Source organism: Falco peregrinus, chromosome 1 (assembly GCF_023634155.1).
Source record: "Falco peregrinus isolate bFalPer1 chromosome 1, bFalPer1.pri, whole genome shotgun sequence".
Classification (NCBI taxonomy): Eukaryota; Metazoa; Chordata; class Aves; order Falconiformes; family Falconidae; genus Falco; species Falco peregrinus.
The window spans coordinates 100,591,852-100,880,209 of record NC_073721.1 but is presented as its reverse complement, the minus strand read 5'-3'; the positions used below and the strand labels follow the sequence as shown (position 1 = coordinate 100,880,209).

At 43.2% G+C, this 288,358-nt stretch overlaps 2 protein-coding genes across 4 annotated transcripts; one reads left to right on the top strand and one right to left on the bottom strand.

Moving 5' to 3' along the window:
• Positions 1-111,667: 111,667 nt before the first annotated feature.
• On the bottom strand, positions 111,668-287,476 carry BRF1 (BRF1 RNA polymerase III transcription initiation factor subunit). Of its 2 annotated transcripts, XM_055802849.1 has the most exons (18): positions 287,159-287,476; positions 273,218-273,298; positions 242,241-242,414; positions 217,347-217,378; positions 208,494-208,566; positions 200,265-200,414; positions 198,543-198,636; positions 188,626-188,752; positions 187,039-187,078; positions 186,857-186,949; positions 185,910-186,188; positions 160,132-160,190; positions 157,937-158,018; positions 157,784-157,839; positions 155,679-155,935; positions 120,692-120,743; positions 117,461-117,629; positions 111,668-115,233 (listed from the first exon to the last, which is right to left on the bottom strand). In XM_055802849.1, exons 1-18 carry the CDS (start codon positions 287,343-287,345, stop codon positions 115,196-115,198), a joined length of 2,043 nt encoding a protein of 680 aa, XP_055658824.1. In that variant the 5' UTR covers positions 287,346-287,476; the 3' UTR covers positions 111,668-115,195. The 2 variants fall into 2 exon arrangements, with proteins under 2 accessions (XP_055658824.1, XP_055658830.1); XM_055802855.1 differs by lacking the exons at positions 208,494-208,566; positions 217,347-217,378; positions 242,241-242,414; positions 273,218-273,298; positions 287,159-287,476 and adding an exon at positions 241,644-242,219.
• Positions 203,154-206,525, top strand: BTBD6 (BTB domain containing 6). 2 transcript variants are annotated; one of them, XM_055802863.1, is made up of 5 exons: positions 203,159-203,708; positions 203,956-204,250; positions 204,418-204,508; positions 204,785-204,903; positions 205,134-206,525. In XM_055802863.1, the coding sequence occupies exons 2-5, from the start codon at positions 204,045-204,047 to the stop codon at positions 206,164-206,166; spliced, it is 1,449 nt and encodes a 482-aa protein (XP_055658838.1). In that variant the 5' UTR covers positions 203,159-203,708; positions 203,956-204,044; the 3' UTR covers positions 206,167-206,525. The 2 variants fall into 2 exon arrangements, with proteins under 2 accessions (XP_055658834.1, XP_055658838.1); XM_055802859.1 differs by having other exon boundaries at positions 203,154-204,250.
• Positions 287,477-288,358: the final 882 nt, after the last annotated feature.

Below are 288,358 nucleotides of genomic sequence, written 5' to 3'. Positions count from 1 at the left end.
TATCACTGTGAATCACAACTTTCAAAGGTTTAACTTAAAAATGAAGCATTTTACCTTTAAAAGAGTTGTCTTCTGATTCCTTTTTATTCTGGAAGAGACCAAATCCAGTGCTGACTGACAAATACTTCTAGTTTCCTTGAAATTTCACTTTTCAGTAAATAAGTGGGATGTTTAACTGAAGAACATCCCGTTCTAGTTTGGGTGTCAGTGAAAAGCATACACATACCTTGTCCCAAAACATCATTCTTAAGCTGTGGACAAAACGTGGCAGATTTCTTACTGCCTCCTGGCCCTCTAAGGGCTACTTTGAAGAACAAAGTTCCTCTAGGGCACAGACAAATGCTCTTCAAAAGAAGGGTTGGTTTAACACAGAGAATGCTAAAAATCCCATTCCATCACCATTTCATTGCCTTTTTATATTCTTGACTGAACTAGGTACAGGACAGAGGCATGTGAAAGCTGTAGAATAAAAATACCTATTTTATTGGGATTGGCTGTGGCTTGGCTACAGGAAAGGTACAATAACTTCTCTTTGCACACACAGTTTACACGCTAGGAAGCCTCAGATTCTCCTGTTTCCTTGTTTCCTCTTCTATCTTCTTACCCTCAAGAGCCTAATACCCAGCCACTCTTTCTTGGCAAATAACAAGAATTATTCTCTCCTCATTCTCTCCACAGATACAAAGCTCTCCTTTTTGGTAAAAAAAGCAATATTGTCAACTTAATGGAATGTGAAGGATGGATTAAAATTGACTGTGGAAGGAAATAAAAGTGCACACTAAGTTTTGAAAAGCATACCCCTTTAGGAAAAGATTCATATTCCTTGGATGAAGATTACTTGTCATCTCACAACACTGGTGTTAAGACTCTCACTCCCTAATCTTTGGTCATCATCTCCTATAGAGTTATTAAGCCCAAGAATATGCCTTTTTATGTCAAGGATAACTTTTGTCCAGGGTGTTTCCTAAGTAGTTTATGGATGGATTAATTTACTAATTCTAGGAAAATGTCACTGAAATCTCATAGATGCACTGCCCACTTCAGTTGTTATTGTTTCATCGTTACTGTATATTTATGGATTTCCTCTGAAAGCTTCCAGTTGTCAGGACTTTTCCTTCTCCTGCCCTCCTCCCACAGACCTCCCAGATTTTTCCCCTGGTGTTGCATCCTGCCACTTCCCAGGCATGGTTTGCACAACACATTTTCAACTCTGCCATGTTTCTAAGCCACAAACTAAAGGAAAGCAAAGTTCAGTTTTAACGATACAACTGAATTCAGCTTTTCTGAAGGTGTTTAAGTTAAACTGAAGTGGGACACTTTGGCCTTCCAAATCAGCAGTCAACTGCAAATGACATCAAGAACTAACATTCAGCAGCTACCTCAGAAAAAAAAGAATATGGAATTATTGATAAATTTGTCAGTGACTGGGGAGAGAGGAGGCATCGATGATGGTCAGATCATTCTCAACTTGTTAAAAATTCCATCATAGGAGAGGAGGGAGAAAGTTCTGGGTAGCTGCTCTGAAGAGAGATACTGACCTACCAGAACAGCTCAAAAATCATACAAATTTTATAAAGTGACACTCTTCTAGTTCCTCTTACTTGTCTTTTGAGTAGCTGAATACTAATCACATTTCCAGGTTTTGAGAGAAATCAGACCCTCAGGTGGCCACGTGATTCCAGGAAGTTGGAATTCAAGAAAAAAAATTGTGACAAATATTGTGACAAATCATGAGGGTACTGACTCACTGAAAGTGCAGTCACCCACAACTCTGAAAGAGCTGCACTCTTAACAACAACGAAGCAAAGAAAATTGTTACATTCTCCATATTATCTAACCTAAAAAGGAGTGGAGGAAGCCCCAGAGCTTGACTTCTCCCCTTAAAAATGCCCAGATTATACTGACTACTTCTTTAAAGTCTCTTTTTCTCAGTCCTATATCTTCCCTCTTTTAACTCCTCCTTTCTTAATGTCTTTATTTCTTCCCCTTTCTCAGTGGTCTCTCTCCAAATTCAAACATGCTGCTTTCCCTGCATGCACCCTCTTTGCTCCTGCTGCCCTCTGTCCCAGCCTGGGGAGCCACCAGTGGCTCCCACCGTCATCATCAGACCTTTCCAACAACTGTGGCAGAGCACATGGCTGTACCCTTACGCTCCCTCTCCCTGTAATAAACCTTAAATCCCTCCTGTGTTTACTTTGACAGAGAAAGAAAGGATCATCATGATTAAGTAGATTATTTTTTTTTTAATATCAGCTTCATTTTTGCCACCCTATGGACACTTTTACCTTTGCATGACAGGCCTGTAATGACACAAGAAATATACAAACTCTGTTTTTAAGCTTATGTATTGAACATTTATGTAGGAGCTGGAGAGTGGCAATCCAATGAGTTGTATAAAAGCAGTAACAAGATTTTGTATTCATCTCAGATCCTCTCCCTGCCAAGTCAAATGTTTTAAAATTCTTAGTCATAATAATTTTTTTTAAAGTGTCCATTCAAACAATCTTTTCCCTTTCTTTAATCTTTGCTTCTGTGTTTCCTATTCAACATTTTTAATGGCCATTTTTCTAATACTGCATTCACCTCAAGTGACATTAAGCTGATGTAATACAACCATTTTAATCAGTAACAATCAATTTTATTACTATGAAAACCTTAGGGACAGAACATTAAATACATACCATGTAATTAGTTTTGATAAAACAAGCCTTCATCTTAGCAAATCAAATATAATGAAAAGGAAATTTAACAGCTATAAAAATCTATGGCATAAAGTAGGTGTGAATATGCATGCTGTACGTGCAACAGTATATAATCATGTTTCATTTCATCCACACACATAACCCATGCGAGGGCAAAGATGAGTTCTGGAAAGTCTTTGGAAATGCAAGAATTCCCAAAATGTTCTTTTACTGAGAATAATCTACTTTGTATGCTTACTTTATAAGCTACATTAGTAGCTGCATCTTAGAAGAGAATTCAGCTTGTGAGGAGTCTGCAAAATCACTTAATGAACGCACTTATAGACGCAATGAAACCAAGATGAAAAACAGTACTGAAGAAAGCAGAGTAAATATCCACTACCTAGCTAGTGATAAAAATAGAGTTTTTATCTCTATATTTATTCACAGTGTAATTAATATCTGACATGATTCTGCATCCTCTATGCCACCAAGGCTGGAAGTGTTTACAAACAACCATTAGTACTGTGCCAGAAGGGCAGGCTGGGCACATAATAGCCACCCCCATAGGCACAGACCAATATTTCTCCAGCAACCAGGAATTCCCACTGAGGTCACCAGCAGCATGCAGGCACTTCATTCTGTTTCTTGCAAAGACCATGTCCTCGAGCAGATCATGATATTCCTCGAGCAGGAACACTTAACAGGAGGAGATTTGATGTCAAACTTTTCTTTTTCATTTGCCAGAGGTTGTTTTGTTTGAAATTATTTTGAAAATATAAATAATGTTTCCACACTTAGTAATCATCCACTGGGGGCATATTTAAGTTGCAATTCATCAGCATGGAGGTTTGCCACAGAGGGCATAACAACAAGCTACAAAAACAGTCTCTGAGACACCATATTCCCAGCCAGGAATCAGCAGTCTCCTGCTCCAGCCTTCTATCCTTGAGTTCTTGGCCAGGTGACCTCCTGGTCCTGGGGGAATTCTCAGTTCATTTTTCAGATAACCGTTAAGATTACTTTGTACTATTCCACCCCAGGGGAACCAAGGAGCTGCACCGAAATCCAGAACAATTGACAATATTTTTCTCTCAACAGAAAATGGGATTTTCTACTAAGCTTAAAAATCTCTTCAAAGAAAATAGATTACTTCAGAAAGGCTTCTGATTTTAAATCAGCTTTCCCAGAGCAGATTTTGAGTCGACATTTTCGTGGGGCTCTCCTCAAAAACAACAAAGCTTCAAAAACAAAAAAGGTCCTCACAACTTCCCTTCTCACAAAGTTCTTCACTAAATAATGTTGATAAAAGTTGGAAATATTCATTACTTTCCTCTAATTTTGCAACAAGAGAACAAAACATTTTCTGACTAGTTCTACTCAAGCATTTTCAGGCCATCACAAGGTCCTGCTTTGTCTCACTCTTCCCCACATAAACCAGGGACCACATCACAGCCAAGAGGCTGCAGTTACATCTGATGGAGCCCTTCACATTTTGTCAAAAATACCTCTGAATCAACAACCCCTCACAGAAACAAAGGAACCTGATGCTGTGGAAACCCCATGGCCCCAGAACTGGGGAAATCCACCCGAACCTGGGGGGCTGCAGCCAACATGCAGTTCCAGGTTTGGGAATGACTCATGAGCTTTGTTGTGTCAGGGTTAAGGACATGGGGTTTCTTGAGGCCTCAGCTCTGGGGTGTAGCATCAAGCACATCATTCAAGGGCGGAAAAGCCTTGATCTCCAAGTGGTGGCCATGGGATGGTACTTGGGGCCTTTGGAGTCAGAGGTTTCAAATGGTCTCGCCGGCTGCTGGCCCAGCCCTGGGCTAGATCCCTGGTGCAAGTTGCCCCAAAGCTGGTGGTCCTGGGACACCAGAGCCAGCAGCTGAGGACCAGACCAGCAGCCCAGGTGGACTGGGTCTCTGACAGAGATCTGGGACTGTGAAAGCCAGAGCGGCACTGGCTGCAGCCCAGCCACAAATCCTGAGACACGAGCAGCTGCTACCAGCAGCAGAACTGACAAGATCGTCAATTTCTCTGAGAAGCTGCGGCATCTGGGGAGCATATTTCATTTCGGAAACATTGTGTATTGATGTGTCTGAAACAGACTTTTCTTAGATTTTCTGGTTCACATGAAATAAAGAGGAAGGCTTGTTTTGGACTAAGAGAAAATAGAAAGAAGGAAAAAACCAACAGTTTTCTGCCACCTGGAAACCCTGGGGGTTTCACTGTCTCTATTTGCAATAGTCTATGTCTGATGCAGGAAAAGGATTGAGCTGAGAATCCTGCAAGACCAGCCTGACCCATCCCTTCGCTGTACTGTTTGTCCTTTCAGCTGGGGCTGCTCAGAGCCCTGTGTAGGCTAGATCAGCTCCACCAAGCGGGATCTGTAGGCACATCCTCAGCCTTGTAGTTTTCTGAACTCATGGGGATACATGCACAGGGATAAAATTTTCCCAAGTCATTGCAAGTCTCACAAGCCAAAGATTTAAAAGAAACATTTAACACTCAAAACTGAATCCTCAATTCAAGGTGACCTTGCCGTTTTTATTAATGCTTTGATCACCTCCATGTCTATGAAATGACATGATTCGATTACCATGTGTTACATCCTCACATTTACTCATACCTCAGAGGGCCTAATTTGTGACTCTGATGTATTTCTGAAGTAATTTATATGGAAAGATATTTTTTAAATTCCTTTAAGTGTATAAATTCTATTATTAATTCAACATACTACTTTTGCTTCATTGTTCTTTTTTTTTTTTTTTTCCCTGCTGTTAGAATGTGTGAGAGGAAATTTAAGCTGATGAGCCATTAGGAGTGCATCACCTCCATATATCATTAAAAGAAACATTTTGTTTCTAATCTGGACTGTGTAAAGAAGGTGTTTGAATTCCTGCAATTTGATACTTCAGGATAAAAATCCTCGTTCTGTCAAAGTCAGTAGCAAAATTCTTACTGATTTAAATGGGGTAGAATCAAACCTAGAGAGCAACAACAAGGCATCTATCTCTGTTTGCACATTGGTCCCTCCTGTTATCTGTACAACACATGGAGTCTGTTGATATCTTAATATGAATAAAATATTCATTGACGTGTTTTATATGTGTCTGCATATGCACTGCAGCTGGATGAACAAGTCATCATTCCAAGATCTTAACCCTTTTGTCTGATCACAAATTACTACCCAAGGCAGTGATTTTCATCACTTTTATTCTAGTTTTTCTTAAACATGGAATGGATCAGTTTAGGAATGCAAGCTGTATTTTGTAACTCACTCACAAACAATCTATTCATGTCTGCCTTGATCCAAGAGAGAACTTAAACCTGTCACCCGAAGGGGCAATGCCAGATTTTAAATATTTCTTTGCATGGTGACCTGTGCATGCTGGCTGGACACCACAGCTCACCCATGCCAGTTTTATGAACCGACATCCCAGTTCCCTAATAGGGTCCAAATATGGAAAAGCTGTACAGGGAAGAGTGGTAACATATATCCCTCAGTGGCCTACAACAGATACATAGGGAAGAACTAAAAAACAGGACACTGCAACACTTCAGGAACACTCTCCTGATCACCAGCAGCCTGAGTCTCAGACCTTCAGAGGCAGATGTACTTCACTGGTGTAAAATAACTGTGTGGATTTATTTTCCGTAAACTTGTCCAGTCTTCCCATAAACTCATATGAACTTCAAGCAACTAGAACATCCTGCAGCAAGGAGCTCCTCAGCTTCACGTACATGAAAAGACACTGACTTTCATCACAGCCACCACCCAAAGGGGATGGGAACAGACAAGGCCTAAAAAAGTTTTAGGAAACATTTCGGACTCTTGAAAGGAAAACAGTAGTTTTTCTGCCAGAGCAGTAAAAATAATACACTGTCAAAGGTGAGGGACATGGCATGTTCCCAGCTTTGTCACTACCCATAGGTAGAGCAGTGCTCTCACTCTTCCCTCATGAACTATGTTACAAGTAAATTTCAGAAAGGACATAGCATCTTTTGTTGTACAAACACTCTCCTGGATAATTATTTACTGTATATTTGCTACAATTTCTGCTTTTTGTAGAAATTATGGGGAGATAAAACCTCACTTGCTCAGCTGTTCACAAATAAACCAATAAGCCAGGCTGCAATTGCATACACTAGAAAATCAATCACTGAAACTTCAGTTGGTTTAGCTCATTTGGAAGGACATACACAAATATATTTGTGCCATATTTACCTAATTCTAATACACATTCACGTGCCTGTGTACATTTCCATGTCAAGATACAGTAATTAGATCTATGAAATACAAACAGCTAGGGTTTTATGCTGTTCTCCCTCCCTTCCTCCCCAACACTCCTATATTAGTAACTGGAAATAAAATACTCAGCAGCATGAGGAAATGGGGGAAGGGAAGGCTTTAAAAATTATCTGGCGATTTCTGTATGGAGGGGCTGGTAGCTACCAAACCGTCTCAGGGAAAACCTACTAAGTGGCTCACTGTACCAAGGTGACCCAACAGTCTATTCTTTAATTACCAGGATGTGATGTGACATGTCACAGCACAACTGTGCTGGCACTGTAATACACATCTGGCTCCAGCCAGCACCACCCTGAAAGAGCAGTTCTCACAATAGATGTTACCTCCCTCTGGAAACAGGAGTCAAAGGAACAGTGTTTATGGCTTCATCCTGGGCAAAATAGTGAGTTGCAAAGGGAAAGGCTAATACCTACTCAGCAGCTTTGTTATGTGGGCTTTGGCTGAGGGTAAGAAATACGAGTCAAACACTTTTAATAACTGAAATGCTTAGGCTTTCAAATTAGCCATGTTTGTTTTTAAAAGAACTTCAAATAAAATTGGGATGAATTCCCTTCCCCTGACTAGAATCCAGTGTCATTCATTTTTCTCATAAAACAAGGACACACTGCAGGATTGGAGGGAACCGCTGTAAGCATGTCCAAAGCATTTAAGTGCACATGTGTGTGTGTCGGGTGTGTGTCTGTGTGTATATTTGTAGACAAAGGAATTATTACTGGAAAACAGCTCTTGCTTTTTAAACAAAATCTAGCTTGTGAACCCCTCTGCCAAGAATCAATTTGCAAATGCTGATACAGATGTTACCTAAGGTGCAAGCAAGATCAAAGCAGCGCTTGCAAACCTCAACTCCAGTTCTTGGCAAAGGTGCTGATGGTGGAGAGGGATTAAAAATAACTAGGGCATAATAGCTCCAGCATGAAACTCCACTCCTTACAGGTAATGCACCAACCCACACAGAAGATTGCTGAAATGCTGAAACCAGCTAGACTGGCAGGCCTGATAGGGAATTGGAGTCCATCGCACTCGAACTTCAAACAGGGTCAGATAGCACAATGATCTGCCTGCCAGGGGCAGGGAAGGTAACAGGATAGCAGAGGATCGGCTACCAGAGACTTTATACCTGGCCCGCTGCCAGCAGACAGGTCCGAGGCAGAAAAGGACACAGTGAAGGAGAAGAGGGAAGGCATTGTCCAACAGGAAAATATATTACTTTGGTTCTTTCAGTTCTCTGAAGGTTGTCATTCAAGCTACTTCAGTACCTGCAGAATGCAAAACAAAACAAAACAAAAGCCCTGCCAGTGTTTCAGTTGTCTGGTCTGTTTAGCTTCAGTTAAAGCTTCTTTGCTTGCTATTTAGTTATCCTTACTGTTCTGAATCACCAGTGCTTTTAACATTGTAGACCTGATAACTATACACAAACTGTCTCAAAGAAGCAATACACCATCTACTTTTATCAGAAGATTGCATCCCAACAGATTCCAGACTCTCAGTCAAAAGATGGACCCTGAAGACAATCCCCGTAGTAAAAGTATCCTTTATAGGTCTTCTCCTGGTACAGCCTCAGAGGTATAAGAATGAGGCAGGTTTGCAGGAAAAGATGTCTTGGGAAAATAAAATAAAATAAATAAATCTCACACATAGAAATGCAGCTGGATAAGGCCCCACAGCTCTTCTTCAGGTCTGAGAGAGAAGCAAAAACTTCAGGCTAAAGAGATTCTGAGAACAAATGTACTGAGATTCACTGAATTGTAGGAATCACCTTGTCACCCACTCTCTGACAAACGCATGCCAGTCAGTACTCAAAGCTGCCTGAACAAGCTAGATTAAACAGCCTAAGGTGAGAGAAATTTAGAGACTAATAAAGAAAAATAAGTCATATTAGGCAATTCTTCCTTCATGCTAGAAGACTCTTACACCAAAGTACTCCCAGCAGCTCTTACAGTGACTAAGAATTGGGCCCGTTGCCTTTTAAACAAGGTGTCAGAAAATAAACGTATATTGCACTTTTTACATTTCTTCTCTCGTCATTCATATAATAATGAGCAGACCCTGTCACACACAGGACCCAGACGATTACATTTCCCATCTGTTACAGACAGCACAGAGCAATGGTTTTACATTACCATGTAGGGTTCAGGAGCTGTGTTCAGAAAATTCTATTAGGAATGCACACTGACAAGCAATTCCAATTAGACAGCAGAGGAAAGTGGGGGGAAAAAAACAGCTGGAAAAGAGACTGCACTAAAAAGTTTGGCTCTGAGTCTTAATTTCCTGGAAAACTAGAATGCTTTGGGCTGGTTCTTCTCCAGGTGAAAATGCAGAGCACTTTGCACGGTAACAGCAGCATCATTGAGTATGTGGCCATGCGCTGCCTACTGTCCAACAGAAATGAAAATCAGTCTCTTGTGTGATTTTGCACAGAAAAGTCAGTGAAATTCATTGACTGGTTTAATTCACCTAAACAGGAAGGTCAGGGTACTTTGCTCAAAGACGCCTCAGTTCAGATCACACCTGGTAAACAGGAAGGGCAGGGACCAGAGTGACAAGCCCAAACTGGGTATGCTGGAAATTAGCGAGTAAAATAGCAACAGGATGGGTCTGTCACTGTTTTGTAGACTACCTTATCGGACACTAGTCCCATGAGGACAGGCGACCTGAAAAGCATGAACTTTATCACACAGCCTCTGGTATTCATCTCCTTTAGTCTCTGGTCTACCATGACACAGCTGACTCTTTGTCCTGATCTGGTTTGGGAAGGGCCCTTGACATCAGGTCTCAGCTTCAGCTTTAATCACAAACACTGGCTAAAGACCAACCCCTCCCCCCCTCCTGTTCCCTTTTTCATGCATCTTCTCCTTTTCTACTTTTAATGTATTTTCTACCTTTTATGTCCTGTTTAGCAACTAAAATAGAAAGTATCTAGCTTACATGGCCAATATTGGTCATTCTCCAAAGCTACTGTGAGTTTGTGAGATTATACATAAAGGCAACATCTCAAAAATTTAGTATAAAGATAACAATTGCTCTACTGCTGGCTGAAGCATCAGCCTAAGAAAAAGCCTGCACTTGGTTTCATAAGCTCTCAGCCTCAACAGCTCTCTGGTGTGATGCCCAGCTTGGATCTGATTAGCACTTGCCCAAAAGCAAAATGGACAGTAAGCAAGTACAGGCTTGATTACTGATGTCAGGCAGACGTACAAGTGAGGGTCAGTAGCAGTCAGTAAAACAAATGGAGGTAGCAGTCTCCTCACAGGTTGCTTTTTTCCCCCCTCTCATTTTGGCACATTAGTCTAGGAAGAAGCAGGATCAGGTTCCCAGAGCATCAGCCGTTCTAGTCCATCTCAGCTAACCTTCTCCTCCAAAACACTGCTGTTACCCTCTTTAATGCCTTCAAAAGGGCCAGCAAACAAGAAGCCAGGTCTTCTTAAATAATTCTCTGCAATCACAAGGAACAGGAACCACAGGTACTGTTAGAATATCAGATTTATATTTATATATATATATATTATATTGCTAATATATTTGGTTTTCTCTTTTCCTGTGTCTTCAAGAAAAACACTGAAGGTGGCTGTTTGAGCCAGAACCCAACAGAGTGAAGTCTTTGCACTCAAAGCCTGTACCTGATGTAGGTGTTTAATATTGCACAACTGGCAGAATTGACATTGGCACCTCTGAGAGTCTGAGTCTTTTCCATACTTTCAAATTAAGCACACCACACTCAGGTGCGCTCCTCAGTGAACTGTGGCTGAGACTGAAACCACTGTTTGCCCACTAAACAGCTGGTACTGCCAACACTTTCTGTCCAAGCACTAGCAGCTACAGCTCTAGGAGTTTCTCTCTGAAAGATCATTATTTTTCAGAGCCCCCAAAAGCCCCAGCACAATGCAAGCCTTGTCCCCAGGGCAATGCAGGACCGAACAACCCCAGATCCCAATACCCCTCTTCACTGCTTTGCAAACACAAGCCCTACAACTAACGCAACAAGGTCATGCAAGCACTGCGTGGTCAGCTGTGGCCCAGGGCATGCCAGCAGAGCAGTGTGTGAGTAGGACGTCCTGGAGCACAGCGATGGCAACGAGAGCACCACAGCTTCTCTGTATCAGTCGGGAGCACACACCAACCTCCCAGCCCATGTTACAGACTGAGGAGAGCTCAGGGAGCTTGGAGGTTTGCTTGCACCCCTTTGCAAACTGTGCCATGGACATCTTGCAGCTGGTGACAGGAGCAGTGCAATACTGTTAGCGTTTACCTTCCTACTGTTATGTGATGCAGAGCCTAAACATAGAAAAGAGAAGATGTAATAGCTTTTACAGTGTCCTTCCTAAAGCCTCACTTGGTGGACAAGCAACAGCAGTGCTTTTGAAGAAACTTATGTGGTCGGAGAAGCTACAGCAAAGCAACCAAGGGAGGCAGCTACTATTCGAGGCATGAAAGCTACAGATGAGCATGCTCAGTCCTTCTTCCTCCTGCGCCAGTCAGTGGATGGCTTTTGCAAGGGAGACTTTCAGGTCCCGTGGGTATAAAACTTTAAACCGCTACTCGATCATGCACCCCATCTGCATGCAAACTGGTTCCAGGCTTCAAAGAAGTGCTACACATGGCCTGACTACACAATCAAGCTCTGTACACAAAAGCAGAGTTAAAAATTAACCAGTTCAGAAAGAAGGAGAGAAAGGGGGGTCATCTGTCCAAGCTGTGAGCACAGGAGCAAAACGCTCCCAAGTAAACTTATTACAAATAATGTGATCACATACGTTCACTAACTGGAGCAGCCCCCTGCCCTCCCAGCAAAGAAAAACAGATGTCTCTGAAATCAAATCACCTAAATGCCCTCTATTTTTTGGGCATCACCTTTTTTCCCTTGCTGCCAGATTTGAAAGTCCAATTTGCCAGGATAATATCCCCTGCATGCATGGAGGCTTTCAAAGTTGAAGCATCCGTCTCTTAGCAACTAGAGAGGTTTGAGGGATCTTTTTTTTTTTTTCTTTCCCCTGTTACCCACCGAGACATGTCAATTACTTACATCTCCCCAAATAAAGATAAAGGACCAGACATCCCCTCCACTCCCCCCACCCCAATCACATAATGCAAAGAAGAAAACTCCACGCAGGAGGGAACAAAACACCACTACCTGGCCAAAAAACAATAGCCTGGGCAGGCTGCTGTGTCCTCCCGTCCAGTGGCATTGACTCCAGGGCAAGACATACATACAGGAGGGAAAGGAGAAACCACGTGCTGAGATCTGAGACTCTGACTCCCTCTAACTGTGGCGATGGTCTGGGAAGTTAGGTACAGAGGTCCTGCTTTATGATGGAGTTCCCTCAGGAGGCATAACTCAAGGCAGGGAGAGACACTACTTTGGTAAGGACACGGCACCAGGGAGCAACTTGTGAGAGACCATGGGAGCAGAGACCTCTGCATAGCCAGCATCAGGGAGCAGTGAGAGATGGCTGCTCCCTGAGGCAGGAACAGCCCAGGCAGGGCCCTCACCCACAGGGCACAGTCCCACAGAGCCTGAGCACGGTGGGCAGAGGCAGATGGTGGTAAAAGAGTACATCAGTGCTCCCAGACCAGGCAGCTAATGCACCAGATTCAGGGGCCAGCCAGAGTCTAATCAAGAACAAATGGAGACTGGGCCATATAGAGGGCTACATGGATCCAGAGTCCATCCAGGAGTCAAGGACAAATATCAGCCTGGAGACAATCTACAATTTACATTCAGAATGTCCAAAGGTGAGATGAGATATCTACAACACAGCACTAAGGGCCACCCAGGAGACAGGTTCACCTATGGCATAGCCCATACAGAGACTGAAGGCCCAGGCTTGAGCTTAAATGGAGTCCCTGGCAGGGGTGTGGGTCCCAGGTGAGGCTGGTCAGAGCCATTAAGGCCTATTAATTCCCTTAGGGCCATGACAATAGGTTTGGAAGCAGTGGAATGGGGTACCAGCAATATCTGAAATTTCTACCTTCCTGCATACCTGTGGCTCTGCTGGGTAATACCCTGCAGCAACATCCAAGCCATATTATCCCCTCTCCCATCCCCTCAAAGGCAGCTTGGGACACGGGGAGAGCACTCACCTCATCTAAACCACCAAGACTGGTGTGACAGAGCATCTTCTGCACAGATGTGCAGGACTAAAATCCCTACTAGAGCCCTAAAAGTGACCTCAGTTTGGCCAAACAGTGAGCATACTTAGGATGGCACCTTCACATGGCACAGGTAAGCAATGTGGAAAAGTCCTTCTCTACTGAAAGTATGGCACTAACGGAGCTCCTCATCCATCTTCCTATTCCTTTAAAGTTGAAAATCAGTGTGAACTCATAGACTAGCATAAGGTACGTCTGACGCTGCAAACGCAGTTAAATTTGTCAGCATAATTTCAAGAGCATTGCAGAGATCTTTAGTGTAAATAGCAGGGATCTTCAGTGTAAATAAGGGGAAGGTGGAACCTGAGGTGGTTGATCCAAGCCTGGGATGAGGCAGGATTCAACACTTAATAATAGAAAATGGAGACATTTCCTCTGCTACCTCACCCTCAATTGTGCTTTTAAAAATCTCAGAATGGAGGGATGAAGGGGGTCACATTTCTGGCTAGATTCCCAGCTCTGATTCAAGTGCAGCACTGTCCGCTACAGCTTTTTAATGGAGCAAAATACACTTGAAATAATTTGTACTGTAATTAGAAACCTTGCCTGCAATTTTAATTGAAAAAAAAAATTTCATCTCTAATAGACAGAATCTATTAAATCCTCACTGCTGTGCCAAGGTGTTTATTATGCTGTATTTACAAGTCTCAGTTCAACCTCTGGAAGCTTTAACAGGAATGAAAATATATGATACAAAAATAAATCTATATCTACCTGTGCCCTTCTGCTTACATACACAAGCACAGTAAAAATGCAACTAATCTCAGCAGCCAAACCTGACTTAATATCTTCTTGTAATAAAGAGATTGAAAAACCAAGAAACATTCACACATGCAGGAAGGATAACATATTTTTAAAGATTTCTGTCTGAAAGCAACAGGAGAGGCCAATCATTAGAATTTTCTATTTTAAGTTAGGAAATCGATAATTCAATGGCACTAGTGGAAACAAGAGTCTCCTTTGCAACGTGTACATCTCCTACTAACTCAACATACAGATGCGATCACACATACTTGCTGATGTAATGTAGCCTGAGAACCTGGGTATGAAAAGAGGCAAGGCCGGTACTTGTAAGTGCTTTAAAACCTTAATAATGTCAAGTGATCTGGTCATCCGTGCTCAGCCAGCAGACAGGACGCCAAGTCAGCACAATAGGATGGTAAAGGCTCCGGCCAGCGAGCAATGGCACTGCTGAATTCTGAACAAGCTGCAAATGGACAGGACAGTCCCAGCAAAAACCCTACAGAGAGTGACGGAATCAGCCTAATGCATCTTTCTGCTTTTAGCAGTACTGGTTATTCCTTCAAGGTCACCTCAGCCTCAAGGAGCAGTTAATGGAACAAGCTGTCTCACAAAGCTCTTCTCACATCTCCCGGTCCTTTTCTTATGGCTGCGAAGTGGCATGTGAGATGGTCACCGCACACTCAAAAAATAATTCTCCACTTACGGAGTAGTGCAGGGAGCGAGGAGTACCCCAGATGTCTCTGCAGGCTCTGCCCTCTGACTGAATGCAAGCTGGGGCTGAGGAATCTGAAGAAAAGTTCTTGTGCTGCTTTTGCACAAGAAGTTTTTATGCTTTATCCCTTGCTCCAAAGCCTCATCTTAGCTTTGCATTTGTACTGAAGGGAAAGACCGGTTCATGGACTGAAAGAAGGACAGGATGAAAACTTGCCTGTGACTAAGCAATTGCTATGAACTGAAATAGCTTACACTTCAGACTTGGAAAACAAAATATGAGATGCAGTGAGAGGACACAAAGTAGGTCTGTGCAAAACCAAGATACAATATAACCATCCTTCCAGTCTTTGTGTGTTCCCCATCGGAAATACAAAGGCAGAAGTCCCAGTCATCACCTACCCTTTTTAAAGTTACTTTGTTCCTGTTAAAATTATGCTACTGCAAGTTTATTGTTTACACCAGTTTGTGGTAAGTTACCAGTTTTGGACTTGTAATTATTTGCAAAACTCAGAGAACAACAGCAATGAAAAAGATGGCCTTGTTTTGAGGTTATTTTTATTATTTCCTCAAAGGAACATAGCCCACCAAGACTATTTAGTTTGCATAAACCTTGTGATCTTTTCTAACAAATAAGTACAGAAATATTTCCCAGCGTCTGCTGAACATGGTGATAGCAAATACATGCAGGCACAGCGTGTAATTCAGAGAATATTTTTGTTTTATTTATAACATGGAAGTGAACAGGACGGTCTGTTTGCAGTTGCCATGGAAATTGCTGGCATTAGCTCACTTCTTACCAAAGAGGAAGCAAAAAGCTTTTCACTTTCTGCTATTTAACCTCTTTTAATATTAAAATCCTATATACTGCAGTAGTACAAATCTCTCTTCTTCGGAAGGTCAAGGGCATTTTAGAGCTATCATTGCTAGAAAGAAATGAGCTATTTTGAGTACTGTGCATATGCTTTGCAAACATGGTGTTTCTTGAAACACATTGGGCTCATCTGCTTAGAAGCATTTCCTTTTTTTGCTTTTTTAATATTAGAAGTCTCCTTTGGATTGTGAAAGCAACAAAAACTGGCAAAAGATGGGCTAAGGAAGTCAATGCAAAGCACCTCCACATAATTTTTACTAACTTCTCCCTACCACACTGTTGCTCTCTGATGTAATCCCAAGCGATGGAGAGCATCACCAATGACAAATTTCCATGTTACACTGACTACCCTCTCCACTCTTTAAGTTCGAACAACAAAAGCAGCACAAAATCCCTCCTCCTTTGCAAAATTATGACCCTGAAGATGGAGAAGTGACTTCATGAAGCCCTGTGGTATTTCACTCTTGCCTTTGCAGCTAAGGGCAGGTAAAAAGTTCCCAGTTACTATAAAGTTAGGTAACAACATGAAACCCCTCTTGGATATGACAGCAAAACTCAGTTTCAGTGAAGACTCTTCCTATCTACATCTGTACAATCACAAAGTAGCAATACTGAATCAAACAGCCTCTAGCTCAGTGCTGTCAAGGCTGGGTGTCCTCTGGAGCCAGTGAGGCACAGGAGAGAAGCATCCACTGGTATTTTAGAGTTACAAAAGATTAAAAAGACTTATGCCTTTAAGTCTGACCACCATTTGGAAAAAAAAAATTATTTAAACTAGAACATGTCTTTTAAGAAAAGATTTGAAAGTTTCTGGTGATTGAAAATCCACCAGCCCCTTGGCAGACTGGAAGGGGGGAATTAACTCCTCCATTCTGGGGGGCTCATTTAGCCTATCTGGAGCAGGAAGGAGACAGGTCAGCCTCAGGGAGGTAGAGAGGATAATTTTTTGTGAAGGCATGCAGTTTCTCCTCTTCCTCAGCATGTCCCAAATATCAAGGATGTAAAAATTTATAGTTCTAAAGAAAAAAAGAATGAAGCAAGAACATCACCAGCTTCCTTACCAAAACATAGCCTCCTTTTTCCAGCCAATCACAGAAGCTGAAAATATTTTAAATACAGGAAAAAGGGAACACCTAAATGCTAAGAAGTAAATAAGTCCTTCACCCACCTGGTTTTTTATGGGATCGTGCCCAACATCACATTTCAACATTAACCTGACCTCTTCCTCCTGTAAAGGCCCCCTGCAACTTATTTTCAATTGGCACATTGTAGTTTCCTGCAGCCTCACAGTGTTTGTAGTAACACACCATGGTGTACAGCGTATGATGATTCCTGATCTACACACATCCGCTGAAGTGGGCTGTGTGCAAGCTTAGCTCTGTAATGCAGGGTATGGAACTGCTGCATTTAGCCACAGAGCACCTCCTGCTTCCACCACCAACAGCAGCAGTCTCCTGCATCCGATTTTGCAAAATACAGGAGCTATCAGTCAGCAGGGCAAGGCAGCTGGGACCTTACAGATGTAGCTGATACCAAATCAGGTTTTTACTGTTAATTGAGGAAATTAAAAAGATACAGGAAAAAAATAAGCTGGACTCCTGCCATCCTGTGTGGAGATGAGCTGCAGATAATCTATCAGTAATGCAGGTAATGTGAGGTTAGGTGCTGAGTGCCCTTCCTGTACCATCGTCGGATGGGACAATCAGCACCTACCTGTGCTTTCATCTTGTTTCTCAAAGCACACACATGCCTGAATGTGGATAAAAAGTTCAGTTCATCTCTAACAGGGAACTCTTCCAGTCGATATATTGCTTAACTGGCAAATAACACAGCGCTTTGGACAAAGGTGAAATGTGGAGCTCATCTCTCTATTACAAGAGCCTGGCAGCAGCATTCAGCACCAGCTGGAAATTGTACAGAGCCTTATCAGGCCAGGCTGTCAGGAGGGAGTCACAATAATCTAATCTTGATGTGAGAAATGCATGGGTAACCAATTCAAGGTCAGGACAGCTACAGACCATAGATATTTGTTAAAAGATAAGAAAGCCTTTGAAATAACTTTCAGGATCTTGATTTGCTGAGGTAGGCAAAATAAGAAAAAATTAAAATCTGCTTTCCAGTAAGGAAAAGGGCAGGTAGCGGTGATGGAGAAAGAGCATTTCACCTCAGACAGAGCTGCCTTTCAGCACTGTTTCAGTCAGTGATCCATCTGCATCATTTGTAAGGAACAGTAATAGGCTGCCAATATTTTAATAAGAAGCTGCCACAGAATTCCCTCTCAGCTGTGATAAATCTGCAGGCTCCAGGGAAGGCTTGTTTGTGGAAGGAACAGGCAAGAAATTAGAGAACTATCCATTTTTCTTCCCTTTCCTACTCAAATGTGTGCTTCAGCAAACCAGACCCAATGAAGGAGATGCTGATACCGTGAGATACAGCGCTCCACCCACTCCATATGCTGGAAAGCCATGAGCTTCCTCCAGAAGCTATTTAGACTCATTAGCACACACTGTGCCTGTGCTAATGAGTCCTCTCTCTCAGCAGGGCTCACCCCCTTATAGGGGTTTTGAACAGGAGGGAGCTGATGCCTGTCTGGCTCCGAGAGGGGCAGAGCTAACCTGCATCCCTGTGCCCAGCTGTGCTGCCAGCCCCCAAAAGACCAAAAGAGAAAATTATAGGGCCACGGGCTGGGGATGCCAAGGCCATATGGGCAGGTAGAAGGAAAGGTAAGTAGGACAGCAAAAACAAAAGACAGAGTTCACGTTTCAGGCCACTAATCATTTACCGGCACACCCTGTATTATCACTGTTTGACTGGTTTTGTTCCCATATAGGAATCCTACACCCCAGCCTACACAAACACACAACCAAAGAACAGCCCCTGCACTGAGTTCACAGTATAGCTGTGCATCTTACACTTAGGGCTGTGGTAGGGGGTCATCCCAGTAGCAGCATCCTAGATTAGAAGTGTGATTATTTCAGTTTATTTAGACCATGCCCATGTAAAAGACAATATCCTTGGTTTACCAGTTGCTTTTGAATAACCAGTTTGTACAGTAGGCAAGATTTCCTTGGGTAGAGTTCAAAGTCATGAAAACCTGTGCTAAGGAGGACATGGGCAGGGCAGAAAAAACCAAAGGACCTATCCAAACCCAGATATCTGGAATAGAACATAAAAGCAATTCTAGGCAGCTGGCTAGATTAAGACAGACAAGATGGCCCTCAAATAGACAGTTAGACAGACTTTGCTACTGCTGCTGACTACTCCCTCGTTGCCCCTTGTTGCAATGTATAACCATTATCTGCTATTATTATTGAACTTCTGCAATCAGAAGCATGCTAATATTTTATTTCTGAGGGACAATCAACTATTATCATGACAGTGCACAACACTACAAAATGCACTGCTGATCAAACCCACCATCTGACACACAGCAGTTAGCTAATGGCTTCTTTTTTTTCTTCTTTCTTTCCCCTTTTTTAAAGGAATAATTGTTGACATTTGAAGATTTTCTTTTCAAATATTCAGTAAAAATGCAGGTACATGGAACAAGTTAGTGGTTTGTTGAGGGTTTTTGTGAACATGATCCAAGATTTTTTTTTTTAACCAAATCATCCTATTTTGCCTGCCTTTCAGCTGTTAATCTAATACAAGGAGTAAAGTGATTCTACTTCTTTGAATTCTTATACTTTGGTCAAAAAATTTTCTATAGAAGATGTTTTTCTTTCTAGCCATAGTAATGAAACATGTTTGTTGGCTACACACCAGGGATTGCAAACAGGTATCTATCCTTGTTTAATTTCACAGTAAATAAGGTGTTCTATACATTCTTACAGCTGAAGTAGTCTAAAGTAGATTTATTTCAATCTTTAGTTCTGATGGCTTGGTAAATGCCAATGATAGAAAACCATGTTGAACTTTTACAGGGTAACCATATCTCTGGTGGAAAAGCAAGAAGGATCACTGAATAAATATTCCTAAGGAAAAATGAAATAAAAAAATATCTAGAGAGAACCCAAAAGGAATTAACTTCATACCCTCTTCCCAACCCCCTTTGACACCCCAGGGGGTCTGGAGTTGGTAGAGGCTACCTTTCTTCAGGAAACAGTAGAAAAATCAAATTAGATGTATTTGCATGCTGCTGCTACCAAGTGGGAAAAGGGAACTGGCAGAATATAGAAACAGCAGCACGCTCCCCTCAGTGTCACCTCCTTTTTCATGAAAACATAATAAAAAAGCTGATAGAAAAGGCCAGCACAATCCGACCCAAGGGCTACGGCTGGCATTGGGCAGATGTCATTTTTTCTGATTCATATTCTACTGCTGCAGCTCTCCACATACTTCCACCAAAGGTAATGATGCTTTATTAGGTTTTCAGAAAGTCCCTTTCCATTCTGTGGTCAGTTCTGTTCTATAACTTCAATTTTTCCATTATTTTCCCCCTTCAATTTAGTTTGTAATTTCCGTTTTCCCCCTCCAAAGCTCCTGCCGGTCAACCCTCGTATTGGTGATTTGGACTGAGCTAGTGCCGAGTAAGCTTTAATGACAGAGCAGGGCCCCTGCTGAACCAGGCAGCCACAGATGGGGAAAGAAAGAGGCCTTTGCTGGAGAGGGCTTGCAGCCCCAGCCCCTCCGGTCTATAATGCTTTGTCTTCTGATCCTTAAAACCTATTTAACAGCATCTAGCCAAGATATCGCTAAGGGCTGTACAGCCCTCCGCGCACACCTACTCCTCAGGAGACCTGCATTGCAGGAGCTACTTCCAAACCCATAACCTCGAGGTCACTTCATTCAGTAGCTTGCTTCATTCCTTCTCCGGTGGTGTACTCATCCTGCCGGGGCTCAGTGCCACAGGCCGGTGAACAACCCCTTCTCTGAAGTCTCTCAGCACTACCTTAGCTCTGCTGGGCCCTACTTTAAGAAAAGCCTCCTTGTTCCTCCTCAGCGCTGCGTCCCGCGCGGGGAGCCCGTGCCTCAGGCTCGCTTCCTGCCGGCACGCTGGCTACATCCACTGCTGCTAAACAAACCCTCAGCTCCAGTATTTCTGTGGATAGCACAGTTCGGGGCATAACCTCCAGCCAGGAGCTAGATACGTAGGACTTCTGTGCAATAAGCTGAGCTTACTCGTTAAGGTCCCACAAAGAAAACATGGCTGATGCAGCTGCATGCTGGAAGAGGAGAAAAACACCCCACATCAACAGGCTGTGAAGCACCGGTGATGAAGGCCGCCTGTGTTTCATCACATGCGTGGGCATAACAATTCAAACACAGAGATAAGAAATGATGGAAGGTCTCTTTCCAACAACATAATGATATGTTGTTGGATATCATCATATCAACAGGACGCTTAACAGTCCTGAGATAGGACAGAAGAGATGGCAACCAAAGGTGAGAGGGCCTAATGGCTTCTGAGCCCACAAAGACAACTCCAGGAGCTGTGTATCATTTTTCAGTCACTAATATTAAACCACAGTGACCACAAAGATAAGTACCCACACAGGATCCAGATTAAATAGGGTCAGGAAGGGCACTATGAATACAGAAAAGTAATCAATAACCTTTGCTATCAACAGAGCTGGGAAAAGAGTAGGTAGCTTTTTATGAAAATTATTACTTCAAGATGAAAAGGAGGTAGACTTTGGTTTCCCCCAGTTTTAAAGAGATTTCTGATAAGACACTTGAAGGACTAATTCTCCCTTTCATATCATTATCTCCTGAATAAGCTGGGTTTTTTTCCATTGTCCTTCCATCGGTCCTCATCATACCAAGGCAAGCAGATGATGAAAACTTTCAAACACAACAGTATTTTTGAAGGAAAATTTTCAGTGTTCTCGGTTTCACCACTCCCTATGCACAGAAGCAGTCGTGGTTCTTTTAGAGTACAATCCAAAGGAGGCTATTAATTTCTGAAAGGCTGTAATTACCACTAACAGCCAGCTATACCGACAGCACACTTTTGGGAAGGGACAGATCACCAAACATTATAAAGCTGAGGAAGAAAGCACAGAAAAATCCTTTTCAGAGGAAAAGATGGCTGAGCCTAATACTGGCATCTATATTTTGAGAATTTATATAAAATAGCCCTTATCATAAAATTAATACAGTGAGAATTATATTTTGCTGATGCTTGTATTGAAAGCTATATATTCAGAAGTGACGGAGATGCAAAAAACCAGTCAGGGTTGTTCCATGTTTTGAAAATAATGAATTTAGTACTAATTCTATAGCCAGTAAAATCAGGAGACACCTTCCAAAGACTTCAGCATGTCTCAAAGCAAAACTTTGGTAATTAACTAACAGTATCTGAATAACTTGACTTTCTTGGTAGAACTTCAGGTTGACCAAGATCAAGCACTCATTATCTGAGAATATTAAGCCCAGCAGGGCATCCTAACAGCTTACTAGAGCAAAAAAACATATTGACAGAAAACAGATCTTCCAACAAACACTGAATTAATGGATCCCTACAAACTTGCAAGCATCTAGGTAAAGCAGGGAAAATCACCTGGCCCAGCTCAGCTAGTTCTGACCTTAAAAATTCCAGATTATAATGAGAAATAACTAGGAAAACAAGGCCAAAGGGGAAAAGAAAAGCATAGTTACACTCAGAACTGGTCACAACTTAGTATTTCCCTACTACTGGGAATTCAAATATTTCACAGTTTTTATTCAGAGTATGAATGAAAACTTGAAATCTTAGTTTTGTGTAGGAAGAAAAATCTATATCTTTTTTTTTTTTTCTGAAACAGATTTTTTTTTCAGGTTTTTTCTCCAAATGAGCTGTACAAGTTTGTAGCCCTGACTCCGAGAAATCAGCCTCCGGGTCTCCAGCCACTAGCCCCAAGGCTTCTCCACACACTAGTACTGTTGCTGTTAACCTTAGTGCTCTGGAGAAACCTCCCCACTAGGCTAATGTGAAGCCCCTGCCCAAAACAACTTTGTATATGTTTCGATCAAATCCACTGAAATATGAAGTGGGCAATAGGCGTATTGGGACAAAATCCTACACTGCTCATAAAAATGAGAAGAACAGTCAAAGAATCATGAGAATTATGCTATTCCAGCACATCCTCCTGCCTAAAATCTTTGGAAACTTGATTACAGTACCTGGATGTTCCATCAAAACCTTATTTACCTTACCTACAAGCAGTTATCTTAACACAAGGGATTCAACACAAGGGTTCAAATGTACAAACTTCACTGCTGAGGAGCAAAGTGTGAATTGTCCTGGCCAAAGGTCTAGGCTTGAATCCAGCACACATGATGACAAACTAAAGCGCAGCCACAGCCTTCTATTACTGGCCAAGAAAGAAGCAACTACAGATGCTGCACTAAAGAAAGCTAGTGCTCCCCACAGCTGTTTACAGAAGAAAGCACTCCCAGAACAACCACAGCCCACATGAAAGAACTTAAATAAGAGCTTCAGCTGAAGAGCATGAAGGTCCAAAACTTAGTTCATCACAGCTCTAAACTGATGGGTCTTAACTTTCTATTACAGGATGCAGATGGTCCCCTAGGGATATCAGAGGAGAGAGAAGGGACCAGCTTGGATCCAGGACCCAGCTAGCCAGAACCTGCACCAGAACCAAACTACCTTCAGCTTATTTCTGAAGATGAACCATTATCAGGGCAGCCACTGCATTTTCAGGCAATCCTGGCCAGTTACAGTTAAAAAAAGAGGCCCTGAAGCAGATGAAGGAAAGCACGTAAGCCCTTTCCAGCACCACTCTTAATTACTGATTAACAGGCTGCCTTCTTTCAAAGACAGTAATAGCAAATTCCCTCCCACCTCTCTAACTAAAAATTAATGTTAGAAATGAGATGGTGTATTTTAAAAGAAATGTATTTCGATTTTTAGAATCCCACACTTATCTTTACACGCAGTGTCAGGATGCCTTAAAGTGTGAAATAATTCCCTGCCATCCTCATCCTTGCAGAAATGTCATTCCTCTGTTCTTCCCTCCTCCTCCTTTCACATTAATAATTATAATTGACATTATTGTGCTGGCCTAGAACTCAGACTGTCTCGTGCTAGGTCTTAGCTTTGCCACAGATTTTTTTGTATGACCTTGGAAAAGTAATTTCATATCCATGCATCGGTTTCCACATGGCCAGGTGTAAGAAATTTTATTTCATATAATCCTTCCCCTCTTTGGCACAGGGGATGCCTGGTGCTTAACAGAATGGGGCCCCATGCTAGGTTATCACCAGTAGCCATTCCTGCTAAATAAACCTTGCCATGCTATGGTGCATCTTTCCCACAAGCACTGCCAAAAAGACAACACGAAAACCAATGAGCTATAACTTGAGCCTTCTGGAGGGAGAAGCAAGGATGATTTTAGGACTCAGCTTCAAAGGGTAAATATTTCCATTAAAAAAAAAGCTCCACATTCAATATTAGAAAATGTAACTGTAAGATCCTCCAACGGATCACAGCTACAATCAGTCAAAAAAACAGCACCTCAAGTAGTAAAATAGCCAAATGTTACTGAACTTTATTGGGAACGCAATACCTAATTCTCTTCTTGCAGTTTTGAAAGGCTGGGTTGAAAGAACAGCTGATAACTTTTAGAGCTTCTATTATTCCTGCTCCCTATCGCGCCTCTTTCTGTGTACTGGGCCCTTGTCAGTGATATCCATTTAAGAGCACTCTCCTCAGCAGAGGCCAATGGCTGCACCTAAAATAAATTGTTCTACTAATGAGCACAAGCTGAAGTTAAAGGGCTGAGTGGCTCTGTGAATATCAAGAGTGGCATTCCATCTGTGGGATGCCATCTGTGGTTTAGGCTCAACCAGAGAGCCTATGTTTAATTAATGTGGCTGTAATTTGCTCAGACCTCAATAGATCATGGACCATTCCACTTAATCACAAGACAAAATTTGGCATATTTGAGCCATCCCACATGATATTCTGTGGGCTGAGCTGATAGAGAGTTTGAACTACCTCCTACCCTCCATAAAAGTGTGGGTCGTTGCAGAGGTCAGTCCTGTGTAAGGCAGCATGGGAAATCCCAGATTGCTGGTGCCTGTCTTGGATCTGACCTGTAAATAAACACAGGATTGATGTGTCTAGCTGTGCCAGTGCCTTCACACTGGAAAAAGCAGAGATCTCTCACATGAAACATGAGAGCAAATCCTGAAACTAAAGTGAGGAAGAGCTGCCAAAGGCCAGGAGCAGAGAGAAGTCAGGGGTAAAATCTTTCCTTTTGGACTCTGGAGTAGCAACTGCAAGGTAACAGTGGTGTTTGCAGCAGGCAAGAGGGGACCTCAGCTTGAGGGATGTGGATGTGGCTGAACAGAAGATGCCAAGATGCTCAAAAAAGACGTGAGAATGGATGGGATACAGCAGAGAGGAAGGAGAGGGTTATTCTTTCACAGTTCCCTTCCTTTTTCATCAAGCACCTTCCCTGTTGGGCTTGTGTATATATCATTATACATATACTAAAAAAATGAAAAAAATAGGCATTTACAGAGTGCCCCTCATGAGGTCAGAAATCATCATTGCTTATTAACCAAGACACATGATTAATGTATCTAAGGAACTGGAAGAAAAATATAGAACTGAGCTGTTAGCATTCCTCAACCTAATCTTTGTTAGTAAGGTCTCACTTTAAAAATAAAATGATTGGCTCACTTTACCCTCACTCCATATCCCCATTCCTTCCCCAGACCCAGAATCCCACCATTCATTTCCTCGCGTTCTCCCTTCAGCCACATGTTATTCATTGCCAAAGTTTAGTGACATGAATATGTGCAGACACTGGAACTTGAGTGTATTGGGCTTGCATGGCAAGGTTTTGGTAGCAAGGGGGGCTACAGGCGTGCCTTCTGTGAGAAGCTGCTAGAAGCTTCCCCTATGTCTGATGGAGCTAATGCCAGCCAGCTCCAAGACAGAGTCACCAAGGCTGAGCCCATCAGTGATGGTGGTTAAGCCTCTGGAATAATGTATTTAAGAAGGGGGGTGGGGCGGCACGGGGAAATGGCACAGATGACAACACCTAGAAGGACGGGGAGGAGATGCTCCAGGTGCCAGAGCAGAGATTCCCTTGCAGCCTGTGGTGAAGATCATGGTGAGGCAGGCTGTGCCACTCAGCCCAGGAAGGTTCATGGTGGAGCAGGTATCCCCCTGCAGCCTGTGGAGGACCCCATGCTGGAGCAGGTAGATACCCAAAGGAGGCTGTGACCCAAGGGAAGCCCACGCTGGAGCAGGCTTCTGGCAGGATCTGTAACTCCATGGAGAGAGGACCCCAGGCTGGAGCAGGTTCGCTGGTAGGACTTGTGACACCACAGGCAACCCAGGCTGGAGCAGCCTGATACTGAAGGACTGCACCCCATGGAAGGGACCCACAATGGAACAGTTCATGACGCACTGCAGCCCGTGGGCAGGACTCATGTTGAAGAAGTTAATGGAGAGCTGTCTCCTGTGGGAGGGACCCCATGCTGGAGCGGGGCAGAGTGTGAGGAGCCCTCCCCCTGAGGAGGAAGGAGAGGCAGAGACAGTGTGTAATGGACTAACTGCAGCCGCAGCCCCATCACCATCTCCCTGTGCCGCTGCAGGGTGAAGGTAGAGAAAATCAGGAGTGAAGTTGAGCCAGGGAAGAAGGGAGGGTTGAGGGAAGGTGTTTTAAGGTTTGGTTTTATTTCTCATTACCATACTCTGATTTGATTAATAATAAATACTAATTTCCCCAAGTCAAGTCTGTTTTGCCCGTGACTGTAATTGCTAAATGAGTTCCCTGTCCTTATCTCAACCCACAAGCCTTTAGTTATGCTTTTTCTCCCCAGTTCAGCTGAGAAGAAGGAGTGATAGAGCAGCTTTGGTGGGCACCTGGCATCCACTCAGGGTCAACCCACCACACTGAGGTCTGAGCACCCCAAAGCTAAGGATTAGCTGTTGTGATGGTCCATTGTTACTTAGTTGGTGTTCAGGGCTGAAAAAGAAGAGAGCCAAAAAGGCTACTCTGATTTGAAAAAAGATCCTCCCCTAAATCATATATGTACAAAGGCTTCCAAAGTAGAGGGGTTTCTCCATGTGCATCCACTAATTATTTATCAGCAACCACCTAAACTGTGCACAGCACATGTGCGCATATGCATAAGTGCACATATAAGGAGAGAAACAACAACATAAGGACAAGGAAAGTCAGAGCCCCGGTGTTTCCACATTAACACCTTGGGTGCCAGGGCTGCTAAGCAGAAGGTGGCAAGGAATTACAAGCACACTGAGCCTTTTCTTGCATTTCTGTTATAACACAAGCATGAATTGCAGCAAATCATTGCATTTCATCCTCTTCAACAATAATGAAAAGATGTCTGTTCAACTAAACACTGGATGTTTGGCTTCCTTAATGAAGCTTAATGAAAGCTGATGAAGCGCAGCAGAAAGGTATAGGGGATGCTCAGTTCAGAACATACTGTGGGGCCTTTATTTCATGGCATGAAAACTGTGATGTAAACATCAGAAATTACTGGTCAGCAATTAACCAATTTCTGACACAGAGAAGGATCTCTGACTCATGGAGCAGATTCCATTTCAGGGTAACCCAGTCCTTCCTTCTCCAGGAAAAGCCCCTAAGCACCCTGGCTGGCATACACCCTTCTCAAACACATGTCAAGAGCCTGCAGAAATGCATAACAACCTGCAAATCCACATGTATTACCTCTCCTTTGCTGACACATCAGAAGCCCAATACAGCTGATGCTGACTGTAAAGAGAAATAAAGAAGCTGCCGTTTCCTTCCAGAAGCTACATCCAAAGCAGAGATGGCAACTGAACTCAGCTTTCCAGAGAAGAACACTAAAACCTGAACTGCTGGGACATCTTTCCTCAGTTTCTCCTTTAAAACAAACTCAGGAAAAAGCCCACTTCATCTCAAATTTCCAGGACACCAATGCAGTGAGTATGCTCAACAGCAGCATGCAAGACCCAACTGAAGACCGCTTTCAAAGACCTTAACACCTTCATGTGTTATAAAGACCTCTCTTCATCCAGCTAAGATGATTACAACATGACCCAGTGGAGGTGAGCTGGGGATAGACAAAGTCTGTCAGAAAATAAGCACTGATTTCCTTTGCTGCTGCTGTTTGTTAGAAAAATAATTAACCTAGCAGCAACATCAGAGATCCGCCATCATTTGAAGCCCAAACTCTTTCCCAAAGAGCTATTTCTGAGGTGATTTCTCAAATCACAGAATGTGGAAGGGACCTCTGGAGATCACCCAGCCCAACCCCCTGCTAAAGCAGGGTCACCTACAGCAGGTTGCACAGAGTCACATCAAGGTGGGTTTTGAATCTCTCCAGAGAAGGAGACCCCACAGCCTCTCTGGGAAGCCTCTCCCACTGCTCGGTCACCCTCAAGGTAAAGTTCTTCCTTGTATTCAGATGGGCCTTCTTGCATTGCAGTTTGTGCCTGTCGCTCCTTGTCCTGTCGCTGGGCACCGCTGAAAAAAGCCCGGCCCTGTCCTCTTGGCACCAGCCCTTCAGGTATTTGCATACAGTGCTAAGGTCCCCTCTCAGTCTTCTCCAGGCCAAGCAGCCCCAGAGTCTCTCAGCCTTTCCTCAGAACGGAGATGCTCCGGTCCCCTCACCACCTTCCTAGTCTCTGCTGAACCCTCTCCAGTAGTTCCCTGTCCCTCTTGAACTGGGGAGCCCAGCACTGGACACTGTATTCTAGGTGCAGCCTCACCAGGGCAGAGCAGAGGGGGAGGACACCCTCCCTCAAACTGCTGGCCACCCTCCTCCTAATGCACGCCAGGATCTCATTGGCTTTCTTGGCCACCCCAGCACACTGCTGGCTCATGGGCAACTTGCTGCCCACCAGAACTCCCAGGTCCTTCTCCACAGAGCTGCTTTCCAGCAGGTCAGCCCCAGCCTGTGCTGGTGCCCGGGGTTATCCCTCCCCAGGTGCAGGACCTCACGCTTGCCTTTGCTGAATTTCATTACATTCCTCTCCACCCAACTCTCCAGTCTGTCCAAGTCCTCTGGTGTATCAGCCACGCCTCCCAGTTTTGTGAAAACCTGCTGAGGGTACACTCCATACCTTCATTCAGGTCATTGATGAATAAGTTGAACAAAAGTGGACCCAGCACTGCCCCTGGGTAACATCGCTAGACTCTGCACCACTGATAACAACTCTGAGCCCTGCCATTCAGCCAGTTCTCAATCCACCTCGCTGTCTGCTCATCTCACCCACACTGCCCGAGCTTACCTATGAGGATGTTATGGGAGACAGTGTCAAAAGCCTTGCTGAGGTCAAGGTAAACAACATCCATCACTCTCCCCTCCTCTACACAGGCAGTCATTCCATCATAGAAGGCTATGATGTTGGTCAGGCATGATTTCCTCTTGGTGAGTCCATGCTGACTACTCCTGATAACCTTCTTTTCCTCCACGTGCTTAAAGATGATCTCCAGAATAAGCTGTTTCATCACCTTCCCAGGGATGGAGGGAAGGCTGACCAGCCTGTAGTTTCCTGGGTCATCCTTGTCCTTCTTGAAGGTTGGAGTGACATTGGCTTTCCTCCAGACCTCAGGCACCTCTCCTGTCCTCCATGACCTTTCAGAGATGATGGAGAGTGGCTTAGCCATAACATCTGCCAGCTCCCTCAGCACTCAGGGGTGCACCCCTTCAGGGCCCATGGATTCATGAGTGTCAGGTTTGCTTAACTGATCTTTAACACGATCCTCCTTGACCAGGGGAAAAATCTTCCTTTCTGGACTTCATCTCTTGCCTCCAGGATCTGGGAAACCTGAGGGCCAGCCTTGGTAGTAAAGGCCGAAGGAAAGAAGGCATTCCATAACTCTGCCTTCTCTGTATCCTTTGTCACAAAGGTACCCACCTCATTCAGCAGCAGGCCCACGTTTTCCTTAGATACACTTTTCTTACTGATGTGCTTGAAGAAGCCCTTCTTGTTGTCCTTGACATCCCCCAGTAGATTTAATTCCAAACAGGCCTTAGCCTTCTTTATCACCTCCCTGCATGTTCTGACAGCATTCCTATATGCCTCACAAGTGGCCTATCCCATTTTCCACATTCTGTGAACTTCCTTCTTCTGATGGATTTTTGCCAGAAGCCCCTTGCTCATCCACGCAGGCCTCCTGCCCCCTTTCTTGATTTCTTACTCATAGGGATGCACCGATCTTGAGCTTGGAGAAAGTGGTGCTTGAATATTAACCAGTTCTCTTGGATCCCCCTACCTTCTACAGCCCCAACCCCTGGGATTCCTGCAAGCAGGTCCTTGAAGAGGCCAAAGTTAGGTCTCCTGAAATCCAGGGTTGCAATCCTACTTATTGCCCTGCTCCTTCCACACAGGATCCTGAACTCCACCATCTCATGGTCATTGCCCCAGCCTTCACGGCCCCAATCAGTCCTTCTTTGTTTATGAGTACAAGGTCCACCTCAGCTCGTTGGCTCTCTGCCGCCTGTGTCAAAAACTTATCATCAGTGCTCTGCAGGAACCTCCTGGACTGCATGTGCGTAGCTACATTGTCTTTCCAGCAGATATCAGTGGTAGTGTCTGTACAACTGGTGGGAAGTGATCCAGCACAGAAAAGGGACAGTATCACCAAAAGCTGTGCTATCTGCTGACTGTGGCATCCTCAGCGTCACAGGCCCATCAGCTCTGTGTAGCAAATGGCTGAGCGCAACGCAGGCTTGTAAATAGCTCTGGAGGGCAGAGAGACTCTCAGAAACACACCTCTAACACTGCCTTCCTCAGCCAACACTAAATCACTCTCTCTGGCATCTGTAGCATGTACCCATGGATCAGCCTGAAATATCAGCACAAGTGTTTCCCAGCAATAGTAAATCCATCAGTTCTGCCCATATCATGCCCGAGCCCCAGCAGTTGCAGCTTGCTATGGCTGTCGTATTTGACACTTTCCCAGTGGCCTTTTTCACCATTCTCCCTGTGATTTGGAGATGTTTCCCATTACTCTGAGTATGCATCTTTCTAAATGACAATGCCATCCAGCTATGGGGACAGCTTTCATAACACTGCTGCTGTTTGCAGCTATTGTTTCCAATTTTAGACACTCAAAGCATTGTTTTCAAAAGTGCTGGCCATGTGCATGGCTCTACGCTACGTGACGCTTTAACTCCTTTGCTTTATCTGGTACTTACACAGATGCAAGTTGCCACTGACTTTCAGTGTCTACTATTCCTGTTTTCAACAGGATACAACTCCTGCTGCACCAGTGGTGCTTCATCCAAACTACAACCAGGCCAGAGACTCATCCTGCAACTCTGCTTGGCAGATAATTTACAGGACTGACACTGGTTCCCTTCAGTCCACTGAATTACGGATAATTGGAATTAGTGGCAACATGCACTCACTGCACAGTGCTTAAATTTATGCAGCCAGACTCTGGATCACTGTCAGAGCTAATATGTCTACTGAAAATAGATGTGACAGGTCTCATCTCAAGCTTTGCTGATCTTGTCTAGTAGGACAGTAGGACAGTGCTATCAATCCACAACACATTGAGCTTAGTGTGTCGCCTTTTGTGGTACATCACTTTGAACATCCCTTTTCTTTCTAGGTCTCCTTTCCTATAGCATTCTGGATTTCTGTGTGCTTTATATCCTTCAGTTTAGGCTTGATAACTTCCTTTGCTTGTCAAATGCTAATTGTCACTGCTTAACTATTTTTGGGTCATATTTACCCCATGTCCCATTCATAAATACAGTGAGGATCTCAGAGACCTAATCCTTCCACTAGACAAGTTTAGTCCCAGATCAGTATCAGACCTGTCATAAACTCCAGATCTCCTCAAGTTTCTGTATACTGTTTCATCTTTGCCCTTCTGCATTACAGAAAAAAACCCTAGTGAAAACATCAACTGCTTGAGCAAAAAAGGTATTATCAAAATCAGGTCACCTTCTGCCATGTTCCTATTTGTTGGCACTTGTACCTTGCAGATACAGAGTAAAATGTTGGGGGCTTTTTTCCCCCTGAGTAACCTGCATAAAAATATTTACCTTTAGCAGAACTTTTAGTTGTTTCGGTTTTTCATTCAGCATGATTTCTTGTTTCCTGGGTGTTTTCCTGTTTTACCTCTGGACCCACCTGCTGTTCAGAACTCACTTAGAGCCAAGGTGTTTAAGAGCAATTTGATTTGAAAACTTTCTTCTCAAAGATGCAGTTCCCTGTGACTCTGATCCTTTGGGGCATCAGCATCATATGCTATAGAGAGGCAGCAGTTTAGACACAAATGGCTGGAAAAAACGGGCCAGAGCCAGAACAGTAAACATGTATGAACATCAGCGTTAGGAGCAGGAATGGAAAAATACCAGTGTTTAACAACAGAATTGTAATCTTCTAACAAAGTAATCAGTAGAACAAACAGCATCTCTCCCAGCACAGAGAGGAAACGGGAGGGAGAGCCTTGAGGTGCCAGAGATGAGAAAATCACATCTGTTGTACTCTCCTGATGGTGCTGGCCACCAGCCCTTTAACTGTCCCTAGCAAAGCTGCGTTCATGTCACTAAACCAGTGTCCACGCTTTACCAGCTGGAGCAATGGGCACCGAAGTTCAAACTGAGCCAATTTTCTCCTGAAAAATCATCGCTAAATTGTTCGTGTCCAGTCGTTAAAAGGTTTTCAGCCTAAACAGATGGGGTTTAAAGATTTAACAAATGGTCAATATAACACAAAAGGGTCACTAGCGTTTCTGTTCCTGCACACAAAGCCTTAGTGGTAGCTGTGCCCATGCATGAATCTGCCATAAAAGGAAGGGAGGTTTTGCCCCCTCCCTCAGACTCACCACTTGCTGTGAACCAAAGGCAGAGGGTGGGAAAGGAGTTGCACAGTACAAGTCAAAGGGGGCTCAGCTAGCGACAGATGTCTGCAGCAACCGTGTTACATGCTGCCTGAAAGGAGAGCACCCCAGGCAGAGAGAGCTCAGGGGCACAGGACAAGGTGGCAAAGCTGAAAAACCTGCCAGCATTGTGTTGTGCATGGGAATGAAAAGAAGATGGGAGCTTTGAGAAAAGCTCGAAAAAGCATCAGACCAAGGACTGAGTTGGAAGGGATGCAGAAGGGGAAAATAGAGCAGTAAAGGCAAACCAGGAACCAAGAAGATGTCTAATTTGTAGCAGCCAGACAGCACCACTCCCACCCCTTTAGCAGCTGGAGCATCGGTCAGCTGAACTCTAATGGAGTCAATTTGCTGCTGGAAATAATGACTAAATTACTCCCATTTGCCCAGTGAAGAGGCTGAAGTCTAAGTAGATGAACATTGGGAGGTAACAAACTGTTAGGAGCAGACTGATATGTTGTGAGGTTTTCCTTGCCTGCAAAAGAGAGCTGACAACCCCCAGCACCCTTCAGCATCGTCAGACTTCTCTTACTGCAGCGCCCTTCCACCAAGTTAAACAAGTTTCTAGCTCAGTTCCTGCCAAGCCCCAAGGAAAGACAGCTTGGCCAAAATGTCAGCTGATAAATGAAAGGATTTATTTGAGGACTAAACAAGGGACAAGCTTTTCAGCAGCAGCACTGTCAACCTTGCTCTGCCCACCCCCTGCAGGGTTGGGAGGAGCGGATCAGCCACTAAAGAGAAGTGGGAAAGGGCTGGTTATTTACCATTTCTGCACAGGCAATAACAGTGAAGCTCTTTGCTTTCATGCCGTGAGGGTAGCTGAAGCTGCCAGGGGTATGACAGCTCCTGGGAAGTTTCTAGACCAGGAGCACAACACCCCTGTAAGAATCTGTGTGTCTAAAGATGTCTCTAGGACAGCATTGCTGGAAGGTCTGAATAGCACGTAAGGAGCAACTTGTTTATAGGGAGACTCCTACAAAATTATGGTCCAGATGGATACAGTTCAGCCATTTCACCTGGCTGCCTCTGTCCACTGCAGGGTGAAGGCAGGATCCCCAAATGGAAACAAATGAAGAGCACAGACAAATTCCCAACTGCTCTAAAACGAGCAGGAGTTTTGTTGAGGCAGATCCAGAAAACTACCTTGGCACCAAAGCCCTCGGTAGTTCTCTCACACCTAGCTGTAGGAGCTGCAGGCTCTGCCAGCAGGTGGAAGACACCTCCCTGCTAAGCCCTTGGGCACAGCTGTGGGGCTGACCCTCCTCAGGCCCCACAGGCTGCTCACACTAAATGCTGAATTGCAGCACTGAGGCCAGGCTTCTCTCCTACTTAAGACACTTTGATACCTGGCTTTTAGGAGCTCATCTTCTTTGGATCTTTTCCTAAGAGCCACCAAGATGTTTATCTCCCCATCCTATTTAAGCAATTACTCAATTACTGTTCCCAGGATAAAACCAAGAGTAAGGTCTTGACTGTACAAGTCTCATGCGTGACAAGCCCTAGGGAGCCCTGTCAAAGGAGAAACGACTGCAGCAGTAGCCCCCCCTTCAGCACCAGTTAATGCTTCATATGCTGCCTGTCACTTAATGGGAAAGATACTGCAACACTCCATCAACATCACCCAGCCCTGATCCCCACAGACATCCCTGAGCCAGGTAAACTTCAGAGTTAAAAGCAGCAGCACTAGCAGGGGAGAAAGCCAAGATAATCCACAGTGAGACTACACCACCTGAGGACAGCTGGGAACATGCTTCTGTGTTCCTGTAGCAGTTCAATAGCAGGTCCCAGTGCATGAATCCACTCGCCTCCCTTGTTCCTGTCGCCTCTGCCACTCCATCTCCTGAGTGCAGCTGCCTGAGTAAAGAATCCCTACAAACACACACACACACACACACACACCAGCAGTGCTAACTTTGGTTGTCATTTCAGGAGCACGCATTCATTTTATTTCTTAAAGGAACTTCTCAGTCCTAGGCCTTCCTAGTGCTTTGGCAGGTTTGAAGTACTTGGAAAGGAGTCAAAGGAGGGTTCCAGCAATGTCCCACTCCTGAAGATGATGAGAGGCAAATCCTCACACCTTGCAACAGACAGGCATGAGCCAGTCTAGGCTCTACACAAGTAAATGGCACTTGCACAGACTGCATTTACCTGGTGCCTATCAGATGGTAGGAGTGGCTCCTTCAAATAAACCTTTGCCTTGAGAAGGGAGGGGATCTATGAGCCTATAACATGCTCTTAATATATAGTTGTGTTTTCAAAGCACACTTCAGCTGTCAGCTGAAAAGCTCTCTCCCCTCTCTGAGCCTCCTGGACAACCACCACAAGCCAGGACCAGAGTGGCGGCACGAGACAGTGATCTCATCTGCCTCGCCATTTCAGCAGGGATGCCCAGAGAGCACTTGGACTGCAACGTCATCACTGGCTCCAAGTTTCAGCCCCAGGACTGAGGGACATGGTTTGCTCAGCCCACTGGCAAGGCTGGGAGGGGGCTTGTCAGCCCCAGCATTCAGATCTCTTGCCTTCATCTTTCTGGCAGGGGCTTGTTCGAGTCATGCATTTAAATAGATTAGGGATACAGATAAGGTGCTCTGCACATTAGCCATGACAGACATGCAGGTAGTGGATGAACAGAGAGCTGTTTTGGTCATCTTCCTAACTGGAATGATCTTTTGTTCTTCATTACCCAGCCTACTGCATCACAGCATTAGCATGCATGTCCTGACGACGCCCGGGGTGAGTCACCAAATGTAACACATTACAGTGCAACCCAAGCTTTAATAAACATGGCTTTTGGTTTTTTTGACTTGATCTCCATTTCCATAATAAAAGCTTTCTGTTACTATCTGTGCATGTACTTATCAAATCAGAATATTAATAGAGATATTCTCAATTCACAGTCACTCAATAACTTATAAGAAATGCAGAGCAGGCAGGAAAGCCAGGACACCTAGGTCCTCTGTCTTGGAGCGCAGTGCAACTCCAAGTGAATGTACTGAGTATCTGCCCTGGGAAGATTTCCCAGCCTGCTTCGGACTTACCCCTGCTGAGGTTAAAACCTCAGAGGGCTGTACAGCACTGTGCCTGCACCACCCCGAGTCTGTGGTACTTGCCACCTATTTTGCTGGCAAAAGTAACTGGCATTCTCCAAGCTCATCCATCAGGTCACACCCACACACCAAGGAAGGAGCAGCACCATCTCCTTCTCAAAGAGAAATATCCACTTAAGCTCTGTGGGAAAGGGCTCTGGTACACACCTACCTGTATTTCCCAAGGGATGTGCCACCTTTCTCGCTGAGGACCAGTCCTGGAGCTCTCACCGCGCTGCTGATCTAGGTGCTACAGTCTTGCTTCTAGATGGAGTCAAGCCTATCAGCCCCTAAAGTAGTAACTTTCTGCAGTCTCCTCATGCCTCCAGCTGTTCATTCCATGTGGCCTGGCTCACCGTGACTTGGAAACAGACAAAAATTGATACTTGACCTATCTTTTTGTGGCATGCCTGACATAGCTCTCTTCAACATTTCTACCATATTTGTTTACCTCCAATGAACTAATGTTTTCAAGATTTTTCTAACCAACGGTAGACAGGACATTAAAAAGTGCTGAGCAAGATTGTTCAAAAATAATCTAAATGAATCAATGAAAACAGCTAGATTACCAACAAAGTTATCACTGTCGCTGTATCAGAAAGATAGTGGGGTATGCTGTGTCAGGCTGATGTTTTGAGAGTTTGCTCTGTGACTATGGACAAAAGTCCTTGGGGCTGGGCTTCAGTGACTCCTTCATAAACTCATAAAGATGAAGTCACGGGATAGATGCAGTAGACAGCAGAGTCACAGAAAAAAAGATTCACAGATAGAGCTGGTTTGAAAATTGGTTTCAGGAAATGCTGGAATAATGGGGAGGTGAAATGACTGGAGAGGCTGATCCATGGGATCCATGCTGGAAGCCCAGGGAGAAAGAAGTGGGAGAGAGGAGAAACAGGCACAGGAGGACATGGACAACCCAGGATGAAACCTAGACTGTCCAGGGAGGGCCAGAGCTGAGGGAAGGGGGGGCAGGTTCCAAGGGGCTTCTCCACCTGGTCTCTCAAATTAGGCAATTAGACTAATTGCCTCCTGACAACAGGAGGCATCTCACCTGGCCTGCATTTGTGCCCTAACCCAGCCTGGTCCTGCCCCTGTTTTAGCCATAGGAGAGGTGCAGGGTGCCCTTCAGGGGACAGCATGGCGGCACAGGGATTGTGGGGTCCTGGCACTGCCACCATGCTGGAAACCTCCAGAGCTCCTGCAGATGCCACAGCAGCACAAGGGCAGAGGGTTTCTGCACTGCCAGAGCCTGTGAGTATACATGTGTCCTTTCAAAGGGCGTAGGGTGCATTTATACCCCTTTGCTATCTCTGAGAGCCAACACCCTGAGGACAGAAGGAGCTGAAGACTCGCAAAAGCCTGCTCTAACCCATGAAGCTGAAAGGTGGAGATCCCCAGATAAGGCTGGAAGCATGCTCTGATGTTGCAGCACCAGGCATGCTGCAGCAAGTGGCACCACGCAGGGTCTGTGCTGCTGCCGGCTGCTGAGCAGGCTGTCATGCAAAATTTCAGTGCCAGTTCTCTCTATGCCTCCTTCTTCTAGCCTCTCCCCTCAGCACCAACCTTTCTGCCATAATTCCATGTATGAGCCTGACTTTGAAATTCTGCCTTTGAACTGTTGGTTGGGGTTTTTTTCCCTTCTGCAGTCAAAATTACAGCAGCTTAACCTCAGGAGGGTAAATCTCTCAAAGAAGTGCAGAGGCATTGCTCTGCTCTGTGCCTGCTAAAAAGCAGCGTGACTCACCCAGCAGCATCCCCTGACGCACAGCAGGAGGACACATCCCTTGGACATCTTGCTCTAGGGCGTCACAGCTATTTCCTTGTCTACTTCCAGCGAGCAGAGGGGCAAGATCTATCCCTGACTCAGTAAGGACTTTGTTAAATTATGTTTTCTACCCAAGGGGATTTTTTTTTTCTTTTTTTTGGTCTAGAGTTAAAAATGACCACAGCCACCCAGTCAGAGACAGGACCCTTGATGTTCTGACCCAAAGCTCCCTCCAGCTGCACTGGCTGTACTCTTCCCCCTTGGAAAAGGCCAGCAGCAAGCAAATCCCAGTCTATTCAGGTGGTGAAGGCCTACAGTACAGCACACAAGCCTTTGAGACTTCCTAAAACTTGGGAGCTAAGACTACATGAGGGTGTGAGTGTTTCAGGTTCAGGCTTCACTCTCCAGCAAATCCTGAAACAAGTTCTGCTAAACACAGACTTGGGGAAGGGATTGAGGAATGAACTGCCTGCCCCTTACAGGCACAGGCAGGGAGGGCTCGGGTAGATCAAGGCTTGAACTCAGACGAGATAATGGAACAGCCTATAGGGAAACTATAGGGACTGCCTGTAGGGGACAGCCCCTGGGGCAAGCCATTCCAAAAACAATACTTGGATTTAAATTCAAAGAGAAATAGACTGCCTCTGAGGACCGTTTTCAGACCAGAGTGACAGCTGTGGAGTGCTGGCAGTCAAGGGACCAGGATGTGGCAGGACACAATGGCACTAGTTTGTTGGACAGTGCAGGTAAAACCTCTGGGAGTAGGGGATAATTATGGAAAAGGCTGCTGTTTCTTAGGAAAGAGGGAGTGGAGGACTTGGCTTTTCCTTTGGCAAGCCATATATAAAAGGATGAAAAATAGCCCTTGACTGTATCCCCCCCTGCCTTGGCCAAGGTCCTGCCCTGACCAGGCTGACCTACAGGAAGTGGCAGACTCTGAATTCCCATCTGCTGGACCAACGGGAAGGTCTTTCACCTTTTTTCGATCCAGCTCTGGCATCTCTGCAAGACACTGTGACGCACTGACAAGACATTCCCAGAGAGTCTTTTTATGTGCCTACTAATTACCTATATTTTTAATTGCAGAAAGGGAGTTTTGAAAGCCACACAAAGAGGAAAATCTAAAAGCAGATTAGTTAGGTGAAATAAAAATGCCCTGAAAGTATACATTCAGGTAGCAATAAAAAGACTTTCTATCGTTGCTTAGAGGCATACAATAATAGTATATTTTCAGTGCTTGGCTGCCACAAATAACTGTACTACAATTAGATGTGTGTATTATAAAATTGTGTGGGCGGGGTAATTATCACCCTTTGCAGCAGAACGTATTTATACAGATCCTAAATTACAGCACAAAGAAACATCATTTGAGAAGGTTTAAAAAGATAGGTTGAGGGGGGGGCTAAACTTTCCATTTTATTTTTGGGAAGTACTCTATGAAAAAGTAGGATGCATTACATGTTGTGTTGGTCTTGGAATGTGTAACTATGCAATCAGACTGGCATAGGCAGACTGCATCCATCTCTATTCATCATAGGAGTGTGTAAATCTCTGTGCGTCTGTGTGCACATGCACACACACCAGGCAGGACCATTACAGAGCTGTCTTTAAAGCCATACATTGCCTCAAGTCCTCCCTGCAGCAAACTGTGCCTAATGCAGCAATCCAGACCTCACCCTGGATGTACAGACATACAGTGCAACTTATACATGCATAACTAAGATGAGAATCAGGCCTGCTTTGTGCATTGTTGTCTCAGCTTTTGGTAGGACTGCATCTGCAAATACTGCTGAAGCACATAGAAACATCATGGGTACAGCTGCAGAGAGTGGCTGGATCCAATACCCACAGGCTATTGTCTCCAAGGATCTTGCTTGCTTCCTAGTCTTTCCAGTTCTAACCTTGCATTTGGTTTCCAAATGCAAAAAGTCCTTGATCCTATAATCTACTCACTGTATAGCCTGAAATTAATTGGCCTCTTATGCCGTAGTTTGTACGGTAGCTTCCAGCTTTGCCTCTACTGTGATTTTGGGGAGATTCTCTTTATCCTAAGAAGTGCTTCTACTACATGTGGATCCATCATATTTATCTCTTATGTAAGACTGCTTAAGCACTTGCTTGCAACCTTTTAGCATCTGCCTAAAGCCACTACAGCTCATTGCAATGAGATGGAGCTTGACTGGGAGCTTTTTATTATTTTGAATCCAATATTCCCAGCTTGCATATTATATTCACAGAAGGCTTGTGAAGCTTTATAAGATTCTGTCACATACATTCAATTTTGATAGGGCTATTTTCATTGTATTTCCAGCTATATTATTTAAAAACTATCTAGCTTGGTCTTCCAAATGCCATTTTCAGTCAATTTCTTCTCCTAATTTGGTGAGCATCTACTATTTCTCTCTCACTTTTTATATAGCTCTGTTAAAATTTTCTAAGAGGTCAGCTCAGAGGGCAGAATATGTTCACTATAACTGGTGTCTTCTGGATATTCTTAGCTCTGTAAATGAAATTAATATATTAACTTTAGCAATGTTGTATTGACTCTCCATCTGTCGAAGGGTGTAGTCATATTTGGTCACAGTATTGTTTATATGAATACAGGGCCAGAGGTTAGCAAGGTCATGACTTTACTACAGTAGTACTGTCTTCGTGTGCCTCATTTTCTCCCTTGCACATCAGCGTTTTCAAAGGACTGGCAGAGCATGTCTGATGAAACATAGCTGTCTGCAAATTCAGCACGGAGCAAGATAGATCATTGACTGGTCTTTGTGCTGATACCACACAGCAGGATGATGCCATTGATGGAAGATTTTTTAGGGTATCCTTCAACTAATTCACAAAGTTACTGTTCTCTGCTGCTTCAAGCGCTTCCTCAAGGCACGCTTTTATATTATACCCACAGCAATGCACTGTATTAAAAAGATCAAGCTGTCATGACCAGCACATACCTATGACAGATCCACCATTAGCTGAAGCCAGTGCTGCCTCTTGGAGGCCAGGAGGGTGCTCACATAGCATGCAGGAGTGCTTGTGCTTCCAACCTTTCTCAGATTACTGTCCCTGTGTGACACTTAAGGCAGACCTGGCTGATGAGGTTTCAGGTCAGGTGTGTGGGCTACTGGTATCATCTAGAACATTAAATCAATGTTCCCATTAGCACTTCCAACAAGCAAACTGTCAAGGCAGCTTTTCCAGCTTGCATACGAAAGATTTTCCTACTTACCCTTGACAAAAGCCAGGTTTCTTACAGTGACGCTGATAGGGCTGGCAGGGGCCAGGTCAACACTGTCCTCATGGCTCTGGTCAGATTCAGCAAGACTATGGACTTTTTTTTGTGAGATATACCAATTGGAAGAATTGGTACTGCTGTGAAAAGAGGGTGAATGCTGAGGTCACAAGGAAAGAAAAGAGACCAAACAGTGTCATGGGCCCATTCAGTCTGCACAAGAACAATATAACAAAGTCTTGGACTACAAACTGATGCCACAGTGAGGCATCACTTCCAAATCTATTGGAAACGTTGCACCTGTTGATCAGACTTGAAGACTCTAGAATGAACAAACAGTTGAATATCCCAAAAAGAAAACACCAGCATCTTCTGACACCAGTGGAAAGGGCCAGCCTTAGAGTCAGGTTGCTGAGTTTGCTCACCAGCCACGGCATATTTTACACAGGAATGCAACAGAGAACCAGTAGGCTGGCCGAATCGAAATTTCAAGTGGAAACGGTTAGCAGCAGTTCCCACCCTACCATTCATTAACATTTTACTGTGAATGACTTCTTTCTTTCCCCTAAAAACTCTAAAGAAAAAGAATATTTTGACCAAAAATAGATGCTGTAGATCCTGATAGGAACTCTAGTTCCTTTTTCTGATTCACTTGTCTACAATGCCAGATCCTCAAATGCGTTATATTTCCCATAAAGCATCAAAGCTTTGATGGGAGAGGATAAGCAAGAAACTTGAAGTGCTCTTAAAAAGGAGGGGGCACGTCGTGAGGAACACAGAAGAATGGGGACACAAGCAGCACCTAAAACTCGAGCAAAGAACAACTACCCTAGTTGGGTTCTTTGACCAGTTTAACAAAACCCACTATTTTCCATGAAAGGGGTTTTTAAAATGTTTAATATAAGACTTTAAAATTGCTGTTACTGTTTCAAGAGCATTTTGTTTTCTGAGCCACTCACATAACCAACTTCCAAAGAAAGATAGATGCCCAGTGGCCTTAAGAGAAGTTGCCCATACTGATTCTGTTTCCGAGTACTCCACAGCATTTCACCGGCACGTGCTGGATAGAAACAAGAAGCACAACTATTGTATGAGTTCTTGTCACAGTACTTCCAAGGGAATAATCTAAATAACTTTTAGGGCTGCAGCCTCACAGTATGAGCCAAGCAGTGGCTACACAGATGCTGCCACGCTCCACCCTGGATCACCTTTCTCAGTTGTGCCCACATAAGTGGTCAAGGAATGATAATGCATACGAACAACCCTGCCAACAAAGAGGAGAGGAACAATTTTTAACTGGGACCAGTTCACTGATTCAGCATACCACCCAGCCATGGTGTGGGACTGGGTGCAGGGGACGGGAGCAAGCTGGTGCTCTTTAAGCAGGAGCTGTTTCTAAGAAGCTGCTTGGGGAACCCTGTGCAAACAGCACCTTGGTGTAAGATGCTACAGAAGCCAACAAGGTATGAAGAATCCTGAGGAGCTACACGTCATATTAAATTGAACGTAACAGTTCAACAACAGACTCCCCATTAGCTGAGTCCCGAGAGCCTAAACCAGTGCCCAGTGTGCCAGACCCCAGGTGTTGCTCATTGACCACATACGGGGATGCAGAAACCATTACTGGGGTCAGTTGTACAACCAGCAGACAGGTCAGACGCTCAGAGACAGTTGCTGTGCCCTCCCTGACCACAGGCCCCTCCCTTGGACAGAAAAATTTCTTCCTGACCCAAAGACTTTCTTTTCCTAGGCTCCCTGATTGCCAGGTCCCTGCCCTTCCACATGCCCACAGGCTACTTGCTCCCGTCTAGACACCTTCAGCCTTGCCCATTTTCAACCTTCTCCAAACAGTTCCAAATGCCTCATTATTGCTCTTTCAAGGATTTAGGGTCAGAAGCTCATCCAGTCTGCCCCCACTGACTACTGCAAACCAGAGCCACACCAGTATTGGCCGGGTTTAGCCTACAAGTATTTTTTGAGGTAGCTTCTTTCTGACAGAGCACAAGAATTAGAGCACCCATCCCAAGCACAGAAAGAGCCCCCAGGTGGAGCAGCACATAGCACACTGGTTACAGAATCATTTGGGAGTCATAGAACCATTTAGCCTGGAAAAGAACTTTAAGGTCATAGAGTCCTACCATTATGAACCTGGGTACATCCCTACAAAGTGAAGGAGGCTAATGCCACACTTGCACTGACCCAGAGCCCTCCTGAGGCATGAGTCCCCGGTTCCCTGCTCCACATGCAGTCAGTGCAGTTTGGTCCCCATCTCCAGGTTTCCTGAATATCTGCAGTTGTTATTTCAGGGCCAGTGAAGCTGTTTTCCTTTGTAATGTGACACAGATTTATAACAAGATATTATTGTGGAATATATTTACCCTTTTCACCCAGCCAAAAAAAAAAAAGGCTGAAGTATTAGTAATATGCTCTACAAATAACTGAAAAAAAAAATTATAACTTGAAAATATGTAGACATTTTATCTCAGAAGTTTTCCCTTTTCTGTTTGTACTTGAGGCTTTGATGAAAGGCAGATTTTTAAAAGAAGCATCTTCTTTCCTTGAAATTTTCCATTTTTAACTGCAAGAGAACAACCACTTCAGAAGAGAACAAGAGTATTCAGCCAAAACCCTTGACATTTTTCACCAACGATTTCAACAGACTTGTTTTGGGGGTCCATTGTTTCTATGTTGATGAAAAATCTGTGCAAAATGTTTTCCCCAGTCAGTTTTGAAAATGGAAATTAGAAGTTCCTGCTTCTTTTATTGCATTTTTCTCCTATGAGCCCTTCTCACCCAGGTTTACTATTTTTATATTGTGTCCCAGCTGCTAACTAAGCCTTGGCTTAGTGCTCTTACTGCAGTGATGAGGCATTTCCATTTCTGATTTCTAGCATATGTTGCACTTAATATAGCACTGCCCTTGTGCACCAGTTACCCCAGAAAAATGGCTGTGCTAGCAATCTAACAGTGGTATAGTCCCTTGAGAATGTCCAGGGCATGAAACCCTATGCCAATATGCAGATGTAACACGGCTAATAGAACAATAATAGATCCCTGAACTATAGGGGGGTGGGGGTGGTGTATGTACACAGAAAGATGTTCGATAATGCGATGAAAGCTTCTTTTTTTAGCTTTCTATTCAATGAATTTGGAAAAAAATATCTGCAAAAGAGCCAAGAGATAATGATGAAAACCTGAACAATTAATTCTGAGGATGAGGCATCCAGACTGAGCTGATTATTTTTTCTCTCTCTTAGGTCTGTAGCCTGGACTAGATGATTGCAAAGACCAGGCTCTTGTGCATGATTTATCAGACTATCCTTTTCAAAGAGGAGGAGACACTATACTGCAAGGGCTGTCTTTCGCAACATGTTTTGGGCAACCAGAGCAGAACATTTGAAAACAGAAAATAAGCAGTGCATTTGAAACCATTATTAAACATAATTAGCAACAATCATTTGCTGATCTCTGATACTTTGCATGATACCATTGAGCAATGTCACAGGAGATTTTTATAGTGGCTGCATCCTGCAAGATACTGAGCTTCCTTCACTTCTGGAGACAGCAGGAGAAAACCATTGCCAGCACTTTGCCATAGGCACAAGGCAGGCCTGATGACTCGGACCCATTTTTTGCTTTATTCCAGGAAAAATTTAGCTGAGCACACAGCTTCAGGGCCACAGGGTGAAGACAGTTTTCAGCTACGTATTAGAGCATCTTATCTCCTTGCCCTGGGACACAGCCCAGACAGAGTTTGTGAAGGTGCAAACTGGAACACTTCCAGGCTTCTGGGTGGTTCAGCTAAATCTGCACACTGGATCTAGCAAGCAAAATCCACCTTAAAACCCAGCTTTTGGCTGACATAGGAGTTTTTGAAAATGAGTGTTATCTCCCATCCATGCAGTGCAGCAGAAGTGTGACATGCAAACACAGGGGTGGGAGCACTTGCAGAAGGGCTTTCCCTGCTGCAGGAGTAATTGTACTTCCAGTTAAGTCAGAAGTCAAAAAGAAATTTTTCACAGGACATAAACAGTGCATCACATAAGACTTCGTATAAAGTAAATTGTCATCAGATTTATTGCAGTTAGAAAAAGGCTGTTCTATCTGTTGATGTAAAATACATACTTTGTTTTAAGAGGCTAGTGAGAAAGAAGGAAGCAATATATTTGGGGTTCCTTGTTCTGGGGCTTTCTGTGCAGGGACCTGTCAAGCTTTTGGAACAGAAATGTTTTAAAATACATTAGAAGAAAATAGCATGAAATGATATAAGATACAAATCTGAAGCAGGAGGGTTTGATCAATTTTGCTTGTATGTGTATTATTACAAGAAAACAAACAAGAAAAATCAGATCTAATATCAGTAAATTCTGATCGTTTGTTGTTTGGTTTTCCCTCCAAGCTGGAGAAAAAGGTAAAATATTGAAGTTCTTTCCAGAATTTAAGTCCAAAGTTTATTTAAACTATGAAAGCTCTTGTTTTAACATGTTGTTAGAAATGGCTTGCTTCAAGGCTATTTGGCAGTATCTTGGCGACTATTGCAAGTGGGTGTCTGCGCGTGCATTGCTCTTATTCTTTTTTTGTGAGTTGGACTTCGTACCCAGAATATATCTCCTGTGATACCTCTATAGGAACCATGATGCACCACAAAGCCCAATCAAAGCAGATACAATGGTCAAGGAGTCAGGTCTGCGCAGTGGGCAGTGCTTTTAAGACATGGACAGACCCAATTTAACAATGACCTGATTCAAAACAAGATGCTTCAGTTTGTTGAATCAAACTAATTGGTTTAGATTTTTATTTTTTTTTACCTCGTGGACTTTTTAAAAATAAATACAAGGTTTCTTTAAACTAGATTTTGTAGAAACTGTGTATCCCACCAAAACCAATCAAAGTGCACAATTCCTTACCGGGTCTTATGGACAAGAATATTGCATTTAATCGAAAGATCATTAAAAAAAAAAAATCACTCTGAAAACTGGTCATCACAATTCTTTGTCCTTTAAGCTGATACTTTCCCATAAGTCACACAAAAATCTCAACAGGAAAGACAATGACTCTTGATTGGAAAGACAAGGAGGCCAGTCAGTAAACTCAGATCACAATTAGCACCAGCTGTAACCCAAGTGAACTCCCCAATTTAATGGTTCGTAGGAGAACACATACATACAGTAAAAGCTACCAAACCAGATCAATTCACTCTCCTACCCCCAGACTCCCCTCCTCCCCTAGGTCCTTCAGACAAAAGTCTATTTCCCTCCTTAACTGTTAAAAATATTTTTAGAGCTCTTGAAATATGGAAAGCAGAAAAGGAAGAAAAAAAACAATAGAATTTGACACAAAAGCACCCTTCTCATTAGGGCTTTTTAAATAGCATTAGAGCTCATTGAATTTCATGCACTAATAACATTCCTACTCAATCCAAGGCAAACCAGTCAAATCTAAATCTATCAAATTTTACAAGCAAAGGAATATTGCCAAGTTCTAATATTTCTCCTGCATTCATTGTCAGAATGGGGTAGGGAGTCTCTTCCAAACTCCAGATTTCCTTTTTTTCAAATCCCTTTTAAAGCTACTACTCCATAGTGATTAAAAAAAAAAAAAATTAAAAAGGAAGTTAAATCTCAAGAGCAACATTTGTATAAGATTCTCAGATACACAGCATTTGGGGAGCAAAGCAGTTGTGAAGCTAGCTTTAGCAGAGCGATCAGCCAGGATTTGAGATTAAAAAGTAGCTAAGATCCTACCAGACAAAGCCCTTGGGCAGATGAAGCTGATTGTGACAATAATAAAGTCCCCAAAGATGCAGAGGCTTGTCTGAATACTTGGCCAGTCCACACCAAGCTGCATCTTCAACTTTGAAAAAGCAGCCAGCGAGCCTGGTGCCGCTGAAATCAATGAGACCAGTCACAGACTTGAAGGCGAGCATGGGGTGTTGGTTCCTCTTGTGCTGCAGGGCCCAGAACACTGCTGGATTGTGCCCCTCCTGCATAAGCAGTTAGGGTCACCCCGTAATTGCAGAGACCCCCAGTCCCAGTCATCTCCAAATAGCCTTGCTAGACATGCCAGCCACTTGCAAAACCTTGGTAGGAGCTGTACGAGGTGCTGTGGCTGCATGAACGGCTGCCCGGTGTGTGTGTGTGATACATTTTCAGTGAATGGCTAGTGAATATAACTGATAAGGAGGAACAGAGCATGTAGTTAGAGCTCATTTTGTATGGTATGGTATGTCTTGGGGGTTTTATGGGTTTAATATATTCACTGCTCATACTGGATCTCAGCACAGACCTGCAGATGAGAATACCTACTTGTGATGCAGGTTGCACTACAACTCATTTATAATGAATATAACAACTTGTGAAGTGGATTTAGAAGTCATTGAGTTATAGATTATTTGGGTAAGCGGGGCACAAGCACTGCAGCAACAAAGCCATTTAAATATTAAGGAGAGCTATAAACCGAGAAGAGAACGGACGTCAGGGTAATATCATGTCAGAACATGCCCTCCAGAGAGGGACCGCTACTGTGTATTGATCAGAAAGAGCTCCAGAAACCATTCTGAAAACCCATAAAGTTCAGTCATAAATGCAGCCAGAAAGGTGAGCTTGCAAAGACTGGCAAATAGATGGAATGCAGAAGTTGGACCATATCCTGCCAGCCTTATCTCGTGAGCAATCCCACAGCAGGTTTCTCTTCCCTGGTCTGTAAGCGTCCCCACCAACAGGTTTAATCCAGTGAGTAGGGGTGGGAAAGTCATGCCCTTGGACTGAAAAGCCATTTCTGGGAGGATTTTCACTCTCTGTGTATCAATTCTGTTAATGTCCACCAGCACCTTCCTTGTGTCTAAAGGAGCCCATTTCTGGAGAGGTAAGATGCCTTGTAGGCATCTGTTATTTTACATCACACCCAAGGGTTCAACTGGCATGGAATACAGATCACAGGATTAACCCTTGCTGGAAATACCATGTCCAAGACAAATCCTAGGCTATAAACTGCCAGCTGGACCTAGCACAGGGTTTTATTCCTGCTACAGCCACTGGGGTGCTATTCCTGAAGATAAGTCATTCAGTCCTTACTGATTTCAATCTAACACTGGTGGCAGAAAAGAAGTAATGAGATTGCCCAACACTGCATGATGCTGAGAGCTTTTGGAGAGATACTGAACACCCCCTGAGCCCGCAGAAAACGTACAGCTTGTGACTGCTCCAAAGCCACCCAGCAGAGTCTGATCCACATGCCCAGAAAATCACAAAGGGCTTCACACACAGTGATTCAGATGAGTAACCTGAATGGAACTATTGCCAGTGGTCACCATCACTTGCTGCAGAGCACCCACCAAATCAGATATGCCCATCCAAGGAAGGGCTGCAAAAGCGGGATCTGGCAGATGACTGAAGAGCAGCAGAAATACTTGGGAGTCTGTACAGAATAACCAGGAAAGAAAAAATTAACGATCACCCAGGCCAAAAATACTGCCGGTTCTTCCAAAATGTGCTCATAACGTAAGCAGCAAACAAAACAGGCTTTTCAAACTTGCCTGGCACACAAAACCTGCTTAGTTCAGAGGCATTTCATTAACGTTTCAGAGCCTCTCTTGAACCGAGCACTGTCCCTCCCTGCCACACTGAGCGCACAGGCACAGCGACATGAGGTTGCAAGATTCAGCAGGAAGCCGCTTGAAGAGCTCAGCGAGAGAGGTAAGCATCAGCCAACTCAAGGGCAAGCAGTGCCTGAAAAACAAGAGGTTCTTGTTTGGCATGCAAGGGCGCTTTGCAACAGTCACTTATTTCGAGTTTATCCTCTTCCCTCCCCCCACCTTCGCTTAGGGAAGGCTCTCCCATTTTTTGCAGCATCAGGGAAAATGCTCTACATCTGGCTGATGGGCCAGAAGCACCTGGCACCACCTACATGTAGCTAGCAGTTGCTTTTATCATGAAAATTGAAGCTGCTTTGGCTGATGAAACACTCTACCCAGCTTAAAAATGCTGAGGAGCAAAATTCAGGGTGAAGTGCAGGAAACTGTGAAGGTGTGAACTGTTGTTCAGTGAGCACAAAGAGAAACATGCTCCCAGTGAGATGGAGGCTGGGGAGAATGGATAGCTCTGTCTCAGGGCTACCCCTAGTCTTGATACAATTTATAGCATGACATTATAACCGGTAATAATAATCTAATGGGAAGGCACAGCTGGCACTTCTGAAACTCTTGGATGTGAAGGTCACTCATTTTATCATCAAGACAATCTTTTAAAAGCACTGTTGGTGTGAAGCATTAATGGGAGGTGATCAAGGCTTTTCATCTAAAGCCTTTTATCGACAGTAGGCTGTGGTGGCACATCATGCACCTGAAGACTGGGATGCCCCACTGAGCAAGCACGGCAGGGTACCAGGCCCTGAATCAAACAGCCCAGACATCCAGGAAGGAGGCTTCACGCTAGGTTACTCCTTGCAGGCTGCCATCTGCACCAGTGGCCAGTGAAGCGGTGCAAAGGCAAATTCCTGCACACATAGCTCCGTCCAGAGCGTCTGCCACTCTGTCACCCAGGTCGTGGCATGGTGGAGGCACCTCGCCAGAGGGGGTGGCTTTTAGTAGGGTCAGACCTCACCTAGAGCAATTAGTGGCGAAGACTAATAACAGGATTAATTAGGGTACTGCCAGAAGAGACTAATTGTCTACTGCAAGACTCTCTAACACATTTCTTGGCCGAAAGCTTCTCAGTGATTTGTGTAAGAGCTCAGCAAGCCAAATGCAGGCATAGACCTAGAAGAAAGGTGAGAAGGAAAAGCATAGTAAGGGGCTGTGAAAAGAGAGGGAAAAGCCCTCCTTTCATAGGGTTTCTTTATAAAATAGACGGACAAGGTCCCACTGAGCCTTGCCGATTAAAGCCACACTAACACCAATGGATGACAAGGTCCCTTCTCTGCTAATGTTTGATGAGTTCCAGAGTTCACATTTGTCTAATGGATAGGTGAGTAATTTATATTTTAATCTTCAATGAAGAACAGCAAAACAGCACAGTTTTTCCCTTGCCTATGACACTCATTCCTTTCAGGCCAGAATTAGAAATGTGCTAAATACAATTAATCTAATGCCTTACATTCTGTATTTTACCTTTTACAGACACTTTGAATAAGGAGACACATTACTGCCTTATTAAAAAAAAAAAAAAACAACAACAAAACCAAAATGCCAGCAAAACATTACTTTCTACAGGGTTCTTTGTATGCATAGCAGAGGAGATGTAAATTCAGTTACACAAATTGAATATACATCACTCACTTTATAAAAAAATCTAAGGATCAGGAATCACATTGTACTTAAAAGAGTTTGAACTACTGGATATTCTTTTTCTCCAAGATTATAAGAAAGAACTCCTCAGAGTTAAGTCCTGAAAATCTGGCCCTTAGCATCTTGCTGTTGCCCTGGGGTTATGAATCAGAGGTGCTGTAAGACAGCAAGACAATTCCACAGTACATCCATCTCAGTACTGCCTGGGGCTGCCTGGGGAAAACAGTCCAGTCCCATACAGAAGTGTGAAGTTTTTCAGAAACATTCCTCATCCCAGACTGTGGCAAGAGGCCAGTACTTCAAACATTTTTGGTTACACTGAAATCCCCCAGGACCACATTTTGGAAACATCAAAGCACAACATGCTCCCCAGCATTCTCCAGCTGCTAGTCTGGCACAGTAATGAACTGCTTTGGATTAAAACTGGCATGGTTGCTCTCTCACCTATTCCTTGAAATAAGTTAAAATTCTATTGTTGCTGCTCCTTCAAAGGCCTGCGCCTCAGAAAAGCACATCACAACCCACAAGTGTGAATCAAAGTTTTCTGAACTCTGGTGAAACCGGCCAGTCCCTCCTTGGGAGTATGGGGTGCTTAAACACCCATCTGGGATTCATGGCTTAGCAGGCTGATAAGAAGCCAGAGAGGTGAGCTGACGAGAAACCATCAGGAATCCCTTGGAGAAGTCTAGGATTGAGAAAGACCTCCAAGAAAAGTCCAGGCCCTTGAGGAAGTACAATTCCTCAGCAACAGCTCACCCTCATGCTCATTTCTCCCACGCCAAGCGGCTGCGGTAAATGGTAAATCCACTGAGGGGAATTCCACACTACCTGGTTTCCTGGTATTGCGCCACTGAAGAGCTCAGGTCACACTAATTGCTGCTTAATTCACTGCCCACAGCTTTCAGCAGCAGGGTTTATCTTACCAGGTGCATCCAGCTTCCCTCGAGAAAGAACCTGCGCCAGTACCAGTCAGGTACATGAAGAAAGATCTAATCCAGGACAAGGTGGAGAAGGTAAGGAAGACAAGGAAAAAACAAGTGGAGAGTAGTGGGAACTGGTAAGAGCTAGAGAGGGAAAAATCTGGAATAGCCATGAGACAATTCTTCCAACTGGCTGGGATTTGCAATTCGCTCCTGAGGGACGTATGATAAACTAACCCTGAGTAAGGGCAAAACTCTGGCTTCCACCATGCAGGATCAGCTGTTAGAAAAAGCTTTCTTTCAGGATTAGGAGGTAACTTGCCAGCCTCCCTGTCCAAGTCTGACACCAGGACCCAATTCCCTGGCTCACAGCAAGGCTGTTGCATAAATACAGAATACTTGCTCCGTCACCTGAGCAATGAGGCTTCCCAGCAGGCTGAACAATCGCTCTCCATCCTGACACACTGAGCCGATCACTAGCCATCCCTCACCACAAGTATTGTTTACACTGCACATTTGGGATGTTGGATAATCACGTTCTCCCTTTTATTCCCTCTTTCACTTATCCATGTCAGTATTTTATTGACTTAAAGTTGTTACTCAGCTCTGCCTTTGCCTTTTCCTTCCTACCACCAGTATGATTTAACTAAAATGAATTATTTGTTTATTCCAGTAAAGTTTTTCCCCACTCTGGAGCCAGGCAAGAAGGAGAAATAAGCTTAATTTAGAAATATTTGAAATTCCTGAAATAGATGACAGCTGAGAGAAGACTGGCATGTTAAATCATTTCACTTCATAAACACCCTGCTCTCATTTAGGCTTGACAGATGTAAATGCCAGCCAGGTACTACCTACCAGTAATGCTGCCTTTCCTTTAATTATGCAAATACATAATACAAAATCCTTTCTATGTACATTAGCCATCTGCAGAAGAGTGGATCTATAGTGCTTTTTCTGCAGTTTTTCATTTACATCATGTGCAGTGGTGGGAGGACAGGCTTGACACCTTCTTCAGGTTAAATAACTAAGAGATCATCAAATGCTTTGCCTTAACCTTACAAATCATGTCACAAGTTCTGCCAGTGTCCTGTCCTGGATAACATACTCTTTTTTTTTTTTTTTTTTATACAGTCACCAAGAAAAAATACCTACTAGGCCTGCAGTAACTGTGGTGATGAGATAGCAGGATAAGGCCAATCTATAAGAAAGCCTGGTTTTGCAGATGTATGCTGTATAAAAATGCCTACCAGACAAAATAAGAAACTGAAACACATTATCCATTTAGAAACCAGGCAAAAGCCACATTCAGCAGCAGATTGAAATTCAAACTGAACAGGAGGTTTCAAGCCAATTGCCAGGTCCACCAAGAAGCAACACCACCTGCTCTGCATAACAGACTCCTGGTTATATTGGCAGGTGCAGGGAGATCTGTTTTGGGCACGGCGCTAAGGTCACAACACAAGTTTACTGAAGGTCACTCTGAACACAATATACTCCAGAGACCTTGGTTATCTCAGCTGAAGACTGCAGGCGGTGGAAGGATGAGATGGTGATATGTTTCAAATAAAGAGATCCCCATATTTTATGTTTTACACTAAAGCAAGGAGATTTTCCATCAGAATTCCCAGCTGCAGTCTCAGGCCCAGTGGCTGCCCCTTGCTCACGAAGCAGTTCACTCAAACAAGCAGCTTCCAAATGATGGCATTTTCTTGCTAGGTGTGAGTGCCAAGCAAACACTCAGCCAAAACTGATTGTTTCAGAGGTGGTAAGTGAAGTTATTGCAGCGTTCACCTCTTTGCAAGTGATGCCTTGCTGTGGGAGGGGGGAACAGGAGCCTTTTCTCACTTTTATACTGTCCAAGCAGATGAACAGTCAAAAATACAGGGGCAAGGGATTTGACAGCAAAAAAACAGGTAGAACTTTCTGTCCGATACAAGTGGCTCCTGCCGCTATGACAGTCCACGCACCAAAGGACATCTCCGACACCCTCTCTGGGACCCCAGGGGCTTCAGTCAGGATCAGAGCCCTTCTGTGCTGAGCACTGGGCAGCTGCATATATACATAACATACATAAAACCAGCCCATGCCCCAAGCAATTTATACAGTGTTTAAGATGCTATAATTAAGTGAAGCAAGATGGGAAAAGGGGGGAAAGGCAAAGATAGGCCAGTATCTTCAGGTTTCCTGCCTGGAGTGAGACCACACCATCCAGTCACCCCGTCGCCAAAACCTTTATCTTCCACCTCTCTCCCTTTTTCAGTCCCATGTGCGGGGTGGAACCAGTTAGCCTGTCTAAAGCTGACACAGAGACCCTTTCCCATCATATCACATCACTCAAGGTGCTTGGGAAAGTGAAAACAGATCCTTGGGGACACAGAGACCCTTTCCCATCATATCACATCACTCAAGGTGCTTGGGAAAGTGAAAACAGATCCCTGGGTCTGTATCCAAATTCCGTTTTGATTCTCTCTGCACAACCTCCTCTGGAAAACACTTGAGACTTGGCATAGGTAAATGCTTCCTGGAAGGGAAAAAAAAAAAAAAAAAAAAAAAAGGTCCTCAGGATGACAGAAGCCTGTGTCACCTACAGATGGTAGATCCAGTTCTCTGCCTAAAACTCTATCTGCAGTTGTGTGGCTTTAATAGAATTGTTCATAGCTCCTTCTTCTCAAGGCATGCACTGATAACGACAACTGAGCTAACCTCGTTAATTCTATCATTCAGTGAAGGAATGTTCCAGTGTTTCAGACATCTCCCCAAAAAATTTAGGAAGAAAACAGCACACTTGCTCTCTCCACTTCCTTGTTAATTCCAATCAGTTGCATGCTCTTCCGAGGACATTCAGCTCTGCTGCTGCATGAGTAAGAGAAGATCTTACAAAGGGACAAAAAGATGCTTGGTGTATCCTGAGAACCGTAAGCAGTTTTCACATTGCCAAGCACAGCTGAAAACCTTGGGGGCAACAATTAGGAGGACCGCAGGTTTTCATGCCTGCAGCAAGCTGTGGCAGTTCCACCCCAGGAGCCTCAGAGATGCCAAGACTGAGCCAATATAAAATCTGCCCAAGAAAAACATATCTCAGAGCAGCAGTTCCAGTGCTATGAGCTCCACAGGGGCAAGTAGGCCAGCACCAAGTCCAAAAACCCCACCAAATGGTCTGCTGGGACTGCCAGGCCGTGTTGTGGCCAGGCCCTGAGGATGTGTAATCTCGGGTGAGTCACTGAAAATGTTTTAACTTTTTTGCCCCTTGTGAGACCTCATGGTATCCTTCTCTGCCCAGGAGGTGCTTGTGTACTGGTCAGGTCAGGACTTGGGCTAGCAGGAGCAGGGGCATACAGGATCTAGCAAAATTCTGACTGCAGCAAGTAAGAGCAAACATTCGTGTGCTATACATTGTACATATACATATTTAATACAGAGTTCTGAATGTATAGGTTATAAAATTTTATATAGGACATTAAATATATAGAATACTAATTTCAGCACTAGGTTGCCCCCTAAATTGCTGAATTGTGTCAGCTCCACTGCGTTTCTGGCATACTCAGATGCAAGCTCAGGCAGGATGTTTCTCTTCTACTCGGCCATGTAGCCTGTCCTCGGGGAAGAGTTCAGAAAGAGGTACTCCTTACTGTGGCAAAAACAGCAGCACATTTTAAACCTACCTCTAAATAACCCTGACAGTCTCTCCAAAAAAAGGATTTGGTTTCCTTTGGCAGCAGCTTCTGCTTCACACCCAGATGGTTTCTGTGCCCACCCCAGCGGGCTCAGCCCAGCCCAAAATCTGTCAGGGCCTCTGACAGAAACAAACCCCAAAGAACAGCCCTTCACTTCTCAAGATGCACAGAAAAATCTCCTCCGTGATGCAAATTCCAGATCTTTCCCCACCTTTTGCATGGCCTCCTCTCCACCACCATCCCTGAGCTTGGCTGCCACCAAATTTGACTGATAAAAGGTGACAGCTCTATTATATTAATTCACCCCAGAAAATGGAAAAAACTCTCAAATGCCTTTCATATCAAACACATAACACATTACAGAGTTTCTCTGCGTGCTCTGGCTTTGCTTCCGAAGGAAAGGCGGCTGTTGAGCAGAGTGCTCCCCAGACTGGAGGAGGCTCTTGTCAAGCAAATGGCAGATTGTCACTTATTCCTATTTTCACATTATGCACGCATGCAAGATTTAAGTATGCTTGTGCTCTCTTTGGGTGATCCGGTGTGATAGATGCCTGCAGCCACCCCAGTCTAAGCGACCCAAGCCCTGTCTGTAGGGCCTGAAAGGTGCATTTGTAGAAGACAGCCCTTAGGCTAAAGTGCTCCAGTACATGAACTTACACCAAGAGACCCTGTCTTATCAGAAAATTAATAAAAGCAAAAGCCCCAAATCTTCCCAAAGTAGGAAACTTTACTCTCCAAACTGTCACGCTATATAAACTCAAAATGCCTCCTGTAACCACATCTTTTAATGACAACCTGCTTTCATCCTTGCAATCCTCTGCCCATTGCACCATTATGGATGCTTAACAGCTTAAACACCCATTTTAATATCAGCTAATTGCACCAGTCTGTGCAGTGTTTCTCCACATGACAATAATTCCCAATACTGTCATTTGATCCCATGTGTCTCAAGTCTTTTTCTTTAGTTCCCTTTTACAAAGCCTGTGCTATGCTTCATCCCTTTACTGCACCCTGCGTGTTGGCAAAACTCCCTCTTCAACCAAGATTAACCACAAGAAAAGGATCTGGACCAAAGAACCCATCTTGCCTGATAAAGAGCTTGTTTATTGACAATCTTCACAACTTGTTCAAGCCAGAGTGCACTGAGGGAGACAGTTGTCTCCAGTGTCTTTAGGAGTTAGTGGTTTTCCCACGTTGCATTTGCTTTCTGAGCAAGGCAGCTCACGCACCTCCTGCCCTGAGCTGGGTCTTTCTTGGAGGGCATCCTTAAGCCCACAACCACCTTTTCCACATCTTCCCCAAGTTTCTGACCAGGCTCTCTGTCTCCAAAACAAGCTCAGCCCCAGTGGAAACAAAGCAAATGTCCCCTGGACACCCAACCCATGTCAGGAAAATGACCCATGCAGCCAACTTTGTAATAAGCACAAATTGGTCAGAAATGCTGAAAACACTTGACCGTTGTCTTTTCTGCCTGTGTACAAAGGAAGGAGCAAAGCTCCCAGACTCCAGTCACAGCCCAAGGACTCGGGAGCACAGCGGGTCCCTCTGAGCCCCGGCGAACAGAAGGCAGCAGGATACGGAAACTTCCCTTGGCAGCCAGACATGCCTTTTACAAAAGCAGGGGAACCAAATGCATTTTGCCACTCCTCGGTTTTGGGCCAGTTCCCAAAGCCTCTTTGTGCTACGCCGGGCAGAGGAAGCCGACCACCCGGAGGAACAAAGGGCTGGGGGACAGCCCCGGTTTCGGGCTGCTGCTACTCGCCTTGGCGTCAGACTCGTCCCTGAAAATCCCTCCCAAGCCTTTTCCTTTAAGACTTTGTCCAAAAGCCTCCACAGTTTGGGGACCGCACACCATTCAATGGCCTTGGGGCCAGACCCTTCCTTTACATCACCCTACTGACCACAGGGGTAGGGAACGGTTTTACAGCAGTTCCTGGGAAACAGAGGAAAAGCAACAGGCGGTCAGACATGCATCGTCCTTAACAGAGTTTTCCGGTACAGAGTCCAGCCAGTTAGATGTCTGAGTCGGACTCTGACGGAAGAGAATTATTTTAAAATCTAACAATGAAAGATTGTTCATTTCATTACAAAGTGGAAAAAAAAGAGTGTAAGAGAAGGAAAGTCTCTTCTGCAGTAGTTTCTCAGGCACAAGAGAGAATATGAATAGGTTTTGTGGGAGCAAAAGGGGAATTGGTGACACCCTTTTACTCTCTTACGACACTTTGCTACGAAGGAGAGGAAATGCACATTTAAAGAGTGCTTAAAGTGGATGCACTTGCAGACTCACATGTTCATTCAGCATTGCTCCTTAGGGTGCTGCAGCCAAAAGTCCCACAGAGGGGTATCTCCTCCTCTCAGCGTAGCCCCCACACCCAGATGGGCTGGTTTGGGAAGCTTCATGGACCCCCAAGCACATGGGAAAGTAGGGCTTGACAAAATGAGCAGTCTCTGCCTCCATGTCAGACCACATCTCCTGCTTCCCCTCCCCAGCCCACTAAAGTAGTTTTCTGAGTGTGTATGAGACCAAAAACCTAGCAAAGGACAAAGGGAACTCATTAAGTTGTTTTAACAGCAAGAAGAGACCCTCTCAAGTAACTGTATGTGGCCACAATGGCCAGCAAAAGGATAGCCTTCAACTGCCATCCATGTCTGCTGACCTCAGAGGAATACGAAAAATCTCAAAGCTTTTGGATGAGAAACTGGAACATAACTGGAACATCTGCATCATTAATGTCAGGTGCAGGAGGCAGCGTGGGCGAGCAAAGGACACGGAGGCACTTGGGGACAATGCTTTCTGCCATGGCTCCAGTACTAATGTACCACACAACTTGTGGTAAGTCACTCCTATTCCCAGCCTCCTCCAACCCATCTCACCATAGCAGGGCTGTGTGTGTACACACAGGTCTTGCTGGAAACCGGGTCTGACCTCAGCTGGGGCCTTTAGGCCTCACTGGAACAAAAAACAGTTGTGCCACCTATAAGGATAGGCACTTACATGAATTTAGTTGTTCAGGAAATTCATCTGCCGGTAGGTTTAGTGAGGAGGAAGGTACCACACAATCACATCACCCAACCCCATCATGCAGCCCACCTCTGTCAGGCCACTGCAGCCCCACCTGTCCTCCCAAAACCAAATCTGAAAACCATGAAAATAAGTTTCTTGACTGCCAGAAAAGTCAGAGGCTAGGAAACTCACACAGTATGGCCTGTGCACCTAGCATTTAGGAGGTTATTTCCCTGTCGCTGGGGAGATGCAGTTCTGCTGGGGATGGGGATTTTGCTCCCTGTCGCCCTCCTGTCAGAGGCCACACCAGTCAGTGCTAATGGAGGGGTGAGACTTTGCAGCCCTCTCTTTTTATCCTCCCTGGGAAACCTGGATCTGATATATTCTGTGTATCCTCTCTGTTTTCTGTATTAGCTGCATGGCATTAGTCTGCATTAGGAGCAGCAGTTCAGCTGCTGACTTGGACAAAGAAGTGGAGAAGACTAGGACAGCAGTTTCTCCCACAGCTGAGAGATCCCACGTGCTTGAGGAATTTCCTTCTTTTGCTCTACTAGTAGCCGTAAAAGTGAGTGATGGGGCAAACCTGTTATCATATTGCAGTCTGACGTGCCTGTGCTCACACTCCCTACCTTCCCACTGGATGAAAAGCATAAACACCTCTCCCTCACAGCCCGGCACACAGAGACCGGCAGCTCCACCGTGGAGGTGGCCAAGGAGAGGAGGTGCAGCATGGTTTGGGTTTCTTGCCAAGGGAACTCAGGGACAATCCAGCATGGTGAAAAATCATCAGAAAGGCTGCACTCTGAACTCCCCCTGCTCTGTCTCTATCAACTCATTCCTCATCCAGTTACTACAAAAAAACTCTTGGAGTGCTCAGAGGTTATGTACTACAGTTTGGCTGTTTGCCAATCCAGTGGAATTTATGTGGGCTTTTTTTTTTTTTTTTTTTTTAAGATTAAGGCCTTAAAACTCCTGTTAAAACTGGGTCCTGCAACACAAACCTCCTTTGCTATGGCTTAGCTGCCAAACATTGCATCAGCCATCACAATAGCCTGGCACCAACTAAAGAAATACTGCATCTTCTCCTTGTGCTCGGCTCAGATCACAGATGTCAAAGTCATCGATGGCTGGAGCTGCTTGGAGATTCCAGGATGAGACCAAAGTTTTGTCAAAACATTCAAGTCCCCTGGAACAGGAATTGCTTTATTCAAAGCCTCTCAAGTCTGATAAACGTTAGTTTGGTGCAAGACATAGGTTTCCAGTGGGTCAGCAATGAGAACCAGGACCAGTTTGAAGGCAGGTGATGAATGCAGGCAAGACTGCAGGGCCCCAAACAGCTGTATAATGTCACTGCAAAATTGGCCACCATCCTGATAACAAAGCTGTTTTCACCAAGCAGCTGCATGGTCTAGGGACATCCACTTTGCCAGAAAACTGGAAATATTTTACTTATGTTCATAGTTGAGATCAAAAGCAGACATACAGAAACCAAAATTTCTGGCCAAACAGATTGCCTGGTTTCCAGACAACTGTCTTCACAATCTCAGATCCAGCTTTCTACCTCCACCCTCCTTGCACTCTCCACATCCTCACTCAGGTTTATCACCTTCCTGAGGTTTTATTTCCCTTTGGGCTCAATGACACTCCTCTGTCCTGTTTCTACTCATAGCTCCCTAACAATCTCTCCAAAGACCCTCCTCACCTCCTGTCCCCTGATGAGAGGGCCCAGTTGGGTTCTGATCTCAGTGCTGCCTTCTCCCACTGCCTCCAAGATCAGTCCAATCCCAGATAAAAGTTCAGCCATCCCTTCCATGTGGGTGGCTCCCACTTCAACCCTGATGCCAGACCTGCTCAAACAAAGCCTTCCAGTGTCCCTCAACTGTAAGCCTAAACCAAGTCCCTGAGACAGACTTTAGCCTCCCTCTTCTTTCCACACCACAGCCCAGCAAGATCACCCCTCCAGGGGACATTTCCAGCTATAGTCTTGCCTGGGATCTGCAACTCCAAGCTAAACCTTCCAGGTTCAGACCAAAACTCAACACTCAGATCTATGGACTTTTCTGTCATTCTGCACAGCCAAAAGCCTGGGCAAATTCTCAGCTTCTCAGTTACTGCAACATCACCTCTTCTGCCACTCACAAATACAGTTCTCATCCCTTCACAGCCACTCTCTGAATGCTGCTGCAGAGACCCACCGCTCACAGTTTGCACCTATATGCCCCCCAAAACTCTACCAGAGCACTGACTCCAACACAGGCCACTTCCTTTTCTTTTACACCCATTGTCCCCACTACTCATTATCTCTGGGCCAAGAGACCACCCCCAAGAGCTCAGCCTGCAATGTGATTTCCCACAGCCACACTTCCAGACAGGCACCCTGGTGCTTTCTACATCTTGTTCTGTGATCTGAGCTGATCCTTCAGATTACTCTTTGCCACAACACCTCCAAAAGCCTGGATCCTTCATAAGCTTCTGCTAAGGTGCCACTATGGCCCACCCTGCTAGCTGGCATCAGGGCACTGCTTCCTTGTGCTGCCTCATCTGTCTGTACCCACCTGCTGCTGCTAATCCTATACTTAGACTGCAAACTCTGTAGGGCAGGGCCTAGGTTTTGCTCTTGGCTAGTATAGCACCTGGCACCGCCAAGTCCTGACTGGGTTAAGAAAAACAACTGATAATAGTAATAACACGATACATCTATCCAGACCAGTGGACTTAATTCAGCTTCTGAAAAAGCTTTAGGCACCTTGGATTTTATGAGCTCCATTCACTCCTTAAAACCCTTCAGCCTGAACATACCGCTGCTGCCCATTGCTCTTGTCCCTTTGCAGCTTCCCCAAGCCCACCAGCATCAGCACTGGTACCACAGTAGAAGCTGTGGTCATACCCACCTGCACTGTTCTCAAAGCACTGACAGGCAAAGATCCTGTATCCTGTTAGCGCTCCCCAAGCATCCAAGACAGATTCTACATGGGAATCCAGCCAGCTGCCTTGTCCTGCTTCAGAAAGGTATTATTGTCCTACAGCTAAGTAACATTTTATGGGCTTTGATGGCGTGCCATGCATGGGGTTTTATGAGCCACTTCACCACGCTTGCAGCATTGCCATTCCCGAGCAGGAAGTCATTTGGCAGCTGCTTTAGGCTACGTCAAAAACAGTGCTACTAATATTTATGATGCGCAGTGCATTAGTACCATAGCATCAGGCATGTTTCAATGCACACAGAATTGAGCAGAGACCAAGCTCTAAAGTGATCTTGCTTAATGCTGACACTAGATCCAATTTCAATTTTGCCAAGCTGGTCAAAGCTGTGGCTGGCCAGTGGCTGCCTCTCATTTTGGACCCAGGAAGACCAGAGGCAGCGCTGCTTCTTCTTTTTTATGTGGTCAGCCCAGCTGTTTCCCACCCCATATATTCATCATCAGACACTGCCAGTTTGGTCTCTAGGACCCACAGTGTTAGGAGCTGGTCTGGCGGATCAGTGGGAGTGGATGCTAGGTCTACGCCATGAGGTAAACACAGCTCCATGCCAAGATTCCTGCTCTGCATGCAAGCAAACTAGCAGGCACAGCAGTGCAGAGCTGCACCAGGCAGATTTCCCTGCTGACCAGGTCCTGTCCCTTGGGGTGACCCAGCTATCCCGCTTCCAGGACCAGGTCAGTGTCACTGTGCAACCCTGTGCTGAACAGCCATGCCAACCTGCTCAGAGGCAGCTGGTGAGCTCTGTTCATCTGATGCAGACATGCCCTTGGCCAGCTACAGCCATGATCCTGCCTGGAAAGGCCTTAAATGGCATCAGCCACACAAGTAGATCTGAATTTGGGTTACCTCTGCCTACTTTTATTTCTCCCCACCCTAAATGCCCTTCTTCACTCCCTCTCTCAGTCCCAAAGACTGTCCCACTCCCTCTGCCTCCGATGTGTAGTTCACCATGTAGCACACCCCTACCCACTCCTGAACTGTCCTCTGTGTCCCAGCCCGATGTCTCCAAGGTGTCTGACTGTACTGTAGACCACTTATTCTCTTGCTAGTCTTTTCCTTCATATCCTTGCCAAGGACAGAGACTGTTTCAGCTCCACACCTGTTTGCATGCTGCCAGAACATCACCTTAGGCTACACCATCTCTACATTAGTCAATACTGAACTAATCCACGTTTACAGACCTAGATCTTTTCACGCCGTCGTTCTCCACAAAGCATATGAAACATGAGGGCCACAATCAGCCTGGAGAGATATTAAGTAGAAAAATCATAGTTATGTTTGAGCAGAACAGGGAATGCTAGAGCTGCCAGACTGGCTACATACCTTAGCCACATCCTGACCTTGTGTTGGAATTAAATTTATTTATCCAACTTCCTACAACACCCGTGTTTCCACCAGAAAAACATCCAGGCATGGAAAACTGATTTACAAGTCAAAAAAACAAATTTGTGTTTCCAGTGCAGGGTAGTTTGCCTTAGCCCAACAGAAGATGAAGGAGAAAGAGCTAAGAATGCAGCAAGCCAATCAGTCAGCTATAATAAATGCCAGAGATCAGAGACTCCTGTGCTTGGATGGGCATGTCTGCATCTGGTCATCAAATGCTCTGTGAAGAAATGTCAAAAGGTAGCAGCCCAGTTTGTGGAGGGAACCGCACATCACATGGATTAGGTACAGCTCAGGACAGAATGGAGATGGGGCTGTCAATAAGTGCACAGCAACAGGCAAAGCCCACAAGGACATCAACACAAACAGGGCTTGAACCAAGAAGAACTCTCAGCTGCTCCTGTCTATATAGGAAGACCCTTGAGAGACAACATCTCACCCAACAGAGGCACTCAGGCACCGGGAGCAGATCTCCTGCCAATAACAATTACACAAAGATGACACAACCTTAGTCCAAAGCCCAGCACACCTGAAGGATAAGGCTGCCTGCTAGACCACAACAGAATGGCAATAAAAGCTGTGCCCTTAGGGTGGCTGGTGTACTGCAGCCACTGGCTCCAGCAAATCAACAAACACACGCACCAAAAATAAATAGATCAACGAGCATTACCAGAAGACATGGAAGCCTGCCTGTAACGGGAGAGAGGTATCCATGTTGAAGAGGGAAAAAAACTTATGAGAAGCATCAGAAGTAAACCAGGGCAGTGAGAATGCCATCTCCAGGTACATTTAGGAAATAATTCTGCTAATAAGGAACTCATGTCATTGTACAAGAAGAGAGTCTTTGTTGTATTATTGCCCAGCACCTGATGTACAAAACAGAAAAGGGCCTCCTATATAAGCACCAACTCTGCCCAGATAATTTTTAGCTCATGAAGTTGTTGCTGCTTCCTAAGCCTGTACTTCAAAGCAGCCAGAACAAAAAAAGTTCACTCAGATGTATGTGAAGAGAAAGTAAACCGCCTAGCAAGCCAAAAAGTAAAGGCTAGGGGAAGGAAAATAATTTATGAGTTTTCTTGTAAAAAAAACCTTGCATGGATGGAGGAAAACCTGGCAGAACCAGAGAAATTAAAGACTCCCATAACGATGTCACCCAAAGAGAAACCGGACTGTAGAAAACAGATAAATCACTTCAGAGAAACAACCTGGGGTGCAAATGAACAGATGGTGTCACTGAAAGGAAATCAACATTTGAGTGTGAAAGAAAAGGGTGCTGCACTCCTTGGATTTACAGCCAAGAGGAGAGTGTGCAGCCAGCTCACAAGTTGGGGATGTGACCATGGCCAGACTCTGGACCTGCATACATGCAGCACACACACATATTTCCATATCTGAGGAAAACACACTGCTGTTATTTGAGGGAACCCAAAGTCTCATAATGACAACTTGGTGGGTGTACAAAGAGAGGACCCAGAGCATCACTTGGGTTTTACAGGAAAGGCACAGCGGGAACATTGCACAAAAGCCTCCAGAGCCTCCAGCTACTGGTTGGAAACCACCTACAGCTGGCAACACAGCTTCTACACCAGAAAGGACTGAGATGACCCTTTTTTAAATATGATTGACATACATCAGAAGTTGTTCAGCTGCTGCACGGCCTTCTGCAAACATGTTAAGGCTGGGCAAAGCATGCAAGGTAGAGCTCTAACCTCCCACCTGCACACCAAACTCCATCCAAACCTCTTCCCTTCTGACGCATCCCAGTAACATCTCCCCAGGTTTGGTCTCCGTTTCTCCTTTTTGCTGGAAGGGGGAGGAACTCCAGCCTGTCCCCACTACTCTGAAGCTGACTTTCAGAAATACAATAGCTTGGTCTTGAATCTCCTCAATGTATTATATCAATTCATCTGCCCTGCTGTAAACCATGTGAATAGACCTAGGTGTGTGGGGAGATAGACAAATACAGAATGAACAATTCTCAGGCTATGAAAGGAGAAGGGTTGGAAAGCTCCCAAAAAAGGTCTCTGGCAGGTCAATACGGGAGGCTCGGCTACGTGCCGCTGTGGGAGGAAGCAGCGTCATGTTACTGGTAGGCGAGGTGTGCGAAAGTACAATAAAACGCTTCAGCTGTGGGACACTTTAGGTTACACTTGGCCGTTTCATGTCACACCTAAATTAGCACGTCAGAAGTGACATTTGTGATGGCAGTAATGCCACTGAGCTGCTGCAACAAAAGCACAGGGTTTATTATACAGGATTTTATGACACTCTCGCTTACAGAGAGGCCCCTTTACGCCTGCCTGGCAGTGGAGAATGGCCTTACAGTGGGCACAAACAACATCACATTCATCTTCATGCCCTTCACACTGGCAGAGGGCTGCAAAGGGGCCCTGTAGCATAAACAAGAACTCAGTCCAACCTATTGTCTTAAGGGACTACATAGCCTACATCACCACAGTAAATATTTTCTTTGACAAGAAACTAGGTTCAGAGGACAGTTTCACAAGAAAGACAGTTTTAGTATGTACAAGCTAGAAGATGCTGTCAGTTTTCTCATAGGACCATCACAAAAAGTTCCATCCCATTATGCAGCTTTGCTTTATTAGTATTTTTTTAACATTGCTGATGAATCCATACAGCACCTTCCAGATGCAGCTGGATTTTCAGCTTAGGTGTATCGGCATAGCTAGCCCCTTCTTTTCCAGCTGAATTTGTTTTTCTCCAAAGCCAGAACATACAAACAAACAAACAAACAAACAAAAAAAAAAACCCACAACCAACCACCAAACAGAAAAAAAAACCCAAACAAAACAATGCACCCATCTTCCCTGAGCCTAGGGCATCTCAAATCTAGGTTACTGCTGAAAAATTAGTCACACTCATTTGCAGCCAATTTCTGCTTTCCCAGAAACTTCAGTGGGGGGCCAATCTTCCACCACCAACAACCCCAAAATGCCCTTCCTTCCAGGCAGCACAGTCTGTTTATGGGTAATGAATATTGCCGCAGGCAGAGAAAATGTTTTAAAGTGAAGCCCCACCTCCCTGCACACACTCATGCACCCCGGCAGTCCTGTGCCAGATACGTGAGGATACCAGGAACAGGACGGGGCGCCGGGCGTCTGACTCGCAGGCAGTGCCCTAAATGCTGCAGGTTTGCACGAACGCTTGACAGTGTGTGGTCGGGAATTAGGTTAGCATTGACTTGGGCGAGCTGGCAGGAGCATCCTTTGCTTTACCCGTAGACAGGCCGGTCACATGAGGAACAGCTGGAGTGCACACAGAGCCTTCTTTAATTAAAGTGCTACTTGCCATTTTTCTGGCAGGGCTCCCAGAAAAGCAATAAAATGGCAGCAGAGAAAACAAATACTACATAACACACTTCCACTCTCCTTTATGTTCCCAAGTCCCCCTTCTTCCTCAAGCATAATCTTCTTACTTTCTTTTTCTTTTTTTTTTTTTAATTTTATTTCTGTTAATAATCATTCTTCATTTGTGACAGGCTAGAAAAGAGAAAGGTCAAGAGGGAAGAAAAAAGGGTCAGGAGAATTGAAGCAGCCATTCATTGCCGTTCATTATTAAACATGTGGAACAATGTACCTGCTTATTAGGACATCTCCCGCTCCAAGAAAACATCTGCAAAGCATGCACACCTTGATAGGAGATGCGTGTGCCATGAACACATGAATGCTGGCACCTCACAGGAACGTTAACAGCATTCACATGTCAGTTGTTATGGAAACATTTTCTTTTCCCTCTCTTTCTCCCTCAGATCTACCACTTAAACAAGTTTGGGATTGTCAACGCACCAATAGCTGCTGCCATTTTCCAAATTAGCCAAAGTTCATTGGGTTTTGCTTTGTCTTCCTCCAGCCTCCACCTCCCATCGGAGGAGCCCAAGGAGGCAGAAGCGCCCTGTCCACAGCACACGGCCCATTTCAGACACCGATTGGTTCACAGTAAGAAACCTGTCTGATGCTAATAATAACCATGATGCTATTTTTGTTGTTGCCATTGTATTATTAGGCTCTTTTCAGCACAAGGCATGGAAGGAAAGACACGGGGACATGCAGAACAAAAATGTGAAACCAAAGAGGGAGAGAGGTACAGGTTGTTCCCGTTATAGAAGAAATGCGTAATCATCTTCTCAATGGGAGCAAGGTTATCAGGGACATCTGGGCTGAAACACAAAGGGCTTTTCACTCTGGGAAGACACCTTGGAGCTGAGAGAAATCGGGAGCTAATTCAGTACAGGCAGTATAACTGGAGCTCGGCGGGACACGGGGTTCAGGAGCCAACCCTCTCCCAATGCCAGGAAGGAAGCTGGACCTAAATGAGAAACCGGTCCCAGATCTTCAAACCCGAAGCCCATGGTGGAGCTGATCTGAAATAGAGAACGTCAGAAATCTGGATTTGAATTTTTCAGCTTGAGCCCATCTCTCTGTCTGAGATTTACAGTTTGACATGTTTATATTGAAACAAGATGGCTATAAATACAGTATATTTCTCTCACAGTAGAGTCTAAGGAGAGGAATGTTTAAAAGCACTCAGCAGGGGACTAGCACAGCTCCCAGTGAATTTAATTATAAACTCTCCTTGCTTTTACTCCAAGTAGTTTAGGCTGGGAGTAGTTAGACCGCTTTTGAAAAATCCCGCTTTATTTGTGTATCGCTACAAATCATCTATATTTGTATAGCTGCATATGCATCATAAGAACATACTCAAGAATGTGTTTTTATTAGCACAGATCAGGAATTTTCCATGCAGGACTTTTTTAATTTAGGGTATGAGGAAGAGAATACAATATGAATTAAGTACATAGGCAAAAAATATAGTAATTTTGACCAAACCAATGGATATCATGAATATTCAAACAATCATCTCACTTTAGCTCCATCAAGCCTGAACCATCACCTCTCCAAGCTGCTGGCATGCCCACGGGTGCTGTGGGTGGAGGGACAGACCTACTCCCCTCCATGGGCTGGGGCCTCTGGCCAAACCACACACCCCATTGTGCATAAGTCTCATTACTGCTTTAAAAGCACTATCATTCTGAATAAAAGCAACACTGCGATTAAGTTATTGGACAACACTGGCCTACTCTAGGAGTTTTATCAGATCTGCCTGATGATCCATGGCAGGGACAAGAACCTGTTGCAAAATTTTATCTGCAGCCATGTAATCCTATGTAATTATTTTTCCCCACTGTCTGAACAGAATTATTTTGTCTCATAAGCATTTCTGGCCTTTTGCTCTGCACAGAATGAACCGATTTTAAAATGAAAAAAGGTTGAAGGCACAAAAGCTACTGTAGCTATACAGCGCCCTTAATTATAACACTTTACCTTTGGAGAAAACTATTTTTCATTAACTGAACGGGTAATAGTATATGATGGTGATTGAGTTTAATAGAGCTGAGATCAAGGTGGGGAAGATAAAGTTACAACTGAGAGTTCACTTTAAGTGTAAAACCAGCTTCTGTTTGGAGAGGCGTTTGATGGAAAACGGCACTGCTTCTAACTAAATGAGGCTTAAATAGGTGTAATTTTGTATGTATTAAAATTAAGATTCCTGTAGATATAAACCATACAAGTTTCCATGCAATTACTGCTCTTGAGAAGCAGCAGAGAGCATACACCATAAAGAAAATGGCACTTTTTAATTTTATAAATGGACCAAACACATGCTTTTCTGATGGGATAGGCAAATAGAGCCATCAATGAATGAACTAGGTTTTACCAAAATAACTGAATAAACTTCAAACCTTTCACTCCAGTGAATTTTGTCTGTTCCAGCCTAAGAGAAACATTTCTCTTCCTCGCCCTGGTTTTCCTGACTTGAGCTGTATCACATGCCCTTGCTGGGTCCATCTCTCCAGCCTCTTTGTCTGCCTCCTGTGGACCCTTCAGCCCTGGCTGTAGCCACAGGACTGTGCATCAGCACAGTCTTTTTTTGCATCTTTTACCGGTCTCTGCTCCCTGGGTGTGGCCCAGAGGTTTTATGCCAAGGAGCAGATCTTGCAAGTGGGAATTTCTCCACTGCATGCTAATTTGGAGTCAGCCCCCATGAGCTATACAATGACCTGCCCTCATCTCTCAAGCACCATGAAACACAGAAAAGGCTATAAATTCTTCGTTAATCGTTGTTAGCAGACAGAGCAGAATAATAGAGTAAAAAGATGGGAAGATACTAAACAGACACTGTCTTATAAGGATGTCTTGATGAGACAAATATCAGACGCCAAACAAAATGCATCCCCTCATAAGTGGCATTTCTATATTTAACACCATCTAAAATGTGATAATTTACATTGTCACAACATGTCTCTTAGAAACAGTCCCATTTTATTTGCAGTCAGCTAAAGTCTGGAACTCAAATTCCGACCTCCTTTCTAGTAGGAAAAAAAAAGTAAAGAAAAAAGAAGAAAGAAAAAAAAAGGAAAGCTAACATCTGGCAGAGCTGGGTATTTATTAGACTTTATAAAACTCCATGCTTCTGTTATACATAAGACAGGCACAAAAGGGGCCCCCAAAGTGTTATTTCCCCACCAGTGTGAAACAAGTGGCTTATTCAGTAAGTTTTCAAAGAACAGAGGCAAATGGATTATCTCAAGGAGAAGTTAAACACAGAGAAATGCACTGTAGCTTACTGTTGGATTTAGCTGCCTGGTGGATGTGGAGGGAGGGGGGAAATCTATAAAATCTATCATCATGGTGTCCAGCTGAGACTTTACACTTCTCAGGGAAATCTTAGCTGTGAACCACCAACAGCTGCTTTTCTCCCAACTTGTGAAATCACCCACGGAAGGAAAGTGTTTTCTTAAGAAATTCACAAAATGCAGCAAGGAAGTGCCTGTTAAATCCTCTGGCTCCTGACGCCAGGTCAAGATGACAAGCTTTTTCCAGCCTAGCTGTGACTGTCGGGTGCAACTAGGTGCAATCCATGACCAACATAGCTGGGCTGGCGAAAGCCCCAGCCTAGCGAGAATTACACGGGCTTTTGCTTGTTTTCCTTCAACATCACCAAACTGCAGGTCACCCACCCTAAGCCAGCTCCTCCCTAGAGGTGCCTGACCAGCTCCCTGCTCTCAGCTTTCTGAACACAGACCTAGACTTAGCCCTGACACAAAGGCAGGTCCAAGGTAGTATCGAGCATCCCCTTTACATTCCACCCTGGCATGGTGCTCCTGGGACCTGCTTCAATCACTGTGCCCAACACCTTGATCACACACAAAAATAGTGTTTTCTTAGGTGCATGGAGTAAAAAAAAAAAAAGCACCAGTGTTAGGTAGCCAAGTTCAGCCAGTGAGAGCCAGGGACTGAATGACCGGTTAACAACAGGGATAATTTTCCTACCCAAGTTAAAAGCAGCAAAAGATCTCTGAAGTTGGATTTTAAGTTGTTGCCATTGGGCTTGTTGACAAGACACCCTTTTCTGCTCATGCTGCCATCAGTAAGGCCCTCCATGGAGATGAAGGCAGAGAGGTTTGCACTCCTGTACCTGGATGCAGCCCTTCATCTCATCATCTCATGCTCTGCTGCCATTGCAACAGAGCACAGGCAACAACAGTTCACGTGCGTGACCATAAACTGCAGGGTTCAAACACACTCAAATAGTAGGTGCTTTTAAGAAATTAAGTTTTGAGTCTGAGATGTTCCTGGTCTCCTTGGGGTGAAGGATACAAGGATGAAGGGTAAAAGTGAAGAATACAAGGGGGCTGGCGAGCATCCTCATGGGATGATCAACATAGTCTTAGAGCTGTTTGTAGGGCACAGAAGTAAAGGACCAGTACCAGAGTGAGGCAGAACTGCTGGACAGTGGGGGACAACGTCCAGGTTGACCCGTGGCTCTGACCATGACACAAATTCCCCATACACTCAGCACAGCACAGGGAGCCAAAGCTGAGCCCTTTCCTGTCAGGATCCAGCACCTCTATGCACCAGCTGAGCTAATTAATTTTCCTTCTCCACACTGAAGAAATTATGGCTGCCATTTGCCAAAAAAAGCAGGTCCATAACACAGAGATACAATCAACCAGTAACACCGGTTTGCAGATGGGCTGCATTTCTGCTTGGCACAGCGGTGCAACAAGCTGGAGGAGGCAGACCTGATATGAGGAAGAGCAATTTTTTTAAAGCATACAGTGAAGCTGCTAAAAGATCCTGTTTCAGCCAACCTGAAACAGTTTGGCTTGCACTCACCGAGTACTCTTTAATGTATAAATAGTTTCAGGGCATTTGGCACCTTCCATGAATTGAGAGACACAGCTGGTGTCTCTTCTGTTGCAGCATCTCAGGCATTAATTTCAGTTCAAATCTCATCCCTGTTGAATTCAAGGTCTTTCTCCTCCAAAAATAGCCTAACCATCCAGCTATAGGTCATATCTAGCGGTGGGCACAATGGGGTGTCCCCATATACTGTGATCTGTGTTTCCTTCCAGAGCTTGGCCTCACCAGACTGAAGGCAGAGCCCATCTGCCTCTTAGAGTGAAACACAAATGGCAGGAGATCAGCTCACGTCCAAGGCACCCTCCTGGACAGCCAAGGACTGAGACCCAAGTCCTCATCCCAAGTTATGGTCTCATAACAAGGAGAGAGGGTCATGGCAGGTATAGGTACCGGTTCTGTGGGTCCACCCTTTCACTCTTATAGGACTCTGTTTTTGTCAAATAAAACATTCATTTAAACCTGAAACAGCTTTTCTTTCACTTTGCAGATCCAAAGCCAGTCAATTTGGGGCCAATCTAATTGCAACAATTGCTTTAAGGTTGAGTTATTTATGAACCTAAAGCAATTTTATTCATTCAGCCTATCCCTTTCACCCCAGAGTTTAAGTTTTATGCCACCTGGCAGGGGTGACACCCAGCCCAGGGTGTCCCTACAGTGTCCCTACCACCCCTGAGGATGGTGTCCTGTCGTGTCTCCCCCCACTCACAGGCACAGAGCAGCCACATGCTATGCCAGGTACTTTCAAAGCATCCAAAGAAAAAGATCAAAACAGCATCTCAATCCTCACCTTATTCTGTCTGCAGCAGAGATGTGCCAGTTACCTAATAACATCAAATTAACAAATGAACAGGTCTGGTAGACCAATTAGCAGAGAGTGCAAGCAATTTTCAAACAGGCTGCAATTGGCAGCTAATGACCTTGGAAAAAGCTTTTTTTTTTCGGCCTCCCTCGGAAAAGTCCATATTAAAACAGTTGATAGCAGCTGAGTGTCACTTACTGGGCTTTCATGCCATAAAAGTGTGATGGGTAAAAGAAAAAAAAAAGGGTAAAATTAGGAGGCTGAGTCAGTGTAATTGAAGCAGCACCTCATTGCTTTACCAGTCATTTAAGAGCTCTGCAGCTTTGCTCAGCAGACACATTGGTCTCCCTCCGGGACCATTTGCTTCTCAACACCGAGTAATACACACACATAGACTGTAGTGACCATGGGATGAGCTGTAAGCTCCTCCACATTTCCTTGCGAGCCCAGGTCACCTCGGCTGCACCGTGCTCTTTCCAGACTTAATAAGGGCTTTCATTAGTGAAAGACAGCTGCCTTCTTATGCTGCTCAAGGAACAGCCCAGGACTGAGAGTCTGATCAAAAGACACTCCCAGCTTCTCCTCCTATTTCTAAACCAAAACAAAACCACTCTGTGACCCACAAGCAATCATCCACCCCTGTCCAAGGGTGAACAAACCGCCCGTGCCAAGGGTTAGCTATGCTTCAGTGTCTCGCAGGAAAGCATGATGCTGAACACAAGGTGGGACATGAGGGACATTTGTACACCAGAGCATCTCATTTGGGACCCTGGCTCCACGTAGTTGGAGGGTGTGTGTCATGTTATCTCATTTCTCCAGCTGGCCCCTTCCCAGGAGCTGCAATCAGTCCTGGACCAGTGAGAGAATTAACAGCCAGTATCACATGAGCCCTCTGGGCTTAAGATGGAACGTTTCCTCACCCAGAGAAAGCTGGTTGGCTTTGTTGAAGCCAGCGGAAGTGCCAGTGATTTCCATCATGGAAAAGACATGACATCACTGGGAAGGAGAATCCCAAGTGCCCAGAGCATGCAGGTTTTGATCCTCGACCACATCCCTCCAAGGTGGCACAGCAAAGTCTCAATAAGATGGCGAGCAACCTAGAGCAGGTTTCTGGTTTGTTTGGCATTCCCCACCCCCTTCCTCAGACAACTGAGCTTCATGATTCCTTGAGAGGTACCACAGGAGAGTTTAGAGAGGGAACAAAACAGTCCAAGAGAGCAGAACTACTGCTGGTTAGTTTCTTCTTGTGTGCCCTGGATTTTGGTATATCCCTTTATAACGCATTCCACTTCCACACCTGTGGTACTTCAGGTGCTCCCCTGTCTACTGCCCAGCTCTGGGAAAGTCACGCTGCAGTCTCTGCTGCTGGTCTCCCCAGGGCTTCTTCTTGCTGCCAGTTTCACAAAACTCCCAAGAACAGAGTATCTTTGAGATCTCTATCCCTCTGTCAGCTATAGTTGGAATCAACTGAAGGGCTCACCCCTACTAAAGGTAGAGGCAGATAGAGAGACAGTGGGTGGATAGCCCCTGCAATTGTGTATGCCTTGTTCCTTCAGGAAAGCAGGTTAAAGATGGGGTGGCAGGGATTAAATTCTCTGAAAATGCTGCAGAACAGCTTTTCTAAGAAAAATACTGCATATCTGCAGCTCCTCACAGGAAAGAACAAGATGAAAATACTTCAATGGTAATTTGCCTAGGAGGAACAAATTATGAATTACTTCTGGCTTGGAACCTCCTGAGTAAGGGATAAGACCAAAATGAGCCTGACAAAGCCTTTGTAATACCTCCTTACTATGAGGTAGTAATAGCATCATCTGTCCTACAGCATCAGGGTCACAGATTGTGTAAATCAATAAAGTAGGCAAGCATCTTTCATCTGAATCAGCTCTTCTGTGTGCTGTTTATTTGGTACCACAGTGACTCAGACACCTTAATTCTTATTTTGTTATTGGACTTGGTCTGAGACATCAGCAAGCTCCCGTGCCTCAGTTTCCCCACTACAAAATGGGGATATTAGCATCAATCCCACTTCAGAAAGGGCTTCAAAACAGAAACTGATATTAAAAGGTTACAGTGAACTACATGAAGTCTCCTGCTGTCACATAGCCTTCAGTGTTAGCACTTTCTTGACTTGCTATTGCAATTAAAAAAAACCAAAAAAAAACAAAACAAAACAAAACACTTCAGTATATCTCCACATACAGGTATGGAAAAGCTGTCCTTTAGGCACCCTGGGCACTACCAGAAGCAAGGACAGATCAAAATAAAGAGCAAAAGGAGACTGCTGTCCACCCTTTACCCTTTGATACTGCTGTCTTGCAGTTGCAGGCACAGACCTGATGCCCTGGGCTTGGGGTTGCCCCACCACCCCCCTGCTCCCTCACCGGAGGTGGTGGGATGGATCCAGGCTAGCTCTTCTCCAGGCCTCTTACTGAGCAGTTCTCAGGGTAGTACTGCAATTTCCACAGGTATGACACAGGTGTTACCAGTCCTTGCTCATAGCCAGGGAATCTACAACATAACTTCACAAAGACCCTCCCAGACTTGCTTTCTGTGATCTGGTCTATGCCAAGCATTTTTGTACAAGCTCTATCCCCACATTGCATCTGGGAAGCTAAAGGGCAGAATCATTCATCTAAATAAGAAGCATGAGCCAAGAAGATGCAGTAAAAGAGAAGACATTTTCTGCTGAGATAGGAAGTGAGATGATGAGCTGATAAGTAGAAGAGATTTTATGTGACTATGAATACGTTGTGTTTATACAGCCTTATACCACAAGTATGAGTTAATAAACAAGATGTACTTATATGGCTATCTATCACATCCAGCCGGTGATAAGTACATTGCAATGACATAACTATACATCCCATATATCCAGATATAAACGCGTGGCTTCTTTTGGCAATATACTATACAGTTTCTGGACATACGTGTATTTACTTGGTACTTAATCGTCATACACTATGCATATGTGAGACAATGATTACATTTCATCCACTTTTCTCTGTCCGTATGCATGTATTTGTAACCCTATTACAGACTTACTCAAACCTCTTAGGATTCAACATCCCCTGCTCCTGCTGCCTAAAAGCTCACCTGCACGTTTCTCCAAATATGTTGTGTGCAGAGCGTGGCCAGACTGGATTGGTGCACAGCGTGAGAGTTCACCGCACCATAAATACGAATACCCTGATTTCAGGCCATCACATTGAAATCACAGTTAACACAAGCCAGGTTAAACAAAAGCTTAACCAAAACAAACAAACAAAAAGAATTCCAAAGTGGACCATAACATTTCAAATGTATATAAAGACATCGATCACAGAAAGGAAAGAAAAGGGCATTTCATATAGTTGTTGCAAGGCCAAAACCAGCAGGAAACTTCCTCCAGCACGGTGAGCCAAGGGTCTGGAGACACTTACCTCACCAGGGGCTTGGTCATAGGATGCCCATTCTGCAGTCTCAGTTTGCATTCACAAAGGAGAAGAAAAAAAAAAAATCAGGGTTGGTGCAGCCTGTTGCTTTTCCTCCTTAAATGCAAAGCTCCCTTTAGTCACTGCATCAAGTGACTATTGATCCCCCTCCAACAGGAGGGAATTTCATCAATTTTCCCTCTGGGCTAGGGTAAGCTCCTCTCTATGGAAATGCAAATATGCATTCGGGTGGCCAGGTGCAGTCATCTCCTGTGATTGAAAGCCATTAGCAAATCATGCAACTACTAAAGGATAAGCTGCTCTGTTCTACCTGGGCAGGTGCCATGCAGCTCTCAGTGGGAAGCCTTTCTGCCTCCGTGGTCACATCAACATGCAAACTACCTACTCAGCCCTGTCTCCGAGCATGCACATATGTTAATGCTCACAAATGCCTCTTGTTTGAGACAGGACCCAACTGAAATCAGCCACTTTAGCATGCAAATGGCCTTTGGGGAGATTGATCCCCCGTTCCAGTCTGGGAGAAATACTGTGACATTCTCCTGATCTGCTGGAGGTGAATCACTTGAACACCACTGAGAAATGTGCTGCAGGTATGAACACCTGCAGAAGGGTGTCCCCCTGTATTTGCTTTGGGTATGTATCATAAACAGCATTTGTCATTCATTTACAGTGAAAAAATTGTTTTAAACTTTTTAGAAGTTAAAATCCACTTGGAGTGTTCTGAAATATGCAAATTAGAATGTTTCCATTCCTTCTGTCAAATGAAGGGGGTCAATTTGCAAAAACGTGCTTGTTTTCAGCTTTACTTCCTCAAAATCTCAAAACTTCTGGTGCATCCTCATTAGCTCCAATTCTGAAATAAAGCATTTTGATCTATATTTCAATAATATAACAGTAAGTTTTGTTTTAAGAGTATTAGCCATGGGTTAAAAGGACAAAAAGATGCCTTAAGCAACAGCCTTTAAATTTCTTTCTTGCAAAGAAGCATACCTAAATCACCCCATTTCTAATGATGGAATGTTATAAATGATGGAGGGAAACTGCACAAACTTGGGTACATACATGAAAGCAGTGAGTTGCCCTAAGGACACCACTGCAACAGCCCTTCTTATTATACTGCCTTTGGCAGGAGGAGAAAATGTTTAAACACATTAACCAATTGGCAAAAAGAAGGGAAGTGATTTCCTTTAGAATCCATAATGCACTGTAAATCAAAGAAACTTTCTGGAAAATATAGTAGACATAATAACAAGACGAACCAAAAGAAACTCAACTAATTGCTACAGAAGACCAAAAAAAAATTGTTCAAACTCTGGTGTGTCAGATTCCTGTTTCCTGGGCACAGAATTTTTCTTCAAAAAGAGAAAAGAAAGAGGCATGTCGATCTGGTTTCTGTCTGCCTCAGTTCATCCAATGTGTGCCCAAAAGATAACCAAGAGAGTTTGGTCTGTGCTGTCACCCGTCTTTAAAATCTCAACTAGACAAAGTGATACTGAAGATGTTAGGGAAAAGAGCAGCCCTGTTAGCCCACCTTTGATCTTTCATAGGCAAGCTATACGAATAAAGCACTGCACATGGCTTTGTCTTTGAATTTACTATGATAAAGAGGCAATGTTGAAGCACAGAGATGACTGAAAAGGAGAGTGGGTGCTGGGTTAGATTGAGAGCTCGACTGGTGACGTTTGAAAGCCATTTTATGAATCAGACCCCAGCTGAGGTTCACAGGCCATTTTCACGGCAGTGGTGGAGGTACACATACCCATTGGTGCTGTCCACCCAGCCACAGTTAGCAGGACTTCTGCATGGTAGTGTAGTGCTCATTTGCCAGTTTACAGTCCATGATATTCTTTAAAAATGGTAGTTATCTTTGTGAAAGCTTTTAAGTATTAAAGCAATCCCTTACAAGTATGGTTGCTCAGGGATTAGCACCCTGTTTAGCCAGCCCTGCTCCAGGAGGGGTCACACCAGGCAGAGGAGTGGTGTGGATCCTGTGAGCAGAACCTGGTTTGTCTCCCTCAGCCCAGCCTGCCAGGTAGCATGTGTCACAATTTAGTTTAGCCTGTATTCACCTGCTTTTAACTATGATGTGGGACAAGGATCTGTGATTTAAATGTCTGAGACCATCACTTCAAATCACACATATCCCTGCTGAGAGACTGAGACAGATGCCAAGAATGCCATTTGATAGTCAGCAACATCAAGGCTGACTCAGATTATGAGAGAAACCTGTCCTCTGCTGAAATCAATTAGATTCCTTCAACGTGCCCTGCTGTTTGGTTTATGAAGCATGAGACTCTGGGAAGTCATTTGGCATAGATGTATTTTGTTGGCAAGTTTCATTACATAGCCACTTGGTATTTCTTCCACAACAGCGCTCCTCACCATCATGAACATGCTTGAGGTGTGAGTCAATGCCAGGCAGCAAAGGAGAGCATCTACTGCCTTCTCTGTCCGCAAGGTTAGAAAGGCGCATAAAGGTTGGGAAGAGAAAAACATTTGTTTTAGCTGGGAGTCACAGGGCGATCCCCCCACTTCCCTTTCCCACCACTTACAATGTGTTCAGCGTGGCTCAGTCCCTGGGGGTCTGCTGGTGGTGAGGGCTGAACCCTCCTGGGTGCCACAGGGCTCTGACAAACCAGGTACACTGCAGGCAGGTACTCGGCCTCCTTGCAAGACTTTGCTCTTAATATCTCTTCAGCCCTTCATTCACTCACCTGGCAGGAACGGGCACAAGAAAAACCCAAGAGAGCTTAAAGTGAACACAGTAGCTCACGCCTGGGGCTGTGCGTCGAACAATAAGGAGCAAAGTGTCTCCAATAGCTGCTCAGTAAGTGAGCACCATCCCTTCGCTGCATTAACTGAGACAGGCTTTAGTGGAAAAAATAGACTGTGACAGGGTAAGTGAAGATGAGATCATGGTGAATTAGGGTTGCTTGAGCAACCCGGAGCTTCCCTACCACTGAGACCTGAACCACGCTCTGTGAGCAGCAGTGGGATTTCTGGGGAAGCAGCATGTAGCAGCCCACACTGAACAGGACAGTAATCACAGTGATGTGGATAAGGCAACTAAAAATACACCAGGTTTTCAGAGGTTTTTTGAAACCTCTTTATTTTCCTCAAAAACAGACAGAAAGGATATAGGGCCTTCATAACACCATGTTTCCACAGATGCTACACAATTCCTCCCCACAAATATTGCATTACAACAGGTGACATGGTCCAACAACATGGAAGATAACAGCTAAGCCATGGGGCAAGCTGTACTTTTCTGCTTCTTGGAACAAAAAATTATGCATTCACTATGATCTCATGGCTTCCTCATCTGCTTGATTTTTCCTATTCTTATCTCTGACCATGGTCTTCCGAAAAAGTAAAGGTTTCTAGTTAGAGGTGAAGGTTAGTTGGAAGCATCATGTCCTGGTTTTCATGACCATGGGGACAGAATAAAGAGAATAGATGAAGACTGTAACATGATTTAAGCCTGACAGCATGAAACACTTACTAAATAATACTCAGGACAACAAAGCACTATCAGGAGCCCTTGGAGAGATGGTCCTAATTTCTCAGGATAGACAGATACATCTGCCAGGAACAAGGCAAGCAGAGGTGACCCTGCCAAGAGCCAAAAGAGCAGACAGATGAGCTCCTGATGTTCTTTCTAGCTTTTGCTCCTGTGATTTGTGGCCACGATTAAGGCCTTGGGGTCAAAGAGGAATCACAGAAATGGGGACATGGGTAGATTTAACCTATCTGAAAATATAACAATAAGGTTATGAAAACAATAAGATTATAAGAATAATGTGATGAGCAGGCTGAGGGAGGTGATTCTTCTCCTCTACTCTGCTCTGGTGATACCCCACCTGGAGCACTGCATTCAGTTCTGGGGCCCCAGTATAAGAAGGACATGGACCTGTTGGAGTGAATCTAAAGAAGGGCCACAAAGATGATCAGAGGACTGGAACACCTCTCCTATGAACACAGGCTGAGACAGTTGGGGTCCTTTAGCCTGGAGAAGAGAATGATCCCAAGAGATCCCACAGCAGCCTTCCAGTACCCAAAGGGTGCCTGCAAGAAAGCCAGAGAGGGACTTTTTACAGGGGCCTGTAGCAATAGGACAAGGGGGAATGACCTTAAACTGGAAGATGGTAGATTTAGGTTAGATCTAAGGACATTCTTCACAATCAGGGTGGTGAGGCACTGGCACAGGTTGCCCAGAGAAGCTGTGGATGCCCCATCCCTGGAAGTGCTCAGGGCCAGGCTGGATGGGGCTTGGAGCAACCTGGGCTAGTGGAAGGTGTCCCTGCCCAAGGCAGGGGGGGTGGAACGAGATAATCTTTAAAGTCCCTTCCAACCCAAACGATTCTGTGATTCTATGAATAGTCTTATTTGGTTATACCGTGAGTCTGTCTCACCTGATGTCCTCAGTCAGCCAACAACGGACACCTACAGAAGAGTAGGATAGGGCAAGTATATAATAATACCTCCATAGAAGGTCTCCTAGCTCCCAGAATTTGCAATTCTAAAAATTTCTGAGCTAAAACTAGTGTCTTCAATGTTAATAAACTCCAGTGGACTCTCTTCCAGGTGTTTCTCCATCCCTTTTGGAAACACCTAGTCATGAGTTCCAGTGAAGTTATAAGCCACCTGACAAACTATCTTCTGTGGTTTACTTCAAACCTGCACCTGTCTAGTGAAGTCCCATAGTATTTTCTACAGAATTAGAGAGAAAAAAGTGGCTGATTGACAAATTATTCCTTATTTGTCTGCTCCTGATGTTGTAAGCACTCTGTCCCATCATTGGAGGACAGCTGATGGCCTCTGTCTTCCAGACCCTCATGCAAGCTGAAGACCCCTCTCTAGCAGGGGGACATCACAAGGAAGCCACTCTGAGATGATCCCCTCATCTCTGCAGTGTTTCTAGATCTGTGTATCTTTTTTGAGGTGGGTTCAATCATAGCTACACACATTGACACCATTGCAGAATGATGCTGTCAGTTTTCATTCTCTTCCCTATCAGCAATGACCTGGCAGATTTAGCCCATGAAACAGTGCAGGTCCACCAAAATATGCAGCCAGACTGTCAGCTTGATTTAAACCTTCTGCCACTGCATCTTTACAGTTTATGTAAAGTTTAGGTAAGACCTCCATTGTATTAGAAGCTGCAAACCTTCTCAGAGAGCACTTCTGAGATCTTTCTATGACCACCCAGTCCACAGCCCTTTCCAAGCACACGCAGCTCCTTCAGCCAGTGGGATTAAGACACACAGATGCCTGTTGCCAACAAGACCTTTTGACCCAAAGTTTTAGCCCTGAACAGTTTCCCAGGAATAGCAGAGTCCTCACCTTTAGCTTGCCTCGAGAACAGGGTTTCAAATCAACTCAGGTTTACTCTCTCTGGAGACACCAGAGGGTCATCTTCTATGCAATGCACCTGAAAAAAGAAATCAATGAAATGTCTGAGACAAACCTAAATACAGTGTTCTTCTTCATAAGTTTAATTTTTTTAGTAGCAGTCAAAAAGCCTAGTTCTGCAAGTCAAAGTTGTCTGACCACTTCTGCCTGCACACCAGGCTGTAAAAACAATGCCTGTGCTAAGTTGAGTTTTACTTTGTTAACATTATCGCTTTCTTTTTTTCTAGACCATTGCTTCTCTTCTTCTTGGGGACATTTGCCATCTGTTTCATAATTTCACCATTATCTGATGGTAGGACTCAATGACCTTTCTAGACTTTAATTAAAGTTTCTTTCTTTTTAAATCATCTTCATCAAATTCATGTTTCCAAGCCACCTCTCTTGTGAATATTTTATCACTCTGACTGCAAGGAGATATATGACAGAAATGTATTAATTACTTTTTATTTTATCAAACTGATGAATTAATCTGTGATTGGCTATGAAAAGGGTAGAAAATGTCTTCTGAAGTCTATATAGATGTCATGTTAGTCATTTTATGAGTCACTTTACAATTTTTACACTATTTGAGTTTTCAACTGCAAATGCAGGTTTTAGCAGTTCAAACTCAACACATAACCACTCAGTTAAGCCTAGTTAAACATTTACAGCACCTGGACTTCACTACATCGTGCACAGAGCAGTGGGATCGCTTTCTTCCGCAGCATGAGCTTAAGATAGCAGAAAGGAGGTAACGAGGTCACTGGAGGGACCAGGATGGGATCAATGGGGACATGAACTCCACGCAAGCCTCTGCGCATGGCTGTGGAGCAGGCTTGGGCCAGGGGAATGTCCCTGCCTCCAGAGCATGGGGCTGCCCAGGCAGGGAGATGCTCCCCTAGACCCAGCCAGTGCCTCCCTGGTGCCCTACGTCCCTGTTGGCCGACGACACTGAGCTCCTCTGCATGGAGGAGAAATATATGGTGACAGGCTCCTTTCTCCCCTGTGGATTTCTTTGATGGCTGTGGGCAAGACAGTCAGGCTGAGCTTTAGCGTCTCTGATCCACTCCTCATCCATAAAACAGAAGGAGAAGAGGGGAACATGCTCCTCTGTGTCCCAGGGAGCTGAAGATAAACACATCAAGCTCTGCCATGCTATCAGACGCTGTGTCTGTGCAGGGACACGCAAAATTGCAAGCTTAGAAAGTCAACCTCTGCTTTGAGTAATCAGCAGGACAGGGGTGGTTACGCCTCTCCCTTTGCTAGCTTCAGAAACAGACCCTTTCCTCCAGCCTGGGGAGGAAGGGAGGAACCACTGTGGCTCCGTTTTCTCCACCGAAGGCCACAGAGCCCCAGCAATGAACTGCAAGTGCAGACCGGGCTGCATCTGTTCACCTGCAATTGCTGTCAGGACTGCTGTGATGGTGTATCCCAGAGCACAGCCCTCTAAGTGCAAATCTCTACAAGGGCTGAAAGATGTTATTCAAATTAGAAACCACGTTTGTTTCTCATTTAACCATCTGTGGTACAATGACCTCTACCTTGTTCTTCCAGAACAGTAGTACATGTAAATACCACAAAAAAACTGTGCATTTAATATCTTTGTAATATGATGTATGAGCTTTTACAAGAGTACATCCAGAATGAAATTAGAGAGACAAGTAGCCTAACGTTCAGACTGATATTTAAAGCATAAAAAAAGAAATATTACTCAACAAACCTCCAGGGAAAGCAAGGAGCAGATCAGGTGAGTCCATCCCTCTCTGGTCCCAGAGTATCATATGGTCTCATGCACCCCATATCTGCAAGCAATGAGGGAAGGACTCTGAAGGAGAGCACAGGCAGGTCTGGAGCATTTTAATTTCAGATGGCATTGCATTTGTTCCAAACCTTCCTTTCCCCTAGGCAAACCCCTTAGGGCAAGGAAACTCCAGCTTGAGTTAACAGAGGGTGGTTTCAGATTCACCTAAGGGAAAGAGAAACAGAAATTGGGAGGTTAAGCCCTGGGTATTAAAAATGGGGTACTGGAGCATCACAGCCAGCATCCAGCTCACTAACACACAACCCATAGGCCATTCAAAGAGTACTCAATGTGCTAACAGAGTAAATGCGCAACATGGCATGAAAATTGTCATAACAGGGTTCAGGAAAGGAAGAAGTGAAGTGCCTTTTCTTGCCCAGCCTGATCGGGAAAACTGTCTGGCATGGAGTACAGCAGGGAGGAGCATACCTGAACCCCAAGAAGTTTGTGAACGCCACTAGTAATTTCTGATGACCAGGAGAGAACACACTACTGCTATACCCATAGAAGACCGACGCTTAGGCTGTCCTAAGCCCCACCACTGCACTTCTCTGTCTCAGTATGAGCTATACTGGGGGAAGTCTGCCTCCTGTTCAGATGCCCAGTACAATTGTGCAGAGGACACCCCAGTCATGCATGAAATACATATAAATTGAGACTCAAGTTAGGCATTTTATCACGGAAGGAGGACCCTGGCTTTATGAGGGGTCAAGAAGGGAAAGGGCAGAGAGCACAGGCTGCCTCTCCTCGAAGGCAGCGAGCCCATCAGGGTGAGTGAGAGCACCTGCAGTGAACACCTGGGTTAGGGATGGTGAGAGGATAGGTGGAGGCTTTCTGTGTCACCTGGAAGCCAGACTGACACTAACCTCCAGTCCAACAACCCTCAGAGACACAGCATGTCCTGAAAAAAACAGAAATGAAACCTACTTTTAAATTGAGGGAGCAAAGAGACAGCTTTTCCTTAAAGCAAGACAGGGGACAAGGATACCTCTGCTCGGTCCTTTGATTTACTGTAAACTACCAGTGCTAATTGCTGAAGTGGTTTGTGTCTCAGTTTCCACATCTTTGTGATGGGGAGGATGGTGCCCCCCCTCCCGCCCCCGAGAGGCATTCTAGAAGTACACAGACCCTCTTTAGGGACGCGGTTCTTAACACTTCTGGCCCTCTGACTGGACAGTGCTGTCCATTCACCCCTCCACCTGCAGGAAGCACTGCGCACAGCCTGCTCGGGGGGCTTGTCCCTGTCCCCCTGCTCTTGCAGGCTGTAACTCTCCATAAACCCTGCAGCGCAGCTGTGCCTCTGTTTCCCTGTACTGCAGAGCACAGTGATGCACGTGGCCTCAGGACCCTTTGGGACTATTAGCTGCTCTGAAAACAAACCTTTCCCCTCCCACGCTGGAGCCTGCTTCGCATACCAGCACCTCAGGGAAATAACTCAGCTCCATTGCCTGGTGTTCACCTCCCCGACCAACATTCCCACTGATGGTTTCCTCCCACCAAGCAACTCTCCGCTGATTTTATGATGCAGTCCAAACAAGCGTGTTGCACTTGCGTTTCCCGCCCCCCCCCCCTCCGGTTGGAGGAGGAGGAGTAATTGCATTTGTCACCTCTGTTCGTACACCCACAACCCACTGAAAGTGAGCCATTATTCTCATTTACAAACAGGTAGGTAATCTCTTCTCACATGCCCTTAAAAATCATTGTGCGATCAGAGCAGACTGTGCAGATTGGCTGATACTGGGAGATTGTCTTCAGCAAAGCAGTAAAAGCCTTAAGTGCACTAGATTGGTTTTTGATTGACTTTTGGAGGAATAGTATATCAGAAGAATCCCAATAAGCTCTCCCTGTGGTATTTTAAGTGGATATAATGGTCAGAACTGACAGACAGTAATGAGCCTTGTAGACAGGGGCAACTGTATGTTATTTAATTTCCACTAAAGAAGATATCTCAGCAAGGAAGCTCAGGTTTAAGACAACACACAAATACTCAATGGCCAGATTTTGTTTCTATCAATGCTGAAGCACAGGGTGGTCCAGTTCCTTCTACAGCTTAAAATTTGGGGGTAAACATCTTAAATGTCGCCGGTCAAGGAATGCAAATAAAAAATTACTTCCTTTTTGGGAAGACTGAGTGAGAACATCTCTCGTACACCCCACTTCCTAGCATCTAATGGCTTTCACACAAATCATTTCAAGCTCAAATGTGAAATTGCTGATTAGTACCTGGGGAATTTCAGCTTGGATGTGGGAGAATGAATCCCCTTTGCATCAAGCGTCAGACAGCACGACGTGGACACCCTGCAGGCAGAGGTACTGGTTTGTTGGGGTTTTTTCTTTGAAGTTTTGAGACTTGAAGGAGAGTTTCTTAGAGAATGTGGACTAATTGCCCTGTCAGGCACTCCATACTGGGTCTCAGGAGGGTCTCCTTGGCTTTGCACTTTCCCTTGATTCAGAAGGACGAGAAGAAAAATTAAAAATAACTCTTGAGTGAAAATTCCTGATGATCCATGAGATGTTTGCTAAAATAAACAGGACCAGTTGGATGCTTTCATCCATGATACCAAAGACATAAACAGGCTTTTTTCTGACTCATGATGTTGCTGTTTTCTCATGGTTTCTTCCGGATGGACAACCAGAGACCAGATTTTGGCTCTTCTCATATGGGTCAAACAGGGCTGCCAGGCCAGCAGGGAGGAGCCACCACCCTGCCCATACCCTGCCGAGACCTCTCCCAGGACAGAAGCCAGCACCCGCCTGTGCTGCCCTCACTGCCCCACTGCCTGGCCTATCCCAGGCAGCCGGCTATGCTGCTGCTCCCACCGGCACTGGAGTGATCAGCAGCAATGTTTTAATTGGGAGCCAGCCCAGCAAACCCACCTCTGCTGAGATCCCTGCCAGCACCTCATCCCGCTGTTTGGCAGAAGCCATTAACCATTCGGCCCCTTTCCTCTTGACGGGGGGCTGTGGTGGTGGGTAAAAATATTATAGTGCCTTTTTGTCCCTATTTTCATACAGTTGCAAGTAGTTTTGATGGATTTACAACCCTCCCTGCAGGGGTGTAATGTCTTTCAGTTTCTACAGCGCTTTCAGAGAAACCTGTGGCTCCAAAAATTGGAGCTAGTTTTAGTATTGTTTCCTATTTTTCCTATTTCCATCTTGGTTGTCTCAGCAGTCACCCCACTGGTCTCTTGCTGCTGCTATCCACTTACTTGCCCATCCTCTCTTGTGGCTTCTTAATTCCGTGCTGCCAAAGATGTTAAATCCCTGAAAGGTCTGGATAAAATGGGTCTACACCCTGAAGGTATGCCTTCACAGTGAGAAAATGGTTGCTACGCCTCAGCCCCTCACTTATTGTTAAAGGCAGTGGTCAGTGACATGCGGTACACGTGCACCAGCCTGGCAAGCAGCAGACATCACGCCCAGTAAATGTGCTTTAAGTCTGCCACGATTTGCCACCCAGATGGGGAGTGGAGCAGGTGGGAGGTGCAGCAGATAAGAGGCTAAGGCAAAATCTATGGGAAAATAGAAAGCACAAATTCTGCTTGTTTTAGTGAATGATTTGGGCACTACAGCTCAGCCTTCTTTCAAGAAAAAAAGAATTAGTCACTGCTCAATCCATCTACTGCCAAAACTGAAACACCAGTATTGGGAGATGCTGCTTGTGTGCTGCAGGTTGGGTATCCAAAGGCTCCTAGCTAAAATTTACGGAGCCCCATGCAAACAACAGCGTGCGAGTACCCTGACAGCCCACGCCTGGAGCTGCACACATGTACATGGGCTCCCACAGCCATCCTCAGCCCACGTGGCAGGAGCGGACAGATGCTTTTATGTGTCCTCAAGGGAAAGGAAAATGTCATGTCAAGGAACTCCAGTGGATTTCAGAGCATGCCCCAACACAGCTCCATAAAATTTCCTTTTTAGTGTGTTGTGTTTTCAGCACATAGGCAAGAAGAAACCAGGCTGTGGCAGGGGCAGCGTACAGCTGCTTCTGCGAGGGCTGATAATTGTGAGGAGTTACAGCTGTTCAGAGGGGCTGATGGCAGCATCCCTGAATTTCACCTGAAATCTGATGGGCAGGAAAGGACCACAAGGCACCCTCTCATGCCATGGTTCTCAAAGCCCTGCTTTCAGTTCACATCCAAGTATGATATCTGAGGGCACTGACAGTGAATTAAAGGGTTAAAAGCTGCCTTAAAAAGTGTGTTTCTAATCCCACAAAACTATCACAGTCTATTCTTTTTCTTCCTTGAAGTGTTCTGCTTCATTTATTTGAATTTTGTCAGCTTTTGCAGTATTCTGTGCTCTCCAGAGATGGTCTGAGACATGCTGCCTGTGCGCACGGGGCCTGGGCTGGACACCCATGACACCCATCCAATGCACCCCTGTCCTCCAACCCACACAAAAACCCAAATCACATTTGCTGAACTCAGTCCCAGATGTGCTAAAGAGGATTTTTTGCTTCCCTTTTTGTAGCAGACGGCTGTGACAGCTGGGAGACCCAACTCAGTCTCCATGATTTAAATGGGTTTCACTGGGGTTAGATGTACAAAAGCTGGACAGCCAACACCGACTGTTCGGGAGCTTGCTTTGATGGTATGTAGAATATTTAAACAACAAAAGACACTTACATAAAGCCCCTGGTTGTCCTGCCTCCCAATTACAATCCCAACATACTAATACCTGCCACAGCATTCAGAAACAAAAATTCACACAAGAGCAGTAATTCAGCACACTGGGCTAGCTACAAAAGCCTCCTTTCTAAGCCCATCTCCTGGTGCCTCCCTTTCCCCTCCCAGCATGATGAGAGCTGCTCCTTCCCAGGGGCATTGCAGAAAAACTCATGGTTTATAACTTCATTTTAACCAAGATCTCCATCCCTCGACACTGGCTCAATGGGCCTTGTCCTCAGAGGAGAGTTCAGGAAAATTAACCCAGACAAGAAACAACTGAACAGGCTTTGACTTGCTTCTCACATTGGGAGAGAAATGGCAGGGGAGATGAGGTAATGGTCTACAAACTCAGGAGTTCTATGGAGAGGGTGAGCAGGGAATGATGTCTCACTGCCTTCCACAGCCCAAGAATGAGGTGGCATCAAACTAGTGGATGGCAGGTTAAAAACAAATGAAAAAGAAGGGTTTCTCAAAAAAATATAGCTGGAAGCTCCTCGCAGAATTGCCCCAGGGATGCTAAGGGTTTACCTGGCTTTGAGGGAGGAATGAACACATCCACAGAAGATAGATCTGTCAAGCATACAGACACCACATCAGGCTTAGGAAGTTCCTGAGCCGAACGCTGGTGTAGGCTGGGAGCTGTTGAGGGGAACCATTATCTTACATTTGCTCTGCTCTTACCCTCTTCCCTGTGCGTGCAGCCAGGGTCTGGGGGCACCAGCAGCCTGCGGGGTCCCTGGGCCCTTCCTGTTCCCAGCCAAACCCAGTGATCCCATGGACTTAACAGGGAGAAGACGCTCCACCGGCAAACTCATCTGGGGACACCTGCAACAGAGCCAGAGGCTCAAGGCATGGACTGACCTCATGAAAAGCATTCACACCTCAGCAGCCTAAGCAAGCTATTTCACAAATTCAGTCAGATAAACTGCTCAAAGCACGCCCACGTGGGCAACCTGCTGCTGCCAGGCTGTGCTGAGGCTGCTCCCCCGCTCAGCCTAGACCGTGAGCAGGGCAGACATGTCCCACCACCCTGGCTCTGGCTGGCTTCATTTTCAGCTGTGGATTCAAAGGAAAAATAGTATCGAGCGCTTAGACAGTGGTTTTCATTCTCCACCACTTTCTAACCAGCAACTAATTAATTCTCAGTGCCCCTGTGAGGTAAATATATCTGTTTCATGCATTAATACATATATATATTATGTTTGATCTTTCCTTAACAAGTCCCTATAGCCCTGGAAATCCACGCTGAAAATAAAGAAAGGCGGGTAGGGGGGTAGGGGGGGGTGCGGCGTGGGAAACAGCACCAGCTTTGAAATCCAAAAGATCTTCATTTGTATGTCAGACTGAAAGTAAAAAGAAAATAGTTATTTGGCAGGTCTGTTCCCACTGAGGGATTGGTTTGCCTCGATTTGTATTTAATAAGTGTACCACCAAAAAGTATTTAATGCATAATGTATAATATAACTAGCACTACACTAAATAATAACCTGTGCCTTTAAACATTAATGACTGTTTGTGACTATTTCTTTTGAATTTCAAACTACACAGAAAATATTTGTCAGCAGTAAAAATAAGCTTGCGATAAATAAATAAATATTGTTGCAATAAACCCAAGTCATGGTGTGCCTATTTAAATGCATATATCACTCTATCTAATAGAGAACAGTGAACACTGTTTTTGTATATCCTACTAATGTGAACACTACGATGTAGTAATATTCAACATCTTTTCCCTTTAGCTGCAGAAGAATTGCCAATTGAGTATAACACAGCTGAAGGATATGTCTATACCTTCTTACTTTTTTAACTGCTTGGGTTTTATGCAAAGATGAAAGAAATCCGTTCACCCGCATACAGATAGGAGATTTCACACCAAAGAATATTTAGATGAGATAAATCCAATTATTGCCATTTTATTTAATTATAGTTTTTACACTTCTGGAAACTGCACTAGGCTCACTCTCTTTACCCACGGAGGCAACAGCTTCCATAGGGACCTTCTGGATGGCAATGAACTGAGCTCCAGAAAGCACGTAAACATTTTCAAGGGCATGCTTAGATCCAGTTTAAGTAAGTTTAAGTACATACTTAAGGCTAGGAACACATCTAAGTGCTGTCCTAGCTAGGGCTGAGTTGAATAAACTTCATAACTGTTTTCTGAGGCAGGGCTTAAACGCTTTTGTTTTTATTTTCTATTTTAAATTAGATCTGATCTCACACTCGCCTAGCAAAATAAGATGCCCTGCTATAGCTTGGATGCCATGCAACACGCAGACTTTTCACTACGACGGTTATGGCTTCCAGACTTTTGTCCCTCCCAACATTTTTTAGTCCTCCTGCTGCTCAGAAAACTTCCAGTCCCTGGGAAGCTGCCCTGAGTTCTCACTAGAGACCATCCTGAAGGACCTGCTGCTCTTCAAGCCAGTCACAGTTGGCAACACAAATGTCGGTTCACCCAGAGCTTTCACATGGGGCATGGTGCCAGAGGCAAGACTTGGGGGCATCAGATTGGGCCCTCCATGTAGGAAAACCAGCCAGAAACATTAAGGTGAAACAAGAATTTACTAAAAAATGAAGTTTTCAAGATGGTCAGATTTTATTAGCTTGGACTGAGCTTCTTGGGTATGTTCCAAATAATAATAATAAAAAAAAATATTAGGGGAGTGGAATTCTTGGAAAGTCAGGCATGAAATACATGGCTTTGTTTCAAACTTCATAATGAAAAAATAACAAAGTTAAGTATCTGAGCAGTTAAACTTTATGTTCTCAGTAAACCAAAACATTTTGCTTAATATTTCACCTTGCAAAAATACTTCTAAAAAAATCTAGTTTGAACTGATCTAACCTGAGCTTCCTTTTCAGTTTGGTCAATGAATAAAAAAAGAAATCCAGAGTTTGTGCAGTTCCCTTGTGTTCAAGTGGATGTCCTATTCTGTTATGACCCAACAAAGTTCTTTCACTCCTGATACCTGGCGAAAGGGAGCACCAGTACCTCCCCTGCCCTGCCCAGCTCCTCTCGGGATATGGAAGCTGGGCAGAGGCAAGTATCTGAAATGTCTCTAAATGCCTTAGAAATTCTGCTTCCAAAGAAAAGCTGCAAAGTGTGGAACAAATGCAGCTGATGCAGATATATTTCCTTGACTTTGCTGAGAATGGAACAAAGGTCTCTGTGTTGCCTTGCTCGGCTGATCGAGAGATGGCTCGCAGGGCAGCCGTGCTGCTTTACAGGTCTTCAAGGCAACACAGGATAAAATAACTAAATTTATAATCTAGCAATCTACCTAAATAGCAGTAGGTCAGTGACATACTCGTTTTAGTACACAGAGGCCTTTGCAAGCCACTCAAATTACAAACGCCACAAAAGTGCTGAGTTAACTTCTATGTTGGTAAATGCAATTTTAATCCACGGCGCAGGCATTCCTGCAGCACGCAGTTGTCAGGGTGGAGTCATACTCGGGAAAAGATGGTTTCGGAGGCATTCGAATCTGCGCCACTGCTTTATTACTCAAGAACCACTGATAGCTCTGAAGTATGGGCCACATGCTGCATTCTGTTATACTGGATTAAATCTGTAACCCATCAGATGCTAAATCTGGATTTACAGTTGCTTTGAAAATGCAGAGTCTAGCCTTTGCCCCTGCAAAGCATCAGAATGCACAGGCACTTGAGACAGCCATTGCAGCATCTCCGGACCTCACTGAATGCAGCATCCTCATTAACGAGCACCCCGTCAGTTTTCCAACCAGTCTATGAGAAAAAAAAAATTATGATAGAAGAGCAGAATTATTCCCAAAACATAAACTACACAGTGGTTTAGTATGCTGCTCTATTGATTTTAATGAGGTCAGTTCAAAGAAGTACCGCGGACACTTGGTGCTTTTACAAAAAGCCATGCAACCTCCATCACCTGAACTTCAATTATGCAATTTCCCTGGTACCTGCAAAGGCAATGCATGTTAATTACATCGAAAGTTATTTTAGTAACTCAATCATCCAAATTTTGCCAAGCTTCTCATAAATTCAGAGAAGCCAAGGTTATGCTATAGACATGGGTGTGTTCACGTGTCAGCTTTATGTATCTAAAAAATTAAAGACTCAACAGCAATTCAGAAAATGAGTTGCTGGGTTTTTTTAAATGCCAAGCAGATCAAAGGTGTGATGCAATTTGGCGCTATGTTGTAATTGTTAACTGTTTTAGAAGGGATCTCCCAGCCAGGCATTCAGTCTGAGCAATTGTTTGCAAATGTGTAGGGTCACTGTATCTTCCAGCTTCAGAACTAGCACAGAAATATGCATGTGATTTACTGCGGCAAGGGAAAAAAACCCTCCTCATTTGGAGTTGGGCTAATCTCAGAGCAAGACAGCTGAGGCAGGAAAAGCCATTTAAGTAATGTAGTGCTTAAAAGGCCTGGACTGACCTTCATTTCTGTCTATCTGCTTTCTTGCAGTGCTGCCTCTGAAGTGCTGTACAACATAAATAGCATCTGCCCTGGGATTTTTAGCCTGAGCTTAGCAGAAATGGCTCTGGTGGCTGTGATGCACCCTTTCGCATTGATTAGTCACTGAAGTTTTTCAGTTCTTCTGCCATTTGGGGCATATGTTACACTTTTATTTATCCAGACATGACTGGGGAGGCAGCTGATTAGGAGTGACTGAGGGCACTCTGGCCTAGCAAACCTGTGCACCAGAGAAAAATAGAAAACACAAAGCACATAAAATTTGGAGGATGAGAACTGGCCCAGCAGAGAAGGCAGCTGTAGGACACAAAGTTTTCCTTCAGCATCCAAGTATGTTGGAGTCAAACCTGTCACCAGGGTCATCAAGTGATCAGACTGGCAGGGACTGCAAGGGCTTTCTTGCTCCCTCTGGAGCATGGGAGCACAGGCAGCTTCCCAGGGCAGGTTATGCAAGAAATCATTATTGCAGAGACTCAGGCATTGCTGATCTCAGCCTCCCTCTGCACCTCTCCTGCTGCTTTTGGTGGTCTTTTTTTTTTTTAAAAAAAAAAGCTCTTGGTGCTACAGGATGCCAAGAACCATCTGTAACCTATGGAAGGACATTCTGTAACTCCTCTTCAACATGACACCTCTTGCTCATGACCGCAGGAGCTTACCTCCAGAGCCATGGTGGTCTCCAGCATCCCACGTGCCTTGGCATGGTTTAGTGGTGCCCAAGAGCCAGCCTCAGCCCTGCACAGTCTAATCCTTCAAGCACGAAGGGCGCACAGCTGGCTCGCACGCCCTGCTCCAAGGCTGGCAGCCATCCTCGGTGCACAAGCAGCTGCTGCTCTGTGCATCCCCGCGCAGCCCGACGCAGGGGGCTCTCCCCTGCCCCACAGCACTGGCTTACCTCCCACAGAAGCACCAGAGGCTCTCAAGGTCTGCAGATTTTGGCTCTGGCAGGCAGCCTGGGGAGAGATGGGAATGCACAAGCATGACAAGCACAATCCCAGGCAGACACAGTGCGGACCGCATGCTGCTCTTCCTCCCCAGAAGAAAGGAAGAGGCACGGTGGAGCTGTGTCTCAGTAGGTCCTTGAACCACCACACAAGAGGACCAGCCTTCTAGGTGGAAGAAATACCAGCGTGGTTTCACACCACTCCCAGCACAGCCACAATGTTGAAAAGGTCCTTCTGATTTCCCTGCTGGGCACCAAGGAGGGGACAGCAGCAATGACAAGGACTGTGTATCATCTGCTGTGCGTTTGTACATAAACCACAAAGCTGTTGCCAGTTTAGGAGGAGGTTAGAAGCAGGACTGCAGTAAACTTTTATGCACAGCCCAGCCTGCAGCTGCTGCAGTTTTAATAACGCTTCTCTTCAGTTCATCGTCTCCCACCTGATTGCGTTTGCAGCATCACCCATTCTCTGGCCCTTGAATTATGTGGCCACTGACTGGAGGTGGAGAACAACAGGGGTAATGCTGACTCTTCCCTCATGCTGCACAAAGCACTCCTGCAGCAAGGCAGGAGGGAGACCACGCCGATGCTGGAGTGAGGGGGTGATGCAGGGAGAGATGCACAACTGGCCGGTGGGACAGCCACGTGGGGGACGGGTGCTTGGAGCAGACACAGGAGCAGGGATGAGTTTGCAGAAGCACAAAGGGATTCTAATAAAACTTCAGACCCTAATGGAAAGCAGAGCATAAACCAAACCAAATGCTAGGCACACGAGTATCCTTATTGGCTTCAACAATATTATTCACTCCTCTGAAAACCAGCACACACTTAAGCATTTTGCAGCTGAGGACCTCAGATGGGCTGGCGCGTGGGTGCAGTGCTGTCTTGCACAGGACAGCAAAGCCAGAAGAGCAGCTCTTATTCCAGTGAATTTTTGGGGACAAATATTTTGGGACATCTTCAAGGTCTGCCTGACCTTTTGCAGACCTTAAAAAATTTCTCAGAACTCTGGCAAGGGCAAACTATATATTAAAGGCCTTTTAAAAGTCCAGCAATTCTTAACACATCCAGCAAGCTGCCAGCATCTTATGGAGCAGAAACAACAGTCCTGACTGGACAGTGAAATCATTCAGAAACATTTAGCCTTAGGCACTCACTTGTAACAGCAATCTGGGCACAAAACAATTTGAGCATTTCTTCCACATCTCAGATGTTATACAGGAAAAAATAAAAAAAAAGAAAGAAAAAACAAACAAAAAAACCCCCCACAAAACACCAACCACAAGACATCTTCCTAATGGAAATCTAACCTGTCGAGCTCCTAATCCAAAGCTCTGGAGAGCAAGAGACATCATTTCTTCATAGGGTTACCTGACACACCAGGAGGTGGGATCCTCCCACAGCTCCCCTCCTGGAAAGCCTGGGATCTCTGTTAGCTACCTGCAAGTTTGCGCTTCAGGTTTCTCTTATAGTTCCTGCCAGGACATCACACAGTGTTCCTAGGTGCTCCACGCAAGTCCATAGACAGCTGTGTGATACCTCACACCAGAAATTCTCCCTAATCCCCTGGGTTTATCATCTCAGTTGCATGGACAGGTGAAGGATGGGCAAGGAGAACAGCAGCATCCTCAGGTTGCAGACCAAAGCATAGCCCCCCAGGGACCCTGGTTAGACCATCACTCCCACAGTGGCACCAGGTAAACAGGAAGGTTTGCAGAGGTAGTAGAGACACCAAGGAGTCAAGCAAACAGCTTGTATTTCCCTAGAAGTGTGACTCTGGTGGGAACAGAGACCTGGCTGCTTCCTTCTGCCAAAATGGAAGTTCACATCCCTCTCTAAAAAGACCTAGAGCAACACATACCTCATCCAAAGTCAAATGTCATAAATGGGAGCCTGGTATTGACTTCCAAGTCCAAAAGTTTCAGTCCATATGAAATTAATGCAGACAGAAAGCGCTTACCATTTCCAGTACATTTCCAAGGAGTGGAGTTTGGTCCCCAAGACTGAGGAGGAATCCCAAGAAGACAGCAGAAAGAAGTTAATACACTTTTTCCATGTGATTTTTATCTGGTGTCAAGTGTCAGCCAGTTTGCCCATCTGGGATATTAATAATGCAAATAGTGCTAAAGGTTGCTTTGCTCAGAATAAAGCACAGAAACTTACAGAGTTCATTAGTCTCACATATTTCCTCTCCTCCCATTGAAATAAAGAGAGGGGACGCCGTGCCGTTTCCTTTCACACAAAACTGTTGGGCTTTGGCAAGGTTTTTACATTATTTAATTAGCCCACTCAAATTTCACTGAATCGGGAATATTCTAGTGACAATAATGTCCCTCTCCCGCTGAGTATCAGAAGGTGGAAAATAAAGAGCTCTGTCATGCAAATGCAGCCTCAGCAAAACGCCTAAGGTGGTTGGAAAATATCATTTAGTCGAATTATTCTTCCTGCATTTCCCTGTGAATTTGAGGGAATGAAAACAAACCAGAGTTTTTCCCCTCTCGAAAACCTGCAGCTGCCTCACCCCATGAAAAAAAAATCACTCCACAGTTTAGTCTTACCCACTGTCAGTGTAGTGTCCCATAGATCCCTGCAAATATATCTTGCAATCACCAAAAAGAAAACCAACCAACACAACGCAAAATAGGATAAGCAGCCAAAAGCCCGAATCAGAGCCAAACGTAAAATATCCTTCTACCGTTCATTGAAGTTAGCAAGCAGACATTACTCACTGATTGATATATTATCCTCTCCTGCCAACGCATATGGGCACATCGCAGAGTGGAAAACAGTACATTAATCTCTGTCAGAGGGAAATCAATGGGAATCAGGCACCTAATTCCCTTAGCTGCTCTGGGAAGTCCCGCCCTTTCTCCAGTTAACATAAATCAAATTTCTAAAAAAATCTTTGTCTATGAACACACTTTATCTGCCCAGCTGTGATCTCTCCCCTCCAAAATCCATCCCTCTGCAGCCGGTTCTGGGGTCCGAGGACCGTGTGCCACCATGGTGCTTCCCGAGGTCCACGGATGCTGCTGCAAGAGGCTGTTACAGGTTTGTGCACCGAGACAGCTTCTCTGTACCCAGACATCCCTGAGCAGGTGAGTACAGGGGAAAGTAAATGAAGGTGATGGCTCAAAATAAATATGGAATCTAACATTAATTTTGCAGTTGGGTACCTGCTGGTTGTGTTATTCTGCTCCTCAAAGCATTGTAGCTTTTGCCTGTGGTAGGAACATTTGTCAAAATCACATTTGTTATTTGGTTGGTACCAGTTCAGCAATTCAGATACATATCTATAAGCAACCACTTTTTTATTGCTGGCTTGCAACGTTCTGGGTAGGTTTTTCATAGGAAAAGCTAATTAGTTACAGGAATCTGAGGGTAACGTCAGAAGGGCTGAGCAAGATGGACACCTGGTGGATTTGCCCACTGCACATTATGGCGTTGGGTCCACAGTGTTGCAAAACTTTTTCCCTGCCAACAAGCTTCCAAGGTTCACTCCCAAGTCCATGCCTAGCGGGGAGCTGAGCAGGTGCACACCTCCGTACATTTTTCTGAGGTGCAGCAGAGGGAAGAGTTACACATGGGACAAGGTTTCCTGGGGTGTCTGAAGAACACCTGGTGTTGCCTTCAGACAGAGGAAGCAGATGACCGTCAGCCCCCATTTTCCACACTTCTGTGGCAGTTAGTGCTCTAGAACACATGCTGAGCCTGACAACACAAGTACGGGGCAGCCACTCTGGGTCCAAGCGGACCTTACACCTGCCTTGGCCATGTCTACAGAAGCCCCGTTAGCCTTGTTCCTGCTGAGATCCCTCCACCAGCAAAGATGTGAATTGCTTCCAGCCCTGCTGTCTTTGCTGCCTGGGCGAAGAAGACATCAGTCTCCAGTGTCGACTACTGAGCAGCACAACCACCACAGTGCTAAAAGCAAATGTATTTTCTTTTTTGTTCCTCAGGTGTTGTGTTTTGGTTTTGGTTTTTTTTTTAAATCTTCAAGAGACATTGATTCATGTTAAATTGTATAGAAATAATTTTCCTTTCACAGCACCACCAAAGTCCCTTTCTGTCACGAAGTCCCACCTCTATAAAGCTGTTGGCTTCATGCCTATTAATTTTCTCCTTCAGAAAACAGCAGGAGGACAGGCAGAAACTACCCCTGCAGAGACGAGAGCACAACCGGGAGTGGGGAGCACTGTAAGGCCCCAGCCACACCCCTGCAAACACCAAGTGCATCAATACAGAGCAGCTCTTTCTTATTTTACACTCTGAAATTGCCACTGGACCGAAGGAGTGATGCAAACACTTCCCAGCAGAGAACAAAAGGCCGGAGAGGAGCAGGGGCAGGTGAATGTGTGGGGGACAGAGGAAGCAGAGCAGCTTTCTCCAATGCAGAGATGAAACCTCTTTGTTCAGAGCTTATGCAATTGAAAATGCAGATTCACATGGACCCAAAGAGTTCACAGGTTGGTGTCAGGCTGGTTAAAGCAAAAGGGAGCCCAAAGGGAGCTGACGGGGGGGAAGTTTGATTACAATATTAATATATTTTTTTAATTTAACTTTTGTTTTTGAAGCAATGTTTCAGGAGTTTACATACAGCCCCTTACTATAAATGTTAGAGCAAATGTATATTAAATGTAACTTGTGATTAAGTGTGTATGGGGAATAAATATTACAAAATACACAGTGTACCTGAAGTGAAATAAGATATCTGGATTTAGATCAAGATGAATGTTTAGAACTGCACTTTTTTTTCATTCAGTATTTTAGCTCAGCTGGCAAATCTAAACATCCATCATCACCCTGCTTATTCTTCCATCCTGTCTGAGCTCACAGATAATGCATCTCCACACGGGGATCAGAGGCGGTGGCTTCCCATAAAGCCCACCTCCCAAACAGCACAAGTAAATCACCCTCAACAAACCCTACAAGAGCTGCCAAGGAGCAGAAAACACACACACATGAAAATGAACTAGCTCAAATCAGGGGCTGTGCATTCATTTGACAGGTTCTGTCCTCTGTAGTTAAAATAAACCCATTGTACCAGAGATGTTTTCATTGTAGTGCGCAAACATCAAGTGCTAAGAGCATTTCAGTTTATTGCAGAGTCTGTTTCCCAGCAGCTGCTCTGAATCAAAGCTCGTTTTTCTCTGATCTTGCTGGTTTTGCATCTATCAGAGATGTTAGTCTCCTGCTACTTCTACAGCATCTTAAAACCCAACCCTGACAGGCTTTGGGAAGCAGGGCAGCCCCAAGAAACCCCTGGCAGAGCAGGCCCTCCTCTCACGAGCTTCTTCCCAGCAAAGCAGTTGTTTGTTCTGTCGCTGAGATAACGAGTGTTTGCAGACACATAAAAATAGTACCTCGTGTCCCTGAAAGCAGGAACCACCAGGGTTTGTACACATACCTCCTCTAGCGTGGTTCAGCAAGGTCCAGGCAGGCAAGGCAGAGACTGAGGCTTCCAACTTTGCCTGTCCTGCTCATCCCCGCAGCACCGGGTCAGCACCCCTCCGCACACACTGTATGCTCAAAAACTGATGTGGCATAAGCAGCACCCCTGCTATACTGCGGTTGAGGGTTTGGGTAATGAGGAACGGGGTGTTCTCGTCTGCTTCTGTTGAAAACTGCACCAAAACTACCCCAGCTCCTTGAGCTTTGTGGGGTCACAGGGTGGGAACCTGGACCTACAGCCGCAGGGAGTCCTCCAGCCCTGTCGCATTTCACTCCTCCTCCAAGGCGGTGTTTATTTTGCATCATGTACCTGGCAGCATTGTCCGGCAGCCCTGCCATCACCCCACCTCGCTTTGCTCTCAGGTGTGCTGCAAACCACCCCACAGCGGAGCAGCGTCCTGCAGGGCAGCCCAGCTCACGCCCAGCCCTGGAGCCAGGGCTCAGTCCCATGGGGGAGCAGATCGCCCTCCTGTCCTCACACCCTGCCCCCTGTCTGCAGTTAAACACAGGGGGGAAACATGGAAACTGCCACTGTTTTGCTTCCATTAGCTTCCTTCCTACCTGAAGCCGCACAGCATCATCGCAAAATAAGGATAAAATGCCTACCCTGGACATCTGAGCCTCTGCTGGCTGCATTCCTGGGGGGTGAAGGGATGAGCTCCATCAGGATAACAGTGCTGCCTGCATAATCCTGCAGCAACAGTTAACATTCATGCTGAGCTGTTTCGCAAGCACAAACTCAGCCAGCACAGGAGGAAGATGCTACCTCAATGCGTCAGGACTGGGGACGAGAGGGCTCATCCCCAGGAACCTGCAGACGTGAGCTCCTGCGAAAGGCAGATAACCCCAGTTCAGATGGAGGCCCTTAATGCGAGTTGGGAAACTCCTGTTTCATTCATTGTCGCAAACCTCCTTTGCCCTCATCACTCGCAGAGCCTGCGGCAATGCAGGGAGAGCAGCGCTGGCCAGGATGTAGCCGTCGGCAGGGTTTGAGTTGAAGCTGGGAACATGTCTGCGGAGTGGGAAGGTGGCTGGGCAAACAGAATTAACTACATGTTATCACCTTCCCCGGCTTCAGAGTGGCTTTCACAGCACATTAGCGCTTCTGACTTTTATCGTTGGTGATATTATCCAAGGTAAGCACCTTACCTTGCTTTTGTTTGCCAGCTCTGCTGCTGTGGCTTTCAGGCACACACCATGCTGAAAATGCCGTTGTAGCTGGGGAAAGAACAGTTTTTACTTAAAAAAGAAATTAACACAAAATTGGTCAACTTCTTTTTAAGGAGACTTTTGTGCAGTCCCCATCAGTGGGCCCATTCACCAAGTGATTAGTATGACGCTGGAGTATGATGTGTGCTAGGAAGTGGTAGGTGGGAAAAGAGCTGGCAGGGGAAAAGCCAGGAGCTATAAAGGTGCAGGGAAAAAAACCTGAGGTGAGATTTCAGCTGTTAACACATAGCTTCATCTGTGCAAGCAGCACTTGACACCCACTGTGTGAGGGGAGGAGACGTGCTTATTGCATTCACAGGTCACCTCACCAGCACTCACCCCTCCATCAGGCAGGCAAGCAAGGTAAAGCTCAGGTGTAACCTGTGGGAGGGCTGCTGCAAGGGGTCCATGTGCCAGCAACCTTCACCTCCCAGAGGCTGGAGCCACTCAAGTCCCACTCACCTGGAGTGCCAGGTCCCGTGGCATCCAGATGCTGTTGCATGCAAGGGCTGAGAAACCTGCACCCACCACAGATTTAAAACAATATTTTATTATATTAAATGCCAAGAGTGATCATGCAAATCAGTACAATGCTCTCCCTCTTTCCATGACATTTTTTGTTCAGTTTAATTGACTTTTCTATTAGCCTAACATCTCTTGGTTTCTTACCAGGAGAGTTTTGCATCACCAGTACTTGAACCTATTCAAGGCACTGCCAGGATCCAGCCCCGGGGGTGGGATGGGAAGGAGGGTGCTGCCCCTCAGGGATGCAGGACAGGGCTTGGGATCGTTCATCAGCACGTTCATTCTATGTTGCTACAGAAGCAATCAGCAGCAGGATGGTCAGTGATGCTGCCATGAACCTGGCTGGTCATTATATTTCAGATTCATTCTCTGGGGTGCCTCAATCTCCCTCTCCCAGATAACATAAACTCAAGAGAGACTCCCCAGAATACCAACAAACCTTCCAGTTTTCAGCCTGGATTACTTCACGGTTAATTTATTCTTATTTATTCTTATGCAACCTTGTTTTCTTTGCTTTTTCCTTTCCCTGGTGCTTGCCCCTTTGAAGTATTTATAGTTTGAACTCAGATCCCCTCCTTGCCTTTGCTGGCTGAAACAAGGCACACTCTTCTGAGTCTCTCCCAAGATAAATGTTCTATTTTCCTACCAATCTGCTTGTATTTCCATCCACATTATAGGAGTGACCAGGGCATGAGATCTAGTAGCCACACACACCAGGCTGGGGACAGCCTCACACAAGCAACCTCTTCCCCTTCAGGGCCATCCCTCACGGTGACCTCTCTCTTGCTCAACATCCCATGGGCCAGACACCCCTTTTGTCAACGAGCCCTAAGCACCAGCCTCAACAGTGGGGACAAGGGCAGGATTGCCATTGTGCGAGGTGGCACTGTCCCCACAGCCCAGCTCTTGACTGGAAGCCCCTAAACGGGCATCAAAGCCAAGGAAGGGAAGATGCACAAGGTCCAGCGACGTGAATGGGAGCACCCAGCCCTCCTTCCGGCCCGCTGCAACGCCTCTACCCATTGTGTGGGAATCGGCGGTGGATGTCACCCAATGTCCCTTTGCTGCTGCACAGGATGCGGTCCCTCCCGGCAGAAAGCCCCGGGGGGTTGCACAAAGCCCCCAGAGTGGTTGCTTTCCAGCAGCTGCTCTGCTCACACCCCACCAGCACGCAGCTCTGCGGGTCTGCCCCCGCACGTCTCATCTTCTCCTCTCTGCCAGTAGCACTTATGGGAATTTCATGGCGATGAAGCTACGCGGTGATCAGTAGAGTTTGCCTGGGAAACTGCAAGCATCAGATGGTCTAAATACTTTCAGGCCTCTGGCAGTTCACAGAGCAATACCCCAGGCAAAGAAAAAGATATCTTGATTAGAATAATTATAATTGTCTTTTCCTTCGTTCTTTCTACAAAAATTCCAGGCTAAATTATCATCTAATTTCAGAGAGCTCCATGACCAAGATTATCTATGAGTCATTTGTAATTATGTGCCAGATTGTATTAAAGCATGAAAATACAAAGGTTTCTCATCAAATACTAAGGGGGGGAGAGAGAATCGGATTACACTGGAGCGAGATAACTCCTCCAGCCACTCTCTGATTCATGGCATCCAGCAAACGCAAAAGGGGGGGGGGGGGGGGGGGGGAAGAAAAATTATCATTTTAATAATTGTAGAATTGTGAAAACTGGAAAACTGACAAATTACAGGAAATTCCAGTTTAAGGCTGACATGTCACCAGTGCTGCTTTGGAAAACAGTGAAAGGAACTTTTAAGACACCCCCCCCCATTCTGGTTCTGCAATAATTCCCACGGGAATTTCTACCACAGCTTTGCCCTGGGCCTGGGTTTAGCATTAAAAAGTGGATAAAAACTGCCCGTTTAGAAATGCAGCCCATATCTATCCAAACAAGTTTAGCTGGGAGCAGTGAACATACTGGGTGCCTTTCTGCACACCCTCATGCCCAGCAGCAGGCAATGTCCCCAGACTCCTGCATCCCTCTGCAGCCACTTCCCCAGCCTGGCTCTCTCCTGGGGCAAGAGCTCCATCGGCAAACTGGGGGTTCTCCCACGGCGGCACATCCACAGCCCCGGCTCTGCAGCACCAGTGATGAGCCCCAGAGTCAACCCTGGCATGATGCACATTGTGTTTTATATAGCCAGAGGGAAGCAAAGGCAAAAAAGTTCCCCACATGGAGGTGTGGGGAGGAGAGGGGGCAGGACAGGGGATGCTGGAAACAGGGTCACTGGTTGCAGGTGCAAAGTATGGGGATGCATGTCAAGGGAGACCCAGATGACAGTCTTGATAAGGTCTAACGTGTTCGCTTCACTTCATAAACAAATGCACACATGAATTTTAAATGAAATAGTAACACCCTGTACAACTTGGATGGTGTCATTTGTCTTTCCTGAGAGAACAGTCCTGTTTTCCCCAGACAAAAATGAGCATTATTGAGCCGTCATAAACAACAGGGAAATGTCTCAAACCCCAACAGCCATGTAAAAACAAAGCACAAGATGATGATAGCTCCCACATGATTCAAAGATCTGGGATGTGTCCTCCATGCAGATTTCCATGCCTCTGGTTAACTTGGATGCTGCCCATCCAGCCGTGGCCAGGACTTCTCCAGGTGCACCTGCTGTCACATCCCAGGGCAGCTCACACCCACCTCTGCTCTCCACAGCCATGTGGCAGCTCAAACTCACCATCACATGCACAGCTCTTCCAGAGAGCTGCCTTGGGAGGAACTGAACTCTTTTTGTTTGGGTCCCTTGGCTTTGTTGATGACCTCTGCCAAGCAGTGAGAGCTCTGCCCAACCCACAGGGTGTCACCATTACTGCTGGCCCCAGCATTGGGCACTGGGAAGGTGTTGCGCTGAGAGTCACGTCCCAGTGCCCTGCTCACAGGCTTGCCCAGCTCCTAGGAGAGAGCAGCAGGGTTACACAGGTGCCTTAAATCATGCTTGGCTCACACAAGCCAGGTGAACGTAAAATGTCAATAGCAGCTTGCTCACTTCCTTACAGAGTACTTACTCAAACCCTCTGAAACAAGCACCACCATCACAAGTGTTTGTAAAAGCCAAGGAGAAATCAAATAAAGAAATATTAGCATTTAACATCCCTAGGGTGGCATGAGAACCATTTCCCTTGCTCCTGGCCACACAGCTACCCTGTCCCTCAAGGCACCCCTGCCAGCTGACCCCACGGCACACCTCACTGGTGAGAAAAAGCACCCTCCACATGCACCAACAGCCACCTTTGAAGCCTTCCAAGAGACATGACAAATTTTATCATTTCCCCAGAAATTCAGCCCATTCCTCCTGCCCAGGAGATGGCCTGCCCTTGTGCTTAACTAAAACAAGGAGAGCTTGCCCTCCATGGGATGCAAGTGTCTCCTAGAGGCTCATGCATCTGCCCAGCCCCTTAATGACTCACTGCCCCAGGGAAGGACACAAATTCCCCTTTCCCTTCCCCATCTCACTGGTGTGTTTGAAAACAATGAGATTCTCTAGGTGAAACTTCATTTTCACATGACCTTGTCCATGCAGCATGTCTCCAACACACATGGATGGCACAAACACCTACATGGATGCACTGACGTAGCTACAGAGACCAGGTACGAGGGCAGCCAGTGCTGGGCCCTAATGAGCTCCTGCCTTCCCATCCCCACCGTTCCAGCTTCCACCCCCAGTGAACCACCAGGCACCTCCACTGCTGGGGATGCCCCATGATGGACATCAGCGCTGCAGAGCACAGGCAGCTTTCAGGGACAGTAGCAGGCAGCAGTTTCATTTCCAGCTCCATAGGACACCGTAATCCCATGTGCTCTCTTGGGAAGCGGCTCAAACCAAAACATACTTTAGTTTTAGAGGGTGGAGAAAGTTCACTGCCACTGTGACTCTAGGTCAGAAGAGCTCCAGAGGTAGGTAGACCAGTTGCTTCTGGAGGGATCAGAGCACACTGGGATTGCTCCTGGGGGGAGTTCCGGTGAGTCCAAACCACAGCACATGGACACAGGCACCACAGCAGTGGGCCAGGGACAGGAGGAGATCCGTTGTGTTCAGGATGCGGCTTAGCTCACATGAACTTCAGATTTCATTGATGGAGCCCAAATTAAACGTGCACAGGCACCAGGACACGACACAACTTCAGTAATAAAACTGCAGTGTGGGAAACGCCAGCGAAAGAAGCTAGCGGCAGCAATTGATGTGCAGGGCAAACAGGCCAGCTGCAATTTATTCTGCATGCGCTTCAGACATTTTAAATTGTCTTAATTCCTCACAAAGTTTTTGTGATGCTTGTCGCATGAGCATGTTTTAAATGCCAAATTTAGCTGCAATGAGCACTGCTTAGCAGCCTCACAGACACTCCCCCTGCCTATTGTGAAGTGGCAAATAAACAAGTTATTAATCTAAGATATTTATGGCACAACATTTTACAATGCCTAGTCAACCTAGCTATATATTAAAAGCTCTTTTGTTTTCTTCCAGGGCACATGATGGCTGGTTAATAGCAGAAGGGAGGCACTCAAGCCTCTCGTGCTGAGAACAGTTAGGGCTTTAAATGGAGGCTGAGAGGTACGAATGGGATTTCCTCGCCTCACCTCACCTCACCTCACCTCACTCCTGGTGCCTACAAGGCAGATGCTGTCCCAACAGCTCACCAGCAGCTCCTTTATATTCAGCGGAGAGAAACAGGCAGCTCAGGGAGTCACTAGGTGAGGATGACGGCTTTAAATGAAGCAAAATGTTCCTAGGGAGCCTAGAGCTCTGCGGAGATGTCCGTACGTATTTATGTGGGCATGGCTGGCACTGCTACACCTCAGAGCATGGAGGGGTGAATTTGGAAGACGTGGGACGAACAGACCACAGCAAAGGTGCAGTCAAAATGGAGCAAGAAGGTAAGTGAATCCCTGTCCATTTTTACATGATCATGGACAGGTGGGTCTGTTTGTTCCCAGAACGACCTGGCATGGAAACCTGCCCAACTGCAATGGCCTTTCTTCATCTACCTGAAACGGCAGAGGCCTGTCTTTCCCCTCAGTCCCCTTGGCCACCACACAATTCAATGTTGTCATTTGAGAAGAGTTCAGCACTGCAACATGTGCTGGCAGAGCCGACAGGGTGGGCTGGCTTTTATTCTGCAAGTCACAACACCGTGGATGGCAATTTGCTACTCATCAGCCCCATGACCACAAGAAGGGCATGTGCCAGGGGTGAAGAGATGTTCTCATCATGTGGTGCATCTGCTGCTGGGGGCACAGATGCTTCTCGTCTGTCCCTGGCAAAGAGAGACATTGTTTTTCTCTTGCCAAGCAGCCTTCCTTTCAGGACAGGCCTCCACAGAAATACCTGCTGTTGGATGGAGAAAACAGAAGAACGTGGCAAGGGTCTACTGAAGAGTAGCCCTGGAGCTAATGAAGATGACTGTATGGATGGTGACCAAATGACAACAGATGCCCCCTATTTGCTACTTAATATTAGTATTGCAAAGCAGAGGAGAAGGTGAAGGGCTGGTACTCGCCTTGACACAGAGGCACCTTTGCTACAGGGATCCCAAAGGGCAGTTCACCCTGACCGCCTTCCTGAGCATCTCCTGAGCAGTGGGGCAGGGAAACACGCTGCCCTTAGAAGAAGGAAACCTCTTTGCATCAAATTTTTGGAGCTCTCAGGGCTTTTCAGAGCACCTGTTAGGGTCCTCAGGACTCACAAGCAGAGAAATTCTCCTCTGTTGAGTGTTAATATCCCAGCAAACTTCCTTGTTTTCCCTTCTATACATTGGTGAGGCTATTTCTAACAAGTCCATCTCTATAGCTCCTAGGTACATTACAGCATGTTATTTCTTGCTGGTGTGCAGGTGATCCTGCACGCTCAATCTGGAGAGAAAGGGCAAGGCTTTCCTTAATGGCCTGTGTAGCACATACAGCTGCGAGGCTTTTCCAAATCTGAAAAATGGCTTTTGAGAGTAGATCAGCTAGATCTAGAGCCACTAGAAGGACAAAGGTCTCCAACAGTGCAAAAAGCTGACGCTGAAGCTTGGCCAGGTGTAAGAGGGTCAGCAGTCCAAGGGAAGAACAAAGGGTTGGAGAGACTAAGAAGGTAGCCAGGCAATTACTCATTTAGTAGGGACTTTTTATTGCTTTTGTGAAGCATGATTCATCTCTTAATATGTGCAGGGACAGCCAATCCTCTGTCTGTGCAAATGAATCACCACAGGCTCCCCATTCCCTGCTCCTGTGAGGCCAAGACCCTGCACAGCCAAAATAAACCCTTGGATGAAGCAGATCTGAAAGTCAGCAACCACTCACATTAAAAAAAAACACAAACAAGAACTCGCACATTTAAAGGAATATAAGCCCTCTTTCTCATGGATTCGGAGTTCCAGATCTGAGCATCTTTGTTACAAGGCAGCTTGCACCTCCAAAGGACGTGGCATTGCTTGCTCAAGAGAGGAATACAGGCCTGGAAGAACCATCAAGGCCTTGAAAGGTTTTTTTGACAGCCGTGTTCCTACCTGCTTTCGGCACAAGCTTCTTATACCTCAGGAAATCTAGCAAGTGTGGAAGAAGACAGCCCAGATTGACAAGGCTCTCCCATCTCCTTTTTCTTATCCCCCCATGCCGCTGATGCTGATATCCAGAAAGAGATACCCAGAAGGAGCTGGCACACTGCTGCCCTGCCTGCGAGGGTCTGCCTATAAGCTTCCCAAAAACATCTCTTGACTGTGGCAACAGAATGAGGCAAGTATATGAGAAATGTAATATTTCTCCTGAACTGCATCAAGTTAATGACATTTCCCTCTCCCTTTGCACCCCTGTAAATCATGGCGTGACTGTGGAACTCAGCGATGTTACACTGATGTAAAACCACTCTCCGGAGGGAACCAGTCAGCGTAAATCATCCACTTCTATTTCCTAGTACATAATCTGGTGCCAAGCTCCACCAAAAACAAGGACAAAACATTCCCAACATTTTTCCAAAGGCAACACTCTGTCTAAGCACAACTTTAAACGTCTGCCGTTAAAGTTTTCTTCATCTCATTAAAATGCCTTGCAAAACCATCTGCTAGCTAATAAAGATTTTTTTAAAGCTTTATTATTGTATTTTATAATGAAATATACCAAGGGGAAAACAGGACATGTATTTAGAAAGACAGAAGAGCAACAATCTGCTGTTCTTCCACAGAAAGCCAAAGATGTTCACTCCCATGACTAATTAAAGAGACCGAAGACTGCAGCCCTTTGAACATTTCTTGTACAAATACTGTAATTCCTAAATGCATCCACATTTTTATTCAGGCTGCTCCCAGACACTGCAGCATTGCTGATATCACAGTGTTTTCAAGTTACAAAAAGCAGATTTCACTTTCATGTCTGATTCCATTCCATTTTGTAGCCTCTTGCACCTCAAATATTTATTACAGATTGCAGGGATTCCAGTAGGTAATTTTGCTTCCTCTAGAGACATTTTCCCTTTTTGCCAGCAGACAGGCTGACCACCAGGCAGGACTTCCACCCAGCCTCAGGGTGACTCTGCCACTGGGCTGAGTCTTGCCGAGCACCAACGGCTGCACCAGCTGAGGATGCAGCTCCAAGTTTTGACGAGCTGCCATCCAGAAGGCAAAACGCACTCCTGCCCCTAAAGCTCACCTCTGGTGTTGGTTGGGAAGTAGCTGTCACTCCTGCTTTCCAGTTAAACTGGACTCTGTGCCATGCTTTCTCACACGTTGCACCCTCAGACACATGGACTCTTTTATGGGTTACTTTCTGGCACTCCTGGCTGTTGCTGCTGCGGCAGCTGGTACATTGCTGCTTTCTGCACAGATCTCACAATGTTTGCAAGTGCCTGACACACAACAGCTGAGAGCAGCACTTCCAGAACTATTTCACAACATCCTTCTCTTCCAAAAACACCTGTGACTGCTATGTTACAGAGAAGGGCAGACAGCATAGGCGCTAAGGGTCTATGTGTAAAGAGGACTTAGCAGCCCCATACCGATTTGTCAAAAGCCCTCGGTCGTTCTAGATTCCCTGAGCTCCCATGTTCATTCCCTCAAGCTACCACAAGAAATTGTACAAGAAACAAGAAATTATCTAGGTGAGATCATCAGAGACAGCAAAGCAGCCAGACCGAGAGCAAAAGCATGGGTGAAACCCCAAGCAACACCACTGCTCTTTCCAGGGCAAGGGGGTGTTGCTGTGATGCCCCAGTCCCTTCACCTGCCGAGTGGCAGAGCTGGGGCAGAGCTGGGCATCACACCCATGTGAGCAGTAAATGGTGAAGAATAAGGGATGTCACAGGGAGCTACCTGAGATGGTTTCACACCCCTCCTTTGCAGTATTAGGAAACATGGAGCCTCCTCTCTCAGAGGTGAAATGAGGAGGAATTTCAGGTCACAGCTTACCAGACCAGGTCTCCTCCACTGTGTTCACTGCTTGCTCCTCCATCTCCAATGTGGGATATCCCTGGCTCTGACACCTGGAGCAAATGATGTTTTCGCGCTTCAAGTTTCACCACACTTCTCCATCTGTGCTGCTTTTCCCCCCTTTTTGTCTCATTTAACATCTCTGCTCTTCAGTACTGATTGTTTACTCCTGCTGACCAGTGAGGACTCTGCTTAGAGGGAAAGCTGCAATCCCCAGCAAGGTCCATGCAATATACGGCAATAGAGGGAGTAACTTAAAACCACATACAACAACACCCCCACCCCCCAAAACCCCCCAAACCCCCAAAAGCACTTTTTCGGATGGCAAGGTACTCTATGCCCCAATTAACCTAAGATCTACCCAAGAATTTAATGACTGCTAAGCTTGGTTGGGAAAGCAGGCTTGCAATGACACTGGGAGAGCCACAGCCTTCCTTCCAAGCCTCAGCTAAGTCCTACAATAGCTGTGACTTCATTCTGTCTACTTTTGATCTTCACTTCAGGTGTCACAGATGACCTCAATTGCTTATCTCCCTCTGAGCATCATACGTGCTGTAGTAATCAAGGTGGATCAACGGATGGGACTCATCCACGGCCTGAGCACAGCCCTTGGGACTCCCAAACTACCTCTTTGCACAGAGGTATTAGTACAACTGTTTGTCCCCACTCACACGTGCAGCAGACTGGGACGAATATAATCTCTTTATTGATGTACTGTCATCTCCCAGCTGAGACGCAGCCCCTCTCACACCAGTATTATACTCACAAGCACTCACAATACCTGAGGTCTGTGCTGGGCACCTGTACAAGGGCTGGCACTACCCCTGTTGATAGAGACCTTTTGCTTACCAAGTGGCCAGGGGAGATCGGAAAGTCTAAACTTGCATGTGTGCCGAGAGCACTGGCCAAAAGTGTTTTAGATGGCATTTTATTAATGCAGTACAGCCAGCTCCTCCGAGCCAGCATCAACTATACCGGGAAGATGAACAAGATGAAAGATCCTTCATCTGAACGCAGGCAGCAAAAATCCACTCAGACCCTTCCTCGCGGTGCCTGATGGCCCAGAAAGAAAACACAATGATTCACATAGCACTGACTTGCTGTTGCAAACCTCAGAGCTTACAGTAGGTCCTACTGATTTAAGGCAGCATGCAGCAGTATCAAACAATTTCCCAGTGGCCTTGTGTAAGAGTTTGCTTGAACACGCTGACTAGAGTTTGGAAACCATTTGCTTTAGCTATATTTTACCCTGTGTCAACCCATGAATCTTACTTGAATTGTGTTGGTATGTGTGTGGACTCTCCTTTGGTGAGCTCCCAGAGTATAGGCAGGAATCAAACCATCTACAAGGATTTAGCCCATTTCCCAGACATGATGCTGCTCTGGAAAACAGTTATTCAATTACAACAGATCCACATCAGAGTAGTTCTGACCACCCTACAGGAAGTTTTGACAGCCACAGCCGTCTCCCTGCAGAGCTGAAGAGGGATGCACTGCGTGCTGCTCACTACAGCTATAACACCACTGAAGTCCCTTTTCTCATTTATTTTAACATCAGCGGAATAGATAACACCACTTTGCTGGTCAATTAGGCAAGGCAGTAAGTTGTGCTTGACAAACAGAGTAAGATGTGGCTTTGGGTGACATACCACGATATCACAAACTGTTTTCACCCCAGAGCACTCTTCTCCCTTCCTTCATTACTGCTACCACTTCTAGAGACTGTTGCGAATGGCACAGATCCTGCACTGATGTAAACCAGCAAAGCCCTTACTGCCCGATGCGAAGTCACAGGAACTGCACCAGTTTACAACTGTGTGTATCTATCATGGGCATCTTCACATCACCTTCCGACTAGTTGTTTGCACTTCTGGGAACTTGAGATCCCTGACTGCTAACAGGCTCTTGGCACAGATCACACTCTTTGCATGGGATTTCTACTGAGAAATTTGCTCCAAAACCATTATGCACCCAAGGGTATTTAACGAAGACCGGGATTAGCACCTCTACAAGAACAGCAGACTTAGGGGACCCTCAGCAAGAAGGACAGGGGTCAGAACACCCGCCAAGCTGCTGGCAGATGGGTGGCTGCACCAGCCACGAACGCTGCCCTCCAACACACGCTACGGCTCTGCAGCGAGGTGGTACCTCAGGCCAGCCCGGGCTGCGCAGGCAGCAGTGTAGCCTATTTTTTTGTTATGGTTATCAAAAGCTAGAGTTGAGAAATGAGCACGTGGCTTTTTTTCCCCCAAAAAACCTCACAGATTCTTCTTTGCGAATGAGCAGCTATGGGCAGGAAACACCTGCAACAAGCATGAAACCTGTCCACCAGCCCACGGGCAGGGAATGCTGCTGTCCATTAGCCAGGACTGGGGCAGCTGGCATCCCAGGGCCCTTAGAAATCACACCTCAACCTGACAGAAGCAGAGGCATATCAGCAACAGTGGCATTGTAAGACTTCAATTTTTAATGCAGCTGTGAGACCAGCTGCGTTTCCAGAGATGCAAGTATTATCCTTGGTCCATTCCTACGCTCACTGCCTGTGCACAGCCCAAGGCACATCACTGTAAAGAAATACTCCCTAATCATTCATCATTCCTGTTTTCTTAATGCAGCTTGTTTTTCTCCTTAACATCAACCTACAGTCCTTAAAACCACTCTAATGAATCTCCTTTGGTTTTGCTCAAGTGAAATGAAGACACCTCACCATCTCCTCTTCCTTACCTGCTTAGGTGTCCTACCTCTTTCCGTATCCTCCAGTGGTCTGCCCAGTCTGCAAATGATGAAGATGGTGCATGACATACCATGAAAGAGGAGCCTGGAATTCTTGTGAGGAAAATGGAAAATGCTGCCTCACCTCTGCTGCTGCTAAGATGCAACTTTTGCCCCTTGTAGTCTCTGCATATAAAAACCTTTTACCTTCCCCAGAGAACAACGCTGAAGAAAAACTACCTGGTAAGCACAGTGTTGGTGCCGTTTCTTTTTATTGCTTTGTTCAAATTCCCTTAATTTGCTGTGGTTTTCTGCTTTTGAAGAGCTGAGAAACTTTACTAAGAGCACCAAGAGCAGTAAGAAAGTATTCTTGGTGCAACTTTGCAATGGAAACAGTAATACTGTGACTGTCATCCCGGTGTCCAGTACACTGCCACTTACTGCTGACCCGTACAATAACAAACGTAAGATTCAGACTAGGAGTCATTAACTCTGTGCTCCTAGAGCCGTGTGGCAAGATGGGAATTTCATTTTGCATTTTTATGGAATGTATGCGCCTCCCTCATTTCCACAAAAATGCACAATAGTCCCATAAGAAAAAAAACAATTATGATGAAGGAACTCACCAAGTAAAGTTGTTATGCCCCAAGCCATGAATTTTCACCCAGTCTCCTTTTTTGTGTGCTTAACCCCTTTCACCAAACAACCACCACCTACTAAGACCACTGCCAGGTACTGGGGTTGGCATAAGAAACACCAAATAATACGCTGTAACTCTTCTTCCACACAAATAGAAAATTACAACACAGGAGTAGAAAATTACAACAGCCTTTTCTGCATGACAAAACGTGAACCTAAGAACAAGTGTGCTATGATCTACTGCTGACAAATGAAGTTAATATAAAGCTTTGCAAGATTTCAGGTTTATTAACATTATTTAACTTCTCATACCCTTAAAGGAGGTGGTGTATTTGATGAACACAGCTGGGGCAACAGAATGGTTTTGGTTATGAAAGCCTGGTGTGGTAGAGGAGAGAAAAATTACAGGACAAAGCCAGTAACTGTGCAGTTTGGGAAGAGCAGCAGAAAGTCCAAGGCCAAGGTGGCCAGTGCTTTTTAAGAGCTTAGACGTTATAAGTGAGAGCACATCAGTGATGAACATCACTGGAGAAGTTCCCAACTTCCAGTGGAAAGGGTTGGAACAGCTGAAAAGAAACGAAGATAAAAACATCCCGCTGTCAGTGAGAGCAAGCATGCACCTAGAGATTATGGGAGCCCGGTGAAATGCTGCAATGACACATACCTACTGCCATATCAAAACTACTGTTAAATGTCCTACTATATGCTGGAACTCTGCTGTAGACACTCCTGAGGATCCAGTTGTAGCTCCCCTTCCTAGAAAAAAATAAAAGGAGCAAACACCCATATGCACAATGGGTAGATGTGCATTTTGGCCTCCAAACTGTGGCGACCAGATGTTGATAAAATAACATGTTTTTTAACTCAGCACACACCTTATTTATCAAGCGACAACTTTCAGAAACAAGTACTGGAACAGGTCCACTAAACACACACACACTATATATTGTTCCCACAGACAGTTAATTATATAGCTTAGTGGAAAAACCTCGTTAATGTTACGCAGTTTACAGAAAGTATCTACATTTATCAGTAGAACACTATCTTGTAAAACACACTTGCCTGATTAGACATGTCTTCCCTTTTAGAGACAAAAGCAAGCTCTGAATTACAGATCTTCGCCACTATCAACCAATCATGCCACAATCAAAACCAAACGTTCATAAGAATGAGGACAGAAAAATCAGAAATTAGCAGGAGAGCATCATAAAAAATGGGTTATGCAAGGGTTTTACTTCTTATTTACAGCAAATATATTACAGTAAAAAAGCTTAACATGGCTCATATTGTGGTTGTGTAAGGATGATACATATGCTTACATCAAGCAGGTTTAATTTCCTTGGCACTAACTGAAACAAATACAAGGATTCAACACAAATATAAGAAACAGAACATTTATTAGGCAAAACTACACATTAACCATACACATCTGTGACTGGAGTTTCAATGCAATCCAAAGAATACAAACAAACCATCAGGATGGCAAGAACTTTTTCGACAATCGTGTTTAACCCTCAAGACAAGGCTGTCTGGCACCATCTAAAAGTTGCTGTACTGAACACAGAGATTTTAAAGAAATGTCACAGATGATTAAGACACTGAAAAAGCACTCACCACAGTGAAGAATCTCATTATTTTCCTTATTTCTTTCATTTTTTACTCCACAGTACAAGAGTGTTAAAAGGCTGCATGGCAGACAAGCTGGATACAACAGCTGGAGGGTTTTGCCTGTCAAGCAAAGTGACTTGCAGCAAGAGACATACTTTATGCAACAAAACCGATGATATATAGCTTGTGTGGGTTCAAATAAGATCTAAGAACAACAAATGTTGAAGCCTTATAAGCTCTCTTCATTATAATCAGAATCCTGAGAAAAGCAGGGTCCAAATTACTCCAAGTGAATTTAGGCTTACTTATATACAACAAAATTGTCCAGATACATCAACAGTAGTAAACAGAGTTAATGCAGTGTTAATCTTTTTACATTTTAATGACTGGCTATAAAAACAGAAACTAGCATGTTCTAATCTGTTTATATTTCCTGAGCTCAGTTAAATCAAGAAGGAATGAACATTATAAAAATCCCAGTAAGTCACCAATAAATTAAAAATGTACATAATCACTATACCTTAAGAAGCCTTACAATGCTCAGAGTGAAGTCTGCCTATCCAATACCATCGCTTTTCCTTTAGGATTCCTGTATGGAAACCATGCCATTAACTTCACCAGAAATACTGAGATGCTATGGAATTGTAGATCTTTTTTTTTCTTCTGCTCTCCAAATGCCCTTCTCGCAGACTACGAGATAGCCTTTCCTAATCAAATCATACAAAAGCATTCAAAAACTGCAGTCCTGCTTCCAGTGCAGGAAATGATGTTCTCAGAAATGCAATGTGCTATTGAAATCCAAATTTACTAGCAGCAGTTATCTGGGCAGACTCAGCTCCCGCACATAACATCACTACTACATTGGCAGCAAGGTTTAGTAAGCTTTGGGGGAACAAACCAAGACGGGAGGAAAGACCCTTGATAATAAAGAATTCATTTTAGCGGTTTCTTTAAGAGCCAACATCTTGCATTTGAGAAAAGCACTCGACCTACATGCGTCATATGCGTGTTTATTTATGCATGTTTTTCTCCTGCATAGAGAATAATGTGTACCTTGGAATAAAACCCGAGTTTTGAGAATACACTGTGAGTATGGGTATTTGTAGTAGCGCTATTGGCTAATTTGAACCCAAATGATCAAACTCAACTGTCTCAAAGACTTGCAGAGCATGAACTCTGATAAAACAAACTACTTTTTAAAAAGCTGTCTACTTATAGTATGATTTTTAATTATGGTGTAGATAAAAGAGAGGTAGAAAGGTTTATCTCCTCAATATCATTTTTCTGTGCAGTATTTATGAAGTATCAGAAAAAAATCTACAGTTTTTTGGTGAAAATGCCAGCTTTTTCCCTAAGAATTATATGGAATCTCTTCTCTCCACTGAAGTGCTGCAAACTAAGTAACTGGAAACTGGTTCAGAAGAGGTCTTCTTCCCATTAGCCTCACTACACCATTTTTGTTACCAAGTTCTGCTTTTAAGAAGTCATTGCAGAAATATGCCTACACAGGGCTCAAAAATACCCAACAGACTACATTTATCAGCCAAATAATATCAAGGCTGCTCTAAAAAAAAGCACTCCCTCTTGCTCTACATACATGATCCCTCTTATGCATGCTACTGAGAGGGACAGAAGTATGGAAGGCCACATGGCCCTTCCCCTCTTTGGTGACAACCACAGGTATTGGCATCATTGTCACCCTGGCTGGCAGGAGCTAGGGAGCTTCCTAAAGCTTCTGCCACGCTCCACCCTCCGCAGCAGGAGTATGGATGGTGCGTTAGCGATGAGCGCTCCTCAAAGAGGGTGGGAAGGACGAGCTGACCAGGAGAGACAGCTTAACAGAAACCACGCTGGTAAGGCAGGGATCCATCCTGCCCTGGTGTAAGACAAGCCTGCAGCGCTACAGTTTTCATGACTATCACTAGACGAGGGAGAGAGATGAAAACAGCTTGGGTCCCGCAGCTGCACTCATCAAGAGTGTGACCCAGCGGGCAGTGCATTTCCCAGAGCCGAGAGCCCTGGCCCCAGCAGTGCCAGGGAGAGGCAGGTCAGAGGCAACAGGGCGGGATCGGGCAATAGGGGCTCCTTCCCTGACCCCCACTCTCCTTGCAAGAGCCGATGTATCTGGAAGAGAAGGACCCACCTGTTGACATTTTGCGGCACCCAGGGCTGGAGCTTCAGCATCATCCACATTGCAGCAACTGTTCACGGGTGGGATTTGAGCCGTGAAAGCCAGACTGCTGCATGGTGACCTTTAATTTACCCATAGAAAGTTAAATAAATTACATTAAATTAAATTCAGCCAAAGCAGATGCTAGTTTATTTATTAAAAAGCTCAGCTTTCTCTTTCTTTCAACTGGTTTGAGAGACAGGCAGCTCTTGGGAGCAGACCTTCACCCTAGCTCGGCTGGACAAGAGCAGCGCCATAAAGACAGCCAGAGTGACTCCTGCAGCAACAGCAGGCGCAGCAGGACCTGGCTGTCCCTAGGGATGCCCAGCACAGGCGCGTGCGCACAGCACTGTCACCTGCCAGCTCTCCGCGCTCCTTGCCTCACCCAGGCCTTCCCCCTCCTTCCACATAAACCACACCAGACTCACAGTGGAAGATGATGCTTCGCTGCCAACACTGCCTTCTATTGTCACATCTTTTAAGAAATCTAGGAATCGATTAATATAAAGGAGTATTTACTTCATTTCAGAGAAACCAATACTGCCCTGCAAATATACAACCTGTCATTACTTTTTGATAGGCTTAGGTAATGAGCTCGTATACAACAGCAGAGTCATGTTTACAATACAGGTTAGAAATGTTTCCTTTCTTTTGCTTGTAGCATTATGAGACAATAAATGCTACTGTACTCAAATAACCAACAGGCACACTTCTCATTTTTTACCTGTCCTCCTATCTGTCCTTCAGTCTGCTCCCTTTCAACAGCAGGCCTAAGAGCAGAGTCACATAAATAAGAGATGTGCTGCTTTCAGCCACACATGCTTTATACACAATCTATTTTGTCTCTTTTCTTTTGTTCTCTGGAGACATTACTCTCGTTAATTTCATCCTCAAACTATGATCCACCGAAAAAAAAATATATTCAAGTACAAACCCAAACTTTATTGCTGGGTTATGGGTCAATGTAAACTGACCAGAGTAAAAGCCAAACTAAAATTAGGTTTGCAAAAGTAAAGATTGCTTGATTACACTTGCTGACCATAGACAGCTTCTTTCACTATTCATACAGTTTGAAGACCAAAGATTGCTGGGAACAAGACACAGTCCCTGTCCTTTGGAAGTAAATGGAACTAATAGCCATCATCATCATCCATATCGCAGCCATAATCTGAAACACACAAAGACAAAAGCATATAAAAATGCAAATATTCCAGGTAGGCGGAAGATACGACAAAAGTATTGCTACTTTCAGGTTGTTTTCCTGCTGTGCAACTAGATGGTAAGTTTTGCCTTAAGAAAGCACCTTAAAAAAACTTAAGAAAGCAACTTAAAAAAAAAATTTCCTAGGGCTGAATAAAAAGTTCTTGCATGTAGTTTCCTCAATGAATAAAATTATTTGTAAGCATGTATCCAAAAATACCTCTTCTCACTGGACCCTCATTTAGGAATACCTGGCACATGGATATGTGAAATACTTGGTTTAATTTAGAGGTTAAGGTGTTCAAGCCTGATTGTCACAAGTAATTTGAAACATGGTGGCTGATAAGCAGCAGCATACATTTACAAGTAGGCATGATTCTCACTAGACACAGCCACCAAGAAAAAAGCTGCCTTGTTTATATTATTCATGCATTTATAGGCTGAAACTACCAGAGTTCAGAGATAGCTCAGAGTTCCCATCAACCTCAAAGGAGTCATGCAACAAATCCTGACCAATGCATCTGACTCACATCTCCTGTATCTACTTACTCGTAAAAGAGCTTAAAATCTTGCCCAGATTTTTTTTCCTATTTTGTTTTCTTAAAACAATGCTGAGTGCAAAGACTGCGTGGTGTGTGTGTCAGAAGGCAAGTCTGCGTGTTTCTAATGCACCAGTTTCTCTTCTGTGTGCTTCTGAATGCAGTGAAACCTATTTTCTGTTACGTAGTCAAACCTACAGATAATTATTACGTAGGAGCATTCAGTAAAGTTAACCTTTATATTTCAAATCGAACACAGTGCAACATTTCATCCAAAGAGTCAAGCAAATGCTCGGAAGCAGAATTAAGTGTAATTTACAATAATTTGTGTAGAATTGGTGAAGTTCACCATCTGTAATTCCTGTAGTTATTCCAGGCAGACAGGTCTAAGATCCATGAAGAAAGCAGTTAGAAAGGAGTTATTTGTTCTGCTGAGCAGCTCTGCACACCTGCATTTGAATTTTGGCAACGCTCCTTTCGTTTTTTTTTTAAACTCTGATTTTTCAGCTGCTGTCCAGACCAGACAGGGAGTAGTGGAATGTTCTCAGAATGGTTTAAAAATAGTAACACTTACAAAGAAAAAAAGCTCAGTGACCTTTATTCTATTTTTTTTTTTGGGGGGGGTATTAATAAACATAGACCTACCCACCCCCACATGGGTGCCTTGTCTTGGGAACATTATTCTAATAATAAATGCAGGCAACAAACTCTTTTTCCTATGGTTCGGCAATTATTTTCCAGTGGAGAAATAAATCTAAAAGCAACAGACACTTCTGTGAAATGTATGCATATTGTCCATGAAAGCTAAATTAATAGTACTGGAAAGATTTTTGCAGTAAATAACGTTTCAGTAGGAAACTTATTCCCATCTTGATTTGTCACAACCCATAATTAGCAGCTCTCATTTTAAAAATATTTCTGTATATTTTCAAAACTTAACATCTAAGGGGAAGTTTTTAATTAGGGATAAATGTGGATGTGTCCAGCTAGGAAAAATGGCAGCAGAGAGGATACTGCCTTTTCCTGCCAGCGAAGAAACCTAATTAAATGAGTGGCTTTGCTGGGTAACCCAAAGAAATGAGCACACATCTGTGTAACATACAGCACGCTGCACACTGTCAATGCAATTTCTGTACCTGGTGAAGAACTATTTCCTCCCAACACTTTCCCCAGAAACAGAGTGTGACGATGCATTCTGTTTTGAGCTGGACAGCCACATCCCCAGGGCTCACGGACAGTCTGGACGTTGCTGCAGACCCAGCTGAGGAGGAAGGCAGGAGCGGGGTGGCTCGGCTCACGAGGCAACGAGCCCCAGGCACCGCTAATGGAGGGGTTACTGACCCCGTAATTCCTCAGATCTACATTAATAAACCTGATTCTGCAAAAGGCCTGACGTCGGTTTGTTCTTGAGAAGCCCTCTTAGCCTAAAACTCCAGATGCAAAGTTTTCTCAGGAGGAGTCACTAAGAAGGTCAGTTTTCAGACGAGGGTGACTCCGGGCTTTCCCACAGCAATGGGCAATGCCAGCAAAGCGGCAGGAGCTCCACAAGGAATGAGCTCCTGGACGACAGGGACAAGCAGGGCAACCCTGTCTGTCCTCAGCCCTGCAACAACAAACCCCACAGCAGCAGTGGATTTAGAGCACATCCCAGCTTACCGTTCCCTCCCATTAACTGCAAGGCACTCATGCAGTGATCATCATCTTCTTCTATTTCTTCCTCTTCTACCTCTTCCTCAGGGTTGTAAGCTACTGGGCCACTTTCCACTAGCACAGCTGCTGGTTTTTCTAAGTCAGGGGCTTCTGCTTGTGCACTGGGAAAGGTCATCTGCAAAAAAGAAGAGGGGTCAGTAGAGCAGCCCTTCCTTTTGTTCAATATTTGTACAAAACTTAAGCAGCTTGAAAATGGTAAGGACCAGAGAGCTGGAAGGCCATGTCAGTGCTAGAGGTTTAGCTGTTCTAGGGCACATGCGAGTTGCTCAAAGAAACGTTGCTCAAATGAAAGTCAGGCACAAACGTCCAGTTTTCACATAATTCATAGCCATGTAACTGAAATACCCAGAGACAGTAACTGCAGAACAAGGATCCTCTTGCAAGCACAACTTAAGGAGAAATTTGGGAGTGAAGGCTCCTCAGCAGAGCTCTGCAGGAAAACTTACAACATTTTCCTCATTGCACTTGACTCACATCAGGCCTATTACACAATAACAACGTTATTGACAATTTAATGATAGCAAAAACGTACCCTTCAAATCAGAAAAAACGCAACCTGTATTAGTTTTGACAGCTCTGGCTGGATTTATTTGGAGGCACAATGAGCTGTGGAACAAATAGCACTCTTTAGACAGCACTTAATGTGATGGCAGAGCACTAGGTTGGTAACACACGCCAGCACCTGTAACATTACCTATGCAATTCATCAGAATAATGATCTCCAAACACTAACTTGGGAATTGATCACTGACGGGACCCGTTCCATATGTGTACGTCCCCAGTTGCTCCAAGGTTAGGCAAGACACAGCAGGGAGGGAGAGAAAGGACAACTGCAAGGAGTCAGAGGTGAATTTGGAGAAGGTAATACTGTCTTTGGTTCACTAATAGCAGATCTGGGAATGGGGCTGGAACCAGCAACGTGGTCTGCCCCAGCACAGTCCAGGCTCTGGTCTCTCTGGAGCTCTCCCTCCCATGGTGTGCTCAGTCCGGGGCCTTACCTCCCTGTCTCACCCAGGGAAGAAACATCACAGGAGCTTCACCTCCACCAGCTTTGTAACCCGGCACTTTTCACCTTTGTTCCGTACTTGGACGATTTGAGGTTTGTACGCTAGAGCCTGTGGCTCAGAAGTACATCCCATTAATGGCAAGTTGACGAACATTAAAGGTTAATGCTGCTGGGCCATGCCAGCAATTTTAAGAAGGTGCTTAACAGTACCTGTCACTAGTCAGCAGTTACCAGCACTGAGAGTAATCTCCCCTGCTAGGAAAGATGAAAGAGACTGGGACCACTTCCTTGGGAAGGACAGCGGTGAGGTGCTCTGAACAATGAATGGTCCAAAGGAGACCAGAAAACCCCAGCTCCTTGGATCCCCACCACAAGAAAAGTCCTACAGCGCTTTAGGTTTTGAATAACAGTACCCAACTAGGTACTGCTGCATCTTCTCCAGTTCCACTGGCAGCAAGTTCTGATACAGTCTTGTAATTTATTTTCACTTATTTATTTATAAATGTATTTACTTGGGATGCAGTAACTCCCAGAATCCCTGTGACTGCAGGCACTTTAGAGATACACCGAAAGAGAAAATCCCTGTACCAAAAAGTTGACAGTCTAATTATTCAAACATCAAAGCTGTTCCTGGACTTGGCACATACCATGACAGTCAACCTAAAGAATCTGCCTGAGTTTTTCAAAGTCACCTAAGGGTTTGCTCCAATAATTCATTAATAGGGCAAAAGACACCCATTAATTTTAATAGAAAATCAAGTATTTAGATATTCGGATCATTCAAACACAGGTTTTCATGATTTTTTAATGCTCAAATTAATCATATTATTTAGAGGAACTTCCATCCATTTTATTTTCCTACCACTGCTTTGGCCTCTAGAGTGATCAAACTGAGTCCATCTAGGTTTCCAGTATAAGCAGAAATAGACACAACAGTTTGAGATGAATCAGCATCATAATATATATCAATTTAGATGCTTAAAACTATCCATCTGTTCTGAAAAAGTGGGTGAATATAAAGAAGCTACAACTGAGTCATTATTTTTTAAAATTGCACTGTGCTAATTAAAATGTGACCTTCTTCTAATTATCATGTCCACTTCCAGACTGCTGTACTTCTACAAATGTGCAGAGTTTTCTAATGAGCATAGCGTAAGTGAAAATGTATTTCCCCAGGCAGGATATCAAACTGTTTCTGAAAATCAGTGGGTTTTAGTCATTTTAAAAATAAGGCAGTCAAATGTCTTCAAATAGAACTTCTTGAATTCACTTCCAGACAACCTGGACTTGAGTTTGGCACACACTGTTATGTATGGATGGGCAGCTGTCAAAGCATGTCACACCACCTAGGGTAACTGGTTCACTTCCAAAAGGGGGTCAGTGTCACATGTTCGTGGGAAAAAGAAGGACAAATACCTTTGGTGTATTAGAAACAGAATTTTTAGATATGTAGTAGACAATTATTTTGTTATGCACAGAATGCATATGTCTACTCTGTAGAGTGTGAAAGTAATAGTGAAAGAAAGCAATTATTGCTGTGACTCTGATAATAATCACGATCCCTTCAGCAGAAAATGCAGGGGCACAAAGCCACCCACGGAGGGTTTCTGGCAGTGGCCAGTTACTAGCACTAACTTTTCTGTGGCACCGTTACATTTTGAAACTAAGCAAACAAACCAACCAAAGAGTAAGCCGTGCTATACAGGGTAAGCTGTCACTTCGTGTTTCCTTATCAGTCTCCTGCAGAAGCCCAGCCCTTCCCTTGGGTCAGCACTGGCTGCACAGAAGCTGTGTTTTGCATCACCTCCCTTCTCCGCAGGGATGGTCCAAGCGCTGAGAAACAGGCACAAGCTCTGTCTGCTCCTACTCTTCCTGCCCACTTGTTTGATATGTACCTTTTCAGATGCTTGCAGGGGGTTTTCTCTTTTTTGCTGTGTAACCAGGCATTATGAGGCTGTGCTAATGTTACTGATGGATACGTAAGGACAACAGGCAATCTCAGCTTTGCAGTGTTTGCAGTAACCAGCTTCTGGTCTGATCAGAGAGACAAGACTCTTGCCCTCAGTCTCTCTTGCCCGTATCTACCACATAGCCAGAGCCAAGCTGAAAAAGGCTGTGGGAATTTCCAAATTCAAACTGTCACACTGGGAGAAGTGCTGGACTTCACATACCTCTTCAGTGTGAGCCTTCTTAGCAAGCTGTGTTGAAATCAAGGGTCTTAACCTGCAAAGAAGGAAAGAAGGTGAACATCAGAAAACTTACACCAGGCACAAGAGTTTGGCACAGACTATTCACCCTCCACTGAAAGCACTATGCAACTTTGTTATGTTGGGCAATTACTTTTTTAAAGACATGAGATATAGAGCAGAGAGCCGCAGACTCCACAGTAAATAAAACACTCTCCCTTGCAAGCGCCTGCCCCAGTTCAGGATAGGAAGAAAGGATGCTCGTTAACAAGCACAGTAACAAAACCTCACCTCAAACTGCAGCCCCAGCCCATTCCAAAGGCCTCTGGAATAGATGGTTTTGTCACATATTACAAAAGTCAAAAGGCAACTGATTTTTTAGAAAAACGCAGACATGGCAAATCCGAGCCACACTCTGAATTACCCAGCACCACTCTGCAACCCATTCCCTGTATTTGATGATATATACAGGATACTAGTAAGATCATACACACAGGGTATCGTAATCATCACTGGCAAAATTCAAAGTTCCAGCTACAGAAATCATCATCAAAAACAAGGGGACCCTGCTGCTCATACCTTGAATAAGAAACAGAAATTGGACATACACTTTTTTTTTTTTTTTAAATTCTGCAACAGATATGAAAGAGACCTGCATATTTTGGGAGAAAAGATGGATCAGTATTACTTCACCGCTGAGTGTTAAATACTGTTGTTTCTGAAAAACATTTCATAGCCTGTTTTCTCCTTACTGCAGGAAGGCTGTTCTCAATCCATCACTTAGTGTTGCCTTCTGGTCTCCCCTCCTCATCTAGAAGTATCTAGTCATGAACAAGAAGACTTGCTTTCTAATGGAACACTGCTCAGACATCTTTTAACTAAGTACATCTTTTAACTAAGTCTAGGCAAACAACTTAATGAATACCAATTTATGTCTCCAGAGATACAGTCTTTGATGATAAGCTGTATCTTTCCCTCAATTTTCTATTAGTCATTCCTCCCTGTTAACACACAGAAACCAGTTGTTTTCCTACTTGTTTATTTCAAATAATTAGCAGGAAGAAACAGAATCCCAGAGAATGAGCAGGGGAGACTCAGATCATTATCCCTGATGGAGAAGACGATATAAAAATACAAAATATCGTCTAAGCTCCAAAAAGGTTCAGAAACTGGTCATCTCAGAAATGCTTCACAAGGCTCAAAAGGCACTTTGGCAACCAAAGTAGTCCAAGGTGCCTCCTTAAAGTAGATCTAAACAAAAAGAAGCCACAGGAATGCTTCAGGAGCTGTACCACCGAAGGACCAGAACACATTATTCTGCTACAGATATTTCTTGTCATATTTCAGAATTATCAAAAAGATCAAGAAAGAGATACTCTTGACCCACATAAACGATCTGTTACATAAAAGTCCTGGTGGACTTCTGGGCTTAGAGAGAATGTATTTGAATGCATGGACGCACTCCCCCTTATGTGCCTGGCCTTTTCTTTCCTTTATCTAATCCAAATTGTAGAGTTTTTACAGAACCACAGAATGGTTTGTGTTGGAAGTGACCTTTAAAGGCCATCTAGTCCAGCCCCCCTGCAATGAGCAGGGACACCTTCCACTAGACCAGGTTGCCCAGAGCCCCGGTCCAGCCTGACCTTGAACATTTCCAGGGATGGGGCATCTACCATCCCTTCAGGCAACCTGCTCCAGTGTTTCACCACCCTCACCGTAAAAAATTTCTTCCCTATTGCCTAAAATTTTAAGACTACTGTCTTACTGTCAAGTACTGTTTTCCGAAAGTCACCCTGTTTAGATGCTTACAAACATACAGATGCAGCAATGTCAAAAGGTTATGTAGCTGAAGGATGCTAATTACCAAACAGGTTGTATTTCATTGACATGACTGAAAAAAAATAACAGGGGTAAGAAATGAAGGACTTTTATTTTAAACCAGTAGTAGTGATTATTGCAATTAACATTGTACCAAAGATAGCACCTATTTCCTCCTGCTACCAAAAGACATCAGACCTCCCTGGAGCACCCTGAAATCTTTCCTCCCCCCAATTAAAATCAAGCTGTTGAGTAAGACTCACAAGGTAATCAGAAACTGCTGACATTTCTTTTAGAACAAATTATACATGTGCTCACACAGTGAGGAAAACAATCACAGCTATAGGAAGCAAAGAGTAAACATTCCAGTTTCATTTTAATTAAAATGGTCCCCTAATGAAAATAAAAAGATTCACGCTTATGAAAAGCCTATTTGCAAACTTTAGTGCTAAATCCAAGAGCCCTTCTATACCATTTTTCAGCGGTGAGTGACTCTCACACCCAGCTGAAATTAAAGCTGTATTTCTGCTCCAAGATAACTGCTCACAAAACATGCATCTTTATTGCTAGAAGAATAGCGCTGCCATTCGATCCGGGTGATACGGTTTCTCTCTCAGTGTAATATCTAATGCATCCAAAAGCAGCGGGTTGGATGCTGCTCCTGCTCTGGCTGGTGGGCACCTGCTGCAGCACAGATCTGGAAGGGTCACTCGCCCTGTGGGCGGCACAGCTCAGCTCGCTGTGCCGCCACACGATGTGCTACCTGCAAACACCAGCGATGAAAACGGAAAAAAGGTTAAACCACTGCAAGGGGAGACAAAAAACTTATTCCCCCCCATGAAATAATGTGTTTGATTAAAATTATATAAAAGTTATTAATACATAAATAGGTAAGCTAATTTTTCTCCCTTGACTCTCCTTATGCCTATGGAGAACCCTACTATTACTGTACAAAACCATTTAGGAAGGTTTTATAGCGAGGTTTTTTGTTTTTAAATGCCCCGGTGCCCTGACCTCCTTAAACCAGAGCAGCTGCTGCCACACCAGCCATATGGAGCAATAAATTACTGGCTGCCATGGCTACAGATACGGGCTCCTTCTGCTGTCTGGCTGCACCACAGAGGGCAGAAAAAAAGTGTCTTCACGGAAGAGGACGACTGATTTTGAGGCTGGGATAAGTTTGAATAGTTATGATGAAAAAAGCGCCTTGAAAAAACTAGTAGCTGATGTATCTTATCCAACTTTTATTGTGCATGAGTCAACCTCATCTCTAAAAGGCTACTAAGTACACAGATGCACACACACACTGCACGTGAAAAATCCTGTCCATCACGGTCCAGCTCCAATTCAGGGTTGCCAAGTTCCATAAATAACAATATCCTGCACTGAGATATGATCCCGTATCTACTGAAGCACCAACAGTCTCTATTGAAAATGTCATGTTGCAACTGGTCTTCAGTAGTTGTTCACTGTCTATGCTGACGACTTGTTTGAGGCACTTCCATTATGACCTTTGCAAACTAATACAGTACCTTGTGGCAGGGAGTAACAAAACAAGCAACTTTCTGAACAGCGACGTGATTCGTAAAAGGGGAAAAAAGAGATTTCACAGCACCAAGTGTTATATCCGCATTTCAAACTACTTCAAAAATTACACAGCTCTACAAATGCTCGTGTCAGCCAACACACATAACACTGGGAGCAGATAATCTTGACACGTTCTCGACAAAAACTAATGGCATGGTACATGGCATCAGAGGCTGCTCCCTGCCGAATCCACTCCGCTCTCAGCTGAGATCTGCATGATAACATCTAGGTTTGTCCTCCAGCTTAACAATTTAAAAGAAGATTCAGAATAATAGCTCCTGACAGGGCTGGAGATCACACAGACTGAACTTTCAAAGTGAGCAAATTTCTCTGAAAAACAAGCTGGCTGTGAGAAACAACTGTTTCTATTTTGCTTATTATTTAATAACAAAAGATTACACAGCACAGTACATAAAATACAAAGAGCACTGCGAGGTAATAAAACCACCTCACTTGCATCAGGCTGTTCGCCCACCAAAAAGGTTTACGATACCGCAACAACCTCCTCAGTGCAATCCTGCAAGTAATTTGGAAAGTCACCCAAAGCTCTTGTTTCTTACTGGATTTAATTTAATCCATCCAAGTAGGGAACATCTTACTGCTGCTTACCACCCATGCTAATTTTATATGCGGATGATCCCAGAATACGCGATGGAAAGCAGATACAACGGAGCCCGCAGCCACAAGCCTGCAGTGTAATTATGCAGGTCATCTAAGAGAACTGCCCATAAAATGTATGCATCCATACCACAGGCCTTTCATACATCTGCCATTTCAGTGACAGAAAAAGCTATTGAGAAATGATTCGGCAAGAGACTGGTCAGGTTCTCCACGCTGGCCGAGATCCTCCTCCCACCTGAGGCCAGATGGTTTTGCCTCAGAAGGTCAGTTTACCAGACATCTGCGTGAGAAGGAAATTAATATAAATGTTTACCCCAGCTAAGAGCGCCCTTTAATTAGGTACCATCAATGTTATCCTTACCGGAAAGCTGGGAATTACCTCTCTGCAAGGATTTAATTCTCTTCTGGGAAACACAGCTGCGTCAGGAGACACAGACGTGCTGCTGTGCCATTAGGTCAGGACTGAGGGGTGACCCTCCTGGACTCAGACCACCGCTGTTTTCCAGAGGGCAAAACAGAGACTGCAACCACGACTGCGACCAGAGCACTTTGGGGTTTGCACATCCAGCTATGGATCCCACCATCTCCTACATCTGCTCCTGGCTGACAGCCGGGTGCTCACAAAGGTCATTCTCTCCCCTAGAGAGGCAACCAAGGTGCATGGCCAAGGCCATGGCTGGTTGTGACACCAAGGAACGGCTGCAGGAAGCCTTGAGGACGGGCTGGAGTGGAAGGGTGCACTCTAGCACACTGGGAAAAGTCTACACACAACCACAGACAACATCATGATCTGCAGAAAGGCAGAGCATCCTCACACCTTGAAACCACCTGTGCCTGAATATAAGGCAGGCAAGTATTTTGGGCTTTCTGAAGGCCAGGCTGACCAGCCCTTCACCCAACCAGCTCACCATCAGTGTGAAAGCCCCGAGGAGTTTCCCTGAATCACCCTCCCCAGTGACAGGGCTGCAGAGACCCCAACCACCGACAAAACAACACCAACTGACAGGCATGTCCACATTGCAACGAGCTCACCTCACGCACAGCGTGGTCCAGGTCCCTCAGAGCTAACCCCAGAGCTGCCAGCTGTGCAGACGTGACTGATGGAGCAGCAGGCAGGGTCTGAGCCTCCTAGATAGTGCCAGACACCTTGGCAACATGGTCAGGATGTGTTAAGAGCCAGCTTCTTCTAACTCTGCTCCAACACGCCTGTGCATACACAGCCAGCATTTGCCTCCTGTATCCAAGCAAGCAACACTACAGAAAGAGCCGTTTCAAGCAGAAAAAAAAGCAAAGCTGAAGTGACAACAAAAACTAGAGTGAAATGAGAAATTGTTCCCACTTCTGATTCCCACTCAGCCTTCTTTCATGCTGGATCAGAGGACCTTCGCTTTCATCAGCGCAGCATCAGACAACGCGATGCTGAGAAACATCTTCAGTGCTAATGAGATTGGCCTCTTCTAGCAAATACCCAGGCTTAAGTATCTGGGGATCGAAACCCACAGGAGTAAACTGCCAAAAAATAAGCATCGCTATCATTCACTACAGGATATGTTTATCAGCACGGTACTAAGCACCTACGTCAGTCACCGAAATGCTTCTGAAAAGCAGGATTTTTGCTAACGTATCCTGAACACCTATTTCAGGCTTTTCAGCGAGGGGCAGAGGCCACAATAACTGTCTTCAATAACCCAGCTCGGAGCAGGCAGTATTTTTCTGCATAGCTGCAGCGCTCGTTCTTCAATTAGATGCTGTAAAATAGCAACTTGCTGTTCTTTCCACTGACTAAACCAAAAGATTTTCGACAACAAAAAATGAAAAGAATGAAATCTAAGGCCACCTTATTGCGACCAAATGAAATGATGTTACTGCAGCAGATCCGAAACAATCTCTGCACATATCTGCTTATAAAGGAAATTGCTGCAGACCATGGGAAATTACAATTGCTCCAGGACAAGAAAGGCTGACTGATCTAATATTTCTGGTCGACACACCTTCTTCCTGGGTTTGTCAATAAAGATACTGATGAGCTCATCTCTCCACAGGTCAGGAAATTATTAGTTGAAAATATGCTGTTTCTTTCACCATGGAAATTTTTCCAGATGAAATGATGGCAGCAAGGCAAATGTGCACCTTGCTGGGAAAAGCTACTTAAAATAAGGAAGCTATGAAGCATTTTAATGAAGGTAAATGAGTAACCATGATGGTCTCAGTTAAGCAAGTCTAATGGCAGTGTCACTTTTAAAACATGGGCGTGAGACAACTCATGTGGTGACAATCCGAATATGTCTAACTATCTTTTAGTGCCGTCTTTCAAGTGGTAACAGTGCAGAACACATCTGTTATGGCAGAAAGCACCATTATTAGTGGAGAAAGCAAACAGAAATAATTTTTAAATCACGCTTGGAACTACAGTAACAGATATTAAATTTAAAAAGTTGAACGAACACACTATCATCTCAACAGAAGGATTATGCTATTGAAAAGTTCTCAGCAGTAGCACTGCCGTCTGTATCTGGTGCGAGTATATTTTTCTAGACTCAAGAAACGAGGATCACAGATATTTGCTTTTGGACAGGTGTTTTGATCAATCTCAACCTCATAAAAACAGCTAATGAGGCAAAAGATGAAAAGAAACACATCTTAGTAACCTGCAGTCTCTGAGAACAATCCACTGAGATTGTTATACCCAAAGGTGATGCCAGATATATCGTTAGATCTTCCCTGTTGACATTACAAGGACAAAAATCATGCTAGGCAAAATACTAAATCACCTCTTCTACCACCTCTGATAGCATATACCACCACGCACATTAAGTTTCTCTCATCCAATTATGCAGGCAAAACTAGTATTTCAAAATTCAGGTAACTATAGATTCATACAAGTAATCCATCAAGGAATAAAGATGGATGACAGATTTTTTTTCCCCCTTGTCTATTATACATTAAAGAGCAAATTCACTGCCAGCCATCTGGAAATCAATGTATTCCAAGCTTTATTTTATGATTACCAACATTCCCCTTCGTAACTCATTTCTAATTATAAGCAATAAATCATTCCTTCTTGCTTGTAATTTGTAACAGCCAATTAAGGCGAACCTCTTATTTAAATAGCAAATCTAGCTTTAAAACATCACATATTTTGAGGTATGCACAGAACATCTAATCACGCAGCTGAATGGTGGGACGATGATTTAACGTGGTTTCACAGCCACCAAGGAGCCACGTGCAGAAGAACCCGCTGTCCCCTGTGCCCCACGTACACCAGGACTTTTCAAAACTGAAAGCACAGGTCTCACCTGTCTGATTTAATGCAGAAGAGACTGAAACATGTATCATCATGATACACGAGCCAGGACACAACTCAGGGAAGTCTGGGTCAAGGCTTCCCGCTCCTGTATCAGGAAATGAATGAAGAGGCTGGAACGGAAGAAGGAGCTGTAGGTTGCTCTAGGAAGAAGTTCTGGACGTTTTCTGATTTCATTTTAGAAACTAACAGTGAAAGAACGCAACTCTAAATTTAATACTTAAAAAAACAACTTGAGCAGCTTCTCTCATGCCGGGAATGACGTTCGAGAAACAGACTGGCCTCCTCCTCCTCCTCCCCAGCCAAAGGACAGCCCCGTGCACCGCCTGGGCACTTGCCATCTAGGCTACTCCATGTTGCACCAGGCTTTGCCAGTGTTAGCCATAGCATGGTGCTTGGCATGATCCCTCTTGGATCACTCCTCTCCATCCCTCACGGCCAGGAGAGGATCAAGCAGAACAAAGGAGTGAAACAGTCTGCAAAGAAAAGGTGTCACTATATAAATCCAGATCATTCCTTTGGGGAGAAGGGTTTAATGGTGGCTTCCTATGGCAACTCTTTCCAACAGAACAATATCAAAGAAATGTAGTGGAGGATGTCAGACCAGACCAAACAGGGTGGATCCAAAAGCACTGGCAAGGACATGGAGAAGTTTTTACTTGTATTTGTTCTTCAGTGTAGGTCTGAGCAACAGGCATGTGAGTGCAAACACAAGAGAGAGGCTTCTTATAAATAGCTCTGCTGGGATTTGTCCGTTAGAAAAAAACCCCTCACTCTTGTCAGAAAAGTATGTGATACAATTTTGGATACAGAATTTATTACATGAGAAACTGATCTCAGGAACGTGGAAGTGGTTCCCACTGAGATTTTATTCGGTCATCACACAGCTCAAGTCTGTTCCAGCTTCACATTGTGTCATCTGGTAAGCGTTTACAGTAGGAATCAAGGGAACTGGATTTGGAAAAAATCCATCACAATTGACCTAAATCTGATCTGACCTGAATAATCAAACTAAATACCAAATTCAAAAATGGCTAGACAAAAGCAAGGAGCAGGAGTTCTTCAGCTGCAGGAGTTATCTCTGTGTTTCCCCATGAGAGTTAGGCACCCCACTTTTTTATTTCTCCCCGATAAGCAGTGGTGATGGAGGCTATGTGAGCATCCCCTGGTACCAAAGGTGCCAAAAGCCAAGTGCGTGAGCGCTGCAAGCTCCGCTGCGTTCCCTTCCCTTTTCAGACACTATTTGCTCCTGAGAGAGCAGCACTTGCAAGCAGGAAATGGAAGACAGCAAGTAAATAAGACAATCTGAAGAGAACACCTTTGTAGGGCAGTGGTGACCATGTCGGTACCATCTGGCCTTGCCTCTGCCACACAGTCACCCCGAGTCACCCCAGAGAGTGGCCTGGGCCAGCACGGTGATGGCAACAACCGCCTGGGTGTGGGTAATGCCACCATTAGACCCACAGCCACGGCAGCCCCCCTTGCAACTGCGTGTCACACTCACCACCTGCCCCGTCACCCAGGCTTGCTGCCCTGCGGCGTCAGGCTCAGAGCGGGTTATGCCACCAGCATCGCTTTATTCCTGAGCGACCCAGCTGAAGACGTACAAGTGTGGCACCACCTAAGCAAACACGCAGCAAGTCTCCATAGATGGTTCATTATTTAGGTAGACCTTGTAGCAATGTGTTCAATAAAAAGTTTCACCGCTTTCAAGACTCCTTATCTTCTTTTTATGAGAGATCTCAAAACAAAGCTCACAGACATTTTAACATCTGGTTTATTCTCAGCAGTGAGAACAAGACACTCAGAAGAAAACTCAAAAATAGCTGGCTTGATGTTGGTGAAACTTGGGCAATATTACTGGCAAAAACTTTGGATGAGGATGCAACAAAAAAGCCTGCACAAACTGTAAAGGGAGGGAGAAGCAGACACCAAAGCCTACAAATGTAATTTTGAAAATAAGGCATCATTCTTATTATGCCTGTGGATGTCTATCTTCCCCATATAAAGTTTTAAAAGCTCTATATAAACTATACTTCTAAGCAAGCTTGTAATTAGTTAGGGGCAGGCTTAGCTCTAATTATAACTTGTAGAGACACACATTATGGAAATAGTTAGCTAATAACCATAGCAATGCTCATTTGCTGGCTGAAGTCAGGCTGGCATGTGATTGCCCCGTAACCACCCCAGTACTTTCTGCCTTGTGTAAACTGGGCTCCCTCATGAAGCCTGTAGGACCGGTCTGTCGGGTCCTCCTCCCAGCTCTGCCATACAGGGTAAGCCAGGAGTCGCTGCCACCGATGCTGTGATGCCCTTTGTGCCTGCATCTGGCCTCCCCTGCTCCTTACCAGTACGCTGTGGGGTACCCCTTCTCACCTCGCCAGGAGAAGCTGTGCCAAAGGGACCAGGGAACCTGACAGAGAGCCGAAACTGCACCATTTCGACAACAGGCAAGATCAGGCTACATCCAGCCCATGAACCGGTCAGATGTCAGCATACATTGTGAACATGTCTACATTAATCTGTACAGCCTTTTTCAAAGTTAAAATGAAGTCAGTCCCACATCCCATCCCAAAAACCCAACAGGATGCTCCACTGGAATAATATCCCTCTACGCCAAATATCCTATAAAAGAGCAAGTTCACACAGCTCTCTCATACCTTTGGTTCCAAGCTCTACTGACATAAGAAAGGTCCAGAAAGTAAACTGTACCCTTTTATTCCAACCTTGGAAGCTGCTTGCATAGCAATCTCTGCTTGGGTATAACTATGCATGGATAATACAGTGCAAAACCAGTACAAATCACTGGGGAAAATGGCTATTTACCATTGAATATGACACAAGTTTGAAAGAATTGGTACACACTACGGGAGCTTGCTCACACATACTGCTATGTACCAATGATCCACTGAACCGGGTTGCAGAAGCCCTTCATGTTATAAAAAGCCTATCTCCTTTGCAATGCATTTGGTACAGATAAATTGGTGAGTGTAAAAATGCAGCCACATTTTCTTATGGAAAGAAAATTCCAAATGGAAGTGTTAGGAAGGAAAAAAAAACACCTGCTGTTTCAAAATCTGTGTACAATACGTGTAATTTCTGTTTAAGAGACACTACTTTTGATGTGGGGAGCACACAGCACCACCTTTTCTGATGTCTTGTGTAAGCTTCATATTGCACATCTGTGATTAAGTTAGATATTGTAGGGGATGCTACATGCAAAGCAGATTTATTTAATAGTGGTTTTCTTTAATTCAGCTTAATACTAGTGTTAACAGATACAAATTAAACAATGGAAACCTCATTCAAACTGCAGAGGAGATGCCTCTCGCAGCCTCTCGCACTGGTTTAACCGGATCAATTAGAAAACCTCTCCAGGTGAAGCCCATGCTGCCCACAGTTGGCTGCACAGGTTGGTGAAGGGGGTACCTCTGCTTGGGTCACCAGTCCCTAATTTGGCTCAGTCAAAACAAGCCAGGTCATCCTAAAAGAGACCTCTGCTAACTATTACCCTTTGAAATTGCTGGAGTTTTCGAAATCTGTTAAAGCGCACTTGCAAAAGCAGGTCAGCCAGCAGATCTGAGGGACGGCAAGAAGCAGCTAAGTTCAGCTGGGAAGATGTGTCCCTGACCTTGGCTTACAGCTCACCCAGGTGGCTCCTGACACCTCCTCTTCACCCAGCCCTCACCTGGATGGGCAGAAGGTTGACCCCAATATTAAACATCCAGATGGCCAAAACTTCTGTAACTGGGAATGAGTCACTCTTCATCAAAGCCAAACACAGCAAAACCTGCATGACAAGATCTGTTTAAAAATCCTTACTCCACCTCATTTTTTTTTATCCATCCCTTCAAAGAACTTGTGGCCCCCAGTGCTTAGTTCTTCAGCCATCAAAAATCCAGTTTCTGAGGAAGGTCAGCGTAAAAGTCAGGCAAGCAATCCCTATTGCTGAACAACATCCTTTTCTCCACTTCACCACCGCTACAGAAGATGCATTAAAAAGAAAACTACTGCAGCTACAAGGCTCCATCCAAAAACTGCTCATGCACATCCTCGACTTTGTGTACACAGAAATAATGAAAGGCTTTAATGGCAGTGGCTGCCTTTCAGCACCGTGCTGCTCCCTTGGACGGGTACGGCCAGGGATGAAACCCTTAAGAGTCACAGATACACCATGCAAGCTACAGTCCCACGCAGTTACTGAGATACGGACTGTGAATGGTAAAAGGAGTTCAACTGACCGTGAAACGTGCAAATACTACAACAAATAGATACTTTTACGCTGTCTTATTTATACAAAATTCCTCCTTCCTATCCTAGCATTCATATTTTGTCACCATATTCTGTCAAGTTTTTCAGACGCTTATTGATAACCGATTTTAATACAACTCCAGTGAGAATGAGTAAGACATGAAAGAAACACTATCCATCAAGTAAATCCCTGTTTCTTTCTTTGTACCTCAGAAAGCTTGCACTCGAACCCTGTAGTGAAACAACAATAGTATTGAGCAGAGAAGACAGTAAATTCCCACTGCAGTTTAAATCCTTCTAAATACTAACCTATGTTTGAAGATCAATAAAAAAAAGTACTTTCAGGTTAATCTTCTGCTTTTTTTTTTTATTGTTTTATTTTGAACTCCAACTCCTTGCATTAAAAATTTACAGAAAGCAATCCAATATTCCTGCAAGACCTGAACTACTTAAAGTTAAGTGCTAAGAAGTATTGTAAGACTTGCAGTGTACGGACCCTTTCTAGGCTTTATGCTGCACGCATCCCTCTCCAAAGCGAAGGGGCTCCCCGCCGTACACAAAGAGAAGGCTGTTTGGGCTGAAGTCACAACTTCAAAGACCACTAGCACAAAATTTGCCAACTCTCTTGGCCATTCAAGCAAATGTCAACTGAAACAAAAGCGCACTGAGGAAAGTTGTTACCGAATGCCACACGGGGAAAATAATGCAAATCTCTATCGATGATCAGCTTAGCTTTAACAACATCTAACAAGCAAGTTTGCTTATGTTCTTTTTCAGCACCACACTCGTTCTGCTCTCTAAAGGCATTTCTGAAGCATCAGTCAACAAAAAACCCTCTAATTTCAAAAAAGTGACACCCTTCTCCCCTTTTTTAAGAAACACTAGTCTTGAATGCATTACGTTTAGATATCCTACATTCTGTACTAGGTCAAAAATATGCAGTAAATGCCTAAGAAGTGCTTGGCTCTAGTGAGACAGCAGTCTGCACAGACTCACTTGTAGTATGTCTGCCTTTCAGCTGTTTAATCTCCATACACTGCATTTCCTTTATCAGCACTACAGCATCATTCCAGTTTGCCTTCGTTTTTTGTGTCTACAAGCATCGTGAGAACATCAATACTTGGCAGCCTAACACTTGGGTTTTTAGCACGACACCACAGATCTTTGAGTTACTTTGCTCAGTTGGTTAGGAAAATGTTACAGCAAATAAATAAATGTATAAAGTATTTTTTTTTTAATGCTATGCAAGTGCCACATCGTAGCATAAACACTTTTCACTGTGCATATTTTTATGGAAAGAGCTTTTCAGAGTAAACTGTTTTAAAGGAACCTAATCAAACTTAAACACATGCACGACAGACTTACATTTGGAAATTAATTTTGTAGCAATTTATGATCCTTTGATGTGAACTTTCACAGTCGTTCTTAGAGCAAGAAAGTATTAGTTCAGAAGTGTTATGTTTTGCCTGGCCTCAACGGAGAAACTACAGCTGAAGCTCCTCTAGGTTCTTGTTACCTCTAAGCTTCTGACCATTAATACCTTAACTCAAAATCTTAAGAGAAACAAGAAAGCAGCATAAATCTCGTAAACAAAATACATACTTCTACCACGAACCTGCTTTACACAAAGGTGCTAAAACCAGCTGCCAACACTGGCAAAAGCTGATCCATTCCAATACTGAACTTATTTACTGCCTCTGCATCTTCCCACTGAATTACGTCCCTGCAAGCGGTCCAACATTCAAATTCCCCATCCATCTCACAGGACAGAAGTGAAACCATACACTTCAGAAACAGCATACGAGTGATGTGGTATTTTTACCAAATGGCAGCACCATGCAGAGCGCCCTGGAGCAGATTTCTCTCATCTCTCAACAAAAGAAATACGAGGATGTCATTGAGCGAGCGCTGTCCCTGTGGTCACGTCCCGGGCTCCTGGCCCATCAGTCCTGCTGGCGGCACAAGTGTGTTTGGCAAAACCATGCTGGAATAGCCCTCCCTCATCTGCCATGCACCAGTTCCTGTGATGCCTCCATGGCCCCCATTAACAGCTGACAGTATTTAATGCACATTTGTTCAGACACAAAATCATGCCTACAGGGTGTTACAGCTCCCAGGAGGCTCAGGGCACAGGCGCAGGAGTTTGGGATCACCAAACCCTTTCCTGTAAACATCACCTAAACCGTTTCTCCATGATGATGCAGGAGATGCCATGCTGATGATGATGCCTGACTCACCAAATCCAGCTCTGTCCTCCTCTCATTTTCCAATATTTGGAAGAGGACTCCATCGGACTCTCCTCAGCTCTAGCAACAGCAGGACAGACCCGACCAAAGCCAACTGCTCCCAAATGCTGGTATCCACCTTGGCCAGTAAGCAAGTCCAGGTGTGTACCCTCTTGCACGACCGGCATTTTTGCAGACCGGCTTTCGCTTCATGTGCACATTTCAGTGCCACAGTTCAGATAAGATGATGCACAAGCCCCTCACCTTTTTCAAAGGATAACAATATCGTAAGTTGAGTAGGTGTCTTTAGGAGCAAAAGCTAAAAAGTTAGATTCTACATGTCAAACTGCAACATGAAGTTGGCTTTACTTCTGACACAAATAGCGTGCAAGCTTCACGTTTATTAAAAACAGATGAAACAAGTCCCAATTCTTTTTGAATAGCAGAACTACTGAAGAGACCTGGTGGAGTTTAGCACAGCAGGAGTTTTAGTTCTCTAGCACCACACGTTTAAACACTTGAGGACTTTGCAATAAATACTGAATTGAATTCACCATCAAAAGACAAAATCCATGTTCTATCTGCCAAAACCTTTAGCAGCCTAAACAGAAAATGTCACAATTGATTTTCAGCAATGGTATAGAAATAAAAACCAACATTTTAAAGTCTTTAGGGTGTAGACAGAGAGACAGATAAACAGCATGACAGACAGATGGATTTATTGCTATAGGTAATTTTTTACTCCTCCTAAGCAGAGATCAGGCTTCAAATGGATTGATACAGTTAAACAGATTAAGTAAAAAAAACTTAACTAATGAGTAATTTTATTTTTAAATTCTCTGGTCTGTCAGAACCATTGGCCCTAGAGGTATAAAGTGAACAGATTTCTTTTCTAAAGCACTACTGTTTTATTTGCATTAAGGTTAAGGAGCTTCCTCTCTCCTTGACTGGTGTCAGATATAATAAAACAAAAACATTTGAAAGGAGGGAAAAACCTCACCCTGAGCTATTAAAAGTGCTGGTTTTGGAGGCTCTTTTACTCCCTCCCCATTTCTCTGACAAAGTCATAGATTACCTTTGGGCTCACTTTGCACCCACAGAGCCACTGGGAGGGGTGTGCCTGCAGAGCCCTCCAGAACCCCCAGCCCCCTCGCACCCCCGCTGCCTCCAGCTCTCGCTGGCCAGGAGGTGCGTTTTTGGTGGGAGGAGGCAGGGCTGGTGTATTTGCAGATTCCCTCCTCTCTCTAAATTTAGCAGGGTTTTTAATGCTCCTGATTTAAACAATGCAGTGAAATACAGAGAGAAAGAAACGCAAGCCAAGGTCCGTAAACTCTCAAGGTTGACTGCAAGCATTTACCAAACATACGATACTGGCAAACAGCAGCAGCTGCTGAGCTGATAAGCTGTCTGCTGTGCTCACAGACAGGCTCCCACATTTAAAGGGGCTGAGAAATGAGCAACTTTGTAATACTGCTATAAGGGAATTAACGCTAATATTAGAAAAAGGAGTTTGAATAATCAGGCTCTGCAAAATGCAGTCCTACTAAGCAGCAAGCTGGGCCACTTTCAAAATTACCAAGTAACCTGTTTTCATATAACCTTCTTGACACGAATAACTGACCTGCATCCAGGATCACTGTAAATCAGATTTTAGTTTCCCCTTCTGCATGCTACACTAAACAAAAAAATGCTCAAAGTAACGGCTCCTACTCAAAATGTTAAAATGTCTATGAAGGCCACCAGAGTAGGGAAATAATTAGCTGAAGATTTATTTCTTTAGGACTAAACCCACTAACAGGGTCAACAGCAGCAATGGTGGAACAAGGTCAGGACAACTCTGCTTCATGCCAGCATCTCCCCTTGATACAGGCAGGAACTTTCAGCCACCCCCACCCCAAGAAGCGTACCACAGTCACACTCCTGCAGGAGAAACAAACTGACCTTTTTACAAACTTCTAAGTTTTCAAACCCTTTCACACTTTTATTGGCGTTATTAGCTGGGCAAAAGAAAAAAAATATCTGAGGGTGCTGACTCCCACACAGGGATATGAAACTGGACCTTCCTGGCATCCTCCTCTCTCACCCGTTAGTGACCGGGACATGCAGCACCCTCTGCTTAGACATAGTTCAAAGTTCACCTCCAGCCACAGAGGACCCATGGGAGTGAAAAAATGGTTCTCCATCACCATTTATCTCTTTCTTCAAGTCTATGAGTGCCTTAAGGAACAAATTAGGAACATTCAGACCATCTAATCAAGACACAGCTCCAAAAAGAGACAAGGCACTTCTTACGTCAATCCAGTGTTTGGCTGTCAACCTGTATTTCGATGAAGCTGTCTTCAAACACGGCACTCAGCCATACCGCCACTGAGACTTTCCTTCTGCCATCCCACTGAAATGAGCCTTTTCCTCAGCTGCAGCTTAGCTCTGCCGTGCCGTATGCTGCTGTTTCCCTCATCTACGCTCTAAATGCTTCCACGCTCATGTACGCGTAGGCTCCAATCATCGCACTATGGATAGTGTTTCAGCGCTTTCTCCAGATCATCACTAGTTTCTTGCTGAAATCACCCTAATGACTCCAATTCTCTTGTCCACAGAAGCAAACAGTTCTCCGAGACAGGCCTAATGCCTCCCTGATCTGTCACGTGCTGCTTCTCCAACACGTGGCCCAAATTGGTCCTTTTGTAGAGCCTCATATCTAATTTGCAGTCCACTATCTCTCTATCTCTTTCAGCCTTATGGCTTTTACAGCTTCTGCTCCCTTGTACGTCTGCATTTCAGATTATATTTCTTCGGATGCATTAGCCTGGATTTTTTCCAAGACGCTCTTTTCTACTTCCTGCTCTCAGTTGGTTGGTTTTTTTTTTTTTCTTAGTGGCACTGCTTTGCACGGTCATTTTCAGTTGTCTTTGCTGTATGACTCACTTCATTGTTTCCTGCAGATTTCATTAGCGCAGTTCTCCATCTCATTGTGAAATAGGACTGAATTTCACACATTGTTCCAGCTTTCCACAAAACATCTTCTTGCAAGTTCACACCCTTCCCACTGTTTGCTGGGGCAGACAAGGTACTCCCCAAAAGGAAAGACCCTGGGGTAAGAGAACCTGCCTAAATAACCCAAGTTTCCCGAAGGGCTATGAGGCAAATGCTGATGGCATTAGAGGAGCAGGGTACATGAACACCATTAGCTCCTGGAAGACTTTGGTTTTTCCCATGACCTGTTTTGTTAGGTATTTGAAGGTAACTCCTGCCAGGAACAGATGGTGTTCAAGCAGACAACTGGCAAGGAACCTAGCAGAGCGCACTGAGATGGTGGTGTGCCTAAGTCTGGCCAGTTATCCAAAACCTGGACTGAATACAAGAGGAGCTGCCAAAAGGCATTGTTTCTGAAAGAAAATGTAGTAAGTAGGACAAAAAAACCTGCAGGTGGGGAAATTTAAGAAACTTTCTGCTACAAGGATGGTGCCTTGTCTGTTAGCTCCATTTCTGAAGCATTTGTATCAAATAGTCTACGGATGGTTGGAAGCTAGTAACACTTTGACACGTGACCGTATAAAAGAATATGATAATGATCCTTCACAGATGTGATGGCACAATTAAAACAGCGGTCGAGAGAAGCACTTTTTGAGAAACACTTAAAAACAAACAAATCTTAATCCTCCACAAAATGCCTTCAAGTGGCTGAATAAATTTTCTCCCAATTTTTACTCCAATATTATCTTACTTCAGACCAAAAAAAGGATAACATAGGAGACCTTCAAATGAATTACACTATACATTATGTATGTGTTTCAGATAATCCCTGCTAACTGTCCAAAAACATTTCATTTTCAGAAATTGCACAGTCCCCCAGCATAAACATTACTAATGATGTAAAATAAAACCAGAAGGGATTCATCTCCTTTCTAATGCTAAATACTGCACAAGTAACTACCATCTATGTAACCTTAACGTCGCCTCCACACAATTTCCAAAATCGAATATGAAATTGAGAATAAATTGTTAGGAGATTACTCTTCAAGAGAACCATTGCCAGTAATCTCCTAATAAGACCTGTCACTTTGACCTTCATGTGAATTTTTTTAATGCCTTCACTTGCTGCAACGTTTGTGTGAGTCTAAGTGCAACGAGGAACACATTTAGGAAGAAGTCCCTTGTGCATTATGCCTCAACAAGCCACAGACTTGAAATATCCATGGAATCGTTTAAAATATTTACAGCCACCAAGGTCATGTTCTGGAGATCCTGGACAGAAATCTATCACACTTTGAGAAATGGAAATATTTATTTCAGAACTCCCCGTCCCCGCCATGGCAAAAAAGTATGCTAATAAAGACTCGAAAGCGTTGTTTCAAGCAAATCCTGCAGATACAGGGAAACTCATAGAGAGTATATTTTCTCTGTCCATAACTCACGTCTCTGCAGTACACAGGTAACACTAATCTCTACAATGCCCCCCTACAAAATCTAGATGAAAGGGGTCCTAACCACAAGATTTCATGCCTTTATTTTGAATTACTGTATTTCTGGGGAGCAGGGGATGCTGCAGGTGGGAAGCCAGAGACAGCATTACAATTCCAAGTGCCAAACACTGCAGCAGAAAAGCCCCATAAAGCTGTTTACCAAAGATAGCCCTGATGCACTATTACTCATCAGGGGATGGTAGGGCCAGAGCAGCTGCTGGGCTTCAGATCGTGATGTAATTCATGGTACTGTTGCAGAAGCTCTACTAAATGTCCTGAGGTTTCATCGCCCATTGTATGCCAGCTCCATATTTCTCTCATCTCAGGTCATGTATCTACCATTTAATGGACATATAGGCAATTCCACACTTTGGAACATTGCAATTCATTTACAATTCATTTTTTGCCACTTAAGCATCCCTCCTTGGTACATGATCTTTAAATGATTTTGATTAGAGCATCTTAGGCACAGTCAAATGATTTTGATTACGATACGACTTCTTCATAATCGAGTAATTCAGGGGAAGTTCTAGTTTCCTGTAGGTATCGTTTTGAAAAAAGTTGTTTGCTCTGTTCCTCCCACTTAAACAGCACCGTGTTCCTTCTCACTCTGAACAACAACTGAACACTATGGAAGAGCTACAAAGCCCACAAAATGATACTTGCATAACCATTAACTAAATGTTTGCTGTGAACAAGGCAATAATTACAAACCACTAAAAACAAGTCACAGGCTGACCCAGCATAAGTCTCAAGCCTTTCAGGCAATGAGAACTGTCACTGGAAGTGACAACTTTCTGGCTCATCAGGACACTGGCAAAAAAAAGGCCCCAAGAAATCTTGTGATTTTTTTTTTTTTTAACAAGACCCTAGTCTATCTCACAAGTGAGGTTTTCCACTGCCAGATGGTCGATAGGAATGCTAATGGAAAGAGTTGAAGCTGAAATAAATCTGCCACTTTTAATCAATCACAGACAACTGTGTCATCAATAAGCAACTCATGTTATGACAAACTCCCTTTGGTTCGCTACAAGCAAAGCTAATAAAACACATCATACCGAAGTATTCATTGCCCATACTGGGCAACTTTAACATAGGCATTTCTGAGGGTTAAAAATTATTCTTTCTCTATTTCATGCGATTTTGGATTCACCCTGAAAATTGCTCAAAAGAGCAACAGTTACTAAATGCTAGAAGATATTCAGATAGTAGCTTAGCTGCGGAAAAAAAACACGAACGAAACCCCAAACCTCACCAACAAAAGCTCCAAAAGTCCTATTAAATCAGCTCCTATGCAACAGAAATTCACTCCTTTTTTCAGGTCTTTGCTTACACACACAAGGTGCACTCTCCACTATAAGAAAAAGGTAATTATAGAAGGATAACTATGCAATATGCTGACAGTCCATCCATCTTCCTCTCCACTCCAACCCCTCCAAATGTCTGGGGACCACAAAATCCTACAGAGGTCAAAGTCACAAAAATAACCAAGTTCCTCTGCCCCTTGGCAAAAATCAGAAGTAGGAAGAGGACATCCAAAAGATTTCCCCCTCCAAAGGGGAAAGAGCTGCCCACATCCCACGCAGGTATGGGCTGGCCACCAGCTCCGTGCCTTGCACCAGAAAACCCATCTCTGCTAACAGGGAAGGCCCACTGAGGGGAGCTGGGGCTCTTGCTCCAGGGGAGGAAGGGAATGACCAAAGGGAAAAAGACGGCAACCACTAGAAAATGAAACTTCACTGCTTCCACTGCTCATGGCACCGGTTGCTTTACAACCATATTTTTAACAGAGGCTTCCAAATTCAGCCTCAGCAAGCCTTGTGTCTTTTTGCTTTCACTGACTATTGTCCACCAGTGTTTTGAAATATAAACGCAAAACCAGGACTCTATGATTAGGCTAAGGAAATCTAATATTTTCCCAATTTAGAGCCAATATGGCATTCTGTTCCTTGAAAGAAAAAAAGAATAAATTATAAAAGTTACTACAGCACAAGAGCAAATGAGTAATTTCAAAACTACTTAAGGCGACACAGGAAATGGTAATTAGCTCAAACTTCATAACCTGTCTATCAGTACAGCAGTAAATACGTCACTAAAGACGCTTCTCCCTCCTCGTGAAATTACAAACTCCCAGTATCTTAACTTACAAAGACCACAAGCCAACACAAAAAAACTTCAAAGACAGTTTTGCAACTGTCACTGGGCAAAATCCTGCCGACACAGACACCCCTTTGCCTTGTGCTCATCGCCCAGCTGAGAGAGAAGTTGCCTTTGTAACACTGAGCATCAGGCATGAATCAGTCTCATTTTCCTTGGGTTTTTGCTTGCTTTTTTTTTTTTTTTTTTTTTTTTTTTTTGCTTGTGTTTTGGCATCCCTCCAAGTGTAACTGCTGCACAGGATCACTGGAACAGCATGATCACCCTTCAGTATCATTTTGAAAGAATATTGAACTGTGCGTGCACACAGAGAACACTGTTGATCCATTTTATGAAATAATGAATGCCAGGACAAGTATACCAATATCTTCAAAATTTAAAACCAGCAATTTTTATTCCAGTAATAATACTCTGAAAGATAACACGTTAGTCTTATTATATAGACTGCTACAGCATCATAGATTAGTCTCATGGTATTGATCTTCAGGAGACCAAATGGCAGATACATGAATGTTCCCTACAGTTTAATCAGTGCACACCTTTCAATGTTTCTGAATTATTTTTTCTCCGTTTTCCTATTTAATCTTTTTTTGGGTGCTTTTGAAGTTCTAAGGAAACGAGAACCACAGCTATTTCTTCCTTTTCATTCAAAACTTAAGGTTCTTTTTCTAGATTTTGAGAAACACTGCAGTAAAAACATACATAAGAGCCTAAGTTAGACAGAAAGACAATAAATAACGTTGAGATACAGTTGATAAGAGCTAAAGAAAAGCAAGATTATTACACAAGGGTGATGCCCATCCTAAAAAATGTCTCACAAAAGGAGAGAAAACAAAATATTTGCAACAACAGCAACACACAGCATGTTTAGCAATTGATCAGGGAAAGCTGTAGCACAAATTGGCAAAAATTCAGATGTGAAGGAGACTGTTTTACCATTTCTTTCCAAAAGCGTGCCCAAAGCCTGAGAACATCCATTCAGTCTATGACCTGCCTCATTAGGGACCAAGGCTCACATTTCTTTGCAGTGCCTCTATACATACCAAAATACACTGTTCCACGGCTGGACAGTGCACAAGAAGTCCACCGAGGTCAGTGGGACAAAATCCAACCCTAGGTATGTTACAGTACAGAAAATCTTAAGGTGATCCATTAACAGAAGATTTGGGTGCTTGAAATCACTTACCTAAAGTATTCCCTATCTCATCTTAATGACATTTTTAAAGCAGCTAGGTTTAAATTCCTCTTTAAAAACTCTCCTGAATATTAGCTTTTCTACAGCTCCTGGCTTTGACCCTTTGGTTATGGTGGTAAATGGAGAGTGTTTAAATCATTTCAGATTTACTCTATTAAGTGAATTTAAACTGGAAGCTGGCCAGATACCTCTGGAGCTGTGATACAGAGCACAGGCGAGAGGAGCTCCGCTGTTGAGAGTGCTTTAGTACAAGATAAGTCTTCCAATAAAAGCCTGAAAATCTTGATCAATCTTTAAAATTACTTTAAAATAGAGCCTAATACAGGTACCCCTAGCTCCACTATGTCTCCCGCAGTGTACACCCAGCACAGGCAACAGCACCACAAACATCAGCTCTTAAAACTGTGGCCTGTAGAGAGGTAGGGTATTAATGGTCTTGATTACTGTGCTAGAAAAAGTCTTAGCTATTTCATTTGCTTTAAAATGGGTTTTAAAATGAAATCAGCAGATATTGAAATTGAAAAGAGAGGGAAAGTAATTTGGACAAAAATGCATCTGTTACTGCGGCTGGCCCCTCACAAGTACTCTGCAAAAACCATCTTAAATCTGGACTTCTCCGAGTTGCAAATCCTATCAGCAAATGCTGAACCATAAACCTGAGTTTTCTAGTGTCTGGTCTTCACCAAAAAGTTAATGTAACGCTGTGCTTAATACCTCTGAGCTACTGAACTAGCAACAAAATAACAAATATATACTATACTGCAAGGCCACTCAATGCCTGGGGTCTCAGGATTTCCTACTGCTTCATAATTTAAGACCTCCTCCTGTTTTAAGGAGTAATTTTAAATTGTGACCCAAAGCTAATTGAAAAACTACAGCCTAGTAATCATGAGATCTTAGAAATGTTCTATGTCAATTCTGACGATGAGATAGAAATAAATGCATAAAACCTGCATTTTCCTCCAACAGCTATTTAAAGAACTTTTCCTGTGAAGCTTGTGGGTTTATATATATATATTATACACATGCACACACATATATATATATATAACATCCAGAACCAACAACCATGTGCTGAAGGAACAAACTTTCAATGTGATTTAATTGCATTTGTGTTTGCTGTAGCTGAACAAAATAGGCGTTATTTATCCGCTCCTGGATAAAATACAGGAAGCACCTGAAAAATGTTGATTCAGTAAAATCAAGAAGTTTGGGCAGCAAATGAATCCTGGAGTGGGGTTTCCCGCCCCTCACGTTGGGAGCCCAGCACTGTTTTTCCCAGGCAGGGTTTGAGGTTGCCAGCCTGACCCGTAGCCACGGCCGCATTGTTGGTGCCAGCGGGTGAAGGCTCCAGAGCAGGAGCAGGCTGCTGCTTCCCTATAAATCACCCAGAAACACAATGGGGCTCTGGGAGACAATAGTGTCTACAGTTCCTTTTGATGTTAAGAGGTTTTCTAATCTCTTCAGGTTAGATTAAGAAAGAGGCAGCCAGGGTCAGGAAAGGTCAACGAGATGAGATTTATTTTTACAGAAACCTTTCCCTTCCAACCAAGGCCTCTCTAGCTAGTCGGTCACTCGCTAGTAAGTTATTTTGCTTTATACAGAATTTATGATTTCTTATGGCTTACACACACCACACTTCACATTGGACTCAGTTCACTGGCTGCAAAAAAACTCCAAGCCCCAGTGGCTTTAAATCCTTAATTAGTCCTTTCTTTGTCTTTCTTCCCTTCATGGCTTCCCCTCTCTCTGTACTTTTTTTTTTTTAAATAGAACAGAATTGAGTATTGTCATTTCATGCTTTTAGAGTTGATGAATCAGTATTTATGTTTATTTTCATGAAATGTAGGACAGTCTATCTGAGCCATACAAGATCAATGTATGTAATCCAGTTAAACCAAATTATTTCATTATCCCGATGCTTTGCTGGTGAAAAGGAATGAGAGTATTTTAAGAAGTAACAGGAAAATAAAAAAATGGATGCATGGATAAAAAGTAGTTATATTCCTATAGGGATTTAAGAAAATTTAAGGTATATGTACTCTGAACTTTTCCCATGATGAGACTGAAGCTCTTCCAGCAAGCTTCTCTCTTACACACTTGGAGCATATATGTTCTGACTTCAAACATAAGGCCCAGTAATTTTTTATATTCCAGACTGCCCAAAGGTCAAAATCACATTTGGACTGGACCAGGTTGTAGGCAAAGAAAGTTCTTATTTCACCAATGCATTCAGAAGATTTAAAGAGGTGTGGCAGAGGTGGTATAATGAACAAATACATCAGCAAAAAGTAGGTTTTTTGCACCACCACATCACTGAGTGCCATTAATGATCCTAATCTTCTGGACACTGTCCAGAGGAGGAGGAGGAGAAACCCCAGAAGGTACAGCCTGATGTAGGAATACATGTAGAGAAATACATGTAGAGGAAGCCCACAACAGGCATCCATCAGCAATATCAGCAATCCAAGCTGCTCTCCTACCTACCTTGTTCTACAAACAACCTACACAAAGGAGTTTCTTCTATTCTGTTCCCATGATTTTTTCCCTGCGGTATTTCAAAGGGTATGAATAAAGTGCAAACATGTTTAAGATGTGTCATATTTGCATATCAATTTTTCAAGCCAATATTGCTTGCACACAGTTCATTTGGCAGGAAAGAAAACAAGTGTCTAAACGACCCTCAATTAGGCACAGAATTAACCCTTAAATTGACTTACGAAAACCCAAACTAGAAGGGGCCAGCTCTGCCCCCCGTAGCCAAGCAGCAGGCGATGCTGCCTTGGAATAACCAGTCATATGTTTTAGACCATTCCAATTTCTGTCTTGCTCCTCTTCACCTAATGATTTGATTCACTGTTGACTTTAAGCTCCATCATTAATTCATCAGATGACTGATTGATTCAACTACAGCTTTAATCTGATGATTGTCTCACTCGACCTCAACAATAGTTTTAGTTAAATTCCAAATTATTTTGTTTCTCTATTGCTGCATGATAAAATCCACGCAAAAGTGTGCAAAACCTCTTTCCTATTAAAACTACCACGTCACCACTCTAGACAGGCAAAGATAACCTTACAAAATAAATATGCCAGCCACTTCATTTCACTTCCAAATGTGCATGTCTTTCATACTTCAGATCTCAAAACACCCCGATTAAATATGTTGATAACTTCTTCCAAGAAAGCGGTGCTGTAAAGTTGCATATATTTCTTTCATATATATACCACATCTAGAACCGATTCCAAATAAAGAGACAACAGACTATCAAAACATGTCCAACACTTCTATGCTGTATGGGGCCTGAGAGTGCTCTCAATGTCCAAGCATCTTCCAGTGCTCCGATTCAGCAAGGTTACACTCAACTCTGAGTATCAATACAGGTTTCAAATCCATCACACCATGTCACTCTGTAGGCTCTAACAGCCTCGGTGTATCCTTTCCCTGCCAGCTATCACCGTCCTGCTTGAATGGAAAGATTTCAAATCATCTACTGTTTTTGACAGCTGCTGAGCCAAGCGCTGCCTTGAAACAGCACTCGGAGCAAGAGGTTCTCCACTTACATGTGCACTTGGGATACGGACTGCAGGTCCTGAGGTCCATGCACGCTATGCTCTGTACCTTCCCCCCCAACATCTCTAGCAGCACAGGTTTCTTTTGGAGTGTAAAGCGTGGGGGGAGAGGAAAATGTATATAAAAGTCAGTGGTTTTCTCCCTTACTTCTTTCTGGGTCACAAAGAAGGGGTCTGTACGAGAGAAGAGAAGGAGGTGTGCTGCTCTAGAGTCAGGGGGAAGTTTCCTTGGCTCCTGCGTAACCTACACACAGCAATGAGTTTGCTCAAGCTATCGTCGTGCTGCACTGGAGGCAGGGGAAATGACTCACAATAAATTGGAAATTGAACAACAGAAGAAAAAGTCAAATTTCCTGCATATATCTTCCAAGACCACATTTAGAAGTTATCTCAGCGTGTTTCATCCTATATTTAGTAACAACTGCAGCAAGGTAAAACTGAAATCAGTCAGCACACCAGAAGCATCACTGGGTAATGGAACAGCACTTACATAAATGACTAAGTTGCAGCAGACTGGCCAATTTAAAACTAATTATGTAGATGCTGTTAAATATTATGTGAACAAACAGTACTTGAAGTTTTGCAACAAACTGCTATAACTTTCCAATACTTTATCCAGCCGTGGTGAAAGAACTGCAGTCATAACCACATAATGACTGCCAGCTATCCAGCCCGGCAATGCGTGCAAACATCAAGAAACAAGAAGCTTCATGTGACTGCTCTCCTAGTCTGGGTATTAGCCTTGGTAAAATAACGTATACCATATTGTAGTGAGGAAAAGTTAACTTTTGGGTTGTTTTGCTTCATCATTTAACAAATATTTGCAGAAGATTAAACTACATTTGCAAATCCAAAAGACATCATGCACGCACTTCGGTTTATACTAAAAAAATGAGCAGATATCTGAAGATGGACAATCAGATACTGCTGGACTAGGATCAAAGGAAAATCAATTCTGAAACCAACCATTTTCTACTCATGAAAAAACCCAAAGAAATAAAAAGAAACATTTACAGTCTGAGAATGAGCATTTCACAGAGCTGAAGCATCCTCAGCCGTGACAGCAGGACATGCACCTCTAGGGTTTGATAACAAGAGCCATAACACTTCCGATTTCTTTGTTTCTTCCCAATCCTCTCATCCCCCACATCACATACAACTGTTTTTGCTAACACATTATTAAAGTTAAAGAGACTGCGCACACATATTTATATTCAGTCTCCCATTAGACCCACTGAGTGTAATTTGGAAGAAAAAGGCTCGCAGAGTATTTTCTTATAACCAACCTGAAAATGAGAACATAGATAAACAAGGCGCTCACAATCCAGCTGTCACACAAAATTATCTTCTGGGCTAAAATTGCTCCTATTTGGTCTTAAAACACAAGACAAAATTATTTCAGACAGTCACAAAAATCCCCTCCGCATTTTTGCACTGCCCAGCCGACCTCCCTTGGAATTTGACAAGGAGATGATTTTCTTGAGTGGGAGGCAGAAAAGCAATATCCAATTTATATTAAACAAACAAGAAGGCTGCTGTAAAAATAAGGAGACTTGACCTGGGTCTGGGCCACGAGGTCGAGCCAGATCAATGCCTTTTTAGTTTTGAATTGAAGGCATTCTAATCATTTGGGGCAAATGAAACTGAGCACTGGACTCAGCAGACAATTGTTATTTCTGAAACACTCACACAAGCCTGGATGTGTCCTCCCCCAGTCCTGAAAGGTTTATTTACATCTATTTCTCAAAGGTTCTCTTAAGTCCAAATAAATGACAGCTCAGGAACACCCCTCTGCAGTCGCAGCAGATTTTGTTCCCTTATCCTTATGCTAAAGCAAATGTTGACAACATTAAATGTCTGTCCTATAAAATTTGAATGCTCTTAATGAATGATGTACAACTAGAGATGATTTGCAGCATCACTGAACTTACATAAATTGGTACAGTTCACATTGAGAAGGCTTCTTTACATTACTTCTCCTATCATTAAGCTATTCCAGGGGCATTTTTCTCCAATTATATTTTACAGAGTGAAAATACAGGTGAATTAGTTGCCATACTGAAATTTTAGCGTTTTATTCCAGTACTCGAAAACTAATGAATCCAAACCCAGGATTCTCAGGAAAAATACTCCATTTTAATAATTTAACAAGCTAGAAAACCTCTAACTTTGTTTAACTTAACTCACTGGCAGAACAAGCATGAAAGGGGGAAATGATTCTGTAACTCACCTCCTGCAGAAGGAAAAGATTGAGGGATGAAGCTTTTGGTAACCTCACAAGCTTTCTGGTAACCTCGCCCTAACGAACAGATGCTGCACACCAAAGAAGTGCAGAGCCGCTGGAGTAACTGCTGAAATGACCTGGGAGTCGATGGCAGAAGCAGCAGCACAGATGCATCCAGACCCTGCAGGCTGGGGATGCGAGCTGTGCCGGGTGATGGGTGGAAAGGAGCTCCTTTCCAAACACGGTGGAGCACAGCCATGCAGACCTGTAATCCATACGTGGTCCAGAGTTTAACGCAGCTGTATTTTCAGGGCTATCAAGCCCATCAGATGAGAAAGAAAAATGCTATCGTTGGTATCAGGGGGAACTGATCTTCAAAATGGCCTGAGTAATCAGAATAAACGTCAGATCCTGACAAACACCTGCGAGCTTCTAGAAGGATGGGTTTAGGGAACTGGGTTTGGGGTTTTTTTTTATCCTTTTCTGGGGAAAAAAAAATAATTCCCCATCCTTCTGTCCTATCTCAGTTCCAAGAGAAATGAATTTGAGGGTGAAGGGATAACCTGCCGCACTGTTCCCCAGACAGGGTGCCTCCCTGGTCTCTCGGTGGCATTTGCTTACCTCCACATTTGCTCAGCAGCGTGGTGTTAGGCGCAGAAGGAAGGCATTTTCCCTCCTGTGTCCTCACTTAATGAAGGAGGAGAGGCTGTTGGTCATCACATTTTAGCGTTCAGAAGTTAAAAACACACCCTCATTTTAAAGCACGTTAGGTCAGATACGTTTCTCTCCTGTTCTTGGCTCTGATTTATCTTGTTATTATAAAAGGCTTCTTAGCCCTATGAACAGCAGTAACCTGCAGCGTTAGCCAGGTTACAACACTACTACAGGCTTTGCTAGATCAACTCCTCAAATCAACTGTGAACAAGCAAATGCATGTGTCAGCTCCTTTCAAGGTCATTCGTAAAGCTCTCCCCCATACAGCTAACTTTAATAAGGAGATGCATGACTTGAAAAGCAGAATCTTGGAAGTCTTGAATTCATTTTTTCTTGGCTTTGCTTTTTGTAAATAAAATACTAAACATAATTTGTATAAGCTTGTCCCTCTAAAAGTTACAAGACTGGAAAATACTGGTAAGATTTATTTTAAGTGGAGGTACTTATCAAATGTCACCGTTTTCCTGTTCAAAATGACTAATCATTCTGATTAACCTTTGATTTAAATGATTATATACCACAGCAAAGCACAAACATACATAAAATTACACTCCAAAGAAATTCTCAAAGTGCAGATCACATAAGAAAACAGTTATGTCAAAGTGGTTAGAGAATTTATTTACCACGTACGTAATATTCAAACCAAAAGCTGACTCCACATGTTTAACGGGAAGGCTCCCACCACATGCACATTCTTACCCAGGAATCAGTCTAGTTAATCCCGTAGCCAACATGAGACTGGCTCCAGAGGAAACACAAAAAATATCAACCAAATAATAATTAAACTATAGAAGAAACTCCTAACTACCTTCTCAACAAGTACTCCCAGAATCTTCTGTAAGGAATTTTATTCCATGTGGAAAATCGGTGCTAGCATGTTAGTCACATATAAAAAGGCGGCCTGAAGCAGCACAAGAGAAGAAATAAAATTTAATATCTCACTTTGAGTAAATACACGTGAATTCCAAACCATGTAACAGACTTCAAAGCAGAAGGAGAAAAACAGGATATCAAAGGTAAATTAGACAAAGAGCTGAAGGCAATTCTGAAAAATAAAAATATATGGTGGAAAATTAAAGCATATAGAAACACTCTTAAGACCCCATCTCAACGGGCCAATTTGTACAGAGAATGCACACCAGCAAAGTGAGCACGGAAAAGACTCTCAAAAGCTTCCTATCTGCCAGACACAGAGGCCTGTCCCTCTCCAGCAGCTCTGCTTTGATGAACTGCTAACCAGCATAACCAGCTGGATGCCCACCAGCCCACCAGTCCCCACTGCATCCGTTGCAGTCAATGAACTTCTAGCATACCCATTCCCAAATTTTTCAACCACTACTGCAATGTCATTTTTCCTAATAAAAAAAGGTTCTGAAAGCACAACTCTCTTCCTGACAGTGAATCCAGAGTGCTTTCACCTTTATAATCACCTGGGTCTAACCAATATAAAGGTTTATCAGACACCCAGGAATCCCTTGGATTATTCAAGCTGAGCTTTGCTTCATGCTGGTTTAGATTGATCTAATAATCTGGAAAACACGAGCTTACACTCCTCCCCTCCACAAATACCAGTCTCATAATGTAAAAAAACTAAAAATACTGTACATCAAACAACTCATTTGCTTTAGGTTTACGAAAATAAATTAAAAGCCATGGCCAAGGTAGACGAAGCGTTCAGGACATTCAGCCATGCAGCTAAGTTAGGACCCTAGCCAGGACATGGTACCACGCTCAGCACAACGCTTCCACCTGCCTAAACTGTAAAACTACAAATAAAGGGCATATGATCAGTGATCCTGGATGTGAGGGTAACAGGTGGTCGGGGCTTCTTCCCTCCTTATTCCCCAGAATAAAGAAATACAGATTCTGCTGGACATCTGCAGTATCGACAAGCAAAGAGGAAGTTTTCAGGCTGGGTGCGATAAACAGTACCCCATGCCCCTTTCTTCCCACAACATTACCAAAAATAATCTGGCAAAGCCAATGACATCGAAACAAACTTCCACCTTACAAAGCAGTATTCCCATCCTGGATGTCAGGAAGGGCCAGTGGCATGTGAGGGTGGGAGCTGGGGGGAGCTAGGGGCAGCGCTCCCACTGTCCCGCGGCAGGTGGCCAGCTCCGTCTCCTCGGGCTCCCTCGGCAGCGTGGGATCATCAGGCTCTCCAAAGCATCTAAATTAGGCTTCTGCCCATACATGACCCCCCCAGGGGAATGTGATTCCAATTAGAGCCAAGAAAGTACCAAGTAATTTATCAGGTTAAATGAGATGCTGAATGCTAGGCTGTAGAAGAGTATTACATACATTCTCCCTAATAATAAAAAGGGATTTTTCTGGGGTCGTGACACCCATTGAAAAGCCAACAAAAATGTAGCTGGAGCAGACTCTAATTGAAAGTGTGCATCCTAGGGCTGGACCCTGAGCAGCAGAACAAGTCCCCGGTACTGCACATGCATGGTTCACAACATCCAGATCCCATCGCTCCCAAGTACAGATGGAGCCACGTGCCAACAGGCACCAGCAAAACCGATAGTTGATAAATACAAGTGAGACCACCGAGAGAATTTGGAGGCAAGTTTCCAGATCTGAGATCTCTACCAAGGGCTTTCATCACACTCATAGTAGGCATGATTTGGTTTTCTGTTATATATTCATATGCTTCCATTCAGAACAACCTTGTTTCATTACAACGGATTCAGCCGTGCTTTGCAGTCCTGCTTCATTTCTTCCAAGGCAAATTCTTCAGGAGATTAACCTGACACATTTACTCCCCTGACAATATATTCTGTCTTTTCTGATATCATTACCAATTTCAAGCACATAGCAATAAATGGGCTTAAAGTTTTTAAAAAGTAGTGACTTGAAACCTTTCTTGTTCCCACATTTTCTTGGTACAACGCATTTCACTTACAAGTAATGTTCTAAGATACGGCTCAAGTAAATATAAAATAAATTATTAAGCTTCTAACCAAAAGCTTCCAGCCCTAAACCCCCTCTTTATTAGCCCTGAAGAACTCCAGTGCATGGCACAGCTCTAACTGGAGTAGAGGTTTTAAGTAGCTCAAAGTAGTAATTGTTCTTTTCTAGGAGTTCAACATATTATTCTTATGCTTCATAGGCACAGACGACATTAGTGAAGATAAACTGTGCAACTGGTAATTGAAATTAAAGTTGCAACATCTATTATGGTAATATCCACTGTGCAACATCTCGAACACACAGAGAATGAGATGCTTTTGCATATGAAGCACCAATCAGGATACCCACTGGAACAAAAATACATGAAGAAATGTAATGAAATAGATTTACACAATATAAAGTTTCCTCAAATTACTTACATTGTCATTACTAGTATTCTACCATCTTGACAGATACAATAAGTAAAACCCCAGTATAATTCTGGGAGAGGTGTTTTTTTAAAAAAACTGAAAAAAATTACACAGCATTCACTTAAAGAAACCTGTTCAAAAGTCCAGTTTCCTTCTAGAAGTATTGATGTCTACGAGGTCTGCTCATCTAAAGAGAAATCTGCCTGGTCTTTGGAAGAATTCTTTGAAAGTACCTTCTAAACAAGATCTCAGAAAATAGAAAAATTTCAAAATTAGGATTTTTTATGAAATGATACGCGCATAAACTACATAGTCTTTGGAATCCAAGTAACCATTAAATGATTATAGCAGCAACAAAACTATATTAAAAGGGCCACCAACTGAAAGAATATCCAGTTTTAGCATGCTCCTGGGACCATGCTCTTCAGAAATTTCTTGCAAATGAACAACTTCTTACAAGACTGTAAAATTTGCTTATCATTACCACATCGGCAAAAAAAAGCTTTTCCAATATTTTAACTGATTAACACTGTAACTGCTACTTTATGTCATATTAAAAAAAACCAAAACACCACCCAGAGATTGCACCACATCTGGCTGGGGAAACCGTTCCTCTTACGAGATAATCTGAAGTCCTCTATGTCGAAGTAACAGCGCAGAGTATTTTATAGCAAGGGGCAATTAGAAAGATGGAGATGGAGATCAACTTCCTACTTCCAAGGTGCTACATACTGTATATGAAGACAATTTCTAAGACACATGACATACCTCATTGTATCATCTGTCCAAACCTGGTGAGGTATGTAAAATCTTGGCTTGCAAAAGGAAAGCAATAAAGATACTTCTCTATTTAAAAAATAATAATCTACTTTCCTAATTTTATACCTTTAGAGGACTGCTGCTTTAATCACGAAGATCAAGTATTCCTTTCCTAGCTTGTAAAGCTCCCTGTAACTTGGTACTGGTACCTTCTAATTGGGAACAGGACTAAATCAGTAGCTCTTTAAAATCTGACTGTAACTCAGATGAACTAAAGGGACAGATCAAAGCATGGTTATGCAAGGTGCTACTGCAGTCAGATGCAGCTTACTAAATATTGAAGACATACAAAGATAAACACGCAGGACTGTAAATCACTACAAACCAAAATGGTTAGCAAGATCTCTGCAAACGCCTCCTGGATAAAGACACATTATATGCTTCATTCATTTTCTAATGAGAAATGTTCAGGGGTTTTATTATTATTAATTGCATATAAATTACCATGATTTTTGTATCACTGGGAAACTATTTAGCCATTCACCTCTCAGAGGAACAATGCTGAACAAAGGCAATGAATGCATGGCATATAAGAACAATGCAGAACACAGAAATTTATGCATGCCATTTAAAAGGCATGGCATTTAGAATATTAGCAAAAAAATCAAAAGTATGTCATAAATCTTTAATTGTACGAAAAAAATGTCCAACTAATGGTTTGCCAAGTCCTTCATACTATTTAAGCACGAACACTGCCTACTTCAGGAGCTCAAAATCTTCTCAACTCACGTATCTGCATATATCCCCAACCTCCTCTGAAGTGTTCTGCTGCAAAATTCATTGTATCCGAGATCTGCTAATCATCATTAGGAAACTCTGTTATGCATCTTAAGGACGTACTTTAGGCTCTCGAGAGGAAAAATAAACATGTTTTATTAGCTGCTTTTGGAAAATACTGATTTGTATTTATTTAGAAACCTTTTCAAGTTGCACCACTGTTAAATTAAATATTTATGGCATGATTTTGCAAAGAGTTTAACACCTGTTAAGCGTTTAACACGCTGACTTCAACAGGAGTTCTGAGCGCCCAACATATCTTCAAACCTCAGAAGTGACAAGGTTTGGACGTGGCAAAGCAGCTTGAGCATGCGTGTTACTGCTGAGCTCTGAAATGCAGCCATGGTCCTGGCTAGTCCTACTTCCCATCGCAACAACGCATTTCAGACAACTTAATTGGCCGTATTTTACTAGAAATACCGAATATGACTCATTAATACCTGTTAAATCCAAATAAAGCATAGGCTAAATGCTGTTAGTTAATCCTCAATGCATCCTCACGTTCCTTCACTAGTGGAAAACTTAGGTGCTCAGGTCATTAGACATCACCTTAAGTAGCAACTTAGCGAGGAAATTAAAATCCACAGTGAGTCAAGAACTAGAAAGCAAAGCTGTTGATATTAACAGTGAGAAGCTGAACGAAGATGAAGTCATCCTGGTAAAACACAGAATAAAGAAGGTACAGAAAAGAAAGGGAAGACGTTTGGTACAGTGCAAAAACCTGCATCCCAGTGACAGTGGGGCCAGCGAATGCTTTGGCTCTGGTATTTGGCTTTTCAGCCCAATTGAAGACCATGCCTCTGCCCTCCTTGTCCAACGAAGTCAAAATAAGGGTTACCCATAAAATAATAAGGGTTAGTCATCCTTATTTTGCTTAGCTTCTGAGAGTTGTATGCTCACTACCACTCCAGACGAACGCTTACTCCCCCTCCCAGCTTCACGTTTTCAGGTACCCTACATCTCCCGTTCTTGCACGAATAGCACCCAAACCTGTGGCTGCCTGCCCTCCGGACCTCCCTGGCCCTTTACCCGGTTGCAACACAGGCCTAAATCTGAACTATGATGCTGAGACATCATCTTATGTTTCAGAATTAAATACCTAAATTCCCGTGGGGCACCTGGCCTATACTTCTGGAAGTAAAAAAAAAAAGTGTCTTCTAGGCAGTAAATAAATAAATAAATAAATAAAATCCAAGTAAGAAATTACTATACATAGACACATTTCAAATGATCATCTGACATGATTTCATAAACTGAAGACAAATAGAATAGTTTAATATTGCAGACAGGACACATCAATCTCCTTATGCACTTCACAGCACACTACAAATCTGCCCAGCAAGTCGAATATTCTACTCCTTAAAATAATAGCTTTCATCACACTATAAAACATTTGCAAATGCAGACCAGAAAACCGACAAGCGTATTTACTATAAAGCTTTATATTTGTGTCATCAATTAACAACAAAAGTTTGGAATAAAACTAAAATAAAAGCTAATCAAAACAGCTAGCTGTCAAAACAGATGGGAACTATATTTTTCAAATCAAGCAAAAAGCCAAAGCTTTCGAACATTTAGTGTCATGTCAGCTGATACAGACAACTTAGAAAGGAAGGACAGCAAATGTCAGGATTATATGAAGAAAAGGTGTCCCTGGCTGAAAGATTCACATTTATGAATTTCCATTGATTTTTTTTCTTTTTTTTTGATTCAGGATGATTACCTCGCACTAAAGCAGACCTCTGATATGTGAATTATAAATAAGGTGCTGCCACGACACTGCAGGCAAATAAATAAAAACAGAGCCCCGGCATTATTTTAGCCTCAAATAAATGTTTCAGTCCCTACACTGTCTGGCTCAGAAAGATACATAGACAGTCTCACAGACAGAGATATAAATGAACAATTGCAGTACCTTTTTCCCACACTGTTTACAGGGTTGGCTATATTCCTACTGGCAATAGATTTTCTTCTTGACAGCTTCTTGGTGTTGGTGCTGTCATCAGTGCTGTCATCCTCTTTCTTTGGTGTGTTACTTCCTTTGCTGTTCAGGTCCCTTAGCACATTATAATTAATTTTACTTGAGATTTTCTTCTGTTCTAACATCTTTTCAATTGCCTCTCCTGCTGTGCTGGCTTGAATTGGCTCCCGCTTCTTTGCAGATTTCTTTGGCTTAATTAAAATATAAAATTAGTGATGTAGATACAAACAAAGTTTCCTTGAAGCAGAAGGGCGAGCTGCAGTTCAGCAGTCCTGGCTCAGGTGCTGCTGATGCGGGGGGATGCAGGCGACGCGCCCAGGCTAAGCCAGCGCTCCCTCTCCTGCCACTCACCAGGACCTAGAGGTCTCTTTTCTCAGAGAGATGAGTGTTCACTTTTTGCCAAATGCCCGAACAGTTTACTACAAATTCTTTACTCAGTATTAGTAATGCTGCCAGAGAAAAAACATGGGCCATTTCTCATGCGTGGAAAAAAAAGGAGTGAACTCCTGTTACAAGAACAGGGACCCTGACAGCATCACTCAGCAGAGAAATAAAGAAGTTTCCCTGCTAAAATTGCCTTTAAAGTTAGAGTCAAGCTGGGTCATGACTCCCCTAAGCACTGACAACTCCATATTGAAACTGCAACGGTATTTTGTATCTACTCCGAATGCAGCGTGGGAGAGCATCCACCCAACCCATCCTCCACACTGGAAAAGGCCACGAATATCAGCAGCAGCTTTCTAAGCATGGACCGGCATTTACGCTGGCGGATGGGAAGCGGGAGGCTGCAGACGCAGGAGCACAGGAGCAATGTCACCTGCAACTGCTTTTCCCTGGCAAATGCTGCAAGCCCAAGCCCAGCGCTGCGCTGCGGAGGTTGATGCTGCACAGAGCCAGACAAAGAGAAATGACATCGGGGAACATTTCTAGCCATGCCCCATGCCTGGGTAGGTACGAAAAAGCCCAGAACCTCTGTTTCTCATTTGGTGTTTTCCTTTTCACAGGAAGGTTTTAACATCAAGCTCTGCAGGAGATTTATTTTTTAATGGATAATAGCCCCTCTGTTTACCTACATGGGTCAAGTGCTACCTTGAAATTGGAAAGCACTATATTAATCAAGTTCTACTCGAGCTGTCAGAAACAATACAGAGTTAGAGAAAAACTCCTGTGTTGTCCGAACAAAAAAGTGGGTGTTTCGGCTACTTGGCGGTGCCAACGAGTTATACAATTTTGAAAACTGCTGGTAGACTGCCACGTCTGCATAAACGTAGGATGAATGAGAAAGTCTGAAGCATAAAACAGTGTTTCATTGTCTGGTTTTGTTTTTATTGTTAAAATACCTAGGGGAAGTAGGAAACTCTGTCTTTCACATTAGCCAGAAAAAAAGATAGAGGATACAAACACTAAAGCTAACATGGATTTTAGTTGCATGTGGAAGATTTGACTTGTCACTTGCTCAATTACACAAAACACTAATGCCGTAAATTGTGAATATACGGCCAATTAGGCTGCTTTAAATTGCTAAACATGGAGACAGGACATGCCATTTGTTAACATAACTGTCGCATTCTTTATGAAAGGTAGAACAAAATATTCCTTCAAGTGGATCTGTTCAGTTCTTCATAAAGAAATCATTATGGTAAGAGGCAAGAAAACTACTGAAGTTATGGCAAGTACAAACAAATTCCCCATGCACACGTTAAAAGAAAAATAAAAATTTGGCATGTCTTAAGACCTCTATTTAAATAAGCAAGCAATTAGGACAGCAATCATAAATGCAAAGAGCTAGCTCTGACTTTGCCATGCACAGACTTTTCTCGTAATAGTAATTTAAAATAAAATCTTGGGCAAGAAAGTTTTACTCACCACCTGAAAAATTATAGCCTTGTAATTCAATAACAGGTAGAGATACAATAGCTTTTACTCATTTAGTGGTGACCTGTACCATTACGCCCATACATCCTACATGGAGCTGATCAGCAAATGTAATGAATTCCAGGACATTTTCAAACAGACACAATTCGCACACAGTTTAATACCTTGTGTTCCTTATAAATCCCAAGTTCTTTCTCTTTTGCTATTCTTGCTTCCTTTTCTGAAAGATGACAAAAGGGTAACCAGCATGAAAATTACACAGACTGCATACTTCAGCAACACTGGCCAAAAGGAGAATTTCAGTCCTATATACTTACCTTTCTGTTCCTTCAAATAATCTGCATTTTCTTTCATCCACAGCTCTGCTTTTATCTGAGCTTCTGTTTCGTTAAGTATATACTAAAAGACAAAACAAGTTTATCTACTTTCAGAAATCAACTTGAAAACCATGTAACAAAAGTGAATTGAAAAACCACTGGCAAGGTCAATTCACATTCTGTTCTTAAAAATACATTAATAAAAGAAAACTTGACTGAGATGTGACAAACAGAGCATTTCTAGTCACTTCTAAAGCCAGCAAAATAAGCAACATGTTTTCAAAAAACAAGTGCTCAGTTTCCAGACTATGATGGGGCGATCAAAAATCAGCCAGGACTCATTGTACACGGTCTGTAATTAACCTAAAGTGATCCTGGTTTATGATCTCTTTCATATTATATGAGAGGGTATCGTGACAACATGGTCATCTGCAAGTAATTCTGTGTGTTGACGGTGGTCCGTAATTCAAAACAGTAGGGGAACCATTGCCCTGTGCTACCAAAACAGAAACATGTGTCTTCTGGGCAGGTTTCTGCAAAGGTTTAGGCACAGTTACTGAGACTAATAGTTCAATGGCCCCATCTGTGTGAATGAAACCAGCTTAGACTGCTGGAGTTTTAGTCCCCTAGAGAGTTGGGTTCAGTAATAACATTGAGGCATTTTTCAGTTCACTCCACTTAGTCTCAGTTACATCGTTAGAAGGTATGGAGCTGTGAAACACATCTAGAACCTGTTCAGATGAATTACAGAAATAAACAGGTAGCAGGCAGGCTCACAGGTTGGTAGATAGATCTCTTCTTCAGTTACAAAAATGTAAAAATAAACCCAGAATTTAGCACAATTGTCCATGAAACAATGGAGAAGACAAATCGGGCCATCCTTCATGAACAAGACACGTCATATTTAGGCAGCAGACCCAAGACTTGTAAAATGATGTTTAAGTGCAAGAAAAACAATTTGAGATGTCTCCATCTTATGGGTTTGAGCATTCAAAATTTTGTCCTAAGTAAAATGTACATACAGGATTTAATGATAAAAATAACTCCAGTCAAATGAAACTAATGCAAGGAGAAGTCCTTCCTCCAAGGGCAACTGAGGAGAGTAAACAGCTGTGCAAGCCCTGGTTTATCAGAACAAATTTTCACTCTTTCATCTGCTTCAATTAAAAGTGGGCCATAATAGTAAAATACACTTCCTCCTAACTCAGTCATTCATTCTTCTTATGCTTTTAGAGAGTTCATAATCTTGGGCTTACAATACTACAGTCTATTGCCATGGAAATTAATATAAGGTCATAAAAGTAGAGTTATGACCTCTTCACAGAGCCTAGGAGGAGGAACGACCGTGCCGATGGACCTGCTATGCTGAAAACCTTCAGCCTTCCCACTCCTCCACACCACATTCACCTCACCCAATTCACAAGACCCTTCCGAATGCCCAGCCTAGCAAAACCCACTTCAAGGCTGAAGTCAAGCGGAGCATCTCTCTGCTCCACCATCCATCAGCAACATTTTGCAGATCAGTGACCCCTACGCAATTTCACTGCTCTCAATGACTTTGTACCCCAAAAGGAGTATTTAGCATTGGCATTATCTGTTCAAATTACACTTGCAAAGCAGTGTGGCAGCTGGAGAGGGCAACAGGCTCAGAGGCAGGAGAGCCAGACCTGCTGTGTGGCCTTCAACAAGCCGTTTTCCACAGCTGGCTGGCTGTCGTATTCAGGTTCTACGGTAAAGTGTATCTTTTACTGCCACACAAATAATAATAAATCCAGAAAATGTTACAGAAATCACTGAAAGAACACAGAAGCTGTACATGCTGGTTTTACAGTTTGGTTTCCATGGCAGCCTTCTATGTAGAGTATATCTTAATTAAATAATGAATTTAGAGCTCCACCAAACTTTTAGAAGTCCCTCTTCAGAAGACATTCTAAAACATAATTATTCCAGCATGGCAAGAGCAAGCAGCAGCAGCCTCACAGATATATATAACTTGGGCAAGGAACGCCAAATTCACAGGCTTGCGGGAACGTTAATTTTGAGATCTCAGATCACTGAAATCACTCGAACCTCTCTACAGATCAGAACGAAGAGGCAGTGAGGGGAGAGCATAACCCAGATAAGAACCGCTTTGTCCTTCTTGGATATCCAAATGCAGAAGACACCCTGGATAAGAAGATAAGAGGGAGACTTACCCGATCTATCTCACTGTCGTCAATCCCACTCAGATCTAATTCACCATCCCCTGTGTTCTCTACAGAGAAAAACACATTTTAATCAGGCAGACGTTTGTCCAAAATCTATTGCAATTCAGGTTCTATGATAAAGTAACACTTAACGATTGCCCTTCAGAGATTTGCATCCTTCCTGCATTCATCCAGGAGGTTTAATGTGTTGCTGAGTATTTTCAATATGGGGATACACATGTGTACATATTCACCACACTGAATTAATTTAACGTTATCAGCACTGTCTTCTTCAGCACTAAAAATCTATTAGACACTTTCAGTTGCCCTTTTTTCCCCCCATTTTAATTTACAGCCACAAACACTAAGCGGGAAGCTGGGGAAACCACTTCAAAAAGATGACCATTTTTTCTATCATCATAATATGAATTTATCTGTCAGAGCCTATAGGTCAACAGTTTATCCGTAAATTATGACTTAGAAAATATTTTCTGTTTTCAGGGAAGCAACATGGACCAATGAATAAAGACATCATGCTGACAGTCAATACCATGGCTTTCTTTTTCATTCTGATCTGTCATCATTTGAACCACTTACCTCATACCAGCTCTGTAAAAAGATGTGTATTAGTAAAATGGGAATTATTAAAACATTTCCAAATTTTAAAATAACTTTTAAAAGCTATGGAAGGTCTAGATAAATGTTAAACAATAATGCCTTTCCGTAATCACAATTTTACTGTCATCTTCCTAGCTTTGTATTTATGCAGACTTCTTCTGAAAACATTTTTTTTTAATATTCTATCCATTAAAAAACATTAACAGCACAGAACCAAGGCCTAATGTGGGACTGGCACAGTGTACAGCAGCAAAACCTGATTTTCCACATCACATGAATGTACAGTAGTAACACACTATTAATGTAGTTCAGGTAGAGAAGAAAATAAATTGTTCAACAAAGACTGATGCTGGGGAATGAAGCAATGTTATTGGTCACCTCTACTACCTGTAATCAAGACTAGACAAGAGATGATCTAACCAGTTTACCTGCAGAAAAAATCAACAAAACTTCAATAATCTGTAATAACAAATTAAAACTGAAATGGTGTAGAACAGCTTGGCAACTGTACAGTTCCTGCTCTCCAGTCCAGGAGATGTGCCTCTACACAAACCAAGACCTTTGAACAGTTTGATTCCCCAGCCTGGTGCTTTCTCGTGGAGCAGAGCTCCTGAGCAGCGCAGAGCTGGACCGGCAGAGGGGGAAGGCAGCTGCAGCCCTTTGATCCAACAGCAGGTTACGGCAACCAAATGGTGAAGACAAGCAAAGGTAGGCATTACGAGCACTCCCAGAAGATACAAATGATGCTCCACTTGGCAAAACTCAGGCATTTAAACCAGTTGCCTGAAGTATGTGAAATCACAGGGTTGCGAATCCAACCAAAACATCTGGTTAGGAATAAAGGCTGCACTTCCTAAGGTGGTGCAAAGGTTCTGGCTGCTCAACTCAGCAGACATTTACTGGTATCGGACACTGAGCGCTTACGAACATCTTTCCAAAAAACACTTTAAACAATCAACAGGAAGTTTTAAACTTTCCACACCAAGTTATATGCGAAACAGGTTTCACCCCAAAGAAAATGTCCTGTCACAAGGGACTTCATAACACTGTGCTTTGATTTTTTTCTGAGATTGTCTCATAAATGTACCGTGAACTTTACCAATTCAGACAAACTGATGCTAATATGACTGGAAAGGCCTTAAGGAACATTTCTCATTGCCATTATGTTTAGAAATTAACTGTACTTTAGTCCCAGGCACCAGATTTACTTTACAACCTTTTCCCCAAAATATACTTTAAAAGTGTGAAACATTTTACAGTAACTATATAACTGTTCAATATATAGGCTTTCCTTCTTCTCTGATCTCTACGGAGCCCCCAGCTCCTTGTGCAGGCACCCCACTACTCAACAGGCAAGGATGTGACCCAAGGACATGGCAGAGTGCACCCTGGCTGGAGGCTGGAGAGGAAGAAGAAAGTGACAAATTACATCCTGGTGTTTTGCTGCCTCTTTAATGTAACTCACTGGAATTTTTTAGCAAACCCTAACCATGCAAAGTGCAGAGAAGAATCACTGTATGCTGCATCACTCACTGGAGCACAGAGTATTCTGCAAAACAGCACTACATGTCCCTCCTTCTGGAACCGAGATACAAATTTCCAGTGAGCAAAATGCTTAAATGTTCACAAAGGAAAGGAGTAAATATTGTAGTCCAGTGTCTGAGACCCTTTCTCAGTCGACTGTCCACCTGGGTCAAGAAATGTTGCATTACACAAAATAAAATAGCTCAACAGCAGAGTGCAAGAGTGTGCCCAGGCCAGAACAACCTGTCTGCTAGGTCATAAGAAGTTTGGGCAGAAATGGGACGTGAACTGGGTCTCCCATATTCTGGGTAAGCGCTTTAACCACCAAGCTGTAGGACAGAAGGGGGGATGGCCTCCCCCTTCTTTGTGTTATCTACCTTTTTTTTCTCTCAGTGTTATTTTGGGGGAAAAAACCCCAACTTTCAATTTGGTTTACTTGAGTGAATAAAGGATTAGGGGTTTTTTCCCATATTCATCGCATCAGATAGACTAAAATATAAACTATCTTGGGCTTGGAATTAGGGACAAAGAAAAAGGAAGCCAAACTCAAAAATTACTGGTACATTCTGAAAATCGCAGGCTAGAAAATCAACATTTGGAAGTGGCGACAGAACTACACAAGTCACTGCTCAGCTTCACATAAAACTGCATCCCAAAATTGTTTGTTGTAAAAACTGCCACAGCTTCTTATGAACAATAAAAATATCCCACTGAAACTAAGCTGCCACTGCTTTCATTCATCATTAAGCACCTTGCTCCTCCCATGCCCTGCTACATTTTTGGCTCAGAGGTTTAAAATTTAGTATGTCACAGTACAGTAGGTGTCTGTTGCCTTATACAGCCCTAATATGCCAGATTGAAAATGATGTAATTTCAGACACCATGAGCAATTTCACATGTCATTTTAAATATAACTTGTTACTGAATTAGGTGCTAGTTTTTCTCTTTGGATCAATTAGCAATGGGGACGGAAAACTCATTCTTCAACTGGTAAATTGCAGAGAAAAATCCAGAAGCAAGTTCTAAATAATAAGCATTTCTGAGACCCCATAATGGCAGTAGAGGGAGTAATTGCAGGATATCCTTCTGCCTGCAAGTCGCCTTTTTTCCTGCCAAGGCGATAAGCATTCATTAAATGTGAGGGGTTTTCAGAAGAGAAGGTGCCTTCAAATCCCTGGTTTAACACTTCCACTAGGGAGGAAAAAAAAAAAAAAAAAGGTGTTCTGTTACAGAATGCCAATTCAAAACAGAATACACCCGTTTTGATCTGAAATTTTCCACGGCAATCCTTCCCAACATGAGTAGACCCTATCAGCCATAACTATCCGTCTGCTCGATGTTATACGTCTTGCTCCAGGACACAGAAAGTAAATCACTTGGGTTTTTTATATACCAGAAAGATCTTCCCAGCTGCTAAACTTTTAAAAATAATTCCTAAATGATCATTTTTTCTTTTAATAAAAGGGTCGAAATGAAATGTTCAATGAAATAAAAACACAGATGTGGCCAACATCTGGTCCAACCGCTTAAAAGCTTATTTAAAAGCAGTAGCATCACGTGGCACGGCTCTTAGACATTGTGGATTTCTTCTGCTAAGAAAAACAACCACTTCACTGCAGGGCACAGGCAAAAATAAGTTGGGCATTAAAAACAACACCCCCACCCCCAAATCCACTTCTTAAATGAAAGTACTATCAGGAAGAGCGTTGAGCAAGGCAGCCAGGAGCACACTACTCCATCCTCACTTAACGTCTCCGTGGCACTTCTAGAGCTTTCCATCAAGGTCCCAAATGAACTACATTCATGCCACTTAAAATCATCAGTCACCCAGCCAGCTCCCCCAATATTTAAAATAAAAAACACAAACACCAAAAGCCCTTTCTTTACAGCCTTTTAATGACTTTCCAACTGATTCTAGTAGATGCAAGGGCTACAATCAGACACTGGGGATTAGGTTTGTAAACCTGCAGGATTATTTACTGTTCTTGTCATTACTAAATGCACGCTAAACCCTCTTTAACACACCGTCTCCCCTTCTCCCTACCTCTGCGCAGCTAGTTAAACGTATACATACATGCTATTATGGGGATTTATTACAGAAGAATCATTCCAGCTGATATATTTTAAACCCCACATTTTTAAAAACAGCCATGTGAAGAATGTGTTTTTCTGCTTCTATTACAGGAGGCAGCACTATTTATTGCTCTGCCTAGATAAGAGGATTTCCTTACAGACAGAAATGGAGGCTGAACACTTCCCAGGAAATCCTCTGGAGCAGATATAATAGAAGGCACTTGGTGCTGTGGGCCCATGCAGCAAATACACCCTGCATCGCACCGTTTCGTAGCAGTCAAAGAGCCGAAAGAGTTTAAACAAAGAACCCTTCCACCTATTCAGCTAAGCACCCCCAGCATTTAAGAAACAGTTTGGGGCTAGAGCACCACAAAATCTTAAAACAGTTGGGAGAGCCTTTTTCACTAATAAAAAGCCGTAAGCAACAAACCAAACGACCTGAGCCCGGGGCACCAGAAATAGTGGGACTGATCGCTGCTCTCCAGGGAGGGATTAAAACCAACGGGAGCCACAGAAGGCTCCCACAGACTGTCGGAGGAACCTGACGGGGCAGAAACGCTTTTGCAGCTAAATCTGATGAGCGGTGTCGGTGCCACTTTGGGATTTGTAAGGAGCACAAAGGGAAGGTGGTAGCTTAGCATCAAAAAAGGCACTGCACAACCACACCAGAATATAATTGATTAGCTGATCAGAGGGGACAAGAACCCATCTGGAGGGGAAGATAACTGATTTACCAAGGGGCATGAAGAGAACAGTCATTAAGTGGGTAACCGGGAGGGTAGCAGCAGCGGCGCAGGGCAGACAAAGTGCCACAGTGATCAGATAGGGAAGAGAAATGGATGTGAAAACGCTGCAGCGGCAGCAGCAGCGCGGCATGAAGTGCGGCATACGAAGATCAATGGGTGTGCAAATGAATCTGCCGCACGCCAAGGGGCACGCAGAGTCCATGGGGCTGTATGAGAGCGGTACATGGTGAGTTTTATTAATATGGGGCTAGAAGCCTCTGCAACAGGCTGAGAGGTTATCTTGGCAGTTTTAAACTGGTGCCAATCTCAGTGCTCCAGATAACGCACCTCTTTGTGCAACCCCAGCCTTCCCCGCCATGCCCCGATCCCAGAGCGTGCAACCGCGCAGCTGCCAGTGCCTCTGCTCCCTCCGGTCACCTTCAGCAATGTCATCGTGTGCCATCAGAAGCATGCCACAGAAACAAAACGTAAGGAGTGAGCAAAATGAATTGCACTCACTGATGAAATTAAGGTCACAAAATGCAGGACGTTTACACTTGTATTTAAGTGAAAGCATTTTTTATTTTATTGTACCTGAAGCCACCTTGAAAATTACAGCCTACTCCTTCATAGTGCCAATTCGACACCAGGATTTAGGTCTGACAGCGTACGGAGCACACCAGGCTATGCATACAGCATAAAGATAAATGAAGTCTGTCACTTATATTATTTCCTCCTGCCAAGGCAAGGTTAAGGGGTCCTCTCCAGCTGAAGCCAAGTTTCCAGCCTGCCAGCTCCTTCAGAGAAAGCAAACACACTGCGCCACGCAGAGTGAGGCCCCTTCTTCTCAGAAATGTTCCTTCCTGCCGATGAGGGATGGCAGGAGGCATTGCTGGCTGGCGCCAGCCTGCCCGGCAGCACCAGGACACGCAGCCCTGGCACTGCAAAGCACCCACCGGCCGGCTCCTCGTGCTTGGACTGGAAGTATAGAGGCAAAGCCCAAAAGGGTGCAAATGAAGGGCAAAGAGGGAAAAGATGTGACCTGATAAAACCAAAGAAATTCCACATATATGCTACGTACCCTACAATTGCAAGCACGAGAGAGTGGCTCTGCAAGGCAAGCCTGCACAAAAGCAGGGATGAACAAGCTCATTAGCTCCTTCCTCACTCCTGTCTGCTGAAAATAGAACCTTCTCACAAAACGAAGAGGAACAAGAGCTGGGACCGATCCCAGCTGGTTTGCAATCACTGCACAATGCTCATCCATGTCGCTGTAAGCAGGAGGCTTTCCTACAAGATTCAGCAGAACTACAAACCCTTTAGTAAGTGCCTGCATCTCTATTTCCTGACACTGATTCAAGCTCCAGGTGCTACGTCTGCCCTACGGCAGCCAACGGACACCCGACAGCCTTCCCGCATTCGCTGCCTTTGTACAGCGGCCACAGAACAACTACCCCATCGCAGGAGCCGAATTTCGAACTTGTGTGTTTAATGGTATATGGGAAAGAATTATGAGAAAAGCTTTTCCTACCATCAGTCATCTCTCACAGAACTTTTATTAGACACTGAACACATTTTTTATAAATTAAATTTCTGTTTCGAAAAAAACCCTCAACAAATACACCAAACCACCAACCCTGCTGCTTTTCTGGCAGCAAACCCACACTGAACCAAATACTATTGTTTCACCTCACAGTCCACAAAGGATCTAACCAAACCACATCCACACATTTTATATTCAGTTAAAGATTATACTGCTAGTCTAACAGACATGGAAGTTTGTTAAACACTATTTCATCACAAAAACAGTTAATCACTCCATTCTCTCCAGAAATCCTCCCTGCAATATATGTTTTTTGTTCAAAACCAGTCCAGCAATAAACAAAGCCTTTCTGATTCTGAAGAATTTTCTTTGAAAAGGTAAGCTCATGCTTACTGAACTACATAGCAATATAAAAAGCCCTTACGAAAAAATCCTTTCAACCTCCCCAAATAAATACAGCTGAAAGTTAATCTTTTGAACATCTTGACACTGTCCTCAAAACCAGCAGCAGATGTTCCTCTTCTGGAATAACGTTCATGTCCCCCAAACACCTTTTGAAAACAGTGAAAAAGAGCATCCTTTATGCAACCTACTTGATGCAACCCATCATTCTCTTTTAAACTCACAACCCTGCTGCCACAACCAAGTGCTCAGAGGATGGCTGCTCTGAACAACATGAAAAAAGCTATTTGTTGCTGATGAAACCAATAACCATCAGCGATCAACTGGACAAATACTCACCTGGAAACATACTAATTAGCTACCACAAATGACATTTTCCCGCTCCAGAGCCCAGAAGTGGTACGAGCTCCCATGCACAGGCACAAGTCTTCTCCAACTCAAAATTTCTGCGTCTAGCAACACCCAGACTGGTCCTGCACTCCTGCCAAAGGTGTGACACACATCTCAGCGCTCGTCCATAGGTTCACCTTCTCCTGCCTGAGTAGTTACGGACTTAAAAGTTGTTAAAATGGAGAAAATATAGGACAGATTTCCCTTACTTATTGCTCTTTTCCATCCGAACACCAATTCCCTGCTGTATTTTCCTCCTTTGCCTTTTATGCTGTTCTTGGCATCTTTTTTCTCCTTTCCCTTCCCCCACCCTTCCTTCTTTTTGGTGCCTTCTGGCCTCTATTTTCTGATTTTTTTTTAATCTCTGCAGGGTAACAGTTTATATAAAGGGAGAGGCTAGGGAGAAGAACTGACCAGCATCTTAATCAGTTCCCCTTTCCAAACCCTGCAAGTGCAAAGCGCCGCCGTATCTCTTGCAGAGGGCGAGGGCTGTACAACGCCCTGGAGAGCCGATAGCAAAGTCAACTGGGCTCAGATCCGTCTCCAGCCCACTCTCCTCGTGCTGCCAGACCACTATGTAAAACAGCAAGAGCACTTTACACCCGAGCCAGCCATAAAGGGAACAGCTGGTTTAATGTTTAAGTGCTGAAGCATCATTTCTGCAACTGCAGCTTGCCGGTTAAGAAGCCAGGTCTTGCTGTGGGCGCTAAATGCTCTGCTGTGCATCCCTGCAAGCCCAGGATCCTTGCCTGGCCGGCACTCAGCCACCCCAGCAGAAGGACATATGCTTTATTGAGAAAAATACTCCTGTAACCTCAAATAAAACTAGGCGGTGAGCTCTGCACTACAGAGAACTTAAAAAGCAAATCCTAGAATTTTGCTTGGATTATTTTTATTTCTATTTTTTTTTAATAATGAACCGATTTCTGTCCCACCAGGAAAAAAATTTAAATGTATACAGCCATATATACACACACAGTTTTTAAGCTACAAAGATACAGGGAAAATTTGAGGAGACTTGCAATACAACAGTTTTAGGTTAATTTGACTGATCAGAACTCAAAAGCAAAGCTAACGTATTTTCCTAGGACATTCACTGCTGGCTCTAATGATAGCCCAAAAATCAGAGCAATTTGCCTTTAGCAGAAGCACAAACGGTTGAACTGTCATGAGCAAGTGCAAACAGGAGCCCAGGCGAGCTCTGACACACCTCTTGCCTCAACGTCAGGGTTACCGCACTCACCCTTGAGCTCCCACCCCACAGCCCCCCACCCCCAGGACAGGCACTCAGCTTCCAAAGGCCACAGACTTACTGCCACATGAGCCTGGCCTATGCCAACTGTCCTGCTAAAGACACAGTCTTCTTCTTGCTCCCAGGACTGTGGTCTGGACCAAAGAGCTGCTGCCAGTTAAGAACAGCCTAGCAAAATAACTCACCCAGAGAAGCGAGAAAGAGGAAGGAGCTGAATTTCCATTTACAGTTTTCTTCTAATCACTCTCACTGTCTCTCAGCAAAGGTGGGCTGACTTCTGCACCCTCCTTTGAGGTTCAGAGCTGGTCTATGGTAGATCTGGCAACGAGCTCAGCACCAGCCACCAGAAGTCACCTGGACTACAGAAATACTTCAGCAATTAGCATTAAGACAACACCACAATATAGTATACGCAATTATAAACCTGAGTCTTTATTTAGAGGGGGAAAAAAACAATTTGCATCCTGGACATTTACTGCACTGTCCAGGCAGGCTGGATGGTGAGAAGCTGTTAACTGCAAGAAAATTACCATGTAAGAAATTTCTTATTTTGTTACCCAGCTTCCTCCTACCTTTATTGCTAACAAGAAATAGCAAGCAGAGAATTATAGAGATGGGGAGAGGGAAGAGAAGGTAAAAGTTTATTATTCTTATTATTTAATATTACTATAGTAGAATAACTAGCAAGAGCAGAAACTCCCCTGAAAAAAACATAACCTTTGTAAATGAAGCAGTTAGGTGGGAACCTGGCCCAAAGGAGAGCGCCTCAGTGGCAGATGGGGCTGGATTCAGAGCAGCTACCAGGCAGTGTTTGATGCCACTAGGGCTATCAGAGGCATGGAGCAGAAAGAGATCACACAAGTAAGATCCTGACTCTGATGCAGTGATCAGGACCACCAGCTGGGGTTTATAAACCTGCAACAGGAGACATGGGTTTGAATTCTTAAAAGCTGGTAGCTACAGAAATGCAGATCTGTGTTAAGAGCACCAGTCCATTATGCAATAAGTGGCCGCAGCCAGCACAGACCACGCTTTTACATAAAAATCACGGCAGCTGAACTGGTTCTTGTTAGATTAAGTGCTATCTTTCTGCCTCTGATCATGCCTAATGGCTGAGCAATGGGTAGGTGGTAAAGTACTTCTCTGTCTTGCTCTAGACCCAGAGATCTCACAGGAGCATTGCCCCAGGGACCAATGCAGTGTTGCATCCATTCAGACAGCTAACTATATGAAGATAAAAGGATGGCTCCAGGTGACGCTGCAGTAGTGCAAGCTCCCTTGGTCATCCGGCCAAACTGCAGCAGAGTCCTGCGGAAGACAGCACATGTACTGCAGCAAACTCCTCACGAGGACATGCGCACATTCCCTCCTCCTCTCCCCAGGTGTTTTAGGGACTGCAGCGGGCCTTTTCCCAGATGCACAGTAGACAGTGGCAAAGATTTTAACATTTTGCCTGCAGCAACTCCGAGGCCCCAATGCCTTGGCATTTGGATAGACTGAACCGTAAGCACAGCATAATTAGCATGTGTACTCCATATGCCTGAGATCCATCACTATAGCGTTGGAATGCCCTCCGACACCACAGCTTTCCAAGGGAAGAAAGTTGTGGCGAAGTTCCTGGAGAAGAATTTGTCTTATTCTCCAGGAACTGTGGAAAAAGGCTCTTTCGTGCATAGGAGGTTTCAGCGGAGCTGGAGAAATAACCTTTTCCCGACAAAGCCCAGCAGCATGATTCACCTATAAATAATGGAGCTGATTTCAAAGCCGGCCTTTCAAGCTAATGGCTATCAGAAAGGCCAGCCATATGCTTGTACAACCTGTCATTCTGATTAATCTCAACATCTGACTTGTATATAAAGTTTATATAGTAACAGGACTATATTTAATATGTCATTTTAGCTACATTACATATTGCTGATTTTACAGTTTCTCATGAACCTGCCAGTCTTCTCCAGGTTACAGGCACACAAAGGACCCTGCTTAAATGTTGATTAGATGCAGAGCGAAGCAAAGACTTTCAAAAGATTTTTAGTAAACCTCAAAAAACAGGTAGACTGGTAAAACATTCAAAGAGAGCACTGGAAAAGATAAGGTCCCATATCTACATGTCGTTATTTTTTTATTTGAATATATTCAATCTCTATTCAACACAGCACTGCAGAGGCAAGAAGGAAGCCACACATTATGTCTCAGTCTCACATACACTAAAAGGATTCATGGCTCTTTCTGCCACGCACCCATTTTATTTTACAGCACATGGCATAATATCAAAGTTGCTCTTCTTTAATTAACTGAGTAATGATGCTTTCCCATGAAGCTTAATCTAAGTTCACCATAACACATTGTATTTTGGCACCACTTCTCAGAAACATGACTACATGGTCCGCAGCTCATTTGGAGAGAGGGATGTGCATTTTGTGTACCAATTCACTTAAACACCTTCAGCATTACATGCAATACAGATCCCTCTGATTTGATGCCAGTGCCAGCAAGTGATGCCCAGAGCCTGGAGAGGGATGGCAGGTCAGCAGGAGAGCACCTCAAGAGCAGCACAAAGGAATTCCAGCCGCTCCGGCCACTCAGCCAGCCTCACCGGGGGCACAGCTTCAATGCCTCGATGCAAACGCGCGCAGCATGGGGAACGAACCAGAGGAGTTAGAGACATGTGCATGCCCGAAGGACTATGATCTTATTGGCACCACAGAGATGTGGTGGGATGGCTCCCATGGCTGGAGAGTTGGCATGGGAGGATACAGGCTCGTTAGGAAGGACAGGCAGGGGAGGCGAGCAGGGCGTGTTCCCCTCTGTGCCAGTGACCAGCCGGAGCGCACGGAGCTCCGCCTGGGGATGGAAGAGGATCCGACCAGAGTTTATAGGTCAGGATCAAAGGGAGGGCAGGGGCAGGTGACATTATTGTAGGGGTCTGCTACAGGCCACCCGACCAGGAAGACCGAGTGGATGAGGCCCACTAAACACTGACGGGAGCAGCCTCATGTTCACAAGCCTGGTCCTCATAGGGGACTTCAGCCACAGCAGTATCTGTTGGAAGGACGACAGCAGGGCATCAGCAATCCAGGAGGTTCCTGGAATGCGTTGGTGATAACTTCCTCCTCCAAGTGACAGAGGAGCCAACAAGGAGAGGTGCTACGCTGGGCCTTGTTCTCACCGACAATGAGAGGCTGGTGGGGAATGTGAAGCTCAAGGGCAGCCTTGGCTGCAGTGACTGTGTAATGGTGGAGTTCAAGATCCTTAGGGCAGTGAGGAGGGCGCACAGCAAGCTCGCTGCCCTGGACTTCAGGAGAGCAGACTTTGGCCTCTTCAGGGATCTGCTTGGTAGAGTAGCATGGGACAAAGCCCTGGAGGGAAGAGGGGCCCAAGAAAGCTGGTTAATATTCAAGGATCACCTCCTCCAAGCTCAGGAGCGATGTGTCCCAACAAAGAGGGAGTCAGGCAAAAGGGCCAGGAGGCTGCATAGATGAACAAGGAGCTCCTGGACAGACTCAGACACTAAAAGGAAGCCTACAAGGGTGGAAGCAAGGACAGGCAGCCTGGGAGGAATACAGAGACATTGTCCGAGCAGCCAGGGATCAGGCTGGGAAAACTAAAGCTTTGACAGAATTAAATCTGGCCAGGGACATCAAGGGCAGCAAGAAAAGCTTCTATAGGTACATCAGTGATCAAAGGAAGGCTAGGTACATCAGGTACATATAGGTACATCAAAATGTGAGCCCTCTCCAGAAAGAAACAGGAGAACTGGTTACCCGGGATATGGAGAAGGCTGAGGTACTGAATAACTTTTTTGCCTCAGATTTCACTGCCAAGTTCTCCAGCCACACCACGCAAGTCACAGAAGGTAAAGGCAGGGAGGGACAGGGAGAATGAAGAACCATCCACTGTAGGAGAGGACCAGGTTCAAGACCATCTAAGGAACCTGAAGATACACAAGTCCATGGAACCTGATGAGAAGCATTTGTGGATTTTGAGGGAACTGGTGGACAGAGTGGCTAACCTACTATCCATCATAACTTGCAAAGTCACAGTAGTCCAGTGAAGTTCTCAACAACTGGAAAAAAGGAAACATAACACCCATTTTTAAAAAGGGAAAAAAAGGAAGACCCGGGGAACTACAGGCCGGTCAGTCTCACCTCCGTGCCTGGCACGATCATGGAGCAGATCCTTCTGGAAACTATGCTAAGGCACATGGAAAATAAGGAGGTGACTGGTGACAGCCGACGTGGCTTCACTAAGGGCAAATCATGCCTGACATATTCAGTGACCTTCTATGACAGCGCTGATGGATAAGGAAAGAGCAACTGATATCATCTACCTGGACTTGTGCACAGCATTTGATACTGTCCCACATAAAATCCCTGTGTCTAAACTGTTGAGACACAGATTTGACAGATGGAGCCCTAGGTGGGTAAGGAATTACTTGGATGGTCACAATCAAAGAGCAGTTCAATGTCCAAGTGGAGACCAGTGACGAGTGGCATTCCTCAGGGGTCACTACTAGGACCGGCACTGTTCAATGTCTTTGTCAGCAACAGGGACAGTGGGACCGAGTGCACCACCAGACCATCATTTCAAATTCAGGCCTACTGTCCTTTCCTATGGAACAGACGTTTATTTATATTTTATTTTTTTATTTCTTTTACTTCTTTAGATAAGACTGGGATGTATTGTACTTTATGTTAGTTTTAACTAGTCAAACTCTTTCCAGAGCAGACTTAAGCATCATTAACTGTGCAGTAAAATAAGCCCAGGATAATGGGCTGACAGAAGAGACTGATGAGAGAAGAGCTAGCAAGGTGCACAGACAAAAGCCCTGTCTGCTGGAAGAATAAGATTTTGAATCTTACTAGCAAGATAAAGCAGAGAATACTTAAGTCCAGACAAAGCACTCCCATGTTAATTCCCTTCATCCCGTCAAAAACAACATAAAAACCTTTAAATGCTAAAATGAAGCCAAGCAAAGGAACATTACCGCCAATGAGTGCCAACTGAAATGAATGATCTGGGTTGAAAGCGTTTGCTGATGTAGCCAGAAGTTGCCACGAAGACTTGAGGGCTGTGGCAGCAAACTGGTCTGAGGAACAGATCCTCACCTCCTGCTGAGCCAAACCAGGCACGTTGACCTCAGCTCTGCCACCGCCCCCAGGGACCAAGGGGATGAGGCTGGAGCTATGCCACTCGAGGGTCTTTTGGGAGCAGGACCGACTGCACTCCTCACTCTGAACTGGGTGTAACACACCCAGGATGAGGCCAAGTTGCTATTACTGGCAGCAACAGCAGAGAACCCGTGACTCTTGGCCTTTGCCCAGAAGAGGTTTACAAGTCAAGGAAAGCACCTTATAGCTAGGACACGACTGACAGTGCCCAGGCATCCATACCCACCAGCATCACCCCGGGGAAATCCAGTGAAGGGGTACCAGGAAGCCGTGCCGGAGGCTGCAGAGGCAGGAATCCCAACATCTGCATTCACAAAAGTTTAATTCTCAAGGTGTTTCTCAGCTGCTACCAAGAGACGATTTCATCACTGCAAGCAATCAGCTTAACTGACCAAAAGGACTACACATCTACCGGCCATAAAAACTTACAGACTACATTATTCCACATTTGACCCAAAAGAAAAGGACAGATTTGAACAATCCAAACCCATGTAAATCACAGCCTTAATTGTACTGGCACTTAGAAAAAAAAAGGAAGGAAACAACAACAATCTCAGACTTCCGTGTTCTTTATAGACACTACATTTTCCTCCATATTGCAGTAAAATTAAAAGTAGAAATCTTTGGATGCAGCAAGGAGAATGAGGAAGCTTGCCAAATATGGGGATTCAGCAATTAATATAATAGCAATTAATTCAGAAGAGTAACTACATGACACTGTAGGGTTCCCTGTGTGTTCTGTCCCAGTGACTGCTTAAAAAATCTGTTAAGCAGAGAAATAAAACAAAAAATATTCTTTGCTTATTTTTTTTTCTAAATTAGCAGCATTGCAAACTCATGCTGGTATTTGAAAGTCAGTCTGGGCTCTCCCTAGTTATACATCCTTATTATCATAAACATTCCACAATTGGAAATTACTTTTCATGATGCTTATACCACAAAGAAAATAGCTATATTGCATCTGCAGAACCAAAAGCAGTAAACTGTAATAAACATTAATCTTTGTCAGCGGCTCTGCAAACCAATCTGTTCGGCATGTAGGTGCCATTTTTACACAGTTGCTTTATTACTATATAATTATTGATGGATCAGCCAAGTGCTCTCTCAAGGAAGACTGTTCTTTAAAACGAGCTTATTAAAAGTTGAAGCGTAAACCTTAGGATAAAAGAACAGCAGTTAGATTTTATCTGATATAAACTTTTAAAGAGAGAAAAAATATGTTGGAGGGACAATTTCAAAAAAGGTTTGAGCCAGGCACGAAACTGAAGCAGACAAGAAACTTTAATGTGATAGAAAGAAAGAATTGGGGACATCTGTACTGAGAATAAGTTGTAAGTAGCAGGAGGAATTATCAATCTAGCGATGTGCCAGCTCTCTGCATTTCAACCGCCATACCATAAAAATTGTTTGCAATGAAAGCAGTACGAAGAATCCCTAGATTTTATTGCTCCCAGTGATATTCTACCCAGTTTGTGTGTGTACACCGATTGTAGCCTTTCAAGTACAACACCGTTTCATATTAGTACCTGTTTAAATTACTTGCCTACAAACATCGTTCCATGTTCAAAATACCTCACTATTAAATTTTCTGTTTCAGTCAAAGTACTTCAAGAGTTTCTATCAAGCTTTCAAAGGCAAGAAAGTTTCATGCATGCTTCCTGAATGTCAAGATAAAGCAATAAACTTTAAATATAAAAGAAGGCTTTTTCAGGTGAGAATTCAGCATGCCTTTTTGAATTCCCTCCCCACCTTATTATATCAGACTTCTTCATTGCTCCCAGAGTTCTGAGTGCTGCATTTCTGGAGCTGAACTTCAAGCATCAACCTTACTCTCTCTACAAAAACCCTGCATATAAAATTATCTTGGGCAACAACATATCCAAAATTGCCCATTCCAGTTCACTGATGGAATGTAAAACCTTTCCAGCACTGATACCTCAGTGCAAGCACGAATGTCACTCTCAGCCCCCCAAATACATGTTCTTTGCTGCCGCAAAGACATGGTCCAAAGTGTTCCTCCAACCCTAGCGGAACTGGTGGTTTCTGCCCCCAGTGTCAGCCCTGTGCCTTTCCCTCCGCAGCGGGTGCTGCCTCCCTCCCTCCCGTACCCACCAAGGCAGCATTCCCTAACACATGTCTGTCAAAATGACCCTGTTATTAAAAACGGCTGCACAAGCCTGTGACATTTTTGATTGACCGAGGTAAGGGAGTTACATGTGCACTAAACCCAGCAGATAAGAGGGGGACGAGCCAGTAAGGCAAGGCACTTCTTAACCCCAACCAACAGCACCCACAACATCACATCCTGACACACCTGCTCTGCATTAAAACTGGAGGCCAAATTCAAGCAGTGTGGTATAAACCTGGAATTTTATCTTTGCTCTCAGGGAAGAACTTAGCACAGGAGCTTCACATTAGTTCTGCAGCAGCTACAGAGCTGTGAGACACAGCAGTAGCATGGAAAGCAGTACTCCTACTAAGTGCAAAAAACTGGCTTGAAGTGCAAGGAGAGACTTTATGGAATAGCAACTTCTCACTGGAGTATGTTTTATTTAAGGAAAAACACTGCCAGAATACACCACCACCACCACCAGTGACACAGTATTTCAATACATGACCTCTGTGGTAATGTGGATTTGCATTTTTTTACCTTTAGGAGGAAATTAGTAAGGACCATTAAGTGTAACTTCCAAAATCAGTTGTTTGCCTTGTTCTTCTATGTGTTAACGATTTGGTCAGAGTACTGTTTTACTTTCTTCCCATCTGTGAGCACACGGTGGCTTCTCCACCATAAGTAAATCAAACATGGCATTTAAGTAGTGAATTTGCTGGAAAATGGTATCCTTCCACCCGTTGTACCACTGTTTACTTCTGGCTTCTACATTTATACCTATCTCAAGAGCCTTGTTTCTTGCTCTGAATTTCTTCCCAGGTACTCCTTAACAGCATTATTTACCCTCTCTCATTTCATGTTCCTTTCCTTATTTCTGGAACACAGTTGTAAACGTCCAGGTCTTTCGTCAGAGAGAACAACTTCTACAACCTTACGTGCACATATACATTTTGATATGAAAGTGAGCCTTAACTTAAACTGCTGACACAAAAAAACCCTCAAAACCAAAAACCAAAAAGTAAGTTTCTTCTGTTTCCTTTTAGCAAAACTTGGTTGCAAAAAAATCCCTAGGGTCAACTCTTTGCTATTTCCCCCTAGTTTGCACCTTCCCCTCTCCACGCAGCCTGCCAGCAACTCCTCCTCCAACCACTTCGGACACTGACACAACACAGTCCACACAATCTTAGATAAAAGATCACGATTTTTGTAATTAACAACCAACCCAAAATTGTTAATATCTGCCAGTTTCTACAGCTTTGCACCACTGTAATTAATGTTAACACTTAAAAACCTAAAAGCCATTTTTACAGCCCTGCTGAATGCAGTCTGGTGAGTGCATATGAAAAAAAAAAATTAATTGAAAAGCTGAAGACTACAGTAGCCTCATGTTGACAGGTCACTCTGATTCCAGGCCAAAGCAGACTCTATATTTGGCTGCTTTGATTATAATTGCTTACAGGATAAAAAATACATAGCAATTATCTCATTGTCACACAAGAAAAAAGACCTAATAAATGAACCAACCCTAAAGTAACATCGAAAAACAAATTATTTCAAAAGCAATCAGGAGTAGTAATTCAGTTTCCAAAATTGTTTTTAATTGCCAACAATGTCAACATTAATACTATTCGTCTACTGGATAATACATCCATTTTAGTTATGAAAGCATTTAGCAAACCAAAAATGTCAAACTGCAATTATACAAGGCTAAACTCATGACTGTTTTCATTAACAGTCTGTAGTGCCGTATCTGAAATCCCTAATTACAAGGGTCGTCTATGCAAGTCACAGCCCAGCCCATGCATCTTGACTACTACAACAGTCCCATGGATTTCAGACCAACAAACAAAACAGATGAAGTGTGTAGGGGTGTGATGAAGTTAATCCTTAAGAGGATATAGGAATTAATTTTCCAAACTGAAGTCAAAGCTACCAAACAAAAGAAAAACAACAAACTGCTACAAAAAAAAATATTAAAACCTTGCCAAAACAGCACTCCATTTAAAGCATTAATTCGGTGGATTTTCAGTTTGCAGGTATTGCCTTTACCAGCTGAACCTGCACCACAAGAAAATAAAGTACTAAATGGAGGATTATTTTAGCTTTTTCAGAAGATGCAAGACAAACGCGAAGTGGTCAGGATCCACCAAAGCACTGCACACGGATTTATTACCCATCATATTAAACCCAAAGTAGCTAAGCCTTGCAAATCTCTCTGCACTGTATTTCCTTCTTCCAAGGGCACATTTTGCGGCTCCTTGACCTAGGTTAATAACTCTTTATTCTCAATAACAACTGAGACCATGAAGACTCCCTGAACTGAACCCAGGCCTCCACTCCTGACATTTCAGATACCGTGATGAATTGCTCAAATAACATCCTCCTGAGCGGTTGGCTTTCCATGCAAATTTCACATCCTCTCCATAGCTTTCACACATTTCACTTTCTGCAACTCTCTGATGAACAATTTTAGTTTTCAGTAGAGTTATTTTGTGAAAGCCTTTTTATTTCTTTTTGGCAGAAGGGCAGGGCAGGAATGGCCATTTCTTCTGCAAACTGGCCACCTAACCAAATAACCGTGAGCATTAATGAGCTCAAATTCTGGCAGGTGCAGAAAAGGAAGTATCATATAACTCTCATACTAGTAGGGGGTTATTCAGCTTTTTTAGCCAGGTTTCCTGTGTGCCTGTAGGTGTCTGCATTGAAACCCCCCATCACCACCTTCCCAAGCCTCGTTTTAATCCGCAGCCTATTTCAAACAAGATTTAGGAGCAGCAGGGCAGTGATCTCTCAGATGGTTGCATTTCCACAGGTTCCTTAAGAATCAGCCCCCAGAAAGGCAGGAGCAATTATAAATGCTCCTGAAAGCATCTCCCACACAGAGAACCAGCATCTTTTTGGATGCTAAGGAGTGCAGAGAGGAGAAAACCTTGAAAAGGAGCCCTAAGAGAAGGAAAACCTTAGACTGGCACCTACAAATGCTGAGGCATCCAAGTCAACCACAGAACACAACCCTCCCTTAGTATTTGGGGAGCAACTGTTCATAATTCTGCTGCTTAGGTATGGGAAAAGGACCATTGCTAAAGGCCCAGCTGAGCTTTCTCCTCTTATCCCTGCTTGCCCAACTCTGTGCTCCAGGACATTTCTACCTCCTTAAGCCTAAACCTAGGAAGAGCAGATGACAGCAGACCTGGACTTCCCCAGGACATTTCTACCTCCTTAAGCCTAAACCTAGGAAGAGCAGATGACAGCAGACCTGGACTTCCCCTCACTGCAAGGGAAATCAACGTATAAAAACCTGCTGGGGTTGATTGCTTCTCCTTGCTCCATTAAAAAGCAGTATCGATGTAGCAGCACACACGTCAAATATCAGCACACAGAATGATGCACCAGAGCCCCTGTCCAGCATGTTCAACCTCTTCTCCCAGCCACACATCTCTGAACTGGAGACACAGCCTTGCTGCCACCTCCTTCTCCAAAGAGCCTGCAGCCAGCTGAAGTAGCAAGAGAGGAGAAAGCGGCTTTCTGCCTTTTTTTTCTTCAGGCAAGGGAAGGATAAGGCTTTAAGCGGCTGGTTAGCCTCATCAAAGAGCAATGTAAGGCTTTTACGCTACTCAAATTGAAAATAAAGCTGATTTTCTGTCATGCTTTTATTAGAGGAATTCAAGACAGAAAAGACACATTGCCCACTGCCCACTTAGCAGTCAGGATGAGGCAGGAGTCAGGAAAAAAAAAAAGAAAAAAAAAAAAAAAAAAAAAAAAAGCAAGCCTGGAAAAGCTTTCAAGATTTTAAAACATTGCCCATTCCAGACCAGAATTTTATGAAATAAAAAATAAAAAATAAAAAAAAAAAAAGAAAAATAAGGAGGAGGAGGAGGATAAGGGCATAAAGACTTCCTGCCCTGAAACAGTCAGGGTAACAGGACAGCCAGCCTGGTCAGCCAGGGGCTAAGGGAATTCATTCACAGGGGACATGGCCAAGTGAGGTTTAAGAGACAGGTCTGCTCCGTTCAACTCAGGAACCTGAACCCCATCCTCCAGTACCTTCTTCTGACCACAGCACCCATTACTCTCGGGCAGTTCTTCTTGACCAAGACTTCTGAAAAAATGACACACATTTTCCTGTAAGGAGTGTCTGTATTGATAAATCAATCCTTTGGAAAATTCCTGTAACATCCACAAATGTGCTAAAACTGTATTCACATGATTCACCTTATGCTTTCACTCAAATTTATCTCCCTGATGGCTCTAACAAACTGCAGGTTTCTCTCCAAAACTCCTCTCTAGATATGTTCGGAAATCTTTCAGCCAAACTGTATGATTAGTTTTCATCCCTTAACCTTCCTAGTTACTCACAGCATGAATATGGAACAAATTTATAGCATTCCTATCCTCTAATGAAATGCAAAGATCCTGCAAAAAAACGTATACACAGATTTTGGAGTAACACATGCACATGCAATACTTGTGTGTGAGTGACACGCATAGTCAAGGAAGAAAATCACGTCATCTGTAATTCATACCCAAGATTTCAGGTATCAAAAAAATGCATTCAAAGCAGCTGGTGGTCTCCTATTACCATGCTGGCTGCAGCAAGCTCTTCACATCTCATTAACAGCATAATGAAGGCTCAATCAGGGATACAGTCTATCAAGACTGCCAAACACAGGCATATAGAGGCTAGATGAGAAAGACCAGCTTGCACCACGGTTTTTATTGCTTAGATCTCAACATTGGGAAAGAGTCCGTCCTGCCACAGCAAATACTTTCCAATGAGCAAAATGGCACACAAAGATCAAACCTTCAAAGTGCTTTGAAGGCATCACACAAGGACGATGGCACCAAGCAGGTCACGCACACCGCCCATTTCCACAGGTGGGGCTTAAAACCACTGCAGTGTTGAATCCAGAGCCAGAAGAGCAACCAGGATGGGGCCATGCATGCTTGCACTGATGACCAAGAGTACTTTGCATATGTAACACAAATAGCGCTAAACTCAGCAGCTCTGTTGCTCATGTATGCAGTAATTATGATTTAATAGGGCTTCATAATGTTCTCTCTAATTACTGATTATATCTTTTTGTATACTTTTATATGCACGTATACAATTATAGATATTCATACTGATGTACTCAGACAAAATCTGAGGAAGCAAGGAGGATGCTAGAAGAAGCAGCCAGTACACAAAGGTTGATGTACCCACCTGTTGATGGGGCAGCAGCGGTGGCAGCAGTGAGCCTTCCCCCACCACCCCACAATTTCAGCTGGGATCCCAGGCAAGGCAAACAACTCTCCCTGGCCCATACAGCCACCAACAGTCAGTCTCCAACTGCTTTCAGCCTGCCAGCCCTTAAGGATCCTTCCACAGCAGCTCAGACCCTGTTAGAAATGTCATTTTTCTGCAAACCTCCCCGCACACAGTGCTGCTGGCACTGGTCGCCTGCCGCTGCCAGAAACAAAGAGGGATCATACGCACTTGCATCTGTCCTCGTTGGGTGAGGGAGCTGAGTTTGCTCACAGAGGGTGCAGGGAAGCCCCAAGGCCAGTATGAAATGGAAGGTGGCAGCTGCCTGCAGGGGATGAAAGCTGGAGGAGAAGGGTAGGCCCATGAGAGATGAGCCCATCCCTATCTCATATAACTTCATCTTTAGCCACTTTTCACAGCCTCCTTAAGTAAGAAGTTGAAAAGTATTTGTACACAGGGACAACTATTCAATCAATGAACATTGTCTGCACAGGGTCTTTAACACCCACAGAAATCAATGGCAACATCTTTCAACCTCAGCCCATGCCAGATTATGCTGGCAGCAGTAACGGAGGCATAAATACGAGGGGGAATAAATACAAGGAGGAATAAATGAGCAAACTACAAATTCTGAACAAGCACAAAACCTTTCTCATTTATTCTTTGTGAAATTAGCAGCGAATGCAGTTAGCTGGGTACCTAACCAAGCACAAGATGCTACAGGCACAGTGATTTCTCACTTCAAAAGCCGCTCACTTTCATGAGGACATGCAGGAGCGTGTTACCACCCACCTCATACATTATTTGAAACCACTGCTCTTAATGACTGTATGTGAATTTTGATTCAAAACAGAAACTAAACCAGGTCTCAAACACTACCTAGATTGTGAAGGGGAAGTTATATAAAGTTAGTTGGTAACTTACACCCTGTATTTTACCTTTATCTCTGTTATTATCAGACCTTGCTCACTTTTAGCCCTGGCCAAAACTAAATTTATGACTTTTGCTTTCTGTGGCAAGAACAGATGACCTGGCACTGTACAGCCTAGCAGCATGACACGGGAAGGACAGGATGACAGCCAGCAAACACCAGGACATAAACACCAAGAAAGATGATAAATTATCTGAAGCAGTACAAAAGGGACATAAAAATAAATTGCAAAGGGAAATTTTACAGCAAAGAATGTTATTTCTTGAGAACAAAGACCATGGTATTTGACCATGGCAGTCTCCTAAAGGAAACAGTGCCCTGTTTTGAGGAACTGCAGAATCAGGAAAAGCATGTAGAGCATCGAGAGGGTGCTGGGATGCTGCATGGCCAGGAAAATGGACAGACTGATGTACCCAATGTCCAACTCTGAAATGGAGATCTCATTATAAAACACTTCTATCATGAGAATAAGAAAGAAGCAGTTTGCAAAGACTCAAACTTAAATGTCTCTGCAAATTAATACACTTTGTAGGAAAAAACCAGTCAAATGTAGTGTTTATTCTAAGCACTTTACTGCCTCAGACTCATTAACCCGATACCTCACATGCTGTCTTTGTAATGCAAATTTGCTAAAATACTATGTTTTCCATAAAACATTCATATAGACAAGCTCACACTGCTCAAATATCAAATGTAAGTGGAGAAAAAATACACTAAATTTTTCTTAATACCTGGGCTCTGCACCTAAGCCTTACCTGCATAAGCAGTTTGCAAGAAACCTTCTGCTGTTGCTGCAGCCGCTGTGGCACAAAGGTGGAAGATTTCCCAAAGCAGCTGATGTAGGCAATTATAAACTGAATTACCACATGCAAAAGCCAAATGAAAAGACTTTGTAGAAGGTACCTACAGCAGAGTGTTTTTTGAGGAAGAGAGATCATTACAGCAAGGAGAGGAGATACCCTGCATTTAGGGAGGCCAAACACTGCGCATACTGCACCTGCTTGCTGAGCTCCTATTTAATAGCCACCTGCCCAACCACGCAGTGTTATCACTGTGAGGGTCTGCAGGGAATCCTCACCACACTGCACCGGGCACGCTGTTTCCAGCCACTGCAGTGACTGGACGTAATATACCCATCCAACAACACGTGGAGCCCGGCAGGAGATAAAAATCATTCTGACCAAGGTCTCCAGCCTAACCTGAGCCAGATGGTCCGCACAGCAGAAGATGAGTCAGGGTTGCAGAGGGCTGAGGGAAGGGAAAGGTTCCTGGTTCATGCCTTACACAGCTGTGGAGAAGGACCAAAGCGTCACCTTAAGGGTGTGATGTTACAATGACTCTCTTCCTTCTCCAATGGACGTAGGTGTTGGAACATGAAATACCACAACAAGTCTACAGCCAGCTGAGAGTCACAGTATAAATTGCACTAAACCGAATTCAAATACACAGGATAAATGCAGGAAATTTTATGATCTTTTCCTCCTCCCTCCACAGGTACCAACTACTTTTGTTTCAAGATGATTATGCCATTCAAATTAAACTCGGAGCAACTGCTCTCATCCTGTATTTAGTTTTGAAAACTGCTGTTCCTTTTCAGACTTGATGAAGGGCCCAGAAACCTGGAAATTGTCTAATTTTTAGAACTATACCAGTTGGCTTGATAGAAGAAGATACTACTTCCAGGTACAAGCCTTTCCTAGATTTCCCAGAGCTATGAGGCAGAACTCAAGATGTCATTGCCTGAGGTGACAGAAACATCTACACCAGTTTCATTGAGGTTCAGAGCTAAGATGTGCAGGTGACCAACGGGAGGCATCTTAACAAGAGGTTTTCTCTAATCTGCATAACGACATTCCAGCTGTAAGCCAGGTGTACTTCCCAGCTTGTCTGCTAGACCTGGCTCTCAATCATCCAAAACACATCAAGGCTCTGTTACTGCTCCTGAACCCCGATGACCTCCCAAAGGAAACAAGGTTCTCAAGGAGATGATGCACACGCACACCCTGATGCAGCCACACCACACAGGCACCATGTGGCAAGGGCTTGGAGACTGGAAACTGCACCCCAGCAAAACCATCCTGCAGCACAGACACAACCAAAACGAATCTGACTTAACATGAAACTTTAAAATTATTAAAATAAATTAGCAGAGTCGCTGGAAAAAAAAAAGTTTCAGGCAGGATCTATAATAAAAATAAAAACAAAACAGTAATTCTGCATATAAGCTTCAGAACATGTTATGAAAAGTACTTGTTCAAACACCCACAATGATTTCTCAGATGCATTAAAAGAGAATGAACATACTGAAACCCATTTGGTTTTGAAATTCAGCTCATTTGGCACATCTTCCACTTTTGAAAGAAAACAAACAGCAAATGCAGACAAGCCATAGCATGAGCAGCCATGCACTGTCCTGCCCACCTGCTTGAAGCCTGACTCAGAGGAACATACCTGGCTATACCAGCTAAGCTTCATCCTTCACCTCAGTCCTCAGCCTGTCCATTAAAATGGTCAATAGCAATGCCAGCTGAGAAACGTCCATCACTGGAAACTCATTTTTGCAGGTCACTGGCTAGCCAGACAACAACAGCTTCTAGCCATTACCGACAACTCTTCAACATGAACTGCTGATTTCCAGCAGAAAGACAAGCCACGAGCCATCCATTTTCTTAATTGTAATTAAAACAAAACGAAATCCACTCAACTGTTTCTATATGATTTCGTTTGTATAGAATATAAACATGCAATCATCCTGCCACATTTCTGGAAGGTGAACACTAACATAATAAGCATCTGAATGCATTCAGTTCATCTATTGAGGCAGGGAGTATCTTATTGTAAGTAGTTGATGCTGAACAGAAATTAGCATCAGAACAGTTTGGATAACAAAATGTTCTGCTGTGTCGACCCCCAGGTAAGCTGACAAAACAGATTTGGACAGGTATGTCTTATGATGGAAAAATTAACTGTGATAAAGAAAAGAATAAAATGGCCTTTAGATATGTTCTGTTCTCGTAGTCATTAAGATGCAAAAGGAATTTTTAAAAATGCCATCTCCATAAACCTCAAGCACACATAAGAAAAAGCAAACAAACCTGCCTGGGTGCCTGGCTGTTTGCAGTACTGTCTGCTTTAATGGTTATGGCAAAACTGGCTTCCTTAGTTGATCAGTCCCGCTCCCACTGTACTATACAGAGCTTTATAATGCAGATCGATCTGGGGGTTTTAAGAAAAATGGAGCAAAACCACCACGATACACATCAAAGTTCATATCAAAGAAAAAAGCATACAACCGGTTATCTCCTCTTACAAACATTTTAAGTATTTGCCATTTGCAAAGATTCTCAATCAGAGAGACAGACTGCATCATGTTTGACTCCAGTAAAATGTCTCCTGAGAAACTCTGCCTTGATCTAAAATTCTCATACTTGGGTTTTAATTTCCAGTCATATTTACAGGAATCTGCTTCCTCCAACTTCCAAATTGAGACTCCATGGCTTGAAATATGCCCATTAGCTATCATACGACTGCAAATCTATTTGACTAAGAGATACACATTCTCAGGCTGCAGAAAATAATTAGGCACTCCAGATTTTCCTGCTGCTTCCTGAGGAGCAGATGCCAATGACCAACATCAACAACCAAGACCACTGGTCCCACCCAATCTCACAGCTCCTGTACATCGATGTTACAGTGATTGATGGAATTGCTAACCGCCAGGATACATGCAAATTACACAACAAACCCACAACTGTCTGCATGTGTCCAGTTTCCACCCTGAGCTGAACCGATCTCCTACTCACCAGGCTCTCGGTCCTTAGTGGATATGCACTCTTTTATGGACTCTGTTATGCCAAGACTAGCTGCAGTGGGGAGTGGGCCAAGCAAGGATTCCAATGCGGGTGGTCTTACAAGAGCTTCCTTTCCATTTTTGTATTCCTCATCTTCATTTTTTTTCCCTCTATCCTTCTCATGAAGTTCATTATAAAAGTCCTTGTTTAAGTGATTAGCAGCTGCTTCCAGTTCCTCATCTTCTGCCTCCTCCTCTCCAAATATGCTAGAGGTATTATCTTCTATAGAATCTGTAAAGGGGAAAAAACCCAATCAGCCACTGCATACCATCCGTTACGGAAACTTAATAAATAGAGAGATGCTGACTTAAAAGAATAAAAACTTTTAGAGAAAATCTGTAGAAGAAATATACATTATTTTATTACAATATATGAATACATGGAGTTTTTAGATGCTCTTCCAATTCATTACCTCGGCTAATAAAACATATTCTTGTGAATACAGTCATAATTTAAAATAGAAGTATTGTGTTATCGAATTATGGCAAGTAAAATGGCTCTGTAAGAGAAGCCAGCTACTTACTGGTAGAACTACAAATCAAAAATAGCCATTTCAACACAGGCAAGGCCCTTTCACATCACCAAGTCAGCTGTGGGATTTGGTGACAGAAGGGTCTAGATACTGGTCCACTGCACTTTCAGAGATGAAAAGGAACATTCTTATGTGCCAGTGCCAAGCTTATAAGGCACCAGGAAAGAAGAACAACTGAAATCATTAATGAACAATGCAGCTGTTTTGAAGACTGATATATGAACCAACTAATTGGCAGAGAGAACTCCAACCCAATAGAGACCATATACATGATCATGTTTATCACAATAAAGTTTATACACTTAAGACTGCCTGCAGGATCTGAACCTGTTACTATTTAAGTGGTCACAAGACTTTATAGACTTACCATCTTTAGTGAAATTTGCAAAGACGCCTTTTGCTTTTGGTCTACTGTTTTCTAATTCAATCTCTATTTCATCTTGATAGCTCGATATTTCACCTGTGGTGTTGAAATAAAAATACAACTCAGCAATCATTGATGTAATTTTGAACAAATGAGTGATATGTTACACTAAACACAACTTATACCTTCAAAATCCTCCAGCTTTTTTGATAATGCCTTCTCAAGCTGAAACAAAAATAAAATATATGTGAAATTACTAAAAAAACCCCACAACTTTCTACTGTTTGTGAACTGTATATAGAGACAGAGAATGATAGGGTATTTTAAAAGCAAAAAGCAAGTTTAAAACCCAACCCAAATTACTTTGCAGTGTCAGACAGGTCAGACAGACAAGTTTCAAAATACTGACCAATTTCAAATGTCCCACCTATTTCTGTATTTCAAAAGGAACCTTCACTCTGGCAAGCTGCAAATAAAAGGCCCCTTTCCTCAGCAGTCAAACTCTCTGACTGTCCCTGTAGACGCAAAGAAGTGCAAGGACAGTGCTGGAATTGCAGTGCCCAGCCCAGACATAGCACACAGGCGATGGCAGAGTGAAGCCCACTGACTTACAGCACCTGGCAGGCTCTTGAGAACATCATAAACACGCCTACAGACCTTTAAATGAAACTCCCTGAAAAACTAATGATGTAAGAATTGGCTGTGACAGTAGTAAAACGTTCTCTGCTGGTACCAGCTTCAGTTCATGCTTTGTAAAGAAATGAAGCCACATGAGAACTAATCTCTGCGGAAGCAGGTGTTGTACCACACAACAAAACCTGCAGTCTCATTGAAGTAATTGGCTTATTGTTTTCATATGTGTTTAAACAAAAGTTATATGTAATGGCACTTCTCCTGACCATGGGTATCACCTTAAAAACAGCGCACCGTTTCTGATCCAGTAACAAAGCTTACACCTTTGCAACCCTGGTTCTTGCTAACCAGGGTGGAAGACTGCACGCAGCACACAAAAGGGAAGTGCAGACATAAGGACAGCTACTCAAGACCTCCATGCCACAAGCTCAGCTTAAGCTGTCACATGAGAGCCTCCAGTTTTCTAAGGACAAAAAGATTTGACACTTCAGTAAAAGGGAAAGCACAAAAAAGGGAAACACACATGCAGCAAGAAAGCAAGCAAGAAGGAGGTAACTGTGCCCAGTGCAACTGCGTCAGCTTGCAAATGGGGGAGCATCTGGGCAGAGTGTGCTGAACCCTGACCCACAATACAGCAGTCGTGGCTACGCACCAAACCCTGGTAGCCTGAAAAACACGGAAGCTCAGGTGGTGCTTGTTTACTCGACCACCCAGACATCCTGATCTGCACTAACAAAAGCAGTGGCTCTGTTCTTTCTGCAGTGGCTGGCTACAACAGTAGACGTACTTCGATCCCTCATCAGGGAACGTTTAAAGCTACATTTGAAGCTACATATCTGGAAGAGCACATCTCTCTGGAGGAGTGAGCAAAAATGATACAGGAAAAAAACTTATATATATATAATTATTTTTTTAAATGGGAAGCTATCCCTTTGCCAGTAAAACAAAAAATATCCTTTAGTTAATGCACTGTATATCATTATATATGCATTAATGCTCACCCTTCTCTTAAGAACCTCAAATTAAATGTAACTAAACCTTATCAAAGGCTGGTCAGTCAGGATTTAGTATTAACTGATTCAAAAAGGAATATACAGAGGGAGGAGAGAAATACAGAGAGCATCCAATTCAGAATTCACCTGCTGTATCTTCAATTTTTTTTGACCAGCTGTAAACGAAGGAGGATCACATTCTTCTTCCAAGTCAATCTTCATGAACTCATCTATGGTTAGCTGACTTGTTGGTGTATCTTCGAACTCTGTCAACCTACCAAAGCATATAGCACATCACCATAACATCTTTAAGAACGCCTTTAAGAGTAACAAAATTTGTCAGTCTGCTAAGTTACAGAATAAACATGTCATCGTTAGAAACTCTGGCTCAAATGCAGATTACATTAAAACTGAAGTGATACTAATTGTTTCACCTGCTGCAAAGAAAGTAGCTTTTCAATCACAAGTTAGCTTTTGATTTATTACAGAATGTAACACACACTTTTTTTGATGAACAAGGACTGAACAGAAATACCACGGCCCCTATGGTCAAGTAAGTATAGACTGACAAAACTAAGACAGGAAACACAGCTCATCCCTCCCATCTCATTGTTTTGTTATCAACAGCAACAACAAAACAGATTCCCAAACTAAAATGTCTGCCGTCATAGTTTAGGAGTATGCTCTAAAATATTCCTGATATGTTAGCATGATTAATTTATGCAAAGCAAGTGTTAAAGTAACGTCTCTTCAGCAGACTGGAAGAAGGACAAGAAGCAATCTTCCCAGGACACACAAAAGCAGTAGAAAAATAAAAAGATCATCTACACGTTGCACAGATGGAATAGGCAAATGCATATAATTTTACAGTAACATACTTTGTATTTGTTTAATGTTTGTGTTTTAAAAGTTCCTTCCTATGTGAGAGAGAGGACTAGCTCCATGGGGAATCTGCCATGAAAGCAGCTGAACCTTTCAAAGGAGCTGAATCTTAAATGAGACGCCGCCGTAATTTCATCATTTTATACAGGTGGTGGAGAACAAGCACATCCATTTTACAGATGGAGAAAGTGAGACAAAAGGTTAACTACAAAGCCAGGTCAGGAAATGTCTGGCAGAACGCTTTTCTGACAGAAAGTGCCCTTTTAATAATATCAACATTTTCCATGGGAAAACGGCAATGACGGGTCTGCAGCTGCTTTACTGGAATATTCCCATCTTCCAGAGGAAGCAAAGCTGACAACAGCTTCCATCTGCAAAGCTAGGAAACTAAAAAGGGTGATTCAGTACTCCCAGCACTGAACCTTTCGACATTTCTCCCCGCCTAAACGCAGTCGTGGCTTTCCCCTCTACTTCTGACCGCAACAGAACTCCCTCCGAAGAAGTAATTTTCTCTAGCACGGAAATTCAGTTTCCAACCAATTCCAGGGTCAAACCCAAGAGCACAGGGCCACACTCTCGGCCTTTATCCTCATCAGTACCTGCATTTCTTTTTTTATAAACTGAGGAGCAAGGCAAGAGGGATGCAGGCATGCCGTAGCTTCAGGCCACCTTGCCCAGAGGCACCCTGCTCCTGGAGCACAGGCCACGTGTGGCACCTCCTGCAGTGACATGGCAGGGAGAGCCAGGCACCTCTATGCCAAACCAACAGCAAGCAGCACACCGAGCCCACGCACGGCTATGCCAGCCAAAATTAGTGCTGCTGAGGAGAAGAAAGCCTCTGAAACCTAGTCTTACTTTTGGAGTTCAGGCATCTCCACCAAGCCCCAAATTAGCCATGTATTTGAGAGTGACTGACAGCTCAAAACCTTCCCTCAGAGTACCAGGGACCAGCTCCCTCCTCCTCCCTTTCAGATCAAATTGGAAAGGAGAGGAGGATGCTGTTGGCAGCAGCATCACCCAGCTTTTAATTAACAGACTAGAAGCGTTTCTCAGTGCTAACGGGCTTCCAGCGCGCATTACCCACCTTCCAGAAGGGAGCCTCATCTATCAGGCTAGAGGGAAAACCTGGCTAGGGCACTGCTGTTATTATTATTTTAATTCAGGATTCACTTCATGCCAAACCCATGCCTTATTTTAGGAGCATGGATTTTGCCAGTCACCACCATTAAACTACAGTCCTCCATCTCGCCACATATGAATCATGCATTCACAGGTAGTTCCACTTCAGGAAGACTTTTCCTCCCAACCACACTCACCTCATTAAAGTATTATTCTCCTCCCACTGCAAAAAGCCAATATACACTTTGGCAAAGACACCTGGTTTGTTTATTCCACTGGCTCCGAGTCCAAGACGTGCAGCCAGACCCAGCGCCCAGCCAAACGACACCACCTCGGGGCGTGCGGAGCGACGTAGCAAACACCAGTAGCAAAACCAGTTGCTTGTGAAGCAAGGCTGGGGGTAAGATGACCATGCTTCAGTTCCAGCACCTAACCCCATGCACGTCTCCTTGCGGACATCGGAGGCTCTGCCTGCCCCTCTCCTTGTCCACCGTGTCGTGTGACTCACATGGCGCTCCCCGCACCCACAGGTGTTAGCCCACGGGTGAGCCACCGGCCACCACCCGGCTAAAATGGCAGCATGGGTCTCTCCCAAGACCTTCAGTGCATCTGCGCCAGGACAGGACAGAGCTATGCCATGTTTGCTGGCAGTGCTAGAAGGAGCTCAAACCCACAGCACAGCACGGTGCGACCATTTGAGCCGGCCACCAGCACCCAGTCCCATGCCCTTCCTCAGCCCTGACACAAGCCAAACGGGGCGCAGGCTGACCACCCGCCGGCCACAGCATAGGCACAGGCCTGCAGCAAGCCCCAATTTAGAGTAGTACATAATTTCTTCATTTCTCACTAGTCTTAACCACAGGGCTCTAGCCTTCCTCCTGAAATGAAGAACCATCCCTGATGGCCAAGGATCACAGTTTGAGCATCATCTCTGTGGGAGAGTGAGCTGCTCACTCAACATTTCCTCCTTCCACTCGATATAAATAAATACCTGCCTTTGCCAACCATTTGCCTGCCTCAACATTTTACATTGGCTGATATCCTGTCTACATATTTTTAAACATTTCTTTAATTTTGGACACATGCCACCAAAGCAACAAACTGATGCACACAGCAGTCTACCCCGCATGAAACAAGGTAACATTAATTTGGCAGATAAGAAAAACTGATGCAACCCTAATTATAAGCACAGTAATTTCAGGGGCAAGGGAGTGCCCTCATGAAAAAAAAAAAAAATAGCTACAGGTTATTTTTAAGGTCCACATTAAAATGATACCCAAGTTCATTTTGCACTTTTGTTAATCTAAAAAAATCTAATAAAAGTTGCCATTTCAAGTTATACACAGAAGGAGGAAAATAAACAGATATACAAATTAAGATACTATTTCCTTGGCACAAATTCAAAAGGGCTCTAAAAACTGAAATTTGGCAGACAAGTATTTTCTATTTATAGTCGAAGCAGAGACAACCACTACAGCCCAGGCTAGGATTCAACTTCCAGTATAAACCCTCCTCATACAGTTTCTCACAGCAAACTCTTTCAAGCAAATTCCTTCGGGAGAAAAGTTTTTCCAGAGCTTAGTGTCATCTGCTCCTAACCCCAACCCTTTTTTTCAAAGAAAAATTTCCACAGCTTTTGTTTCATTCCTTTACAGACAAAACCACACCTTGTCTTCTGATAAAGCACTTCTGTGCACAAAACAGTAAACAGATTCTATTCACACTTAATTTTAGCTCCCAACAAGAGAAAACGGGTCAGTCATTTTTAAGCGAGGTTTTTTACTTTGTTTTGCTTCAGGGGGACTGTCCAGTGGAGAGTTATGAATCCAACCTACAGCCAAGGAAAAAAAAAGACTCCCGTGCACAGCTAGCTGCTCGGGTTTAATGTTTAATTGAAATTCTGCAGCAGTGGGGTGCGAGAAAGCACATAAAAGAACAAGGTCTTCTGGATCCCAACTCAGAAATGCTTCAGGAGTCCAAGTTCAAAGTCCAAGAGGGGCTTCTAAGCAGAGACCAGCTAGGAAAAGCCATGGTGTCATCCTACATGTACACAATTAGCATCTAGCTCTAGAAAGCAGGCAGCATAAAGCAGAGGTATCTTGTGCTCGACCCCTATACAGAAGGGCAAATTGTAACTTCAGAGACTTTTTTTTTTAAAGAGTGAACATGAAATTTAATCCTGAGCAATCAGCTTTTAAGTTACCTGTTGAGAAAGGTCTTTTTAAGGTACTTAAATTATTTTATTAATGGATTAAAAAAAAAGTACTGAGCTGAATATTGGCATATTGTTAGCAGAAATACATGAAAAGAACTTTATTGTGAGATAAGCTGCTGGTGGTAATTAAACTCCCTTGATTTTTCCAAAATTAACAATATAATTAAAAACATAAGTAATAACTTACATGATCTCTACATAATCTTAACTGTCGTATCAGTTACAAAAGTTCTAGTAATAGATCAGCTGATTTGACAACTCCAACATTCGCAGACTCTGGGAAAGGGATTTACTTTTTTATCTTGGTGAAGTACCAAAACCCTGCAGTAGATCACCACTGTTCTAACTGAACGTTCATCAGTGTTGCCTACCACTCTAAACCCGTGCACTCACTCACAGGAAAGTAGTTCAGAATTTACACTGATGTGGCAAACCATCACTGTTTTTTATACTACAAATTTAACAGTCTATTGCATCATCCTTCTCTCCCGTTTTTTTTTCCAAGCCATACAATATTTATGCATGAATGATTTATGGAAGTATGTAAACACATACCCTACAAGTGATACTTAATATAGAACATATATCAGAAACAGTTACTAAATGCTTCCTACATGACATGAAAAAAGTTTTCCAGTACCCATCAGTATGTAAACAAACAGAAGTGTAATCCTCTGGTATCTAATCATTGTACATGTAACACGATTTTACACATACTTGTAGCAATAAAGAAAAGGTATTTTTGAAGCCTACATGAATAGGTAAGGACAAAATCAAAGGCGATCCAGTTACTGTAGTGTTACAACTTATCACCTGAGCTGCGCTGAATTAGGCTGCCTGTGTTCCCAGCCCAATGCAACTGTAAAGAGAAGCATTTTCACTTCCACGGTGTACTACATTAATACATTCACCTCTTTTTGCAATGGAGTAAGAGCATACACACACAGTCATTTACTGCAAATTAATTGGTGACTGATAATTTAATGGTGCTCATTTGCTGGCAACTCTCTGTTGTTTTTCTACATATTAAAGAATGGGCACCTTGAAAGATGTATTGTACTAAATAAAGGACCCTTTAGAATTAGTTGGTTTTTACTTGCTCACACCAAAACAGAGATTTAAAATTCTCACAAATTCATTAGCTTAAATTTCAAAGCCCTGATTCTGCAAACGCTTACATATGTGGTTAATTCGGGTTAACACTTGAGCACACGGTTAGCTCACCCGCTATCCCACCGATGTTATCTCCTTGGCCATCCCAGAAGTCCACCAGTCTAAACGATCTGGAATTTTTTGTTCTTGGGTTTCTTTCTCCACCTGATTCAAATGTTCACACCAAGCTAATGAAACAAAATGCTTTCACATTCCTTAAAATTTTGTTTCATTAGCATGATTCCTTCCACTGTGGCCTGTCAAAAACACTCTATGATCTCCTGGAAAAGTAAAATAGCGTGCTGCTTAATTTCTTAACAGCCGCGCAGATGAGGAAAGCCGAACACAGAGAAAACTGTTGACAAGATCTAAGCCTGAGTTAGTGCTAATAAGTTAATTATTGTTTCAAAAGTAACAGACACCAAATAATTTTGAAATTATGTTTTTTAAATAAGTATGAAGTACTAAAATATATTAGGAATCTAATTCACGTATTAGCCTACTAGCTGTAGAGAAGCTGGATTTATAAAAAGGAACACTGCCTGTGAAATTGGATTCCTCAGAAATAAAACCTTTTTTTCATTAAATCAGACAACTCAACTTACAAAGGTATGCAATACCAACCCGCATGGATCAAGTTGTATTTTACTCACCATACTGGAAAGATTTCTAGAAATCATCTATAAGCCACTTGAAATTATTGAACTGGGGACATAAAATATTTCTCAATTTACTTTCTTAGCTTATCACAATCAGCGGCCAGCGAAGGAGCTCCAGAGCTGCTGAGCTGAGATAGAGCAAACACCACCACAAGCTCCTTTACATGAAGTAACTTCCTCAGTTTTCTAAAATACCACAACTGGGTCATACTGTGCATCCCCGACCCTTCCCCGTGCTCAAGTATCTTTGGTAAACAGCTCTCACTTAATTCATCGGACACCTTTCACGGGATTTTAGCACGGCTTTACTTGGATCACAGCTGAACACAGACTTCTTCACGCCTTTCCCTTCAGCCCTGGCCTTGATACGACTTTGCTATTTTGGAAAACGCAACCGCACAGCCACCTCGCAGCTACGTGCACCCCTGCTATCTTCTCTTCCCAGCCTGACCCTGGACTCCTATACCGACTTGCTCCCCGCTTTGCCTGCTCTGGCAGACATCTACCCAGCTTGAGACTGCACTGGGAGCTTGGACATGAAGTTTATGTGAGCTATATATTGCAGAAATGAAAATAAGAAAAGCTGCAGGCAATACATTTATCTCTATGCATGAATCTTTAATTTTCCCAGAAAATTACCGAAGCAGGCATTGAAAGAGCTGTAGCTGGGCCCTCAGGATATGAGCAAAGGACCCCATTTATGGTAGTCCCTGCAGCATCTCCAACCAGAAACTGGAGTTCCTTCATAACAACTCTTGTCTTCCTTCCCCAGAAATGCTATTTTGTTGTGAGAAAAAATAGTCACCTCAAAAATGAGCCCTTTAAACCCTTTCTGGCCTTTTATCCAACTCCTTCTGAATGAAGCTTTACTTCTCCTGAAGTTCATCACAAATAGGTTTTTTAACAGACAGTACTTTATGGAACTGAGAAGAAGTATTTTTTATGTAAAAAGCAGCTTAATTTAAAGATAAAAAGAGTACGGCAAAGAAGTAAAATGTAAGTGTTAACAAAGATAAGCTGATTTACGGTTTTTTATTTCTATTCAAGAAGCGCCTAAAATCTTCAAACAGGCATAAGGGCCGCACAGTATTAGATAATGCACAATGGACAAACATCACAAAAATTATTCTCACTGCAGATAAAGACAGAATTTAGTATGCAGAGAAAGTATGCAATAGGTGAACAAGCAGATGAAGGGGGAGAGTATGTAAAGGTTAAAAAGGCAGCAGCAAAGACAGGTGCATTGAGCACAGGCACGAATGTGAGGGTTAAACTGAATAAAAGGGTTGGGTTTATTAAAAGTTAATTTCTGCTATCTCCACAGATGATTACACAGAAAATAACAATTTGACTAATTAGTTAATATTTGCACAGTACTTTGAATATATAAAGTGATATATAAGTTAATATCATTTCAATTAGACTGGAAATGAGATAGAATTATCAGTGCATTTATTAATATTTAATATGTTCACTTTCAACAACAGCAACAAGCTTTACATTTTAATTGTGTACTTCAAAACATAAAGCTTCAAGGCCCTGTGAAGGAACTACAAAGTGTTCTTCCCAAGATCCTACCAAACCCCCACACCTATTACAAACAAACATACACTGATTTTTAACCAAACAGACAGTTAAATTAGGAACTCTTGATTTGGAGATGAGCGACAGGGTCCACAGGCCATGCTTTGTCGCTTTTTCTTTCCAAAATAGATTCCCTTTATGATCGGGTCATTCATTTTTATGGCCTGAAGGCACATCCAATTTTTGTGAAAAGCCTCCTAAGGGCTACTCCTCCACTACACAGCAGTGAAAGAGGTGATAGACCACAGGGCCTGGGGGTCTCCAGATGACGGCCAACAGAGTGAACTAATCCCGTTTTACACAGTCGCATCAGCTGCATTGCACTGGATCAAAAACAGTGCCCTGCTTAGGGAAGGGCTGCCACCCCTTGCTGAGGGTCTTCCCAAAACGGGAAGCCAAGCGGGGCTTTCTTAAAAAGCATCGTCCCCTCAGCCAAGCCACTGCGGAACACTGCCCCGGCGCCCCCAGCTGCAGGCCTGCCTCCGCAAGGCAAGGGGGGAGGCGGCACCTCATGCCCGTGCTGCCGCGTCCCTTGCAGATCTCTGCCATGGAAGTCTGTCAGCACTGAAAGCAAATGCAGCTTCCCATGGTCTGTGCTTCCCCAGGGACCATGCAGCCAGCTGGGAGCTAAATCAAACGAGCAGGCTAGAAGTTTCAGGGTTATCTGGCCTCCTGTTTGGTTTCACTTCAAGAGCTGTCAGGGCAAAGCCATCAGCCATGAGCATAGCATCCAACGCCACCCATTCATGAGTGTTCACCCAATTAACGCTTAACACCTTCACAATGCTCCAAGCAGCAGTAGCTCTTTACACACCAGAGTAACTATAGCAATAATCACAAGGAAATAAAACTGTAGATCAAAAACTGAGAAGCTAAGAAATCTCTAAGAACAAGAATAAGTTCTTATTAATTTAGACAACTTCTACTCAATGGCATTTTGAGAGGAATTCTTGAAAGAAAAGAATAAAAACTGGAGTGCAGAAAGAGTTATTCAAAGTTGGGTTTTTTTAAGTGCCTTCGTTAAATACTATATTACGTGCTCTTATTTGAAAAACATCAATCAAATTTATAGATTCATGATAAATAGTTGTAATTATAGCTGCCTGAAAATAATTCAGCTGTCACGTTTACTCTGTCAAAGTAAATAACGCTGTCATTTTAGTTGATGTGTGTGACTTGAGTAAACATTTCAAAGCATGAATTTTGCAGTAAGATTTTTTCACTTGAAACAATTGCTCAAATTAATTTTCCTTCCAACTCTAACTTATTATGCTTATTTTCTTAGTAAGAACCAACTCTAACAATTTCACCAAAGGATCTTGAAGCACACTGTGGATATATAAATCATCAATCATACCAAATGCGCACTAAAACACATGACCTGTTGGCCAAAGGAAAAAAGTAGCTTTTGTACTACTCCATCCTTGCAGCTGTAGTGCCTTGAAGCATTTCAAACACTTTAACTTTACCCCTATACCACCCAGGCATGGTAGGGAAATAGCATCACTCCTGTTCCACAGATGATCTGGGGCAAAAATACTTTTCACAATTAAGAAGTTAATATTATTAAGAAGTATTAGACAGAGCTGGATGTGCTTAAGCTGGTCTCAATGAGGTGGAGAGAAAGAGAGACACCAGGAGAGCTTTCTAAAGACAGACCTTGATGGAACACACTTCAGAATATATTGGTGGTACAAAAATTTCCATCTGGGGGCAACAGAAAGCATTATATTTCACAAAAAGGTCATTTTTTACTGAAAATACAGGGAAAGAAAATGTTACAGCTTTTCAAAAATAAAATGAGGGAAACTGAGTGACTGCTTACTTCATCAAAATATGGAAACTAGTATTAGATCTTTTTAAAAAACCCCAAACATGCCAAAGGTACTTGGGAAATTCCTATTTTCAGGCTCACATTCTGCTGACAATTCCAGTTTGGATCCCTTCAGTGACCTTAGCATTAGACTCACTTCACTGTCTTCTATTTATTAGCAGTGCGACACTATCAAAAATGAACATTGCAGCAAAATATTTTGAAAAGTTCTGTTCAATAACAGCTGAAGGACAAGACCTCTCAGCACTCTATTCTGGATTAATGAAAAAAAAAAATAAAATCCCACAGTACACCCTCAGCTTTGAGAATCAATCAATTATTTCTTCTTAAGACATGACAACACTGTTAACATTTCCAACCCAACATTTTTTTGCCTTCAACTCTTCACCTGTTAAATGGGCACAGTGCTCCTTACCGTCTCTGCTAAGCATTTGAGCCCTTACATAAGAAGCAGGTGTTAGTACTTAAAAATGACCAGTTAAAAACATATTGTACTTACGTTATTCTTGGCAGTTTTGAAAAGCAAAAAAACCTGGTTTTCTCCGATATACGTTCGTTTTAGACTACACCACTTTTCAGTACTGTAAACGGAAGATAAAAGCAATAAAATTGCACTGACCTTTTCCTTAATGTAGACTCACAAACCTTGACCACCCTGATGACCTCTTTAACAGTACGTCGGAAATCATGCATTCTTGCTGCCACTAGCAGAGCTAGAGAATAAGCAGGGAAAGTCAATGTCAAAGAGGAAAATTTCCTGAAGAAAAGCAGAAAACAGTCAGATAACTATAGCCTCTCTTTGCCCCTGCCTTTGGCTAAAAAGCTGTAAATGCTTATGCTCAGCTTGCCGCTGAATACAGGTGATTGAATTGACTTCACAAACTTTGCTTCCTACCCAATAAAATTAAGCTGATTGCAAACTGCACCCTGAAAAATTCTGTGCTTCAGCATTTGGGCAACCGTGGCCAGCTACTGAAAATACAGCACAAGAACATCTCATTGATCCCATATTTTCAAAGCTGTCATCTTTTCAGCAGAATTTACTAGTCCTCAATAAAAAGATCTCCAGCAAAACACTGAATCTGCCTAAGCTGTTATCTTCATCATGGTCACCACTACCACTGTCTCGCTAGTGGCCAAGAACTCTCTGGCAAGACCCTCTACACAGCTAGGTAACTAGCACTGGCTGCATGTTCACAAGTCTTGTTGATTCAGAGCACTAGCTCCGTTTTGAAGCATCACCCCCACCCATCAAGCAGTGGGTCAGTGCACAGAACAGTTTTAAGCATGCAGAACTGCTTCTTTTCAGTGGAAACTAAAACAGAGCTCTACTTCAGGTATATGTGTGAAGTGCTCCAGTTTCTAATGGGAACATCAGAGGCTGAACTAACAACTGGTCCTTCAAAGAACTATGCGTGGCACAGACATTTAGCCCAGGGAAACAAGCTAAAACCCGTCCACAGTACACCTCACGAACTGTATGTTGCATGGATGGATGCAGGGGACTCAGCACCTGCTTCCATCTATTGATCCATCTCTGTTGAATCAAATTACTTGCTCATGTGGATACAGTCTATGTAGTGAATGAAAGACCAGGCTGGTCTCCCATGGAGTCTATACCCAAATTTTTAGCAATGTGCAATAAGCAAGTACCGTTAACAAAAAGAGGCTAGAAATTTCAAGAAGACTGCACAGTTCTGGGTTCCCTAAGGTTTGACCACTATTTCTCGTTCCAGCATGCACATGTAAGATCTTTCAAATAAAATAAAGTGCATATATAAACTCTGTGACTATCTACACTCTTCATTACTCTGACCTCACTGGCTGGTACTGTCTACCTTTTAACCTAGCCCTCCCAAACTGGTAGGTTTTACGTAAGCATCATGACAGCAATGGATCTTGGAAAAAAGATGAAGAAGTAGAGGGAAATAATTTCACAGAACAGGTCAAAGAGGGCATCTCTTGCATAAGACTCTGTGTAAAGACACAAATCAAAGTGCTTGCGCTAATGGTGTCATTTTAGCTGACAAAAAAAAACCTTTTAGCAGCTAAATCTTGCAGAGAGTGAGGGTGAGAAGAGCGTCAGAAAGGAGGTTAAAAAATCCAAAATGTAAGATACAAAGGATCTGAGCAAGTAATGTAGGAGCAAGGGCAAAAATGGAGCTTGAATTTCAAAAACTGTTCCAGTGAAGACCTATATAATCTGTAGGTGCCTAACAGCACAAAACCCAGAGAATGTGGTATCACTGAGCAAATCAGAAAGTCCTCATCTGTTCCCAACTCCCAGATTCTCCTGTGCATCCCACTGTGAGGGAAGTGATACACCCAGCGTTTGACATACCTGCTCCGCAGAGCCCAGACGGCCGGCGGCCGGTGTGCATCCAGTCCCGCTTCATTCTCTGCAACAGCCTGAGAGCCGTCATGGACACCTCGTGGTTCTTATCCCCAAACTCAAGCATGTGTGCAAAACGAGGAATATATAAACATGGATCTGCAACAGAAAGAAAGAAAATTATTTCTAATCCTAACCTTTGATTTAGGAAATGCAGTACTCGAGCAGCAGCACTACTGTGAAGCTGTTATGGCTGGCTTGCTTCACATCTCAGCAAACAACATGGACTGTGCTGCTGGGCCAGATCCTCTGGTCACTGAGCTTTAGAAGCAACTTTTTAGTTAAGCTAAAACAAAACCCTTTCTTGCTTTATAGACAAGAGTTTTAAAGCATGCGCAAAGTTTTTCTTACATGCCTTTCAGAGTCCAAGGCTGCACATGCCAACTCCAACACATGAGCAGTATTACTGGTATCACTGAAATTATGGACAAAGCTAAGCATTTGCAAAAGCTTTTGCAGAATGAGGACTTGACTTAGACCCAATGCTTTTTAATGTCTCCTGCAAAGTAACAAGTAAGGTAACTTGCAGGTCTCGTACCTGACTACAAACTAAGCTTCAAAAAAAATCAGTTTGCTTAAAATCCCATGGCCCTAGCAAAAGTCTCCTTTACATCTTCAAATTTACTTCCAGCTCCTTCTCAGACTCATATTCCAACAATACAAAACACTGTTTATTGCAGATACTAAGGCATGCTCTCCATCGGCATAAATTGTTGGAACTCAATTAACGTCAACAGCGTTATGACAATTTACATCGGCCACGGATCTGCCTCCAGATGTATAAACTTATTACAAGTGCTAGCGTTATCAGCTTCAAACTAACCAAAATATGTCAGTACGGATTGTGCTTTGCCTAAACCAATTTATAATTTATCAAACAATCTTGTAAAAGCTACACTTAACACATGTTTACTCTTATTTGAGGTATCAGTTTCTCATTTCCTGCCAGCCTTTTATCACTTGACCGAAAATCCATGATGTACAGTAAATTGTTAACTACCAGGCTCAACTCAATTTCCTTAGCTGATCCCCTATGTGGGCACTTAAACTGATAAAGATGAAAATTCAGCTGGAAACACTGGAACAATCTTATGAATTTACAATTAATCAAAGCCATTTCATTTAGCACCGAGTTCTAACAATGATGCCCTGTTGCTATCCATAATTACCAAGATCACACCGTAGGTGATTAGGCCTGTCAGCCCTGCAGAAGCATTTAAATGAACACATTTATCGAGCAAGAACTTCCAAACACACTTCCCTCAAAACCAAAGAAATGCCGGAGCGCAGCCACCCTCTAAAAGTGACCCTAAAACTCAAAGGTTTAGGAAGAATTAACTGATCCTGATGACTCGTAAGGGTGGTTGCTCTGCATTCCCAAGTATGATTTTAGAAAACTGCACTCAACAGAAACGCCCAGTTCCGAAATACAAGAAAAAACCCTTTCAGAAGCGGCAGCCCAGGGTTCAACAGACATTTAAACTTTGCTCTTCGCACTGCAGGAGCCTGTGCAGTGTCTGAGAGGGCCCAGCTTCAGCTCCGTGGGCGCAGAGTGGAGCAAGGCAATTCACCGCCTTCTCTTCCCAGTCCCAGGAGCATTTACACACCCGCCTTGTTGCTCCTCTGGCATTTCTGCTGGCATTCATGCCCACCCATCATTTGACAAGATATTGCACGTCATTAATTTAAATTCTGAAGCTACCAGCCAGAAAATGAATGCATGGGGGGTGGTGGGGGCACGTGTGCACGGACCGCAAAACCTGAAGGAGGCTGTAAATGCCCAGGAAGCAACACCAGCAATATAGAACTTGAATGCTGGGCGAAGGTTAACGTAAACATGTCCCGCGTGGATGTGAACTTTTTTTTTTTAGCCCCCCCGGACACCTGGCTCCCTTCCAGCGGTGGAGGGGGGGCGCCCCGCTGATGCTCACCCCCGCGCCTTCGGGGCGAGCCTCGGGCCGGCACCGGCCGTGCCAGCGGGGCCGAGCCCGGTGCTCCCCCGAGCGGGGCCTGCGGCGGCCGCCCAGACAGAGCAGGGACGCGCCGGTGCGTGCCGTAGGGGAGCAGCACCTGCCCTGCCGAGGGCTGCCCTTCGCTCATCGCTCGGGACCGGCACTTTTCGCAGCGCCCGGGCGCCACGCAGTCACAGGAAAGGTTCCGGGAACGGGCGGCGCGGCCTCCCCGCCACACAGGTACCGGGGGCGGCAGGCCCGGGGAGCGGCCCGGGAGCCGGGCCCGCCGAAGGCCGCCCCCACCCAACGGGCACGGGCAGCGCGGCAGGGGTGTGTGGGGGTGTGTGTGTGTGTGGCGGCCCCACGGGAGGCGGGCGGGGAGGGCCCGCACAGCGGGGCACGGCGGCCCCAGGGCTACGAGAACAGGCCGGGAAAAGCCCCGCAACCACCCCGGCTCGGCTCGCCCCGCCGGGCCGTGCCCCTGCGGCCGCCCCCGGCGCCGGCTCGGCTCCCCCCGCGGGGCTGCGCGGCCGAGCGGAGCGGGGCGGTGCGCGGCGCGGCGGCGCCCCCGCCCGGGCCTCCCGGGAAAGGCGGTGGGCGCCGGGGCCGCCCGCCCCGCCCCAGGAGCCCCGGGGCCCGGCCCCCGCGCCGCCCGCCCCGGCCCCGCGCTGGCTCCCGGTGCGGCGGGGCGGCGGGGGGGTCGCGGGCCCGGCGCTGCGCACGTACACCCGCGGCGGGGGGGGCGCGGCGGGCTGGCACACGGGGCGGGGGCGGCTCCCCCCGCCGCGCCCCGGCGCTCCTCATTGGCGCGGGCGGCCGTGACGCGCGGCGCGGCGGCTGCCTATTAGGGCGGGAGGCGGAGGCAGGGCCCGGCAGAGCCGCGCCGAGCCCGGCCGCGTAGCGCCGCGTCCCGCCGCCGCGAGGGGAGCACCCAGGGCAGCGTCGCCCGCCCGCCCGGCGCGGAGGAGCCGGGGCGCCCCGCGGTCAGGAGCAGCGCGGAGGAGCAGCGCCGTGCGGCGGCGGCCGCCGCGGGTGGAGGAGGAAAGTTGGTGCGAGCGGCGGCAGGGCCGCCCGGGAGCGGGACTGCAGGGAGCCGCCGCCTCGCCTCGGCCCGGCCGCCGCGGATGTGCCCCCGCCGGGCGGGGAAGGACGGAGCGGAGCGCGGTCGCTGGCAGCGGGGACTGGGCGGCTGGCTGCGCTTCACCCTCGCCGGGCTGCTGCACTCGGAAGATTTGTGGATTGACTCTCGCTTCTGACCCACTGCCTCGGCTGGATTTGTGGGCTGTTCTGCGGCTGGATTTTGGCTTTTTTTTTTTTTTTAATTATTATTTTTTTTCTTCTTCTCTTTCCCTGGGGGAAGGAAGTGCCTGGCAGCCCCGTCGGGCTCCCCACTGCAATCGTGGCAGTGCCGCGGAGGCTGGGACCCTCCCTGCGAGCCAAGGTGAGCGCTGGCACCGGTCCAATACAGCAGCATCCCTCTGCCCCCGGAGAGGTGCGGGGGATTTAACCACCGAGCGCGCACACACACCAAAAAAACCAAAAGCCACCCCGCACCTAGAAGCGTACAAAATATCCAGATAGTGGGACTCGCATTTGGGATCTGTTAGTTCTCTTGCTCATGCCACTGCCCCATGGTTGCCTCAATGGCAGGATCATGAAGTGTTTGACTTTTTTTCTTCTGCTTCCAGAGACCTTAAAGAAGTCCAAAAAGAGTGTGAGGTCAAACGGCAAGGTGCCAGGATGCTATGAGATAGTGCCCCTGTCCCTGAAGAAGAAGATGGCTGCAGAACTTTACCCTGCCAGCACCAACACCAACATTGCAAACAGTAACGCCGCCGCCGCCACCGCTGCCAACAGCAAGAAGAACGCCCTGCAGCTCCAGCAAAGCGCCCAGCCGCCCCCGCCGCCCCAGCTCCAGAACCTCAACAACAACAACTTGGAGAGCGCCAACTGGCAGTCCTTCCACCCCACGCTGCGGGAGAGGTAAGGGCAGCCCCGGCGGACCCCCCGCCCCGTGCACCTGCGCCAAGGCCGGGCTGGGGCGGCCCCAGCACCGGGGGCCCCGGCGGGAGGAGGCTGGGGCGGCCGCGGCATCGGGCGAGGGGCTGCCCGCGGCTAACGGGGCTTCTCCCCCCTCCCCTCGCTTGCAGGAACGCACTGATGTTCAATAACGAACTCATGGCTGACGTCCACTTCATCGTGGGCCCACCGGGCGCATCCAAGAAAGTTCCTGCCCATAAGGTTTGTACGGATGATTTCTGGGTCCTTAATGCTGCTGCGCATATTGCCTTCTCCCCCTGCCTTCCAACTAGGTTCCACTCTTTTTTTTTCTAATTACAGCTCTCGTCTAATCCCAGAAGTAATTCACATACGCTGCAATTAAAGGGAGCAGTCCAAGGCAGTCTTCTGCCTCCACTGCAGCTTTTAACTTTCCCTAAGCGTAGCTCTTAGCAAAAGCCAGCGCACTCAGCATTTACCGATGTGTATGACTGAGGCTTCTCTCTCTTTATTTTCCAGTATGTTTTGGCAGTCGGTAGCTCAGTCTTCTATGCTATGTTTTATGGCGATCTCGCAGAGGTCAAATCTGAAATCCATATACCAGATGTGGAACCTGCAGCCTTTCTAATCCTATTAAAGTAAGTGGCCACTACAAGTCTACTAATTACATGGACAGAATCAATGTAGCTTATAAAATATACATCTCCTAATTGGCATTGTGCAATACGCACTTATTACTGTTTACTTCATGTGCTGACAAATGCTGAACGTCAGATTCACTGCCAGCAAAGATGATGATAGATCAATCTTTCATGGCCTATATATATATTTCCCCCCCTCCCTAAGAAACTATCTTTTTCCCATCTAGATACATGTATAGTGACGAAATAGACCTGGAAGCTGACACAGTTCTGGCTACGCTGTATGCTGCCAAGAAGTACATCGTGCCGGCCCTAGCAAAGGCTTGCGTCAATTTTCTGGAGACCAGTTTAGAAGCGAAGAACGCTTGTGTCCTGCTGTCTCAGAGCAGGCTCTTCGAGGAGCCAGAGCTGACGCAGCGCTGCTGGGAAGTGATTGATGCTCAAGCAGAAATGGCACTGAAGTCAGAAGGCTTCTGTGAGATAGATCAACAAACACTAGAGATCATTGTAACCCGGGAGGCGCTCAACACCAAGGAAGTGGTAGTTTTTGAGGCTGTTCTCAACTGGGCAGAGGCTGAATGCAAAAGGCAAGGGCTGCCGGTTACGCCACGCAACAAGAGGAACGTATTAGGAAAAGCTTTGTACTTGGTGCGGATTCCGACCATGACTTTGGAAGAGTTTGCCAACGGAGCTGCCCAGTCTGACATCCTCACCCTTGAGGAAACTCACAACATATTCCTGTGGTACACAGCCGCAAATAAACCCAAACTAGAGTTTCCGCTGACAAAAAGAAAAGGACTCGTACCTCAGCGATGCCATCGGTTTCAGTCGTCTGCATATCGCAGCAATCAGTGGAGGTACCGAGGGCGATGTGACAGTATTCAGTTTGCTGTAGACAAACGGATATTTATAGCAGGACTGGGATTGTATGGGTCGAGCTGTGGCAAAGCTGAATACAGCGTCAAAATCGAACTGAAGCGCTTAGGAGTTGTCCTTGCTCAAAATCTGACAAAGTTTACTTCTGACGGCTCCAGTAACACTTTCTCTGTGTGGTTTGAACACCCTGTGCAGGTTGAGCAAGACACGTTTTACAATGTAAGTGCTATTCTTGATGGTAATGAACTCAGCTACTTTGGGCAAGAGGGAATGACTGAAGTGCAGTGTGGGAAAGTGACATTCCAGTTCCAGTGCTCCTCGGACAGTACTAATGGAACTGGAGTACAAGGAGGACAAATACCTGAGCTCATTTTCTATGCATGATGCATTTCACCTTGATTGTATTCCAATACTGCAATGATGCACATTAAGGGATTTTTCAGTTTTACTATGAACTCTGCAGCAGTATGGAATGTTACGCTACTTACCTATCTGCTACATCAGGCTATACAAATAAGTGAAGGAATGCTCTTGAATTTAATCTTATTTTATTTATTCATAAGCTATTTGACTTAATTATTAAGACTGCAACAAGCAGAAAAATGTTAAATTTCGCACGTACTGTGCATTTATTTTGTATATAGATAACTAACTTGCAGAGTGCAGCTGACTTAAAACAGAATGTTCTAAACTAGAGCAGTTTATGAATCTGTGAAATATAAAACATTTTTACTTGCCCTAAATCCTGTGTACTTGATCATTGCTGATCTTATGGCTTGTGTCTGTTAATTCACCTACAGTACAGTTAACAGGGGTGACAGTCCTGTAGTCTGGCCCCTGCTGTGCATCTACACAGGGCATTAGCTATCACTGCAGACACGAAAGCTGCCTTGCCTGGTAACGGAGATTACCCAGCAGCAGCCTTTACTTTCCTTCATGAAAAAGTGTGCTGACCTATGCAGAAGCTCAGTTTTTTTGGGTGTGTTGCCTAAGCTGAAGACCAGCAAACCATGAGTGTAATCAGGGTTGATCAAAATCATCTGGTGGTTATATCTGAAAGCTTCTGATGCCCATTCACATACATCCTCTGACTTAACCTCCAGCCTGCCCAGCAAATGCCACACTGACACTTGCACCTGTCAAACTGCACCCCACTCGAAGGGCCGGAGTCAAGACATACAGATGAAGTTTTAATGCAGTGACAGGCTTCATCACAGGTTTAGCCCACAGCTGTGATACTGGCAACCACTGTCTAAATATACATCCCACCCTCACATTTAGAAGCAGACATTTGAGAAATACTTGCAATGTCATCTTTTAAGTTCAATTAATTAATAATTAGAAATAAGCCACCTTAAACAAAAGCTGCTGCCTCTTTCCTCCCTCTTTTTTTTTCTTCAAGCATAGTCTCCTCCACTATGAGCAGCCATTGTATAGTTAGTACCCTTTTCTCAAAGGGGGATAAAAGTAGGTATTTTTCTCAAGTGTCTGACAATCGTTACAGAGGAGCCAATTAGAAATACTTACTGTTTTTTAATAAATATATTTTGTCATAATGACCCTGGAAAGAATACTCAAACAGCAGTCTAAAACCAGTATTTTTTCCATGTAAAACAAGTACCTCTACATTTAATTTAGAAGTGTTTTCTGTTTGTCTCTTCCTAAGCTGCATTAATTTTCACCTTGAAACTAAGCTGCAATATCAATTCTGCCTGTTCTCTCTTGAAAGTAATGAAAAATAAGGCAGCAGCTGAATTATTGAATACAAGAACTTTTTACCAGATACCAGGCTATGCTAATGAAGCCCGTGCACAATAGCTGTGCACTGCCACATACTACTATCTGGATGCTGTTATGATGATGCTCTGTATGTGAGCTGCTGGTTCTTTTGCTGCAAAGGAAGGCAGTTACATGCCCAGCTGCGTACATCTGAAGGGGGGGGGGGTGGTGGTGTATGTCTTGTTCTTGAACACAAAGACATCTGATTCAGTACAGATTAAGGAGACAGAGTGGGAGTGAGAGCGCGAAAAGACACATGAAAATTCCTGCACAGAGGTGGGTAACAGTCACAAGACCTCTCTATGAACACTCCTAACTGCAATTGGCATGACTTCTGTTGGCTTAAAAGCTACAGCCAAGACAATAGCTTTTTCTACCCTTTTGACAGGTTAAAACCCACCTCCCTATCACTGTACAATTTCAGTGATTACTTACTAATAAAAAAATTATGCATATGCTTGGAAAAAGTTGCTCCTCTTTTTCCATCTAGCCACTTGTATTTCAAGCACTGAGCACAGCTACAGGTGATGGACAGATAGTAAATTTGGCAAATAATTATGAAATGTCACATCTCTGTGGAATTAGTGTGTGACAGACCTGTGCAAGCTTGTAGTTGTAGACGCACACAAATTTGTTATACATCAGCCCATTGTTTTAGCATAGCCTAAACTACTCTCAGAAAATGCAACAAAATTACTTGTAAAAGAAAATTGCATCTTGCTCCCCAAAAAACACTCTTACATAAAGGAGAACAGGCTCTTGTAGTCAGCAATGCTCTTCTGCCTGGATTGATTCCAGCTTCATTTTTAAGTTACCACTCTGGTATTCATCACACAGTACTATGTACATATACATACATGCATATATATTCTTGTCAAGTAACCATGCAGAAAATACACCCAAATACTCAGAAGTCAACTCAAAGAAAATACCTATGGCTGGAGCATTTATGCAGAGTTCTCTGGCCAACAGAAGGAAAGTTTTTCCCAGCACATAGACATTCACCTATTAAAAGACAAAAAAACCCATTATTTAAATCTTAAACCACAAATGCTTTTAATAGAACATTTATATGGAAAGGAAAAAAACCCCAACTTTTGGAATCTTAAACAACCTGCTTTAAAAAAATTCCATTGAAGTAACACAAGCGATATTCATTAGGTATAGAATAATACTTGGTGCTTGTCAAGAGCTGCACAAATTAGCCTTGTAAATCAAAGCGTAAGCTTATTTCGAAAAAAAATGAAAGTTGTTCATCATGCTCTTCAGTGGGCTCAGTGTTGCTCTAGTACTTGGACAATTTTTCAGCTGTCACCTAACACTGTAAAGCATGAAGTAGACTTTAATATAATATCAGTACTTGTAAAGTGTTATTTATCTTGCAACATAACAAAACCTGTGCAAATACTCACAAGTTAGTGCAAATTTCAGCTCTGCATGATCATGTGAAGTGGGATAATTAAAGTATTGCACAAGCACACACAAAACTTTTCCACCAAAGCAAGGAGTGGTGCTACATGCTCCAAGGGTTATTTGTCAACTCTTAGTGTTTGGACATTGACCCAGATCACCCTATTTTGAAAAAAAGATAAATCAATTCAGAAAAGCCCTAAACCACACTAAATCTGCTAAGGAACCAGGGACAGAGCCCTGCTCCCCTGCCCTCCTTCACTGTTGCACTCAGGAAGATACAAACTGAAGGAGGAGTTACTCTTTATAATCTGATTTGCAATTTATAGCATAGGCAGCTACATTTGTATTTTTAAAGTCTGAGGAAGTTTTCTTTCCCTATCTTAAGATGTGTTTTTGTGGTCAGCAGGAAAGGCAGGATAAACTTCAGTTCGCAATCAGCCCCAAATGTTCCCACGAAGCTCCATGAACACCTTGTTCCCCCAAGGTGTATGTAAAGGCCAAAGTTAGTATTAAAAAACAAAACAAAAACAACCCAAAACAACAAAACCCTCCATCCTCCTACACTACAAACAAATAATTATTTTTTTTTAACCATAGTATATTGCTTTTATGTAACAGAACTGCAGTGGTCGGTCTTATGCCAGGACAGTGAAGGTGTTTACTAAGCAGTCAGTTGCACAACTGAGTTGCTGATTATGGTACAAGCCCATGGAAATAAAAAAAAATAAAATCCTTGTTAATAAGTATATTCTCTTTCAGTTTCACAAAAGAGCTTTAACAACATTAGTTTAAAATACGAAGTTACATTTAAACAAAATGAAAACAAAACCTGACACGTTTTTACCTACACTTCCAAACTTTTCTTCATGAGAGTGTTATGTGTTTTTCTCAAACTTAAAAAAAAATTTAAAAGTGAGAACTTTAAATAAATCCTCAGAATGATCATTTATCCTGCAAGTGAGTGAGCAATCAAATGTATATGGTATGATGGTAATTCATTCCATATTTAGTGAAAAGTGCTGAGTATCTTCCATGCTGTGTGTGACCGATGGTTGTACTGGCTTAGAAGATACAGAAGTATAGTCTTAAATTTTATTGTCTTTTTCCTGAAATACTGGACAACACAGAAATACTATTCTATGGACAGGAAGGGAACAAAATATACCCTTTGAATAAGAAGAATATTTCTTAGGAAATAAGCCACCGAACTTTATACAGAAAAGTAAGCACCTACTGAATCTGGCAATTCATGTAAGAGTGTGAGAGTATGTGACTCTACCTGAGCCACAGAGAACAGACATCACTACAGCAAAGTATCTGCAGTGTCTCAGTTGGCTTTAGATGTTCCAGATTCACTGCAAGCTTGGAGTGGCTTATTTTGACCTTTTGTCTAAAGAATATTATCATAAAGAGTGCGGGTTTGGCTGTAGTTTTAGCCTTCTACATTGGCTGACCAAGTTTCTATAAATCTTAAACCTCATCACTTCGATCTTGTTCTGCAAGGACAGTTTCACTGCACAAATCAATACAGTTACTTCAGTGGAGCCAAGAACACATTATGTTTCCATCAGAGGCTTCACAAACTCGTCTAGTTCTTTCATTTTAGTCTAGGAAAAAAAACCAACCCAACCCACAACCTCAAATTCAGACACTTATTTCTCCTTCTGGCTTTTCTTTGTCATGACATCCAAATCCTTGATGTCTGTCCCCATCAAACCGTGTCACTTTAAGAAACTCCTCCCAAGCAAACTTTCCATAAATGCAACCATCAAAGAACAAATAAAATTCAAGAGGCATAAAGCAGCAGGGCTTTTCAGTGAAGTTCTAACAATCACAGTGGGTGCCAAATTAAATCTAAAGCAAAGTCAAATGCATAATAAAATTCCTTGATGACTATCTTCCTCACCTTGGCCTAACTAAAAGTCTCTGGATCCATGGTCTACTTGAGAAGTAATGTACTTAAATCTAACCCGCTTTTCCACTTCACCCACATCATCAATGGTTTATGACCAGCTTCAAGGTGTAGGCAGTATATTTACACAAAAGAAATTCAAAATAGAAATGGAACATCAGGGAATTTCTTTCTTTTGATCATCAATGCATTTCTTTGCAGTTTCTGGTTACCACCAATTTAGAAAGCAAGCATAATATACAGTGGATTACATGCCCATATTGTTTTTCTCATGAAGCTTACATGTTTTTAATGCCAAGGTAAAGTCACAAAAAGAATCAGGAGTATTTAATTGCTTCCAGTTTTCCTGGAAAATCAGTAGGAAAAGAGACTTCAGGCCTCCTCAAACAGTACGCTTCTCATCTTTAAAAGTTACCAGACAGTCACAGGTGCTGGTGCATGCGTCATAAATGGGAAATTAAAGATGGCATAAAGCTCACCCAGAAATCTGTAATGGCACTGAACTGCTTAAACATGGTATTTAAGAACTTCTGGTTTTAGTGGAGGAAGGCCCTTTCACTAAAATTTTATGCCACTGTCACTAATTTCAGCTACTACTCACGCACACAGGCACATCCTGTGACAGATGAGATATGATATATAATAGGCATATAGATAGTGTCTTTCCTTACTCTCATCATTTGTATGTTTTTCTGCACTCCATTAAGCTCAGAAAATTGAGAATTAATTGAGGCCTACTTTAATTTCCAGTTCTTTCTTCATTAAGAACTTCTTATACAAATTCATATACTCCAAGCCATCAAAAGCTTAACACTCCAAATTTAGAAGCATATGACATTTGCATTCATAAAACCTAATTTTATATGAGTCCTTACAATGGTGAATAAACAAAAATGCCCTTCTAAAAGGATGTCTCTGGCTTAGACTTGAATTGGTGCAGCTTTCAAGCTTACCACATTAACTTCGGCCTTTTTCCCCTTCTTAATTTAAAAGGACCATACTGAAAAACAGTGTTTCCCCAAACTCTCCCCAATCAAAACTGTCAAGTGTGACAACTGTTTCATAGACTTTCATAAGACCTACGCTCTTTGTGTATTTTCATCAAATATTAAAATTTCCTGAACTTGATGCAATCATTATATTTGAGCATCAACACCTAATACAACAGAGAACAGTGTCATCCTCTGTCAGAGGGGATATTTTAAAGTAATATCTGCATACACTGATAATGTTTACCATATTATTTTACATTCAGTTCACATGTAACAGACTAAGCTTAGGAGCATATGGACCTGCCACTGAGTTCTTTAAAAGAAACACTTAAGATTCTTCAGCAAGAAGGCATCTTTCAGACAAAAAGTATGTACTCACCAAAGAACTGCAAAAAAACCCCACCCAACTGGTTTTACCCTTTTTACAGAGGGACTTAAGATTCTCTAAGATGTTGTCTTTTACCAGTAGTTAGTTTCTGCTCTTGTTATAGAACTTTATATTAGTTAAGTAACTTGGAGAAGGAATGGCTTCCAATTACTCATTTACATCTTTACAGAAAGATCCTTCTACTTGCTATACTCTTTGCCCTTCACAGTATTTTTTTGGAGGTAGTCTTTTCATCTCACATCTGTCAGTCATCAGATGATGATTTCAAAGGGACACTTCCATGGGGACTCTTATCCTTTCAGAATTTCCTCTTGCCTTCACATCATGCCTGATGTGTTCAGAAACACCAATATACTTCCACTTTTAGAAATAACAAATACCTTGTTTTCAATAACACAGGAATTCAGCTGTTCATCACTAACACCTTTCAGAATTTAAAAAATCTTCTTTGGGAAACAGGGAATCTCCCATTCATACAGTTACCAAGTCACTTTACCTTCTAGACAGTAGAAAAAATAAAGCTGCAATCATTGAATGGAAGTTTTTGCTTGACCATAAGTTCCATAAATTTATAAATCAATACCCTTTCACTATGAGCAATTTCCAAAAAGGTTTTTCAAGACCATGATGTGGCAATTCTGGGAAAATGTTACACATTGTGATGGTGGTTAAGGTATTCTGTCTTTTAGAAAGCCAAAGACTGGGCAGTTGGAATGCAATGAGAATTCACACTGTGAAACATCCATGGCTGCTTGCCTAAATAATTAAGCAAGCATGAAAAGCAAATGAGTTTTTAAGGAGACTGTCTGTTGCTGGGGAAAGAGGCACCTGTGGTTATTTGATTCATTATTAATATTACTAGTATAGTAATGCCTGAAGGTCCCAACCAGGTTGTTTAACTCAATCAACATAGCAATTTGCATAGGGGCAATAAAGGCAAATGCCGTCAACATGTTAATAACTTCAAGTGAACAAAGGGTATTAAAAAACGAAGCAAATGAGCATAGTCTTTAAAAAATTCTCTATTTTACCCTTCTACACACAGTAAACAAACTTATTTTTTGCATCCATATTGCAACCAGAACATTACATTTATCCTCAAAAGACAATACGCAAAACTACAAATGTACTAAACCCAGCTTGTCAGACTGCAGTTCAAAGAGACACAAATCACAATTAAGCAGCTTCCTCTCATGCCATGCTTTAAAGTGTGGCCTTAAGTCTGGGGATTCCGAAGTGAAAGCCTACTTTCGCTAATCGCATATGTGGTAGTCCTAGCATTCTTCCTCTACCACCACAGCAGTACAATTACTCATTATCATTCCGTCTACGCAAGAAAGTCAAAAAGGAATTCGCAACAAGTATAGAAGAATCTGAGAGGCCAATGCTGCCTGTAGAAGAAATAAATGAAAACAAGCATCCAAAAGTAACTTGCAATAAAAATCCTTCTGGACAAGAGTGCAGTGTTACTTGACTAGACAAACTGAAGATAAATAGGGAGTGAGAGCTGTGTTTTGAAGAGAGACCAAAAGAGGACTAGATCAAGCAAGTACTAGTTACTGATGTTCGCTTCTTGTGCACCCTCTTTCCATATCTATAACCATAGTATAGCTCAGGTTGGAATGGATCTCAGCAGGCCTCCAGCCCAAGCTCCTGCTCAAAGCAGAGTCAGCTACAAGAACAGACCAGGTTGCTCAGGATCTCAAAAACCTTGATAGACAAAAATCTTCAGAACTGTTCTGAGCAATCTGTTGCAATGCTTGGCTGTCCTCATGGTGAAAAACCTTTTCTTGATATCAAGTCAAAACATCTCATTTAATTATGTTCATTGCTGCAAATCTTCCTCCAGCGTACTCCTATAAAGAGCTGGGCTCTGTCTAACATCATCTCAGTAACCAAAGCATTGGCCTTATTTAACAGCAGGACACAACACAAGGCACACTAAAAATTATATTCTACTAGGCTGAAATTGGAGATCAAAGCACTGCCAACACCTCTTCTCAAAACCTTTTATGACCACATTGCAAAGACCACTACATTGGAGATCACAAGAGAATAAAAAAAGAAACTGCCGTTTCTGAGGATGAGAAAGGCAGCATTTCACCACAGTGAGATCAAAACTTCAGTCAAATAGTTCTGCAGGTGCAAGGAATGAGGTGCTTCGAAACAGACAAGCAAACCTAAACTGTTCAAAAGTTAGGCCAAGGCTTGACAGGCTTCGCAACTCTCCGAAACAAGCAAGGCCTGTCGCTTAAGTTGGACTAACAAAAAAGCAAACAAAAGGCCTGATTACAGACCTCTCTAAAGACTATATTTGCAAGTAAAATGCAGTATCTGAAAATATAACCAAGTACTTTCCCTGTCAGAGACTGATGACTGATCATCCTTCCAACTCAATCAACATGCAGCATGACGGCCCTGCACCGGGAAGGAGCCCCGTTTGTAGCTGTGGTCTGGACATTTTCAGTTCATTGCAGATACTGCTTTAAAGTCTAAATGTACCAAAGGCATACTGAATCCGACAACACTTTCAACATGGGGTTTCCAAGACATATTTCACCTGAAGACAAAATGGCAGAAAAAAATACCAAAGAAATTGCCTTTCCAATTAAAAAAAAACCCCATACCATCAACATTTTGGCTTGTTCCAAGATGACAGAAGTTTTGAAGCTCATAATCCTATTATGAAATGTAGCAGTTCTCCAGTGGGATGAGACAAACTCCCACATCTCAGTCATCAGCATAAGAGGAAGGCTTGTATGACTTCTTAAACAGACGGCCATTAACAGTGAAAATTAGGCTGCTCTATTGCTAAGTTTCAGCAGCATAATACTATTCTGAAAGCATATTACACTACAGGGGACAGCTTTTTTTTTTTTTAATGGAAAATGAGGAACCAAATTCCAAAGCAATTCAATAAAAGACACAAAGAAAGGCTGTACAAGAAGTACAGACCAGAGACCAAGAGGCCACACTTAGGATTTCCATACCTCTTGCCTTTTGTTTTTGTTTTTTTGGGTTGGTTGGGGTTTTTTTGTTTTTGTTTTTGTTTTTAAGCTTAACAGAACAAGAGAGAACGAACACAAATACGACAGGTCATTAAACAAATACTGAGTTGCAGGTAACAGCAGATTCAAATATTCATTACTTTTACTTTTAGCTACTACCTTTCTTATGCTGGGAGTTACAGAGGGTGTTAACTCTCCCAGTGCTTGCAAGACACTGGCTGAAGGTCACTGACGTGCAGGGTGCCATCAGTGGGACGAAGAATGGCACAGCTCCTATTCTTTCCAGCTGCAGGTTGGCAAAAGGAAACAATGGACAGCCTGTTTCACAGGCTTTCATTTATCTTTTCTGCTGGTAGCTAGAGTTAAAGTTTGGGGGTTTTTATTTATTTGCTTTTAGATGAAGCAATACACAACGGGTCATTATGCCTTTCCCTGCCCCCCACAGCAACTGAGCTGCATCAAGTAGAACGTTCAGAAGAACAATCTCAAAATTTGCTGTTAGCATCTAAGCAAGAGTTGGTGAAGGTCAGCAGTAACTAATTTTTTTAGACTTTCAGATGTGATTTTTTTTCCTGATATAGAATTGACACCTTTCTCATTTTACCAAGAAAAAACAGTTACCTGAACCAGCATGACATATTTTCTACAGATGAGTCTGAACAAGTAAACTATTTTGGAAAGATAGCACCACTCCCACTACTGCTACAGCTAATAACCTTTCTTCTTCTTTAATGGCATTCACATCCCAACTTCAGGATGGGAGAGCTGTCCTTGGAAAAAGGCACTTCAAGGTAATATATACAATCTAATGAACTAATTGCTTTTCATTTTTAGGCACACTATCTATGGGCAAAGGCTGATCTAGAGCAGAATGTACTGAAGTTTTCTGCCTGGGCCATAAATGTTTGGCCACGAAGTTTTTTGTTGGGTTTTTTTGGGTTTTGTTTTAAACAAACTCAGGGTGGAGGAGAAGTCAAGCTAGGACCTGAAAAGCTCATTTATACGTTCTCAAACAGGACTTTCTAGCTAGCTCCAGTTAACAGTAACATTTAACATTCCTGTTTGCTCAGATTCATCTTAAGAAGCTATAAAGTAGAACACATCAGAAGTCTTCACACAGTTAAATGCATAAATACAGATCATTATACTGACATTTTGCATTTTTCTTCTTTCTGGGGTTGATTATTTCCCTACTACTAATCTATTTCTGTCTCTCCCATCTTTTTATTTACCACTCTTTAAACTTCTGGTCCTCATATGCTCCCATCCTGACACCTTTTCTGGCTGGAATGTACAGAGGCAAAAAGACAAATCATTCACTCTTTCCTGTCAGCAGGAACAGACAACAGATTTTTTTTTTTCTTTAACTGATACCTCTTATTCTTCACACTATGTAATTATGCCTCCCATTCTACACATGCAGTATTTGGTTATAAGTAATCAAGATAATTCAATAAGAGTTCAGAAAAAAGTTACTGATTTTAAGAATTAAAAATTCATTTGATTATTGCAATTGCAGCAGATTGCTTCAAGCAATAAATAGCCTTCAGAGGGATGCCATTTACCAAGACAGCTGGGAGGACAAAAATAGATGCAACTAACCTACTCACATTATATGTAAAACAGTTGTAACATGGAGAATGGGGGTAAGACAGCATATGTCAGTAGAGCTTTCTGTTTCCACACACAGAGCAAGTATGCATTTCTCTCAAAATACATTTCATAGAACACATCTCTGTAGTGCACTAATCCATTTACACAGTATTATCTAGAAAAAAATTACCTGTCTTCAACAACTGTTGTTTTAAAAATGTAACATCTGACCCTATGCCATTGCAGTGACTCTGAATCCCGACGAAAGGATCATACTAACCCTTGACACATTATTTGTAGCATTAACATTTTTGACATGTAATGTTACTGAGATTTACAAATCCAGTGATTTTCCAATTCAAAATTTTTAGAGAGAAACTGAAACATCCCGAACAGCCCACACTGACAGCTCTCTGCTTGCAATGAATTTTAAACTTCAACAATTCAACAGAAGTTTCAAATAAAAAGAGATACAATACCTGAAGAAGGTCACTGAGATCAAGTAACATGTCTGTGAAGAAGTCAAGGAATACACATGCTTGTTGAATGTGACAGCGTTTCTTAGTTTCATTAGCAACCACAAAAAAAGGAAGAAATAAACCCAGGTTTAACTGTCAAAGAAACCAAATACAGATTAAGTACTTTGATGTACCACTTCTGCTAACAGTTGGTATGCAGCTGACAGTTCAGGTCCCCCAAAAAGTCCTGCCAGCACTCACTGCATTTACCGCACAAGTTGTTTATGTGGAGTGATAGTCTCAAAGGACAAACCAACACCTTGTGTGTTTTAAAATACCATATACTGCAGCCTAAGAAAGGCCCATTGATAAAAAAAAAGTAATAGCAGCAAGATAGTTTATTGCACTTCGTTTAAGAACATAAAGCATCAGTAGTCTTCTATCCCACTTTAGGAGCCCAGGTTCCCAGAAAAACAGGTGGAAGAGCAAACTAAAAAAACAGCAGTAAGTTTCTTTTGTCCTCTTCTATTGGGACCTGTCAAAGAACTGGGAAGAGAAAGCTGCTTTGGCTACTCTCTTCTCTGACCAAGCAAATCAGCTGTTACCTTAGAGTTTTGACTCCATCTATCATATCCTACACTGCTGCAAAAATACTAGGTCACCATCTACTACTCATTATGAGCACACTTGGAACTCATAATAGCTAACAACAAGCAGAAAGCACTACAAGTCTCCATTAGATTTTACTGAAAGCAAGCATGCTTAGAAATACACTGTGTAACAGTACATAAGAAAAAAGCCAAGCAGCATTAAGCTTAAGGTGCAAAGGTAGCCTTCTTGCTGCTATCAGAACACATGCTGGATTTCCTATCAGCTACTCGGGTGTGAATTACACACTGTAAAGGTGTTCCGGTTTTACCATTAAAAAGAGCGTCAAAGTAAAGTCTGAGAGAAGAGAGAGTGAGGCAGGCAAAGAAAACACGTGTGTGAGGGTGCTACATACATAAATGCACATACATGTTAAAAAATCCAGTATTAAAAAGAATACAGGGACATCGGTACGTTTGGTTCATCATGGTAACACACATATTATGTTACTGAAGTATGCCAGAGTAATATAGTAAGTGTTTCTCCTAAATATTATCAGCCATGGAAGGTGAATAATTCTGATACTGTTATCAGTTTATACATAAACATTTGCCTCGCTACGAATTTTTATCCTTGAATATTTCTATCCTTAGTTTGCATTTGAAGTTGTAAGAATTTAGTACTCCAAATCCGTTACAAAATTCAATATGTTATGTTAATATTATTTGGTGAAACGTAATTTTAGCATTAAAAAATACAGCATAGCTGGATATTTAATTAGCTGAAAACTCAACATGTCTCTGAAAAAATCCAAAATCCATTATAGACAGTATTACGCAAGACATTAAAGTAATCTTAAATTTTAACCCAGTAAGGAAATTGCTAACAAAACCAACCTGTAAAATACATAGCTTAGAAATCTATGCAGAGCAATACTGAATTCAATGCAACTTTTTGGTCAAAGTAGCAAGAAAGGAGAAAATAGAATAATAATGCAATTGCCAAGAAACCATAACCGTCAGCTTATCTAACAGACCTAGGAAGAAAACATGACACCAATGTTATGCTTGAGAACTATACTATATTTGAAAATGTTCCTAGTTCATTACTGACCTGAAGTGTCTGGTTACCTTACACTCACCCTGAGACACCTTCACCACTGAGATAAACAAAATTATCACTCTTATCTGATAGATTCTGTCATAACTTAGAAAAAACACAACAAGAACAAATAATAATAATAATCATAATGCGGCTTGTAAGTTATTGAGGCACTGAAGTGAGCAACAGAGTGGTCCCAGAGCCAGTGCTGTCACCGGAGACAGAGGAGGAGCCAGAAAGACAGCATCAGTGCCAAACACTAATTCACATCTTAGGTGAGCCAGAGAGCTACTTTTCTAACCTAGACATTTCAGTTACAGTCATGAAATCTGTATACCAGAGTGTTCTTCATCCTCCTGAAACTGTTAAAAAACACTCTGATGGAAGACCTAAACGTAACACATTACAGGTGCCCAGGCTTTATCACTGTAACAGGCCGGGGGAAACAAAAAACAAAACCAAGAACACCCACACATTTTGTCCAAGTGAGAAGAAACAAGAGAGCATTGTATGCATTTATAATGGCATAAGATTAGAGCTAAGCAGATGGGAAATTCACTTGCAGGGTTCAGGCAACTCTGAAGCAATTTAGAGCTACACTATAGATGCTTTAACATACAGTTGCTTTGCTCCTTAGAGAAGTTAGTTCAAGCGTCCACTGAAATTGTAAAAGCAAAGGTCACAGTAAAAATGTGGCATTTCTGGATTTCATTTAAGGTAGCCTCCAGCAATCTCTCTGCCTGTTTAGACGGGTAGCTGCTACAGTGAAGCAAAAGCAAAGGGGAAACTTGAGTCATGCAGTAGCAATGGGTTGGCCTTTACTATGAATATTGTGAGCACAATTATCAGCAGGAAGTAGTTGTAAAAACAGGCAGTTGTTTTCAAACTCCTTTTCAGAGTTGGAACAGTTCGGGAGAACGTACAACAACAGCTGAAAACAGCAGATAATACGTACTATGAATTCAAAAATTATACAATCATAAGATCGATGTTTTCTTTGAGGCTGAAAGAAAACAATGATGATTTTACATACAGAGCCTGCTAGCACATGGAAAGTTCTGAAAGGGACAGAAAGCTACTGATATGGTAGATATACACATACAAAATAACAGGACAAACACAAGGGAACTTAGGTTATAAATGCACCCAAATTAAAAAAAAAAAAGGAGAAAAAAGCTCTAACAGTTTCAACTGCTTTTCCTTTGCTATTCATTCTTGAAATCAGTTTCAGCAAGGTAGGCAATTGACTGTCCATCACTAGAAACTTATAAATCAAAACAAGATGAGTCTAAAGTCTTCACTTCAGAAGATTTAATTCAAGGGAATCCTTTGACCAATATGATGCAAGAGGTCAGACTGAGTGGCCAGAACACTCCCTTTTCTGCCTTTATAATCTAGTAATCTGTGGATTATGTGAGAGCACCATGAATCACAACAATAATGATCTCATTCCAGCACCAGAGGAAACAAAAAGTTCATAATTAAATGAATACTACCGGAAACCTAAAACCCAAAAATACCAAAACAAGCATGCATTTGTACTTCAGATAGACCTACATTTTACGTATTCCAGCTATCCTAAAAGTACTTGTACACAGCAAATACTGTAGTGAAAACCCCTTGGTTTTCAATACTAACATTTAGCAGGAAGTAAAACTGGCATTTGCCAAAGTTTATATATAGAGATGCAGGAATAAATTGTAGAAGATGCTTTTAAAATAACAACTATAATTTGCAATGCAGTTGTTCCCAGTCCTAAAAAAAAAAAGTTACAAAAATTAATCTGTATTTTAGTGTCTGACAACCTACAATAATCAGGAAACCTTCAAACAGATTATTTCATGCTATTGAGTCAAAATTCTTCCACTACGTAGCATGTCATATCTGGGAGATACAAGCACAAAAAAGCAGTGCAGAGGAGACAGAGTCTAGTATTTACTTAGGTTTTGTAAGTTATCCTCAGAACGTTTTTTACTTATTTTTACAAGTTTACTACAAAATCAGCCATCCCACGGAAAGAGAACAAATGCCCAGGAATCATGACTGCAAGCCTCTCAGCAGAAATCTGACATCCATAACAGCCATGCTGTCCACTAATGAAGCATTACCTTTTTTCAGCTGAAGCTAAAATGCTTTCTGTTTCTATCAAAAACTAAAACCACAGTCATTAAATTTCTAAATTATTTAAACATAAAGTCATTCTCTGTACTCAACCAGAGCAATTCAACTGGCTGCAAACAAAAAAGCAAAGCTTAATAGGAAATCTGACTGAAAAGCAAAAAATAAAACACCAATTTGCTGAACAGTGAAACAAATTTTCTTCAAGTTCTAAATGAAATGAAATATTTGCAATTTCAACGTCAGGGTTCTGTATAAGCTACATAAGAGATGAGAACTTCCCAGAAGCACTTACAGTAACACACACAGTAAGACAAAAGGGAAGACAGACACAGAGTGATACCAGGGTGAACAACTAGTGCCAGCATTTGGCTGGCCCCGAACCCAGTTTTCCACCTTTCAGTTCAACACCCAATTCACAAACTCCCCTTTCCATGTTTTCATACACCAAGTGATTTCTGACTACAGCTTATCACGATTATCTCTGCTGCTTTACAATCTTTCACCATTTTAATTAGCAATTAATTAAAACTGACTGACAGCGCTAATTGTTTAAAGTAAACATTTCTCTTCCCAATGACACTGAACTAAAACGATTGGAAGATAACCACCAAAACCAACGCTTTTGTAGAAAACTCATTTCTGATAACTCTAATAAAAGCTTTGCCTTGAGGCTGAAATCCTACAGAGCCAGTTTCCAAAGTTTAAGTTTGCAATTTTGTCTGTGCAAGGAAGCCCACATAGCACAGGCTCCAGTCAAGTATACAAATAAAAACAGCATTTAACAAATCAAACTGGTAAACACAAATACCATTTTTATAAAAAGCTATCTTTATGTGTAGATCAATGCATGATTAAAAAAAAATTGCATTTTGGTCTGTGGGTTTTGGGCTTTTTCCTTCTTTGCACACAGCTGCATGTCTGTGTTTCATAAAACCATATTTCTCTTTAATCTGTACTCTAAAATCCCCAACTTAAGGACAAAAAGCAGCACCACAATCCTTCCACAGGTAAATCCGGATGTTTCTCTAGCACTTCCCTTTCAACATGTGCAATGTCACTATCTTCCTAGCTAGGACAAAGGCAGCAGCAATAATTCAGCAGCAGTAATTCAGCATCATACAACCACCTAGGCAGACTATGAAAAAGGAGACAGGCATTTTGGGCTGCATTCAGCCTGCCTGGTTTCATGGCATTAACTGAAAGGGTTAGAAGTGTAGCTTTCTGTCTCACCCAAGATCCGAATTAGCCTCTGACACCAGTTCTCCCCTCCTCTATCTCCAGTGACTGTAGACAAAATCTAGGGCAACTGGGCTGCTGGCTGGCGCCACAGCCAGTTAGACTGGATGGATCCAACGCCTGCGAGCTGTACCAACCTTCAGACTCCCCAATGCACATACAGTTCAGCCTTCACTAAATTAATGCTGTAGCTTTTCTTAATAATTGTCTTCAGAGTCATTCCCATTTAGAGGAACATTTTCAAAAGTATGCCAGGCTAGCTGAATATGCAGCGAGCATTCAGCACTTCTCTTGAAAACACTGCCCTTGGAGAATATGATCTTCAAAGCATCGGGGCTAGGCTGTCTTCCTAGTGCTACTGACTGCAAGTAAATAACCTGCTTTATGGGCTATTTGCAAAGTATTTACATAGTTGCATGTAAATTTATAACACAACACAACCAAAAAAAGTAAAAAAAAAAAAAAAAAACAAAAAAACCACACAACAAAAAACATTTCTTGTCCCAAAATGCTTGCGCAGTTAACTTGCAATTATTCAGGACATCAAATGGATAAAATATGCAAAGAATATCCTGTAAAAACTACTGAAAGATAATCTAGTTAGTATATTTGCTCTGGGAAAAGAAAATTTAGGCATAGAATGAAAATGTAAATACTAATTTAGAAGTTTTGAGAGACATGAGGTTAATCTTCAACCTGGATGATGTGACCATGTATAAATAAACAGTTGGCTATACTCAGACAACAAAAAGTCTCCAAACAAGAAAGAGAGACCTCGTTCCCTCCATAGTAAATTGAAGAAGCGCTGGTGAGGGAAAACAAGAGAGGTTGCTAGGAGAAGCAAGGTTTAAGGAAGAACTCAGAAGAAGAGTGGGGCTGGCAGACAAGAATGGGAGAGAGGCACCAGGAAAGGAGCAAAGCTCAAGCTGGAAGGGAAAAAGAAACAGAGTAAATAGTAAAACCACTGCAGAAAACATCCTGTGTCTGAAGAGTTCAAACATATAAGCAGCTATGAAATTGCACAGTTCAAAAATCTGCACAGAACAACTATTTGATAATAAAGTAGGCATAAAAAAAAAGCAACTGGGAAGGAGGACACCAACAGTAAAGATTTACGTAAACATAAAGAAATTCAGTTCTCTCTCTTTTCCCCCGTGTACAAAATCTGTAAAGGTCATGACTCTTGTACTGACAGCGAAGGAAAAGTTTCACAAAACTCAGAGGTGCGGACCTGGAAGAATGATGCTGAGATGACAATCGGGAATTCAGCACAGCAGCAACACACACACATTTGGAAACGTGAAACAGCCGGCTGAGACAGAGAAACTAGATGCAGAGAAAAATCACTGCCTGCTCAGAGGTGGCAAAGGACAACCAGCACTGTCATGAGCCTGACACTCCATTTTTCAAAAAAACTCCAAATGGAAGAGTTTGGAAAAATGCAAAAAAGAAAAAGAATAGCCCCCCAAAAAAAAACAAAACAAAAAAACCCCACACACACAACCCCAACCAGAATAATCTCAGCCAGCCTGCCCCAAACTGGCTAGATTCTGGCCCATTACCATCCCCAGGCTGGTATTTGTGCAGCAACGTTGCAAACCAGCCTAGGGAACTGTCTGAAGTCAGTGGTTTTTCTTTTTTTCTGCCCACCACCCCCCTTTCAGCTGGTTTAACTCCCCTCTTCCCATGTAACTGCAGGAACACCTGGGCTGATAGAAGGCAGGGGATGGACTGGGGGAGGACTGAGCATACAAGGACAAAGCAAGATGACTTCTTTCTGAAGCTGTGCCAGCTCACGCTAGCTTAAAGCATTCATCAGAACTAGAGCCTGAGACAATCTCTCGGTCACCCATCCCACCTTCTCAAATTTCTCTTTAAAGTCAATGTTTGCAGAGCTCTCCCCAGCTTGCTCCAAAACACAAAGACTACCTTATCTGAAAGAGAAACCTTAAAACAACTAAGGAGCAAAAGCCTGTGGAATACCTGCTTTACAGTAAATCAAAATCTTAAAAAACTGGTAACACCTTCCTTATTTTAAGTACATACAGAGTTCCTGTGCAAAAGTTCATCATAGTACTGCTCTGCTTTACCCACTACAAACACCCAGCTATACTCTTCAAAAAGTAGCATTTCAGTGCTTAATTAAACCAGAACAAAACCAGATTCTGTAGATACAGAATGTTTTACATTTTCGATGCTTGAAGCCAAGTGGTAAATCTTTGCTTTCATACCCATACTGAGTCTAATGCACCGGTATTAAGTGCTCCTCAGAGAATTATCTCAACAGACCTTTGCTGGGACGGGAGTGTGGTGGCTGCTGTACCCAGCACCGGGATACGCCAGAGTTTGCACAGAAATTCAGGTGTTGCTTTCCTGCCAGTACCTGTGAACTTGATTTATCTGTGCATAGGCATTATCTGGTATCTTACATGTAAGTGCCACTCATTTAGCAGAAGATTTCTGACACTAGAGACTTTGTTTTAAGAAAAAGCACGGCTTCAAAAAAAATGAATCACTTCCCTGCCATTCTGAGGCTGCTGAATCCTTAATGGCCTTTGGTGGGAAGTACAACAATCGGATGTGTTAAAGCTCCCATTCTCAGAGGCGTTCAAGAGAACCGTATCAGCATATGTCATGTAACACTAGGACAGAATAAGCCCCTCTGTATCAGAAGCCTGCAGGCACCTAAGAGTAGAAACCTCTCTCATGACACGGACTGGATACTTAACTGCCCGGCACCAAAGGGGGCCCTTGTATTCAGAAAGCAGGCGGTACAGGGGGCCTTTCCCCCTACCAGTGTATTCCAGTTGATCAGAAAACCTCTCCCCAGCAGGTGGGAGAGCTCTGCATTCCCACCCTCCCACACATCTACTGCACTCCATTGGGAAACACCAGGCATGATGGCTTCAAGGCTGCGGCTGGCTCTCTCCCAGGGCACAGACTGAGCACTGCTTTCACAAGTGCTACCAAACTGTTAATTGCTAGTCTCGTAGTAATCAAATCAAGTTTGATTAAAGGCATTGCAGTAACTCACAATAACTTCCCCAATCACCTGTCTTGGTTACAGAACTTAAACGGTGCACAGAGCTGAAAACCAGGAGCTTAGGACTAGCTATCAGCAGTGCTTGGAAGTCAGGACAACATGCCACTTTTACACTAGCTAAACTGCTCAAAGCAGTCTGTTCAGTCATTTTCAGTAAAATAAAAAGGAAACCATGGTGCTAAACTAATGCACTGCATCAGTGGGTTGAAAAATCCTCAACGCATGCTTTCACTTTAAAAATGCCTACACTACATATAAAAAAAGGATTTCTACATGTTCACTGTAGCAGAAACCTACATAAGTCATAACACAAGGTTATACAGAATTTGATTTTTATTAAAGAGTTACATTTTCTAAACTGGGCTTGCCTTATGGATCATAAGTAGCAGCTTACCCAAATGAGTTACTAATAAAGCATTTCAGCAAATACAGAACAACATATCTTGCACAGGCCATGCTTTATCGTACCACTCTAAGAGTGTTCAAGGGAGGTTTATTTAGCAGTATGGGAGCAGAAAACTTGAACTACCTGCTTGGACAGTTATCCAGGTATCTTTGGATATGGTAACAGACAGAAAAAAACTGAGTTAGCACATCTGAATTTACCAACCTCTGAACAATACACAATATGCAACACAATACACATATACACAATATGTCTTCACATCTACTTCACAGCAATACACAAAGGAGAGATTACCTTTAGCTGGAAAGGTGAGAAGATACCTTCGCTTCCTGAGAGCACAACTGAACAGGGCTCAAGAACTTACAAAAAACCCAAACAAAAAAAATAAAACAAAAAAAAACCCCAAACAAACAATGAACCACAACAGTTTTTCTAATTTTAAAAATAGCAAATACCAATTTTAAATACCTTTGAGGGCCAGAGATAAGCGATGCATCATACTTTGAAATGGATACAATACTCAGAATGACACATTCCCCTTCAAGGACATAATATACTGGATTCTAAATTTAAAGCAAGCTTATATCTTGAAAAGTTGCCCCTAGAAAAAGATTACATTTGGTCCTTGATCGAGTACAGTACAGCAGGTGGAGGGAGTTGACATGGCACAGAAGAAAGATGACATGTCTGAGATTTTAAGGTAGCTAACTTTTCAGAGTGTTCAATTACAAGACTAAATCTTTAAGATTATCTACTAAGCAGGGAAAATACAGTCACAGACGTTTGATCCACTTTGGATTTTATCTACATGAAAGGGTGCGAAATAAATGCTTTCCTTTAGGGATCGGTTTTTCCCCAAGAAATTGAAAGCCATAGCCCAGGGGCACTCTAGGCTGTGCCTCAGGACACTGGGTTTCTGTTCCCATTTTTGCCACCATCCCACAAAACACATTTCATCTTTATCATGTTTTTATAATGAAATCAAGGAAGGGGAAACTGTTGCCAAAATGCTCTGAAACCTTCTGATTATTTTATTATTATAATATGCATTTTGACTCTGGGGTCCCCAGAGTCTCCCCAAAGAGTCAGAGAAACAAGCCTTCAAATGTACTTTAGGTATAATCTTCTAGTAGTTAACTAATGTTACGGTCAACAATTACTTTTCAGACCATCTCCCTGCCTTTGAAAGGCCCAAACTACATCCTGTCTTAATGCAACATCCTGATCTAACTAGTGGGTTTACGATATGCAAATCAACATAGATATTTGTCCCCATCCAAAACATGCAAAAAAAGCTTAAGAGCTAAGTGACATCCTCAGTGCCTTATAATAAAGAGATTAAATGCATTATCACAGATTCAGTCCCCCTTGCAAGTATGCCAGCTCTAATTTTCACGCCTCTATTATCCAAAACACATAGCTAAGAAGCTCCTGTAACAACTTTAACATCCTTTATCCAGTTTAATATTTAATTCAATTTTGCACCAATTTGCTCTAAAATCACTTTGTAAATACATTTAGTAAATAAATTCTCAGTGTCAAAAAAGATAAGGCAAGTGTTAATTCCTTGTTACTGATTACTCATCTCTATGAAGGGATCCTTAAGGAGCAAAAGGAAACCCCTTCATTGGGGCAAGGCATGTGGGGGAAGAGGAGGGTAGGAAGAGGCCAGAATACACATACCAATATCCTACTGAAAACTCAGGTCTTCAGTAAGCAGTCTGCTACAATTCTCCACTGGTCATGGATCCTGCAATTCTGTTTGGCATTACTGCCCATATATACCTCAGTCAGGAACTCCCAAAGCATCACAAGACAATGTTGCAAAGCATCCGTTAGTGAATACACTGAAGTTAATTTACTTGCAAATGAAACTTCTCACATTCTTAAAAGTTAACAACCTTCATTAAATGGTTTTAATCAAGATGGAAAACGAGGAATATTTTCCTGAAGTGTCGTGTTAAACTTTTATCCCTGTATTATCTTCTTTTGAATGCTGTAGCAATGGCAAGCACTTATCTCCTGTCTCTCTTACAGCACAGAGACTGCTCATTCATTATCAGTTTTTAAGAAGCTGTAAACTTATCTCAGCTGCTGGAATTCTTCATGAGAGAATGAAAAAAAAAAAAAAATCAGTAATGGTGTACATATCATCTGCCTCTGGGAAAATAAAAACTGCCAGTGATACGCTGGGAAAGATCTCCTTAGACTCCTTGAACACAGTCTTGCAGTCGTTTTATTGTAACTTAGTGGTGTAATTTCAAGTAACATTCTACAATATGCTGATGCCAAGCTCCTAAAATACAGCTCTGCTCCGAACAACAACGGAGAATGCTATTGTGGGTTTTGTGTTTACAGCTGCTTGCTGATTGTGTCTTATTTGCAAGGCTTTCAAGAATGACAACTTTTTTTCCCATCAGCCTAGGATTTTGATAACAAGCTCAGTACGACACCATGGCTAGTGAGCCTGGAGAACTTGCTCCTCTTCACAATTTTAGCTAAAAATTCCAAGGGGTTTAGCCAATAGACTTGAAAAAGTATATTCCAGGGTCTTAGCAAAATCAAATAGCAGTATGTAGAACAGGACTCCTATGTTGTGGGAGGCAGCAGTATGAGGTATAGACACACATGAAGCACAAACATATCTACATCCTACTACTGCCTTGATGAGCAAGTAATTTTGCTTCCCTTCTGTGCCTCAGTTTCTCCACCCAGAAGATGGGGATTGTAATACTGACCTTCATAAAATGCTACAGATTCTATACCTCCATCACCAGGACCCTCAGCTAGGAGGAAGCAAACTGGAGTTACAGTCCTACTGGCAGGACCGGTTACATATTAGGTCAATACAATCATATGTAATAAATACATCAGTTAAAAAAAAACACCGAAGACAGACACAGAAATAACCTAAGAGAAAGAAGCTGAACAAGGTATACACCCTCTCTCAAAGCCTGGCCATTCACCTACAAAAGCTTCTACTTATTTGCTTTTCTTCTGGTCCCACAATTCTTGCATTTCAGATTGCACGGCAGCAACAGCTTCAGAAGGAGAACAGGCAGGGCTTGGCCCCGATTACCCTCTCAGCTTTTAACTCCCCTTACAGAAGCAAATCTGGGTTTCCTGCAAATCAGCAAGAGGCTTTAATCACCAGCTCTAAAAAAAAAACCCAATAATTTAAAAAAAACATATCAATAAGCACCTGTCATTGTGTCACCCACCGTAAGATGGATCACTCTGGGCTCTGAGCAAAGAGAAACTCTCCGTACTATAACACTAGCCAAACACTTAAACTGCCAAGTGGAAAGATAATTCAGCTGCACCCCTGAGCAAAGTGTCACCTACCCATCAGTCTTCGGCACCCTGATTGACATGGGCTCAGGGGAAACTGGCACTGTGGTGGATGCTGCTTATCTTGACTTCAGCAAAGCTGAAGACATGGTCCGCCATGGTGTTCTTAAAGCCATATTGTTGAGACATTATGGTTTGGCTTGCTGGCCTAGAAGGTAAGCATAAAATCAGCTGGACTGCCAAGTTTGAAGGGCTGTGATGAATAGTACAAAGTCCAGCTAGCAGACAGTTACCGCAGGCATCCCTCAGGGGCAACACTGTCTCAATTAGCAAGGAGACAGCAAGACAGAAGGCGCCCTAGGCAAGTATGCAGCTGACACCGAGCTTGGGGAGCAGTCAATACAGCTCAATCTGTCAGAAGGTGAGGCTGCCATTCAGAGGGATCTTGGCAAGTTGGAGAACCAGGCTGACAGGAGCTGTATCTGTCTTTGAACTTCTTAAAAGTCTCACAGGCAAGACTCAAGACAGAGTAACCCCTTGCTACAGTACGGGCTGGGACTGACCAGCCAAGGAACAGCTTGCACAAAGGGAGCTGGAGGTCCCCACGGACAAGTTGAGCAGGAGCCAGCAGGATGCTCTTTTGCATCAAGAAAGGTGAAACATGTACTGAGCTGTACTAGCAAAAGCACAGCCAGCAGTCAAAGGACATGGTTATTCCCCTCTGTTCACTACCTACAAGGCTACACCTGGAGTGCCATGTTCAGGTCTAGGTTAAGTGCAGCACCAACACTCTGGAGTGATGACTGGAGGGCCACTGAGGTGGCTGAGGGGCTGGAGTGTGCGATATACTAGAAATGGCTGAGAGCTGGGCTTGTTCAGCCCAGAGAAGAGAAGGCTTCAGGGGACATCTAATGCTGTCTTAACTACTTAAACGAGAGGGTATAGAGAATATGGAGCCAAATTCTTCTCAGCCACACACACACAGAACAAAAAGGTAACAGATACAAGTTGCAGCAAAAGAAAATCTGATTAGATATTAAGACAAAAAAAAAATCTTTGCCAAGAAGGTGGTAAAACCCAGAGAGAGTATGACATGTCCATTGCTAGAGACAACCAACACTCTGAGCAGGGCTTCAGCAATCTACTGAGGACATGAGCAGGGGAACTGGAGAATTGACTTCCAGAGGCCCCTTCCAGTCGAAATTATTCCACAACCCTACATATGGCACAAGCTTTCTGGATTATCTCCTGCATATTTCATCACCTTCAGATACACTGCCTCTATAAACGTTTCCCTGTATGTACCACACCTGATTGCTGGACAACTGGCAGAAAACACTCTATATTCTCCTTCCTCCCATCCTATGAACCTGTCAGTAGGAAGGACTGTTGGGATGAAACACTTCCATCATTATACTTCTTTTGCAGCTCTTTTGGGGGGGGATGTCCTCATGTTCTGGATACCACCTTCTCAGCCCACATTCTTGGCTCCCGATTGTGCTCCCAACTTTGCCAGTTGCAACAGGAGGAAAGTGACCAGTTCAGCTCTACTGGGAGGGCTGCCAATGTTACCAGCAAAACCCAAGGACTGGAGTATTCTCTTCTTTCATCATTGAATGACTATGAGAAACAGCTGAGACTCGGAAGCCACCAGTTCAAAGACTGAGGAATTAATATAAGAGCAACCAATACTTGAGTTGCTTTCCTCTGTCACAGTAAGAGCTTAGAGTTGAGGTGGAAGATAATAAATATTAAACTGAACGTTGACAAAAATATTTTTCAACCGAAAAACTGTAATCTGAATACGTGCTGGAAATAATTATTGGCAATGAACTGGGTCCTCCAGATGTGACAAGAATGCAGTGATTTGGGAGTCCCTCAGAGACAGCAGCACAGATGCAGTCCATCTGTTGCATTCTCTAGAAGACTGATCCTTTAAGGACCAGAAATTCTCATACAGAAGAGAAAATTCAACTTAGATTCTGCAGAAGTTAACAGCACTCATGTGGGAAAACCAAACTTTCAACTCCAGATAAGTACAAAATAGAGCATTCTCTGATTTCAGGTACCAGCTGAGACACAGCAGCTGAAACCTCCAGATGTCTCTTTAAAAGACAACTTCTTTAGTAATGACTTACAATTATTCTACATTTCTTTCCTCATTTCCCTGGAGATCAAGGATGGTCCACTGGTGATTTCAATGGCAAATTTCAAAAGAAATATTCTCAATTCAGACAGCCCAGCTCTTTCACCCGACAGGAAAAGTCACAGAACAGCATCTATAATTTCACAACCTTTGGAGCTGAATAGGCAGAACTTCATTACTCTGGAGCCATGGCTTCATTAGGGAGGGGGAAAAAGGGAAAAAAAAAAAAAAAAAAAAAAAGTAGCGTATTTTTAATGCAAGTTAGCTAGAAAGGCACAAAATCCTTGCAAAGCAAGGACACCGTGGTGCTTTCTCAGAACTAGCAAGTTCAGGTAACCTCTCAAATTTTCTACAGTCTAACTTGAAACACCAGCTCTTTGTCCCAGAATTGTGCCACACATTACAGTACCTGAAATGACAATCACAACTTTGTTTCCCCTTGGAAACTGCAATGCCAAAAGGCTCTCTACAAGCACAATAAAAAGTTAAGAGGACCAATTATAGAAGGAAAAATATTGTAAAACAGATAAGGCAAGAAATTCTCCCAACAATAAGACAGAGGCAAAGTTTGCAGTTCTGTTTTTTATGAAATAGAGACTTTCACATTTCAATTATTACATGTCCTGTTGCTGAATATGCATTTTTACTGCACAATTTTCTCTTCATATTAAAAAGATTATAGCATAAATTAGACAAATTTTTGGACAAAAAATTCTGTTAGTGTGGGCAGTCTGTGTATTTCCCCTTTTCCAAAATTTGGTTTTCATCATGAATAGTTCCTAATATGATAATATATATAGTTCATCATTCCTTCCTGCTTACCAATAAATATAAAAGGAATATGAAAAGCATTCTGATTTCTACTCCCTGTCAAGGCATAAGCTAAGATTTTTGGCAGAAAAGCTGCTCCTTCATTGAAGAAACAGTTATATATCACCATTTAAAAATACCAATTAGCAAATCTCATAGCACTTTACCAACACATGCAGTCAAAACATCACTGAGACTACTGTGTTTCTCCCAAACTGGAAGGATGTTGAAAACTTAAAATGATCCACTTACAGCTGATCTAAAGACGAGAGCTCCGCAATTTATGTTTTATTGTCAAATGTTTAAAGGATTAAATCTAAATAAAATACACAATACACAAGCTTCAAAGCACACGTTATCTTCAACATCTTATTTCCAATTAGCAAGTCAAAATAAAGAAGGCACAGGGAACATTTGGCTTCAAAAGCAAAGCTCTGGAAGAAATCAAGATTTTGGTTGTTTTGGGTCTCATTTAAAGCTGCCGTTTTCCCAGACTGCTGAAACTGGATAAGATGGAAAGATTATTCTCTCTCTCTCAAAGGGAAGAAAATAGCAGACATACCACCATGTGATCGAGTATTACATCATTCATACTTACAACAATACTGAGCCAGTCTGGCAGTTAAACTTAAAAGACATTCTCTTTTGCCTTCAAGGAAGGACATGGACTTACCATAAAGGCAGGCTAACAGTGAAAAGATTAGAAAAGGCTCAGCTCACAATTTTACTTGACATGAGATTACAGAACACTAAAAATCTTTTATTGAGAAGCTTTTTCAGTATGAAGTTTGTGTGTGAAGACTATGTCATGCAAACAAAATCCCAATGACAAACATCTGAAGAAATAAGACAGCTCTTGAGAAGGACTTTTACCAATTTTTAAAAGACTTACACTTCATTAGGATGTTAAGTCATTACCAAGACCACTTTCAAGGTAGGAGGACAGGCCAACTATGAGAATGAATCCTGTTCTTTCCAAAACAAATTCAAAAGGTAATATTGTTTCTTAGATATGCATTCACTTTGTTCTTACAACATCAAAAAGTGCAAGGTGAAAAAAGCTGCATAAGACTTAAGAATATGATGAAAGTGGACACAGTTTTAGAAGACCTCAAGCTAAAACTATTTGCAGATAGCAAGCACAGAACTGCTTACAGGTCTCAAAGCACTGGTGGCTTTTATTCACCCTATTTTGCATTACTGATCTCAAACTAATAATATGAATTTGTCTTCTAAGGCATCATTCTTACTGCATTAAAATGCAAATACACAATCTTCAAAATTATTTTAATGAAGGAGAGCATTTCATTTTCTAATTGACTTCTAAAATGCAGAAAATCAAGATGGCTACAACCAGGTATATTTTTCAGTGACCGGATCAAAAGCATCAATCATCAATCATATTTGCTACCAGGTTTTATTTAAACAAAGCCTATAGTAATGGTTTTTTTTCTTTTCTTAAGCGAGGGTGGGCATGCAGGGAAGGAAAGGGAAGAGTCTCCTCCACATCCCACACCACATCCAGCATATCCTCTAACAAAAGCAAGAAGATGCTACACAATGACCAGCTGTACCACACTGGTTTTTTATTTAGCTGGTGTTTGCAACGTATTAGCTCCCATCAGGTCAAAACACCACCCAGTAATTATGCTGTTTTTGCTAACCTAAGCACCAAAATTCAGATGCAGAGATAAACTTCTGAATTAAGCAGAGAGTCCACCTAATTATTTCCTCTTTTAAACAAGCTTTAAGAAGATTGTTAAATATTTATTTTCACAAGCATGCAAGGATCACTGAAGGTCAAAGACATCAGAGGTGTGATCCCCTTCCTTATCGTCCCTCCTTTGTATTTATTTCACTGGAAGGAGACTTCTGCCATCACATTTCCCACCCATCACCCAGAACTCATCCTGCCTTCATTCCCCTCATTAGTTCCCATGTCTCTGTCACCGTGTCTCATAGCATCACCCCCTCTCAGGGCAAGGGCTGCCCCTCCTATTTTTACTCTAGTATTACTGATCCCTTTGTAGCTCTATCGTTCCCTGCTTCTGTCTCTTTCCTTGTTGCATCTTCACCATGACAGTGTTCAAATGTCTCAACTGTTCAGAAACCCCAAACTGGAACGTAATTACTAAGAGGGGCAGACCATGCAATGAATTTATTATTTTTGTATGTATGCAATAACAAACCATTATTACATGCATTAAAAAACTGGCTCAGATGCCTCTTCTGTAAGTACTTCTGCATTGCACAAGGCCTGACATGGTGACGGAACACAGGACTGCCAAGCAATAAACACCTTTTCTACCTGCCCATAATGTAATCCAAGCCCACGCTGACAAAGGCTTCAGTGGACCTAATCCAGAAGCCTACAGAGTAAAGCCTGTCCCTTCTTTTCAAAGGGGGGCTGTGATGCCTGGTTTTGTCCCAGCACTGAAAGGTATGATAAGCAAGGCCAAAGGATCTCAAAATTTAAAACAATCTAGGTGCAACAGCTCTATTGAGCGCAAACTCCATGGTTTTCAGCAGTCAGACCCACTGATGTGAAAAACAGCTGCCTAGAGGGATTTAAAACCCTCTGCTCTGTAAAACAATAAAGTATTTCTGCAGTCAAATTTCAGAAGAGGATTATTTTGACCTTCACTGTTCAAAATTTCCTTTAAATGAATAAAGCAAACAAAAATATCAAAACCAGATGAAATCTATAATCCTGATAGGCCATCTTGTGACCCTTGCCACCTTTCTATCTCTACAGATACTTTGTTTAATGCTACATTATGGAAAAGTTGACAATTTGAGCCACCTGCTGGGTACCAACATCCTGAGGGGAAAAAAGTTGCTCACTCCTCTATACAAAAGCTGGTGAGAATTCCGTCAGCAAATTCAATGGGGCAGGATCAGGTCTTTCCTTGCCAGCACCGGAGGTCAAACACTATTTTAATCCAGAGTTAGTAACAAGTTAACAGAAAAGCAGATTTTCAGAGTGTGCAATTCTTAAACAAAACATCAGCCTGAACACACACACACATGCAAAATTACGGTCCTCCTGCTTCTTTTGGATGATATATTTAGAAATCCTATTAGCTGGAGAGATCAACATTCTTATCTGAATTTCCAGGATGCTGTAACATGCAAAATTAGAGCAGCTCTCTTAAGTGGGTCAATTATCACTACTGCACTTACAGCAGCTTTTCCCCTCCCTCCCTGAAGCATCCATAATGGGCACTTAGTACAAGGATTTAAACAGTAAGATGTTGAGTTGACACACAGCACAATGCAAAGTTCCTTTCCTCTTTTATATTTCTGGAATCTTAAAGGAACAAAGAAAATCACCCAAGTACTGAATCTCCACGGTAAAATTACAGTCTCCCCATGGAAAGCTTCGATGACTTTCAGCAACCAGGCACCCTGCAGGATAATGGTAGTCAGCAATCATGCTCACTATTGTCCTGCCACATCCGAGTCATGTACAAGTAAGGTTTATGGCTTTCCTCCACCAAGAGACAAGAGGAGAACCTGAGGACCACTAACCATCTCCCCAGCCCTGTCCCCCAGGTGCAGGGCCATACAACCAGTTTGAAAAGCTTCAGGTTATTTTTTTCTCAAGAGGCAATTCTCTTTAAAAGACACTGCAAACCACCAGATCCAAGCCCAACAACTCAAGTACCCAGCATCACTTCAGATAGTATAAAGACATCCATAGCAGACTGACAGATATGACACTGGACCTAGGGAAACATAAGCTCTTCTGCAATACAACCGGAGGCCAGGCAAGATACCCAAGAGTGACACAGCCCCGACTCCTCCAGCCTCACTGCCCCAGCGCTGCCCACCTGTGAGCACAGGGCAACAGCCGGGAGCAGCCCCTGCAGTGAGGGGGTGCAGTGGGGAAGAGCATGAAGCCACGCAATGCAGCATACAACATCAACAAGAACATGGAAAGTTTTACTTCCCCACCAACAGGAATCATAAAAGACCTCATTCTCTCAGCAGCATGCTTGCTTTAGATGTACCTCTTCATATGAAAAAAACCTGTGGGGCAGTACTGCCAGTTGCATGATTCTCCTTCACTCCACGGAAAAGGAGACTGGATATACAGGCTTCAGGTCATGAGCCTTGCTGTTGAAATTCAGCAGTTCCAACCCTGGCTGGAGGAACAGATGACGGGGAGAAATTAAGGTGCTAAAATTAAATTTCTATTGCTGTCCCTGGCTGCCCTCTTTGCTATGTCTCCAGCATTTTCTCCTGTGGTACCAAATGGGCACGATCACACAAGCCAAGCATAACCAAACACATGAACTATTTGGCAATAGATGCAAATAACATGGGGCAACACCAGCCACACCCGACTTAAGACGGCCATTCTTCATTAACAGATTGAAACTCTCACAGCCAAAATCTATCCCCTCAAAAGCATTCCAATTTTAAAACTTCATTTTGAAATGGACAAGGCTTTCCCAAGACTTCAAGCCCAAGCAAATGCTTCATTAGGAAACATTTATTTACTAAGGGGGTGATCAAACACTGGATCAGGCTTCCTAGAGAGGTGGTCAATGCCCCAAGCCTGTCCGTGTTTAAGAGGTGTTTGGAGAATGCCCTTAACTTTTGGTCAGCCCTGAAGCAGTCGGACTATGTGATCGTTGCAAGTCCCTTCCAACTGAACATAATCTATTCTATTCAACCTTCTATGAAGAAAGTTCTTGGCGTCCTTTACCACACACACAAAAAAAAAAAAATCTGGTGAAATGAAATAAAGTAATTTGCTTTGGTAAATATTCTATTTTAACTGCAATTTAAAAACCATTTTTAATCTCTTATGTCCTTGTCATACTCAACACTTGAACAAAACGTTTTGAATGCAACTTTATTTAATCAAAAGTAAAAGGTCAGTTGCTAAAAAGGAAGTCCTTAACCAAAGAGAAATAGAAACTGGTTTTATTAACTTCCCTGACCAGAGCTCTAAAACTTTGTTGATTAAAGCCTAAATTTCAAAAGGTAACTTTTTAATTGGGAACACTAGGGCCTGCTGGCTCCAGGAAGTTTTAGTAGAGGTCAAAAGATTGATGGAGATCTAATTTTTCATTTCTAATAAAAAAGGAAGTCTTGCCCTTTTCCTTGCAAAGACAGACCTTGAAGTGTTAGTAGGGAAACAAAGAATGTATCCATCAAAGGCTCTCATGGCAAGGTTATACAAAGCTTCCCAAGACAGTATGGAAGCCAACAGAGCCTGCTAATGCTCGAGAGGAAACCAGCCGAACTGAACTTGCAAAGGCCAGCAAGGCAGAAAGGCTCAGGAACTGCTGCCTAATCTAGGATTAAAGAGACCAGTTCCTTACTCCATCACAGATTTTCTGGGTAACTTCGAATGTGTCACAGTCTCAGTTCTGCACCTGGAAATGAAGATAAATACTTGCAACTTCCCTTACTGTGACATGAAAATAAACACATTAACCCAAGAGCCATTCAAATAGCTTGGCAATAAAGCACAAGTACTTCAGACAAATAGGAAATAACAAAGTACTGCCCCATTCAGTGAGGAGATGCCCATTTTTATTTTTTTTCCTAAATCCTTCTTGCCTGCTGGGATCCTGCAATGCCCTCAAACAAAAGGGAGGTTCACAGGGCAGAGGAAGCAGGGGAGGAAAAGCGCCTTATGCTTTCCCACCCAGTGCAAGTTTACACATAAAAGCCACCAAGGCACCAAACTTTCTCCTGTCAGCCTTCTGCTCCCAGCGCTCAAATTTAAGATGTTATTTTAATTCGACATTTAATGGAAAGGTTCTTCTGCAAACAACTTGGAAGAGAGGCCTCCCATGGCTGCCTTGGACTGACCCCAGGAGGACCCCACCTCTCTCCTCTGACACCACACAAAGCTGCTGAAGACCACCTGAATAACCTGAGCAACCTCAGCCTGTGGGGGCTGCTCCAGCCCTGGGCGGTGGGAAGGGCTCGGCAACCCCCCCCAGCATCGAGACTGATCAGCTTTACTGGAGGGGGGGGAAAACCTTCCTGAAAGGCAAACAGAGGAATATTTACACAAGATAGCTGGCGAGGCAACTTTGTGAGGACTCTTCTCATGTGGGAAAGGTTTTGTTTACTATTCTCTAACAAGACAGGATTTGGTTTACAAGGGTGCATTTTCCAGAGAGCTTCAAAGGAAAATAACAAATCAGTAAAATAAAGGTGCATTTGTGTGGGATAAAAGACATTTACCATGTTGCTGTAAAAAAAAAAAAAAACACCCGGGTGGTAGCACTGGAAAATCTTACAAACAAAATAGCAGCCAGTTGTACAGTTGTTCTAACAGTTGTGTACAGTAAAAAGGATTACAAACAGAATGAAATGTTCCTTGATTAAAACAAACTGACATCCCACCTGGAAAATCCTGGCCAGGCTCTCATTGTTCCTGAGTGACCCTAGGGCAGCCACGGGTTACAGCCAAGCCCGTAAGTCACTCAAACACCCTGCCCAGCTCTTCCCAAGTTCTCTCCCTTGGGAATGGCAGGACAAGCTAAAGAGTCTTTTGTTTCCATTCAGACATATGTAGGGGAGGAAAAGCTGTTCAAAACATTAAAGAGAAACAAGTGAGGACTGTTACTATTCCAAGAAACAAATTAAGAGCCTGAGTTTGAAATGCCCAGAGCGCTGGCAGTGCCAGCTGAAGTCAGATGTCACTGTAAACGCTCAGCATTGCCTCAACCCCTGGGAGGGGGGGAACAACCAGTTCCATCAAACTTGAGGATTTAAAAATCCCTATCTCCTTCAGATGTATTTTTTGCATTATACCTTTACTTCTGACACTGATAATATAGACACATTTTATAAAGAGAATAATAAATTAAAGCTTTTATAGGTAGCTCATCAAAAGGATGGAAAACCTCCCAAATTCAGCTAATGGCTAGTAAGCCATCTTCCCTTTAAAACATTAATGCCGACGAGTAATATAAGCAAGGCAGATGAAAAGCTGTGTCAAAGTTGCTGCATTGTGGGGTTTTGTGTCAAATAAGCTAATAAAAAACAAACATCTAAAATCAATTCAGATCTCAAATAATATATTAAAGTTTCTAAAGATCTATCAATAAAAGCTGCATAAACTTCTTTGTTCTCTAAGTTCTAGAGCTGTTTTTTTCAGATTAAAAAGATTTTTTACTGGAATATTTTGCATTTTTGCATTAATTAAACAACGCATGAGAACCAAGGAGAACTTAATGTTTTCCTGTTTCTGGCTGAGGTTTATTCAAGCATAGACTGCACCAGACTTGGCTACAATTTTCTTCACATTTTCACAGAGGCTGGCTGGCGACATGTACGTTATGAAAAAAGAAGAATAAGCAGATATCCATGTCAGATAAATACATTCCACTCCCTCAAACTGAACTTGCAGACACAATTAAATTCTGTTTTCCCTCTCCACACACTTCCCACTCCTTTGGTTCTGCCACTGGAGAGAGCACAACATTCCTTGCCACTTCAGCCCCTGACTACATCCCCACTGTCACTCCCTCCCCAGGCCACATACAGACTTTGCTCCTGCTACTATTTTTAAGAAATATGTTGTCGTCTACTTCAGAGACTAATGCATTCCCAGATCATGTCTCTATGGCTTGCAAGTCACTCTACTACTTCATTTGGGCCACCCAAAACCAAGGCTGCTGTCTCTGAGCTCTGGGAATACTGCCGCCCTTCACTACTTCTTCCACGTTATCTCCTTCCTCTACAATACACCCACCAATCTTCAGTCTTTAACTTCCTTTTCTAAATTTCTCCCGAATTTCTTTGTGGAAGTTCTGTATTTAACACAACGACAACACATGTTTTAAACTCAGTAAATCTCCTTAGCAGCATATATAAATCCTGAAGTGTTACAAATACTGTACGACCTTTGTACAGTGTATATTATGCAGTATATTTCTCCTCTTTGGGTGCCATCCTCTGCTGGCTTCTCTAGAAGACCCAGAACAACTGCAAGCTTATTACCCTGAACGTGCACCTTCACTCTTGCTAAAGCATCCTGTCACATGCCATCCTCTACATCTGCTCTTGGTCCCTCTGGACCAAAGGCCCTGGGAACACTCCTGCCTCCTGTAGTGCATTTCTGTATTGTATTTGTTTCCAGCCTAGATCTGACAACACACTGGTAATGATCATCATAATTAATTTGTGGAGGCTTAGGCGTATTTTAATTGCAAGGGTCAGCAATATGCACCTGTGGCTCTCAGGTTTTTAAGTTTCTAATGAACAGACAAGATACCAGAAAAGGAACTTGTATTTCAGTGTTCAGAATCCATCGTTTATTTGGGATTTGTTTTTCAAGCCACACTGAGCTTTAAATATTAAAAAAACCCACCCTAAAAACCCCCACCACCAAGCCAGAAACAAACTACCATCCAAACAGCAGAACACAGGCAGAAGCTGAACTCACTCTCCCAAAGTAACATAGTTAAATTCTTAATAACAACGACAAAATTAAGTAATCTAATGGATTTTTAAAAAATCAACACTACCAAAATCAAGCCATACAGTCATGCACCAGTACTTCTTGATTCCCAGGTGGCACAGTAACTGTACAAACGAACATGAAATACTTTATGATACTGATACAGAAACTTTGCAGTCTTATTCATACTTTACTCCTAGTATTTTATGTGAAGTATCACAGAAGACCTCCACTTAATGAAAAGAGTTGGGAAATGAATTTAGGTATTCATGAAGCGTCAACCAGACCAGCACATCTTGCACATAACAGATACACACTGAAATACTTTAAAGAAGGATATTAAGCAAGCAAAGGATGGGTTTGGTTTTTTTGCTAGAAAAGTTAGTCATACTTGCTGCACAGATGGATGCTACATTAAATGTACCCATTTGCCTCTTACAGCTTATACTGCTTCAAATGCTTTTTTGTCACTACTAGTGGGGGAAAATGGATTTATGTATTACAGCTAGGCTATCACTCAGTAGTATCAAATAACGACTGTAAATAAATTACTTTGAAAATGTGACATGGGCATAAAAAAAATGTTGGTAATGCTTTTAAATCAACAGAGTCTTTATGGTATATGATAAATATACTGTTCAAAGTTCACACAGAGACTATACATTAGAAGAGACCGATGTAATAGGCAAGTCTTCCTTTTAATTCCATTATTCCTGCAAAACCAGTTTTGTTTTTTAACCATGAAATGCAATGACCACAGCCACTATCAGAAAGCACTAATTTTAGAATACTGAATGTAGTTTCCAAAACTAAAACAAAAACATAATCTCAATCTTAAAAGGAAAGCTAAGCTGTTCGACTGGTAAAATACAGAATGAGAACAGCAACCTAGAGAAAGCATCAAACTGAACAGAATACTGACGATATGCACATATAGCTTTAAAGTAGAAAAGAACTAAAATAACACAGAATTGTTTGATATTGAACTCCAAATCCCAGCAACTGAAAGACAACATAAAAGAAAAAACTATAACCCAAACAAATTTGGATGGTCATCAGTATTTAAAGCTTACATAGATTTTAATGAAGTTCTTTCCACAATACAAAAACAGAGCTGACTTGGAGCAAGGAGTACTCACTTGCAAATCTGGCCTGTGTGCAGTCCCACCTCCAGCCACTGATCTCCTGTATGATTTTTGAGCAAATTTCAGAATCTATCAAATGCTTTTTCCCCAAAACTAAAATGGGAGCAATACTGTCCTTCCCACAAGCATTAAAAGAAGGTAATCCAAGCATCTTGATGGGAAACCCACTAGAACTCATATCTGTTCTTTAATGCTGACACTGCAGAAGGCTTGAGGTTAATTTTCATTTGTTTTAAAAAAGGAAAACAAAACAGAACATACACCAGGAACAAATAATCCCTAGCAAAGCACAGGAAAAGTGCAACTTTACACTAGAAGAAAATGTTGAGAAAGAAGAAATTTAGGGTTATTGATGTGTGGCAGAGTGACATTTATAAGCTCCTTGTAAATAATAAGTATTGCACGTTGAGAAAAGGAAAAATTTTACTTGAACCACATACAGGAAAAACTCCCATTCACTTCATTCTACAAAAACCAACAGAGACAGAGTTAGCTCCTAAACACTTACCTTTTCAAATTCTGAAACAAGGTCTAACTGGGATAGTTGACTTGCTAAAAGTGTGGTTTATTTATTTAAGCATGAAAGGATACGAGGAGTTCCTTCTGTCCTACACACCAGGTAGAGGCATGCAGCAATTACGTGGGTCATCTTTCTCCCCCGGGTGAGGTGTTTGCTCACAGCCATCTTGAAAAAATTAAAGGCAGTATCCAGACAATGTTGATTGAGTTGAAGCTGGTTTCCCAAGTGGTGAATCTGACGTTTCCCTAGAAAAATTAACAAGGAAAAAAAAAATTGCTTAACAAGTTTGTAGTTAATGTGATTTTGGGTTGGGGTTTTTTTGGAGTGTTTTTTTAAAAGACAAAACTGAGGGGGCGGATTTTGGATTTCATCTCCACGTGAAATACAGTAACCTCTCAAGTTGGAGGAACTATACATCCTCAGCTTCTCAGGACAAAAAAATGCCTTATTTTGGACTGCTAGAATTGAAATACATGCAATCAATGAGGTCTGGAAAATAAAACCACAAACATCAGCCCCAGAAAGGATCCAAAAATATGGCCAAGACTTCTCAGACAAAAGATCATGCCCCTCTCCCCCAACATAATTTGGCAATTGGCACTTGGTTAGCTGCAGCAATGAACTTCTGAGAGCCAGAATGGCACGTTTGACGCTGACATGCAAACAGAGACATTTTGCTGCAGCTCTCCAAGAAGCAATGAAGTTTGCAGTTCTTCTGACCACAGCCAAAGCCCACCAGGAAAGAAGCTCTGCTCCGGGCATGCCCGTGACCACCACCGATGGTGCCCTTCCTTCCTCCGAACACCTGCGCACCCCAGCCCCCATTTAGGGCTTGGCTGCCAGACTGTCGAGGTTAGTCTGTGGCTTCAGGAAAACAAATATGCCTTCACCCTTAAATAAAACAATTAAAAAAAAAAGTGCATTTCAGATGATTCATGGCAGGAAGCAGTACAGCTGCTGGGACAGATGTGGGAAGCAAGATCCAGTCCATCCTCACAGCTCCAGCTTCAGAAGAGTGTGCTGAAAAGACAACTTAAGAAAAAGATGGGGAAGTCATGAGGAAAACAGAGCACTGAAGCTTCTCTGCATACGGGGTCAGACAGCACATCAAGAAAAATCCTTTAATTCATTGTGCTGGGCAGATGTTTCCAGTACATGTATTTACAGGAAACGTTCATCTGTTCCCTTGAGAGATGTCATGAGTGGCTTTGCTGCAGGGGGCACAGCGCCCGCCACGCGCCTCGGCCACCACTGCTCACGGACAGCCACAGCCACCACGCGATGCTCACCCCAACACCACCAGCACCTCCACAGACCACCCAGCTCGATCTTATGCAAATCCCTACACCATCATCACTAATAACATGGTACAAATGCTTAACCTCCCAACAACCTCCTGCCAAAGACATTGCTTCGATTCAGCTTTAATAAAAGGTGACTCTGGCGCGCAGCCAGGGTCAGTGAGACTCCGGCCAAGCAGGAGGTGCCACAAAGCAATAGCTTCTCCCCCCTCCACGAGTGGCAATTAGTGCACTCACCGATGGGATCTCCTTTAAGGCACATTGTTGGTCAACCAGGTGTAACCCATGTGGTTGACGAAATAACAGAGGAAGGATATATCACTTCCCACAGGAGGTATGGGTACAAAAAAATCTGGAGTAATCCAAAGCCCAAAAAGCGAACAGTTTTTCCACTGCCATCAGCAGGCCCTGGACTGGTGCTCACCAGCCCCAAATACAAACGCTACATCTTCCCAAAACTAAGACACTAACTAGCAGTCACTCTCCCCTGAATTTTATTTCCCACTCTACAACCTGTATGCTGAAGCAGAATCAAGACTTTTATGTCCCTAAGAAAGAATCAGTTTGCACTCATCTGTGAGGGGAAAGAAATAATAACGCTATTAGCCTTCAGTACTGAAACTCATTTTTGCAGTGGCATCAAAGCAGCTTCCCTGAGCAAACCCTCCCCAAACAAGTCCACTCAAGAGGCCAGTGTGGATCTGTGAGGCTATAGAAAGCTGCCTCTTCCCATCACTTATTTTATCTGGTTGTATTCTGCAATGCATGGCTGCCAAGGTGAAGACACAAGGAACGGTCACCTGTAGAGATTTTGGGCAATGAGCAGCATTCCCTTTAAGACAGATGGTCCAATTCAATGTCCTCAAAGCCACAAAGGCAGCTGATAAAAAGAAACAATTTCAGCAGTTTTAAGTGTTGTCTGAATTTTGCTTTTAAGTAAAGTTTTTGCAGAGGACAGTGGCTCCTATGCCAAGGAAGAGGCACATGCTCTCCTGAATGCTTCTTGGGCTAATGGTGGAACCAGTATGCAGGGCCCACCAGGCTCCACAAGGGCCAGGGTGGTGGTGCAGGCCACTGAGCAAGAGGTGATGAGGAAGCTTCCCATGCCACCAGCACAGCAGCAGTTGATGTGGTCCTGGGCATATGCCAGAGAACAGCCCAAACGAGCTGGAGATGCAGAGTAAGAACAGCACAAGCATCCATGAGACTTCTCCCTCAGCACTCCCCTGGCCCATCCCCATCACGAGGCAATCCTTCTCCCAAGAACACCACTCTCATTCAGGACTCCACACCTCGGAGGGCACTTTAGCAACAAAATCATACCAGAACAGAAAAAAAAAATAATATTGAGGAAGATATTTGGAAAATAATTTCTTTCATAAGCTATTTTTCCCACTGAGCTAGTCTCATCCCTGAACTACCATTAATATTCTTTGAGTATTTAACCTTTTCATAATTTCAAATGTTGAAATATAATTCATCATAATCCATCCTACATAAACAGTATGCTTATTTGAGTAATATATGCTTTTTTAGCTGAGTTCTTCATCCAACATCCATCTTTTAAAATGCAATTACCTTAGGGGTGACCAGTCATTGTCTACTGACAAACACCAAAGAGACCTAAGAGCACAGAAAGCTACTCGTCCACTCAGGAAATGCTATTTCTTTGAATGTTTTACTCAGTCTTCAGCAGACCAACGAAGGCTTTAAATCTGTGTGCTAGTACTCCCTCAAATGGCTTTGCAGCATTGCATCAGTCATAGTTTGTGGAAAAATAAGACAACCGTTACACTGCTGTTGATCCCCAAAACGAGCAACTTACAGCAGGACAAAAACATCTTAGAAATTATGTGCATCTTGATGACTAACTTGGTTTTTGTCCTTATCTGTGAGGAGAGAGAAAGAAATGTACTACTTATAGCATCATCCAAGATAAACATTTACATTCTGTAACCAGTCTCCTGTTTACTAAAGAAAGATCAAAAGCTTTGTTGTTCCCCCACCACCACCCCCACTCCTTAAATTTAACATGACAACAAAATTCTATTTTTCTGGTATCTTATGTAACACCAACAAAAAAATCGCTGCAAAAGTCAGCATTAGCAACTATGCCTCCAGATTTCTCCACAGGGAACACAAGTTACCTTGTGCTCCTTCTGGTTCCTTCACATATTCAAGCAGCATCTCCATTCAAGAGGTCACTCCAAGAAAAGGCTGGCATCGGCTAAATGGCTGTTGCCCCAGTACAGCAGTACCATACCAAACTGCTGTACAGTGCCCTCATCCCAGTCAGATGATGACCAAAAGTACGTAATTTTGTGACTTGCAACCTTTTCTGCTCATCTCTCTAACCTGACATTTCCAGGGCTGAAAAATGCATCTCCGTAATATTTTATTTAACTATAAATACAGCAATTTAACCTGTTGGTAACTGAAGAGCAAATGTTCATGCTTGGAGAAACTGGGCATAGTAAAATAAATGATCGAAATAAAATTCTGTATCCAATGCTCCAGTTACTGTTGACAAACACGAGCAGAGATCAAATACCCATTCATACTGCTTGTCCTCAACATGAAGAGTCCTCCTAACTGTGCCACAGTAGCCACAAACATTGCTAAGCATTCAGATACGTTCTTACGTGCTGCTCCCCCAGCAATATGGCCAGTGCAGGGAGGAGCTGCAGAGCAGCTGCAAAAGCGACAGGGCTGGGAAGATGAGCAACTCCCTCCAGCCAGCCTACAATACCGCGTTATGTCTATCAGCCCTTGAACATACTCCCAACTCCCACTGCTCCTCACTAGCTGGGTGGCATTTTATAACCTTCCATTTGCTGTTTATCGCCTGACTGTCTCTATCGTTTGTCTCTAGACTACCAGCGTGGCTTCAATCAGCCCTAACGGCTGGCTAATGCCCTTTCCGCCAGTTTGACCATATGGTCCTAGTGTGCAGTGAGCTGGTTCAGCTATCTGCAAGAATGCAACAAGCCTTATGATCTCAGCCAAAACAGCAGGAATATCCAACGTTACAATGCAATTTATTAGCAATCTGCTTAATTCTGTATTCACTAGATTACATCGCAGTGTTACAAACTCAAACAAATTGAACTGCTTTACTGGATGGAAAAGAACATAACTGCCACACCTTTACACCCTGTCGTGCTCTGGGTTGCAAAACAAAACTCAGACCAGCAGCTTCTTTACTTTCTTCTCCATTTTATCCACTAGAACAGTTTTTTTAAAAGAAGTTTGAGTGGGACACTACTCCAAAAACTTGCAACTACTATCTCAGTACCATAAAGGAATATCATCTTGTGGAAGAGTCAGAAATCAGTATTGCATTTTGTCAAAATTGCTAGGCAAAAGTACAACATGCAAGACAAAATATACAGGGGTAAAACAAGTCTCTTAGTAGGTACATCTTTTATTAGTAACTTGCCGTAAGAGTTGCCTCCTTTGAGCCTTACAGGTTTTTGAGAGATCCTGGGATTATTTTTTTAAACCAAAAGAAACAGAGCCTTTAAGGTCAAAGCTTACATTTCATGCTGCCCTTGCAATTTAGTGATGGCATTAAAGTGGTGTTTAAGTACCTTGGGGAAAAGGACAAGGAACAGTGTCTTTCTAAAAACGCAGGGAAGCTCATGAGCAAGGTTACAAAAATCCTCCCCCTCCTCTCACTGGTAAAAAAGTAAAATTATTCTCCTTTCAAAAGCAAAAGAACTTAAGTCTAGAAAACACAGAAATTTTTTGACACATAGGACACATACCAGGCAGTTCCCATTTATTTTTCAAAGGCTCATCATAGCATCGGGGTGGAGGGGGAGAGAGAGAAGCTCATGCTTCTGTAAGCAACATACAAAATCAAGTTCCCAGGCTACCAAGTAGTAAAGTTTATCACGCTCCTGAATCTGCATCTAAAAACAAAAGGCCTTTTTCAGTTTTTAGTTCCAAGCCTACTGAAAAAAAGCATTTCTACTCATCTACTCCCAGTACGCTGAAAGAGACACCGTCATCTTCTCAACTGATGCCAACCTCAGTGTTTTGAACTGGCACCTAAGACCTTAACTGACAAGTTCAGATAGGACCGCTGAATACTACTATCCTTTTATTTCAGAAAACTTCTGTTCTTTTGATGGAGGAAACAGTGGTTATTACAAAACAAAATGTGTAGGCTAGAAATCACTATAACGAAAGTAGATTTGCAGAAAATCTTGGTAATATTAAATGCTTACACAAGAGGCAGTTGATGGCAAAACTGCAGCTTAAGTTATAAATAGGAGCAAAATAGAAAAAGGGGAAAAAAATCAGACCCATTCTTTAAAAGCAATTTTCTTTCTTTTATGATCTCGTTACTACAGAAACATCTTGTTCTCTTCCCCTGTTCAAGAGGAATCATACTTTTTTTTGGATCTCTTAAAAGTCAGTAATGTCAAGCAGCGACAGCTATAGATTACTCTTATCTGGCTTCTGCCTGCTCATCTGCAAGCCTCCCCTCAGCTGGAGAGAGACTCTAACATTGCTATTTCCAAGTAGTACTTTTCAGTATGAAGCATAAGTTTCCAGGGAAATAACAGGCAGTACACAGCCAGAGCTTAAACGAGTTATTATGATACTAAACTGCATCATAAAAATCCAGGCATACAGATTTTCCCCCCTTTCTCCAATTTGCTTGAGGGGCCCTGGAAACTAGCACCACCTGAATCAGGCAGTAGAGTCATGTTAAAACAGCACTAATTCTGCCCACCCCCAAAAAAACCCAACACAAATATAAAGGATTGTTATGGTAACAAACACTAGATTCTATTAAAAGGAATGTTTTGGATGGGTTTTGCTTGGGTATTCATTCCCAGAATTTGAATTACTTTACTGACTGAATTTAATGTGCAGATTTTATTTTGCATTTGGAGTGAAAACCCAAATTTTATTTCTTTGAAAAGGCTCCCAAAAAAAGGGGGGGGGGGGGGGGGGGGGAAGAGTACTTTTTATGTGTGGTCATCCCTGTATGCTTTGTCATATCTTTCAATTTCCACAAGTCCCAGCTCAAAGCCTGAATGAATTTCCTGCTCTTTGCTGGATGCCAGGCTTCTATGTTATTTGTATTTCAAATAAGTAAAACAAACAAACAAAGCCACAACAAGGAAAGTCCAGGAATATCAGCAGGGCTTCCTCATGAAGGCTAGTCCCAGAAACCTAATCAAGGGTAGAATCCCATGATCAAAGACAAGAAAATATTTAAAGCTCAAACAATGGGGGAAGGCAGGGAGGAAACACGCGATGGCTGCAGCGATCACACCGAGCATTTCCAGCAACACACACAATACCATGAGTGAGAAGCAGCTTTATCTCAGTGAGCCTGTAACAAAAAAGGCCAACGAACAGTAAAAGTAGCAGCACTGTAGGACATTACAGCAGTGCTGACCCAGCACAGTAAGACCTTTAATTTTATTAAGGATAGCCAAGAGTTATACCCAGCAACACCTAATTGCCTATGAGGAAAGCGATGAACATGCTGGCCTCATTCCCATGCTTTTGCCTACTTCAGCCTAGCCTCAAATCACCACTGTCATGACCATCTAATCGTAGGTGCACCCCACATCCCCAGACCCATGCTCTTCCCCAGGATGTGTCAGCCCCAGGGCTGAGCAACCAGGGGTCTGTGCACACTCAGCCCCCCTCCAAACTGATGCATCCCCATGCCTGTGTCACCTGGCAGACCTGCTTCACGGGCTGCCCAAGGGTACCACTCTGTTCCTGCTACCTCAGCAGAGACAAACAGTTCCTGACCCTTTCCCTGTGATACTCCACCAGCTGCACCAGCACAACTGCTTGTGGGGACACACAGAAAACCAAATCAGTAAACTGATCCTTGTTAAAAATAACCTTGTGAAATAATAATTTAAAAAAAAAAAAAAAAAAGGCTTAATCCAGACCTGTTTACTGGAGGATTGATGCCTCCGCTTTATCTTCTTTGGGCCAGAACCAGACTATCTCAGTGCAGAGACCTGTATACAATTTCTTTGCCTGCTGACAACAATCCAGTCCCATCCATTTTGCCTCCCATGAGAGTGCCCCAACTACCAGGTGCAGCTCCCCATCTCTCCCGGTAAAGCCCTTCCATTGCATGTCAAATGTTCGCTCATCTATTCAGCTAAAGAGAACTAGCATGCATCTTTAAGATTAATGGCTTAAAAATTCAGATAGTGGTCACTACTCCAACCACTTCTTAAATATTTGATACTAAGCTACTTTTCTTTCACCTAGAAAATCTGCTGTTAACATCTCTTCCCAGCACTTATCTGTACTTCTTTAAGTATTCATTCCCTCAAAATCGGCCCTTGTATTCCATTAATGCCAAAGCAGGCCTACAAAGCGCCCACGAAACTTCCCCCACCCCCCTCCTCAAGCACTTTTTCCATTCCCCGATTATATGATACCACTTCCACATGGACAGCCTCTTTGCATATACAGCAACTGGCCATTTAAATTAATTTGCCTTACCCACTCCAAAATATTTGGCATTGTAAGCTGTTCCTCTTTTTCCATTCAGTTCCTGGAATTCTGCTTCCCTCACAGGTGGCACTTCTACTGCTGCCATTTCATTCCCAGTATCCATTTAACTGCCACCCCCACTTCAACAACAGACTAGAAGTCATACAGTTTATTCATGGGCTGCACCTAACCTGTTACTAATCTTGCCCCATCATCCTTAACACAGTGGCTTGCTTGTTTCTCTTACCCCTGCTTATTTTTTTTTAGCCCATCTAAAGTACTTCTTGCTTGTAAAGGCCTTAATGAACTTTACTTGTCAAACTGGAAAACCACAGCCATGTGGCATTAAAGCGCAAACAATGGGGGAAGGCAGGGAGGAAACAGAGGCGATGGCTGCAGCGATCACACCGAGCATTTCCAGCAACACACACAATACCATGAGTGAGAAGCAGCTTTATCTCAGTGAGCCTGTAACAAAAAAGGCCAACGAACAGTAAAAGTAGCAATGCTGACATTAAAAAAAAAAGAAAACCTAACAAAATAAAAAAACCCATCAAAATCCCTGCCTGTTGATTCACTAGCATCAGAAGGTATTGGATCATGACAGTTTTAAGTCAAGTTAAAGCCCAAGCTGCTGCTGCAGACAAAGTTCCCACCTCCGGCACGACATTTACGCAGCCTCATGCTGGTACAGATGAGGGAACTTGCTCTGCTGAGCATCAGCCCAAGGAACAAAAAGTCAAAATTTTCATTTGGACCAGTTCCCTCATATAACTCCACAAGCAGCCTCCCAAGCCCTAACAGCAGCAGAATGAGGCTGGGGGCGAGGAGAAATGCTGTCAGCAGCAGAGTACATGTGGATCGACTTAAAGCAAATGTGAGACTGCGGCCTAAACGGGTCAAAGAGACATACACACTATCCCTGCGCCTCCTCCTGCTTCCCTGCTACTGCTCCCAGCCCTCGCCACTCCTCTCACACAAGTGAGCTTACACAAAAGTCTGACTTATCACAGTTTAAATAAATGCTAACGGGTTCATTAGTTGTTTGTATATTAGAATGCTTCACTTCAGGTTGTGTAAGATTAACTTTAGAAGCAAGCAAGTACAGACTTATCTATATCCAAAAGTTTTAACCGAATTTTTTACTCATGCAAGATTTGCAGCTGTTTCAAAGTCAAAACAGCTGGAAAGCTGCACTACTGGCAAGAACTGATTAATGTAGCATAACTTTTATCTATCTGACATTAGCAGAATTAGAAAGAAAAATCTGAGACCCCAAGAACTTTTAGGTAGTAGTAGCTTTTGAGCACTCAAGATTTCCTTCTGAAAGCACCATCAGTTAGGCTTTGCTTTAATCTTCCTCTGTTTTGTTTGGGCAGTGATTTATTTTTTTTAATTACATTTTAAGTGACAGTTATTCTTAGAGATTTTTCTGTATCTATATACACATAAAGCTTTTTCCCCCGCACTTATCAATTACCAATTGTTACTCCTGTCACAACAAGAAATGAAACATTTCTACTGTCACACAGCATTACTGCTGATCTAAGCACTACCTTCAAGCATCCAAACCTATTTCTACATCACTGCAAGAAAAAAAAATTGTTCATGACAATCTGACAGTTTTTAAAAGATCACTTTTTAAAAGTTTAAAAAAACCATAATTCTAGCATTATGAGAAAGATCAGAATTTGTTTCAAATCTACAAAGCAAAAAGCATTTAACATGCACTCTCATCAGTCTACACAGCTAGAAAAATTGAAGACTACAGTGCAATATAGGAGAAAATTCTGTTGCCTATTGGTAAGAGTTATCAAAATCTTTAAAATAAAACAAAAATGAAGACTGAATATAAAAGGATCCATCGCTGCAATGAAAAACTTTACAGCATATAAACTGGTGCTGTGCTACCGCTCACTGACAGCAAGTTCTAGCACCTTCCCCACAGACACAGGCTTTTGCAAGGCAAAGAAGAGTAAAAACTGAGAGCAGCCATTTTTCAGTCTTGTGGACACCACAGAAGTAGACAGCAGGCCCAGAAGTCAAAGTGCTTTGCATGGATGAGGAGGATGGAGGAACTAAAGGTATCCCCTGGCCAGAGCTGCCACTGAGGCCAAGAGGACAGGGACAAGAACAGAAGTAATTGTTACTGCAGCTGAACAATTACCATTCTCAGCTGCACTGCAGCAACTATTAGCTTAGGTCACACATACTAAATTTGTTTAAAAAATAATAAAACAGCATCTTCCTGTTTAGTCCACCTTCCCCACTATAAAAGCCAGTCCAGCCTTTCCCTTTTCCTGCCAAGAGGGTACTGCACATTTCTGTGAACCCTCCCTACTTCCCAGGTCCATCTTTAATGCTTACCTTTTAAAACATGTCTGAGAAATTACCTGTTCTCAGACACATGCAGAACAATTTTCCTCCCCTAGAGTTTAGCCCTGCTCCTCTGCACACCAGTTGTTCTGGTCAAAATACAACTGTTAGTGGTAAGTTATTTCCACTCTCCATCATCCAAGTGTGTAGGCAGGAAAGACCTTACTGACAGACTAATACCCACTCTGCTCTCAACCCGTACTCGACTTCAGGTTGCTGCTGCTTCCTCAGGACTGAAAAAAAGCCTGTGAGCCCAAAGCTACTTCGGGCTCTGGTTGTGGAGGTGGTTGGGGGTTTTGTTTCTTTTCTTTCCTTCCTTTCCCCTTTAATTCTACATGCAGATCTAATGAAGGGCACCCTCTCCCCATCCAGACCTTACCCAACTGGCAATCAAAGAACATGTACAACACACTCATTCCAAAAGTAGAAATTTCATAGGTGTCAACTAATTGGCAAATTTCTTTATGAGAAGGAAGAAAGCATGAAGGGCAAAAAGAATGCAGAGAGTAGTTGAGGGGGGTGAAGAAAAAGAAGCAGTTATTAAAGATATCAAAGGGATAAGAGATAAAACTTGATCTAAAAATGGAAGCAGAAAGAGAGAAGTAGTGAAATCAAGCTGGGAAAGGCACAAAGCCATTACAAAAGCAAGCAAGATTGTATTAGGTTAATACTTATTTAAGGTACTTTTATATGAAGCTGACAAGAGCGGTCAAATACTTCTTCCTTTATACAAGAGGGATAAGAAACCTGGCAGTTTGGTAAGACAGCATCAATCTATCCAGGCTGCAGCTACAGAATGATATTCTGCCCTTAAGTCTGTCCCTGGCAGCCGAGTCCATCAGCTATAGCTAACAAGAAAGGAGTATAAATCTGAGGGGGCTGCTCTCCTTTACCACTACAAAAGGCCTGTTTAGATCAGTTACACCTACCCCTGAAAATTTTATCTGTATGCTGCCCCTAGATGATGAAAGAAGTTATGGACAGTGCTTCAGCCTCAACTTGGCATTTCCTTCCGTTTTAAACTAAACATAAATGAAGGTTGCCACAAATCTCAGCTAAACAATGTAGTGAATCAGCGATGCTATTTATCAAGCCAGTCTCTTAGTGCTATCTGCTTTGGTTTGGAGTTGAAAGGAGATTTAGGTTTAAAGAGAGAATGAACATATTTCAGGAACAGCCTTATATTTCTTTAAACAGTAACATTTATAAAAGTCAGATGTATAGACTATTCTAGTAAAAACTTAGAATTACAATGCCATCTATGTATTTCTATAGAGCCAACGTGGCCCTCAGATATTATTCAATTACGCCAAATATTTTCTATCTGCATGTTTGTGATCCATTTATATGAAGCCACCCTTTACATACGGGACGTCATCAGCAACTGTTTCAGGAGAAGAAAATTCTCACTAGACTTCATTCTCCTCTTCAGGAACCCTGATCTGCCTAGAATTAAAGATGGAGAGCACAGAAGAAAAATTGGGGGTGGGTGCTTAAAGACCCAGAGATTGAACTTAAAGCTTTCACCAAATTATCAAACATGATTTGTTAAGAGAAGAGCAGAAGGCCCCTAGATTTCTTGAAGACAATGGAAGATTAAGCTATAAATAGATACAAGCATGAGTTCATGCCTAAGGACTAATAACATGAAATTAAAGGAAAATATAAGCAGCATGTTAACGGGAACTTACCACAAAACTCATTGGACCTCATAACAGTTTCCCAAGGGAACTGATGGAAACTCCCACTGCTTGGAACATATGAATCCACAAGGAGCAAAACAGATGAAAAATGCGTGATGCAGAGTGATCCCATTTAAGACAAATGGGCTACAATGATTTACTATGTTAAAGTAAGTTCTTCTGCTTTTGCAAAACTGTAAGCTTAAGAGAAAAGCCTCTTTGCAGACAGAATCATTCTGTATCCTGAGTGTACAGAACGGGGCAAAAAATCCCCCCACCCTTTCCTCCCCAAATTGCTGACTCTCCTGACTCAGTCCACAGCTTTCCAGCCTGCTCAGTTTGGCAGCAGAACAATGCAGACCCAATGTCCATCAAACCATCCTGACCCAAACAGCAAAGATCCACCTGCTCAGGTTCCTGCCTCTCAGATTCCGCGCCCCCCCCCCCCCGCCCCGTAGTCACCACTCCATTCTAGTTTTTCTAAATTAAATATTGTATTAACAACACACCCCACAAAAAGTCTCAAAACTTGTTCATGTAACAAAGAATCAGAAATTTTGTCCATAACCAATTCTTTAGATACCAACTTCCTTTGCTCTTCTGGACAATTCACTTGCCTCTAGTGTGCCAGTTAGTAACTTAAAAGAATGTTTTGGGTAAGCACATTTACATTTTCCTGTTCTTTATGTGCTCAACCTCAAAGATCAATTACAACAGGGTTTTTTCTGTGCAGTATGACTCTAAGATAGGATGTGAGATCATCCATTAAACATACATACCCAAGACTAGACGTATTATTAATTCATTTTCCCCTAGGTAATATGGCATGGTGAAAAATAGCTACCAGAGAACGTACTGACTAAAGACTTAAACAGAAATCAGTGGATTTATGTGATGATTGCTATGCAGCAATGTAACAGATCTCATTAAGACAGACATGGATTCTTCTCCCCTGATATTGTCACTGCTCCTACAGAGTAGACACTGATGTTCAACACAAGAGTATTGATTGCAACATACCCCAGAAATAGTTCTTACACTAGTTGTGAGAATGATCTATACGAATTTAATATTGCCCGAGTCTGACTACAGACAGGTCTCAACTTTATAGCATTTTTCTGATTGGTGACAGTATTTGGAAAATTTCTTTTTTAAAATAAGTTGGCTATAAATCAGTTCGGCAGGTGCTGTAAAAACCAAAATGAGTTTTTACTGTTGTCCTCTTTGACTTTGTGAAGCTGCAATGAAGGAAGCTGCCCTAAGGAATCGCATAACATCAGCATCACCTTGGACCTAACACACTGCTTTGGTAGGGTCCATACAGTAAAGTCTATTTAGTGACCTCTTTTAAGATCCAAAAGAATAAGCAAACACTTCTATCAATTGCCAGCCTCAGACCTGTTTATGCTACAAGCCGTTCCTCACTGAAGGCCTCAGAAGTCCTACTGCTACATTAATCAACCTCAAGGACCATGTTTTTCCTCCACAAAATGATCACTGGCCCTTCCTGCCTTCTACCTTTTGTATTTTACTCTAGAGTATTAGGATATGTAGATAGGCAGATGAAATTCTGCCTAGCTTTGTGCAAAATAACCTTACATCCACATATCCATGGCACTGGCTGCTATAATAGCAACAGGACACACTCAAGTTAATAGTTCTGTATCCTACATTACCATAGAAGTAGTATAGGTGCCACTTTGTTTAATCCAGCTTTAATTATCACAAGCATTCAACTCCTAATGAAAGTCATGCTTTTATAGATGGGAAGCCGAACTCGGCAGAACTAAACATTTCTGAGAGCCCAGAATCAATTGTGGTTTTAACTTCTGGTAACTGTGCCTCTTATAGTTTTGAAATCACAGCACTCAAACTTCAACAACATTTTGTTCCAAGTGGCTGTTGTTATGTTGTCTCCCTTTTATGCTTGCTACAGACTGAATCAGGAATGGATATCTGACATAAGGATCCTTCTTCTCAGCTTCATAGTGAGCGAGTGTGCCTGGAGGAGACTGAAAAACACCCACAGCTCCCCGTGTTGAACCACAGAGGCAGGTGGCAGTCCTTCACTTCTGCGAGATGCAAAGGAAACAGCATCTCCAAATGTACTCTTTGAAGACGGTGATTTTTGTTTCCATGCATACCGTTGACAGTCCTTTATGCTCATCTTTATCTTTTGCTGAAGTTTTCTTAGGATTATGTTTGGTACTTAATATTCAGTGTCACCATAATCCCACAACTTGACTTTTCTGGTGTGATAAATCAATGTTTCTGAGAAATCCCAAACAACATCAAAGCTTTTTCTTCTCTGTGTCAAACACCTTCATCAACATCAAGCTTCCTTTTCTTCTTAAAGCTGGTATCAAACACTGCAATGATCTTGAAATGAAATCTGTTGTATATGCCAGAGAGATAAAGAGCAGAGTTGGGAGGAAGCAAAACTACCCACACTACAGCAGACAAACTGCCTAGCCAATGGTGAAAAGTGTGTGTAAGAACCACTATAATCCTTCAAAAAGAACATTATTTCTATTCCCAGTTCTCCAGGATCTGAAATAGGGTGCAAACTACCCTTGAGGAGACCATCTACCATCAATGCATGGTAGACTCACCATGGATAAAGAATGGAAAGAGACAGAAGTGTGTTTATGATCCACAGGATGTCTAACAACATCATTTTGACCAAAGCTACAGATTCCCATTTACTCCCAAGAAAGAAGCTGGCAGTAAGCAAGAGTTAACTTTTAGTATAGGGCCAGCTGGAATAACACAGACCACTCAGACAACAAATGTCACCTCACAAGCACCCTGGATTTCTTCCAAAGATCACTTGAAAAGTGGTATTCTTTCTTGATACACTCAAGGACTGATTCTACTTGCACCAGCAGCGGTACTTTTTTCTTTTTTCCTAGTGCATGTTAGGAACTATAGGTTCTAAATCTATTTTGAGATTATTTTGAAGAGTCTCAAGATACACGTTTTCCCGCAGTAGCACTATGCAAGCTTGTAAATTATTTTCCATGTATTTAAGCTTAAAAGACAGATTTCATGCAGCTAAAAATGTCAGATTACTTCCCCACCTCAAGAAAGAAGCCTTTAGATATAAAAATATTTGTTTTAAGGTGGAAAACTACTGTATTTGCAGAGCTATTCACCCATATTAGTACTGTTATGAAATCACAATATTTCAGCTGACATGCAATAATTTTATTTCTAGCTATTTCCCTGAGCTTACAGAGCTTTCACGGCGAGGGAAGTAAGCAAACATAACACCTGCTTGGATTTGGCAAGCTGCATGGGGCTCAGAATAATAAGGCAAACCCTCTAAAATCCCCCTCATTTACAGATGCCAATTTGCTGATGATAGGAAGATAGCTGTGCTCACCTTTGGAAATGAGGATGAATTTGGATTAGCAAATACTGCAGATTAATCTCACATTTAAAACGGAGGCTGGTATACTTAGAGAGGGGTGAATGATAAACTAAGAGCTATTACTGATTTACTGCTTTTTCATATGAAGTCTGCTTTCTTCCCTTCACTCCACAGCAAACCTAGGGTAAGAAGCAGGAGAGAACACATGAAAACCTCAGCCTGAAGACTAGGTACAACTGGAGAAGCTACAGCTGTATTTTTCATCAGTTTTATTTTATAAGAGCATTTTTCTAATCTTTTAGTGATTAGAAGAAGTCTGCTTTCTTTTATAACAGATCAGGTAAAATAGCAGAGGATGACCTTACCAGAGAGAATTGAAAGGGGAAATCTGACATCCCACATCCATCCCACCACCACCCCTTGCACCAGCTCCCAATGCTCTTCAGATTTTGTGCTGAGCCACAAACCAAGGAAAAAAGAAAAAGCCGTTTTCTACAGGCATCAGCTAGAGCAAGGAAGAAAAGTGAGACAAGCACTGGCAAGAAGTACAGCAGCAAGCCTTGAGAGCAGTGCATTGGTAGCAGGCAACTCCTCCGATTTGTCTAAGATGCTACAAAGAGCTTGGAAGAAGTTTACAGCTGTCTATCTACTTCCTCAAAACATGCAGTATACATATTCCATAAGCAAAGGCATCAATCTCCTAACCTGATTCAGAAAGTAGCTTTTCCTATGCAAATGGATTTCTATGCATCCATCTAAGCTTGCATGTATACGTGCACGCATGCCTAGTGGAACCAGAAATGCCGTTCTGCGTCAAGTGGCTCCACAAACCCCTGAAATTAAGTGCAAGGATGACTACTAAGGATGATGACCCACGCTTCAGCACGCATGCTACCCCATGAGAGTGTGGCTGGAGACTCTCCAGTGTTTGTGTCTCCCTTTTAGGCAAGATAATGTGATGCTTTCTAAAATGGAAGAACATGGAAGATGGCTGTGTCTTATATGTCAATTTTACAAGGGCAGGAAACAATCTTCGGGTTCAGCATGTTCTATACTGTTATCAAAAAACCCACCACTCTGACCAGACATAATGACTAGTGTCTGGAGAGCAACCTGTTCTCAGAAATTCAACCTAAATGGCTACAAAGCAAAATGCAAACTACTGAACCTTATACAGCTCCCTCTGCAGCGATACTAAGTTCATGATTCCTACTGCAAAAATGCATGGAATGCTTTCCCTGAACATTGATTTATAAAACCGATCAAATATATCTAAGGTAAAATGTAAATACGATTCATATACATTCACTCTAATGAATGACAAACATACAGGAAAGCATGAGGGTCTAATGCACACAAATCCAGCTCTGTACATACCCCCAGAATCAAACTATGATCCTAAAATGCCTTCTTAATATTATGCAATTCATAATATACTACCCAAAAGTATCATTACTATCTGTGTGGGTTTAGAGCACATAGAAGAAAGATGTATATTTTAAAAAAGCGATTTCTAATTTATTTTATTAAAAAACAATTTATATGCTTATTAGCACAATATAATTTTGTAGGGATTCACACATTTGAATACGATCAGCCACTTGTTTTGTTGCATTCAGTGTTACCAATCTGTCTTTGAAGAAAGATCCATGTTTGATTTTTCTATTGTTCAAACTTAAGAGAAGCCTCTTTGGATTGAAAATGCAGGAATCCTCTGAACTGACTTTTAAACAATTAAGCAATTAACTACTTTTTCACTTAATTTATGCTGTGTTTGTTTGGGACAGCTTTGTTGTAACAGCGTGAAGGCTTTAAATCAGGCTATTAAAACCAGACTTGTAGGTAGATATTTGGGATCCCAAATAGTAATGCCAAGCAAATACAGCTCCCACGGACATTCAGACTCGGTCTAAACAGCACAGCTCAAAACCAGGTTGAAGCATGCTGAACCCAACTCCTTGCCACACTGCTGGCAGTCCTTACCCACACTGGAGCCTGGGTTCGAGGAGACCAGGCCATACTTCTGTCTGCTTTGTAAGCATCACTTGCTTATAATTGTTATTAGAAAACAAAGTAAAAAAAAAAAATCACTACGCAGGAAAAAATTCAATTCATTTTTCAGGTGTTACATTCTCAGTGTAAGAAGTTACATCTAAATGATAGCAATAATAATGCCTTCAGGAGAGGTATGCTTCTGGTAACTCTTCCCCCCCTCCCTCAATTACTTAAAACCTCCTTCACTTCTACCTACATGGTTGGCAGTACTTAGGTTTAGTCTACGCAGACTCATACTTGGCTGTCTTTATTGTCCAAAATGATTCAATTATTGGGGGGGGGGGGGGGGGGGGGGGGAAGGAGAGAGGCGGGAGCAGGGTGGAAATCTTCATCAAAAGGAACAGCTTGCAACTTTAAACTCATGATTTCCCATTCCATGGTTTATCCATAAATAGCCAGTCTGCAAAGCCTTAGGAAAAAAGCAGCTTTCTTTACAACTCTAATTACCGTACAACTGTAGAGGGACATTTTTTTAAATTCTTATTTTTTGCTATATTTTTATATGTATGATCTAAAGTTTTTCTAAATAAGAGGAATAGCATTACGCTTATTGAAGACATTACATAGAAGTTGTGTTTTAGGAGCTTGGAGTTGTTTGGGGTTTTGGGTTGTTGTTTTTTTTTTTTAAAAGAGCCTCTTTCCACAGCAGGCTGGAGTTCTTGCCCTTCAAAACTCACAAGGTTAAATTTAGTGTCATTCATGAAACAGATTATGTTCAGTTTATGAGGAGACATCACGCTTCAACCTTCCCCCTTTGATAAAACATGCAGAACCTGAATGTTATCCTCCTTCATTACTTAATGCAAGCCTTCATAAAATCACCCAAGAAGGAATCACATAGGCTACAGCCCGGATATGGTCCCACACACCTGGCCTCCAACCTCCTAAATTATCCCATATAGTTTATGAACATCTCTGATGTAAAAATGGTATGTGCAGCAAATTTCACTCTGAGCAACTAGCAGAAGAGCAAACCCAAAATCTTCAGGAAAAGCTCTGCTTTAAAGACGTGACTAAATAAAGAAATTTTCTCTCTCACCACTCCTCCCATGAAATTACAGTTGAATAACTATGACAATGGCAGAATTTAAACTTACTGCTTAAAACGGTTTTTCAAAGTAACAGCACCACCTGGTGATTGTAGCCATGCAGTATTTTTAAGGCATCCACTATAGAACAGATTTTAGATTCTGCTAGTGAATAATTTGGCATTTTTTCCATTAAAAACACATGCAATTTCTACCAGTGAATAGTAACATTTTGTGATTCTGTTGCAAAACAAATCCAACCCCTCAGAGCAAGCATCAGCCGACTTCCACCAGTAAGTGTCAAAAGCTCTTGACAGCAACAGCCAATTTAGTAAAATGCAGTAACTGGTTCAAATTTTTTAACATACTAGGTTAATGACTGTTTAGAGGTTTGGTGTTTGGTTTATGGTTCATACAGATGGAAAGGCCGCCTCGGAAAGAGTCAGGCCTAGGTTATTAAAAACACTTGAAAAATCAAACTAGATGTCACGTGTGCTGTATATTCTGAATAGATTAATACATAAACAGAATTAGCATTTTGGTCCTAACACATTAAGAATTGTATCACAGAACATCTAACACACATTGCTGGAAAAATCCTTAGGGATCCTGAAATGAAAAAGTACTCCCTGAAGACGTCGCAAGCGACAAGAATTCTATTAGAGTTAAGCATTTCTTCTTCACCACTCCTTTTTAAGTTGCGACTAAATTAGCACAGCCTGCACACTCCAGGGTGTGTGCTGGGAGGAGGGAAGGGGAGAAAACGGAAGATAGAAAGGCCTGAGGCACTTCAAGCAGAGAGCATCCATCTGCTAGCAGCAGTCAATGAACAGAACATTTCTAAAAAGCTTCCCACGCATATTAAGCCAAGCCAAAAGAACAGAAAACACCTTCCTTCGCTCTGACTGTGCAGGACTGAACGTAACAGGACAATGGGTTATAAATACATATTTGTGAAAAAAAAAAAAATAAAAAAAAATGAGAGAAGAGCTCACAACACAGCCCTGCGTTCAGACTCTCCTGCTGCAAAGCTGGTTTAAGAGGCTCCTGCTCATCTCTACATCATCCATTCAGTGGTGGCATGTGGAGGAGTAAAATGATCAAAGGGAAACAGAAAAAAAAAAAAAGAAAAAAAAAAGAAAAAAAGGTTGGTACTGCTTGGGTGTGGCTTGCTTTTTTTTTTTCTGTTCCAGTAAACAGATGCATTGCCCGAGCTAAGACCCAGCATATTTGTATAAGGGGAATGGGAAAGGGCAGCTGAGGACTGGGAAATGCCAGGATCAAACTGGCTTTGCTGTTAGAAATGCTGATGGTGGAACTGGACTCCAGAGCTGCAGCCCTATGAGACTGTTGCCTCTGATGGCAATACCACTCAAAGGAGTTCCTGATCCTTTACATAGCATCTCATTTTCCACCCACGCACCGCAGCACATCAGCTCTCTGGGCTGACACAGCTACTACCTACTGGGAGCGCAGCAAATCCAGCACAGCAATCACCAAGGCCCAAAATAAACCTTAATGTGTGCACAGAGTTGCTCTGGTTCAGGCTGGGACCAGGGTTTGTTTTTGAGGGGGTTTTTGCTTTCCTTTTTTCAGCAGGGGCTTGACATATGACAGCCTGCTAATAAATTTGCTGGTGTGGCTGTACCAGACACAGGACGACCCTCCCACCAAACATATTTCACACCTAGTACAGAACCCTGTAGTTTCTGTTCATACGTATTCAATATCCAGACTTACATTTGGGCATTCCAGCGGTATACTGTATTTGCCTGGGAAAGGCTGCTCTAGCAGTGGCATTGAACAGGAGCCAAAGTCTTTGCCTGAGTGACTTTTGAATAGCACGTGCAATGGCAGTGCTTGTCCATCTCGGAGGATGTTATCACACAACTGGGAAAACAACAAGGACAATCAAAGCTCCACATGCACTTCTGCACAAGGCATGAGGTGATAGTATTGTGAAGAAGCATCACCACGTGTGCTGCTCTGATACCGCTCCCTCAGCCACCCTGGATGCCTATGACAGATACTGTGCCAGATGCAGGGCTGTAACACCACCAGCCAGACCGTAGCAGGAATACAACATGCCTGCACACCCTGTCACGAACACTTTTAAGCTGATGTCCCCTGTATCCCACATCAACTGATGCATGCTTGGTTCCTCCAAGACCATCAGCCATGATGAGATGAAAGCAGCTTGGAAGAACCACAGCTAACTCATGTCCAGCTGCAAAGTACAGGTGAAATGTGTACAAGTGTGTCTACAAGAACACAAGCAAATAAATCATAGTCTTCCTTATAAAAACAGCATACACAAGCACTGAATTTTTTCTTATTTGTTAATCCTATAGACTCTCCATTTAATGCTGTGACCATTATTTAAGAAAAGCCATCTTCCAAGAGAACCGAAATAGCTCCACCAGCAAATCACACTTGCAGACCCTCAGGCTTAGGGAATGCTTCCCTGCACTATCATATCACAAGCTATCCAATTTATTTCGTAAAGCAAAACAAGAAGGCACTTTCAACACATGAAAAGGAAACCAGGTGCTATCAAAGAACACAGCATTAAAAAGCAACAACATTCTCCCTCTCAGGTTTTGAACCATAGTGCCTGTGAAATGACACAAACACTTCAAAACTTACGTTTGAATGTTTAAAACAGTCCTATGCCATATAAGTGGCACACATTTTCCATTATGAAAAAAAAAAAAGAGAGCAGCAGCTACGTGGAACTTCAACCAAAGCTACGTTACCTGAAGTATATTTCGAGTTTATCTAACAACATTCAAAAGCTAAAATGGTTTAATGCAGAAGCTTGTTAGAAGCAGCAGATTACTAGCACAGAATTTTATAGGCATTACTACAGGGGGTGGAAAGATGAGAGAGGCAGTTGCCTATTTTCTGCCACGCTGCATAAGGAGGAAGATAGTCCTATTAATATCCAAGTACATCCCCTTGCAAATGATACTCAAAAAGCAAATGTTTTAAAAAAAAACATTAGCCTACTAGGTAAACTGTCTTTAAGGAATGCTCTCAAGAGAAATGACAGGTTCCAAGTACCTACACAAGGCTATAGGAAGATAAATCTCCATCAGTGAATTCCACAAACGCGATATACTTTGTCCTACTCTGTCACATTGAAATTGTCAAAGTTAACAAGGAGAAAATTTAAGTTAACAGAGGCCAAAACTTAAATATCCACACAATAAATTTCACAGGCATGCAGAATTTTAAAATGTATTTCTTTTTTTATTTGTCAAAATGAAGCAGAGATTTGTGCTTCCCTGGCACAACAGTTTTCTGGCCCACAGCCAACTAATAAACTAAGAGACAGAACAGACAGGAGAGGAGACAGAGCAAAGGAAATCATGAAAGACACCTTTAACTAACATGAAAGACACCAGTCAAACAGGTCAATTCAAAGCAGCTGAACACGCAAATATTCTTTGTTATTAGTTAAGGCAACACAAGTTGTCTGTTAACTCACTTAAGACCTCAATTTTGTTTTTTTTCAACTTCAAGGCCAATCTTCAAAATTAAAAGAAAAAGGTAACAACAGAGATCGTGCTGAGTCCACATACAGACTGAACACACACCTTCAAGGAATTTTAGAAGTGCATTTTCTAATTTTTCCCTTTTCTGGCTAAGCAAACACAGGAACAGAATAAGACAGACCATCAAAGCTTGACTCAGGTATTTCAGCTGAGTGGAATGCGGTGCTCAAAGTTTTACATCAGTTGTCCATCAGTCTCTTGGCAAAATCCTACCATTAGTTTTTATTTTTATTTTATATTTTATACCTGCACTCTTTACTTAAAGGAACCTAGACCCTATTCATTATAACTATAACAGATCTCATTAAAGGAGACATCAATTCTTCTCCCTTGATACTGTCATTATAAGGAGAAGCAGCTCATCAAAAGCATCTCCAAGACAGGTTACTTTTTATGTCATTCCCTATCAAAACAGAAAGATGGCAAAGGCTTAAGACAATAAAAATTTTCAAACCTGAACTCAATAAGAACTAATTAATCAATGCATAACCAAATGGTTGTCCCAGATCAGCTGATGAACTGGTCTCTTAACAAAGATAACTGGAGATCATTAAGCAGAGGGTCTCATTAGCCACCTGAGAAAGAAGAGATTCTCCATGTGCTGAAGGAGAGGCTACAGTACCAGAAGGATCCCTGCTTCCTCAGATGCCTCTGAATCAAACTCCACGGGTCCCCAAGTCTAACAGGGAAACAGGAATACATTCTGCTGCTATTTTTAACCAGCATATGTTCTTCTAAGAATTTTGATAAAGACTGGCGTTTCTGCCTCTGAGGGGTTTTTTTGTTTGTTTGTTTTTCTTAAATAAGCAGTTTCTGTGTCTCTTCAAGTCTTTGGTGATTAGTGAAGTTGCCTGCAAAGCCTGAAAGCTGAAGTTCTGAGAAAGGTGCGTAAGCTATTGAGACACCCTGAAAGTCAGCCATCAGGGACACCAGCATCTAAGTTGTGGCTTATGCTTCTGTGACTTACCAGAACCTGCGTCAAAGCAGCGGACCAGGAAAGCCCATACCTACTGACACTCAAGCAAGCCTCAGAAGTACAGAGGTCCAGGAAGCTGGAACACGCACACTAACACCAGGAAAGTTTTCTGTTGAACTGTTACGTGGCAAGTAACAGTGATCACAGACATGAAAGGGCAAACAGGTTGGGAAAATACCATTCCTTTTAAAAATTCTGTGATGAAGACATTAAGCTACCAAAGATTTAACATCCTGGGTCACAACTTTTCTGTCTTCCTGGCTCTGGAGCTGTTCTGATCAGAAAGGAAGAGCAATGAAAGTCACAAGACACTTGTGCAAGAAATAAATACGTGAGTGTCACAGCTAGGACACATCCACATTTTAGCAGATGCTGGAAAAGATGGATCTACAAAACAGGAGAAGGGAAAGCTGCAAGTGGCCTCAAAAGGAGGAAGACTGAACTTGTTAACACGCAAAAGAGCAGAGCAGTGAGATGCAATTCAGTAGTTCAGTTTTGGCCATGTTAAGTCTGTGTCAACAGGGGATACACAAACAAAACCAAAAGCCTTAAATCCATCACCCTTATCTTCAGAGATGAGCATCTGAGCTTAGTCAATCTAGACTTCCTTTCATTGAGGAAGAGAAACAGACGCTTAAGAGAATGAGTCATTTGACTTCCCTTCCGATAAAATTAATCACACCCTAAGTCTGTCTGCCTCTCTGCTGAGACCCTGAAAGTAGTTCAGGACTATGAGCTCACACAGACATCTAAACTTTGTTTGCCACTCAAGCTGAAGCCATAACATGGGACTAGATGGAACAGGTATGCTGAGAATGAAGAAGTTTACCAAAGGAAAATGTTGCACTTGAAACAACTAACCAACCAAAAAAACCACCAAACAAAATACACCCACACACAAAAAACCATGGACTATCATCCCAAATGAAAAGGGGAAGATGCCCCTTACCCCTCCTCAAGGAGAAATGGAGAAAGTGAACACATCAAATGGAAAGATGAAGGAAATGAATGAGACAAATTGCTAATGACAACAAAGGACTCTTAAGTAGACAGATCAAAGTGGGTAAAACTGAAGCAATGGTCTGGCTAGAAGAAGCAGTCTTTCAAAGCCTTACTGACTAAAGAAATTTAGGAGGATACAAGAAAAAAACAGAAGAGGAAAATTTTAAGCACTGGTGGGTTTAAAAGACAAGACAAGAAACCCCAGTGGGGTACTAACTGAAGGCGGAGATGAAAGGATTAAGATTAGCTTCCATCTCAACAGAAATAAAAGCAAGGACATGACAACAGCAGAGAGACTAGACTAGAAGTTTCATTATTGAAACCAAAACTAGAGACAGGAGCTGATACAGGAGGAAAAGTCAAAGAAAACATTGCATCCAGCAAAGGAAACAATCAAAGAATTCAGTGGACGGACAGCTGCAAAACTACGAATTCACAGGGAGGTGAAAAATCTGTGGTGGAACAGCTCACGTGACTGGGATCATGACATGGATAGTTACAGGGTCCACAAGAAGGCCAAACAGAAAAGGTCACAGGGGAAGCTCTGCTGAAAAACAAGTGACAGGCCAGTAAAGAGTAATAGGTCTGGATGAGAGGCAAGACCAAAGGAAACACTGTCATGAGCACCTGCTACAGACAATCTTATATTGAAGATGAAGCTTCTTTAGACAACAGGAAAATGTCCTGGTTCTCATGGTGAACCACCCCAGCATCTGCTGGAAGGGAAGCATAGCGGGGGAACAAGCAATGCAGTGGCCTTCTAGAGCATGTCAGGAACAGGTCAAGTAGGAGAAGCACTGTGATACACCTACCGTTCTCTAGAAATGAATCAGTGGTGGAGAATGTAAAGTTTAATGGCAGGCTCGCTTATAGCAACCCTAAGATGAGGAAAGTTTAAGATCTTGAGGGGTGTGAGGAAGATGGGTAGCATAATTATAACACTGGATTTCAGAAGGCAGGCTTCAGTTTGTTCAGAGAGGTGGTAAGCAGGACCCCTTGAGGTACAGCCATGGAGGCCAAAGGGGCCAGGAGGACTGTCCAGTCTCCAAATACAGTCTTTCCAAAGTACAAGGACGCTCTACGCTGATGTGCTGGAAGTTGAGCAGGCAGGGTGTATGACAGCTTGGTTCTATAGCAGCTCATGAGTCTCCTTGGTCTTCTGTTGCAGTGCCTGTTTTCAGGTGTCTCGGGTCTCTATGTGAGTTTGGAGGAAATGAAACATTTCCCATGGTAGAGAAGGGCTCACTTAAGCAAAATCTACATACCTAAGTCAATTAGACTGGATGGGATACATCTGAGGATGCTAAGGGAGCTAGGAAAAAAAGGCATCTTTGCCATCTTTAAAAAGTTGTAGGAATCGGGGAAAGTACTCTACGACTAGAAGGTGGCAAGCATAAGGCTTTTCTTCCAGAGGGGAAAGTAGGACACTAGAGGTGAGTCAACCTTCCCTCAGCCTGATGGAAGGCTATGGAACAAATCTACCTGGAAACCATTTCCAGACACACAAAGGGTAAGAAGGTTACCAGGAACTGCCAGCACAGATTTAATGAGGGCAGATTGTGCCTGACTGCAATAAAAGCCACACTGCTGTCAAGGTAAACAGCAACCACTGCTCCTCTCTCATCCCATTTCATCATTCTCCCTGGCAGCCAAGCCGAGGAGATACACACTAGACAGATGAACTACAAGTTGGGTGAAAAGTTGGCCAGGTTCAAAGGGTAACGGTCAGCACTTCAACCATCAGACTTATGAGTGGGATTGATACTGAGGTCAACACTGATTAATGCCTCCATTAACAACATGGACAGTGGGACAGGAGGTTCCCTCTTCCAGCCTGCAGACATCACACTGGGACAGCGGTCAATACACTGACGGGAAGAGCTGCTATTCAGAGGAATCTTAAGACACTGCAGAAATGAGCTGACAGAAACCTCATGAAGTTCAACAAAACAAACGCAGTTTTTTATTTTTTGCACCTGGGACAGAACAACTGCAGGGCAACAATACAGGCTGGGGACTGCTTGGCAAGGGAATAGCTTTGCAGAAAGGGATCTAGATTCCTCATGGACAAAAAGACGAACATGACTCGGCAGCATCCAGTTGCAGTGACAAAGGCTAACTGCAACCTAGAGCTGCATTATTAAGACTGTAGCCCGCAGGTCAAGGGAAGTGATTATTATCCCCTCTTCAGCAATTGTGATATTGTATTTAGAGTACTTTGTCCAGTCCAGGACTGCTCTGCACAAGACAAGGCATTGACATATTGGAGCAAGTCCAGCAGAGAGCCACTAAGATGATTAGGAAACTGAAGCACATGGCATGAGGCCAAAACCTGAATTTGCTCAGTCTTATGATAAGAAAGCTAAGGGGGAGGTCTCATTGGTGTTTTCAGCAGCTACTCAGCAGAAGATTATAAAGAAGATGGAGCCAGAATTGTCAGAGATGCACAGCAAAAGGACAAGAAGCAAGAGTCACATTCTATCAAAGTAAGTTCTGACAGATACAAGGAAAAAATTCTTCACTGTGAAGGTCGTCAAACATTAGAAAGCAGGTTGTCCAGGGAGACTGTATCATATCCTTCCTTCAGGATACCCAAAGCTCAGCTGCACTAGGCCCCAAGCAGCTTAATGCAACTTCAAAGCCACCACTTTATAGACCTCTGGAGGTCCTTTGCAATCTAAACCATCCTAGAATTCTACCATCCTCTCCTCTCTCATTATTTTAGTTTTGTTAAATAGTGTTCTCTGTTCCTCTTCTTTGGGTACTTCTGTTCTTCACACATGTAGTATGTTGTCCTTATCTAATTCATGCCGTAGTTCTGGCAGGAGGTAGAGAGAGCCCTCCTCCATAACCACTTGTAATAAACCAGCTATGAAACTAGTGATGACAACAAAGGTTAAAACATTTAAACTAATTGCTGAATTTTAACAGTCAAAAATGCATTAAAGTATATCTTCAGAAATACCTTTCCATTTAGCATCAAAATGCTGTTAGCTACTTTTTGGTATTTAAGAGGACTGAGGAAAAACACACACTCATGTAAAGAAATCATTAAAAACACAGCACAACAGTTCAGAAATTGGATTAAGCTAGCTGCAGCTGCAATTTTCAAACTTAGTTTAAACCAAATTTGAATATCTGCAACTGAAGCTTTCAAGTTATAATCATGCCATTGACCTTCCTTCCCCTCTCCCTTTTCTTTTTGGCCACTGAAGACTATTGAAAGTATCAGAGCTCCAAGTCAAGAACAACTCCCTTGTAACTACGACTTTGACATGGATATAGTGAGAGCAGATTGCCTACAAGGAAACAAGAATAAACCAGCTATTTAGAGAGATTATGTAATGCAGCACAGAGCTGTAAAATGAGATTTAAAGAGACAGAACTCTGCATTTCAGCCCTGTAAGTAACCATAAAAGTTAGGCAGTACTGCAGCAATTTGAAGAGGTGCAGACAACACAGGGAGGAATTCTTGTCAAAGGGTCCCCCCTCTCTGAGCTAGTATTTTATTCCCAATTCTTGTCTCTCACAAAAACAGTACTGTTTGGTTATTCTGTCAAATCCTTTAAAACAATGCTGAATCACCTCTTCACATCATCTCATAGATGTGCAGGTTTTCACTACAGAAATGAGCTTTATATGAACAGATACAAAGCGTTTTGTGGACCTGAGGTGGTTGAACTTGCGGAGCTTAGCACGCTCAGCTAGCACAGTACTTCACACCAAAAACCAAACTGAAAATCAAATACAACAGTATTAGGCCTTTCCTGCATAAATATTTTAGCAAGTGTAAACAAGATTCCAGTTTTTATAAGCAGCCAATTCACAAATGAACGTTCACAAACATCAGCTGGTTTAGCAAAGAAAGGCAGAGATGATGAACTGCCATGCACCACCACATCATAAATAGTGAAGAAACATACAGCAAAGGCATGTGTGATAAGGGAGATTAGTTCTGTGAATTAGACATTCTTGCACAAACCTGGAAACTATAAAACCTCCAGTTTTCCCATGGCTCTATTTAGGGTGTGTGTGTATGTATATATAAACACTAATGCACAAAATATTTTTTGGTAGACTAGTCCAGAACTGCCGAGCAGTTGGAACATTTTACTTCTGCATTTCTTCACTTTAAAATGGAGGAAAAGAAAAAAAAATCATGAATTTTTTACCTTAGGTATTCTAATGGAAAACTTTTTCATCTAATTCTAAATATCCTTTCATTACAAGCCTCAAAAAATAGCAGCATCATGCATTCAGCCAACCCCAGCTGCTCTGCTGTGGTTAAGCAAGAGACAGTGAGCCCAGATCACCTCCCTTTCACCTTCCCTGAAGAGACAGACATTACAGCAAGGAAGAATTTGGCCCAAACTAAGTGGGGGAGGGAAGGGAAAAATTTGGCCCAAACTAAGTGGGGGAGGGAAGGGAAAGCAGGGGGATGTTGTTGGTTGGTGGTTGTTTTTTTTTAAAAAAAAAAAAAAAAAACACAACAAAACCAACAGCAAGTCCCTGCTGCCTTTGCTGGACTTTTCTCCACATCGTGTCAAGCCTGCAGGTTGCTGGCAAGCAGACCAGGCACAGTGCAAGACCTGCCAGCACTCTCAGACCACACACACACACGCTCTCAGCTGCTCTCCAGTACACTGGGGACAACCTCCAGAGCAATCCGAGCTCCGCCACCCATCCGTACTTCCCAGAGCCTGGATCTTCCCTTTGGCAACAGCTTGTATAGAGCACCATACAGAAGAAAAAAATCATGTGCTTACACAACTGAAGGTAGCCCACAGCCTTGACGTAAGAGCTATCAGCAAGTTGCAGGAATAGGCCTCCTGAAGCGTGCTCACAGGCTGCACTGCGCCAGCATCTGAACAGGAGCTAATTTCAGCAGTTCATTTGCAACTCAGTTAACTTTGGAAACACAAACATAGTAGTACCAGCAAATAAATAAGCAGCTCAGCCTTTTTCTGAGCAGAAAGCATAGCACTCCAAGGATAACTGTTCATTTTTAATATAGTTTACTATGTACTTCAGTTTCATTCAATGAACAATCTCATGCTTTTATTTTAAATTATATACAGTAAGTATGTTTACCTTGTTACACTTTCAAGTCTAAGCACAATGGATATTAATATAATTTCACCCAAAAAAGCCATTATCATGGGCACACAGTGACAGGGTGAGATTTTCTAAGTTCACTGCCATAGCTCAATTTGCAATTAAAAACTATGTAAAGCTAGAAGTGTGATTAAATGCAGCAGACAACTAGCTCATTATACTGCAGCAGAAAGAAAAGCCTTTCAAACACCAATTGCTCCACCTGAAATATCAGCTGCTGTTGTCATGCTTGGGACTGAGCAAGAACATCACTTAGCTCATTGAAAAGAACTTTCCCAGAGACAGATTGGCAGCATGACAAATGCAGGTTGGTTACAGAAATCAAAGACCAAATACTTTTCTTTATATAAAGGATAGCAACAAAACAAAAGAGAGAGAGAGAGAACCTGTAAAAAGCCTCAGACAGGTATAGGTGAAAAGACAAATTATTTTCCCATTTCAAAACTGTCTGGGAGATAATTTCATTCAAAACAACTACAATTTCTTGTATATAATACAGATAGACTTTAGCCAAGTCAGAATCACTGCGTATGATTGGGGGGCCCCCCCACGCACAAAAGCTGTGGGGAAGGATGATGCTCAAAAATATGCCCCAGCAAACACTCATCCAAGAAAGAAGCCATGTTTGGACCCCAGAAAAACATCTACAATGTCTTGTGATTATCCTTCAGCATAACCAAAAGGGGCTCTGAAGGATTCAAACACTCCAACAACACTCAAGCAACAGATCAGGATTTTCTCCCCTCAGCACTTTACTTTTCTACAGCTAAAGACAAGGAACTGGGCAGTCCTTAGGCACAACATGCCAATTTATTTTGAAAACACCCATCTAAAATTACAGTTTTGTTTAGAAGTGCGTTCATCCAAAGACAAACTTCACTGACTGCAAAAGGCATTCTAGTGGTTTTATTTCACTTACAAAGGTTACACTTTATCCAGACATTTTTGAAACTTGTAAGATAGTAACTTTGGACCTGACACTGAAACTAGCTCACACAAAGCACAAGCTTTACTCTGCCAAAAAAGCACAGCTCATTACTGTTCAGTACAAACAGCTGAATAAAACACTCTGTATATAAATTAGCTGAATAATGCTGAGTAAAGCACTCTGGTTATATTTCAATAAGGTAATCTTAACCTTTCTATACCTATGGAGATATATCATCAGATCAATCTTATCCTTTGTATACCTATACAGGCATAATACCAGGTAAGATTTTCTGCATTTAAGTTGCAAGTGTAAGACTTTAATTTAGGAAAATATCTAAAATATCCTCCCCCCCCCCCCACAATGAGCACCATATCAGTAAAACCCATCTATGTCCCTTAGTTAATTACATGTCAGCTTCCGAGTCTTTGATATGACAGTCCATCAGCTGTCATCTCCAGCAGTCATGAGACAAGAGTATTAATTAGCAAAAAAAATAAAATGACAACTCCTGCCCATTGATATAAGTTAACAGCAATTGGAACTGGAAAACCATTCTGTTTCTGGAATAAAAGCAGGTTTTATTCACTCTCTGTAAAGAGCGTATATTATGTAGATCTCAATTAAAATGTATAATATGTAATGAGAGTATTTATTTAAGTATCATTTGAATACTTTTTTCCATCCCCCCACCACATTCGTCACATATGAAGCACAATTACTATTAAGTGTGCATAAATACATGCATTCTCACACTTACACTGCATAAAACCAAAAGCATTTGAACAATTATACTTCAAAATAAACATGCATAAAGCATTTCAAGAACCCTGAAAACTTATAAAATAAAACGCCACAATAGGTTAACAGATAATAAAAAGGTGCAATGGGCACGTCAACCTTGAAAAAGTCCTTTTAAACGACGATAGTACTGTCAGGTGCCATTACCCTTTGTCAGCCAGCTACCTGACCTCATAAATCAGGTATAACAACCAAACGAGAGCACAATGTAAAATCAGCACTAGTCAGACTGGTCTACTGAATAACAAGTGGCCTGCCAAGGTTTTGAGGTCACATTCAGAACTAGAAATTAATTGTAATCAACCACATTAATAATAATAATAAAAAAAACCCGCCATATCAACAAGACTAGAGCTTGCAAGTACCATTCTGTAGAGTTTGCGCTCGTGACTCCTTTCCCAGGTTGGCATGGAATCCTCCTCCTAAAGTTGGTGTTTTGCCTGCACCTATTAGAGGGAGAAAAAAAAAAAAAAAAAAAAAAAAGAAAAACGAAAAACTCAGACATGTCAAATGCAATAAATGAATTACAATATTACAAGGAAAGTTACTGTGCCACTATATTCAATATCTGTATAATTTACAATATGTCAAATTACATTAAGAAGGGCAACAGAAGTGCTTGAAGGGTTTAAGATACTGAATGTAAATCCTGTGCAGTTTATTTCTTCTGTGGGATACCATAGGAATTACATGGCTCCATAAATCCACCCAATCTCAGCTCCAAAGAAAAGTACAAAAATGTTGAAAGCCCTATTTCAGGCAGAACATTAAAGTCAATATTGTAAAATATTTCTTGAAGTAAATGATGAAACAATTGCGTAGTTAATATTTTTTGTATGAAGAATATTCAATACAGAATTTTAATAGCTAATTACTGGCACTACAGGATATAAAACACCTTTAGCACTCAATAGTGACTGTGTTGGCTACTACAGACCTAACGCTTACTTTCAGATAACTTCAGTTTAACATTAGGCACACAGAACGACACTTAGGCTACAAAAACTGCAAAGCTGGAACTGCTGCTTCTATATCCTGAAAGGCTGGAGACTAAAACAAGCCCGAGTTGTAAATTAGCATAAACTAGAGGCTGGTTTATGCATCTGTGCCAGTGCTGAGAAGCCTGAATGCAAAGTCCACCGGGAGTCAATGGAACTACTCACAGAAACCAACCTTGCAGAACAGGGAATTAAACTACCACGGACAGAAATAGTCTCCCACTGAAGCAAGGATTTTTTTTAAAAACAATCAGGCTATCTCAAGCAGGATATTCAAATCTATCAGCTTAACAACAAGTGCGATCAAAAAGCTATATTGCACAGTATTAAAAAGAAGTAATTTGTTAGTAAGGACTTCTACTTAATTCAAGTAGTCTGCTCTTCAGAATAGGAAAAAAGTCAGAGTCATCTTGTTCCTATGATGCCCACAGTTTTTCCCTCAAGTTCTTGTAGGTATGTTTTCCCATCTTACACCAGTTCTCTGGAACAAACTAGAATGACTTTGAGATAGAAAAAAAAATGTCACTTGAAAGCCATTCAGGGTATTTCTCCCACACACCTGAATAAATACTTCCATAGCAGGTACAAGTGATGAGAAACTGTGACCTAAATTTTCCCTTTTACCAGACCTCCTTAGCTAATCTCCTCTCAGCTGCCTTTAATGTACGTTTATGCTGAGGAAAAAAAAATAAACCAAAAAGCTAATACTCCTGCAGAATTACTGACTATAAGCCTTCAAAGCTTGATTTTCCATCCAAACTCTGAATTGGGTTTCCAGCACTATCCACAACAGAAACTGACTTCACCTTCACTTCATTAGCAGATCATTTCAACAAACAATAATCAGAAGCTCTCACAGAAATGCCCTACAGCTTAAGCACTTCAGTTCAACACCCTAATTAGAAATGAAAAACACTCTATAGTGACCTCCTCACTGGGTATGTCTCCCAACTCTGTATTTGCTCCAGACCACTACAGACAACAATGGCTGCTTGCCATTCTTATAGGTTCTAAAACAAACCAATGAAGCAAAACAGAGAGAGGTTACTGAACTACCCTAGCACACAAAACATTTTTGGAATACATTTAATAAGAATGGTTTACCTGGCAAAAAAACCAGTATCAACAGTGGCAACAGTTTTATGTTCCTTTCCTTCAGTAGCAAATCTACCTTCAGAAATTCTGTCTCTTACCCTCCATTTTTTGTTGTTTTAAGGTTTGCTTTACCACAGGCTACCTCACTTGTCTGATTTGCAGCTGGAGAGCGCAGGCTCAAGCATCAGTACAGCGGAGGAGGCCATAAACTGCAGGGCAAGAGCAGGGCCAAACAGCAGGGCAGGCTGGAGCAGGCTCATCCAGCACTTGGATCCAAGGGACCAGTCCCCTTCCTGTGCACAAAGGCTCCACTTTTCAGTCCCCTCTAACTCTGAATACACCAAAATACTGAGTTTTATTGGATCTCTGTCAAAACTACAGTACTCTTTTATAGGTTTCCCTGTCACTACTAAAAAGCTTGCACAAAAACAATATTACAGTAGTGATAAACACTACTATTAACAAAATAATTTAACTAGCTCAGAAGCTAGAATAAAAAAAGCAACAAAATAAAATTAAGCTGATATTTCAGTGGTTTAGCTCTTTAAGATTCTTTTTCATTAGATACCAAGATACAACATTGTACATAAAAGTTATTTCTTTCCAAGCTACAGCAGATACTAGCAGAGCTATCTGAAAGACAAACTCTGCTATCAGAATTGATGTGCCCATTTCTCAGCGAGTTAACTGGAAAGACTGTACATCTCTAATTAGCGTTTGGCTTTGAAAACTGACAGAATACTAGTTTGTTGAGCACAGAAGACCCTCAGAACTGCAAACTAACGTTGCCATTGACTATGAAGTCTCACCAGCTTTAATCTTTACAAGCAGAATGCAAACCAAACTCATTAACGTAACTGTTCAGCTGGGTAATAAAAAGATAAACTCTTAAAAAAATAAAACCATCAAATTCATTTAAAGACAAAAATCCCTACAAAGCTAGTCATTTAAAAAGTACAAAGGAAAGGAACAGCAATTGCTAGGCACAACCAAATTAACATCCCAGCTTAACTGAAATTTTTACATTTCTTGACCTTTTCCATTTTTCCTCCTCTAAAACTTCGAAAGTGAATTAAATAGGCTTTTGGTTTTCCACATTCAGCTTTCAAGATATACAAAAATATATCCGAGAAGTATTTGATGTCTTCAAGGACTGACTGTCAAATCTTCAACATTAACACTAACATTTCCCTAAGCCAACTCAAATACCTTCATGAGGCAGCGCCTCCCAAGGTACGGAGTTTCTAAAAATAATCAGTAGATGACAAACTCAGATTCTCAGCTTTGCATAACTGAAGACTCCTCTCTGGACATTTACATTAAATTTTGGACCACAGAAGGTGTGGAGAGATATGTTAGACAGCTCAGAAGCAACCTTTCTTTTTTTTTTTTTTCCTTTTTTTTTTTTGTGGTCCCCTCAAGTAGGGCAGTGTCCTGAGACACCAGAAGAAAGGAACTGAAGACGCAAGACATCATATGCCTATGAATTTTACGATACTTGGTCAAAGCTTACACAGGTCCAGACCCAGCCTATAACTCCACATTACTTGAGTGCTGAACTACAGCGCCCATCCCACAAGCAGTCAAGAGCAGCCATCCCCACATCTGCTCCTTGCAGCAGTTGGAGGCACAGCTGCTGTGTGCAGGGTCAGACCCAGGCACCTGGGCTATTTGTTTTGCTCTAACAACTCACTAACGAAGGGAGTCACATCACTGCTTCTCTACAAAAACATTCCTCAAGCAGTAAATGGAGCAAGCAAAGCTTGAAGTCTGTGGTAACCTTGAACAGCAACAAAAAAACCGACAGCTAGCAGGAACAGCACGTATCACATCCCTCCACACAGAAGAGGCAAAGGGCAGTCACTCGGGCATCTGCAGCTTAAAGGGCATTTTTCTGAGAGCTAGCGACATGCTGAGTTTCAGATTCAACACCTGGAGAAGAAACAGATTCAGTCCCATCATGACGGATTTTGTCTCCTCTACATAAATGAGGAAGTAAAGACAGGGAATGAAGCTGCTTGCACGTTGAACTGAAGCGTATCTATTTGACAGGACTGATCCTACCAAAATCCTTGCCTGTGAAATCAAAACCAGCCCTTTCTTCAGGACAATGTAGGAGAAAACTCTCCAATTTAAACCCCACGTATTTACAGACCAAGCATAAAATCCGAGTCTGATAAAGAATGCAGATTATGTAACACCAACAGTTTCATAGTCAGGGTAGACTAGATAATCTAAGAGGAAAAAAATGAGCTTCCTACTTAAGTTAGACTATGAAAGTCACAAGGAGATTAAGTAAATGTCCCCATTACAATTCATGCCTACAAAAGCAAAATGATGTGTTTAAAGTTTTCTGAACGCACAAAACTACTGAAGTCTGTAACTGAAATAATTCTTTTCTCAGCCATTTTTACAGGGAAGTTAACAGATCTGCACACACCCCAGCCTGCTGAAATGGTACTGGTGAATAAACTTACACAAACTTTTTATCAACTCCACCATAGCTAGCTAGCTATGGCCTTATTTTCATAACTACCAACCAAAGAGATAAATATACTCTTGCGTCTACCACACCCGAGTTTAGGGCTGCACAATTCTATGAAACCAGTCTGCATCCAAGTTACGTGCTCAATTCAGCATTTTCACAACTGACAGCGGTACATTCTGCAGCACTTCAATCAAGCATTTGTTGCCATCACGAGGACAGCATATAAACGACTCAATGCCAGAAAAAATCCACGATACGCTTATCTGACACAGGATTGCCACCTGGAGGATTACAGAAGCAAAAATGGATTCAGTCCCTCTCACTAAAATGTATAGCAGATTATTATTTTTTGCATTAAGTAGATGCAAGTTTCCCCTCTTCCTTCCCAACACAGCATGATTATGGATTTTTTTTTTTAATAAGAAAACCTAGCATACACTAAAACAGGTAAATGTTCTTCAGGATTTCCCAAAAAGTCCGCAAATCCAGCATACCCATACTTTCTTCTGTGTTGCAAATTACATCATGGCCACTCTACATAATTTAAAGTTATCAGTGAATTAGTGCTATCTAGAAATCTGCATCACAAGTATGAGGAATTTTGCTGACATTAACATTACTTTTACTTTTCAGAACCTAGCACTTTCATTTCAATTTTAGTGTGTGCATTACTACAGGAACCCATTTCAGGACTGTTCGAGGCTGCACTGTACTTTATGTCAGGATTTGGCCTATCAATACATCCTACATGCAAACTAATTAATAACTACCAATTAAAAACAAACCCACCACTCCTTCCACTTCTGCATTATTCAAAAATACAGAAGAACCCTTTATTGTAGGTAACAACTGACCAGCCAAAGACACAGAACTGATACAAACACAGAGCTCATCCTCTTTACCAAACTATCTCACTAGCACTGTGACAGTAATTATCCACCTTAAAAAGTTCTAGAGGAAAAAAAAAGCACAGATCAATGGCTAGTAAGCTTAGCTGAAATTTTATGGAAGCTTTTTCCTCCCTGTACCTAATCCCTCTCTTCTTTCCAGTTTGCTGACCTTTTTTTTTATTTTTTGAAACTTTCCATTTTCACAAACTCCAAAAGGCTGAAATACTTATATCAAGGCAAACTACAGTCAAGTTCTGCACTTAAGGTCCATGTAGTTCACGCTCTATGATGTGAAAACATAAAGAGTTTTTTTAGGATAAAGTAGCATATACAAAATATTTCAGTAAGCTTCCACAGGCACACCTGAAAAATTGAGCATACCACAGCTTTACTAAAGAAGAAGATACATTAAATTTGTCTGCAATAACTGCAGAGTTAAGAGTACACATTCAGCAATCATGGCAGTGCAAATGGGTCACTGTAGTAAGTTGCTTATAATTTACTTGCAATGAAAGAATTGTATGAGAAGGAAGAAACTTTTCCTTGATACTCTAATATTTGAAGCAGCCTATAATATAAATGTTGTGGTGCCTCCTGAACCAGAAGTTTTAACAAACACTCGGTGTGTTAAGGGCTACTAGTTCACAACTTTCCTTTCTCCTTATGAGCAAAAGCTAACAACTTTCCGCAAGAAACATTCTTCCCAACAGCCTCAAATCAGTATCTTGCAAACTCATACACATTTGGAGATGAAGGTCCTAATTTATGTCATGCTGTACAAGAGCCATGAGCTATATGTGGTCCTGACTCAGTGCTGAAATTGGACTAATGCTGTCAATGCCCGCTGCAGCCTCCCATCCACACAACTATGACTATATATTTGTGACTAACCTAAAACCTCCTGACTTAAGTCACTGAGTAAGAGTAAGGTAAAAGACTAATTCACATCTGTTACTATAAATCTCAAATAACAAATGCCAGCTTAGCATTGAAAGAAAAGAACAGGCATTTTTAATTTAGTTTATTACATATTTTTTAACCAAAAGCCACCAAAAAAAATAGAAATTCCAAGCAATCAACCATAAAACAGTAAATCTGTTTCAAGACAGTCACACTGTTCAGTCTCACACAGACACACCAGTGATGCTCACCCACCTCAGACCCCAAAGGCAGGGTGAGTCCCGTGGGGCAAGGATCCCACTTCAGTGGCCAGGCTACTGCATAACCCTCCTAGTGAGGCTTTCCATGACGTGCATTTAAGGATGAAGTATCCTGTAGGTCTTATCTGGAGTTGATAAATGCCCCTAGCTCCACCAACTTGTCTTCTCCACCCCACAGTTCTGTTGCCTCAGCCTGCAGAGGCTGCATTTCATTATGCTAACCTTCAGTTTTCACCTTGCTTTCCAGAGGGAAAACAGTGTACAGAGCAACGCTGCCCATCCCTCTCCTCTCTGCCCAGTTTCAGACAAACCTCAGAGGGCAACAGAGGTCTCAAAACTACAGGGATACTATTGGTTTTGTAAAGATAGACAGCTGGTTGGGGAAGACACATGCTAATTAAGAGTTAGCTAAACACTTCTGAAAAATAATCCTGATTTTTTACTAGAAATGTGACCCTGAACTCTGTAGCAGGATGGGGCAGCTGCAGCCCAGGGCACTGAGCACCTTTGTGGGTCCAGGGATGGGCTGAAGCCAGGCAGGATGTCAGCCTGCACGTGGGGGTCAGGATCAGGCCCAGCAAGGGGAACCGCATCAGACACGGCCCTGAGACAGGTGGACAGGGCCATAGGGATAGGGATGAGGCCAGGTGGGACACAGGCCTGGCTTGGCAGGACCCATGGCCAGGCAGGGCAGGGCTGTGGAGTGCTGAAGACCAGACCAGCTCTGCTGCAGAATCACTGGGGCAGGGGCTGATGTCCCTGAGGGTCTGACATGGGGTCTTGGGCCATGGGCAGGGTTGGGGGAGCCCCAGCAAGAAGCTGGTCATGGACAGCAAGGGACAGCAGTGCCTGGCAAAGCAGCCAGCTCTCCTGCCACCAGACCGCACGCAGAGATACCCTTCACCTCAAAGGGTAGGTTTCCAGATTGCCTTATGGTTTGTGCCCAAGAAGCTTATCAGATGCTGTTTTTCTCAACTTACTACCAAGCATTTAAAGGCAATTTCTAGAACAACAGCAGCTGAGCTTCCCCACATACATGTTTCAGGATCACAAGCTCGTGTTTCACGATCACAAGCTCGGTATGCCTCGTGGTGCCATTTTCTCATGCTGTGTTTTCTGTTATGCCTTCCAGCTTGCTGCTGCACTGCCTGTACATCAGCTTTCTCAGGTGGGGCTGTTTTCTTCTTCTTTGATTAGTGTCAGAAGCCCTAGACTTCCATTTTCTCATCTTCTTTAAACAAAAACCTGAAGAGACATCTGGACTATCAATGTTTGCTCCATGTTCAGCTTTCCTCCTCTTACTCTCTTCAGCTTTGTACTTGTTTCTTCTCCTGTCAGCCTCAGGGAAACTACTTGTAAAAACAGTTTCTCCCAACAACTACCACAAGACGGGGGGGGGGGGCTCCCACCCAGGCACAGTGAAAGAGTGATCAGAGAATTCACCATCTTCAAACATGGCACACAACTCACAACTTCCCTTTCTACAAAAGCAGCAGCCATCAAACAAGTGCAGACTGGCAAAGGGCTCGGAACTCAGTCTTCCAGGATGCAATTACAGTGTAATGGAGAGGGAGAAACATAGCTCACTCTTAGACCCTGTATCGCGGTACTTCATGCTGGGAGGTGTTCAAATGTTACAATCGATAGGAGCCGGTTAAGAACTTATGTATGAAGAAAAAAAAAACCCACAAGATGCATTCATTCCAATCAGCAGAATGAGGAATTTTAATTCAAATGCTCTCAAATTTGACAAGTAGTCACAAAGAACAACCTCTTTCAGCTAGTTTGAGATGGTCTGAGCTGGCTATCAATTATAAGGTGGATAGTTACTCTTCAAAACTAGACTCAGCTAGGAAAAGCACAGGCCTCAAACACTTTCTGTGCAATTAGCAGAGTTCCTTGAAGCTCAAATATGCGTAACAACCCTTTTCCACTCATATCTGACTTACCCAGGGTCAAATTAGTTAGGCTCAGAAACTCAATTTCAACGCAGGGCCTTCACAGGCTTCAAGAGAATAACACACTTAGTTAAGTGTTGAGGCTGGACTGTGACCACTTGCAACAGAATTGAATTATAACTAACTGGACCAGTACAGGGCCTATTAAAGCTTTCACTAGCTTGTGCTTTGTGAGGACTTTCCTCTCAGAAGATCAATAGAAAGATACACAGTAAGCCCCTTCTAGAGCACGAAGAGGGTACTCCCTTGCAAGTGAAAGAACTTACCAGCTCGTGACCCAGCAAGTCACAGGTGCCTCACAACAAGAGATGACCTGCCACTCCCCAAGACAGACAGCATTAAAAGGAATTATGCGATTGGGATCAGGCTAGCCTGCAATCATATCTGGCATTTCCATCAAGAACATGCTAACAAAGACACCTGTCTCAGCATACCACCACCAGTGAAGTCATGCCCATCTCCAAAGGGCATCTCATCAGGACTGGGGTGGCCTAGCTCCCCCTTTGTGTATTTCTATAGGACCACTATGCTCTTTTATATGCCCCAACTACCACCAGGGAAGATGTCCTTATTACAAAGTACTGCATACACAACTTTATAAACCTTACTCTAAACAAGTCTTCACCTTGCAGTCTGGATTTCTGGACACTTTATCAGACTCTCACAACTGTAAATGTGGCTACTACCTACTTCTCACAAGGAGGTCAGAAGAATTAGCTAAGCATTTTCAAGAGCGGGAACATATCTATATAATTGTCGAAGTCAGAAGAGTTTTGTGCTCACCACTTTCCAAAACACAAGCTGAAAAAAAACCCCACAAAACCCCAGTATTAATTCATAGGGACACCTACTAAACTTCATGCTGCAAAACCATAGCCCTCTGATTCTTGGACCAGTTTTAAAAGAATGGTCAAAGCCCTCAAAAGCAGCTCTCTCGAGCTCAAAGAACATGATCTTCCTCTGAAGACTCAAAAGAGCAGCTGTGCCAAAGGTCAAAAAACTATCTAGTCCAGTATCCCACCCCTGAACGGTGAAGTCTGTTAATATACCTGCCTACAAGTGAACACAAAACATAGTAGGAAAGCTTGTCACAATAGTTCTTTCATATAATTTCCCAGAGTCTAGAGATCTGTGGCTCAAAGATTTCCTGAACCAGAAATAGTAGCTTTTTTTTAATGGCTGTGACACATTTTTATTCCATTTGCTCAATCCTTTTCCAACTCATGTAAACTTTTAACATCCACAATTTAAGACTCACAATTTCATTTATTTTTTTTCAGGGGGTAGAGGCACGACACACGACAGACACAGCACAACATGACACCCAACAAAAAACAAACAAAACCCCTCCTAATGCTTCTGAACTTCCTACGTGCTACCTTTAAAATAAGCCAGCTGCTAGATTTCTCAGTGCTCCCTGGTTTTTGCATTGTGTGATACTGAACAATTGCTCATCCTTACCACGCTATTCCACTGTATTTACAGACCTCTACTACGTCCCCATTCAATCATCTTTTCCAGTCTGAAGAGGCTGAGTCTATTCAGTCATTCTGAGAAGCTCTTCAAGAAGCACTCCTCTTAATCACCCCATCTTTCTCTCCTGATCTTTTTTTTTCCTAGTTCTGTTAGAGATTTTCTTGAGGAAGGGGAAGAAAAAGAGATAAACACACTAGAACTGCACACAGCATTTAAATTGCAGATAGTGCTGAGGATACCTAACAGTATACATACATGCTGTCATATTCTTTTCCTGATAACTTCTAACATTCCCCTCACCACTCTGGTTTTTTTGTACTGCAAATGAATGTTGAGCTGAACGTTTTTACAGAATTATCCATTAAGACCTAGGGATCTCCTTCCCAAGTTATACTAGCCAGTCCAGATACGACCATCCCATATGTGGAAGAAAGGAACAATCCTAACTCTCACTGCAACTCTTGATCCCACCTGCTATCCTACTACCCAGCTACTAAGAGCAACAGGTCTTTCTACAGTCTTTAATAACCCAAATAACTTAAGTGTTGCCAGAAAACCTTTAACTCGCCATTCACTTGTTTTCCAGATCATCAGCTCAGATTCTATTGAACTTCACTGGCATCTCCTTCAGGAGACTTATTATTTATTTGTAGTCTACATTTCTTACAATTTGAGTAGTTACTCTGCTCTGTAAGGACCCTCCCTTATTCCCTTATTCACTACAGCTCAGATTCTTTAAAAGCTTCTGGTGAAAGATCTTGCTGACCTCCCTTCACAGATCCAGCAATCTGCTTGGTCCACTTACTGACTTCTTTAGAAAGCTCCAAAAGATCCACAAGGCGCGCCACTTTGCCAAAAAAACATTCTTCCCCCATATTTACCTGTACAGCCACCTATTTTGCCCGTCACTGCTTCTACCCTTTTGCCCAACAAACTCGTAGCCTGCATTTACCCCAACCTTCATGCAGTAGCAAAGCAAGATCTCTCCCTCATATCCATGCACAAACCTACACTTTCGCAGCACACCAATGCTCGGTTGTTAAAATTGTCAAAACAGAAAGAAACAAGACTCACACACCTGCACTGGAAAACACTGGCTACACCAAACTTCTCTGTGAAAGAAATCAGTGTTGAGGTTGTGGCTTCCTACACTAGGCACACTGATAGATGAATGAAAATACCGCCTGGGAAAACTTAAGTGTGGCCCCACACATTCTTTCAACCCTGAGAGAACAAAAGAAGGGGTTTCCCATGTTTTACAGTGAGGTTGCTGGGCTTATTAGCAAGCACTTGGCATGATCTAGACAGGCCACTTCAATACAGAAAAGCGCAGGAGACCCTTCCTTCCTTCAGCAAACAAATTCAGAATCTTGCATCCTTTACATGCAGCTTGGCAAAACAAAAAGGTTTGCTAGATGTACCAAGAAGTCAGCAACAGTATCTCCATGTTTTCTACTCCCTTTTGGCTCTTTATTATGAAGATTAAAAAGTTATGAATAAAGGCATCTATAACTATTCAACATATATTAGCACACAAATAGAAGCCCTCATGGATCTTTGAAGGGTTTGGGGAATCTCGTTGCACAGCCAGGAGCTCTGAACTCCATAGACACCAAGAGTCCCATTCAATTCCCAGCTCTGCAACAGAGAACCTGGCAACCCTCACACTTTGCAAAACCTGGACAACAATCTGAGTCACCCAGCCCTACTGACCAGGGGCCAGGGTCTCAAGAACAATAGCCTGGGCACCTCTGACACTGCAAATGCTCCACACATCACTGCCCGTGATGACCAAACTGCAGTCCGAGGAGCCTCAGCCCAAGGCATTTCATACACAGGGGATCCCTCAGAACCACAGACCTAAAGAGTCAACAAAGACGACAGGAAAAAAAAGTGTTAAAATCAGGTAACTTCAATGGAAACCTGCTTACTTAATCAGAAGTCGCTGAAAGCTATAGCTTACTAGACAGTGCTGCTTTCAGCAAGTACATGTTTTCTGACTTAAAAGAAATATACGTTCCATTGGAAATTCTCCAGCCAGCACAACACTTAGATACAAATTCTGTCTTGCTTACACAGGAAAGGGCTTTTCTCCCTGCTCCTAAGGGCTTAAATCAGTGTCATAAGTTTAAGATGACAAGCAGACATCATGAAGACACTGTTACTGCAGCACAAATACATCTCTTCAGATTAGCTTGCATCACTCAGTTTAAGTCAAGTAAAAAAAAATATTTACAATAGAAGCATCTGTTTTGAAACAAAGAATTATACCAGCATAAAACAACCATATCCAAATTTCCCTAAAATATTTACTATGTGAACAGGGCCCCATACTCATCCTTGCAGTAACTTAGCAACTTGTTTTGAAAGTCCTGTTCTATTGTTTCTACAAACAACACTTCACCAAAATACATACATTAATGCACATGGGGACTTGCTAGACTAGAAGATCACAGTATGAACGTACAGCGAAGCCCCTGCAATCACACCTTGTGCCAGCCAGATACAGCCACCATAGGCATGCGAGAATGTGCTCCGATTATGTTTTTGCTTTTACACACCCACCTGTCCTCATGGTGCTTATCTGTCTTCACAGATGCTAGAATTACTTTTCAGAGTAACATATGACAGGTAACTAACTAGCTATACAAGAGCAAAGGATTAATGCACTAGCCATCAAAAAAAGATTAACCAACAGCAGCATCTCAGGACTTGCACAAAAGGGAAAGGGTCCCTTAAAGGAACTTAAGAAAGTACTGTGCAATTCATCCAGAAGAAGAAGCAGCCTCAGTATGGTGCACTTATCTCTTTTCCTTTTGACATTTTTTTCATAGGAAAAAGGCATCCCAAAATCTGCTCTAGCTTGCATGCCATCTGTCCTGCATAATTTTGGGTGGGAGAGAAAAAGCAGTATAAGCCCTTAAAAATGTGGTCTCCACATCACTACAGGAAAAAGTGAAGGATACAAGAACTGCTCACAAGCTATAAAAAAGAGGCAATGCCAGCACTCTGAGTCGGAAGACAGGAATGCCATTAGACAAATCCTAGCCTACAGTAAACTCCCAAACTCCAGTATGCAGTGCTGCCCTCTCCACGCACAACTGCTCTTTCCCCACAGCCATACAGTCCATCAGCCCCCTTGTTTCACTGCTAAGCTCCTTCCCATGCTTCTTATATTTCTTCCTCCTTATACGCATTCCCCACAACCGCTTTCCTTCCCTTCCAAACACCGAGTCCTCTTCATATGGCCTTTTTCCAAGTACACAGGCCTTATCGTCCAGGGCATTCACACAAACACCCCAACCCATCTAGGTCACAGAAGCAGACTCTTGACCCTTCAGATCCAGCCTGTTTCTCCTCCATCACACTGCCTCTGTGCCTCCCCATCCTCCCCCTACTCAAACACCCAACTCACCTGTCCTCTACCCCAAATTTGATATACCTTCCCATTCCCTGTGCACCCAGTCCTTCCACTCTGAGGCCAGCAGCATGGGAGCTCCAGTCCCTCAGGCACTTACTCCTGTCACACACAGAGCATCTCTCCCACCTCGCACATCTTCCTCCCCCCCCCCCCCCCCTCCGTTTCGGTCTCACCTTGCACCACCTGTCTCCCATTTCCACCTTGTGCAGCACCAGCATCTCCCACAGGCACCACCCCATCCCTCCCTGGCACAACACACTTTCCCACGCACCCTGTGCCCCACAGCACCCTGCACAGCACCCTGTCGCCGGGCACCCGCCCTGCACCCCATTTGCCCAGCACCCTTTTCCCTATACACTGTCCCCACCCCCAGTACCCATACCCCCCGCGCCATCCCTAACCCTGCCCTTCGGCACAGCATCCTCACCCCCTGCACCGTCCCCGTCCCCCGCAGCCCCTACAGCACTGTCCCCCTCACGCCATGTCCCTGGCCCCCACCGCTCCTTCCCCTGTCCCCTCAACGATCTCTCTCCATACACCGCTCCTTATTCCCCTCACACCTTCACCCCACACACCGGCCCGTGTCCCCCGTGTCCCCCGGCCGCCCCTCCCCACGCACCGGCCCGTGTCCCCCGGACCCTCCGGCCGCCCCTCCCCACGCACCGACCCGCGTCCCCCGGACCCTCCGGCCGCCTCTCCCCACGCACCGGCCCGCGTCCCCCGGCCACCCCTCCCCACGCCCCGGCCCCCGGCCCCCGGCCCCCGCCACACCCCCCCGGCCCGGCGCACGTGCGGCCCGCCCCGGCCCGGCGGCGCTCACCATCCAGCGACACAAACTGCCCCACGGCGGAGGAGCCGCCGCCGCTGTTCTCCACGAACTGCACCTCGGAGACGATGATGTTGTCCTCCAGCACCGAGCCGCAGCCCGTGCACACCGCGTCCCCGCGCGCCGCGTCCACCTCGATCTCCGAGCAGCCGCAAGCGGCGCACACCCGCCCGCCCGGCATCCTGACTAGCGCCCCGGGCCGGGCCCCGGCCCGCCGCTGCCTCCCTGCCGCTACCGCCGGCCGGCCGGCGCGGTACAGCACGGCCTCAGCGCAGGCCTCTCTCGCCGGGACCGGCAGGGGGAGGAGCGCGGCGGCGGCCGGCCCCGCCCGCTCTCGCGAGACTTCGTCTGCCGCGCCCCGCCCCTCCGCAGCGGCCCCCGCCTCACCGCCGGCAGCGGGCCCGGCCCTGCCCCGCCCCCTGTCTGTCAGAGAGCGGCGGCGGCTCCCCGGCCCGGCCCGGCCCGGCCCTCCCCGCGGGGCTCCCTCCTGCACCCCCAGATAAACGGCCGCGAACCGCACCTGGCCGCCACCGCGCTCCAGGCGTGACCGCGACGAGTGCGGTGGACACCGGTTAACGCGGCCAGACCGGGCACCGGAGCGGGGCCCCAAAGGCTCGGAGCGGGCTCCCAAAGGCCAAGCCGGGAGCTCCGACCCAGCGGGCCCTCGCTTGCCCCCCACGGCGGGGAGGGCCGTCAGGGAGCCGCGGCCCGGGCAGCGCTGGGCTCCTGAGGGGGAGGGGGCCGTGGGGAAGCGGGGATGGCTCGGGAGGCGCTGCCCGGGGGTGGCTGCGGGCCCCGCGCCCAGCGGGAGCGCGGTGTTTGCGGCGCCATGGCAGTGCGGTGCTGCCGCGGGGAGCGTCCGCCAGCGCCTCTGCTGCAAAACCGGGCCCGCGGCCTCTCCGGGTCAGCGGTGCCAGTGTAGAACACCAGGATTCCCAGAAAATTTCCCCAGTATTCAGTCATTTCCCCCCAGACTTCTTACCTAACCTCGTGTGAGTTAATAAATTCACACCATGGTTTCTGAGTGATACAGGTGAGAACGCCTCTGTTCTGCCGATCGTTGTCCTTCCAGTTTAGGTGGTTTGACTTTTAACAAACGAGGTCTGCACTGCGGCTGAATGTTACATTATTTCTGACACCCTGTAATAATTAAAAGTTGTGTAAAAATACATGGCATACAGTGAAAAACATGGC

Excerpts from the sequence above, each read along its gene's own strand:
- BTBD6 (XM_055802859.1), top strand. The coding sequence starts at position 203,886 with ATGCCACTGCCCCATGGTTGCCTCAATGGCAGGATCATGAAGTGTTTG. Across the intron at positions 204,251-204,417 it reads CACCCCACGCTGCGGGAGAG|GAACGCACTGATGTTCAATA; the intron begins GTAAGGGCAGCC and ends CCTCGCTTGCAG. Across the intron at positions 204,509-204,784 it reads AGAAAGTTCCTGCCCATAAG|TATGTTTTGGCAGTCGGTAG; the intron begins GTTTGTACGGAT and ends TTTATTTTCCAG.
- BRF1 (XM_055802849.1), bottom strand. The coding sequence starts at position 287,345 with ATGCCGGGCGGGCGGGTGTGCGCCGCTTGCGGCTGCTCGGAGATCGAG. Across the intron at positions 273,299-287,158 it reads GCAGTTTGTGTCGCTGGATG|GTGCAGGCAAAACACCAACT; the intron begins GTGAGCGCCGCC and ends TCCCTCTAATAG. Across the intron at positions 160,191-185,909 it reads CACTAAGGACCGAGAGCCTG|AGAACACAGGGGATGGTGAA; the intron begins GTGAGTAGGAGA and ends TTTTCTCTGTAG.